This window comes from Natator depressus, chromosome 24 (genome assembly GCF_965152275.1).
Source record: "Natator depressus isolate rNatDep1 chromosome 24, rNatDep2.hap1, whole genome shotgun sequence".
Lineage (NCBI taxonomy): Eukaryota > Metazoa > Chordata > Testudines > Cheloniidae > Natator > Natator depressus.
The window spans coordinates 5,516,263-5,789,440 of NC_134257.1; the positions used below are offsets into that span (position 1 = coordinate 5,516,263).

Genomic DNA, 273,178 nt, shown 5'->3' on the forward strand with positions numbered 1-273,178 from the left:
AAGGGGGAAGGGGTGAGGCGAGGCTGCAGGGGGGATGGGGACAAACCAAGGCTTACCCCCACCCTCTGAGACGGCAGGGGCCTCAACAGATGCAGACAGAGCGGGGCCTGATTCTCCTGTCACTTAAACCAGTTTAAATCCGGTAACAGTAATGGACTCCCTCCTGATTTACACTGGTGAAACTGAAGGCCAAATCTGGCCCGGGGAAGCCAGGACCTAGGACTTGACATAGGTGCAAGTCAGTCAAGCTGAAAACTCTAGGGGATCAGGCACTGGACTGGGAGCCAGGAAACCTTGGTTCTGTTTTAATTGGCCCCACTTTCACACTGAGGGTATGCTTTTTAATTCGTGTGTAAAGGGTTAAGAAGTGATTAATCGATATTTAATAAAGGGTTGGAGTCTAACAGGTTGCTTATGAATAGAGCCCCACCAAATTCACGGCCATGAAAAACGTGTCACGGACCATGACATCTGATCTCCCCCTGTGAAATCTGGTCTTTCGTGTACTTTTACCCAATACTATACAGATTTCATGGGGGGGTGGGGAGGGGGCGGGACGACCAGTGTTTCTCAGACTGGGGGTCCTGACCCAAAAGGGGGTCGCAGGGGAGTCGCAAGGTTATTGTAGGGTGATCATGTTATTGCCAACCTTACTTCTGCGCTGCCTTCAGAGTTGGGTAGGGTGACCAGGTGTCCAGTTTTTGACCAGAACACCTGGTCGAAAAGGGACCCTGGTGGCTCTGGTCAGCACTGCCGATCAGGCCGTTAAAAGTCCGGTCGGTGGTGCTGCCCGGCTAAGGCAGGCTAGTTCCTACCTGTTCTGACACCGCGCTGCACCCTGGAAGTGGCCAACAGATCTGGCTCCTAGGCGGGAGGGGCCACGAGGCTCCGCAGGCTGCCCCTGCCCCGAGCACCGGCTCCACACTGGAACCGGCCAATGGGAGATGCGGGGGCGGTGCCTGTGGGTGAGAGCAGCGTGCAGAGCTGCCCGCGTACCTCTGCCTAGGAGCCGGACCTATTGCTGGCCACATCTGGGGCCTGCCTTAGCGCCCCCCACTGCGCCGCTGACTGGGAGCCACAACCCAGAGACCCAACCCCCTACCCCAGCCTGGAGCCCCCCCAAACCCAGATCCCCTTCTTCACCCCAAACCCCTCATCCCTGGCCCCACCCCAGAGCCTGCACCCCCAGCACTTAGCACAACAAGGTCTTGATTTCAGTGGAGGTCCCAAGTGCAACTGTAATACATAATATAATTAATCCTTAGGAAATCCACCCCGTATTGTAAGTCACGTAACCCTTCTAAAGACAGTAGGTTCAGGGTAGATCAGTGCTTGGATGTGGGACCTAAGGGAGCAGAATTCAAACATATGTTGAGATTATGTTAATAGTTTGAATCAATAGGAGCAGCGTGTTCTGAGTAAAGTCCAGATCTCCACCATTGGGCAGCGCTGTGATGCGATGGAGTGAGGGAAGATGAGTGTCTCTTCCTTAATTCAGAATTCTCTTTCTTTTCTGGGGTATTTAATTACAATTTCTGTAATTAGTTCCTAAACATAATCTGACTGTGGGTTGTTTTTTGTGGGGAAGGTGGCTAGTATAATCAGGAGCCATGTTAGCTCTGTTCCCTCGTTTCATTTCACTAAATTGCTCAACATGAAAACGAATCTTGGAGTGTTTGCTTGGAGAAGTGGCTATGAAGATGTTTTAACTGCTTCTTTCTGCCTCCAGGGTCCTTGTGAGTTATCCCAAATAAACACAAATATGGAGGGCAGCTTCCTGGTTTCCTTACCCCATGTAGTTTAATCACCCAAACCATTGTCCAATCCAGGGGTTTGTACATACTGCAAACTAAATATTGATCTAAGATTTTGATGCTGGGGTCAGCACTTATGCTGACGTCACTCACATCTGCCTATACACACACGGAGTTTATATTACACCACACTCATATGTGCATACAGACAGATCCACACACTCCAGCACTAACACACGTAGACATCATAGTCACATATTATGCTTTCAACCCACACGGACACACACAACATACACCGTGCTCGTATACACACAGACACACCCACACATGCCCCTCCCTACTTATTACATACACAACATATACACGTGCTCCACATTTATATACACACCATACTTACATATATACACACACACACCACACAGCATACGCGGCATATATGCACACTGCAAATGCACCAAATAAATAAGTACACACGCAATGCATGTGTGAGCACACGCACACACACACACACACACACCTCAAAGATACATGTGCAAAGTTCAAACAATGCAATTACATACACATGAACAGGAAAACACAACACACCAACCTGAATGCATAACATAACACATCTATACATCACACGTCCATGCTTTCACAACACAAGTATGCAAAAGCATGTTAATAATAGTAATAATAAGGCACATATGCAAATCACACAAACATGCATGCGCAACACATGTATGGACCACACAAACATGCACACACAATGCATGAGCACACCACACACAACACAACACAACACACGCACACAACCTCTGGGAACAGCCTTTTCTGCCGGCTGATTCAGTAGGTCCAGTGAAGCAAAGCTGCCTCTGCCCCTTTAATTCCAGCCACACCTTTGCTGGTTAAACAGGTTTGAGGTCCAGTCAAAGGGAAGAAGCCTCAGAAACATTCACAACCCGGGACAGCCATCCGCAAAACTGCTCCACTTTCCAAGTAAGCAGCCCAGCAGGGAAACAGATCTCTGCTTTACTTTATTCATTTTCTCTTGCAGTCTGGTCTAGTGGAGGGGTTGTTCGGAAGATGGGTGCAGGAGGGAGTTTTGTAGGTTGCCTGAGTTTGTGAGTGTGTGCATGTGTGTGAGAGACAGAGAGAGAGAGGGACAGACTGACAGACAGACTCTGGAGACCTGGCTCTGCCACTGGGATGTAGTGTGACCTTGGGCAACTCATGTCACCACTCTGTGCCTCGGTTTCCCCATCTGCAAAGTGGGGACAGTGCTACTGCCCTCTTTTGTAAAGTGTTTCAAGACGTCTGGATGAAATGTGCTATGTAAGAGCTAGGGATTATTATTGGGTGTGCAGGATACATGTCAATACTTTATTTGTAACTTCTTTGATCCCAATCCCTCTCCCCTCCACCACTAACACTTTGGCAACCACTTAATGAGGGCCTCACAAGTGGCTCTTAATCCCCCACCCTATATTAAGCCCCACATGGGCACACTCCTACATCTCTTTAAAATCAACAGGGCCAGATGGTTTTAGTGGAGAGAAACTGACAGACACCAGCTGGGAATCTGCCCCCCTCCTCCTCCCCGGGGATCCCTCATGGGTGCAGTGAGTCTGCTGGTGGGGAGTGCAGTGTGGGGATGAATAAATTAACTATCCTAGTTGACAGATCTCAGTCAATCCAGGAGGGATTGCCAATATTCCCCATATGTGCTGCCATTTTTTTAAGAGTGATTAACATTGCAGGGGCCTTGGGCATTCATACATCTCAGTACTTCCTAGTCTCCACCTGTGGAACATCATAGTCTCGTCTCCTGAGGGCTGTCATACTTCAATCTCATTTCGGTTGTTGGGTGGTGGTGGTGGCCTGTGAGATACAGGTCAGACTAGAAGATCTGGTGGTCCCTTCTGGTCTTCCCTTTATGACTCAGTGGTATTGTAATTGTTGGCCTGCCATATGTCGTGTATGCCTGCAGTTGATAGGTGCCTCCCAGTTCTTGTCGATCAGTGTTCACGCTGCTTCCTCTGGAGAGTTTTGCAAGGTGTGCGCATCTCAACAACGCACTACGCAATTTTGCTCACCACCTGTGTAATAAATATCCCTCCAGGTAAACTGGCAGGTGCCTGCAAGGATTGACCAGCTTGATTTTCAAAGGCGAACAGCCCCGGCAAATGGGATGGGCAAGAACTCACCCCTCCTGAAAATCAAGCCCTGCTCTTTTCATTGCCATCCGAGGTCCTGATCCCCAAAATTTGCATCTCTATTCCCAACATTCAGGGGTCTTTTGGTTCAGCCAACGAGGGGCCAGCCCCAGCACTGTAATCCAGATCCCAATTTCAGAGATGATTTGGATCCAACATTTAGGTTCAGTCGAGCGGAGGTGAGGCACAAAGTTCTGATCCAAAATCCGTGAAGTGTTTGGATTGGGTGTTTTTGAAAATTCATCCCATTATCTCTTTAGGAGTAGCCATGAAGGGTTTGTGCACACATGGAGTTATTCTGGACTAGCTATTGGGCCTTACATTCACACCCAACCTTAATCTGAATTCACTTTCAAGTGTAGACAAGCTGTCGGTTCTGTTCTAGATCGAGGCATGCCCAGAGTTTATAGGAGTGTTTGGATGTGGGATTTTGCTTAGGGTATATCTATTATTTAACCCTTTCCTAGAGCTCCATAGAAACCGATCCTGTGGTTTTTTTCAGCAGCTGTTTCATCCCCTGGATTTAATCATTTTAATAACAAATAGAATAGTGTTTAACTGAGCTCAGTGACACCGGTATACTTCCAGAGCAATTCCACCAACTTCAGCTGGAAGCAGCTTGACCTAGTGGGAGTCAGGACTCTTGGGCTCTCTTTTAACTTTGGAGGAAGTGTGATTTGGTGGTTACAGCATGGACAGGAGGGTGACTGGGATCCAGGACTCTTGTGTTCTATTCCCAGCTCTGCCACCAATTTGCTGTGTGACCTTGGATTAATTGCCCCACTGCTTTTGGTGTCCCCAGTTTATAAAGGAGGGATGACAATGTCTTGGAAGTGTTGATTAATGGTTGGGCTTGTGAGGGGCGTTGGCCACTTGGGAAGGGTGATCTACAGGCAGCTCCTTATTGGTATCTCGTTGTGTATGTTCTTTGTCCCTCCATAGGTGGAGAACAGCAATGACAGAGGACAGCAATTAGACTCTGCACCCTTAAATAGGCGATACAGTCTATTGCCCGTACCACCACAAAGCCAGCCTCCCTCCGGGTCTGTCCCCAGCTGGAACATCCCCGAAGGCCCAAGATGGCAGCTGCTGACCCTGGGGTTCACACAGAGAACGTGGCGCTGGTGGAGCTGAGAAAGGAGGCTCTGGAGCCCCCAGAGCAGAAGGTGGCCTGCGGCAGTGTCCAAGACAAGAAGCCAGGAGACCCTGATGCTCCTCTGCCATGGAACCAGTCCCGGCACTCTTCCGTGAGTGAGGTGGCCACGGAGCCCACCACCCCATCCCGCAAGGCATCTGAGACAGAGAAGAGGCCAAGCCCTGAGGGGAGCCGCACAGGCCCCGAGCCGGGGCCTCCTGGAGACGAGGAGGTTTTCCTCGGCTCCTCCCCTCTGCAGGAGGAGGAGGAAGAAGGGAACAGGATGCCTGAGGTGGCCATGCATGTTTTCGTCCCCATCGATCCCCACTGTATCGAGAAGGCCCCCGGGTGCCAAGGCTCGGCAGGGGGCAGCGACTGGAAGAAGAAGCAGCAGCAGCTGGAAGAGGAGGAGGCCATCGTTTGCTGTGAGAAGGAAAACGGCAACCCCGAGAAACTGGCCTTCCTGACCCACGGCCCCCTGAGCTGCCCCACGCGCTACGAAGAGCCAGCTGGCTATGACGGTGGCCAGACCAAGCAGCTTTTCAAGAGGCTGCAGTGCCTCCAATGCCAGGACTGCAGCTCTGCCAACCTCAAGGCCGTGGCCTCCATGATTGGGGCCATGATCATCTTCCCCTGCTTCGTGTACGGGGCCTACGTCTTCCTGCCCTTCGACGCCCCCCTGATGCCAACCATGAGCGCCCGGCTGGTCTACACCCTTCGCTGCGGAGTGTTCGGCACCTTCCCCATCATCCTAGGTGGGTGGAGCTGGGCGATTTGTTCCTCTCTGCCCTGGGGGGTTGTTCTGGCTCTGAGAGGCAGAGTGGCTGGCTATGGGGATGGGGACTGACTCTTCAGAAGAGCTGACCGCTCGCTATTCCCACTGGAGTCAGTAGGGAGCTGCAGGACGCTCAGCACCCCTGGAGAATTGGCTCATGGCCTACTCAGATCAGGAGTGACGGACAGCCATTCCCATCCAATGGCTGCTTGGTGGCTGTCATGAAACAAGGTGGGTGGGTCTCAGCCCAGTGTCTAGTGACCACATCCCCCAAACCACCAATGTGACCATCACTAACCAGCCCCCTGACTGGGAAGCTCAGCTGAGAGGCCAAGAACTGACTGGGCCATGCACTCTTTCTGTGCAAGTCATCAGGCTGAACGTGAGAGAGAGGAAGGATGATGGGGATGGATCACTTGATGGATCACTTGATGATTACCTGTTCTGTTCATTCCCTCTGAAGCACCTGGCATTGGCCACTGTCGGCAGACAGGATACTGGGCTAGATGGACCTTTGGTCTGACCCAGTATGGCCGTTCTTATGTTCTTATGATCCAGTGGTTAGGTTGCTATCTGGCAACGCAGGTTCAATTCCCTGCCCTGTGTGACCTGGGCAAGTCACTGACTCTTGCTGTGCCTCAGATTCCCATCTACACAATGGGGTAACAACACTGCCCTGCCTCACGGTGGAGGGTTGTGAAAATAAATACATCAAAGATGGCAAGGCACCCTTTGCTGGCCCGACACTAAGGCCAGGTCTACACTTAAAATTTAGGTCTAGCTACATCACCTACGTATGATTCTTTCACACCCCTGAGCAATGTAGTTACGCCGACCTAACCACCAGAGTAGATGCCACTCGGTTGACAGAAGAATTCTTCTGTCAACCGAGCTCCTGCCTCTCAGAGAGGTGGATTAACTACCATGATGGAGAAACCATCGATGTCCACCTCTTCCATCGATGTCTACATTATGGAGCTACAGCGGCATGGCCGTGTCACTATCATGCCTAGAGCGGACACATAGCCTCGCACTCTCCAACAGTCACTGTGCCCCCAGTCCTGGTCTCCACCCATCGCTCCTTGCGTCCCCCACTCAGTTCTCTCTCTCCAATCCCACCAGGTCTGATCGTGTACGGGGTCTCCCGCCTCTGCTTCTCCTCGGTGCAGCCCTTCGGGGAGCTGCGCCGGGAGGTGGAGATCCACCGGCGCTACGTCTCCCAGTCCGTCTACCTCTTCATCCTCTACTTCTTCAACATTGCCGTGCTGGCCACCTACCTCCCTCAGGAAGCCATGAAGCTCATCCCGTTGCTCACGGGGCTGTTTGCCATCTCACGGTAAGCTCACTCCCCTCCCGCATGGCATAAGACCCCTCCCCAGGCTACGTTTAAATGGACCACGAGCTGAGAGCAATGAGTCTAAGCCCAGAGCAGAGCTAGGATCACGATGGGGAGGTGGGTTCTTTGGTCCTTCCGTTAATTTAGTGCTGGGGGAACATATCAGCATGGCTGGAGTTCGCTCCTTCATCCAGGAGACAGGAGAGCTTGGGTCCCGTCAACATTTAGCCAGGACTCAGAGGTTAATACTGCTTCTCCCCCACTCATTTGGAAAGCACCAGGGGTCTTTGAAGACCACTGGAGGTCCGGCATACCGGATTTTAAATCTCATCCAAAGATGGCGCTTCCAGTAGCACAGCGCCCCCTAGTGCTGGGGGATTGGGGTCCATGCTGATTCAGAGGGGAGCGCGCCCCCTGCTGGGTCAACCCCCTGCTCCCTGCAGGATAACACCACACTGGGGAATAGGGGTCAGAATTGAGCCCCCTAGCTTCATGCTGGGGTGCTGGAGTCACCCTAACTCAGAGGGAAGAGTGTCACCGATTCCGTCACCCACCCGACTCCTTATCACCACACTGCAGCAGTGGGATCAGTACCAGGGCTTAATTTATGCCAGGGCTTGTTAGGGCTGAGCCCCGGCACCTCTGGGCTGGGCAGTTCAGAGTCCTGGCACCTCTGGGCTGGGCAGTTCAGAGCCTCAGCACCTCTGGGCTGGGCAGTTCAGAGCCTCGGCACCTCTGGGCTGGGCAGTTCAGAGCTCCAACACCTCTGGGCCGGGCAGTTCAGAGCCCCGGCACCTCTGGGCCGGGCAGTTCAGAGCCCTGGCATCTCTTTCGTTACAAATTAAGCACTGATCCCAAGGAGAGTTTCCCTCACTGAGGCACTAGTTTCCCCTGCTGCCACGCTGGCGTCCGTACTGACGCGAAGGGAAGAGCGTCTCCTAGTGAATGGGCCACAATACTCCCTGGCTTTCCCCTAGGGGTCTTCCATCCTGCCAGCTTTGACTGTGGGCAGCTCCAGGATGGCTGCCCATGAGCGGCGCAAAGCCAAGACTCAGAGCGTTAAACCAGCAACCTGTTCCCAAATCCTACGGTGTCCACCAGCCCTGCCCTTGGGCGGAGTGCTCCTCGGGCAACCGGGTCCTGTCTCCCGACACCCCCCAACACCCGTGCCTCTTCTCTTCTCTTCCCCAGGCTGCTGTACTGGCTGGCCTATGCCATGGGCCGCTCTTTCCGCGGCTTCGGCTTCGGCCTGACCTTCCTGCCCCTGCTGACCATGCTCCTGTGGAACCTCTATAGCATGTTCATCCTGGAGCCCGAGAACATGTTCGCCACTGCCGCCAACAGCAAGCAGGATGCCCCGTCGGAGAAGCAGAGCCGGGCCGCGGCGCCCAAGATGAGATACTGGGGGTAAAGGACGGGACAAGGGGCTCTGGTGATTGGCAGCAGGGAGATGGGTTTGATGGCGATGAACAGAGCCCGGATGGGGGGCTCGGCCGGGGCGCCCACATTTCAGTGCGTGAGTGCCCTGATGCCCAAGGGGTTGGTTTGCAGAAGCACTGAGCAACCCCCAAGTCCAGCTCCAGCTGGTGCAGGCTCTGAATCCCAAGCCTTAAGTGCTGAAATGAGTGGCCAGATACAGACCTGGCATGGGCCCCCCGCCCATGCATGAAAACCATGGGCCCAACAGCGCCTCCTACTGGAATCAATCAAGTAATTGCATTCCACCAGCTAATCAGCCGGCTTCACAGGGTTAATTCTGTCCTCCCTTTAACTTGATCCAGACCTCAACTAGCTATTTATATTCAAATCATCCTTTCTTCCGACCACTATACGGCAGGTGTTGGATAATTAGATCATGGAGTAACAGTCACCACTATGGAGCCTGGGAATAAGAAAGATACTTGCTAATAAAAGTGGACTTAACGTTTTCACTGATAAGCCTCATTAGCTGCACTGATAAAGGCGGGGAGATCAGGCGCTTAGCTCTGTCTGAGCCCGGCTAACAGACTAGGGGTATGTCTGTACGCTGCAGTGCACCTGGTGAAGACGTTCTATGCCGATGGGAGAGAGCTCTCGGTCGGCGTAAAAACTCCCCCCTCCGTGAGAGGCAGAATCTAGGTTGGCAGGAAAAGCTCGGGAGGTGGGGGGGGGGTCGTTCAGGGTAACCGTTGCTCAGGGGGACGGATTTTTCACACCCTGAGCGACGTCGTTATACCAACATAGGTTTGTCGTGTAGATCTGGCCTCACTCAGGGCAGGGCTACACCGGAAACTTCAACGTGCTGGCGCGGGAATGCATTGAAGTGCGAGTGTGGTCACGCACGAGCGCTGGGCGAGAGTGCTCCTGGTAACCCACCTCCTCGAGGGGATTAGCTCCCAGCGCTCGGAGCCTGTCCACATTCGCGCTTTAAAGCGCTCAGACTTGCTGTGCTCAGGGGGGAGTGATTTTTCACCCTCCCTGAGCCAGCAAGTTAGAGGGCTATAAAATGTAAGTGTAGACAAGCCTTCAGAGGGTCACCGCGAAATACAAAGTGGAACAGATTATTTAGCATAACATATTTCAAGGGACCATTTAAGGTGAAGTGGCCTGTTAACACCCCTCCAGTCCTAGGGAGGAAAGGAATGGGGGGAAAGAGTTATTAGTGGGTTTCAGCTTGTTCAAATAAGCCATAAATCCAGCGTCTCTATTCCACCCATGGTTTTTATTGTCTAGCAAAGTTAATGGGCCACATCCCCATGAACGGTCCCTTGAAATATGCGTTAACTACTTCTGTTCCACCTTGCATTTAGCTGTGACACTGGGTTTCCCAGACCTGAACAACTCTGTGCAGCTGGGAAGCTGGTGTCTCTCACCAACAGAAGTTGGTCCAATACAAGATATTGCCCCACCCACCTTGTCTCTCTAGACTGGAATAAGCAGCCAGCACTGTGGCACTGTGATTTCACCCACTTTCCGGGGGGGACGGGACTTGCTTTGACTCATCCTTGCAAACAGGAAGGTGTACAGCACCAGGGGCTCTTAGGCCAGACTGATGTACGGTCTTCTGGATTGTGTATTGATTTTGGCAAGGTGCGGCCATCTCTGAGGCTAACAGCTGCGGCTGGGGCTATTTTCCTTTCGGTTGTGAAACGCTACAGGGCAAACAGTGGATGGAGGGCATAGGGGACATGCAGAATCAGTAAACAGCTTCCCCGGGCAAGTGGAAGAACAAGTTTCATCAGAGGGTGGATCAGGATTGATTGGTATCGGGTCACTTTATTTTACTTAACCGCGGGCTGGAGTGGGCTTTACTTAATAATGGCTTTTGCAACCATTATGCTGGGCCTATTCCCTCCTGCTAGTCTTCTCAGAACTCCCCTCGTGGTTTCTGAAAATGTGAATCAACCCATGGTTGGTTTGTTTGAATATACAGTCTTTCTTTTAACCTATACAGCGCTAGGGCCAAATTAGCCATTGGGGATGTGATGAAGTCGGCATCACTTGAAGTCTTTAAATCAGGACTGGATAGCTGAGACAGAGATACTCTAGCTCAACCAGAAGCTATGGGCTTGCTGCAGGAATCACTTGAAGACGTTTTCAGGCCTGTGTTATACAGGAGGTCAGGGAGGCAGTGTGGTCTAGTGGCCTGCACTAGGACTCAGGAGATCTGGGTCCTATTCCTGCCTCTGCCACGGGCCTGTTGGGTGATCTTGGGCCAGTTGCTTCCCTGCTCCGTGCCTCATTTTCCCCATCTGTAAAATGGGGATCATGATCCTGACCTCTTTTGTAAAGTATTTTGAGATTGAGTGATGTACAGGGCCATAGAAAAGCTCAGGATTATTATTAATATAGTTCTGGCCTTAAACGTCTTTGACTGAAATTCTGGCACCCCCCAGGCAGCCAGGCCTCCATTAGCCATCACCTTCCTCCCGAAAAAATCATTTGCAGAGAGCAGCACAGAGGTGGGGCGTAAGGAAAAGGAGGCATGGACTACATAGTTTTGCAGCACGTGGCCCCCGGCCAAGCAAAGCATCTCTGTACAGTCCCTTGTGCTGGCTGTCCTTGCTTCTGTCAGGAGTGATGTACCCTGGGGGCTGTGACAGGGACTGCTGCCAGCTTGGCAACAGGGCATTTGGGGGGTTCAATTCTACTTTTTACCTTCCAGCTTTACCCTTCACATCATGCAAAGTTTATTGTTTCTAAATAGATTGTTTTAATCTGATGGCTGTTGTGTTGTTTCGGGGGGAGAGTTACGGGTTTTTTGTTTGGTTTGCGGTTTTTTGCCTTGGTAACTGCTTTTGCTAAATACAGTGCAAGGTGTAAAGCAGCTCCATGTCCGAGTACTCAGTGTTCGGTACTGATTTTATCATCTTTGTGTGCAATATGCATGAATAAAACCTTTCCCATGGGTTTCCCATCCCTCCTTGTTTTCCCCTTTAGGCTAGTTATGGCTTAGCAAAGTACGTTACCTAAGACTTTCAAGAATGCCTACTGATTTTGGCTGTCCACCTTGAAACACCATAAAGGGGTTATGTTCACAGTGCATACACCGAGAAGTTACATAGAAACGTAAAGTACTCTTGCTGAAAGGTTGCAATGTAACACTACTTTATAGCTTAGAATTCAGAACAATAACACACAAAAACAGAGAGAGACAAAGCAGGCTGCTCCTTAAGGCAGCGAGGAACAGCTCACCCCACCTTACTTTAAGCTGGTTCTTTACCAGCTCCTCTGCTCAAACACTTCTCTCAAGACCCCTCTAGCCTGCAAGCAAACCCAGGAAAACCCTTTCACTTAAAGTGATAGTTTGTAATTTCAGCACTGGTTTTTGATACACCACAAAAGGGGCCTAATTTTCTGAGGGTAGATGCTCAGCACCAGTCTTAAAAAACAAACAGAATGCTTTGGTGGTTTTTGGTAAGAGATGAGGTTGGGTCAAAATTCTTATCTGAATGGATGTTGGAGGCATGGATTGGGGAAGTAGGTGGATGGGTCTTGGAAGAGTGAATTGGAGAAGCTGGATGGAAATCAGAGAAGCAGAGGAGTGGTTGTATTCGGGGCCAGAGAGGAGGGGTGAAGTGAATCCGAAGAGTTTTGAAAGCCAGGAAATCTCATTCTAAACTGGAGCAAGAGATGGACAGGAAGCCAAGGCAGATCAATGGAGGATGGTGATGAAACGGCCCAACTTCCTGCAGTGACGGAGCATGCCAGTCGCAGCACGACGAAGCAGGGATGGAAGGCTCTTAAAGACGGATTGCAATAAGTGAGATGAGAAGTGATTATGTCACGAATGAGACTTTCGGCAGAGGCTGGGTTGAGGCAGGTCTGGATTCTGGTAACATTCCAAAGGCCAGAGGCAGCAGAGGGAGCGTGGGAAGAGGCCAGAAGCGTAGGCTTGGAGGTGAATTCCCAGTACGTCTGGAGCTGAAGGAGATAAGGAAGGTGACAATGGAATCAGAGATCTAGGACAAAGTGGAGTTGCATCTGTGGAGAATGCAATAGCCAGACCATGTCTGGTGAGGGAGACGAGTGTTATTCTTTGGGGGCAGGGACCGGCCTTTGGTTCAGTTTGTACAGAGCACCATGGGCTCTTGCTCCATGATGGGTCCTGAGGTGCTACTGCAATACAAATAATAACACCTGGAGAAGTTTGGGTGGAGAATCCTCCTACGAGGTGACCCTGCATTTTCCAAATCTGAAAGGCAGCCCAGATATGGAAAACACCTGTTCGGACCCAGCTAGTCCATCCCCCAACCTAGTGTAATACATCCATCAGTCTTGAGCGTCCCACGCAATGCTCCCCCAGTGCCCTTTGGAGACCATTCCACACCCTAAGAGGCCTCACCATGGAGATGTTTTTCCTCGTCAGAGGAGTAGGAGTCAGACAATGAGGGTTCACTTCCCGGTTCTGCCGACTGCTATAGCCTTCCTGTGTGACCTTGGTAAGTCACTTCCCCACTGTAGGCCTCAGTTTCCCAAGCCTTTGTCTTGTCTATTTAGGCTGTGGGTTTTTTGAGGTAGGGGCTCCCTTTCACTAGGTGCACGTGCAGTTCCCAGCACAATGCAGCCACGATTTCCGTTGTGAACCTTCAGCACTACTATAACATACAAAATAATGACAACCAGTTCCTTTTCTTAACTCCCTTTTCCCCCTGTTTACACCCTCTTGGATCCCCCTAACCCACCTCCATCCTCCATGTTTACCCTCTTCACACCCTTGCCAGTAGTTCTCCCATCTCCTGCGGTTACAAGCTTAGACAAGGAATAATTCTGAGCTAGCCCAAACAACTGCAAAATTCCGGCTGAACTGGCCAGGGCCTGTTTTTGACACAATGACTCTTGATCTGTGATGCAGCTCAGCTTTTGTTCCCGTAACTGGTTAGATCTGGGTGAGCCAAGCAACGCGGAAGAAACTCTATGTCTGTGTGTGTGCGCATGCACAAGGGCCCTGGGCTGGAGCTTGTGTCTCTTTGCTGGTGGGGCAAGTAATTATGGGGAAATTCCTATTTTTACACCTTTGGTTGGGTGTGTCAAGAGGATTGTATGGATCACTCAGGGTTCCTCATCCCTTTTTTCCTGGAACTCCTGCCATTCCTGTCTACCTTAAGTACTTCGGTGGCCCACATCCCTGGAATATCTGAGCACCTCGCCATCTTCAGTGTAGTTATCCTCACAACATAGGGCAGTGCTACTGCCCTCATGTTATAGATGGGGAAACTGAGGCATGGAGCCATTATGTGACTCACCCAAGGTCATAGAGCAGGAAGTCAGTGGCAGACCCGAGCTCTCCCAACTCCCAGACCCGCATCTTAACCACCAGCCCATCCTTCCTCATCACAGCCTCTACCCCTGAGGGCTATTTCCCAACATGTCTCTTATTTACTCATCAGGCCCTAGCACCAGCATGGGCAAGAGCTAGACAATAAGGAAGATGCTGGGGGAGCAAGAGGGGAACTGTCCCTCCTTTGGCTTGTGTTAAAGGTACCATCAGCTTAATACTGTGCGGGAGGTTTGCGGTGGTTATCTATTTATGCCGCACTGCAGACGGTGGTGGTGCTCTGCTCAATGAGAAAGCAGGGGGTCAGATTCTGATCTCAGGGCTTGTGTACACTTGAAACACGACCATGGCGCTGCTGCAGCACGTACCTACCCTACGCCAACAGGAAGGGTTCCTGCATCAACCCAGCGTGGTCGACATGGGGACATGTGCCAGCTTCACTGTGGGCTTGGCTACACTTGTGAGTTACAGCGCGTTAAAGGAGCCCTGGGCGCACTAGCTCACCCCCGTCCACACTGGCAAGGCACGTAGAGCGCTCTGACTCCGCGGCTGGTCCGCTCCTGGCACTCCACCTTGGCGCGTGGAGTAACACTTGCTGCACCCCCGGTGAAGCGCTGCGGCACCAGTGTGGACGCCCTGGACTGTTAGTGCGCTCTGATCGGCCTCCAGAAGTGTCCCACAATGCCTGTTCTAGCCACACTGGTCATCACTTTGAACTCTACTGCCCTGCCCTCAGGTGACCAACCATCAGACCTGCCTTTCAGATTCTCCGGGAATTTTGAAAATCCCCTTCCTGTTTGCTCAGCCAGGCGTGGAGTGCTCTCAGCAAATCTTTCCAGGTGACCATGCCGCCACGCGCCAGGCGAGTCCCAGGATGGAGCAATGGCGAGGTGCTGGACCTCATCAGTGTTTGCGGGGAGGAAGCTGCCCAGTCCCAGCTGCGCTCCAGCCACAGGAATTACGATACCTTCGGGCAGATATCAAGGGACATGCTGGAAAGGGGCCATGACCGGGACGCACTGCAGTGTAGGGTTAAAGTGAAGGAGCTGCAGAATGCCTACCGCAAAGCCTGTGAGGCAAACAGCTGCTCCCGTGTTGCCCCCGTGACCTGCCGTTTCTACAAAGAGCTGGATGCGATACTTGGGGGCGACCCTACCTCCGCTCTGAGTACCACCCTCGACACTTCAGAGCCCAGTGCAACAAGGCAGGAGGAGGAGGAGGAGCAAAGCAGGAGCGAGGGTGCTGAGGCGGAAGAAGACACCCCAGAATCCCTAGATTCATGCAGCCCGGAGCTGTTCTCAAGCCAGGAGGAAGGTAGCCAGTCGTGGTGGCCTGTGCTTGGGGAAGGACAAACACCAGAGGAGGTTCCCGGTAAGCGGCTTTTATTTTGGGAAGGAAGTTACTCGGTGCGGGCTCTTGGGGCGAGGAGGGTTAGGGCCACATGCCTGCCTAGATGCGGAATAGGGCATTGAGGTGCTCTCTCACATCGCGGCAATCGGCCTGTGGTCTCCTCAAAGGTCTCATCGAGAACTTGGGCAGTGCGCTTGCGCAGGTTTCTCGGGAGAGCCGCTGTGTTCCTTGTCCCAGTCAGGCTAACATGTCCGCGCCACTGTGCCGGGAGGGGCGGGGGGACCATTGCTGCACACAGGCAAGCTGCATATGGGCCAGGGCAGAAGCCGCATTGCAGTAGAAGATCCTCCCTTCCTTCCCTGGTCACCCTCAGCAGCGAGATCTCTTCCAGGATGAACTCCTGTGGAAAATGGGGGGACAGAGTTCAGTGTAGGGGCCCCCTGCTGCTGTTGGCTCTCCCCAAGGCGCAGAGGACAGTACAGCCATGAAAGAATCAGTCCCCCTTGACCCTGTGCTTATTCACCATTTTGGGGCTCCCGTGGGTTATCTGCGCTCACCTTGGGACGGGCAAATTATGCTATTGTGTAGACTGTGCTTGCTCTTAAGTATGGGGGAATCATTGCTCTGTCTGGTGTGAACAATGCCGCCACTGTGAAGTGTTGCATTTTGCCTTTACGGATGCAACCTTGAGCTCTCAGCCGTCCGTGTTATCACCAGCCGAAAGACTCCAAAGAATCAGAAAGAGGCCACGCAGAAGCAAGGAAGACATGTTGCATGAAGTAATGCAGCATGCAAGTAATGAAAATCGAAAAGTGCAGAAGTGGCGGGACCGTGAAAGGAGGATCCGCCAGCAGAATGAGGAGCGCCGGCACAAAAGCGCGGTGCTCCGGCAGCAAAGCACGGATCGGCTGACAAGCATCATGGCGCGCCAAGCGGACTTGATCCAGGCGCTCGTAGCCATGCAGCCGGAACACTACCGTGCCCGACCCCCCCTGCAGCCCTTGTCCCAAAACTCTTTCCCTTGTGCCCCCATGTCACCTCCAACCCACTTTCCCCAACTTCCGGGTTCTTACCACCACCAGCTGCCTCCAACACCTGGAGCTTCACCACCCAGCCCTGAAAACTACGACCCCGACCCGCTGCACTCAACCCCCATCACCGTGCAGTAGAGTCATCCTGAAGTGCAGCACTCATTGCACAGCACTCCAGACAGGAAGGCTGAGTATGATAACAGGACAGACGCAAACCTGTGATTGTACCATTCCCCACCCCACCCCACCCCCTTGCCCTTTGTGTTTCCCAAGCAGTTGTGTTTCTTTTCAATGAATGAATTTTCTTTTCAATAAATGGATTTTTTGGCTTTGAAAACATTCTTTATTGCATACAGTAAAAGATACCTTAGCCCAGGAAACAGGCACTGCAAGTCAGCGTAGGAAACACAGATTCCTACTAACATTGGAACCACTGCACTTCACTCCCGTGCAGGGCACCAGACATTACTGGTGGCTTTCAGCTGCAAATTGCTCCCTCAAGGCATCCCTAATCCTCACAGCCCTGTGCTGGGCCCCTCTAATAGCCCTGCTCTCTGGCTGTTCAAATTCAGCCTCCAGGTGTTGAACCTCTGAGTTCCATGCCTGAGTGAATCATTCACCCTTCCCTTCACAAATGTTATGGAGGGTACAGCATGCAGATATAACCGCGGGGATGCTGTCATCGGCCAGGTCCAGCTTCCCATAGAGAGAGCACCAGCGGCCCTTTAAACGGCCAAAAGCACACTCCACAGTCATTCTGCACCGGCTCAGCCTGTTGTTGAACCCCTCCTTGCTGCTATCAAGGCTCTCTGTGTAGGGTTTCATGCGCCACGGCATTAAAGGGGAAGCGGGGTCTCCAAGGATCACAATGGGCATTTCAACTTCCCCTACGGTGATCTTCTGGCCCAGGAAAAAAGTCCCGGCTTGCAGCTTCCTGAACAGGTCAGTGTTCCGAAAGATGCGCGCGTCATGCACCTTTCCGGGCCAGCCTGCGTTAATGTCAATGAAATGCCCGCGGTGATCCACAGGCACCTGGAGAACCATAGAGAAATACCCCTTCCGATTAACGTACTTGGAGGCTAGGTGGGCTGGTGCCAGAATTGGAATATGCGTGCTATCTATCGCCCCTCTGCAGTTAGGGAAACCATTTGTGCAAAGCTGTCCACGATGTCATGCACGTTACCCAGAGTCACGGTTCTTCTGAGCAGAATGCAATTAATGGTCCTGCAAACTTGCATCAACACGATTCCAGCAGTTGACTTCCCCACTCCAAACTGGTTAGCGACCAATCGGTAGCTGTCTGGAGTTGCCAGCTTCCAGACTGCAATAGCCACCCGCTTCTCCACCGTCAGGGCAGCTCTCAATCTCGTGTCCTTGCGCCGCAGGGTGGGGGCGAGCTCCTCACACAGTCCCACGAAAGTGGCTTTTCTCATCTGAAAGTCCTGCAGCCGCTGCTCGTCATCCCAGACTTGCCTGACGATGTGATCCCACCACTCAGTGCTTGTTTCCCAAGCCCAAAAGCGGCGTTCCACGGTGGTGAGCATGTCCGTGAATGCCCCAAGCAAACTCGTGTCGCATGCGTTACTTGAGTCGATATCGTCGTCGGAGCCCTCACTGTCACTTGGGATCATAAGGGATAACTCGACGGCCGAACGTGACGTGCCGGCGAGACTCGTCAGCAGACTCCCCAGCAGTTCGGGCTCCGTTCCCGCAGACCGAAAGGGAAGACAGGGCGCGCAGTGCAAAAACCGTTGAAAGATGGCGCCAAATGTGGACGGAAGCACAGGGATCGCTGGGATGCGAACTGATGCATCATGGGGCGTTGGGATAGGACCCAGAATGCCCCCTGGCCCCTTCCCACAAGCCACAGCGCCAGAATGGGAAGAGGGGCTCTGTGGGATAGCTGCCCACAATGCACTGCTCCCAGTGCCGCTGCAAGTGCTGCAAAAGTGGCCACACCCGTGCGCTTGTTCCTGTCAGTGTGGACGGAAATGCAGCGCTTTCCCGACTGCGCTCTCCGAAGGCGGGTTTAACTCAAAGCGCTCTACATCTGCAAGTGTAGCCAGGCCCTCTGTTAAACTGACCTAATTTTCTAGTATAATCCGTTGTAAAGCCAGTCACTGCACTGACTTCAACGGAGTCACTCACCAGTGTAACAGATCCAATTCTGGTCCTACGGTCGTTGATTAAAGTGGAGCGACTCCAGTTTTACACCATCATAACTGAGATCAGTGTGGCCCCGGCTTCACTGATTAAGTGGAATGACTCTAGATTTACCCTCAGTGTAACAGAGATCAGAGTCTGGCCCTGACTATTAAGTGGCGTGCCTTCAGATTTACACCAGCATCACAGATCCACTGATTAAGTGGAGTAAATCCAGATTGACACCAGCCTAGCTGTTGCATCCGATGAAGTGAGCTGTAGCTCAGGAAAGCTTATGCTCAAATAAATTGGTTAGTCTCTGAGGTGCCACAAGTCCTCCTTTTCTTTCAGCCTAGCTGAGATCAGCTTGGCCCTGACTTTACTGATTAAGACTTTATTGATTAAGAGGGTCCCCTGGGGCTGGCAGGGATGGGACGAGGCCATGAGGGTCCCCTGGAGGAGGGTCCCTGGGGCTGGCAGGCAGGGGAGGAAGGTTCCCTGGGGCTAACAGGGTGGATCGCACGGGACAAAGGTCCCCTCTTGGGCTGGTTGGGGGGCTGTCCCAGGGGCTGGCAGGGGTGGGACCAAGGTTGCTTGGCCTGTGGGGGTCACTGGGACGAGGGACTCCAGGATGACCCCCCGCCTGAGATCAGAGTCTGGCGTGTGGGTGTGAACGCACCTTTGCCCCCCGCCGCCTTCCAAACCGATCCGCACCTCAACCCCCTAGCCCGGCTCCACCCGCGCCCGGGGCTGTGGCCCGCCGGCGGGGAGCGGCCCGGCCGTTCACAATCCCCTCCCCGGCGTCCCCGGGAGCTGCCGCCGCCGGAGCCGCGGGCGGGCCATGGCCGCCGAGCGAGGGCCCGGCCGCAGGAAGCCGTGTCCGCTCCGCAGCGCCCTCCTGAAGGCGGCCCGGAGCCCCGGCCCCCGCGGTAAGGAGCCGCAGCGGGGAGAGGGGCGGGCTCCGGCGGGCGGCGCCCCCGGGACGGCTCCCGGAGGCCGGGTGCTGAGCCAGAGGCCGCCTGCGGGGGCTCGTCTCCTCCCAGGGGTCCCGGTCCCGCCCCCGCCAGCCCCAGGGGACCCCGATCCCAGCCCTGCCAGCCCCAGGGGACCCTGCTCCCGTCTCCTGCCTGCCCCACCGACCCTGCTCCCACCCCCAGGGGACCCCGATCCCAGCCCTGCCAGCCCCAGGGGACCCTGCTCCCGTCTCCTGCCTGCCCCACCGACCCTGCTCCCACCCCCAGGGGACCCCGATCCCAGCCCTGCCAGCCCCAGGGGACCCTGCTCCCGACTCCTGCCTGCCCCACGGACCCTGCTCCCACCCCCAGGGGACCCCGATCCCAGCCCTGCCAGGCCCAGAGGACCCCGATCCCGTCTCCTGCCTGCTCCACCGACCGTGCTCCCACCCCCAGGGGACCCTGCTCCCAGCCCTGCCAGCCCCAGGGGACCCTGCTCCCGTCTCCTACTTGCCCCACCGACCCTGCTCCCACCCCCAGGTGACCCTGCTCCCGACTCCTGCCTGCTCCCACCCCCAGGGGACCCTGCTCCCACCCCCAGGGGACCCTGCTCCCAGCCCTGCCAGCCCCAGGGGACCCCACTCCCGTCTCCTGCCTGCCACAGGGCCCCCGATCCCACCTTTGCCAGCCCAAGGGGACCCTGGTTCCACCCCTCCCATGCCAGCCCCAGCCACCCCGGTCCCTCCCCCACCAGCACCAGTGACCCTGATTTCAGCGCTGCCAGCCCGCCCAAGGGACGCCGTCCCACCCCCACCAGCCCCAGAGATCCACCCTGCTAGCCTCAGGGAACCTTCCTCCCCTGCCTGCCAGCCCAAGGGGATGCATCCTGCCAGCCCCAGGGACCCTGCTCCCGTCTCCTTGCTGCCCCACAGCCCCGGTCCCTCCCCCGCCAGCCCCAGCGACCCCACTCCCACCTACGCCAGCCCCAGGGGACCCTGCTCCTGTCTCCTGCCTGCCCTACCGACCCCAGTCCCACCCCTGCCAGCCCAAGGGACCCCCCCCCGCCTGCCCCAGAAGACCCTGCTCCCATCTCCTACCTCCCACCCGAGGCACCCTGCCCCCACCCCTGCCTGTCCCAGGGGACCCCCCTGCTAGCCCCCAAGGACCCAGCAACCCTGCTCCCACCTCTGCCAGCCCCAGTGACACCGGTCCCATGCACATCAGCACTGAGGGCTCTCTTGTCAGCCCCAATGACCCAGGACCCGCCCCCTCCCCCTGCAAGCCCCAGTGACTCTCCTGCCAGCCCCAGAGGACCCTGCTCCAGCGACCCTGGACCCCCTGCCAGCCCCAGGGGCCCTAGTCCTCCCCCCACACGTCCCAGTGAGCCCCACAGGCCAAGCAACCTTGGTCCCACCCCTGCCAGCCCCAGGGACAGCCCCCCAACTAGCCCAAGAGGGGACCTTTGTCCCGTGCGTGCCATCTATAGGAGATCCACCCTGCTAGCCCCAGGGAACCTTACTCCCCTGCCTGCCAGCCCCAGGAACCCTCCTCCAGGGGACCCTCATGGCCTCGTCCCATCCCTGCCAGCCCCAGGGGACCCTCTTCCTAAGACTTCTCCCATCCATACCAAATACACTCAAAAGAGTCAGACCTCTGGCTTCAGCAGTAGAAGGTTCTTCCCTATGATGAAACGGACACTTCCTGTCCTGTGGGGAAGGAGGTTCCCAGGTTGGGGCCTGGTTGTGTGTGTTGTGGGGGAGGGGATGGATTTGTGGACTATGGTGCCTGTGATCCAAATTGAAAGGTGTTGGGGAGGCTATTTCATTTGTCCCCACTTGTGTTAATTGTTTTGCCTGCTCGGTCAGTTCCGCTTGTAAATTACACATCCCAAATGCCCCTCAGTCACACCCCTTCTGGGACCACCTTGCACCCCCTGAATTTGGCCGAGAGGTGTACAGGGGAGGTGAGCACCCGCTTAACTGGCTGTGTTTTAGCCTCTGTGTTGAGGTGGAGCAGGAGAGAGGGAGGTCTCTGTGGGTGGAGGGAGGAGATGTGGGGTGTGTGTGTGTGTGGAAGGCCTTCTCTCACAACTGGAGTAGTGAGTGACTAACAGCACTAATTGTTTCACGGATAATGGGGAAACTGTATTCAGCTGCAACTCCCACTGCATTGGTCTGGCTGGAGCTTGGGTCAATATTGACCTACGCCTCTGTCTCTTTGCCTGCTATTATTCCCATGGCACCAAGGATCCAATCCAACGCCCATGAAAATCACTGGAAAGGCTCCCCCTGGGACCCAGGTGGGCTTTGGATCCAGCCCTGAGTGTGGCACTGAAGATCCTTGTGCTCCAGGGTGGAGTCGAAGAGGCCCAGCCCCTGACAGGATTGGGCCCGTAATAAAATAGATCTGGTATATGCCCTATGGGCGTGATTTTCAGAAGGCGCTCAGCACCTCCCCCACATGAGCTGGGAGCGCCCAGGGTCCCCGGGAATCAGGGCCTAGGTCACAAACAAACACAAACCAGCTCCTATTCTTGCCCTTCATGCGGAGATCTCAAACGTTAGTGAACAAGGCCTCACCTCCCAGGGCTAGGTCAGTATCATTCTCCCCATTGTACAGAGGGGGAAACCAAGGCACGGGGGAAGCAGCTTACCCAAGGCCATACAGCAAGTCAGTGGCAGAGCTGCGAGCAGAACCCAGGCGTCCTACCTCTCGGTCCCCACTGCTCTGCTGAGGAGGGACTTGCCCACACATGGAGTTACTCAGGAATAGCTGTTTACACTTTAAATTCATACTCTACCTCAGGGGTAGGCAACCTCCGGCCCGCGTGCCAAAGGTGGCACATGAGCTGAATGTCAGTGGCACTCGCACTGCCCAGGTCCTGGCCACCGGTCCGGGGGGCTCTGCATTGTAATTTCATTTTAAATGAAGCTTCTTAAACATTTTAAAAACCTTATTTACTTTACATACGACAATAGTTTAGTTCTATATTATAGACCTATAGAAAGAGACCTTCTAAAAATGTTGAAATGTATTACTGGCACGCGAAAGCTTAAATTAGAGTGACTAGATGAAGACTCGGCACACCACTTCTGAAAGGGTGCTGACCCCAGCCCTACCTGAATCTGAATTAACTAAACCCTAAATCCCTTTACAGAGAGAAGAATAGAGCCCAGGAATCCTGACCTCCAGGCCCCACTGCTCTGATTAGTATATCCCGCTCCCTCCCAGGGGCAGGAATAGAATCCAAGAGTCCCACCTCCCAGGCCCATGCTCTAACCCCTAGACCCCACTATCTCTAAGGACAGGAACAGAACTCGGCTCACAAGCTTTTTGAGGCAGGAACGGTCTTTTTGTTATGTGTCTGTGCAGCACCTAGCACCGTGGGGCAGTGGCCTTTAGATATTACTGCAATGCAAATAACCACACAGGCATCCTAACTTCTACTGCCCCCCTTTCTCTAACCACTCGTCCACCCTGCTTCTCAGAGGTAGGGATACCCACACGTCCTGTCTCCCTTTGCCCCCCTGCCAGGCATGGAACCCGGGAGTCCTGACTTGAACCTCCTTCTCTCTCTCCGGAGAAGCTGCTAACCCCTCCCGTTCCTCTCTAGTTGGGGGTCTTTAATAGGTTAGTGTCCCTTTGACCTTAGGCTTGGGCCTGAGAAAAATAAACCTGTTAGCCTGGCTGAAACTGGCCAGGTGGGTATTTCCCAATTAGTAGCTCCCCCATTGATTTCTTAAGGACCCTTGGTATTCTCTGTCTCCCTCCTTGTTCTGTTTCCTGCTTGCTTCCCCGCTAGCAGCCGCCTTTGATTTCATGCCACACAGTCACACAGAATAATAGTAAGCAGGTAAACTGAGGTTCACATGATGCTTATCAAAAAGATAATGCGGCTGTCGCCCTCATTTTCCAATGCTTGTCTCTTGCTCTCCCGCTCCTTAGATAGCAGGCTGGACCCATCCCAGAAGCTAGTGGGGCGCTGGGCCTCCATTAACTTGGTCTCCGGTGTCCCCTCCCAGCTGCCCCCGCAAGAAAGCATGGAGTCCTCCCAGGAGGACATTGCAGAAGCCAGGCCGACAGCCGCCAAGCTGGAGCAGATCCTACCCCCGGAGGTGCCTTCAGCTGAGACCTTTAGCTGCAACCCAGCGCCCTGCCCTCACCCATCCCTGGAGCACCAGGCAGGCCAGCTGGGGATGCTGTCCGGGGAGTATCTGCAGATGTGTTTAAGCAGCATGGGAGAGTCGCCTTTGCACAGCAACTTGGCGTCTGCCTTGCTACCTGCAGTACCTTCCTCAGATGTTCCTTTGCTACCAGCCAGCGCGCCCCCATCTCCTAGGGCCTCCTGCATGGGTAAGTCATATCACGCCAGTTTGGACACCCTAGGCTCCGCTTCCCCATACAATCAGCCCCACCTTGCAGTTCAAGTAGCCTAGTCCCCTGGTTAGCCCTTAAGGCTACTGTCTGAGGCTGCAGGTTGCCTGAAATGCTAGCTGTAGGAGAGGTGAGAACTGCTCCCATAATTGGCCGTTAACTCTGAAACCTACTGACCAAAACCCATACATTGTCCTTGTTAGCTGTTTCACTGCTGATCGTTTCAGCAGTAAGAACTAGCTAGTCTGGCATAGTGGGAGGAGTCTAATTACAGCACAGCCACTCCCTCGCCCCCTCCCCCCCACACCTCTTGACGACGTTAGAGATGTTTAGAGGGAAGTAATGTGGCTGGAACTTGAGAGATGTGGGTTCTGTTCCCCGCTTTTCCACTGGCAGGTTAGGTGACCTTTAGGGCCCTCTTTGTGCTGGTTTCCTCATTACACAGATGGGGCTAATGATCCTGACTCTCTTTTGTAAGAGGCTTTGAACTCTCGGGATGGAAAGCACTAGATAAAAGTGAGGGGCGGTTACTAAACAGACCTGGTTGCCATTTTTTCAGAAACCAATGCAGCAGTGGATCCCGAGACTGGAGAGTGGGCGCTGGCCTAACCCTGTCCATCTCGCCCCTTTCCAGAGGGCTGATCTCTTCCCCGGGGCCGGCCACGCCTCAGACCCGCTTTTCTCTTCCCTGCCGCCACGTCCTTCCGAGCTGGAGTAGTGACCCGCCGTTCAGCGTCCCAGCGATACTCCCTACGCAATGGGGGACATTAACCACTTTCCCCTTAACATGCTCCAGGGGGCAGCATTTAGAATGGTGGAGAATAAACCCAAGCTAGAGGGTCCCACAGCAGAACCCCTGAAACCTTCCAGATTCACACCTAAGCCCTTTGTGCCTTCCAAGCGCTCGACTTCCCGCCCATCCTCCATTCTAGCAAAATCAATGGCAGCTTTGCAACCTCTTCTAGACAGGAGCAGGGCACCAGTGAAATGCAGCCACCTCTGGGCTGGAACACAGCAGCACCGCAGAGCCTGTTATGGTCTGTGTGCATTTCACAGGGACAATTTAGGGAAGGAGGTTGATTTGACCAGAAGCAGGGGGGGATTCAGGTTAAGATTTTTTTTTTTTTAATTGCGTTTTAGGTTGTCTGAGTCCCCTTAGAGGCCCCCCACTGTCAGAAAAGATCAAGCAGGCACCCTCTGAAAATCAGGCCCCTTTAAAGAGGTCTCAGACTGGGTGTTCAATAGGAAAGCAGGATCCCCTTTACGATCTCTGCTTCTCTCTCTCCACCCTGCCCGTCTTCCCCTCTGTCATTCCATCCCTGCAGCAGCTCCTGCTGGTCATGGCCTTCCCTCTCCTGTGTTCCCCTTCCTCATGGCAAATTCTGTAGCCTCCCTGCAGATCAAGTACCATGCAATCTCTAGCTAGGTCCTTAAGACTGCCTGGCTGTTCAGTCTACATCCATCAACGGTGATCTTCTCGTACCCCCGAAGCTTTGGGCACCCAGCAGCGGCCTCGTCCAAGCGTTTCCATCAGCGCTGTTAGTGAACAAACACTAGTGCCAGGCTGCAGGTCCTGTGGGAATGGGAAAACCGCACAGCTGCCCTGTTCCCCATCACACCTGCTCAAATGAGCACCTCCCCCCGCCCTGAAGTCCCTTATCGCTTTTGCAAATCTTGGTCTTTGCCATCTACCTGGGGGTAGGTGTCTCTGGGCTTCCACCCTATGGTTGAGAGGCGCTAGAGAAAAACCTGCAGGGTACAAAAGGCACCAGCTGCAGCCTTAAAGCATTGAAACAAAATTCTACTGCTTACAATCATACCAACATTTGTTTTTCCAAAGGCTGGTTTTAGCCAACTCTGTTCTTTTAAAAAGAAGAGCTCTCCACTTTTTTATATAAACACTCTGGCAGAGCTCCAACCTTGGCCCTGTGGGTCCCGTGCTTCCAGGCGGGTTATGCTAGCCTCAGTGGCTCACTGCGACCCTCCACGTAGCCCTTCTCTCTCTAGGGCCAGGGTTACAGTCTACTGAGCCCTTTTCATCATAAGCCAGCAAGGAGGTTGGTGAGAGAACTCCCACAGTCTCTGTTGTCCCTAAGGGCTTATTCCAGAACAGTTTTGCCTCCTGTCCTGACAGGGGCCTGTCTTCCCCTCCCACGAGATGTTTCTGTAGTGACAGGTTGGGGGGCACCTGGGCCCACCTTCTACTCCAGGTTCCAGCCCAGGGACCCTAATGGTAGCAGCTGTTGGCAGACGACCTTTCACTGCCAGAGTTGCTACATTTCCCTGGGCCACTTCCCCACAGCTCTCCTGCTTCTTCACCCTTACTGATGGCTTGCGGGTGTCTTCATTAACCAGCCTTTCGGCTGCACTTCCTCTCCCTTGGCTCTCCTCAACCTGACTGGAGTGAGCCCTTTTATAGTATCAGAAGGGCCATAATTAGAGTCAGGTGTTCACATTATCTTAATGACCTCACCTGACTCTTTGCAGGTTAATTGGAGTCAGGTGTTCTCCTGAGCCTGGAGCAGCCCCTGCTCTGGTCAGTCAGGGAACAGAAAACTGCTAATCCAGTGGCCAGTATATCTGCCTTCTACTACTCTGCTGTACCCAACTGGCCTAGGTCTATCACCACACTTTAAAGAGACATCAATATTTGTCCTATAAACACTGATCTCACAGCCTGCCTGGTAAAAGTTAGGGGCTAAAACCTCGCCTAGGCTTCCATGCATTCCTTTGCAAGCGTGTTACACAAGCTGCAGGCTGCCAGGTAGGCAAGCCAGTGTTGTGTACGAAGAGCTGTCCCCCCCTCTTAGAGAGGCATTTCATGTGCAGGAAAGAATTGGCACCTACCACGGCCTCAAAGGATTTTTTTTTTTTTGGGCCACTAGACCCTGCCTCAAATTTATTTTTCTTGTTCACGCGTCACTTGCAATACACCAGCTGCAACATTCTTGTCAAGGGTGAATGGTTCTCCCAAAGGAGGGGGTAATGATGGATGTGGGTCAATCCAACGCCGCGTGTCAGCAACAGATGAGTTCCCCTTGACTGCAGAGGGCTTTGGATGGGGGCCTAAGAGAAAGCAAGTAGGGGAGGGATTGCTTTTGCATTATGTCAGTGGGGAAAATAAATAAATAAAGGATCTTTTACTTTCGTAAGTTGTGTAACTTGGTTCAGTCACTTTGAACTTGTATAAAAGGAGCAGAGCAGATTTAAAAAAATAATCAGGCTTTCTATCCTGCAGGAAAGTCCAGTATGTCTGTATCTGTTTCCAGGCTGAATTGGGGGAAAAACAGTCTCAAAACTTTTCATGAACATAAGAATGGGGATAGTGGGTCAGACCAATGGTCCATCTATCTCAGTATCCAGTCTAAAGAGTTCTAAAAAAATTCCCATTTGCAAGTGTCTAATTGTTGCAGGTTGATATTAAGCTCTCTGCCTTCCTGAGAGGCTGCAATGATTGATGAGAGTTATAGTTCTGGGACTCATGCTTGCCTGTGGGCTCAGTTCACTGGTTAGACTACATTTCCCATGAACCACTGCAGTCTCATGCTGCTCAGTGTACCATGGGAGACAGTCCAGTCAGGGGCTCCTCAGGGAGAACAAGGGCAGGAGGCACCACGGTAGCTTAGGCAGACACAGATAGTGCTTAAATTTTCCTGCTGAAAGTTGTGTTGGTGAAACCCCATTTCCCAACAGGAAAAGGTTTCTTCCCACCGTTCTTCCAAGCAGCCTGGGAAAAAAAAAAAAAAATCATCCAAACTGCAACAGGCTCCTGGTCTGGTCTCATCTGCAGGAACAGCCCGAGGAAGATGAAACCACCAGCAGTGTGGAATTCCTGACTCCTTCAGGTTTGCAACCCTGCAGCAAGAGGTTGGGGTTGCTTTAGCCCAGAATCGTAGATACAGAAACATCACAAAGGTGGCAAGTTCAGCTCTAAAGCCCATGAACGCTCAGCACAAGTGTGGGGGATTTGATCTGCAACCAACACTGGAGCCGAGCACCACACAATCCTGTCTTTTTAAGAATCATCCGGCTGGAGTCCTGAAGCAGAAAGTCCCACAGGTTAGACACTCCATGTCTACAGTGCCGTGCAAGCGCACCCAGGCTCCTGCAGTGAAACCCTGGCTGCTGGGAAGTCAGCGTGAGTGGTACCAGAAGACAGGATTTCATCACTAGAGCACATCTGCACCACGCTGTCACAGCAATGCTTGAGGCCTACTGGGTGACCATGAGCAAGTCACTTCCCCTCTCTGTGCCTCAGTCCTCCCCCCAATCAGTAAAGTGGAGATAATGGACACTGAACTCCTTTGGTGAAACGAGCTAGATAGCATTAGAGGTTATTACTGTTATTTATATACACAGCAGACTGTTGTCCCATTAAATAATTAGCTTGGGGAGGACGGGACAAGTTCATCCCAGACAGGGACAGTGCCGTCCATGCTAAAGCTCTCTCTGCTCCCCTTTACACTTCTAGGCTTGTGTGCAATACATCACAGACAGCCCCCAACCCCCCCCAAAGACAGCTGGAGGCATGGAGCCAGAACTGATCCCTTGTCATAAAGGCAAGAACTGTTTGTATTAGAAATGGACTGGACCAGAAACTCTCAACCAACCACCCTGGAGCCATAGAGTTTGGATTCAAACACTGGGCCCACCCTCTAGGGCCTTACCCAAGCCACCATGACTGCTAACTCACCTGTTTCTCCGAGGTTGGGTCATCTCACGTGACACGGCAGGCAGGATAGCACTAAATAACACTTAACAGAGCGGTTGGCAAACCCATGCCTCGTTTGAGATCTGGACGTAACCTGTACCAGCTGAGACACCAGTTCTCACAGGCCCAGAGCCAGCAGCTAGGCCAGGCTCAGTTGGATTCTCTACTCTCCAGCATCTTGCTGTCACTTGCTAGAGGGGAGCGGACTCAGACATTGCTCTGTTAGCAACAGGATGAACGTAGATCAAACCCAGGCAGAGAGAGATGCTGCTACTCTGCTACCTTGCACCTTAAGCTATTTGGCAACCATTAAAAATTGATCACAAACAGATTGGTGTGACCGAGGAATTATTTCTTCCACTGGGGAAATGCAGCCAGTTCTGTAGCACAGAAACAGTGAAGACTAAGCCAGAAAGGGGAGCAACATCCGGTGCCAACTGAGACTGCGGGGAGAAAGGTAAATTCCAAATCTCTGGAATTCGGCTGGGACACTAACTTTAAATGGCTGCCCTCGTACCCAAAAGGCCATCTTTGATCTATAAAATGACCTGGGGCAATTCATTTCACTGAGCAGCTATCCCTCCAGCAACACAATCCCACCTAACCCCCAGCGGGGGCACTGCATCAGACCACCACACCAAATCAGCCACGACCAGTTCCTCTATCGGTCTGCCATGTAGGCACCAGCCAAGCCGGGTTCGCCTGGGAGATCTTACGGGATTGGCTTTTTACTGTGACCCACACAAGAGCCAGAAGCCCTCAGTTGTAAAACTAGCTGAATTAAAATAGGCCACCAGAGAGCTGAGGCCCCGTTCAGCACTAGAGAAAAGAAACCAGGATTTCATTTCCCTTTCAATAGGGAAATCAGTGAAGACTTACTCCCTTTTAATAATTTTTACTATCTTCACCATTATCCCAGGTGGACGTTCCTGCAATGAAGCTGGAATGCCCTTTGACCACTGGGTCTTGCTGCCCCCAATGGTTTGTCCTGGTCGAGCAGGACACATGACAATTTATTTCAATCCGTGGGGCAGGGATTTGTCTACTTCGGTGTTCATACAGCAGCTAGCCCGGGGTCCCAGGCACCACTCGAATATACGTGTATCAGCAGCCTGGCCCTACAGATGTACAAAGCCACCGAAAGGCACAGAGGTCTTAAAAATATTCTTTAATTGGTCCAAAAGGCAGATCAAAGATAGAAACATCTGAAGAAAACCTGCCACCACCTCACAAAACACAGAGTGAATTAAATAGAGCACAGTGAGGCGCTGGGTGAGATTTCAAGTAACATTCAGAGCTGGCTCCTCTGAGCAAACTCAGCAGAGTGAGAGTAAGGGTGTAACAGCAGTGGGATCTGGAACTTGCAAGCTGGGGGAGTGCTGGACACTCAGAATTAGACCTTTCAGGCCAAGATTTTTAAAAGGGTGCCCAAAAAAAAGATCACCAGTCCCAACTTGAGGTACCTCAGAAGAGGCCCCGTTTTGCAGGCAGGGCCAAGCACCAACCCGCTGACAAAAGAAATAAAGATCTGGCCCCTTTTGAGGGGGCTCACGTTGGACACCTAACACTGACGCACCCCAAAGTCATTAGCTCGTTCTGAAAAGCCTCCGCCCTATTGGCGAAAGGCAACCTTTTCGCCGTCCCAGATACGGTTCGAATTCACGGGCAGCAGATTGCCTCACTGGTGAGCATACGGCCGAGTGTTAGAGCTGTGAGACACCAGCTTCTCCCTCCAGGGAATCGGGGACTTTACGAACACTCCAGTGGGTGGCATGGGGGGTGTAAGTAGGTTGCTGATCAGCTCACAAGCTGGTGATTTATACAGCAAAGGCGTGTTGCCTTCTGTGACCCAGCCCCTGATGTCTCCTTGTGGGAGAAGACGACTAGTGGTTTCTCCTTTTTAAGGAGACAGAAGATCATTTCTCCCAGTGGTGAACACAACTGGCCCCGCCCCCCCGAGCCACAATCCCTCGCTGGCTGGTTTAAAACAAGAGCACTGATTAAAAACCAGAAGCTGGGTAGCACCTTGCAAAGCGCCCTATGGGAAGGTTCTGCATTTGTGAATGCAGGGTCAGGTGCGCTGATGGGTGGAGTGAAGGGAGAAGCTAGACACTGGACTAGAAACTGCTAATGCTTCTGACCCCCCAGCCCCCAAGAGACATTTCTCTGGCAGGCCCTGCTGGATCCCAGCCCTGCCCTGGAATGTATTCTAGAGCCCCTCTGGAGAACCTCAGTGCCAGATACTGCTTCTAAAAGTCTTTTAGAAGCAGCAAGGGAGAAATGGATCAGTCCATCCTCAAGGCATCAGACAGCCGAACAGTTATGAATACAGGGCAGGTCTCCTTCCCACCCCACCATGCCAAGCTCCGAAGAGCCAGGATCCAGGGTGCAGAGGTCGCACTGCAGATCATTGCACTATTCCCCTCTGAGCCTGGAATGACGAGGGGTCAGGACCACGGAGAGAGCGAGAGAGAAGAGGATGCATAACCATGGCAGTTAATAAATAAGTTCCCAGGAGCAGCCACTTCAGGAGCCTTGGGAGAGCCCAAGGGTCCAGCAAGAGAACCGGGGCCGGCGCTAGCTGTTTCCAAGTCCTGCCCACGTTGGTCAGTTGATGGGCTCGTACTGGGAATGGCGCTTCCTCCGTGCGAACAGCACCACAAGGGCCCCTGCCAGCAGCAGCACCATGGGGGTGCCCAGGGCCACAGCCATGATGGCCATCACGAGGGGAGAGAAGGCGTCTTTCGGGGGCGTGCCGAAGCCGAGCAAGGCAGACCTGGTGGAGGCAGGGAGCAAAGGAAGAGGCTAGCCAGCGATGAAGAGGCCTGTTTGGGCCAATCAGCCAAATCCCATAGCCTCCTTCCTCCCGGGAACGGGGACGGAGGATGGCCTTGGGGCTAAGGCACTGGACTTGGGAGACTGCAGGCCAGTCACTTCCCCTCTGTGCAGAGATAGTGGGGTGGACTTTGAAGTAGCCCGTGGCGGAGGACACAGGAAGCTACTTGGAGGGCAGGCAGAGATGGGGCTCAGGGACTGACCTTTCCAAGCCACAGGCCTGTTAAGAGGGGGAGTGGGGCAGCAGCAGCCAATCACAGGGAGCAACGAGAGTCAAACAGAGGCCTTCAGCCAGGAGCTCTCCAGGGCAGGGGCTGCACCCATCCATGCACATGGGCAGCACCTAGCACTCTGCAGGGTAGTGGGTAGAAGACAGCACTGCTGGGGGGGCAGGGAGACACCACTCAGGCAGGCAGGGGGAGCAGAAGGAAGGTACCACTCACCAGCTCAGGTAGCCCTTCTCGGCATAGACCTCCCCGTCCTCGCCGCTGAAGGAGATATTGATGGCGGCAATGCTGTGGCTGCGGCCCAGACCCTCCCCGAAGTAGGCGTGCGCGATGCTGGGCCCCGGCAGCGTCCGGTTGGCCGTCTGCAGGGGGTAGTAGCGACAGCGGATGGCGTTCTCCCTGCTGGCATCCCTGGAGCCGTACGCCGTCGTCTTCCACTGGAAGAAGCTCGGGCCGACGCTGTCATTGCGGGGCTCGGACACCAGCTGGGCCATCTGCCCCCACCCAGACAGAGGAGAGAGAGCAACACGTTAAGAAGGCAGACGAAACAAGGGCATGATGGCCAACTGTTCTCACGCTGGAGCAGGGGAGCTGGGATCAAGGACTCCTGGGGTCTGTCCCCAGCACTGGGAGGGAGCATGATCTAGTGATTAGAGCAAGGGGTGCTGAGAGCCAGGATTCCTTCCAGTGCCAAGGACAGAACCCAAGAGAGCACATTCTGCTGGTCAAAGCGGAGGGCCAGGACTCCTGGGTTCCTTTCCCAGCTCTGGCATTGACTCAGGCAAGTGACTTCACTTTCTCGTGCCTGGATTTCCCTCCACAAGCTGAAACTTCCCTTAAGAGGCTGAATAGCACAGACAGGTTGTAGAAGCCATAAACAAAACACCGTGGGAACAAATATTAGGCGAAGGGCCCTTTGCTAACCTTAACCTTTACCTTTGAAGCGTAAGAATTATAGCAGCCGGGAAAGTCTCCAAAGACAAAATTCCAAACCAAACAAGCAACGTTTCTCAGGAAGTTTTGTTTTCCAGCCAAGCTGGACTTAAACCTGCATGTCCTCCCCTGCCAACATCACAACCTCTTCAGGTCACTAGCAACATGTAGCACCAAGGGCCTGCACCTCTGCCACTTGAGCTAAAGGAGGAACTCCACTCGCTGTCACTGGTAGTAGACTTTTATCCTCAATATATGTGTCAGCTATTAGAATGAGACACCTCCAACATGGGTCACATTCACGCCTACTCCAGCCTCTTCCCTCCCCATTCTATTCTATATCAGCTCCTACATGGTGCCCATTACCATGGTATCTGAGCTCCTAATCAGCCTCTGTCTAGGCAGCTAGATGGCTTTCAGCACCATAGCACCCCCTAGCCCTCACCTCAAAGATGGTGGGCGTGTACTCATCATCAATGGACCGCACCGACTGCAGCCTCTTGTGCCCCCCTTTCTCCTCCACCGTGACCACTTCCAGCAGGAAGCGAGACTTGTTGCCGCGCGGAGCCATGTTGTCCATGATGAACTCCACCTTGGAGCTGTTGGCGGTGTGCAGGAGGCGAGGGAGGGGGCCGTCCCGGCCACCCTCCTCGTAGGCAGTCACCTGGAGGCGGAGGCATATGAGAGGAATAGCACAGTCTAGCGGGCCAAGGCTCAGAACTCATGGGGTCTGCTCCCAGCGCTGTCACTGACCTGCTGGGTGAGCTTGGGCAAGTCACGTCCCCTTTTTACGCCTCAGTTTCCCCTCACACCCTCCTCTGTCCATTCAGGTTGTCAGCTCTTTCAGACAGGGGCTGCATTGTGTCTGTTCAGCACGCAGCACTAGGGGGTCCAATTTCAGTGCTACCATAACACAAGTGTTACAGCAAGGATATGGGGGACTTGTCACGACGCCCCTTATAGCTCCATATGCCCTACAGCAACCAGGAGCCTACAGTGATGAAACTGTGCCAGATTACCCAGCCCAGTGGCGTTACCATTGGAATAACAATGCACCTAAGGCCCTGGAGGATTCCCCATCTCTTCCAGCCTTTAAGTCAAGCCTGGATGTCTTTCTTAGGGAGACATGCTAGCTCCCCCAGAAGTTATGGGCTGGATGCAGCAATTGGTGGGCAAGGTTCTCTGGCCTGTGTTATACAGGAGGTTTGACCAGAGGATCAGAATGACCCCACCTCTCCTTAATCTATGAACCCTGCGAACCTCCTCCAAATAGTCCTGGGGGCTGGGAGAAGGTCAGAGAAACCTTGGGGTCTTGCTGGGCCACTGGGGAACCAGTGAGGAGTGGTCCATCCTCTGGGAAACGCTCTCACGCTACACCACAGGAGTCTGGGAGCCAGGACTCCGGGGTTCTATTCCCAGAAGGATATAATGCGGGGGGGGGGGAGGCGGCGTCGGCGTGTGGCTTCTGGTAGTCAGGAAGCAGGTCCCAACGCAGCCCCACCTAACCATGGCCCTGCTGTGAGCTCAGGGAGGAGGCCCTTTCCCCTACTTGATCAGGAAGAGGTGAGGGGAAGGGTATATATGTCTGGGTGTGTAGGGGGAAGAATGCTGTTTGGGGAATGCAAACAGGGCTGGGAAGGGGACCAGAGCACCAGCACAGGACAGGGAGTGGGTGGACAGCAACAGAGGAGAGGCAGCGGAGAGCCCAGCGGGGGGCAGGAGAGGTGCATAGAGGGGTGCCTGGAGGGTAAGAGAGCAGGAGAGCGTGTGGCATATATCCAGTGGCACAGGGGGTAGAGTCAAGAAGGCCCAAGGGGCCCTATCCAGAGCTCTTGGGAAGCCTCACTTCACTTTCAATGGGCATTGGGTCACATCCTTGGTCGGCTAGGGGCAATAGACCCCTCCCCTGGGAAGGACGCGAGGCGGGGGAGGGCTGCCTCACCTGGAAGGAGATGGTGCCATTGTGGGAGGTCCCCCCAGGGTCCACGGTGTTCATCCCCTGGAACTTGGCCATGAGGGCTGTCTGGTTCACAATCTGCCAGGAGAAGCCAGCCAGGTCATAGGAGGGGTAGAAGGGCTCCTCCTGCCCCTTGGAGAGTCCCGACGCATTGGTCCCGTTGTACTCGAACACCTGGAAGCAGGAGGAAGACGGGCCTTGATTTGCACGGGAAGAGACTTTAAACACCCACCCCCACCACGCATGTGCGTACTTGACCCCAGCCCCTCGGCAACGCAGGGCACCAGGCACGTTCCACCTATTTCACCTGACTACTGAGGGAGGCACCCTCCATTGAAAATCCCTCCCGCTCCTTTCATCCCACCGGCATGCTCACTGGGGCTTGTTCCCCCCACTCCCTGGAAGGGAGCTGCCTCCTGCCAGACATTTCAAGGCACCGCACACAGACCAAGAGGCAGCAGAGATTCCCAATTTGCAACCTCAGCAGGGTTCCCACCCCAAAGGAAGTGGTGGGTGCACCCCCGCCCCCCCCGGGAAGCGGATGGGGGACAGCGCACTGGAGAAGGCTGCGTAGGGACAGCTCTCCCCTCCCCACCCCCCAATCAGGCAGCAAATGGGCACGAACGGAGGGCAGCCGGATGTCCTACATGGCAGAGTTGGACGCCACCTTCCAGGACCAGTTGTGCCGGGAGCTAAGTAGGTGGCTCCTTCCTGGGGCAGCCCCTGCGACTCTGACCCAGCCTCCCCCCCCCACCGCCACCCCGACCTTCGTGAAGACGACAGCGGTGGAGTAGACGACGCTGCTGGGCGGCTCAATCCAGATGGCCCCGGCGGGGGAGGCAGAGAGGAGCTTGGTCCAGTTGACGTGCAGGGCGCTGCTCTCGCTCCGGGTGTAGACCAGCAGCACGGTGGGTGCCCCGATGCCGCTCCACACGTAGTGCAGGGTGTCGTTCTGGCCCACAGCCCGCACGTGCAGGAGGCTGGCGGAGGAGCTGTTCGAGCCAGAGATGTACTGCAGGGTCACCTGGGCGGTGGGAGGCAGAGAGCGGGCAGGGCGTTATTAACTCACACAGACCGTTCCTGAGCTCATTAGACTCCACTCAGCACGTGCCCTGCTGGGCAGCGGCAGGACAAGTTTAGACACCCTTGGACTCCTTAGGGCCACCGGGGATCTGGAGCGCTGCATTATATGGGCCCATTAAGCTGCCATACAATGTCTTAGTGACCTGTCTGGGACCCATTACCACAGCATCTAGGCATGAGAAAACCTTTGCTCCCTAACCACTAGGCCATCCTTCCCCAGCAGAGAGGGCTTCACTCCTGCTCCTCCTACAGGAGTGAGGTACAATTCCACCGTAACACACACAACCGCATTTTGAATACAGTGGACCCCACAGGTACTAAACCCAGTTCAAGAAGGTTTCTCCTAATTCCATCAGGTTTGCCCCAGATATCGTCAGTCTGGCACACAAGGCTCCAGATGTTAAGAGGTGGAAGAGACCCATCGAATCACCCAAGCCATCTACACAGAGCTCCCATCATTGAGCAGCCTCTGGTTTTGTTGTGTGCTTCACTTCAGCCAAAGCGTCTGACCAAAAGGAGCAGAATGTCAACCACCAAGGGAAGGGAAGGACATCGATTTTCAGTTTCTTTCTGATGCAGGGGAAATGGGAGAAGAATCGAGAGGTTTGCTGCTGGCCTTGCTTCAATGCTCGGATTACACGGGACAGACAAACAAACACTCCCCAGGCATATCATGAAGCCTTGTCAAAACCCACAAAGAAGTTGTATCCCAGGATAGCTGAAGCCATACAAGTGTGGAAGCAGCATAAATGGGATTAAGTATAGCTATTCCTCTAGGAGAAGGGAAAATAAGTCATACCAGTACAAGGCACCTTTACACCAGTACACAACTGTACACCATAACTGCAGCCACAGTGGGAGGGTTGTACTGGTATAACTATATTGCTTTAAAAAAAGAAAATCAAAGAAGTTAAAATAAATCGCACCTCTAACGAACAGTTATTTTGGGACAAACCCAGTGTTTCCTAGACCCACAGAAATGTAGGGCGGGAAGGGATCTCAAGGGGTGATCTAGTTCCTCCCCACCCCCCAAGGCAGGATTAAGTAAAGCAGATTGAAGAGGTTTCCCTTCTTCCAAGCTTGATCAAACGAAAAAGTAAAGTCCCAAGGAGCCAGAGCGCTTTGCAGAAGCAGATGCCCCACAGTTGCAAGGCCGGAGCCTGCAGGCTTAGAAAGGAACCAGCTCAGCAGTTCCACTTCCTGCTTCGAAAGGGCAGGTCAGGGAAAGCCAGAAACTCTCTAAGCAAGTGTCATTCCCCCATGAGTCCAGAGTAAGAGGCCTGCTGGGGAGAGCAGACGGCTGTTGACAACTAGGAGGGTGCTGAGAAGAGAGGGCGGATAGCTGGCCATCACCAGGGTGCGTGTTATTCCTTAACTACACACAGGAACGAATGTGCCCCAAGAACAGGCGACCTCCCCTGCAGCCACAGACCAGGTACTTGCAGGACAACGTCCCCCCAGCACTCACTGCCATCCTGATCTGCTGGGACCCCCCTAGAGGGCCGACAGGGGTCTGCCCGAGCCAGGCATTCCCTGCCCTCTCTCTGCAGAGCCTCCCCACTGAGGGCACACCCTCAGTTACTACTGGGCAGGCCCCCATGTGGTGCCATTAGCAAGGTTCTGAGCCCCCCAGCCCCCCACACTGGGCCAGACCCCAGTTCACAGAAAGGGCCCCCCCAAGGCTACTGAACCCCTCAGAGCCCGAGAGGGGTATTGAGACAAGAGCCAAGCTTCAGCATGTGGGAGATTCTGCCCCCCCCCCCATTTCTTCAAGCTGCTTATTTGGGGCTTCCAAGCTACAGGCCTCTGGTTTATTTCACTCCTGGGCTAGTCTCTGGCCCAGCTGTAGGGAAGGATCATTAGGAGCCGGGGGGCCAGGGTAAGAAGCCAGCTTCCTGGAGAGCCAGCGCTCGCCCTCCACCCCGGCTTCCTCCCCAGGGCCGGGCAGCTTGTTCCCCTTCTAGGACTCGGCAGAGGCCACAGCGAACCCCAAAGGCAGCCAGAGGGAAGGCCGGGTGGTCGCAGACTTGCACAGAGAGAAACACCGGGGGAAGAGCGCGGGGGGTGGGGGGGACGCAGGTAGAGCTAATGGCATGAATCCAATCAGCCACCCACAAAAACAAAACCACCGCCCAGGCCAGCTCCAGCCCAGCCCCAGCCCAGCCCAGCCCGCAGAGCCCCCCCAGGCTGATCGCTCCCCTCTTTGCAGGGATGTCCCCGGGGCCCCACACCAGACGCGGCTACAGCCACTAAATCCGCTTCGGCGGCCAAGGGGCCGCGCCCCCGGGTCCCCTCCGCTCACCTGCCTCCGATCGCCCCCCGCGGCCGCCAGCAGGCAAGAGAGACCCCCCAGCAGCCACAGGCCGGGGAGCAGGCGGCGGCCTCCCGCCGGCATGTTGGTTACTGTGTTGCAACTCTCGCCTCACGTGCGCCCGCCCGGCTCGTCCCTCCTTCCAGGGGCAGGGCTGTCTTCTCTTAAAGGAGCCGCCGCCTGAAAAGAGGGGAGGGGGGAGAAGAGGAAGAAGAGGAGGAGGAGGGGGAGGGGGGGTGTAGCCCAAATGAGGCTGTTCTCACCGCTCACTCGCATAAAGTTAACGGTCTGGTGTTTAGTCGACATCTGCCATCCCCAAGCGCGTTGATCCAGCTCGCTAGGGCCCTGAGCCTGGGCTCGGTCCACAGCCAGCCTGCCTCCCACAAGGCCCAAGACCTAGGCCTACGTGAGGATGTCGACGCTACATCGTAAGTCCGGGTCTGGGGACCCGAGCTCGTGGACTGGGTGTTTCCAAGACCACACTTGAGCATCCGCACTGCACTGTAAACCTGGGCTGGACCTGGCTCTCCTGACCGTGGTACTGCATCCAGACTGCACTACACAGACCTCCTGACTCAGGTCTGCCGCTTGAGCTGCATCCAGGCTGCAGAATGACCGGGCTCAGATCCGAGCCGCAGCAGGACTCGGGCTCTAACCCCCCCACCCAGCAGGGTCCCAGGCCCCATGAGTCCTTGCTGATTGGAGTCAGACTGATTTGTTTGCAGAAGGAAGGGCGGGGGGGCTTTGGCTCAAATCTGAGGCAGAGCCCGGGCATAGTGTGCAATGTAGACAGACGCTGTATATCTGCAAGGATCCTTCCCCCCACCTCTGAAATGCAGCCACCTCTGGGATGGAACACCACAGCTGTACCATGTACAGGTGGCAAAAGACAAGCACACTGACCTTGCTGCCATGCCTCCCTTCTGTTAAGATTTCCACGGCAGAAACGCCGTAGCTGCAACACAAATCGAGGGTGAGCTGTGAAGCATTTAATACAACCTGTATTGGGAGAACGGGGGGGACTTATTCTCTCTCATAACTTCCCACATCTCCCCTTTCAATGGTCTCCCATTACCATGACCGATTATTATGTATTATTGGCATTGCAGCAGTGCTTAGGAGCCTACCCCATGGTGCAAAGTTCTGTACAAACACAAAAAAATGGTCCCCGCCCAAAGAGCTTCCAATCTAAGTATAAGGCAAGAGACCCCAGGTAAATACAGCCAGGCAGGGGAGCACAAGGAAACAATGAGACAAGGTCACAGTGTTGGACAGTGGTCTCAGCCCACCAGCCACCTATTCATTGTCAAGGCATAACAGCAAAGGAGTCTCTGTAGATCAGCTTCCCTACGGGCATGTGAGGACTATTCCATTCAGCTTCATGCATGGACAACACCATTTTATCTACACACAGAAGCGGCCCTGATTTTACTGAAACTAATGCAAGCTAAACTGCTCTTAGTGAGCTGTAAACTGACTTAAGCGTGTCCACATGGGCGTTTGTATTGGTTTAGCTACATCGTTTTTGAAATTATAGTTAAATGGGTGCAACTTATGTCTGCTCTATTCTACAGAGGTTCTTATACCGCACTCATCATCCCCACAGTATCTGAGCGCCGTCCCTTCGTGCACTAAGCAACACGTGTAGGTAAGGCCTACGTTCTGGTTGCAGGAACTTTGGCCCAGATCCTGAGGTACTTGAGACGATCTGGATGACCTTGAAAACTAGAGTAATGGGAATGGGGTGAAATTTAATAGTGCAAAGACATGCCCTAGGAACTAACAACAAGAACTTTTGCTATAAGCTGGGGACTTAACAGCTGGAGGCAACAGAGGAGGAGAAAGACGTGAGTGTACAGGCTGATCACAGAATGACTGTAAGCCACCAATGTGATGCGGCTGAGAAAAGGGCTACTACAGTCCCAGGATGCATCAGGTGAGGTATTTCCAGTAGAGACAGGGAAGCGTTAATACCATTAAACAAGGCCCTGAGGAGAGCTCATCTGGAATAGTGTGCACAGTTCTGGTCTCCCATGTTTAAGAAAGATGAATTCAAACTGGAGCAGGTTCAGAGACGGGCAACGAGGATGATCCAAGGGATGGAAAACCTGCCTTATGAGAGGAGACTCAAAAAGCATGGCTTGTTTAGGCTGACCAAAAGGCGGCTGAGGGGAGATCTGATTACTGTCTATAAATACATCAGAGGAATAAATACCAAGGAGGGAGGGGAGTTATTTAAGTTAAGACCAATGTGGACACAAGAACAAACGGCTATAAACCAGCCATCAAGAAGTTTAGGCTTGACCTTAGATGAAGGTTTCTAACCATCAGAGGAGTGAAGTTCTGGAGCAGCCTCCCAAGGAGAGCAGGGGCAGAAAACCCAACTGGCTTCAAGACTGAGCTTGATAAGTTTATGGCGGGGATGGTAGGAGGAGGCTGCTTACAATGGTATATAGCCGATCTGCGGCTGCCAGCAGCAACTATCTCCAACGGCCGGAGAGGGGACGCTAGCTGGGGAGGCCTCTGAGTTGCAACAGAGAAATGTTTTCCAAGTGTCTGGCTGGTGGGTCTTGACCACATGCTCAGGGTCTAACTGATCACCAGATTTTCAGGGGAGGGGAGGGAGGGGGGGGGAAGGAATTTTTCCCTGGGTCAGACTGGCAGAGCCCCTGGGGTTTCTCTGCAGCATGGGGCCCAGGTCACTTGTACATTTAAACTAGTGTAAATGGTGAATGCTGTGTAACTTGAAGTCTTTAAATCATGATTTGAAGATGTCAGTAACTGAGCCAGAGCTTAGGGGTCTTTTACAGGAGTGGCTGGGTGATGTTCTGTAGCCTGCAACGTACAGCAGGTCAGATTAGATGAACACGATGGTCCCTTCTGGCTTTAAAGTCTATGAGTCAATGGGAAAAAAAAAAAAAAAAAAAAAAAAAACAGACAGTTTTAGCCCTGAGCAGCCTCCTCTCCCCCTGCTGCCTTTAACTTGGAGCTTGTGTGCCCCGTCCAAAGGCAGGAGAGAGAGAGAGAGAGAGAACATACTAACACTTCTGACAATGCAATCCCTCTTCTCTTGACATGCTTCAGGCACACTCACACATGCTGCTTGAGACTTTGGCTGTAAGTGAAGGAGAAAAGGAGGGTTTTAAGGTGAAATTTAAAGAAGGGAAGGGTGTCAGTCTTGGAAAGGAGAAGGGGAGGATTAGATGGATGGGAAAGCACAAGAGCACCCCGCAACTGTGCAAAGGGTGTGTGAAGGTGGATTTGAGATCCAGGGGAGGTAGAAAGAAGTCAGAGGTCTGGGTGGAGCAAGCCCACAGAGAGATGGGAATTAGATTTGGAAGTGGGTATGAGGCACGCAATGGATAAATAGCTTGGGGACTGAGGCTCACCTTCTTGCAGCTGGGAAATCCACCTGGGATATTCTGGACCCTCCTGTGGTTTAGAGATGTATGGTGTCAAACCCCTAAAGATGGGACCCAGCAATCGGCCATCAGGCCCAGTCTGCTTTAAATCCATTTGTATTGGCACAGAATGATCCAGCAACAGGTTGACACATTAAACGTGGTAGCTAAGGAAGCACAGACCCCATCAGGTTGCCTGAAATGGAATAAACCACCCAGCAAGCATTAAATACATACCCACCCTAGCAGGAAATACACCTCCTACTGATTTGAAAATAGTTTCCTGAGACCATGTAAATTGTGGGTAATGAGGAGAGGGCACAGATCACAGCCATGGCATGGGCACATAGTACAGGGAGCGCATCAGTGGGTGGTTCAAGGGGAGCAGTGAAGCCTAGCACATGCCGTTCCGAAGCCAGTGTGAGATACATGGATCGATGTGGTTGCTAGCATGGAATTCTTAGTCCCTGCCTGTGGATTGCTGCTCCTTTATGATACACGTATACCTCCCACTGGAGGATTTCAGAGCACATTAGAGGGAATATATAAAGCCTCAGAACCTCTACTACCATGGAAATATTACCCCAAGGAGAAACTGAGACACAGAAAAGTGAAGGGACTTACCCAAGGTCACAAGTCTCTGGCAGAGTTGGGACTAGAACCCAGCCGCCCTGATTTCAGGAGCCCTTTGCTCTAAAATGCTAGCCACACCCCCGGCCTCCATAGTGGTGGATTTGCATCAGTGTCACACAAGCAGAAACAGGAGCTTGTTCAAGTAAAAGCACCAACCTAAGGTGGCTATTTGAAGTTTCAGGTATTACACATCCACTTTGTTAACTATTTACACCACAGGTGGCAGGTAATTAAACCCCTTGGACTAATCCATTTTAGTGCAAGTAGGAGAAGGGAGCTCCCAAATCTTGAACAGCCCCACCTCCAGCATTCAGACAAGGCAGAGTTAAATCTACCAGCTAGCCCCAGCACTATTTTAGTAGCCAAGCTTTGGTGCTCACATGCAGGGTAAACGGGCAGAATGATCTCTCCGTTCAAAGATGTGCAGCTCAGGGCACTGCTCAAACCCAAAGTCTCAGGGAACGAAGTGACAGGTGAGTGGAAGCCGATGGGGCAGAATTCTTCCTTACCTGCTTTTGGATCTGCACCGTGAAGTTACTTAAACCACAGGAGTCAAAGGAGGACGAATCTAAATACGTTCTAGGTATCACAGTGTTCAGTTAAACGATCGTTAACACTGCCCTGTAGTGACACCCTGAAGGAACAGTATTAACTGTACAGTAGTTACTGCAGAAGGTCACTGCAGGGCAGAGTTAAGGTTATTTGAGTGTCTTTACCATAAAACGTTCAAATTTCAGTTTAACCTTAATCCTCAATTTCCTAGGTTTACAATGTTTGGCTTGGGCTAATGATGATATGCCTGTGAGGTCCTTTACCCTGATACTTATCCTCAGCCCTAACTCCATTTTAACATACTGTTTTTTGTGGGGGTGGGGGGAGAAGAAAATATATGTGGGTTGAGATTTCCAGGTTCCATGGGGAGTTAGAAACCCAATTCCCATTTAATTTAGAGACACTGGACATCCAAATCCTAACCTTATGATTTTAAATTTTATTTAGTGCCAGTGAAAGATGCCAGCCTACTTACTTGGTGGGCACTAGCCACTAATCTAACAGAAGGCCTACCCCTCAGATGAGGGAGGGGGCCCAGGACTTAATCAAACATGGGGGAACTGACAGTCTGGGAGATAGAACCAACTGAGAATGGGAAAAAGCAACTCAAGATTTCTGCCCTCCTGCAATGAACCTCAGCCCTGGTGAGCACTGAATTCAGTTTGCCTGACCAGCTCTGAATTGCCAACACAAGTGCCATGGTCATTGGTGGTTTTGAAATAGACATGATGTCCTCAGTGCTGCTTGTAAAGACCATATATACTAGTGCCTCTTTCAGACCCCTTTTGTGGTGGTGGTGGTGGACACAATAGGTGTTAAAGCCCCCAAACCTCAGGGACCCTCCAAAGCCCCCCCAAGTTTTGCTTTTCCTCCACTCCCCATAGGGGATTTATCCCTTTATTAGGACAGCACTGGCATAGTTTCAGTCATGGTTGCTAGTAATGGACATGATAGACATTCCTACGAAACAGCACAGTGGGATATTCCAGTGGACCAGCACATTAGGAAGGATTTCATGCTAAGGGTTGAGACACAGGATTTCTGAAAGAGGCCTGCCTGGGACCAGTTGTCCCCACTCTGGAAATGGCTAACCGAACACCCCACCGTACAGCTCCAGGCTAGTGAGTCGTGTTAGAGATAGACACAAGGGACTGAACAGAGTGACACGTTTTATTGTCGAAGCAAACAGCAAAAGTTACAGTATATACTTAAATTAAGCGTCAGTGTCTCCAAACAGGAGAGGGACACACATGTGACAGTAGCCCGTTCCCCAGTCATGTACCTTCCCTCCCACCCACTGACTTCAGGCAAACTAACACTCAATACTCAGACTGTGTCCAGGCCCAGGCCCAGACCGAGGAGATGCAGCAGTAATTTTGTTCGGCTGTTTCCATAGTGTAGTTCAAGGCGCATGGTTCCTCAATCTCCTCTTACTCCTGGGCTGCATCTGGAGCTCCCGGCGATCTGTTTTGATCATCCCCCTTCTTCTTATGCCCCGAAACAATGTCATCGATTCGGAGAAGGAGGACAGCAGTCTGGGGAGAAAAATCCCAGGGCCGGGTCAGGGAGAGGACGTGCTGCAGCTTGGGCACCTTGCTGAGGTAGCCAGCTTTCACTTAGGGCTTGCACGCATTGTATTCCCACCAATTTAACTAATTTGATTGTTAAACCAATTTGAAGTGGTGTAAAAAAAAAACCTGTGCTCAATCCGGGGCGGGACACCCCACTGAATGCTGCAATGCCCGCTTTTAAATCTGATCAGCAGCCTTTGCTTTCAGCTCTTGGTAGCTTGAACATTTGTATCACAGAAGAACAACAGCCAACCCAAGAGTCCCAAAGTACTTCACACCTTACGGCAATGCGGCCACCTCTGCAGTGGAACATGGTAGCTGCTTTAAACAGCACACGGCAATATGACATGGTGGGAAGTACTGAAAATACTGAATCCTGCTGTAACTAGGTGGAAGGCATTTAGAGACACTGGAACTTGGCTGGGAGACGAAGTTGATAGGGAAAATATTTAAAATTTTCTGGTGATGTGCAGGAAGGGAGAGCACAACTGGCTTAATTTACCACACACCACCACTCTACTTAATGTTCAAATCTTAATCTGTGGGGGAAGAGAGGAAAGGGTCGTTTGATCAAACCAATCAGCTCACCACAACCACGGTGCAGTATACACGGTCCTATCAACTAGATCCCAGAGGTCTGTTCTTTGACCTGGATTTCTCTGAGACTGTGGCAACACCCAGCCATAGATTGCACGGGCCACAGTATCTACCGACCTTGTAGGGATGGAGACACCGTAGCAATTTCTTCCCTTCCCGCACACGATTTCCTGGTCTAGACACTCAAGCACAAAGGGTCAGCAACACACAATCGCTCATCAGTTGCTTGCTTACCTCCACAGCTGTCTTGTAGGTCTGTAATTTGACAGCTAAAGGCTCCCAGATCCCCAGGTCCTTCATGTCCACTAAGGCTCCAGTCTCACCATTTACTCCCCAAGTCTGACTGCCTTCCTGAGTGTGTTTTGCCTGTAATAAATTGGTAATAAGATCTCAAACCAACCCATATTTCTGAAAGAAATCTGAAACATTGATTCATTCAGTCAGTCTTTTATGCAAATAGCAAGGAATCATTAAGATTAACTATAAACGTGTAAGTTTTAAAGGGACAGCCGTTTCATTTATACGGAGACCGGCACCGAAACGGCATTAAACACTAACTAGATTTAGAGTAATCAACCGATGACAAATTAACTCACCAGCTATGTTAGTAAGATCTGACAGTAAGTATAAATAAAACTAAAAATTTAATTTGAAATCTTCTATGCCATTTGCTTAATTTTGGCATATTCACTCAGTTTAGACAGTGAACAGACAGTCAGTTTCACTTTCAGGTTCTCATGCACTAGCCAAAGCTGCAATATCTGGGTACAAACATTGCACGGAAATTGATTTAACGAACACTACTTGGAGATTGTGTCTGCGTGTATTAGGATTTGTAAAAACCTGTTACAAAGCTCTAGGTCCCCAATGATCTGACATGTTATCACTACCAAACAATCTGTCATGCTGTTTCTACTCACACAACTAGCTAGGATTTCCAAGATGAAAATATATTTTATAGCTGAAAGAGAGAGGCTGATAGTAACTCGCTCTTTGGAGAAATTTGTCCTGTCAGCTAGAGTCCCATGGACTTACTCTTAGTGAGGTCAGCACGCGGATGGTACTGGCTCCACAGTTCTGAATCAGTGTCCTTGGAATGACTTCCAGAGCCTGGGCGACCGCACGGTAGGGCCACTGCTCCACTCCTGTCAGGACTTTAGACTTTTCTGTCAAAGCATGAGAAACAGCCATCTCTGCAGCGCCCCCTCCTGGCACCAGCTGAGGATCTACTAGGACATTACGACACACCTGCATGGCATCCTGGAGGTTGCGTTCCACCTCCTACAAAAAAAAGAAAAAGGCAAAGAAGCGATAGATTTACAGGTTTGCATATTTAAAGCAGAACAGGCTCCAAAAGCAGCAGCAGCCTGACAGAGGCTACAGAACACAGTCAGGGCCATAGAATAAGGTCAGTATTAAAATCTGCACCAATGTGACATGGCTACCTGTTTACAGAACACTCAATACTGCTTCAAGTTCTCACCTGAGGCAGCAAGGCTTGCAGGTTTAAGCATGGGATTAGGCACCAGCAGGTCTGTGTTCTACTCCCAAATCTGGGAGCCACCAAGTTAGTTCAGTCGGTCTTAGATAAGTCAGGTGACCATTACGTGCCTCATTTTACTTCTCACTTTGCCAGATTTGGGGTCAGGAAGGAATTTGCACCCAGATCAGATTGGCATGAATGCACCTTTGGGGGGGGGGGGGGGGTTCCTTCCCCTGCAGCATGGGGGTGGTTGGGATCACCTGGGCCTACTTCACCTATGCAATTCACTGCCATTGCAGCGCCCTTGGGCATTGGTGGCAACTTGTTCTCTCCTTATGCCACACCATCATTTTGGCCCTTGAGCACTGAAAAGCTTTTGGGCTCAATACAGGATGAAATTCAATGGCCTATGATACACAGGAAGCGAGACTAGATGATCTAAATCGGGGTGGCCAACCTGAGCTGGAGAAAGACCTAGAATTTACCAGTGTACATTGCCGAAGAGTCACAGTAATACATCAGCAACCCACTGCCCCCCCCCCCCCCATCAGCTCCCGCCCTCCAGCCCCCGAGCACCGCAATAAGCTGTTTCACATGCGCAGGAGGGCTCTGTGGGGGAAGGGGCAGGCTACTTGGGTGGAGTGGGGGCAGGGCCTGGGGCAGAGCAGGAGGTTGAGCAGTGAGCACCCCCCAGCACGCTGGAAAGTTAGCATCTGTAGCTCCAGCCCCGGAGTCAGCGCCTATGCAAGAAGCCACATATTAACCTCTGAAGAGCCGCATGCAGCTCCGGAGCCACAGGTTGGCCACCCCCGATCTAATGGTCCCTTCTGTCCTTAAACTCTGTGAAACTATTTTAGCATAAAGGATATATTTGAAAGGTGTTTTAACATCCTTGATGTAAGGTGCTACACAGATGAAGCTGTCATAGGTGAAGTGCTATTAAAATCCACACAGATGTCCACTGGTCAATTGTTTACTCTGGGGAATATAGATTTTGCCTTCCCTAGGCAGTGTTTAAGGCTGGAATTCCTTGGAAACCATCAACTCTCCTGTTTTTCCACACCATTTCACAATTTAGAGATACCTGCTAGCAGTAAATCTTGTCACACAAGATGGCTCTGCATGGCAATGGAATGCTGCTGGCGGCAATTAGAAAGATGATGGAATTAGTAAACTTCTTTGATAGTGCTTATGCTCCCTCCTGTTGCCAGCAGTACAATTTGCACAGGGAACTCTGCCTCCTGGCATCAAGGGAAGGTATATCATGCCGTAACTTACTGCTAGGATTTCCTTGCTGGCTCCGCGCAGCATGACAGTGCAGGCCTTGGGGTCTTTGCAATCTGTGATGAAGGTGAAATACTCATCTCCTATTTTCTTAACTTCAAAAAGCCTGGCTCCGGTCCCCACATCCTCGTCACGCAGCTCGTCTGTGCGACTCACAATGCGAGCTCCACAGGCCCTACCACAAAGGAACAAAACAGAAATCCGTCGCTGTGGTTTGGATTGCAGTAGAGTGGAGAGGCCCGATATGATCAGGGCCCCACTCTGCTGGGTGTGGTACAAACGTGTAGCACACAGTCCATGCCCTAAATGTCCAGACTAGTTTGTAAGCTGAAGTGCAACACGCAAATAAGGGAGAGTTGCGTGGAGGGACTGAGGTAACAGCAAGAGTCCCGTTGAAATCAACTGTGCTATGCCCGTGTGTCAATACTACTCAACGCGCGTGAGGGCTGCGTAACGTGGCTCTCAACAATTAAGGTCTGTTCACCTGGCGAGTCTGTTGTTGTCTGTTTTCCTCACCCTGCGGATAGCTGTAATGTTGGCTCTCATCAGGTAGTGCTGGGCCAAGTCTGAAACCAAGTTTGCAGATAAGTTATTTTACATAGAAGAGTCATCGCAAAGTCTGAGTTTCTACAGCTGATGATACGTAGGTTTGGTTTAAAATTTATCACCACTCTGGAACCTACACCAAGGATTATGGAAATAAAAGAACCTGGTGCTCAACACTTCTCCTAAACCATCAGCAAAGAAAAAACGTTCCAGTGCTGCTTGGATAAAATGATATTAGACATTCCAGACCCAGCTCCTTTGTGTTCTGCTAGGTTCTTGTTCTCAACAGTGTTAAATACATGACCAAACTATGGGTCAAACCCTGAGAAAAGCTAAGCATCCACAGAAGTCACTGGAATCATAGGGATCAGTCATCAGCTTAAAATAAATCATACAGACTATGCATCCTACTGGATAAGTATAGCAACATCTGACGGACCGTAACCAGTGGGATCGCAAGCTTCCCAATAAGTATGTGTACAGGGGGAGAGTGGTAGTGACCCTAAGCAAGCTACACGTCCAGAAAAATTAACAAATTGAAGATTTAACTTTTACCCCACCCACCCTGGCAGTCTACAAAGTGAGAGGATCTTTAGCACTGCATAAATCTAAGAGCCTGCTTTAATATTTGCTCTCTGAAAGGCAATATTCAGAACTCGTTACCACTCTCTCACTTGTTAACACTAAAGGATCATGTTGAAACACAACTACGGTTATATTTGTCCACCACTACACTCAATCATATACATTACCAGAGATTCCTTTCTCTGTGATGATGAGATCCGGTTTGACCCTTATTAAGTCCTCACAGATTTGCTGAATGTATTCTTCCTCCATTTGCAGGATGCGTGCAAAGTCTTCCTCACGGGTAATTTCAATATCAGTCTGCATAGAAAGAGGTTTAAGAGGCTTAGTCTCTTTCTACAAGGTTTTAACATAAATGCATGTCCCTTAAAACAATCATACTCCATTTTTCTTGTTCATTCAACTGGTGCTAACACAGACTGAACAGAGAAGAGGTGAAAGGAATCAGTAGTACACAATGAAAGCCGTTGATCCGATGAGTAAGCCCTGGTGTAATGTCCTTCCATTAGTGTAGCACCAGAGTATTTCACTGTTAATTAGAATGGGGAAGTGTTTCTACGTATATTTTACTCATACTTGGCTCTATGTAAGTCTCGAGCTGCAACAAACCCTCAAGAAGCAGAAGAAAAACATTCAAAACCCCTTGCCAATAATAAAAAAAAAAGGAGGACTTGTGGCACCTTAGAGACTAACAAATTTATTTGAGCATGAGCTTTCGTGAGCTCATATAATGTCTTCTGCAGTTTCCACAGTATGCATCCGATGAAGTGAGCTGTAGTTCACGAAAGCTCATGCTCAAATATATTGGTTAGTCTCTAAGGTGCCACAAGTACTCCTTTTCTTTTTGCGAATACAGACTAACACAGCTGTTACTCTGAAACTTGCCAATAATGGCATTGTTGCCTCTTTTCACTAGCATCATACAAAGAACTGCAGACATCTTTACACAAGACCTGCCTTACCTGGCTCTCTCCTTTCTTGTACTCCAGCGAACAGTCCAGAAGCAAAATGCGTGGATTCTTGATATAGCGACGCATCCTTGGGTGAGTTACATCTTTGTTTACCATGATTCCACGCAAGACACAAGAGTCTTCGATTATGCCACCTGGAATCTGACAGACACATGCAGGGCATAGGTGAGAGTTTTCGAAGCAAATGAGAAGACAAGTAACTCTCCAGATGACTGGAAAACTAATACAAATTTGGCAGATTTTAATCTCTAGCACAAATTTATTTTTAAAGTTACAACAAACAAACCAGTTTATACTTAAGGAGGAATTAGTTGCCTCAAACAAATTGTAAGGCCCTTTAGAAGGCCGGGGAGAGATTCCCAAAGGTATTTAGACACTTAGTAGGTTCCTACAAATTTACAAAAGCGCTTACACAGGTTGGACACCTGACTCCCATTGATTCTTTATGGGAGTTAGGCACTGAACCTACTCAGGTGCTTTCATAAATCCCCTCCCAAGGAGCCCAAATATTTTTGTAAAGCTGGCTCCAGTTGTCCTTAAGTTTTAACCCTATTTCTTCACCATTCCTTTTGCACACTATGTTTTGACACACTTTGATTACCCCTTTTACAATCCCACAGCATTCTCGGAACCAACGTGTGGCTTCTAGTTTTGATTGCTGTCCTTTTCCACTGTACAGTACAACAGGTTAAGTTTTTACACTTGGATGCCTAATTTTAGACAGCCGCTTTTGAAAACTGAATTCCAAAATAAGACTTCTCCTTTTCCAATAGTACCTTTCAAACACATTAGCATCACTGGTCTCCTCTGAAGTAGTTATCCCTATCATACGGATCAGGGAATGGAGGCACAAAGTGGTCATGTGACCTGCGTCAGGCCACACAACTCAGTGGCACAGCCAGGAGTAGAACATAGGAGCCCCAATGCTCTAACCACTAGATGATAAGTTCTCCTCTCTACATGGCTGAATACTGGTTCCAATGCCTTTATTTTAAGAATTAGTTTATAAGAGCACAAGCCTGTAAGCGTATGAGAAGAAAGGAAAGCTCTCAGAAGTCTATCCCATGAAAATGTGTGTCTGTACTTTTGAAATCAAATGAATGGGCTTAAAACTTTACTTAGTTTCAGTACTGAAAACAGAATGTGCAGTCTGTCCTAACTACTTATGACTTGTTCAGGTCATGGAAGACCGTACTAGGGTAACTATTGCAAACTGGCCTAAACTATTAGTACTGAGAAAACGTACTACACAGGGACTACTTACATTCCATTGTTTCTGATACTTTCTTGGAAGTCTGAAAAAATCAGATATTCCCCTCTCCCATCAATATTACTTTTTTTCATTTGGCGAACCTGGTTTCTAAAATCTTGAAATTAATTCCTTCCCCAACTCCATTCCCTTCATTGTGCCACAGCATCAAAGATGATTGCACAAAGTATAAAATATTCCCAAGGACTGAGTTCCTGTTGACTTAGCAGCAGTAGAATACAAAACCTTTCCTACAAGGTCCTACATTAATATTATTTAGTATTTACATTACTGTAGTGCTGAGTAGCCCCAGTAATGGAATGTACTGTACACACACAGAGCATACATTTTAGCTTCAGAAAGTTGCTCTGCCATTAGTGAGAGAGATACAGAAAGCTCACGAAAGCTTATGCTCAAATAAATTGGTTGGTCTCTAAGGTGCCATAAGTACTCCTTTTCTTTTTACAGAAACAATTGAGAGTCCAAAGCATACTTACCTTTTCTACTTTTGCGTAATTCTTGATGTCAATTTCCTTTCTGCCATTTTCCTCAAACTCCACAGTCTTGACAGCATCAAGAGCAATGCCGCAGGCCAAGTCAGACCAGTGGCTTATTGCCTTGGTGTTTATAGCACTCTTTATTATATTCAGCATCATCTCTCTGTTGTTCACGTCAACCGGAGTGCTAGAGCAAGGAACAACAAACAGCACACGGGATATTATTCACAGTACAGAAGGAAAAAAGATTAAATAACCCAGACCAGCTCTCTGAAATTGCAAGACTATTCCCTATTGGGAGTGATCTTCCTCACACTGAAAGATGGTTAAAGATCAGACTTGCTTAGCAATAAGCAAATTACTGTGGGTCTGCTCAGAGACAACAGCCTGGAGGTACCTCCATTCAAATATCTATTCAATGTACAATGATAATTAACAGACTGCAACACAGAAATACTCTTTTAGAACATCCTCTCTCCCAAATAGAGCCATGAGAACTAGGTTTACTTTATCATTGTTGACACTGCTAACTTGTGTGGCTATACAAACTGGTTTCTAGACCTCCCTCTGAGTTACACTTTGCTGGGCTGAATCACCAGAGTTTCATCTTTCCCCACAATTGCACAGAGAAATAATGCCAACTCCAAACAGCACTGCTCACCTGATTTTGTTCAAAGTGCTGATCATATCATCCAGAGCTTTACGATAAGCACCAATGATCACAGTTGGATGCATCTGCTGTTCTAGGAAGTGCTCGGCAACAGCCAACATCTCTCCAGCTAAACAAAAAACAAAGACAAGTTAGTGGGAACTGTTGGCACATCAAATAAGGGATACCTAAAGCACCTGCTACCTATTCTAGGAGCCTTGTAATCGCCAACACATCTCTTCTATATTTAATCATGATCATTTGCTTAAACTAGAATATAAACTCTTGAGGACGGGGAATTGTCTTCAGCTAAAGACGACCAGTGGCAATGAGTCTCGGAGCCCAGGTCAACTGACTCAGGCTTGTGGGGCTTGCGCTGTGGGATGAAAAAATCGCAGTGTAGACATCTAGGCTGAGGCTGGAGCCCGGCCTCTGAAACCTGGTGGGAGCGGCGGCTCTCAGAGCACGTACACTGCTATTTTTAGCCCTGCAGCAGGAGCCCAACTCAGTTGACCTGGGCTCAGACTCACCGTCATGGTTTTGTTGTCGTTTTTTCCTGTGTCAACATACCTTTACTTGTATGTAAATGGCCTAGCTCATCTTGGTGATAAAAAAACATCATATTTATGCTTTCCTTAGCATAAAACTGTTAAGGGATGCTCTGAGCATTCACCCTGCATCCCCATGAGTAAATGTGGGGTGTGGGTTCCTTGGTAAGAGACTCTCAGAAACCCAGTGCGCAAACGAGGAAAGAACATTTTAAGAGGCTGCATTGCTTGGAGACATATTGGGGCGGAGGGAGAGAGAAGGAGGTGCCCCTTAGATAGTAACTCCCCAGTGCCAAATCACAGAAAACTGGTGCACAAAAGCAAAATGCTTAGCCCTTAGCCATCCTTCAATCCACAGGGCAAGTTGTCCAATGTTTCAACTTTGCTTGCCAAAGACAGAAGCCAGGCCTAGAAAAAGTGGCTCATCATTAATCTGAGTCAGCATTTGTCAATATCTCAGAAATAGAAGAGCATCAATGTGAATGTTAAAATGAATATCGCTTTGCCATAGATGTATTAACCAAAACTCAACAAACTTTAGCTGCAACCCCTCCTTCATTTAAACCATGTCCTCACCGAGGATAATTACGGATGTGGTCCCATCTCCAACCTCTTCATCCTGTGTACGGCTGATCTCAATCATGGATTTTGCAGCCGGGTGCTGGACCTGAATCTGCAGGGAAGAAAACAAAATGGGAACACTTGGTCTGGAATGCAAGGTACTTGTTCACATTTAGTGAGAGTGGAAAATTTGAAGTCAGTTGTGAACATGGAAAGAGGTCTCACCCCATCTTGGCAAAGAAATTTTCTTCCCAGTACTGAGGCAGAAGATAAAATGTTATTTATGTCACATCTCCAGTAGATTTTTAGGCACTAGGAATATGGTCTTGATACTTTAAAAAAATATTTGTGTGGAAAGACAGCAATGGTCGGTGTCTCTCTCTCTTTCTGAAGGCCTCAGTTGGTGAAAGCCAGTAGCCAGTGATGCACGCAACATACAATTATAACAATAAATTAATGTGGAAGTTACACCAGCCTTGCAAAACCATTATGAAAATGTATTACCCCAAGTGCAAAATAACCTTGTGTTAAGCAAGGATAATGAAAATCAACTAATGATATTTTACTCATCCCAAGCAAATAAACCAATAGAACTGTGTAAAGTTGACTTACCTCTATTCTAATTGAAAAGGAAAATGTGTATTGTAGGGTGTCATTCGTAAAAATGTCAGTTTTCAGTATTTAATAGGAATTATACAAATTGTAAATGTTCCAGGCCAGGGACCTTGCCTCTAACATGTCAGTAAAACACCTACCACTGTCTGCACTAAATAAATTAGTGTCATAATGACACAAAGACAAAATTCAGACAATGAGACAAATTCTGCTCTTGGGGGCATATGTGCACTTAAGAGAATTTAACTGCAAAATTAGCAATTGTAATTCCTCTGTCACATAAGACTCTTCCTCATGCCAGGGAAAGGAAGTGAATGAAATATGAACCTTTCTTATCCTCAATTTCTGTCAAATTCACTGGGCATAACTGATCTCAGAGTCCAACTCTTCTTGTACAGAGCGCCATTTGCAATAATCCTCCGTGTCCTGTATTACTTCAAGCTTCTAATTCCATGGGCTCTGTGAGGGAAGGTCTTTGTACAGCTACAGCAGATTTCACTTAGCAACCTCTCAGTGGACGGCTAAAAGTTGCCACTAACCAGCAGTCGCTAATAAGAATGAGCACTGGGACATGCCTTCATTGACAGTAGCACCACAAACGTGCCTATGGCCAGTGTTCAGCACTTCCCTATGCCTCCTTCCGGGGCTGCAGCCCTGAAAACCTGCTTTCTAGGGCTGCAGCCAGGGAAGGAAGCACTGGGGCTGCAGAGTACCTGATGTCAGAGCAGGATGCAGCCTGGAGACAGCAGGGAGAGGTACCATGCAGCCCCACACGGCCCCAGTGCTCTCACTCCCCATGGAAAGCTCAGACTTCTGGGCAGCAGGCCCCCTCTCTACTGCTGACCTGCCCACAGCGTACCTGGGGCCCAGGTTTTGCACATCCAAGCACTTCTGTCCCTGGCTACAGTCCTGCAAATCTGCCAGCAGCTAGGCTTTCCACATGGAGTGGAAAAAGCAGCTTTGCCTCTCCTAGAATTGACACCTCCTCCTCAATTATTGGAAGTGAACTACATCCACCCTGATTGAATTGGCCCTGTCAGCACTGGTTCTCCACTTGTGAGGTAACGCCCCTCTCTTCATATGTCAATATATAATGCCTGCATCTGTAATTTTCACTCCATGCATCTGAAGAAGTGTTTTTTTACCTGTGAAAGCTTATGCCCAAATAAATCTGTTAGTCTTTAAGGTGCCACCAGACTCCTTGTTGTTTTTGTGGATACAGACTAACACAGCTTTCCCCCGACACTTGATGCATGGAGTGGGGGTGCCACGGGCCATCATGGCAAAAAAAGGTGCTAATAAATGGCAAGCCTGTTGCAAATATCCAGACCAATTAACACTGTAGTCAATTGGACAGCACTGGTTCTAGGTAAAACGTTTCTATTATAGGAAACGTATGAACAGGGTTGCTATTAAGCAGAATCTACTGCATAAGGATTTTACAGAGTTGTGGGCTTGATTTGGGGTTTGCTTTTTGCCACCAACATATTTTTGAATAAATATTTCTCATTCGTTAGCTCTACTGAAACTTACCCCCTTGGCCAACCACAGTAAAACAGAAATGATGTAATGGGATCTGAATTTCAAATAAACACTTATTGTGTTTTTAATTTAAGACAACTAAATATTTATCAGTTGCAAGGTAACATAAGCTCCCGAGGGAAATCTGTACAAGTTACATGTATATGAATTTTATCATATGCATATACCCTGAAACACATTTATGTACCATGAATAAGGCTATAAGTGGTTCTATAGGCTTACTGGATTTTCCACTGCATGCATCTGATGAAGTGGGTTTTAGCCCCTGAAAGCTTATGCCCAAATAAATTTGTTCGTCTCTAAGGTGCCACAAGTACTCCTTGTTCTTTTTGCTCATACAGACTAACACGGCTACCACTCTGAAACCTTAGTAGCAACAGGAACTCAACAAGTTCATTGTCCATCCTCTGTCTGGGGCGGGAGGATACTGTTTTTAAATACTATATAAGGGCTATATGTGGTTATTTGGACAACTCTAGAACATGTACATTGGCAACATAATGTGGAAATCACTGAGTATCTGCTTAAGAAAAAGGTATCAAAATGGAATACTCACTTCTCTAAGAATAGCATTACCATCATTGGTCATCACAATTCCACCCATTGGATCCAGAAGCATCTACATTAGAGAAGAGAAACAGTATTTAGATTGCATTAGAAATGCTGTGTATCTTAAAGATCAAAGACTACAACAAAAGTTCTTACCTTCATCATAGCTCTTGGTCCCAAACATGTTCGGATAATGTCAGCAATGGTCTAAAATGAAAGACGAAAAATGAGATGATGCAGGAGTTTTCAGAACTAATGTACGTTCTCTCCCCCACCACCCCCTTTTTTTTCTTCTTTTTTAAAGCAAAGCTCATGAGAAGGGGAAGAGAAAATATCAAGTGATAAGCTACTAAGCTGAATGTCCTAGTTTTTATACCAAAAAGTGACCTGTGTTAATATTTAGAGTGTGGGTGAGAGAAAAATTCAATCCTAGTCTGTACTGCCTCACTTCATTAACCTCTTACTACCAGACCTCTTTGCCACTAAGCATGAACTTTGTGTTTTAAAGCTCAGTGACAATATATTCTGACAGCATCAAGAGTTCAACATGAACAGGAAAGATCTGAAACTCCTATTTCTAATATAACTATAATAGTACTAGTTAGGCAACATTTGATGTATACGTAGAAGGGAAAGCATATACAGAGATGGCACACACTTTAGTTTAAAGCCAGATATTGCGCTGGACAAAACTGTTGTCCTGCATGATCTAATACTATGATATTAATTGCTGAAAAATATAAGCAATCCTGAGGGTAGGAAGGCACTGCCCATAGATATCTAATACATAAACTGTCCCTTGTGAAAAGTAAACACCTTCCCCTGAAATATCCAGAATTCGCCAGTGTCAGAGGTAAGATAATGAACTAGGTGGATCCTTGGCCATGAAGGTTGCTTCTTTGTGCATCGTCCCATGAAATGTTTCAATACATACATGCAATTAGTCACTACTGAGGTAGTTACATAACAATATACTAGAGTTTGATGGTACAGAGCGCCTTTTATATACCCGTATAAAACTCTTTACAAAGAAATAGATAGGACTTAAATAGCCACACATTACCTAGACATCACACATGAGGTTACGAATTCCTAAGCACACTGTGCATGTTGCAATAAGAATTAGGTGTGTGGTTTCTACTTTTGAACTGTATGTAAATAACACTGAAGAACTGAACTGATTCAGACTTTGTCTAATGTTTCCATTTTTGCCCTGCACTCTAAAATACGAGGCTACTCATTCTGACTTTAAACTGTCTCCCTTTAATCCCCTGGGTCCAGCAGTCAGGGTTTCATAACACCACATTTAGTGCTTCAAAATTCTAAATGCACTTGAATAATCCCTCCAAACTACACAGAAAATGCAGACCTTGTAATTAACATAAGTGACCCAATGATTTTGCAGTTCCTTGGATGCAGCAAGAGTAAGATTTAATTAGGCATGACAATGCAGCTTAAAGGTTAAAACAACAGCTGCCTCTATTCAGACATCAGACACAATATTTTAACAATCATCTTCTCAGACAAACTACTTGCTAAACAACGTGTCAAGGTTCAGACTTATGCAGCGTTCTGGATTGAAGTTTAACTTTTCTTTTACTTTTTTTTTTTTTTTACTGTCATCACTAGAATAAAAAGTTGTTCTATTCAATTGCACCTGTTATTTTAGCACAGCAAGGGAGTGATCGGCATTTCTTCATTTGAGATGTGTAAAGAAATATCAACAAGTGCACTACAGGGAAATCAAAGGACCTGCTAAAAATGTTCCAAGTTCATTAGGCTGCACTTGCCCCCTTTTGATTTCTAGTTCACTAACATACTTGGTAGCATAAAACAGTACCTTAGCAGCACTGATGTTTCCAATCTGAACCTTCCTTCCAGATTCACGTTTTGTATTTTGACCTACGGCATGCAGAAAACAAAAAACAGCATCAGCATGAATATAACTGATCTTATGAGCACTTAATGGGAAACCCAATGTTGAGGAGGCAATATGGATAACATATCAATGATGTAATCTTACTCATGTGCACATGAATTATGGCCAACTTTAAATGGAAACATGCATTTAAATAAGAGAGTACCCAAGAGGTACAGTCACTAGAATAAAATTATGCCAACTTCCCCTCCTAATTTAAAAGATATCAAATAGCAAAATTAAAGATTTCTAAGTTCTTCTCCATTACCTAAGTCTCATGAATAGAAAGTATGTTTCCAAATAAGGCAATATATAAGATGTCTTGACTTGTCACCAAAAGAGGGCCAATAGTACTCAACGTTCAAGTGAGTCAATATTTCTGAGAATCTACTATAAAATTACTACATAGTAACTTTATGGTGTTTTGAAAAATTATTGTTTTAAGAAGTTTTTCTTCAGCACTATAATAGGTACAACATTATAAATGTTAAGTCTCCATACTGCACCTCAATGACCCATAACCTGCCATACATAAAATAGTGTGTATTAACTATACCCATAACTGAGACTAACACCCACATTAGGTGATCTCCTGTCACAAGGGTCTGCCCCAAAGAAACCCCACCCATATTAAATGCAATGTCATTTCTTTATTATAAACCCACTTTGGATAAGCAAGGTATCGTTTTGTGGGGAGGGGAAGAAACAAAAGTGGAGTGAAATAACGGGAAGGGAGGAGTGAAAACTCCTGCCCCCAATACTGGGAGGGACTCCAAAAACAGAAACAAACTCAATACAAGAGGGCTACAAAAGAGGATCCCCAAAGGGGATGAGAAGGGGGAACCCAAATAGGAAGAAATGCCAATGTAGAGGACTACAAAGAGTGTGACCCCAAGGTGGGAGAGGAATATACATGGCACCTAATATAGGAGAGACCAAAATTGGAGAGCACCACCAAACTGATGGGACACATGAGAAGCGAGGCTGTAAAACAAGAAGAAATGGGTGGGGAATACATAGGGGTAATACAAGGTTGGGGGAGAAATTTGGGAGGTTACCCAAGAAACAGGAGGAACAATGGAGACCCAAAGGGGAAGGAATCCCAATAGAGGGGGTGACCCCAATGAGAGCGGAACTTGGTAGGGAGGGGGCCCAATGTGTGTGTGGGGAGCTGTACGGATCGGGGCCGGGGGGGGGGGAAGAGCTGTACGAAATCGGGGGGGGGAGAGCTGTACGGAGGAGATGCCTCAGGAGAGAAGATGTAAGGTGGGGATGGACACACGGGGGGGGGGAGGAAATGGGGGGACCCATGGAAAGCGGAAGGGGGGTTATGGGAGACCCATGGGGGTGGGGGGCCTGCGGGACCGATAGCAGGGACACGATGATAGGAAGGACCCATGCAGGGGGGGCCCGGGGATCCCAGGGAGAAGGTGCAGGGGGGGGTTACGGGAGACCCCGGTGGGGGGAGGGGCGGGAGGTTGCGGGAGGCCCCGGGGTGGGGGAGGGGCGGGAGGTTGCGGGAGGCCCCGGGGTGGGGGAGACACTGTCGGGGGCCCCAGCCGGCGGGGCGGGGCGCGGCCCCTCACACTCACTGAGCACGAGCACGGGGCGCTGGCCCATCATCCTGGCGGCGGCTCGGAGCAGAGGACCCGGCGCGGAACCTTCTGGAGACAAGAGAGACACGCTCCGAACAGCGCCGCTGCACCGCACCGCGCCGCGCGACACCCTAGCCGGCGCGCCGCCGCGCCCGCCAATCGCCGCCCGAGCCGGACGCCCGGCACCCAATCGGGAAGCAGGGCGCCACGTATCGGACCCGCCCCCCACTTCACCCCAAGCTCGGTTGAGAGGAGACTGCTCAGCGCGTGGGGGCCTCGACTTGGAACTGCCACTATTGGGAGGGGGACAGGGAATACTGCGCATGCGCCTCCAGAAGTCGGGAGACCGCGCCTGCGCGATTATTCGGACGAGGTGATTTCACATGCACAGTGCCCGGGGGGGAGGGGGCGAGGTGATGCGCATGCGTACAAGCTCCGAGCAGCGGTTGGCTGGACAGAGAGGGGGAGCGTGTCCTACGGCCCTCCGGACTGCGTCCGTCGCGCTCGGGTTTCGGCCGCGCCGGCTGTAGAGGCGAGTGGGCAGGAGAGCAGAGCCCGTTAGGCAGCTGACTCTTGCCGCGGTGGAGGGCCCCAGGAGTCGTCGTTGTCCCTTCTACCGAGGCATGCTGGGAATTGTAGTCCTACCCGCGGGGCTCCCTCACACTGGGGCATCATGGGAATTGTAGTCTTGCTCCTGGACCACACTCTGTCGTCTTGCTCCCGAAGCATGATGGGAGCTGTAGGCCTTACGCAGGGGAGGGGTCTTCCTCTCACTGGTGTTTCATGGGAGTTGTAGTTTGTTAATGAGCCATGTTGGGCCATATGACTCAGCATCAGTGCTAGAGATGTCCTACCATGCACAACGTGGGGCCGAGATGCGCATTATCTTTGGGGGCCAGTGCTGCGTTGGGTGCCACTCACTGACCACCCCACCCCCGTGCAGCCAGGACTTCTAGTGCAAAACCAGCCATTGCCCCGTAAGAACAAGTTCTTCACTGGTAAATGTGTTATCTTTCATGTTAACATTACTGTGAACCAGCCAACGCACATGTTGCCATAGTCCACTGTGGATGGAAAGAGAAAGTGCCGGAGGCCCTATATTGCTACAATCTAATGAAGATTCTCCTTCAGCATCAGAGCAAAGGGCCTGTGCATTTGGAGCAGGGGGTTTGAGCTCTAGCCACCTTAAGTATTTATATGGTGTAAATCACCCATATAGCTGCTTCTGTAAAGTTCCAAGTGCTCACAGCTTTGTTATGATATAAAATCTCTTTGTACGTTCTAATTTTTCTTTCATTTTAACCACCACAGTTTAAAAAGAAAGAATATATGTCCCTGGCTAGCACACACGTCCGAGAAGAAAGTTGCATTCTAGTCTGTGTCTTTCCAACCTCCTTCCTTTAAAATATTCCCCTAGATAACCTAGCGCTTTCCTTTCCATAGGCACAAGCTCTGCTCCTCCTCAGATGGAGCCAGAAACAGATGCTCAGGAAGAAAAACAACACTGGAAAAGTATGTTCAATGCATTTCTACTTCAGACACAAGCCAACCTTTAAAGGTCAAATTGGAACTTTTGCAGTGAAATTGACATAAATGCTCCCCATGCCAAAACATAAGCTCTCTGGGGCAGGGTCCATCTTTTTGTTCTGTATTTGTACAGCTTCAGGCTCCATGGAGTCCTGGTCCATGAGTGAGGCTCCTGGGTTCTATTGCAATACAAATAATAAATAATTAATATGCGTACTGATTGTACTAGAACTCCATACAATATAATTCCTGCTATGAGTATATGTAATCTGCATGGCATTAGGGTTATACATAGGTGTTGCTGGCTGGGTTGAGGACACTGCTTTGAAGACGTTAGGTGTCACATACTATTATATGTATACACACCATCACTTAAATGCAGCTAGCTCTGGGGTGGATGATGACAGACACATAGCACAACAGCAGAAGAGAAGGGGATAGTGTAGCAAATCTTTGCTTGTACAGACAGTACTGTGAGGGTCTGATTCTGAAGGGTGCTGAGCTCGGAAGGGAGAGGAGGGTGCTCAGTACCTTATTGGAACAGATCCTTAACTTTCATGAAAAGCAGATAGGAGAGTGTTGCCAAGTGACTAGAGCACTGGTCAAGGTCTGAGATGAGCTGGGTTCTGTTCCCAGCTCTGCCAGGCCTGCTGGGTGACCTTAGGCCAGTCACTTCCTCTCCCTGTACCTCAGTTTCTGTATCTGCAAAATGGGGATAATATTACCCTCCTTTGTAAGCGCTTTGAGATCTACTGATTAAAAGCTCAATATTAGAGCTAGGGATTATTATTCTTATTTACCCTAAAGTGCCATTGGACCCCTCTGGCAGTATAAAGGGACCCTAAATTATGAATTAGTTATACTCACAGTAGCATCCCTTTGCACAGGCAGAGTAGTGTAAAGCAGTTTAGTGTCAATAAGAATCAGGCACTCAGTTTTGAAGGGCTCATTGCAAAGAAAAGATATCAGAGCAGCAGAAGAACTCTTCCTTCAGAGTCTTGTTACCCCCATCAGTATAGAAACTCACAGTAACAACAGTTGTTTCTTTTGCAGACACAGCGAGACGATCCACTCAAAGCCCACGTGCGTATTTCCCCAATCTTTATACCTACTTTTACGGTAATGATTGTTATGTAAAGATTAGGCTCTTTTAACAATAGGACATCAAATAATCACAGTCAACCAAATTTGTTAACCCATGAGTGTTAGTCAAAGATCAATCTGCACAAATACAGAAAGATGAGAATTAAATACTTTACCACTTCATCACGCTGGGGATACAACCAGCAGCATGGATTGTTCTGGAAATATAATTCACTGCTGAGGTGTATATATACCTTTTGGCTTTTACCGTGGTCCCCAAAATTAGTTTGTGTCATTCTTACCCTAATATTTCCATTCCAATGCAATCTGAACTTGCTGTCTGAGGTTGTTGGAAATTTGTACCTGGTTTCTAGCAACAGTTATATCAGGTAGTTATTATTTTCACAAACCTCAGCAAAATACTACTTTCTCTGTGTGCACCAAGAACAAAAGCTTCCAGTTTTTAATATATTTCAGTATAGAGGTTGCTGGGAAAAATGGTTAACTTTAGCATAGGTATGGATTCGCTTAAAAATACATAATATATTGGCAAAAAGAAAAGGAGTACTTGTGGCACCTTAGAGACTAACAAATTTATTTGAGCATAAGCTTTCGTGAGCTACAGCTCACTTCATCGGATGCTGTAGCTCACAAAAGCTTATGCTCAAATAAATTTGTTAGTACTTGTGGCACCTTAGAGACTCCTTTTCTTTTTGCGAATACAGACTAACATGGCTACTACCCTGAAACCTGTCATAATATATTGGCTATATCATTTTGGTAACACGTCAGGTAGAGCACTCTGAGAATGGATGATTTCTGTTAGGGATCCTGGTTTGCCATTTAAACAGAAAACAACAACAACAACAAAAGGTGTATATATATAAAACTGTATTTTATCCATGGTATGTCCTAGACATTACGTGAGAGGCAGTATGATGTTGTGGCTACACGGTCATGAACTGCACGGTCAGAACTCCTGGGTTCCGATCCAGGCTCTGCTACCGACATGATTTGCCCGAGGCCACACAGCAAGTCATCCTCTATGCCTCAATTTCCCCTTCTGTAAAATTAACAGGATTCCTCCCTCCATGGAGTTGGGGTAGGGATTAATTGGTTAGTGTCTACAAAGCAGCATTAACAACTAAAACCTGATTTTTCATCACCCTGCATCTTTTGTCATCATTTTCACCAGTGCAAAGCAGCTGTATAATGCTACCGGATCAGAATGGTGGTGTTTTGCACTAGTGTAAGTGACAAGGAATAGATCCATAATATGCTACATAGTAAGTCTGTGAGCCTAGTGGATGAGTGGATGGACTGGGATTCAGGGAGCTGGGTTCGACTCCTGACTCTGTTCCCAACCTGCTGAGTGACCTTGGGCTTTGCCACTCTGTGCCTCAGTTTCCACATCTGTGAAATAGGGATAATGATACTTACCTCCTTTGTAAATAATAATAATAATCCCTAGCTCTTGTATAGCATTTTTCTTCAGGAGGACTCCAAGCACTTGCTTGGAGTCCTCCTGAAGAAAAATGCTATACAAGAGCTAGGGATTATTATTCAATAGTGAAAAACATCCTTGTAATGCAAAGCCTTTTTTTGACAGGAGAGGATAACTTTGAAAGCCCTTCCTCTTCTTTTAAGAAGCTTTGTCCTGCCAAACCCTCCCCCAGCTTTCTTGAGCTTCCATCTTCCCAACGGAGGCCCAGCCCAGGTCTGCCCTGTGGCCAGGCTGCAAGGATATGGAAAGGACAGAAAAAATTCAGTAAGTATTGGAACCACTCCAGCTTTGGGAAGGGAGTGTTCTTTAGCGGTAAGGAGTAGGGGGCTAGGAGTCAGGACTTCTGGAGTCTATCCCGGTTCTGGGCAGGAGCATGGGTTAGTGGTTAGAACAAGCCACTAGGAGCCCAGGACTCCTAGGATCTATTCCCAGGTCTGTGTGACCGTGGGCGAATCATTTCCCTGTTTGGTGCCTCAGTTTCCCCATTTGTAAAGTGGGGATAATACCCTGTGCACTGGGCTGTGGCAAAGCCCAGCAAGGTTCTGGGATGCAGGTCTCTGTAAACAGGCAACATTTCAATAGAATTAAGAATCACTTAGCATTTAAGGAAGGGGAAAACAAACCAGCGCTCTGCCCCTTTTTTCTCCAGCCCCTGATCATCAGCCACAGGAATGCTACGGCCTACTGGAGTGTATGCACAACAACATCCAGATCCAAACCCAGATCGCTCTGGCACAGTTGAGCATCCTGGAAGGCTTGCAGGAATCCATGAGCTTGCTTCTGGCTAGCAACGAGGAGAAGGGGAAGGAGCAGAGAGACCAGAAGGGCCTGGAAAGCTCAGCTTCCTCCCCCACCTAACATATTCATAGGTTTGGTGGCTAGCTTTGCTTCCCGTAGTCTCATCCCTGCGGCTTCATCTCCTTTGCGTTCACTCTGGCACTGGCTATCAAGTGTATGGCGACAGGATTGGGGTTTGTGTTACCATGACAACTGATACGGCTATGCTAGCGGTGCTGCTTGGAAGTAAAACTATTGTAAATACTTTCAGAGTGAGGTTTTCCTTCGAAGGCTGCACAGGGAAGGGACAGCAATCCGCTTATGGAGAGATGCGTCGGGTCTGATCTGAGGTTACTCTGCCCATGCCCCTGGGGTTCAGGTGACTTGAAGCCCCTTTATGCGCCCCATGTTCTGGGGGCTTGCCAGACTCTCTGCTGTAAATTAGAACAGCCTCAGGGGCTACTCTCGTTTTTGCTCTGCCTCCCATGGCCCTTGCAGTATGTTCCAGCCATGCCTCCTCCACTGGAGATGGGGAGCAGGGTGGATACAGAACCCTTATGCAAGCTCCATACCACCTGGGGTGGCTCCTGTGCAGGGAGGATTCCCAGCGAGCTGATTCTCCTCATTTTAAGGTCTCTCTGAGCTGCCAGATCACAGGAGGAGAGGGAGGAAAGGTATGAACTTTGCCTGGCTTCCCATCTAACGCCTTCATAGCGGCTTTTTTACTTCTTTGCAACAAGACTAACACTAGTGACTTTTATCCAAGGGTCTCAAAGCTCTAGCAAATACTAATTACTGCATCCTCCCAGGTATTGCTGGTGAACATGCAAGTAGTACCATAAAGATGTGTGGAGTCTGGGAAGTCCTCCTGATAGCAGGAGATGAACAGACATTCAGAAGGTGTGTGGCGTCTTCAGCCACACCGCAGCCACGCGGAGGGCTGTCCCTCAGACCCCAGTTATGGTCACTTGCTGCATACCTCCCCACCCCACCTCTGAAGTGGTTGAGCTTGCACCAGTGGTAGCGTGGCAGCTCAAAGTCAAGCAGTCTCCCATCAGTCCTCATCATGACGAGGAAGGAGTTTCTTACAGATGGGGCAGCCCGTTCCCATTCTGCTCACCACACTATGAAAGCATTTGCTGTAGAGATGATCGGTAGTCCAGACTGGTCTTCTGCTGATGTGTTGGTGATGAGGCGCTTCCCATATGGTTTTGAAAAGTGGCAGTTGTGGCATCTCCTGGCTTTTGTCAAGGAGGTTCTTTGCTGCAATATAGCACCTAGGTGGCAGGGTATAAGAGAGGAGTGATAGCCACTTTGGAGGTGTTGGCCTGGTATTTTCATTATTTGATTCAGTTGTACACAAACTTTGTGTGAGAAGGGTTTAACCGCACAGCACAGTCTTCGCCAAGCTGCACGATATTTGCGCAGCAGCTCCCCAAGCTGAGCCTGCAAGCTGATTTAGGAGGCCATTGTTCTTGTTTCAGAGGAGCAGCCGTGTTAGTCTGTATCCGCAAAAAGAACAGGAGGACTTGTGGCACCTTAGAGACTAACAAATTTATTTGAGCATAAAAATATGGAACGCTTCACGAATTTGCATGTTGTGCATCCTGGGAGCAGGCTGAATCTGCATAATCCAGATAGAGGTTACAGTGGTACTAGAAATGTATCCTCACAATACAATGGGTTGAAGTGGCTTGTCCCAAGATCACACAGTGAGTTACTGGCAGAGATGGGACTAGAACCCAAGAATCCTGATTCCCAGCTAAGCACAGCTTCCTACACTGAGGGCCAAATCCTGAGAGGTGCCAGGTACCTGTAATTTTCAATAACTCCCATGCTTCAAAGCGTGAGTCAACCTGTAACTCATGAAGATCAGAAGGAAACAATCCCTGGGGCCATCCCTTCATTGCAGGGTTTCTTGTATCTTCCAGCTGGGGCTGGCTACTGCTGGAAAAAAGACACAGGACTAGATGGACTCTCAGGGCGTGTCTACACTGGCACTTTACAGTGCTGCAACTTTCTCGCTCAGGGGTGTGTGAAAAAACAGCCCCCTGAGCGCAGCAAGTGCGTGTACAGACAGTGCACCAGCGCTGGGAGATGTGCCCCTCATGGAGGTGGCTGCGATGACACAAGCCACGTTAGCATCGCCAGCGTAGACTTTTTGATCCAGACTGTGAATTCCTATGTTCCTAATCATTAGGGCAGACAGTCAGCAGGGATGAGGTTTTGGCCTAAACAGTTTCATTTATTTATTTTCCAACAAAAAGTTGAACCTTTCCCCCAGGAAGCACACTCTGTGGGAAAAAATTAATTGAATTGAAAACCCAATTTTACATCAAAAACCAGTGTTGGGGGAAATTTTCAGCCATCCCTGATCCTGAAAACACTTATGCATGTGCCAGGCGACTCATGGAAGTAAAGTTAAGCATGCAAGAAAGAAAGATGGATGAGAATGAAAGAAAGAACAATGGATGATGGATGAATGAGAGAAAGATGGATGGACGAGAGAGAAAGAAAGAGATGAAAAAAGATGGATGGATGGATAAGAAAGACTGAAAAAAGATGGATGGATGAAAAAGGGATCGATGAGAGAGAGAGAGCTGGCTGGCTGGATAAGAAAGAGAGAGAGAGAGAGCTGGCTGGCTGGATAAGAAAGAAAGACAGATCGATAAAAAAGGACAGATAAGAAAGAAGGAGAGATGGGTGGCTGGATGAGAGAGAGAGAGGTGGGTGGATGGATAAGAAAGAGAGAAAAAGAGATGGACAGATAAGAAAGAGATGGGTAGATGGATAAGAAAGAAAGAAAGAAAGAGATGGGTGGATGGATGAGACAGAGATGGATGGATGGATAAGAGAGAGATGGGTGGCTGGATAAGAAAGAAAGACGGATCGATAAAAAAGGACGGATAAGAAGGAGAGATGGGTGGCTGGATAAGAAAGGAGAGAGAGAGATGGGTGGATAGAGAAAGAAAGAGAGAGATGGGTGGATAGAGAAAGAAAGAAAGAGATGGGTGGATGGATAAGAGAGAGAAAGACGGATCGATAAAAAAGGACAGATAAGGAGAGATGGGTGGCTGGATAAGAAAGGAGAGAGAGAGACGGGTGGCTGGATAAGAAAGAAAGACGGATCGATAAAAAAGGACGGATAAGAAGGAAGGAGAGAGAGGAGGGAGGCCCCGAGCCGGAGACAGGACAACGCAGCGGCGGGCACGACGGGGCGTGCCCCAGAGACCCCCACGGAGCCGGCCCTGGCAGGAGCGGACGGCGGAGAGGCCGCCGGGGGCAGGGACCGCGCGCCAAGCCGGCGCCGCTCCTTCTGCGCAGGCGCCGCCGCCGCCGCGCCGGAAGCGGACTCCAGTTCCCAGCCTGCCCCGGGGCGGGGGCGGGTTTCCGGGCACTCCGTGCTGACTCGCGCTTCCGCTGCCGCAGGGCGAGCCGGGCCGGAGCGGTGAGAGCGGGGCCGGGGCCCCGGCGGGCGGGGGGCGAGGCGGGGTTCGAGGTCGGGCTGCGGGGGGGCCGGGGGTGAGACGCTGGAGCGGCTCGGGGGTGGGGGGCGCGGCGCCCCGGGGAGTTGCACGGTAGATCCGGGGAGAACGATTGGGGGAGCCGGGGGGGCTTGAGGAGGGAGGAAGGTTTGTGGGGGAGCCGTGGGGTGGGGGGGATTTGGGGGGAAGGAGGTTTGGAGGGGAGCCCAGGGGGCGGCGGTTTGGGGGGGAGCCGTGGGGTTGGGGGGATCTGGAGGGCGGTGGGGGGGGATCTGGGGGGAAGGTGGGGGTTGGGGGGGAGCCCAGGGGGCGGCGGTTGGGGCGAGCCGTGGGATGGGGGGGATCTGGGGGGAAGGTGGGGGTTGGGGTGTCTGGGGGGGAAGGAGGTTTGGAGGGGAGACCAGGGGGCAGTGGTTGGGGGGATCTGCGGGGGAGCCGTGGGGTTGGGGGAGAGCCTAGGGGGCGGCGGTGGCAGGGGAGCCATGGGGTGGAGGGATCTGGGGGGAAGTTGGGGGGTCTGAGGGGGAAGGAAGGTTTGGAGGGGAGCCTAGGGGGCGGCGGTTGGGGGGAGCCATGTGGGTGGGGGGGGGAAGGTGGGGTTTGGGGGGCCTGAGGAGGAGGAAGTTTTGGAGGGCTCAGGGGTGGGGGTGGGGGGGTCGGGAGGTCTGTAGGAGGACATAGGGGAGGTCTCTGACACGTCAGCGCTCCATGGAGGAAAGGCAGCTAGGGAGGTCCTGCTCCAGGCAGCCTGTAATCAGGCTGTGGGGTTCCTGTCTTGCTGCCTGTTCTGACTCCAGAAGTGGAGACACGTGGCTGAGAGTAGCAGCCAGGCCCTGATGCTGCCTGGTAGAAGGAGCTGTGTGCGCCACAGCGGCTGGGGACGGGCAGAACTATACTGGGCATAAGGAAGCAATGGTCTGTGGCTGCAGGAGGAGGTGGTGGGAAAAGACATGATTGTGCTCTCTACAGGGGCTGAGCCGGAGATGGGAGTGAAAGAGCTGCACAGTTAGCAGCCCCTTTTTCATACCTTCATTTAAGGTAGATCACGGGTTCTCCAGCCTTTTCGTGCTGGCGCCCAATACATTGTAGATCTTTTCCCAGACCCAACTGCCTCACTACTTGGTTATCAAAATATAATTTCGCAAGCCACTGGGAGGGGCTCTGTGATCTAAGACCACTGTTTAGGAATTACTGTATTAGCCAATTGCTCAAGACTTTGTTGTGGCTAGGGAAGACGATGGTGCTGTAGTCTAGAAATTTCAGAACCTTCAGGATGAGAGGTTTCCTGAGAGAGATATGGACAGGCATTTATATTGGCTAGAATTTCAGGCTTGATCGGCAAGGTCTGGTTATCAGCTATCAAAAGAGAGGTTGGGTACAGAAAACCAAAGGGGGGATAGCAGCTTAGTGGCGTGAGTGGGGTGTCAGATCATCAGGACAGAGCTCTTATCACTTTTTTGGTCTGGGAAGAGGAGGTTTGTGCCAGGGCTGAAGAAAAGGAGCATGCACTTTGGAAGTGTCTGCAGCCAAACAGTGTTTGGATGGGAGTAGACTGATGTTTGAATATTTGTGTGTGAGAGTAAAGATATTAAATATGTGAACTCTTTAAATGGGCCCTCAAGTTAACTTTGTCTTAAATAACATGTTCTTTGTTCTACTTCTAACCGTTAATATTAATTTGATGAGTTTAAAAAACAAACCTTAGAATCATAGAATATCAGGGTTGGAAGGGACCTCAGGAGGTCATCTAGTCCAACCCCCTGCTCAAAGCAGGACCAATCCCCAATTAAATCATCCCAGCCAGAGCTTTGTCAAGCCTGACCTTAAAAACTTCTAAGGAAGGAGATTCTACCACCTCCCTAGGTAACGCATTCCAGTGTTTCACCACCCTCCTAGTGAAATAGTGTTTCTAATATCCAACCTAGACCTCCCCCACTGCAACTTGAGACCATTACTCCTTGTCCTGTCATCTTCTACCACTGAGAATAGTCTAGAACCATCCTCTTTGGAACCACCTCTCAGATAGTTGAAAGCAGCTATCAAATCCCCCCTCATTCTTCTCTTCTGCAGACTAAACAATCCCAGTTCCCTCAGCCTCTCCTCATAAGTCATGTGTTCCAGAACCCTAATCATTTTTGTTGCCCTTCGCTGGACTCTCTCCAATTTTTCCACATCCTTCTTATAGTGTGGGGCCCAAAACTGGACACAGTACTCCAGATGAGGCCTCACCAATGTCGAATAGAGGGGAACGATCACGTCCCTCGATCTGCGGCTATGCCCCTACTTATACATCCCAAAATGCCATTGGCCTTTTTGGCAACAAGGGCACACTGTTGACTCATATCCAGCTTCTCGTCCACGGTCACCCCTAGGTCCTTTTCCGCAGAACTGCTGCCTAACCATTCGGTCCCTAGTCTGTAGCGGTGCATTGGATTCTTTCGTCCTAAGTGCAGGACCCTGCACTTATCCTTGTTGAACCTCATCAGATTTCTTTTGGCCCAATCCTCCAATTTGTCTAGGTCCCTCTGTATCCTATCTCTGCCCTCCAACGTATCTACCACTCCTCCTAGTTTAGTATCATCCGCAAATTTGCTGAGAGTGCAATCCACACCATCCTCCAGATCATTTATGAAGATATTGAACAAAACCGGCACCAGGACTGACCCTTGGGGCACTCCACTTGATACCAGCTGCCATCTAGACATGGAGCCATTGATCACTACCCGTTGAGCCCGACAATCTAGCCAGCTTTCTGCCCACCTTATAGTGCATTCATCTAGCCCATACTTCTTTAACTTGCTGACAAGAATACTGTGGGAGACCGTGTCAAAAGCTTTGCTAAAGTCAAGAAACAATACATCCACTGCTTTCCCTTCATCCACAGAACCAGTAATCTCATCCTAGAAGGCAATTAGATTAGTCAGGCATGACCTTCCCTTGATGAATCCATGCAGACTGTTCCTGATCACTTTCCTCTCGTGTAAGTGCTTCAGGATTGATTCCTTGAAGACATGCTCCATGATTTTTCCAGGGACTGAGGTGAGGCTGACTGGCCTGTAGTTCCCAGGATCCTCCTTCTTCCCTTTTTTAAAGATGGGCACTACATTAGCCTTTTTCCAGTCATCCGGGACCTCCCCCGATCGCCATGAGTTTTCAAAGATAATGGCCAATGGCTCTGCAATCACAGCCGCCAACTCCTTTAGCACTCTCGGATGCAACTCGTCCGGCCCCATGGACTTGTGCACGTCCAACTTTTCTAAACAGTCCCTAACCACTTCTTTCTCCACAGAGGGCTGGCCACGTACTCCCCATACTGTGTTGCCCAGCGCAGCAGTCTGGGAGCTGACCTTGTTCGTGAAGACAGAGGCAAAAAAAGCATTGAGTACATTAGCTTTTTCCACATCCTCTGTCACTAGGTTGCCTCCCTCATTCAGTAGGGGGCCCACACTTTCCTTGGCTTTCTTCTTGTTGCCAACATACCTGAAGAAACCCTTCTTGTTACTCTTAACATCTCTTGCTAGCTGCAGCTCCAGGTGCGATTTGGCCCTCCTGATTTCATTCCTACATGCCCGAGCAATATTTTTATACTCTTCCCTGGTCATTTCCCTTTAAGTCATTTGTTTTTCTCTCATCTAAATATAGGCTAATCATTTTCAAGGTCATTTCTAGTCAGTTGCAATTCTCAGGTGCTAGCACAATGCTGCATTGTTTGTTTCAGACACTGCAGGGGAATGTTGTTGCAGTGTGTGTTAAATTGTTTCTACTGGATTTCAAAGGAGAAATAGCAGAAAGGTTTCGTTTGGTCTTAGATATGTGTCAGCTGTGTGCCCTTGTTGCCAAGAAGGCCAACGGCATATTGGGCTCTATTAGTAGGAGCACTGCCAACAGATTGAGGGACGTGATTATTCCCCTCTATTTGGCACTGGTGAGGCCACACCTGGAGTATTGGGTCCAGTTCTGGTCCCCCCCACTACAGAAGGGATGTGGACAAATTGGAGAGAGTCCAGCGGAGGACAAACAAAAATGATTAGGGGGTTGGGGCACATGACTTACTAGGAGAGGCTGAGGGAACTGGCATTATTTAGTCTGCAGAAGAGAAGAGTGAGGGGAGATTTGATAACAGCCTTCAACTACCTGAAGGGGGGTTCCAAAGAGGCTGGAGCTCGGCTGTTCTCAGTGGTGGCAGATGACAGAACAATGGTCTCAAGTTGCAGTGGGGGAGGTCTAGGTTGGATATTAGAAACACTATTTCACTAGGAGGGTGGTGAAACACTGGAATGGGTTCCCTAGGGAGATGGTGGAATCTCCACTCTCAGAGGTTTTTAAGGCCTGGCTTGACAAAGCCTTGGCTGGGATGATTTAGTTGGGGTTGGTCCTGCTTTGAGCAGGGGATTGGACTAGATGACCTCCTGAGGTCTCTTCCGACCCTAATATTCTATGATTCAATGTTTGTAGTAGCTTCTTGTCTTTACAAAATGAGTGTCCTCATGCTTTCAGTGCCTTTAATTATGTTAAATAACAGTAAATATACTAGGGTTGTTGCAGCCATGTTGGTCCCAGGATATCAGAGAGACAAGGTGGGTAAGATGATAATTTTTATTGGACCAACTTTTGGTGGTGAAAGAGGCAAGCTTTCGAGCTACTTCAGAAGTTCTCTGTGTAGCTCGAAAGCTTGTCTCTTTCACCGACAGGCATTGGTCCAATAAAACGTACTACTGCGCTCACCCTGTCTCTTTAATAAATTTACCACACATTCACAGAGCAGCCAGGGAACAGAAACCCGGTATCAGGTCATTGCTTTGCAGTGGTCTCATGCTGGTAGAGAAGTGTCCGCAATCTTACAGGTGCAACTGCACGGGCGCTATACTGAACGGGACTGATCCCTCCCTCCTCCATGGTACGATGCTTTCATGTACAATGTCTTAACCCACACAGCTGCCTGTGCTTTAGAACACATTGCACTCACGTATCTATTCTACCCTCTGCTGCTGCCCGCTCCAGAAGGCTGCCAACACCAATTTTCCCTCTTTAGAAACTCAGGCATTACCAGTGAATGGTTTCCCCTTCCAGATGAAGCTGTTCGCTCTTGCTGTGTTTGCCCTGCTGTCTGTTGCTCACAGCGAGGAGGGAGCCAGGCTACTCGCCTCTAAATCTCTGTTAAACCGATATGCGGTGGAGGGCAAGGACCTGACTCTGCAGTACAACATCTACAATGTTGGCTCCAGGTAAGGCTTGTCTGTGTTGTTGGTACCTATCAGATGCCTGTCCCTGAAGGACAGGGAGTGTTAGAGGTGTGTCTCTGCAATGTGTGTTTCACTAGCTCAGGGAGGGGAGAGACATCTAGAGTAAAAGCCTTTCTCAAGCTCCTCCCTTACTCCTCCCAAAGGGCACTCTGGGGGCAGGAGCAAATAGAGGGGAAGAATCTCTGTATTCATAGATTATAAAGCCAGAAGGGTCCACTGTGATCACCTAAGGTTTTCTGTTACTGCTGTTAAAATGAAAAGGAGTACTTGTGGCACCTTAGAGACTAACCAATTTATTTGAGCATAAGCTTTCGATGCATCCGATGAAGTGAGTTGTAGCTCACGAAAGCTTATGCTCAAATAAATTGGTTAGTCTCTAAGGTGCCACAAGTACTCCTTTTCTTTTTGCGAATACAGACTAACACGGCTATTACTCTGAAACCTGCTGTTAAAATGACTCTGTTCTCACTGGAGTCCATAGGACGATTGACTTGAGTAGGAGTAAGGTAGCACTGTATGAGCCCCCTATCAGGCCCACTCAAGAAGGGGCATTATACAAGGCTTCGAGGGTAATGAGACTGAAGTGTGCAGGGTTTTTGGGGGGGGGGGTGGTGTGGGGGACGAATGTGATTCTGGAGGCTCTGAACAGGTCTAAGTGGATTCCTGTGTATGGGAGCAAGTCAGTGTTCATTGTGATACCATTTTAGATTCCTTGCCTTCTCTCTCCCCTTCGCTGTCAAAAATAAGCTCTTACCAAGTTCTGGCACTCCACTCTTTAATCCCCCTGTTCACCCTTTCCTCTCTGTTCCAGCCCTGATCCCTGGCTTCATCACGTCTGTCTTTGTCTGCATCATCCACCGGTGTCCAAAATGCTTCAGCTGAAAATCACCTTCCTTTCCTGTCACCCATATCCCCAGTGCAGTGCTCCCCTCCTCGCGTACATAGATCTCCATTGGCTTCCTGGGCTCTTTCCCCAGCCAATTACTTGTCCTCGGCTTCGTGGCTCCTCTCAGCTCTTCCCACCTATGCTTTTTCCTATGCCCCAGGTCCAGCTGGGCAGTCATTTCTCCTTGACACTGTCTTCCTTCTCCTACTCTCATCTTTGAGGCTTTTTACTCCAGATCAGCAGCTAGCACTGAACTTTCCTCTGTTTGTGAAACCGCCTGTAGCATCATAGGGTGAGAAGGGACCGCAAGAGTCATCTAGTCTAACCCACAGTGGGACTCCAGCTGATGCATACCCCTGGCTCTGTTCCTGACTCCTCTCTCTGTTGTATTTAGCGCGGCTTTGGATGTGGAGTTGTCGGATGATTCTTTCCCCCCAGAAGATTTTGGCATTGTCTCTGGAATGCTTAACGTCAAGTGGGACAGGATTGCTCCGTATCTTTTTTGCAGTTCGAAACAATCTCCCCTCCCGCCATGTCCTGGGTCTGTTGTTGGGCTCCCCCTTGTCCCCTCTGATGCCCAAGGATATCAAGACACTTCCAACTCCATACATCATCCCTGAAATGCCAGCACACCTGACTTCTGGCTAAGGCTCCGAAGGCAAATCCCAATAAAGTGCCCTGGGATCTCTAGTGTCCTTGTAAACAAGAACTGGTTCTCAGGTCACATAGCTACCCCTCACATTAAATTGCATGGAACTCCATTCATCTGTCAGGGAAGGAGGAATAGATGAGTTGCCCCTGTATAAGGGTCTGAATCTGTAGTTACAGGTGGTTTAAGATTTCAGACCTGCTGGTTAGACTCCCCCTGTCTCCTGGAACAAAATGCAATTTGTTTCCTTAACCATCTGCTACTCAGAGCCAGCAACGTATCTCACACTGTGGTCCTGAGGCCCCTCAAAGCTGGCTACTTCAACTTCACCTCAGCTACCATCAACTACCTGGCACAGGAGGGAGGGCAGGTTGTGGTGAGTGGTTCCGAGGAAGTGAGCTGTAGCTTACGAAAGCTCATGCTCAAATAAATTTGTTAGTCTCTAAGGTGCCACAAGTATTCCTTACCTTTCTTGTGAACCTGATCACGTACAGGATCCTAACGGCAGATCTCACAGCGGAGACGCACAGTGTGTGCTCCTAGACACAACCACAGAGGGATGATAGATAGTCCCTTTCTCTTCTTATATAGTGCTTGCCATGGAGCGCCTGCAATGCCAGGAACAGTGGGCAAATGCTATTTCTTTTCCCCCCATTTCAGGTTGGCTTCACCAGTGCCCCTGGGCAGGGAGGAATCTTGGCTCAGAGAGAGTTTGACAGGAGGTTTTCCCCTCACTTTGTAAGTACCATTAAACCAGTAATCCATTTTCTCACTGTGACTGTACAGTTCAAATCAACATTGACCTTTTTGTGTGTGCTGGCTCATGGCATGAAAGCGGAAGCCCAGGCACTAAATTAAAAGCCACCTGGGAAATTGCCAAGCTGGCTCCTAAGCTGTTTGGAGCAACTTCTGCAAAATCTTGCAAGAAGAGTGACAATTAATTCATCATGGTCTGTTAGACTCGCTTCTAGAAATGAGCCTGTGTTGTTCGGGTTCGGATCAAAATGCTTGGGCAGGGGGCGCTCAGGTGTGAGAATCTGGGGGTTCAGCTCTGCATGACCCATCTCGATTCTACTTCTAATTGGTTTTCCCCTTCTGCTAGCTTGATTGGGCAGCTTTTGGAGTGATGACCCTTCCCTCCATCGGAATCCCTCTGTTGCTGTGGTACTCGAGCAAGAGAAAATACGATACTCCCAAGACCAAGAAGAACTGAGGAAAGCCAAATGCAGCCAGCACCCAGAGCTCAGGAACCCCACTTAGAATTACAGTGTACTCAGAGTAGCAGCAATCAACCCTCCAAATCAAGTGACTGGGCCAACAGTTCAGTGCTGGCAGGGGAGGGATTTGTATTATTCTTGTGGCCAGTCACTTTCTTGGGGTTTTTTTTTTTAACCCGTTCTCAGCAGATCTGGAGCAAAGACCTCACCGGTTCTGTTGTAATTAAATTGCAGACGCAGCTGCAGTACAAGAATGCTAATAACACCCAAGGAGTGCGGATGTGAGAGCCTTTCTGCAGCATTTGTGGCATCACCGCTGCTTGCCAAATGCCAGTTACATCTGGCCAGATCTCCTCATGCCACAATCCTCGATCTTGGGTCAGCCCATCACCCTTTCTCCCCAGTATTTTATGCTTCCTGCAACTGTCACTGAGAGGATTGATCAAGTGATGGTAAAGGAGACCTCCTTTGTATGCAGATTTATTAGTGCCAGTCCCTCTCAGCCAAGCAGTGGCCTATAAACCCCCATAGAAAGATGCCTGCCCTATAGGGAATGTTGGCTACGTTGTTGTATTTTGGTGAGCAGTTGACCGCCGTGTTTCTTTTTTTCTGATTACTCTGTTGAGAAACGTGTGACTGTACACACTGAGGGTTTTATAATAAAATGAACACCACAAAGTGAGCCTGTCTCTTCTACCAGTAAGTCCCATAGTTGGACTAGTGGGTTTCAGGAGCCATATGTATAACTGCAGTAAATCCAGTGGTTGTAGAGGCTCTGTCTGCACACACCATCAGCCAGCAGGGGCAGTGAGGAAGATCCAGCTCAAAGAGTATACCAGGCCCTTGCCTTCACTAGGATTAATTTTATGTGTTTAACATGTGTTAAAATCCTGCTGCGGGTTACTCCATCCCCCACTCCAGGGTCCCCCTTGACCAGTTGCCATGTGTTAGAACTACAACGTGCCTCATCTACACTATGAGTTTAACGTCTGTTTAAAAATCCACTTTTTTTAGACTAGACATGGCCAAAAAGCTTAAAATCTAAGACACAGGATGGGAGAGAAACAGCCCTATCAAGGGTAAGTGACTTGCCCAAAGTTGCATAGCTGGTCACTGGCATAGCCAGGAATAGAACCCAGATCCTCATAGCCCAGTGCTGTGTGCTCAGCACCATGCTGGCTGACGTGAAGCGTTGAAACACCTGGCTGCCCAAAGCACTGCAGAATGTGTGGCGCATAACACTGTATTAGCCCTCGGGGCGTGGATTCGCTGGGATGAGTAGAGTAAAACACCTTCACAGCCTTCAGGAGCTGAGAGAAAATTCAAGTGGATGTGCAGTTCCTGCTCAGCTCTCTGTACCTTTGTGTATCGGCCGCTGTCTTCTGATGAGTTTTGAGCCGCCCTGTCTAGGGTGCTGTCCTCTTCCCCAGAACATTACTTGTTTAATACGTAGCCTAGCTTCCAGCAAGGGCAGGAGGTACCTGTGCTCCCTAACTGCTTGGCTTTCTTCTTATAATGATAGAAGATTCAGAGTAGAAGCCCCAGGAGTGGGACTTATTTTTTCAAATGAAAAATATTTTCATAAGCTAAAACCAGGACCAGGAGGATCCCCTGGTGGCTATGCTGCCCTCTTGTGCTGCAGGTCCATATTGCAGTTCATCTGTGCCCTCCTGCAATGAGGGGACTTCTTACAAGCCAGTTCTCTGAATTACTCTTCTAGAGAGGTCTGCCTTGATTTGGGGGTGGAGCGGGGGCTCTGCCGTCTCTCATCAGCCCTGACTGGCCTTGGGCAGTGAGATTAGATTAATGTAAGCCAGGCAAACCACAATGAAGGTCCCCGTTGGAGGAGGTGGGTGCATGTGACCTTGGGTTAGGGGGAATAGAAGTGGGTGTTTCTGGCAACCTCAGAAGAGAGTGCAGGGATTGGCCAGGTCTGAGGCCCGTTCCCAAGGGCAGCGTGTAGCAGGGAGTTTGCCGTGTTGCTACTGCACACCCTGCTGTGTGCAAAGAAGCCTTTGGCCTGCAGGGCTGTCAAACCAGCTCCAAATTCACACGCACGCAATTCAATTTAATCCGTGCCAATTTCCTACCTTGCACTGGAACCTATACTCTTTCCAGCCCCTTCCAAATGAGAGTTGCAGAGAGCTTCATGGCCATTCATGAATTAAACCTTTCAGTCCCTCACTGGAATTAACCATCCCCATTTCACATATGGGGAAACCGAGGCCACTCAGAGCAAAGTAGTCTTGTTATCCAAGAATTCCGTGTCGGTGGCCCAAACTCCCAGGCTCCGCGGAAAGCAAACACTGCAGCTTTGTCGCAAGAACAATGTTTCTCCGTCAGGATTTCTCACCCCCTCATCCCAACTGCTCGCTGCCGCCACCGGTTTCACCCTTTGTTTTGACTGAGGAGTGTTGCAATTGGCAGGATCAAGGAAACCATTGATGCTAATGCTGAACAAAGGAGCTCCGCTCCACGAAGGGTGTGCAAGAGGGGGCCTTAGAAGTTGAACTAACAGGTCTAACTGGTGCATCCCACTTCCCAGCATAGAATTGCTCCTTCCATGTTACTGCTTTGTGCTGCCTAGTGTTAAGTGTCCCAAACAAAGGAGCTTTCCTTGTGAGCCTCCGCATTGGGAAGAAAGACTGTTGATCATCCCTTGCAGCTGCCTCTCCTGGTCCCTGGTGATCTCTGGTACGATGGATTGCAGGCAAACAGGTGAGAACCAAAAGATACACCTTGCACACATGTTGCTTTGTTTTCTGCCTTTCAAGTTCTGCTGGGGGTTGCATAGAACAGTGGTTCTCAACCTTTCCAGGCCACCATACCCCTTTCAGGAGACTGACTTTTCTTGCGTCCCCCCAAGTTTCACCTCACTTAAAAATGACTTGCTTACAAAATCAGACATAAAAACACAAATGTGTCACAGCTCGCTATTACAGAAACCTGCTTGCTGTTTCATTTTTCCCATATAATTATAAAATAAATCAACTGGAATATAAATATTGTACTTACATTTCTGTGTATAGTATGTAGAGCCGTCTAAACAAGTCATTGTCTGACATTTTAGTTTGTACTGACTTCGCTAGTGCTTTTTATGTAGCCTGTTGTAAAACTAGGCAAATATCTAGATGAGTTGATGTACCCCTCGGAAGACCTCTGTGTACACGGGCCCCTGATTGGGAACCCCTGGTTTAGGAGGACCTGAGGGTGAGGAGACTAGGAGGCTGGTCCTGTCTGATCTGTGTAGCCTTTGGTCTGTGGGGCTGTCAAGCCAGGACCTTACAATGGTAGCATTATTTATTGGTATTGTGGTAGCACCTAGGAGCCCTTGTCACCGACCAGGACCCCATTGTGTGCAAGGTGCTGTACGAACATGGAACAAAAAGATGATCCCTGGCCCCAAACTGTGTCTAACATTTAGAAAGACACAAGGTGAGTGAGGTCATATAGTTTATTGGACCAACCGCTGTTGGTGAACGGAAGGGACTGGCGTGATTACAACAACATTTCATACATCTAAGATTTATGAATTTCACAGCTCTCTCTACCTGGGGTAATAGTACAGTGTGCTTCCCAGGGCAGGAGCTTAGTGCTTTATGCCCTCTTCCCTTCCCCCCTCCCCATGAGATGGTTGTTGTCCTCCTTGTACAGATGGGAAAACTGAATCTGAGTGCCCTGCATTTAGACTGTTACCCTGTGGACATTCTGGTGCATTTGCTCACGATGAGATGATTCTAGGAACAGATGCAGCCTAAATAAGGAGTTGTCTGTGGGACTAGCTGTAGGCCCTGCCTGGTCACTGGGGAGAAGGGGGTTCACTCGTCACCCCATCTCTGAGGTGGAAGGAAGGAAGGAGGGAGGACTGGAGAGAAAATCGGGTACATGGGCTCTGTGGAGACTGCCCCCCGTGATGGCCAATTGCAGTCATGGCAGCAGGACCCAGAGACTTCAGGGATGAAGGTGCCTTTGTCCACTAGGGGTCAGGCTTTCCCAGGTGCTGGATTTCTGCAGTTTCAAATGATGCGTCCCTTGAAGTATTAGCTCAGGTGCTAAAGCAGGGTCGCACACTTTCAGAAGTGGTGTGCCGAGTCTTCATTTAGTCACTCTAATTTAAGGTTTGGCCTGGCAGTATTACATGTTTAACGTTTTTAGAAGGGCTCTTTCTATAAGTCTACAATATCTAACTAGACTATTGTCGTATGTAAAGTAAATAAGGATTTTTAAATGTTTAAGAAGCTTCATTTAAAATTAAATTACAACGCAGAGCCCCCCGGACCGGTGGCCAGGACCCGGGCGGTGTGAGTGCCACTGAAAATCAGATCGCGTGCCATAGGTTGCCTACCCCATGCTAAAGCTTAAGGGAGACACATCAAGACCATTGTAGAGCTGTCCCGTGCCTGCCGCTCCATTACGCCTGCTCCAGGCTGGATTGAAAATGGATCCTGAGACTGGAAGCCTCCACGGGCTCCGAGGTCGCCTCTCCACAGCTCTCCACGTGGTGGGTGTGAATTCGATTGCGCCGTGGCTCCTCTAAAGCAGCGGGTGGGCCCGTCATCCTTGTGCTGGGACTGATTCTTACTACATCCTGTGGCAGCTGCTGGTACTGGCTCATCTTTGGAAACCTGCACAAAGGCCCCGGTGTCACCTGTTTGCTGAACTAGCCAGAATATGGAAGAAAGGGCACAATCACAGACAGAGCCAAGGTACAAGCTCTGGGAGCTGCTGGCGGCTCTCGCTAGGGAAACCTCTCATGCTACATAAGGGCTAACTGGATCAGTGCTAGAACTGTCTGAAGAGCAGCCAGATGCTGGGGGTGTGTGTGTGTGTGGTTAGTAGGGGGTGCTCGTCCCTCTCAAGTAATGTCCCTGTGCACCACCAGGGCTGCGATGCGGGACCAGAGATCCTTTAAAATCAACAAGGCCTTAATTGTTTGTGCATAGAGCCCTCCAGAGGGCTATTTTTAAATCTTGTTCCTGCTATTATGGCAGTGGTTTCTATGGGACCCCTGGGATCCCAGTACCACTGCAGGGCTCTACTTGTGAGCTTTAAAAACCTTCCTGCTAGCTTGGAAATTAATCTGGTATGTTAGCAGTTGGGGTAGGTTCCTCATCCCCCTCCCCACCGAGAGACCTGGTCCATCTGACATCCCACCCTTATCCTGAAGCACCTAATGCATTGAGCAGATGGCCAAGTGCATCCTCCACCTCGATGCATCTGGTCTGGTTGGGGGTCCACCAGAGGCATCCTCCACCCAGCCAGGCCTCTTCTGTTGGGCAGCCTGCTCCATCCAGACGTGGCTGGTACGTTGTCTTGCTCCCAGTGCACCTGGCATGCTTGGTGGCAGTCAAAGGGTTAGCACGCTGGCCCCCCGCAAGCCAAAGAAGACACAGTCCCTAAGCTGGGAGCTGATTCGGAGGCAGGCAGTGGCTGGACCCACTATTTGGAGAAGGCAGCATCGTGTGGGCAGGGTGATGTCATATAAGCCTGAGTCACTGCTGCAAAAGGTGTTAGCTCCATTGTCCAGCCCTGCCCAAAACCCTTATCACTGCTCCCAGGTGGGGCCCTGGCTGGCTTGTCACCTCACATGGCAGTCAGCGATAATTCACCTGGAGTCTCCAGCACCTTCCGCTGGGGGATCTCGGAGTGCGTTGCACATGCTAATGAATGAAGCTCCTCGCCCAGCCAGGGAGGTAGCTCGGTATCACCGCCTCTCCGAGCCTCAGTTTCCCCAGCTGTAAAATGTGGACAGGTCATCCCCAGCGTCCTCCAGGGAGTAAGGGGCAGAGCTGGGAACACATGCCCGCTCCTGCTCTTACCATTAGATCCCACTCTACTGTAGCCAGGAATTCAATCCAGGAGTCCTGGGCTAGTCCTCTCCTGCTTTAACCTTGAGGTCACGCTCTCCCTGTCCCTGTGTACAAGGACATGTGGGTGCTTAGTGCTCTCTAACTCCCCAGAGGAAGCCGTACTGGTTTGCAGATCTTGGCTCTGGGGAAGCCAATTTCCCTTCTGCAGTGGGGAGCTGAGGTCCCCCAGACAAGCACCACCTACGGGGAGCACTGTCAGCCAGGGGGGATGCTGATCTCAGTTGCCATCTGCAGGCTGCTACATCCCCTGAGCACCCTGCTGGGCTCTGTATGCTCCCTTTCTGCAGCACCTCCTGTTCCCCCCAAGTCTCCCGCCCCACCTGGCTTAGCAAGGCCTGACTGAATCCCCGCTCTAGGCTGTCAGGGTAGGGGTATGCAGCAAGGAGACACCCGTGGCTGGCCCTTGCCAGCCAACTCGGGCTCGCGGGGCTGCGTCACTGCTGTATAGACCACTGCTCCGGGACCCTGTCTCGGCGGGGCCTGAAGAAGATTCCCTAGCACCTCCCAGAGTGATCCTGGACATCCCAGGGAGACATGTGACGGCGGCCCCCTTCTCACAGGTGGGGAAACTGAGGCACACAGCCAGGAAATTCTGAGGCAGGAGGAGACCTCAGGACTTCCCCATTCCCAGCCTCCTGCTCGCACTTCCAGGGAAGCTTTCTTTTTGACCCAGGCTTCACCCTGGGTATTTGGCAGCCTTGTAAAGGCACCCCCTTGCTGCTGAATCAAAGTCCCCCCCCGCCCGCGGTGGCCGCCTCTGCCTTCGGCGGAGCCCAGCGCTCAGCCCAGCCCCGTTGAGCGAAGGGGAAGGCGAGAGGCTGGCGCTGCAGGAGGAGAAGCGAGCCTGGTGATGGCCCCGAGGGCGAAGGGTTAACAGGGGGGGAGGATCCGAGGCTCTGGGCGGGTCCCGGCTGTTGGATTCGGGGTGAGCGAGGAGGCGGGGGAGGAACCCGCAGCAAGGGGCGAAGAAGCGAGGCTGGAAGCAGGAGCTGCAGGAGGGGAAGGGGGTCGCCCACCGCGCCGTGCCCCGGGGGTCCTGCCCGGGCATAGCGGAGCCGCAGCCCGCCCGGGGGAGCAGCCCGCCCCCTCTCCCCAGCCCGGCAGGTACGTTCCGATCGCCGCCTTTCACCCATCACCGGCAACAGGTGCCAGCCCGGCTGGGCCGACCCCGCCGGGGGCTGGGCCAGGGGCGAGCTCCGGAGAATGGGTCTCGCAGCGCTCGGCCCCTGCCGGGGCTCGGCCTGCCCGGTCTGTTGCCGATCCCGCGGCTTCCTGGGTAACCTTTGCCCCGTGCTTTGGTGTTAAAAAGTGCAAGGGAGAGGCGTGTGGAGGAGAAGTGGCTGGAACAGGGGAGGCTGGAAGCGGGGCTCCTGGGTCCTCTTTCTGTCTCTAGGAAGGGAGTGTGGTGTGCGGGGGGGCTGGGAGCTAGGGCTCCAGACCCCGACCAACGGGGCGCGTTCGCTAATGGCCAGAGCTGCCTGCCACTGAATTGCCTGCTGGCCTTGGGCAAATTGCTCAGCAGCCCCGTGCCTCAGTTTCCCTGTCTGGAAAAGGGAACTGGTCATCAGTAAAAAACAGCTTGAGCTCGCCCCCCAGATTAGGAGTGCCATGGGACTATCTTCCTTGCCGCGAAAGAGGGCTCTGTCTGGGAAAGAGCTGAGGAAGTGAAATGCCCCAAACTCCCTGAGCGGAGTGGTTTGAATTTTGCCCTCGGTAGGGTTGCTTGGTACGTCCTTGCGCCGTCTCAAGCCAGTTCTTCTCCGAGCTCTGGCTAAGGTCTAGCACAGCAGCCATTCAACAGCCAGACGCATCCCGGGGGATGGCCTTTCTGCCCTTTTCTATACACCATCCTTCCCCTGGGATCGTTCAGGCAGCGTAGCTAAAGGTAGCAGACACCAGAACAGCTATGCCCGCACGGTAAGGGTAATGAGCTTTACCCCAGTACCTGCGTCCACACTAGTGGATGGATATAACAGCAGTGGGAAATCCCACCCCTACCAACAGAGCTATCCAGGACAAAATCTGTGTGTAGACCAGACCCTTCAGTCTGTCCCAGCTCTCAATTCTACCACCTTAAGCCCCGGCCTGCCCTCCAGTTTTAGCTGTGTGGGTTGGGAGTGTGATTTGATGATGATGATGATCAATGATTGTATTTTACCAATGCTGCTGTGCTGCTAATAGACCCAGCGTAGACCCCGTTACAGCAGCATCCGGGTATCAATGCAGGTAGAGTTGATGCTGTGGGGGGGGAACTATGCAGTGTAAGATATTCGGGGACAAGCTCGCTCGTCCCCATGTAACTGGGTCCACATCAGAGAGTTTTGCCGGTACCGGTGTAACTATACTGACAAAACCCTCTGGCACAGAGAAGGCCTCAGCAGACGTCAGGTTTTTCTCCCGTGGACGCAGCAGCAGCAAATCCCATCCGGAGGGAAGGAGCACGTGGCTGTGTTTGGTTATATTGGAAGTTTGGGTCAGCTCGGAAAAGTGACACTGGAAACAGGGCAGATCTGCTCCTTGTGCGGATCGGACGGGCTGACTTTAGTGACAAATGACAATATAGTTCCATGCAGAGCCAGCCTGGCTCTGGGTGCGGGAACTAAAGGGTATTCTACTTCATGCATGATCAATCGAGTTGCTTACCCTGTTCCCCTGGAGTTGCACCTGGCTGGCCCTCATTGAAGGCTTGGGTGTTGCTGAGGGCAGACTTTGGATGCTGAGGTGCAAGGTGGAAAGAATCCAGGCTCTGACTTTCTGATCCCCGGCTGGGTGTTTGGGGTGGGGGGAGAAAAGGCGAAGGGAGATCCCTTTGCTACAGAATCCTGGGAAGGTGATCAACATGGAGCCCACAACTTCATTTTTAAGAACTACCTCTCAGGGGAAAACCTGGCTCTGAACTTGCCCTAAGGGACGCTGCCCCATCCCTTTTGCAAGTGATTCTCCTCTGGAACCCATTTGCTTCTAATGGGTGCAAAGTGCTGGCTGAAAGGCCCCATACAAGTGCAAATCTGCTGCTGCTGGACCAAATTCATCCCTGCGTCACCTGGCTTCCCTGGAGTTCTGGCCAGGATGCACTTTGGCCGAGGATGTTTGAAGCACATCTCCCCCTGCCCCAGTAATGCAGAGTATTGATCTTGGCTCCTTTCCTGAGGATGGCTTGCAGTCACAGTGTGAATCTGGTCTGAAGCGTGTTGTTCGGTCCTGGGGGAGGGGGCTCAGCCAATTAGCATTCTATCACAGAGCGCACGGCCCTCACCCCTTGCGTGGGTGGGGGCGAGATGACTGGCCTGCATGAGATGAGTGGGGCAGATCTCGGCACCCATTGTAAAAACAGCCCCGACAACCAGCTCAAGGTGCCGACCAAGAGACCAGAGAGCCCAGAGCTAGACCTGGCTCAATGTTTCAGTCAAAACAGTTTTCCAGCAGAAAAATGCCATTTTGACGGTGCTGAATTACTTTGCGGAACTGGATCCAGTTCAATGAACTGGCATTTAGGAAACACGTTTGGAATTTCTTTTGGGATAATGCCGCAATATGTTTCAGATGAAAAGTTTCCCTTTTTTTTTTTTCCCCTCCAAAACTTCTTTGCCTTTTGAAATTCACTTTATGCTGTATAATTATTTAAAACGGTCACATCAAAACATTTCATTTCAATTGACCTAGAAGGGGATTCCCCCCCCCCCCCCCCGAAATTGAGTTTCAGAAAAGCTTCAGAATGTTTGGCTTTGGGGCCTGAGTCAGGTTGGAAAAAAATTTTAAGCTTGAAATATTTCACTGGATGGGCCGGACCAGCTCTACCTCCAATGGGCCGTGGAGCCTGAATTCCCCTTTCATCCCCCAGGGGGTCCGTCTACCATGGCAGCGAGGCACGTTAGCCCATAGGGTGAGCAGCTTGCCCTGTCATTGCCTGGGCCGGGCCTATTCTGTGGATATAGGACTCAGTAGCCACCTGTCTTGGCTATGCATCCGATGAAGTGAGCTGTAGCTCACGAAAGCTCATGCTCAAATAAACTGGTTAGTCTCTAAGGTGCCACAAGTACTCCTTTTCTTTTTTCTTTTTACGAATACAGACTAACACGGCTGTTACTCTGAAACCTGTCTTGGATGGTTTAGACAAAACAAATCCTGCATCTTGGCTGGAGGCTAGATTAGATGTCTCTTGCAGTCCCTTCTAACCCTATGATTCTGTGACCTTGTCCATTGCCTATTGGGGATCTTCACTAGGGGTGGATTGGACCTGAATGGACGTCCCACGTCTGCTGTTTATCAGTTCCAACCCAGCCCTCAATAAGCTCGGGGCCTGATCCAACATGTGCTGAAATCCAATGGAAAAACTCCGGCTGACTTCAGACTCGGGCTTTGGATCAGGGCCTTAAATAGGATTTTGATCCCCTCTCCCCCAGGAATTTTATTCTTTTCTTGCTCTCCTAAGCAGTGCCTGGGTTTGTACTTTGGGGACTTTCCCCCAATCCAGCACTGAAAGGAACATAATTGCCAGACTGGATCAGACCCAAGGGGACCCTCACAGTAGTGGATGTGAGATAATCTGCCCCCCCAACATCAGGTCTTATCCTGATCCCAGACAGAGCCCGGCTTGACCCCGAAGCGATTTAATATCCCTTCCACAATCTGTTTGTATTTGCTATCCTAACTCAGGTAGTCTTGCTAGCTGTATAAGTGTCCAAGCCCCTTTTGAATCTTGCTGACTTTTTTGGCCTCGGAGATATCCTGTGTCAATGAGTTCTACCGCCAAACTGCATACCGCACAGGGGAAAGTATTTCCATGTATTGGTTATGAACTTGCCACTGGGGAGGGATAGCTCAGAGGGGGGAGGGATAGCTCAGTGGTTTGAGCATTGGCCTGCTAAACCCAAGGTTGTGAGTTCAATCCTTGAGGGGGCCTTTTAGGGATCTGGGGCAAAAATTGGGGATTGGTCCTGCTTTGAGCAGGGGGTTGGACTAGATGACCTCCTGAGGTCCCTTCCAACCCTGATAGTCTATGATTCTATAATTCCATCTATTTGTTCCTATGTCAGGAGACAGGGAGGAGCTGGATCCCGTGGGGGGAGGGGATTCCAGTGGCACCTCCCATGTGAGGCCGGCCAATTTAGCAAGGCCTTACCTGTCATCTACCCCTATTATGTTGTAAGGATAACAAAGCTGCTCATCAGTTGAGCCGGGAGCTACAGCTCCAGTAACATGATCCATGAGTTGCTTTGTCACTCTTAGGCAGGTGGCTGTTGGAATTCTTTGCAAAACATAAACACAGGTTTTAAGAGGGCTGGGTGTTGATTTTAGCCCCATTTGTAAGTTACAACTGAGTCCACCACAATTGATTCCTTTCCGGGGGCCCCCGGGACTCAAATCCTTGCTGTGATTTGAGCTGTTCCGGGATGAATCTAGCAGGCAGCCCGATGCCTGGCAGAAAGAATGACCTGTAATAACCGGGGCTGATCCTAGAAGGAATGTGCAGGGATGTCTCCTGCTTTAGCACGAAGGCATGTCTTCCTGAGCCCAGCATATAAACTCAGCCTGGAGCAACAAAGTTTTACAATGGCTGGCATTTAAAATGGAAGAGATGCTTTCAATATATTCATGCACACTGTGGTGTGTTTGGATAGGAGTATGTTTGAGTCTGGGGGTGTGTCCAGGCATATAAGTGACCTACACTATCAAACAGTGTGTTAAGAGCCTTTGCTCTGCTCCACAGGAGAGGGTAAGAGTATACTACAGCTACCAGCTGAGGGAGCTGCTCTCGCAGCTCAGAAGGTATAGTCTTGTGCTTGTAGGTCTGGATTTCAAACTGCACCACTGAGCCCAACGGGGCTGGTGTGTCTTTGTGTGTTTGAATCTTTTGTGTACACAGGTGTGTTTATGTAGGGTCAGTGTTTGCACCTGTCGAAGGTATTTTGGTGGATGGAGAGAATGTTGCCTAAGCTAGAAAAGGTGCCAGGCAGCAAGCTGAGAGTGTTGGACAGCTGGCTTTGAATGACGGGCAGGCTGGTGCAGTGGTTAGGGCTTGGAAGACATGGGGGCAAGTCCCAGCTTTGCTGTAGCCTCCCTGGGTGACCTTGGGCCAGTGACCTGGGCCTCCGTTCCGCATCTGTACAGTGGCGCTAATAGCAGCTGCCCTGTGTCGTGTGCTAAAGATCACGAGGTTCTGGGGCTGAGCACTGTGGTTGTCGAATGTGTCTAGCCTGGATGTGGGATGGGTCCTGTTTTCTCTCTCTGGGATCTGGCCAGAGCTGGCCTGTTTTCATGCTGTTCCCTGCACACTGGCACGCCTTCCACCTGCGCACGTTTCGCTCCTCAGCAGCCAGGCTCTTCACGCCCCAATGCAGGGAGGGGAAGAAGCTGGCAGGGGGGCAGATTGTCTCGCAGAACAATTATTATTCCCTGGGTAAAATAATAATACCCAGCTCCTAGCTGGTGCTTTCCATCAGTAGATCTCAGCACTTTCCTAAGTGGGTCAGTAGGGTTAACCCCATTTTACAGATGGGGAAACTGAGGCAGAGAGAGGGGCAGTGACTTGCCCAAGATCACGCAGTAGGTCAGGGGCAGAGCTGGGAATAGAACCCAGGTCTGCTGAGTCCTGGTCCAGTGCTCTAGCCACTTGGACATGCTACCTCTTAAATTCACAGGTCGACTCATTGGACAGGCAGTGGATTCTGTATGGGGATTGCTGGCTTTGTGAGGAGTAACTTGGGGTGCAGGAATAGATCCACCTTAGTGGTATATTTTCTGGGGTAGGAGCATTCCCAGGAATGGCTTTGTTAGTGAGGACCCCATACAAGCTACCATGGGGTGCCCACCAAAATAAAGCCCCTGTGCTGGAACAGGGGAATTGGATGCATATCTCACTAAGGTTCTAATCTGGCCTCTATCACCGTAATGCCTGAGCACCTCACCTCTATTTATCGTCACCACCCCCCTCTGTGAGGCAGGACTACTAGCCCCATTATACAGATGGGCAAACAGAGGCCCAGAGTGGCTAAGTTTTTGACTTACCTAGGGTCACACAGGGAGTCTCTTGCAGAGCAAGGAATTGAACCCAGGATTTCCAAGTCCCAGGCTAGCCCTTCCCCTCCATCACCTACCCTGCAATGGAGCCCCCTAAAATCACTATGTCTGACTCAGTCAATCCCACTGCTGCTGGGGTGGGGACCCAGCAGGGTATGTGTTTTAGGGGGCCACGGAGCTTTAAAGTGCCGTAGACTCATGTAACCCCCGCGTGAGTGTGTGTGTGAGGCCCCCCGTTTGTGCCAATCCACAGTGGTTGTGAGTCTGTGGATTTCCCTACGCTCCCCTTCAGTGGTCACACTGTTGCCAATTTAGTTGTTTTCCGACTCCCCCTATAAACTCAACACCCCTTCTAATTTCAATTCCTGGGGAAAACACTAAGCAGCCACTTCTCGACTGTGTAGGGCTGACACCGAGGTCTATTCAGCAGTGCGTTTAGCAATTACCAGATTCCCTTCTAGCCAGATCCGAGGCTTCCACTATAGCCCCATGGGCTTGGCTGGGTCCCTCGACTATTCATGACTCAAGGCTCCAAGATCAGCAAACAGACTCTTCCACAAACAACCCACACCTTAATGCCGTGTTTCCTGGGCAGGCCACCCTTGCACCCTGCAGATCCAGTGCCCAGAAATGCACAGCAGAGATGATGCAAACAGAGAATAAAGGGGGAGGGATTTTTTTTTTTTGTGGGGAGGGGTGCCAGGAGGAATGGAAGAGGAAGAAGGGATGTCTACAAGGCAGAGAGGGAGCGGTTAGCATCATGATCAGAGCCAGCAGGAAGAGATTTAAGTTCCAGCTGGTGCCACCTGCTGTTGTCTGCACACCTTGGATTCCATTTGTTGTGCCATTGTTTTGATGTGGCTTCTGGGTATGTGACGCACGGCCGTGAATAGGACAGAATACCACACAGGCTGGTGCACCAAGCAATCGCCCACGCTCCAGCTTTGGGTGAGATCCTGGGCAGCACGCTCAGGCTTCTTTAAGCCCCACCTGCATGGGCAGAAGGGAGTGCTGTTTAATGTCTCCTCCTGATCTATTATCATCTGTTTTGCGGTAGCAGCCGGGAGCCCCAATCATAGCCCAGCACCCCAGGGTGCTAGGTGCTGTACAAACACAGAACAAAACCACAATTCTTGCCCCAACAAGCTTATGGTCCAACCTAACAGGGCATGGCATTTATATAGGGCATAGGTTCTCAGCCTGGGGTTGGCAGAGAGGAGTCGGAGTCCTGACTGGCTGCTCATATTACTGAACGGAAGGCTAGATCCTGGCAGGGTAAGGGAGAGTTATGAGAAAGGTTGAGAGCTGCTAGTCTGGTGCTGTGTGGACATTGATGCCTCTTTTCAGCTCCCTGAGAGGTGGGTCTGGGTTGTTCCCTCCATTTTACAGAAGGGTAAACTGAGGCACAGAGGGGGGAAGTGACTTGCCTGAGGTCACACCCTGAGTCAGTGGCAGAATCCACAGTGGGGCTGCCTAGCCTGGTGCCCTAAGCACTGGCCAGCACCCAAATCCCATGGACATCAGCGAGCATTGCCTTTCAAACAGTGGACACTCCTGGGCCTGGGTCTGATTGAACCCGGTTTGCTTCCCACTTGCCGGAAAGGGCATTGCTGCTGCAGTGTGACACGGGAACAGACCTGCAAGTATTTGTGGGCCTCAGTTTCCCCATCTGTGAAACAGGGAGAGCAGCACTTCCCTACTGTGCAGCCTGTGGAGAGGGTACGCACAGGCTCGTGGGGTGCTCAGATACGAAGGTGATGGGCCCCATGGCTAGATGCATTATTAATCGGTCCCTGCATAGGCTACCGGATGAGGGATCTTGTTCTCTGCAACCGCACATGGCGTTAAGAGTAATGTATTCCTGTGACTCCAGCAAGGGGTTCTGGTGACCTGTGTTCGCCAATAGCCTGACAGAGGCGTGTTGCTGCGGGCACGTTATTTAACAGGAAAGCATTCAATGTAGATCTACCTGCATCCCTTGCCCTCCTCCACATCAGTCCTGCATGGTCTGGGGACATTCCCGAGCAGGATTTATGAAGAGCGGAAGTAAAGGCAACCTGATCCCTTCAAGGCAATCCATGCCACCAGCAAGCCCAGTGCATTATGGGCTGTGCACAGGGGTAACTCAAATCGGGCTTAGCCAGTTGCCCACCAGTGTGAAGTGCTTTGCTCCAGTTCAATTTACTTTGCTTTAAGAACGGATTTCAGCTGAACCAGGGCAACTTCTGCGTGGAGACAAAAATCTCCCTATCGAGCCTCCAGGCCTGACTTTCCACTTCCTCTGCCTTGTGCAGCCGCTCCGGTCCATGCTGGGTGTAAAATGCAGCTGGATCCGGGCGTTTCCCACCCACTTTGTGCAGGGGTAAACGGTGGTGCTAACCCTTGCAATTGTATCCCAACTCTTGTGATATTTAGTATTTTTTTTCCTTCAAGCCCCAACTCCTGGAGTCACGTGATTTAGGGAGAGTCGCAGGGATTTGTTTAAAGTAAGTTTCTAGCTCTTGTGATTGTTGAGGGAAGCTGGACAACATGATCCCAGCATGACCTGAAAGGCTCAGAGACCAGGAGGCAAAGGAAAAGAAGCAAAATTGTTTTGTTTTATTTTTTTAAATCTCATGATTTATCAGCTGATCCCAGGATTGCATGGGGTTGATGCTGTTATGTAAATGACTCCAAACGATGCAGGGCAGTGGTGAAATCAGGACCTAGGGGTACGTCCTGGCTGATTTCATGGGGAATTTTGCCATTGACTTTAACGGGTTCAGAATTTCAGCACTAGCTCATTGATTTAAAGAGTTCCCAGCACCTGCATCTCTTCAGACACGGTGCTTCCCATGTTCACATTCTTGACATTCCAAACGGTGCCCAGGAAGTAGGCTTGGAGGGGTTAGGTTTGTACTGGTAAATGTCAATAGAGGTTGATTTCTCGGAACACACACAAAGAGAGGACAAACTATTTCCATCAATAACAATTGAAATGGACAGCGAGGCAAAGCAGGAGAAATGCTGCTTGAGAGAGTTTAACTTAACGATAATACTTAGTCCTGCCACGAGGGCAGGGGACTGGACTAGATGACTTTGCGAAGTCCCTTCCAGTCCTATGATATTTACTATGTGTATTTTCAAATGTGATGTTGCCAATTTTTGACTTACTGGTTATAAAGCTTTCGCTTTTTATGTCTCGGCATCTGCTGTCCTCCAGTAATTGTCTGACACCTGCTCCCATAATTTCCAGCATCTGTGAACATTTAAATAGATCAAAATAGGGGAAAAAAATGCTTAAAACCCATAATTTTGCACAACTCTGAAAATTTAAATTGATAAAAATACACGTTGATATTATCCGTTGACATAACCGTTGAATTCTGCCAAGTCAACTAATACAATTTTTATTTGTTTTTTTTCATTCCTGGTCATGTTCTCATTATAAAACCAAGGTCTCCAGAGAACAGTAAGAACGTCCAGGAACCTCCCACATGTTACAAGGCTGTAACTCCATCAAGAGTGACTGGAGAGCTCGTAAACTGTCGATGCTGGAATGGCTCCCTCCCATTCAGTTTGGGAGGCTTCACTGAACACCAGCGAGGGATGTGATCAGACAGTTAAAGCCCCTGATGTGGAATCAGGGTTCCTGTGTTTTGTGCCTGGCTCTGGAAGGGGCGTATGGCTCCTAGGGCATGGGTTCTCAGACTTTCCTGTTGGTGATCCCTTTCACACAGCAAGCCTCTGAGTGTGACCCCCCCTCCTTTATACATTAAAAACATTTTTTTAAAATATATTTAACAACGTTATAACTGTTGGAGGCTAAGCAGGGTTTGGGGGTGGATGCTGACAGCTCGCAACCTCCCATGTAATAACCTGACGACCCCCTGAGGAGCCCTGACCCCCAGTCTGAGAACCCCTGCTCTAGGGGCTAGAGTAGGAGACTGGGAGCCCGAACTCCTGGGTTCTAATCTTGGCTTCGGAAGGGAAGTGTTTCCTACTGGATAGAGCGAGTTTTGGAAAGGTCCAGTTGAAACGGTTTGTTTTGATGTTTCTGAAATATTTCGATTTTGTTTTTCAGGCTGGAATCACAAAATTGGGGGAGGGGGTGTTGCCTCCCTTCTTGTAGCTTTAGGTCAGTGGTTAGGGCTCTCCCTTGGGAAGTGAGCGCTGGGTGACGGAGGGTGCTGGTGCATAGAGGATATGAGTTTGTTACAGCCCCCGCTTGGGTGGTTTGGTTGTCTACCTCCTGCTCTAGCAGCCCCTGCTTTCAGCTCCAGAGGGCCCCAGTTCAACCCGTGGTGGGTATCATGCACTCGCAAATGCTTCACCTCTGAGGTTGTCCAGGTCATGGCATTTGCCTCCAGGTTCTATTCCCTGCTCCTGCCCACGGGAGCCTGGCCCTGTCATGGAAGAGGACTGCCAGGAGTGGAACATGAGAATCCCCTGACTGGATTAGATCTGCAGGGTCCCATCCAGCCCCACATCTCATCTGTGACGGTGGCCAGCACCAGCTGCTTCAGAGGAAGGTGCCGGATCCCTGTAGTAGCAGATGAGAACGTGGGTCAGGCCCAGAAGCGTGAGGTTTAAGAGCCGTTGTGTGTTCCAACTCTGGTCCCTAGCCCTGTCCCAGCCCTCTCCTCGCTCCTCCCAAATCCCTCTTCTCCACCCCTCCCCCACCCCTGGCCTTTCTTTCTTTTTCTTTTCTTTTTTTTTTTTTTTTGCCCGTTCCTCCCCCTCTCAGCAGCTTGGGTCTCAAGCCTGTTTACATTCCCCAGCAGCGCACAGCCTGGTGCGTGCATGACGCTCTCCCTTCTCCGAGTGTGAGGGTGAGTCCTGTTCCGGATTAAAGCTAGAAAGATGGGTTGGGCTGATGGGCTGTTTTCATTCACTGTCTAATTCTTCTACTAAAGGTACAGGCAGGAGGCACACAAGGCCAGGCAGGGCTGCGTCATCGTCAATTACTTGTTTGATCCGTTTGAGAAGGAGGCTGCATGTGGGCTAGGGGTTAGGGTCCTGGGTGGGGAGTCAGGATTTGTGGGTTGTATTCCTGGCTCCAGGAAGAGTGTGGGACCTGCTGGTGAGAGCAGGGGACTTGACGTCAGGACTCCTGGATTCCCAGCTCTGCCACTTATTTCCTTCAGTGACCTTCGGCAAGTCACTTCATCTCCCTTTGCCTGAGTCTCCCCATACGTAAAAAAAAAAACGCCCCCAAACCCCACACTCTACCAAAACAATACTCAATTCTCCCCCTGGGGAGTGGGTGAGAGAGAGAACAAACCACAGAGGCCAGATGTTACGTTGCTTAATTCACACCTGCTTAATGCACACTTGCTACTGTGAGGAAGAAGGTACTTGGATTGCAATCTCTCTGGGGCAGGGGCTGTCATTTTGTTCTGTGTTTGTACAGCACCTGGCACCATGGAGTCCTGGGGCACGACCGGGGCTCCTAGATGCTCCGATAATTGAGATAATAATTCATAAGAGAAGATATGAGACCATCTAGCCATCTGTTCTAGCAGAACAGAGATGTTGCTCCCCCAAGGGAGTTTTGAGTGGGGGCCAATCCAGTGCTCTCAGCTCCTCAGATGGAAGGGGCAGGATGATTTCTATTCTCTCTCTCTCTCTCCCCATCTGAGCCACCCACCTTGCCTGGGTCGTCAGCAGGGGACTGACTTCCACTGCTTGAGCTAAAAGAGTCGCTCCTCTCCCTGGCAGCAGTGGTAAGCCTTTGTCCTCTAGCAGATCCGCTACTGGCTGGAGTGGGGACACAGCACGCAGGTAGCCTGTGGATCATGATAGCACTGCAGGAGGAATTGTGGCCCCCGAAGGAGAATCCTACCGGGGGGGGGGGCATGGTTTGCTTTGCTTTTCAATCACTTCCCTGATTCTGGAGCTGTGGCTCTGAGATGGGCGCTGGCCTCTTGGAGTGGTTGTCTGGGGAAAGGCTGGCCCTGGGCTGGGCTGTCCTCACCCCCCGCCCCTCCCCGCACACCCCAGGGGGAATCCTCCTGTGTTGTGTACACTCCCCCAGGTTTCCATGGGAGCGCTTCTCACCCTAGACCTTATCAAGTGACTGCCTTCTAGATCAGCTTCTTCGCTAGATATTTGTACCCACCCCGTTAGCTCCTTGCTGGCTCGGTCCGGCCTTGTGAGCGGTTAAATAGGTGCTGGGTCCACCCAAACTGCCTCTTCCCAGGGCTCCTAGAGCATCCTTCTCCAAGCCAGATCCTTCCTCTCCCTCCACACATGAGTCCCCATTAATCTCCCACTCCCAGCTGCCAGCCCAATGCTCTTGATTCTTCCCTACCCCCCAGATGTGCCCAACGTTACATACTGAATTGGTATCAGAGCTGGGAATAGAAACCAGACTCGTTCCCTGTCCCTGCTCTAACCACGAGACAACTCCCCCTTCCCAGAGCTGTGGATAGAACCCAGGCTCCTCCCAGTCCCATCCTCTATCACACTAGTGAAAAGAGAGCTAAATGTACCCGGAGTCCTGACTCCCAGCCCCCGTGTTCTAATCCCTAGAGAGGCCACGCTCCCCTTCCAGAGTTGGGGTGGAACCCAGGAGTCCTGGCTCCCAGCTTTAACCACTAGACACCACTCCCCTCCCAGAGCTGGGAAATGGATCCCAGGCTCCCTGTCTCCTCTTCTAACCACTAGCTCATGCTCCTCTCCCATTTTGTGCTCCATCACTATATATGGAAAATTGGTAACTGGCCCTAGGACAGTTCAGCAAAGATCTGACAGCAGATAATGGGCTGAAGGGGAGGAAAATTTTTGTCGGCTGGCTGTGCGTGGGCACTCGAAAACAGGAAAGCGGCTGAGCTCATCCCGTTCGCCCTGGGGCGGTAGCTAGGAAGTGTGTATGTCTGGTGGGGGGGAAGAGGACGCTGCAGGCTGGCCACAAGTGCTGGGGCCTTCAGTGCAGACCGAGACCGGAGCAGATCTCTGCAGGAGCAGGTGAAGAGGGTGAGACTGTGGCAGCAAGAACAGAGGGGTGGGGCTGATCACACATGGAGGAAAACGCACAGTTTGGTTGGCGACTGAGCAGGGCTAATAGGCATGGCGCTGAAGATGGCTGTAGCGTGGGCAGCATGATCTAGTGGAGAGGGCGCTGGGCTGAGCCTTGGGACTTCTGGGTGCTATTCCTGGCTCTGCCGCTGACCTGCTGCGTGACCTTGGGCAAGTCACTTCCCCTCTCCGTGCCTCAGTTTCCCTCCTGCCCTTTGTCTGTTTTAGACTGTGAGCTGTTCTGGGCAGGGCACATCTCTCACTGTATGTCTGGTATGGCATGTAGAACGCTGAGGCCTCTAGGTGCTACTGTAATAATATATTGTAGCCAGGGGTCTGTCCATACTAGGGCTCCCAAGATTGCAATGTAATTAACCTCCCACCTTCCCTGGGCCATCAGCAGGGTGTGAACCAAGGATCTGCCGCACAACTGTCTGCTACTTGAGCTAAAGGAGTAACTCCGTTAGTTGGCAGCAGCAGTAGGCTGTTATCTTCTATGTGCAGATAGGGCCATGACTAGGGCTCTATCAAATTCATGGCCACGAAAAGCGCATCGCTGACGGTGAAATCCAGTCTCCCGCTGTGAAATCTGGTCTTTTGTGTGCTTTTACCCTAGACTATACAGATTTCATGCAGGAGACCAGCGTTTCTCAAATTGGGGGTGCTGACCCAAAAGGGAGTTGCAGGGGGCAGGTCACAAGGTTATTTTAGCGGGGGTTGCAGTATTGCCACCCTTCCTTCTGTGCTGACTTCAGAGCTGGGGCGGCCAGAAAGCGGGAAGTATTCCCCACCCCATAAGGCTGCCTTTCTTATCACTTGTTAGGTGTCTTGAGATCCTAATCTGGAAGACAGAGTAAAGAGAAAGGCAAAGTATTTATTATAAATAATAGAGACACTCAGAGAGGATGGGTGGCCTTGTGGCTAAAGGCAGTAGCTTGGGATTCAGGAGATCTAGGTTCAGTTCTTAGCTGTGCCACAGACTCCCTGTGTGACCAGGGGCAAGTCGTTTAGGGTACGTCTAGACCTCACTCAGTGGCTATGATTGCAGCTTGAGCTGACATACCCCAGCTAGCTCTGGTCCTGGAACAGTGAAGCTGCAGCAGCCAGGAACTGCAGTCTAGAGACATACTGTATCTTTAATCTCCCTTGGCCTCCATTTCCCATCTGTAAAATGGGATTATTTATTTATCTTAATGTAATGTTCCTTCCTTTGTCTCATCTAAATAAGCTCTTCAGGGCAGGGACTGTCTCCTACAGTGTCAGTGCAGCGCCTAGCACTGTCGAGCCCCAATCTCCGCTGCGGTCTCCATGCTATACGATCGCAGGAATAATAACAACAGGGCAGAGAGCAGACGTGGCCTTTCAGATCTCGTGGGGCTGGTCGGAAACTTCTCTCTCACAAATGGAACTGGAAGCTCGTGAGAGGGGATAAACGTGGCCTTTCTTTTTTAATAGCATCACTTTTGTGAGTGCACCTGAAAAGTGTGGGCTATCAAACCAGCAGCCAGTTAAGCCCAGGAGCTCCAGCCCCAGCAGATGGAGTATGTCTCTTGGACTCCTCAAAGTACCATGTGAGCTTTTCAGATAACACCAGGGGCTGGGTGTCTTTTTTTCTCTTTTTTTTTTCTTCATTCTGACTCAAGGCCATTGCACTGAAAGCAGGTCACTGTCTGTGGAGGGCTTTTTGTTTTTAGCACCATGACCCCACATTGACCTGTGAGTCAACAGTCTCTGGGTAAGAGCACTTAAGTGGAAATCAAAGGAAAGGAATGTTTGAGCAGCTCTTTATGATGGTCCCTCTGCAACTTACAAATTTCAGGCAGTGGCCAGGAATCATTAAAGCCACTTCTTGGGCTAAGTCTTCCCAGGTGTGTAGATCATCGAGACCTGCAGAAATGACAGCAGTCGTAGTCTAATCCAATTTCTGTACTTGGCTAATAAGGCATCCAATTATTATTATTATTTTATTATTGTATAAGGTATTACCATAGCATCTAGGAGCCTTCACCAGGGACCAGGACCCCATGGTGCCAGGCGCTGTACAAACACAGAACAAAAATATAGTCCCTGCCCTATGTAAGCATTTTAAGGGCCAGATCTCAGCTAGTATAAGTCAGCACAGCTCCACTAACTTCAAAAGGGCTCTGCTGATTTCCAGCAGCTGAAGACTGGGAAAGTAAACTGGACTAAAACTGGGAGGCCGGATAGCCCTCTGCCTTGGGTAGCTTAGACACAACAAATCCTGCATCTTGGCAGGGGATTAGACTAGATGACCCTTGTGGACCCTTCTAACCCTATGATTCTATGACTTTTGGGGCCCATTCTTCAAGTTCTGTGGTTGCTCTTTGCATTTCTCTCCTGGAAGTCAATTAAGCGAATCTCTCTTCTGTTTATGGTCAGTTTCACTTTCAGTGCTGTCTGTGCAGGAGTGTTTGGGTTGCAGACAATGGTGGGGGAACGATCAAACGGCTTCTGGAGTGGATACAATCTAATCGGTTTGAGGTTTTGTGAAATGCTTTTGGGTTGTTGGAATTTGGAACCAAGCTTAAGTGGATGGTGCTCCTGGACTGGTGGATTTCCTCTAGAAACGATGTGAATTTCATTACCGCAAAGACCTTTTGTTGGCTATATCCAGTTTACCCTCTCACTTTGCACGATTGTAAAATGAGGAAACTGAGGCCCCGAGAAGTGATGACTCACCTGAGGTCACGCAGCGAGTCTGTGGCAGAGCAGTGAATTGAACTTGGGTGTCTCAAGTCTCAGGCTAGCGCCCTAACCACTGCACCCTCCTTCCTCTGGGAGGTATTAACCCCTATTTTACAGCAGGGGAAACTGAGGCACGATGACTTGATCCAGGCCACACAGTGAGTAGGTGTCAAAAACCAGGATGAAAATGCAGGCGTGGCCAGCTCTAACCACTGAACCACACTGCCCTTCAATGTAACTTCAGCCTTAATGATTGATTGCTAAATAGCAGCTCTAGGTTGCTTTCCAAATGCTGAATTCCCCTCTTTGCCGTTAGGTATCAACTACGCTCCCTGCCCAGTGTGATTCCCCTCCTACGTTTTCTGTCGGTGTCAGAAATGCCAGGCGAGCTGTAACAGGTGCTGCGATTGCTCATCAGATCTGGATCTCAGTCCAGCAGTGAGCTGCCTTGGATGCTGTAGCATGTTTACACGGGAAATGCACCAGGGGAGGGACAGAAACCAGCAGGACGAGGCGGATAGTTTGGTGGTTAAAGCACAGGCCTAGGCGTTGGGCACATGAGTTCTATTCTTGCTTCTGCCACAGACTTCCTGTGTGATTTTTGGTTCAGGTCCTTCAGCTGGGGTTTGCAAAGGAGCCTAAGGGATTTAGGAGCCTCAGTTACATTGGGTTTAGGTGCCTTCGCTTCCTTGGGAACCCCCCTGCCACAGTGTGCTGAATGAGACTGGAGAAAGAGGGTCGCGTTTCAGGAGGGGCCTCGTTTGGTGTGACACGGAGGGCTCAGCAGTGCAAGCGGGGCGAGCCAGGCTGCTCAGGACAAACACAAGCCCGCGCCGTGTGCAATGCTGACCTCTCTGCCGTCTCCATAAAGGTCTTCCTACAGCTCCACTGTATCGTTTTTTCTTTAAACATGGGCTAGAAGTGTGCCGCCTTCCACCCGCGTGGACCCGCCCTGCCTTGGGCTTTGATGGGAACCGGGCATTGAGGGTGGGCTGAGATTCCTGGGAGAAGGAATTTCCTGGCAGGCTGCTGGACCCTCTCTGTCCCGGGGTTGCATAAGACACCTGCTCCCACTTGTCAGAGGGGCAATGCTGCTGTCGGCACAGGACAGTGGTGTGGGAAGAAGGACCAATAAATGCTGATGGTGCTTATGCTGCACGATGGGAAGGCTCCCAGACTGTGCCCCCTGTCGTCAGGTCCCCCCAAAGAAAATGGTTCAGCGGGTAGGATAGCAAAGGTCCGAGTTGTTGCTGTTGGTATTGCAGGAGCACCTAGGAGCTCTAGTCCTGGACCAGGACCCCACGGGGCTGGATGCTGCAGAAACACAGAACAGAAAGATGGTCCCTGCCCCAAGGAGCTTGCAGCCTAGGTATGAGACACGAGACAACAGATGGATGGAAAGAGACAGAGGCTGGACTCCAGGAATGGACAGGAGGAGGGATAGCTCAGTGGTTTGAGCATTGGCCTGCTAAACCCAGGGTTGTGAGCTCAATCCTTGAGGGGGCCATTTAGGGATCTGGGGCAAAAACTGGGGATTGGTCCTGCTTTGAGCAGGGGGTTAGACTAGATGACCTCCTGAGGTCCCTTCCAACCCTGATATATTCTATGATTCTATGAATGTACCCTCTTGTCTCGGGAACTTATTAGAGACCCCTGAGTGGCATGGTCTTTGCAAGGAGGGGAAGGCCCGCGCACGCGCACACACAAAACTTGTCCATTTAACCTGCGACCCAGGCACCATGCGTGGTGTGTGTGTCTAGGGGCAGAGAGGGGGTGGGTCCGGCTCCTCTTTTCCTTCAGAATTCTTTGCCGTTTAATGAGTAACTCAGGTGGCGAGATGAGAGGGGGGCCCTTAGCTTGGGGAGATTTGTTTCTGCTTTCCTCTTAGCGCGCCGGAATATCCAGGGCCAATAACTCCACCCGCTCTTGGGCCCGTCTTGTGCCATCCTCCCAGCTCCTTGGCAAAAGGCACCCCCGTTTCCAGTGTCTGCCCCAAGCCACGCTAGGGCTGGAAGGGGTGCGTGCTCCCCATCTAGGGGTGTGCGCTCTCATTTGCGCTCCCCTGCGCTGTAGCGAATGGGCCTGAAAGAGGGATCTTTAGGAGGAGCTATCGATAGGTGACCTACCCGCCTCTTACAGCCCTGGCTGCTGCTCAAGTTGGCTGTAGGGGCAGCTGCCTGTTTAGCCATGCTGCTGCCAGTATCCGCCTGGAGCGCCCCCATCTGCCTAAGAGGGAGTGAGCTGTCCAGAGGAAGCCAGAGTAATTCAGCCCCCTGAGCTGGTCCGTGCCTTGAAGGGCCTGATGCAAAGTTGAAGCCAATGGAAAGACTCCCAGTGACTTCAGGGGGCTTCGGCTCAGGCCGTCCATTCAAACTCCCCGGCTGGAGGAGGCATTGCAATGAGCAGCTAAGGGGGGTGAGTTGCCACCGCATTCATGCCTGGAAAGGGACCTGCTCAGCTCTGTGTGTCCTAAGCCCTATACTGCTGACCCACCAGTTCTCCTTTAGCTCAGGCAGCAGCAGGCCCGGCGCTGTCAGCTCAAGAGGAGCTGAGTTCTGTCCCTGCCATGTCCGTGAAGTGCCGAGTGGCGAAGTCTCGGGCAGGAAATACCCAGTGCGGCTACAGACTCATTAAAGCATCCGTTGTCTCTTGGGAAGGAGAGAGATGGGATGGAGAGATTGCACGAGGCAGAGGCAGGGAGGAGTGTGTGTCAACTGGATAGTATCTCAGAGGAATTCCCAGCTCTGCTGTGAGCCCTTTGGAGAGGAGGGCTGGGCTAGTGGTTCAAATTCTGCTTTGCTGCAGCTCCCCATGTGACCGTGAGTAGCTCACTTAGCCTCATGGAGCCTCAGTTTCCCCAGCTGTGCAATGGGGATAACAACAATGCCATGCGTCCCAGGAGGGTTGTGAGGATAAACATGTAACAGATGGTGAGGTGCTCGGCTATTGCAGTGATGGGGGGTGAGTACGAAGGACAGGAGCTTGGCTAATTGCTTTGTCATTTGGGGATGGGCGGAGTCCTGCTTTCCCTGAGCGCCTGGCAAGGAGTTGCTGGGAATCAAGGTCTCTTCACCCCACAGTGCCCAGCTGCTGTGTTTTGGGAGACCCAGTCAAGAGCCACTGGGGGCACGGATGCTGGAGCCCCAGATTCTTGGCCGATTCGTCTCCTGCCGGCATCCCCCCTGAGCTGTAGGTCAGCCCCTTGGGGGAGGCTCTGGTGCGGTTTACGACATGCTTGCTGAATGGGTCTGTTGAAGGGAGCATGAGGAAATGGCCAACAAGGGCAGTTTCTCTTTACGGCTGTAATAAGCTTTAATGTCCACTTGAAAGGTGGCTGCTTCCACGGAAGAGCTCATAAAAAGGGGGGGGGGGATGGTTTGGTCAGGGGGCACAGGATCAGCTGTAGCAACCAGCTTACAGGAGCCTCCGTTTTCCATCAGCACCCCCAAGTACGGCAGGATAAGGCTTGACAGCTGGGTTGTAACTGGCTCCAATCCTGCGTAGAGCCGCAGCGCCGTACTGGCTGACTCTCACCCGTGAGTTAGCCCACGTGGCTCTTATCAGGTCAAACAGGCAGATGGAACTAGGGGTGGGAGAGAGGGGAAGCAACACACACCAGCAAAGAGGGGAGTTCCCGGATCCAGGGTGTCTGGCATTGCTGGCGGGGAGGGAATGGAGCAGGCTGGGAACTTCCCCCCGACACTTTGTCCTCAGCTACACGGGCAGTAGCCGGACACACAAGAGGCTGCCGGCTGTGGATGTACCCCCACCCTGATCTGACGGGACCAGCGAGCCTGGTTCTGTCCCAGCATGTTCCGGTTTTTCCCGTGCTCTGGCCTGGAAATATGGAGCCTTAAAACGGGCAACTGAGCTGTCCTTCTTTCATGCTCAGTAGCTCCCCATGCTCCTCCTCCTCCTCCCCCTACACCCAAGTCAAGCGGGCACAGCAGTGTCCATCAGCCGTGCCACCAAAACCACTGAGCCCCGGACGGCGGCTCTGGCATCAGTACCACCTGGGCTGGCAGGGGTGGGACTAGGCCAGCTCTGGCACAAGTCTAGCGGAGAGGGGATGACGGGCCCCCGCTGGGTGAGGAGTGCCCCAGGGTCCTGGCCATTGATAATCTGGTCACCATAATCCCCAGGATCTGCCCTGAGTAGGGGCAGGAGGGCAGCTTGGTCTCTGGGGGCCTGTCCAGTCCCCTGGCAGCGAGGGGGCTGGTCGGAGCCGGTGATGGCTTTGGGGTTGCGGATGTTGGCAGAGCTGAGAACCCACCAACTTGTTTCCTGTAGGAGCTGGAGACTGCTGGGTAATGACAAGCGTAGGGGCAGGGAGCAGGCACCGGTCTCAGGGTGAAGCTGGAGTCAGGGTTGAGGGGTCAAGGGGTGAGCCGGAGTCATAGCCAGGGGGTCAGGAACCAGACGGGAGTGGGGAGGCTGGGGCTGGAGCAGGAACTGTGTGGAGGGGGGGTCTCTGGGACCGGCTGAGCTCGCTGGGTTGCCTAGTGGTCAGGCTGGAGCTGACAGGCCCCATCGGGCGGCCATCCGATGGGAGTGACCCCAAGTCACCCTTAGGAACCCCCTACTCCTCCCTACCCACCCCCAGCCTGCTCGCTGTGACAGTGCTGCTTGACTCAGCCTGGGCCTGACCTCTCTGTCCTGTCTGTCCCCCCTCCAGCGTCCATCTGTCCCCGTGACTTGAGGATGAACTGCCCCGAGCAATCCCCGGGAGCCTGCGACGGCGCCCCCTGCAGGGCCCAGGGCCAGAAACGCCGCTGCATGTCGGCCGTGGAGCAGGGCTCCTGCCCCGACGGCGACCCGGCGGCGGATTGGGAGGTGGAGGAGGAGGAAGACGAAGACCGTTTCCTGGGCGTGCTGCTGCGGAGGTCGTGCGCGTTGAGGGCCTCCTTCCGTGAACGGGACTCCTACCGGCGCCACAGCTGGGAGCCGGGCAAGAAGCTGCAGAGCGCCCCAGACTACGACCAAATGAGGTACCCAGCCTGGCTCATGGCACCCTCTCTCCCTTCCACGGCCTGGAAGCCTAGATCCCCCACCCCATTCCTGCCATCTTGGCACCAGACTCAGAACCTAAAAAATGTGCTTGCCGCTTGACATTAATGGTGATGGGGGGTGGGGCATTAACCCCTGGAACTGGCTGCTGCAGGGTGGTGGCTGGGGTGTGTCTAGCTGCTGGGGTGTATTACTGGTGGAGATGGGGTGTTAACACCGATTGCAGAATGTTATGTGGGCAAGGGTGTGGCTTGTGGACCTTGTTTCTGAAGGGTATTTTTGGGGCAGGCAGTGTGATGTTAACCCATGGAACTGGCTGCTGCAGGTTGCTGGGCCTATCTGCTGAGCAATACTACTTAGGGGACTGTTAACCTGTGGAATTGCTTGCCACAGGACTGCACAAAGCTTGGCAAGACCATTGAAAGGCTTAAACCACGTGGCTCACACTCAGTGATGCGGCCTGGAATAAAAATCTCAGAGGGCTCCCCCATCCCTCTGCTGCAGGGCAAACCACAGCCCCTCTCCATGCCTCATTTTCCCCAGCTGTGAAATGATGCTGGCCTCCTTTTTAAAGTGCTTTGAGATCTACTGATGGAAAACTCTGTATCAGAGCTAGGTATTCGTATTCTGTGTCTGTGAAGCACCTTGCACAGTGGGGCCCTGGTCCGTGGCTAGGACGCCAATCCAAATAATAATAATAGACCATGGCTCTGTCCTGCTGTGGCTGCCCCCCCCCACTTCCTGTCCTAGCCTCTGTCCACTAACCATCAGCCCCTTTCTACTTGGTGCATGCAGCTCTATTGCGTTGGCTTCCCTGTGGACTGGCTCCCATGGACTGGTCTCAGATGGGGTTGGGGATGTGGGCTCTGATCCGGGGGTGGGGGGAGGGGCTGCAGCTCTGTTTTTTCTGATCTTGTCTGCCTTTGTTCAGCGGCTTTGATTTCTTTTTATCGCCCCTCGGCAGCTCGGCCCAGCGAATGGGCCCTGGGATTGATGGCAACGGCCAACAAAGCGTCACTTTGGCAGCTGGCCCGGCTTGAGCCCACACGCTGGGCTCTGCCCTACGGGGCTGATAAACCGACCTGCTGCTTTATCTTGGGAGCTTGTTGGCTTTTGCCAGCTAAGCAGAGCCAGGCTGGGCCAGGGCTTGGATGGGAGACTGAAGTGCTCCAGGGATTCGGGGTTTAGAATTTGAACAGGCCGGGATCCAGTTCAGGCCTTTCCCTCGAAAAAGGGCAAATGTCGTCCTAGGATGTCCAGGCGAGGCGTGTCTAGTAGAGAGAGGGAAGTATTAACACCAAGCTGCTGGTAAGACATCGTCGGGCATCCTGTGTACAATTCTGGTCAGCTGAGTTCAAGAGAGATGAATTCAGATGGTGACAAGTGCCGAGAAGGGATCACGAGGGGTCCGGGGAGCCGACCCTACAGGAGGAAAGTCTCTGGCTTGTTCAGCGTGGCACAACCAGGGCTGAGATGGAGGGGATCTGGCGACTCTCTGTGAAGACATTGGGGTGAACCCCATGGAGGGGGGATGAGCTAAAGGACAAATGTTGGCGTGAGAACAAGGGGGGACGAAGCGGCTGTGAGTAAATTTCACCTGGGAATTATAAGGTTTTCCCACCATCCGAGGACGGAGGGTCTGGGACAGCCTCCCAGTAGCTAGGGGCAACAACCTAACTAGCTTTAGGAGGTGCTTCATCGGTTTCTGAAGGGGATGGTTGGAGGGGCTGCCTGTGACAGCCCGGGCTGGACCCAGTGGTCCCCTCAGGTCCTGTGTTCCGGTCCTGTCTCCAAGTAGGCAGATGGCTCCCCCTGCTGGTAGCTTGAGGTAATTGCGTGCTCAGTGAGCCACCTGCCCGTGGCAAAGACAGAGGCCTTCTTCGCTTAGAACCGGGTCCCTTGTTCCACAGTATTTCAGTTCCCCAATAAAGCCATGCATGGCAAGATCCAAGCCCCGGTGTCTGTAGCAGAGCCGTGCCCCCTGCTTGCGTGATGGGGGAGCCGGCCCCTCTGATCTCACCCTGCCACGATGCCCACCCCCCGGCCCCTTGGTGAGTCCGATTTAAGTGAAGACCGTTTTGCTCCGAGGGGAGCGTTGGGTTTTTCTCATTCTGAGAGTGGCCGGCTCAGGCTGATGATTGGCTTTTTTGTCTGCTGTAAAGAGGCAGCTTTGAAAAATAACCAACCCCAAACCACCACCCCACTTCTGCAAACAGCGTGGAGCCCGGAGCAGGAAGTCAGGCTCTGAGATCCAGAGACCGATTCTAGAAACGCACCGGCCTTTGGGGAGTAGGGGGAAGGGGAGATTGCAACGGGGGCGAGGGAGGGGTTCATCCAGGCGCCATGTTCAGCAGGCTGTGGTGAGTAGGTTGTGCTCTGTGGGAATGATTTCTATGTCAATTTCACTACTGGTCTCTGAGCTAGGGGTGGGGGGGGGGGGGCAGGGGGGCTGTGGTTAAGGCAAGCAACCTGGGTGTTGGAGACCTGGGCTCTGTCCTGGCCTCTGCTCCCTTGGGTTGCTATAAGGATCCAATGCTGTTTGCAAAACTTGAATTAGGATTCAGCTTTCCCATGCTGAAAGATGGGAGAGAGGGTGGGTTGTTGGACCCTTTTATGGGCAAGGGGTATTCCTGCCTTGCCCCCCAGAGGCCAGGAAAGAGCAGCACTATCCAAGATGCAGCTGGTTGTGACCTCCCTGAAAAAGAGTGGGTTTTTATTTTGAAGCCAGCAACAAGAGTCAAACCTCCCACTATGCTGGTGTGAAACATCTACTACTAAATCCCCCAGGGGGACGGATTAACCCTCGCCGCCCCTGCAGGGGCAGCATGGTGTCATCATTCCCCTTGTGCAAAAGGGGGAAAACTGAGGCACAGAGCAGGAATGTGACCTGCACCGCTGATTAGTGCTCCGAGCTCAGGACCTGTCCCCAGGTCTTGGAGGGGAGTTGCTGTCAGAACCGGGATGGGAGCGTGGGAGTTCTGGTTCCCGGTGCTGAGCGCAGAGCCGGGGGGCATGCGAGGTGCCCTCTGATGTGGTGGAGGGGGTGAAGCAGTTCCTGTGTGTGTTAGTTTGGATTTGGGGGTGGGGAGGCGGCTAGCAGGTTTCTGGGCTCCAGCCTCAGAGTTCTCAGCCTGGCTCTCCCTCGTCCGTTTCAGCGTGAGTTTGAAGGGCCTGGCTCCTGAGGAACTCGACTCCGCTGCGGGGCAGTTGGACCGCTTCTCCCAACACCGCAGGGACCCCCGCCGGGCCCCCATCATCCGCAGCAATGACGAGCTGGAGTCCCTGCTCACGCAGGATGAGGAGGAGGACCTGGAGCGGGCTCAGGTAGGGGATGCATCTCCTCTTCCTCCCTTGAGCACCAGGGGACTTGCCTGAAGGGGGTGGAGGGCCAGATCCTGGAAGGGGCTGAGCATCTCCTGCCAGCTGCTGAGTGTCCTCAGCTCCCACTGGCTTCAGCGAGAGTGCTCTGCACCTCACAGGATCAGTGCCCTTCTCCCCCACCCCGCCCCTCACCCACTTGCACCTGCATGTTTGCAGCAATCATGCAACCAGCTCTCATGCTTCAGGGCCTTGTCCCGCACCTGACACGGATCAGGACGGAATTATCCCTCCGCTTGCGCATCACTATGCACCTGGCCGCAGTTGAATCCCCAGGGGCAGCTGCCTTGCTCTGAAGTACCCGAAATGGGCCATGAGAGGCAGGGATACTGACTCAGATGGGCCAACGGTCTGATACAAGGTGTGGGGAGACCGGGCAGGAATCCAATCTACTGTGGAGGGAGGGTGGATGCCTGCTGAGATGGACCGAGTCTGGTCTGGTAGGGAGGTGAATGGAAAATGAGATGGCCCAGCAGTGCAGTCTGGAAGGGTAGGGGGAAGTTCAGAGCAGACTCCTCAATGGGTTAAACCAGCCAGGCAACCCCTCCCATCCCTGCCCAGAGCTCTCTGCTCCAGTCCCCATCTGTTTTCACCCTGGCTGTGTGGCTCCCTTTGTCAACACACGGTGGAAGGAGGAAGGCAGCACAGTTCCTGTTCGGGGGCGTTATCCTCGAGAAGCGATTTTTCTCTTTTGGGGAAGGGAAACGGCCGGCAGCGTCGGCGAAGGCCCGTGGAGTAAAAGTGAAGTACGGAGCCTCGTGCGAGACACGTTGCGATGGCCTGGCCGCTCGTCCGTCCGGTCCTAGATCGTAGAGCCAGATGGGACGTTGTGATTGTCTTGTCTGACTCGGGGTGGGGGAACCACACCTGGGTGCTGGTGCTGGGGGGGGGGGGGGGGGGCTCATCCCCGGCTTGAAGTGGATTTCATTATATACAGGGATAACAGTTTGGTTCAGTGGCTCTCAGCACCCCCACTGTACAAATTGTTCCAGCCCCCCTGGAACCATGGCTGGGGGGGTCCTAGTGCCCCCACAATGGAAATATTCATGGTGGAGGCCCGCCGTGGGGCATCTCTACGTCGCCACCCACCAATGTGTTCCGCTTTGCTAGAGTGACTTGGATTTGTCCCCGCCCCTTTCCCTGCTCCATGTGCTGGGGGGCAGGGGGAGGGAAGAGGAGGTGAGTGGGACACCGAGGAGGGACTGGAATGGTCCCTGCGGTGCGTGGGATCATGCTGAGTGGCAGGTAGGACGCCCCAGCTTAGCCTGGTCCCTCCTTCCAGGCTCTCCCAGGCCGGGGGGACAGGACAGGGTAGAGGGGAGGGGGCTTCGGTGCACAGGGTCCCAGCCACTGAGACTGCTGGGGGAGCACAGGGCACCTCCCATCTCAGTAGCTCTCCTCATTATCCCTCCATTTGCCCCCCACCCTCCATTCACAGGGAGCATCCCCCCGACCCTGGTCTCACCTGCTGCATAACACAGGCCCCAGGACTTCCCTGGGTTAATTCCTCTTTGAACTAGAGCAGATTTCAGAGAAAAACATCCAGTCTTGATTGAAAAGTCTCCAGTGATGGAGAATCCACTACAACCTCGGGGGAGTTGTTCCGATGGTTAATTTCCTTCCCCGTGAAAAATCTGCCCCTTGTTTCCGGCCTGGATTTGTCTGGCTTCAGCTTGCAGCCACTGGCTCATGCTCGCCCTTCCTCTACTAGACCGAAGAGCCTGTTAATTCCCGGGGTAGAGACTTACAGCCTGGGGTCCAGTCATCTCTTCACCTTCCCTTTGTGAAGCTAAACAGATGGCACTGCTTGTGCGCGCCCCTCTCGGACGCGTCCTCCGATCCTTTCACGCTCTGCCTCTTCCCTCAACCTTCACCAGCCTCCTGCTGGACTTGTGGGCACCAGAAGGGGGCCCAGGATTCCAGGTGTGGTCACGCTGCGGCCAGATGCAGGTCCCCTGGTGCTTTAACAAACATCAGGGGTGTTTAACCCCTGGCTAAATTCCAGCCTGGGCCAATTCTACCGACAACTGTTCGCTGCATTTTGGTAGGGGCCTCGATCAGACCCCTGCTGCAGTAGGTGCTTCACCTACACTAGTGAGAGACCGTCCCTGCTCCAAAGAGCTGACAGCCTAAACAGAAAACTGGTGGGAGGGGAAACTGAGGCACAGAGCAGGGCAGTGACTTGCCCTGGGTTGGCCAGCGGCAGACCTGGGAATGGTACTCAGGGGTCCTCAGGCCCAGTGCCAGGTAAAGGTTCCCAGGCTGGAGTACTGCTGATCTCTGGGATGCTTGCTGGTCTCCTGGCACTGGATTCCCTTTCCTCCTCCTCCAGTGGACAGGAACAGGGGAGGGGGGAAGACAAGCGAAGAGCTAAAGGTGGGGGGAGAGGGGTGACTAATTTCTGCCCCGAATGAGACCACCTCAGTGCAAAAATCCACACCGTGCATTTCGGGTGTGAGCTGCCATGGGGATGGTGTGTGGTGGGGAATGGTGTGGGCTGGGCAACCGAGAACGTGACAGGGGCCCCTGACAGTGGAGGTGTACAGGCTGCTTCTTGAATCCTCTCGCTCTCTCGTGGCTGCTGTGGGGTTCCACCCCAGAGGTGGCTGCACTTTAGTGATGGCCGAAGCGATCTGCATAGCTGCCCACGCAAGAGCGTCTGGAGAGGCGAAATTCTTCACCCCCTCACCGCAGCAACCCAACCAGCTCTCCTTGGAGCAGTGGGTGGGGGTCCCGGCCAGGGCTTTGTGGACCCATGTTCCGCTGGCGAGGGGGCGTGGCGGGACCCTGCCCCCCTCCGGGCGGGTGCTGCGGGAAGCCATGGGCATGCCGCTGTGTTTTTGAGCTGTTGCCCCCAGCCACCCCCCCTCACCTGGCGCAGCGGGGGCAGCTGGATCCCTGCGCTGCCTGGCACCGATCCCTGCGCTTGTCCCCAGGAAGATGCCAGGAGGCTGCAGGCATATCGGACCGGGCAGAACCCCGCCTCCAGCACCCTCTCCAAGTGCCTTTCCCTGAGTGGCATCGACCGCTTCCTGGATGCGGATGGTGAGTAGGGAAGGCCCCTCTGCCCCTCCATCTGGCTCCTCCAACCCCAGCCTGAGAGGCCACCCCAAGTGCTGGTGGGCGGGGGGGGGGACCCCAAGTGCTGCACGGCTGCCCCCCCCTTGCCGCTGTGCAGCACCACCCACAACCTCCTCCCGCTATGCTCCAAGTTCCCCACCAGGCTGTACCGGCTACTGGCCACCAAGGAGAGAGCTGAGACCAGAGGAAATCCCCGGACCTGCTCCAGGGCGCTTGACCTGTTGGATTTTCTTCCTGGCTTAGCCTCCCTTCTTGGTAGGGAGGGTTGGGAAATGTGGGGGGGGTCTCTCCCTCTGCAGTCCTCGGACAACCCTTCCCCATCCCAGCCCATAGGTGCTGACTTTTTGGTTTTGATGGTGGGTGCCTCTCACTGGGCCCCTCCCCCTCAGCTCTGCCCCCTTCCCTGAGAACCCCTCCCCTGAGTGCCTCCTGCCCCTCCCTACCTTAAGGACACTGGGGGGCAGAGAGGGGTCAGTGGCGGGGCAGCCCTGCTCCACAGCTGACGGGTGGGGCAGCCGCTGAAGAGCTGGTTGGCGGCCAGCCCCAGGGGTGCTGAGCACCCCCAGAGTTGGTGCCTATGCCTGCCCCCCCGCGCCATGGTCTCATCGGACAGGGAGGAGAGGAACTGGGCCATGTTGTCACCAGCAACTGAGTGCAGCTACAAGACTGGGAAGGCCCCGCCCGGTGATAGCCATTGCCGGGCAGAGGGCAGACTCCTGCCCCTTGGGAGGAAGCCGGATCAAAGCGACCTGGGTCAGCTTCCCACCTGATCCCCTTGCTAAGGTGGGAGACTCTGCTGGGGGCAGAGAGCCAGCCCAAAGCCAGGCCCAAGCAGGCTCTAAGGGGCACATCAGCCTTTCGCTGGTGCCCTCTCCCCTGTGAGGGGAGCGACTTTTCTCTAGGGAGAGCGTTTCCCTCGGAGAGGGTCCCGTCCCGCGGTGCTGATGCTCGGTGTTCTCTCCAGCACGCTGACTGTTTCCTGTGTCTGTGAGGAAACCGCCAGGCCCTCGGCTTTGTGACCGCTGCCTTATGGGCCGCCCCTTCCTGAGCCCACCGTGCGTCTCCGGCCCAGCCTTGGGTTTCAGTGGGGAGATTTCCGCGACTTTGCAGCGCGATGACGTCCCCTGGCTTTCGCCCTCGGGGGCCAGCCCGGCTCTGAATCTCTGTACTGAGCCATCTGCTGAGCTGTTGCTTCCCTCCTAAATCAATGAATCCCCCAAAAACTTTAGCACCGAGGTGAGGTTGCCCGGTGTGGCCTGCAGCCCTGCCAGCATGGGGAGAGAGGTGAAACTTAAACCTCTCATTCGTGCCCTCAGGGTGCACAACAGAAGTTATCAGAGCCGGGCGATTTTGTAAACTGCTAGTTCTAGGGGGCTGTATCTCAAGACCCCCTTACTCAAAGGGCCCCAGAGCTGGACCATTAGCCATACCCCTCCCCCTAAGGTGACACAGCACGTTGCAAGACAATCAGAGCACTTGGAGTAGTTGACCGTTAGACAGAAAGCAAGACTCAACGTTAACTGGAGCCGGCGCTCTGCTATTACGCTCCTGTGTTCTCCGGTCCTGACCCCGAGCCTTGCGGTATCTCTAGGAAGCTGCAGGGTGCTGGATCGGTGTCATAGTCATTTGTTTAGTGTAGCTGTAGCCCACAGGACGTGGATCGTGCTGGGAACCTCTTCATTGGCCTCTGGGCTACGGCTTCCTACCATCTTTTTTTTTCGCCTTTGCAGAAATCCCCCTCTTCGCTTCTGGGACGGACCTCGCCAATGGGTAAGGCTCAGAGGCGTTTGCTCGTCGTCAAGCTGTTTCTGGGTGCGTTACGGTGGAGGGGCTCTACTTGGAGAAGGAGGATGGTCCTTTGTGGGTAAGACGGAGGCGTTTGCCTCAGGCGGTCTGGGTTCTGGCTCTGGTATAGGCTCCTTGTGTGACCTTGGGCAAGGCTGCTCCGTGGCTCAGTTTCCCCACCGGTAAAGTGGGATTAATGATCCTGACCTCCTCTTTTAAAGCACTTTGAGACCTATTCATGAGAGGAGCTTCATCACTGCTGGGCTTGCTGTTATCCCTTTGTTTCTCTTTTCTATGTTTCTGAGTTTTTCAGGGCAGGGGCTGTCTCTCACTAAGTCTGTGTACCGTGCCTAGCATGATCTCAGCAGCCGCCTCTCGATGCTACCATAATACAATAATAATAAGCCGTTCCCCAAGCCCCGAACGGTTAAGAGGCTAAGGACCCCTGTTAGTCCAGTACCGTATGGAGCAGGTTTAATTGACGCCAGGCTTCAAATGGGCTGAGAACCTGGATTCCCAGCCCCTCCCTTGCTGTTGCTGAATTGGTGGCTTCAGAATCATGAGTCAGGCCCTTCTCCCCCCCCCCCCCCTGCAAATCACGAGATTTAAAAAATAAAACCAGTAAACTTGAGGTTCTTTTTATTTACCTTCTGGTTTTGGAGCCAATGGGATTCACATTTTCAAGCTTCTGTTTGCAATTGTGAGAGCTAGAAACTTGCTTAAAAAAAAAAAAGCAGCAACAGCTGAGATTCTCTCCTAATCCCATGACTCCAGGAGTGGGCGCTTTAAGAAAAGACACCAAATATCATGAGTAGGGCCCTACCAAATTCATGGAACATTTTGGTGAATTTCACAGCCAGAGGGTTTTAAAATTGGTCAATTTCACGATTTCGGATGTTTACCTCCTGAAATTTCAGGGCATTGTAACTTTGGGGGTCCCGACTGAAATGGGGATCACGGCGGGGTGGGGTCACAAAGCGGGGGGGAGGTGTCGCAGGATTGCCACCCTCACTTCTGCGCTGAGCCCAGCTCTGAAGGCAGCAGCCCCGGAGCTTCCTGCAGGAGGAGGTTCCCGGAGGTAGAGGTGACGCCAATCTCCCCTGCCCTGCTGGAAGTGCCCCAGCTGGGGGCCCCGAGCTGCTAGTCCCGACCAGTGTCCAAGGACCCCAGCCAGTTTGGAGACCCCTGGAAAAATGGGCACCCTGAGCCCCAGCAGGAGCCGGGGGGGGCTGAATGCCCAAGCACAGACGCCCTCAGGCTGCTGCAGCGCAGAAGTGAGAGTGGGGATGCACCACCCTCCCTTCTGTGTTGCCTCTGGAGGTGGGTCTGATCTCCCCACCGAGAGCCTGCTGTGCAGGGGAAGGACAAGTCCTGTCCCTTCCCAGCCTGGCCAGGACTAGCAGTGCTCCCGGCAGGGGCGGTCCCAGCAGCAAGGGGGAGACTGGATTTCACGGAGAAGGGCTTATTTCGTGGTCTGTGACACATTTTTCACCGCCGTGAAATTGGTAGGGCCCTAATTCGTGCGATTCCTGATACAAATCGCACTGCAACGGTGGGAAAAGTTTCCCTTGTGTGGATAGAGTCATAGAAGCAGATGACAAGCTGCTGAGAGCTATTTAATGCCTGAAGATTTGCTTGAATAAAGGATCTAGTGGGACATTTACCAGCGTGCCGATCCACAGAGGTGTTTAGGCTCCTGATTTCAGTGGAAGTTAGGAACCTAAATACCTTTGTGGATCTGGGCCCAGCGGACTCCAGTTCCTAACTCCGATGAGAGGGAGTTCTGGATGACAGAGGGTTTAATGCATCTGGGCGTCCCTTTAAGCCGTCAATTTCATTTGGTTTGCTCAAGCATCCTCTTGAGCCCACTCGTTTCCGAAGTCCTTTCCCGGGCACGTCCAGCTGCTGCGTCGCGGCCCCTGGATGTCACGATCCCAGTCGGCTCATGGAATGTGACTGATGCAAACCCTGAGTAACTCGTCTGAGTCAGGCAGCCAGAATCTCCCGGCTGCAGGGCCCCAGCTCTCACTGCTGTATTAGCCCAGCCAGCATGCTGGGGTTTGCTACGGCTCTTGGGGCCCTGGCCAAAGCCACCTCAAGAGGAATGGGAAGGAGTAGGTTCAGTTCCCTGCTCTGCCGCAGACTCCCCGGTGTGAGTTGGCTAAGCCTATGTCTACACTGCAATTAGACACCCGCCGTCTACACTGCAATTAGACACCCGCCGTCTACACTGCAATTAGACACCCGCCACTGGCCCCTGCCAGCTGACTCAGCCGGAGCTCAGTTCAGGCTGCAGCCCAAGCTCTGGGGCCTTCCCACCTCGCAGGGTCCTAGAGCCCAGCCACCAGACTGAGGCACAACTTCAAAGCACAGCTGGTTTTAGAGGACTAGAGGTTTTAGCGTGAGCCCCACCATCTGCGGATCCGGGCTGGGAGGCCCACTCCAATACACTGCGCAGTCTCACCTGCGACTGATCAGCCACCTCCCGCTGGGCTTGATCAACTGACTCTAAAAGCCAGCGAGCATCTCCGGCAGGAAGCGGGTGGGTTTTTGTGCCGAGGGCCGGAGGAAGAGCTGCATCCGTACAGTGTGGGAGTTGTTACCTGATGGGTTGGGTGTCTGAAGCATCAAACTGTGCCCTTCAGAAAGGGGCTGAGTAGAGTCTGGGCATGTGGGGTCAGCCCTTCTTGGGCTGGGGGAGACAGGCCAGGAGCCTGCAACCGGGTTCAGTTCCTTGCTGCACCCACAGGGACAAATCCTTGGATTTGTCCAAGGTGGGTGACCTTGGACAAATCACTTAGGCCAGATCCTCAAAGGTATTTAATAGGGCTGTCAAGCGATTGCGCAATTAATCGTGATTAATTTTTTAAGTTAAAAAAAGTAATTGCACGATTAATCGCATTGTTAAACAATAATAGAATACCATTTATGTGTGTGTAAAGTATTTTCAAATATATTGATTTCAGTTACAACACAGAATACAAAGTGTACAGTGTTTATTTTCTATTTATTTTTGAATACAAATATTTGCACTGTAAAAAAACAAAATAAATGGTATTTTCCAATTCTTCTAATACAAGTACTGTAGTGCAATCTCTTTATCATGAAAGTTGAACTTACAAATGTCGAATTATGTACAAAAAAAACTGCATGGAAAAATAAAACAATGTAAAACTTTAGTGCCTACAAGTCCACTCAGTCCTACTTCTTGTTTAGCCAATCGTCCAGACAAACAAGTTTGGTTACATTTGCAGGAGATAATGGTGCCCACTTCTTGTTTACAATGTCACTTGAAAATAAGAACAGGCATTCGCATGGCACTGTTGTAACCAGTGTCTCAAGGTATTTATGTGCCAGAAGTGCTAAAGATTCATATGTCCCTTCGTGGTTCATCCACCATTGCAGGGGACATGTGTCCATGCTGATGACGGGTTCTGCTCGATAACAGTCCAAAGCAGAGCGGACCGATGCATGTTCATTTTCATCATCTGAGTCAGATGCTACCAGCAGAAGGTTGATTTTCTTTTTTGGTAGTTCGGGTTCTGTAGTTTCCACATCGGATTGTTGCTCTTTTAAGACTTCTGAAAGCATGCGCCATGCCTCGTCCCTCTCAGATTTTGGTCAGCACTTGAAATTCTTAAACCTTGGGTCGCGTACTGTAGCTATCTTTAGAAATCTCACATTGGTACCTTCTTTGCATTTTGTCAAATCTGCAGTGACATGTTTGTAAATCAAACACCTGCTGGGTCATCATCCGAGACTGCTAGAACATGAAATCTATGGCAGAATGCGGGTAAAACAGAGCAGGGGACATACACTTCTCCCCAAGGAGTTCAGTCACAAATGTAATTAACGCACTATTTTTTTAACGAACATCATCATCACGGAAGCCTGAAGGGGCGTACAAATATTTAGCATATCTAGCAAGTAAATACCTTACAACGCTGGCTACAAAAGTGCCATGCGAATGCCTGTTCTCACTTTCTGGTGACATTGTAAATAAGAAGCAGGCAGCAGGGTCTCCTGCAAAGGTAAACAAACTTGTTTGTCTTAGCGAATGGCTGAGCAAGAAGTAGGACCGAGTGGACTTGTAGGCTCTAAAGTTTTGCATTGTTTTGTTTTTGAGTGCAGTTATGTAACAAAAAAAATCTACATATGTAAGTTGCACTTTCACAATAGAGATTGCACTACAGTACTTGTCTGAGGTGAATTGAAAAATACTATTCTTTTGTTTATCCTTTGTACTGTGCAAATATTTGTAATAAAAATAATATAAAGTGAGCACTTTGTATTCTGTGTTGCAATAGAAATCAATATATTTGACACTGTAGAAAAACATCCAAAAATATTTAATAAACAAGAGAATGCCAATTGAAATTTAACAGTGCGATTAACTTTTTTGAGTTAATCACGTGAGTTAACTGCGATTAATTGACAGCCCTAGTATTTAGGTGTCTAACTTCAACAGAAATTAGGGGGGTCTAAATCAGGAGTGGAACTCCCTAAAAGTGGGTGGGGGGCCCACTGGCACCTGAGACCCTGCCCCTGTGCTGCCCCTTCCCCTCAGGCCCCACCCCTGTGCCTCCCCTTTCCTCTGAGACTCTGCCCCCAAGGTGCTCCTCTCCGTGCCCCCCCATCGCTCACCCTTATGGCCAGTAAAAAGTGATGGGGCCATGGCCCCCTGGACCCCCCTGTTCCGGTGCCCCTGGCCTAAATACCTGTGTGGTTTTGAGCCTTCATCTCTGCATGTCTCAGTTCCGCCTCTGGATGCTGGAGATAACAGTGCTTCCTGCCTCGCAGAGGTGCTGTGAGATTAAACGTTTCACAGAGTGATGGGGGCTCAGTAAGGGGGCCAGAGAGAAATATGCCCTTTAGAAGGAGACTAGCTCCAACCTAGAGGTATAGAAAAGGCTTGAATGCCCCTTCTGGCAGGAGAAGGACCTGCGGGCAGGGGCAGAGGCAGTCCTGCTGAGAAAATCTGTAGCGATGCTCCAAGCTGGGTAGAAAGCTTCTGTTTTATCCACCTCCGGTTGTGGTCACAAACCCAGCATGGGCTGTGCTGAGAGGGCAGGATTGGGGCGTACTTCATTCACTGGCTGGCCCAGGCGGGCAGTCAGCTGTGGCCACCTGCCTGCTATTAACAGGCTTCATTCATATTTATGCCTTGGGCAAAGCCTCCCCCAGGTGGGGTGTCCTGGCATCTGCAGAGACTGCTGGTCTCTGCTTCCAGTGGAAGGGGGGTATTTGTCGCAGATAGTAAGGGAAGGGTTTGAGATTCCTGGGAGGCTGGTACCAGACTTGTAAAGATTTGAAGATGCAGATAGGCACCCTGCTGAAAATCACACTAGGCACCAAAATGCCTTAACAGATCTGGTCTCAGGCCTGGCCGATCTGTCATAGTTCACTGCCTTCGCATATTACAGCATTGCCATCTCTGGCTGCTTTATAGCAAGTCTTATGTTATTCAGTGTGGTTTTTCCTTAAAGCTCTAGCTCCTGGGGTCATGTGATGGGAGACCCTCTGCTTTCTTTCTTTTCTTCTTTTTTTTTTTTTTAATTAAAGTAAGTTTCTAGCTCTCTTGTAAAGTTTGGAGATGTGATTCCCTAAAAGCTCAAAAGGCAGAAAGCAAACTAAAAGAGCACCCGACATTAGTTACTTTTCAAAGTTTCAGGATTTTTAAAGTAAAATGGGTGGGTGGGCTTTTTTGCGGGGAGGGGACTGGTTCATTATTTTGGAATGCTTGGGATGGCAATACTGCTGTTAGGCTCTTCGAGTAGATGACTCTAGCTGGATGACTGGTAGAGTTGTTTCAGAAATGCATTTTGTTTTTTTAAGTTGATGAAAGTGGGGAGTGGGGGTTGTTTTCCCCTCCCTGTTTGGGTTTTCATTTAAAACAAAAATCAAGAGTCTTTTTTTCTTTTTCTAGTTGGCGGCGGGGTGCGGGGGGGACGGGGGTGGTATTCAGGTTTGTGGGGTTTGGCTTTTTTTTTTTTTTTTTTTTAAACAAAAAAAATCTGGATGAAATTTGGTTTCCTCAGGGAAGTTTCTAGTAGTTTTTTGGGGGGAGAAAATGTAGACAAAAAAGTTTCAACCAGCTGTGCTCATTGAGATAGCGTTGTTCACCCCATCCCTGTGACATTATGCAGTATTGCCTACTGGTGAGAGCCCAGGCCACGGAGATTAGATCCTGCACACTGTTGGAGGAGATCCTTTCTGTCTTTAATCTGCAACTCTGTTGTCTATTTGCCACTTGGTGGGTGACTTTGGGTAAGTTGCTTCCCCATTCTGTGCCTCAGTTTCCCCATCCGTAACGGACAGATGATGATTATGTTCCTAGCCAGTGTATTCATGTGTGCTGGACTTGCCCCCCACCCCCGCTTTTTGAGCACACGGAGGCTGCGTTAATTTTCATCCACCACAAACTCCTCCCTCAATGAGATTTCTGTGGCCAGGGTCTATGCTGCTAGAAGCCAGCATAGACCATGAAGTGTATCTAGTCCAGCGGTAGCAGAACTGGGAACAGAATCCACCACCTGCTCTTCCTACGCTAGACCCGGCTCCCCTCCCAGAGCTAGAAAAGAGAACCCATGTCCTGCTGCTCTGACCATCAGACTCCACTCTCGGGGCTGGGAATGCAGAGCTTGGGCTTGTGATTCCCTTGCTCCGACTGCTAGACCCCACCAATTCCCTGAATGTCTCCCGAGCTGCCTGTCACACACTGTCCTCCATTGTTTGCGTCTGTGTCAGGCGGGGCGGCCAGCGCCGAGGGATCTGTCGCTGGAGCTGGTGGGAGGGGATGAATGGAGCCACGGGCTACCAGCGATTGCTCGCGGAGAGCAGCTTCCCAATTTGGAGCTGACTTGAAAAGAAAAATATCGGTTCATTCTGGCCAGTCCTTGTGAAAAAGCATGGGTGAAACCCTGCTGGCCTGGGGCAGAACTCCCAGGGATCCAGTGAAAGCTGTGAGTTAAATCAGTACATGGCCCTGTGCTACTAAAAGCACCTCAGGTTATTAGGACTAGCAGGGTTTAGGACAGGAAGTGAAGACGTAGCCCATATCCAATTGAAACTGCAGCGGGAGGTGGCTGGAATGTAGCTACCCAAACTGGACTTTACCCTCCCCTATTTCTGCTGTTTGTTTACCTCTGCTGGACTTCAGTGGGACTAGTCAGTTTCATTTGTATTTAAGGTCGATTTCACATCTAGGCTGTAGCTAAGGCATTGGACTGGGACTCAGGAGACCTGAGTTCAAGTCTGGTCTCCTTCTGTGACCTTAGGTAAGTCCCTTAGGCCCAGATCCTCAAAGGTATTTGGGTGCCCCAAATCCCATTGATTTCAATAGGAGTTAGGAACCTCAATACCTCTGACTGAGGATCTGTGCCTCAGTTTCCCAATCTGTTATATGGGGGAAAATAATTCTTCTCTTGTTGAGTTAGTGTGAAAACTTGTGTGCTCTCTTGGACCTTTTCTACGCACACAATCTTGTGCCACTTCACCCACACCAGTATGGTTCAAGCCATGCAATCCCGTTAGTGTGTAGGGGCATGTTGAGTCTTGAGAAGAGAAGACAGGCGGGGAGAGGAGGGGAGCTGAAAACTGTCTTCCAATATGTTAGGGGGTGTTACAAAGAGGACAGTGATCAATCATTCTCTGTGTCCATGGAAGGCAGGACAAGAAGTTATGGGCTTAATCTGCAGCAAGGGAGATTGAGGTTAGATATTAGGAAAATCTTTCTAACTCTCAGGGGAGTTAGGCTCTGGAACAGGCTTGCAAGGGAGGTTGTGGAATCCCCGTCACTGGAGGTTTTAAGGACAGGGATGTCAGAGATGGTCTGGGTTTACTTGGTCCTGCCCAGCTGGACTTGATGACCTGTTGATGTCCCTTCCAGCCCTGCAGTGCTGTAATTCTTTGTAGGGCTCCTAGCACAATAGGCCCCCGCTCTTGGTTGCGATCTCCAGGTGACTGTAATCTCTTTGAGGCAGAGACTGTCTTTCTGTTCTGTGTCTGTACAGCGCCTAGCACCGTGGGGCCCTGGTCCGTGACTGGGACTTCTAGGTGCTCACGATACAAATATTAGATGCTACTGTAATACAAACAGTTAATAATACGCTTGGCGAAGGATAATCTTGAGACATCAACGATGGGTTGTTTTTAATGGGATCGCTTATTAGGTTTTAAAAAACTAGGTTTTAAAAACTTTTTACAACCCAACCTAATGCTGACTTTGTCCCCATTCACCATTTGAGATCATTCTGCCATCAGCGCATTGCCCCGGAAACGAGTGCTGGGGTTCGTATGACTTCCGTGCAGGGTGGGATACAGGTGCCGGGGCTGGGAAGGGAACAGAAAGACTTTCGATAGTTGCAAACTGGTGAGGTGGGTGGGGACAAGTGAAAGGTGACTCTTTTCATGTGTTGAGTCTGATTTAGCTGGAAGCTTCCTCCTCCTGTTGGGAAAGTCCCTCTACAGCCAGATCTATGCTTAAAGCTTTCGCCAGCCTAGCAGTGAGGGGTGTGATTGTTTAATGACACAACTGTGCCGCAAAAGCCCTCGTGTGGATGCAGCTCTGCTGCCTAAAAAGTGCTTCTGCCACCGTCGTCGATTTTTCACTCCCCAAATCAGGACCAGCGGTACCGGCAACGCACTCTTTTGCTGGTATAAATGCATCCAGGCCAGGAGGGTTTTGCTAGTGTAGCTATGCTGGGAAAGCTTTTCAATGCAGACGAGGCCAAAATTAGTGGGGCCATGCTGGGCGGGAGCTGGGTGGTGCCCTGGGAAGGCCCCCTGGAAATCTTTACTCCTTCCAAGAGTGCTGGCTCCCTGCCCAGGAAAGGGTCAGGGAAAAACCTTGAATTGGGGTCTGTGGACCATGTGGGAATGAAATTCCGCCTCCTTAATCCCCTGACTCCTGGAGCTGGGGACTTTAAGGAAAACCCCACACGATGCTGCCAGAGTTGGCAACGCTGAATTGGCCTTGACAGCCAAGCCCATGCTGCATGCACTGGCCTCATTGTATTCCCTTCCCTCCCTGTTGATTGCAGCCAGGGGTGGGGGTGACCAGCTCACCCCGTCCAACCAGCTTTCAGCTGCCGTTTATCCCTGCGGTTGCAATGAGAACGTGACCCCCTTTCCAGCCAGCAGGCGCGCTGCATGCCTCCGAGCCGTGTGGGACAAAAGCTCTTTGCGGCCATGCAGACGTGTTAATTGACCTCTCCTTAATGGGTCTGCCTTGCTCAGAATTCCCCACCGTTAATTAGTGCAAAGGCTCATTCCCCACCCTGCTTCGCAGACAAAGGTGCCCTTGTGCGTGGCGCCGGCCCCCTGGGAGCCTGGCCCATGTTTGCTCAGGGCCCTGGCACTGTTGTTCTCAGTGGGCGATGTGAGAGGTGCCAGATCATGGCCCTGGATTGGGGCAGTGGCAGGGCAAGCCCCACCCCTGCCAATCGTGCTGTCCCCTAGTATCTGTAAGACAGCGATGCCCAGAGCAGGAATGCAGCTCCCCCTGCTAAGAGCACAGGGGGGCTCCCTCTCGCCCCAGGTTTGGGGTAAGCAGCTCCCCATCCCATAAGCAGCACCTCCAGCCTCACCCCACAGCTCTGCCCCCCCACCCCCCGAACACCCCGTCTCCTTGGCTGGTGCAATAAGAACTCCTGTGTTGCAATCTGCTTTAACCCTGGGGAAAGCACAAGACCCCAGCACGAGCAGGGCCCTGTTGTGCCTGGTGCTGCCCACACCTGGAGATGCTGCCTGCCCTGAGCCCGTGTCCTCTAGGGCCAAGGGGAGATGGCTCCCTGTGGCCTGTCCGGCTAGGGGCTAGGCTGAGACCTTCCTGCTCATTTCACATCTGTCCCCAGGTGGCTGCCAGCATGGCGTAAAGCAGCTGTAGGTGCGAGGCAGCTGGAATCTCACACTCCCATCTCACCTCCTAGGCCCTTGGGCTGGCTTTGACTGTGATCCTCTGCCTGGCTCCCGCACCTCCCCACCATGCCAGGCTGCAGATGTCCAAATCCTCGCCCCACCCCCCCCCCAGCCCCGCCTTGCCGAGAGGATTACCATGATCTCAATCCATCCATCCCCTGTCACAGCCCATTCCCATCTTCATTAGGGGGAACCAGCCAGCTGGGGGCTTTGTTATTTCAGGGTTGGGATTATTGAGCGGTGCCTCTCCCCTGGCTTTGATAAGGCCGATCTCTCGCTGGCTGCCTGCAGGGCGCCGGGTATACAGAGGGTAACTGGAAGCTGCATGGGCTGGACTATGTGCCGGGCACTGAGCCGTCAGTGCTAACCTGGCCTAGATCTGCGTCTGTTTCACACCGTGGATGGGACCCTTTTCTCTCTGCCTTCCCTTCCCCTTGGTCAGCCCAAACAAGAGCCTGTTTCGGGGGATGGGGGAAAGGGGGTTTTCTTATCGCTCTGCATCTCTGGCTTTGGAATCAGGTCTCTGCCTGGGACCTACCCCTGTCCTCGCTCTGTGTGTGTAACATACTTGTAGTCTCTGCAGGGGTGACTTCTGGAGCACACCTCACCCTGGCAAGGCACGGGTAGCGAAAGACCCAGAATGAGGGAGCCCCGTAATGCTAATGTAGGAAACTTACCCTGCTGGAACGGCGTCTATTCCTTTACCATGGATGGCTCTTTCTGTGACCCTGGTGCTAAGGGTCTGCATTCCTGATGGCGGTGACAGCAAGGGGAACGCTGGCTTTTGACTGAGCCTTGGGACTGAAATTTCTGTGCGGAGACAGGCAAGCGACTTGCCCAAGGCCACCCAGGAGGCTAGTGGCAGGGCTGGGATTAGAACCCACGTAGCCTGGGTAGTCCCTTAACCACAAGTCCATCCTTCCTCTCGGGGTACAGCCGGCAGATTCCCACCCTGATTCCTGCCTGGGGCCCAGTGACTTGTGGCAGGTCTCTTCGAAGGGCGCCCAATCTTAATGTCAGGACAGTGGGATCGGCCGGAGGTGGGAGGATGGGAGGAATTTACCTGTAGTGCTCCCCCCAACCACCCCCTTCTCGTTGATTGGTGTGGACTTGTTCATGTCCCATCTCTCTGGATCAAGCGGGTTATAAGCTGCTGCCCATCACCGTGGCTTCTGAGCGCCTGAGCTCAGGGGTGTGTGAAATCCCGCCCCCCCCTTTCCTTCCTGTGCAAAGGGGATGAGGCTACAAACCCAGTGGCCCAGCCCAACATCTAAGGCTGCCTAAGCAAACAGAGGGCTCTGTGTGCGCTTCCCCCAGCTGGGGGCGCTGGCCCCTCCCTATTTCCTGCCCTTTTAACAACAACAAGAAAACAGGGGGATTGTTTGTCTTTAGCGCCTGTGGGTTTTTTTGTTTTTTGTTTTTATCCTCCTTCCCCTGCAGCTTTAATGCTGGGAGCTGCGGACAGCTGGACGCTGCCGGGGAGGCCAGAGACCAGGAGAGCCAGCGCCAGGAAGGGAGCCCTCTAGGACGAACCCTGAGCTTCTTCATGAAGATGACGGGCAAGTCGAAGGTAGGAGGGACCATTGGGTTTGTGACCCGGCCGGGGACTGGCTGTTAGGGGGGAACCCGGGCCTCCTGGTTGGAGCTTGTGATCAGGAACTCCTGGGTTCTCTTCCCAGCTTTGGATGGGGAGTGTTGTTTCGTGGTTGGATCATGTGAGTGGATGTCAGGACTCCTGGGTTCTCTTCCCAGCTGTGGGAAGGAAGTGTTGTCTAGGGGAGAGAGCATGTGAGAGGGTGACAGGACTCCTGGGTTCTCTTCCCAGCTTTGGATGGGGATTGGGGTCTGCTGGTTAGAGCATGTGAGAGAGTGACAGGACTCCTGGGTTCTCTTCCCAGCTTTGGATGGGGATTGGGGTCTGCTGGTTAGAGCATGTGAGAGAGTGACAGGACTCCTGGGTTCTCTTCCCAGCTGTGGGAAGGACGTGTTGTCTAAGGGTTAGAGCGGGGTGGGGGATGCCCACACCTGCTGGTGCTGGGACCCCATCAGCTAAGGAAAACGGTGGGACTTGTGGGAGACCTCCCCTACCAGGGTGCCTGGCAGCTCAGGTAAGTGGCATTCTCTGTGAGATGTTGGCTCATCACCCCGGTGCTTTTGATCCAGACTGGATCAGAATCAGTAACCTCGCGGTGATGGATTCCCTGCGATCCATCCACTGCCCGGCAGGCAGCTCCATTGGGATGTCACTCCCCCCCCGCCGTACCCTGGAATTCCCCTTCGTTGGGTCGTGTGCTCAGCCTCTTCGTTCCTCAAAACCGGGTGTATCTGCAAAGCAGCTGCCTTGTGATCGAGGAAGTGAAAACCTTTTCCTGCCTCATGAAGGAACGGGTAGGCGGTGCAGCAGGAAGAGTTGGTTTCTCTAGCGAGCACGTGCAGAGCTCTGCCTTGCCCACCACGGCTTCCTTTAGTCAGGTCCAGGTCCTGGGGCATGTGTTTCAGAGAGTTTCCTGCCACTGCTTTCCAGTAGATGGGCCCAGGCAACAGATTCTCCCAGGAGCGCTGAGCACCAGCAGCCATTAGTGGGTACACTGAGCTCAGGACTCTTGGGTTCTATCCCAGACTCCTTGGCCTAGTGGTGGTCCTGCTGTGTCATGCCTCAGTGTCCTGTTCCAGGGGGATAATGTTATTTACCCACCTTTGTAAAATGCTTTTGAGAGCCACACGTGACTAGCCCTATGTGAGTGCTCAGAGCCATTATTTAGGATTGCCTGGCAGCCCCCAGGAAACAGCTAGTTGGCTCCTTCTGACTTGAGCTAACGGGGAATCACCAATACAGGGCTCATGACACATAGCTGGGCAGTGCCGATTCCCTCCACTGGAGGGCAGTGGTGCCACATGCACGCTCGCCCATTCAGCACACTGCAGATTTTCACGCTGGCTTGTCTCGCCCTTCCTCTCCAGGGCCAGGCAAACAACAGGAAATGTTGCTTTTCTCTTGATAGCATCTGCAGGGTGCAGCCTCGCTCCTCCTGATGAGCATGGATTAGGCAGCTGGGTTAAACCCCTCTGAGGCTCTTTTGCAGAGCTTTGGCTCTGTAGCCCGCGGGCCCAGCCCTTGCACAACAGGGTGCCATGGGTGCAGAACAGGTGCAGCTGTGCACGCTTGCCTGGGTGCATTATGGGTTTCCCCCCAGCTTCCTCCAAAGCATCCCTCTAGAGATTAGGGGGTGGGGTGGGGTGGGGACCTCTCTGTCCTGATCCCATGCGTAGCACAGATATGGGGCTGAATTCACCAGTGCAGAGCCCAGTAGAAGGGGCTCGAACCTCCCACAGTCCTGGGGCTGGTTGGAGCCTGCCCCAGCCCTCACTGCTCTCGGGGTCCCTCGGGCACCTCAGTCCTGCCCCCAGGCTACCTTCAGCGAGGGGTGCGCAGCGCTGGAGCGGCTGGTTCTGTCGTACCCTGGGCTGCCGCACCCAGCACACGGACTCCATCCCTGCTGCTGGCTGGGGGCCTGGAGGATTGAATCCCACCCCCAGATGCCGAGGGGAAGCAGGGCTGTGGACCCTCCGCTCCGGGCGCGGCAGAAACCATTAATCCCGACCAGCCTCCCCAATGTAATCCTTCCTCCTTCCTCTCCGTTCAGGGGCGAGACGGATTAGCAACCAGCTGTTCACAGCGTTACCAGCTGGCCCAGGAGTACAGACTTGCTCATCCCCCCCCTTCCGCTGGCAACTTTCAGCTCTTGGCCCCCAAGTGTGGAGGAGGGAGAGGGAATGCCTTCACTTTCCTTCAGAGGCTGGCTTGGTCTTGTTTTTCGCTCCATTCAACAGCTGTTTCCAAGTCTGTTTCCCCACTGGCCTGCCCTTGGCCTGAGATGATCCAGGCCATCGCTTGATGCTTGAGTCATGGGGCGCCAGGAGGTTGTAGTAATTTAAACCCTCTCCTGTGTATTTCACTGTTGCTTATTAATCATGGGAGGGAGGGAGGAAGGTGGGAAATGGAATGAAAACCTCTCTGTGCCCCGGGAGCCCTGTCTGAGAGTGGGGCCCCCTTGTGCTTACGGATACACGAGGAGAGAAAGTCCCTGCCCCAGACAAAGGGTGGGAGGGCAAAGGGAGATGCCAGAGGTTACCCAGCAGGCCACTGGGAGCATCTTTGATTGGAGGATCTCAAAGTGTCTTATAGACACGACTGAGCTCAGCCTCGCAGCACTGCATGCCTGCTTTCCAGAGACCGAGCCGTGGGCTAGAGGGGATTTGCTTGAGGTCACTCTGCAAGCTGGTGGCAGAGACTGCCTGGAGAACCCAGGAGTTCTAGCATCCGCACCTGTGCTAACCATCGGATAATACCTCCTGCCTAGCTGTTCCTTGTGTGTGCAGTTATCTGGAGGTCGGAGGGCGCAGAGGAAGCATTAGAGATGATCAAGACCGAGATTTGAGGCTGGTTAGAAAACCCCAGGGAAGCTGATGTCAGCTGGTTTGGATCCAAAGTGCTTCCTGGAGCCCAAGAAGCGGCTAGAGAACAAGGTTTGAACTGCCCTGCGGTTGCTAGTTTGTTTTGCTTAGAAGGGATCAGACTCGGGACATGGGTCAAGGGCCCCCGGAAAGTTGCTTTCGTAAATTTCCTTTTGAGTAAGTTACCCGACTGAGTCTCTCATTTCAGGGAAGGAAAAGGTGTTCATTCCTTAGCCTCTCCCCCTTCTCTCTGCATTGAGCAGGGTTGCTTTCAGGAAGTCTGGGATTGTGGTTCCAGGGCTGTAGTCAGGAACCAGTCGTTTCTGTCTGACTTTAAAGCGATCTCCAGCCGGATGGGGAAAAATAATCTGTTTAGACGTTCTTTGCCAAACCAGCCGGACACACAGGGCTTCATGTAACAATTGCATCAGGCGTTTTGTCTGCCTAGCAAAACAGGGATGTGCTTAAACTGGGAGCCCGAACTCTTCCCTTCCCCACTAGCTCTTCACCTCCAAATACTAAACCACCGGCCTTTAGAACCTACCTCATCAACACAGGAATCTTCATGAGAAAGCTCAATAATGCTTCGTACTTGGAGGCTTTCATCCAGGGATCTCAAAGCACTTTCCAAAGCAAGATAGAGTGAATCCCTGCTCTAGAGATGGGGAAACCGAGGCACAGGGAGGGTAAGTGACTTGCCCGAGGTTACCCAGCAGGCCAGGGTCAGAGCCTGGACTAAAACCTGGCTCTCCTAATTGCTGGCTCAGTGTTCCAGCACTAGACTATGCAGCCTCGTGTTTTAAAAGGGACTGGGTAATTTTACGGCCTGTAACTTTGTGCCTCTGTTAGGGGCTGAACCTCAACCTAGATCCTGATGTTGGGGAGATATGGAAATTCCAGTCCAAACTGGCTGATGTCTGGAGAATTCGACTCTGACTCACCATAAAGAAAGATTCGAGCTGTGAATTCGGACCTGAACCCATATCGGGATCTGGTGTCTCCATTTCTGACATTAGCTCCCTTCGCTTGATCCCCTGCCTGTGATCTGTGTTCCAGGAAATCCTGACCCGATGCAATAGCTAAAGAGGAGGAGACAATAATAGCTGCTCTCAGGTGGCTGGGAAAAGCAGGGAATATCTTCAAACTTCCCAGCAGGAATAAATCCCTGGCCATGAATTGCAGCACAGTGGGGAGATGCTGCTAGGTTCCTAGTTGTCCAGCAAGTGGGATTGTTTGCAAGTGACACACAAATGTGCAGAGTAATTTACCCTAATGGCCTGAGCACAGGACTGGGGCCCAAGAACTCCTGAGGTCAGACCCTGGCTTTGACACTGATTCCCTCATATCATTTGATCTCCAAGCCTGAGCTTTCCCATCTGTAAAATGGGAAAGCGGGGTGACCAAACTGCCCAGCTCCCAAGCGGCGGTGGGATTGCAAAGCCCCATACAACTGCCCAGTACCCTACTATGCAACATGGAAAGAGACTAGGGGCCAGAGTGAAATCGACGCAGCCCTGCTGGCCTGTTGGCAGCCTGTTTTCACTCGCTCAGGATCTGATCCTCGTGCCCCTATCCTTGCAGTTGCCGTCTAATAACGCTCCGGACACGCTCCTGAGAAGGTGCCGAGCCGCGGAGGAGATTGCCTGGTATATGGGGAGCTCTCAGCTGTTGCGAGGCCAAAGTGGAAGGTGGGCGGAGGGGTGCTGGAAGCCTTCTTGCTCTCGCTGTGTCTAGCAATCGCATTCTCACCCCGTCGCCTCCGGGGTCCCACCTTCATGTTACCTCCTGGGCTCTGGGGTGCTGCCAACTTCCCAAGTGGTGAATAAATATGGCCCGGCTGTTACATGCCCAGATCGCCGATCCTGTGGGGTATTTTTGTCTCTCCAACAATAAGTTTCGACGGGGCCGCCCACCCGCCCGCCTGCGGGTTTGAATCGCCTTCAAAGTGGCACGGAGCGGACGTCTCTCTGCTCCCTGACTCAGCCGCTAATTGAGCCCAGCTGCTTGGTGTTTCTGGGACGGGAGAAGGGCCCTGGCTGAGCGATCAGGTCGGGCCTCTCCCGGGCTGCCCCTGGCGCGGCAGGACACGTGTTGTAATGCAGTCGGCCATTCTAGAACAAGGGATTTTGCTATAGCTGTGTGTCACCTGGCTTTCTCATTTCTTAGCTGCCCAGGTTAATCCACCGGGAGCTAGCTTCCCCGATAAGCGCTGAAAAGAGCCGTTTCTACCATGCTACACTGCATGGATTTCCCCAAGTCCTCCTCCAGCAGGCAGCCTGTGAAATAGGCTCTGAGTTCTTGGGGCGGGGGGGGGGGGGGAGGAGGAGGCGATTCTCTGGGAGGGGCTCTCTCCATGAACTGAGCCAGGAGTGTGCTGCTGAGGGGTGTGTGTGTGTTGCTGTTACAGCCAGTGTTGTGTGGAGGAGAGGTGGAACAGAACCTATATCTGGTTCTTCACAGTCCTTTGGCACTTTTTTGCATGAGTGTTAACACTGAAGTCCTGGCCACTGTCCCTTGTGGGCGCTCACATTTCGCTTCCTTCAATTCCCCAGGCAGTTTCAGTTGAGCATGAGACTCTTCTTTACCTCCTGCCCGAAATGGTTCTGCCGAGTTGCTGTGCGGCTGTTGAGCAGCAGCCGTGCTCCGCGCTAGAAAGGGCTGAGTTAGCGAGCCGGGTGCAGCACTGCTGTGAGCGACTAAACAGCTGCTCCGTTCCGCCACAGAGGTGGTTGCATTTCTGTGATGAGTGAGCAATCCCTGGGCAGCCGTGCTGTGAGCTACGATACAGCTGATGTGTTCCAGCCCATGGGTGGCTGCACTTCCATGCTGGGTGGGTGAGTTGCTGTGAGCTACTAAAGAGCTACATTGTTCCACCCTAGAGGCGGCCGCATTTGCATGCTAGCTGAGTGATCCCTGCCCACTGTGGCTGTGAGCTCCTAAACAGTCGTCATGTTCCACCCGAGAGGCAGCTGCTCTCTAGCAGTGGGCTAAGCAAATGCAGCAGGCAGTTTGTGTGTCAGTTTGCAAAAGGTTTGGAAGCGCTCCTCCGCCCAAACACTGCTCCAGCGTCCCCTTTTCTTCAACCTCCGCTATTTTTAGACGTGACTCATGTTCTAAAATCAGAATACTGTGTGTGTTTTAAAAATAAACCCACTGAGCTGCTCATGAGCATTACATAGAATTCAGTGCTGGACTGGTTTGAATATTTCACTGGCTAATGAAAACAAAGAGAAACACTCCATCCCAGCGGTTAGGACGCTGTTTTGACGGCTGGGGCCGGGCCTAGGCAGAACTTCCTGGGAAGTGATTTATCACGTGCTATGGCCACTCCCACAGCAGTTCAAAGATTCTCTTTTAGGACCCGATCTGATGCCCACTGAGTTCTTCCATTGACAGTAGGGTGCTTTAGATCCGGCTGTTAAGAAGCAGGTGAAACCTGCCCTCTCATTTATTTAAAGAGACAGGATCCCAGCCCTGAGGGATGCAGGGAATCTGCAGGTTAGCCTGTTTTAGGGCCTGATCCTGCAAGGTGCTGATGCCTGGCTTGGATGGGAGGCTGTGGGAAGGGGTCTCCTCAAAGGCTGGTTCAGCTGTGTAAGTTAATTTTACAGGCACTGCTCTGTGATGCAGAGGGAGAGGGTTGCCAGTTTTGGTTGGACACATTCCTGGAGGTTTCATCACATGACCTCTTTAATTACATTGTCATCTTTAATTCCTGGAGACTCCAGGCCAATCCTGGAGGGTTGGCAACCCCAAACCTTAACCTGTCACAGTCTAAATAGGGTAAGCCGGCGCAGGACAAAGACTGACCAGGAGGGGGCAGGGACAGGGGTTGAACCCCAGATCCAGCCGCCTCCACGTACTGGAGGCAGGAGCGAATCCCAGCTTGGCTCCAGATCAGAATTTCTTAACTGACCACCTGTCCCGCTAATGGGCCAAACCAAGTCCCTGGATCGGAACAGAGCGAAAGTGGGTCCAAACTTTGCGTCTGGGATCCATAGCAAGAGTAAAATGAAATCAATAGGACCAAACGCTGTGACCACTGTGGAATTTGTATATGTAAATTGTGTGATTTTTATATCTATCTATACACATGTATAGTGTGCGTGTGATTATAGAGAGTGTGTATGTATGTATATATTTTCTAACCCATTTTTACCTGATGGGCAGAAGGCTGAAAGCAAGAACTGTATGCAACAGATGCTAATTGTGCTCCTTAATGCACCACTGGAAGGGGCTCAGATACTAGGGTGATGGACATGGGACAGGATAGGATTTTTGTCAGCAACAATGAACACTGCTCAGCATTTCTGACATGCGTAACTTACGAGGGATGGAACCCAGCGATGGGGTTGAAACTTCCCCAGGGTCTGGAAGGTACATCGGGGGTGTGTGTGTGTGTGTGTGTGTGATGGAACATTTTGAGTTCAGCCCCACCTCTGTAATGTAAAAAACTGAGCATAACACATCATCAGGTGGGGGTGTAGCTGAGAGCAAACGTAGGTCTGTGATGAGAGGTGATAGGGTAGGAAAGTCCCCGCTGAAGAGCGACCGTGGTGATATAATGGGAGTGGAATGTTTTGAACAGCTGAGTGGGATCCCTACCTGTACACAGAAATTCTTAGTGATTGAGACGTTCCAGCAGACTGAAGGAAGCTCATTAAGCCGCCAGTCAGGCTGTGTCATGGTTGGAAGGAGGAAGCATCAGACACAAGTTGGGTTAGTTTATGCAGACGGCGGTGGGTGTTACAGGATCCGGGTTATTTGCATAGGTGCCAGAACTAGGGGGGCTGCCGCACCCCCTGGCTTGAAGTGGTTTCCTTCATATACAGGGTTCACAGTTGGTTCGATGGCTTTCAGGACCCCCACTATAAAAATTGTTCCAGCACTCCTGGTTATGTGGTATCTATTGTTGGAAAGTATGTAGCAAATCTCCATTGTGGGGGAAAATCTGCATAATTGCAACTATCGAGCGGAGACATGGAGGAGGATCTGAAAGAGAGGGGGTGTTTCTGGGGGAGGTCTGGCAAGGAAGCACTATAATAATACCTTGCCTTCCTCTAGCAGGATCTCCAAGCAAATACAAATGCAGCCACGCACCACCCCGGGGGCGGGAGGTGTTGTTGTTGTCCTCATTATACAGATGGAAAAACTTAGGCACAGTGAGTGGACACCTCTCAGACACAACGTCGCATGGTGAGAGGTGCCAGTGAAATACATAAAATGAACAGGGAGTTAGTGTTAGAGCCAGGAGTCCAGATTTCCAGGCCCCTCCCGCAGCTCTAACCACTAGACAGTACTCCCCTGCCCACAGGAGGGCTGCAGGGAATCTGCATTTGGCCCTGTTTTAAGGCATGATCTTGCAAGATGCTGATCACTGGCTTCAATGGGAATTTGAGTCCTCCCAGGAGGCAGCTTGTGGGGAAGAGACTCCTCAAAGATTGATGAAGTCAGAGCTGGGGATAAAACACAGCAGTCCTGGCTCCCCAGCATCTGCATTAACCACTAGACCATGCTCCCTCCATGGAGCTGGGGATAGAACTGCAGAGTCCTGATGCCCAGCTTCCTGCTGTAACCACTGGACTCCCAGATTCTGTTCCTGGCTCTGCCACTAACTTACTGTGCAACCTTAAGCATGTCACTTCACTTCTTTCTGTGCCTTGGCTTCCCCATTTATATAATGGGCATATTGAAGCCATAGGGAATGGGGGAGCAAGCCATGGTGATGGCTGAAACTTTAATTCTTAAGATGTTGTTTTCTCTGTACTGCACTTCCAAATGTCTAGAGAGCTGCTGTCTGTCATGTATTAGGTGTCTGAAGGTGCAGCTCCTGTTGTGACAGGCAGAGTTGTGTAGCATGTTACAGAGGAGCTAAACACACTGTGGTCTTCCCCGGGGAGACTTGACTTTGGTTCTTTATTGTTCCGATTTTCCATAGTCTGAAACAAACCGTTCAAACTGTAAGTATAGTTTTTCTGTTTGCATATAGAAGCCATGAGAGCTGGGCTGCTTGGGGTGATTGCTTAGGTGCTGTGCTTGGATAGGTGAGCAAACATCACCCCAGCTTTCCTCACTGTAACAGGGGAGTAATGATTGATCTCTTCCTGTGTGAAATGTTCCCACGCTGCAGGGGACTTGGCTGATCACATACAGCTGCTGGTTTCCGCTCCTTGTTCAGAGGAGCGGAGCAGAGGGGAGCGGGGAGATGAAGTGGAGAACAAAGGAAGCAGGGTGACTAAACTGAAAAGGGCAAAACCTCGCTGCCCTTGAACTGAATCTAAGCAATGACTGTAGCAGTCCCAGTGGTGCAGCATGAGTGGGAGAGACACAGGGCTGACGGGTGGGGAATGCCCATGAGACAAGATGTGAGCCACTACCGGGAAATAGATTGAGAGTCCCTGGTCCAGAGCTTGACCTGCTCGACGCACCTGGGGTGATGGATGAGGAAACGGAGGGACAGAAATGTGAAGGGACTCACAGAAGGTCCCGCAGTGAGCCACTAGCAGAGCTAGGAATCGAACCTGTGGCTCTCGCTTGCCAGGGCTTGATTACACACCAGGTACAAAACTGAATTGGAATTACAGCTTTAGTTCATCACCAGGCCAAATCCCACAGGAACATGGGCCTCCTTGCAGAGCAAGCGCCGGCTGGATCGGTCTCTGGCTAGTCCTCTAGGTGGGCTGGCTGGCTATGCGGCTGCTGCTGTCATTGGCATCTTATTGGGCCACTCTGAAGCTTTTGGTACCCACGTGCCAGCCAGCTAGCAGCCGTCCTTGGTAAAAGCGCTTCAGAGTTTGTTGGTCTTCTCCTAATCATACGCCCGCGCCGAGAGAGCTGCTGAAACCAAACCAGGGCTGAGGGTGGCCATTAGGGGGTTTGCCTTCGAATATCCTCTTGGCTGATTTTTGGCCTGGAGAATCGCACACCTCAATCCGCGGCTCTCCATCCTCCCTCAGCGCTCACGTTCCGTGGCCGTGCACTAGCGTTGGTGTTAAACTGTTGCAACTTTGTGGCCGGAGCGTGCCCTCTTCCTTGGGGCTAACCACTCACCCGCACTGCCTCACGGACAATTCCTAGTATTTAAACAATCCCCTCAGTTGCTACGGGAACCAGGTTGGTAACGTTCCCTACGTTGCACCTTTTGTTGCAACCCAACACGAGCCCAACACCCCCACACACCAGCCCCCACAAATTCTGGCAGAAACAGCTCCTGAATTCCACGCACCACCTGCTTTACCCTTCCTCCCCGGCTCCTGGTATTATATTCCCTCTGCGCCCACGACGTCGGAACTGGGCAGAGAATCGGCCTGTGACTTTTTATGCTGTATCTGGGTTACAGTTGTTGGGGTCAGGCCCCCTGACAGCAATTCCGGGCCCCAGAACAGGGCAAAAGAGTCAACGGGCCCCCAGGCACGCGGCCCGCCTGATGTTGGGCGGTGCCAAGCCTGGGCTGGCTGGTGCCCAGTGAGCTGCCGGCTGCTGGCCGCGCTCTTCCGGCACCGCCGGGGCTTCCACATGCCCGCCTGGGAGCGTTGCCAACTGTCTAAGTGCGCAGACCCAAAGATCCTTGCCCCGCCTACTGCCCCCCCCTTCTCTGAGGCCTCGCCCCCTGTTCACTCCATCCCCCCCCTCCCTCCATTGCTTGCTCTCCTCCACCCTCACTCACTTTCATCAGGCTGGGGCAGGGGGTTGGGGTGCAGGAGGGGGTGCGGGGTATAGGCCGCAGTTCCTGGCCAATGGGAGCTGCGGAGTTGGTGCGGGGGCAGCGTGTGGAGACTTCCTCCCCAGGGGCCACAGGGACGTGCCGGCCACCTCTGGGAGTGGTGCGGAGTGAGGGCGGGCAGGAAGCCTGCCTTAGCCCCAAGGCACTGCCACGGGTGGCTGGGGGCCCCCTGGGCAATTGCCTCCTTTGCGCCCCGCCCCCCCGTTGGTAGGCCTGGTGTGGGTTTTCTTTAACCTGAGGTTTTCTGAAGTATTTTTAGAGAGGGAGCGTGAGCAGTGGACACGCAAGCAGAGAATGGAGCTGAAGAAGGGAGGCTACAGCTAGGCAAATGGAAGAGGCTGGAATAAAACAGCTCATCCACCAGTTGGATGCTTTGTGCTGGAGAGGAAGGATGGGTCAGTGGTTACACCGACCGTGTGTGACATGCGGGACCTGGATGCAATTCCCGGCTCCAACGTGGCCCTTATCTTGGGCAAGTTGCAGAGAGTGACCTTTCCCAAAGTGCTTAAATGACTTGGGGGGGCTGAGTTTTGTTAGACTGGAAGCTGTCGGGGCCAGAGAGTCCCTCACTGACTGTACAGCTCCTAGCACAATGGGGCCTGCAGCTAGGTTGGGGTCTCTCTCGCTGCTCTCTTACTCAGTGCCCGTTCGGTGGATAAACAAACCACTGCAAACCATTCACCAGCGCTGGACTCGCTCTTGAGAGAGCCTGGCCTTTCATAGCCGTTGGGGATGAAAGGCTGGTACAAGAAGGAGGCAGAAAAATTGTTCTTCTTAACCTCGGGGATAAGACAAGAAGCAATGGGCTTAAATTGCAGCAAGGGATGTTTAAGTTGGACATTAGGAAAAATGTCCTAACTGTCAGGGTGGTGAAGCACTGGAATAAATCACCTAGGGAGGTTGTGGAATCTCCATCGTTGGAGATTTTTAAGAGCAGGTCAGACAAACCCCTGTCTGGGATGGTCTAGATAATACTTAGCCCTGCCATGAGGGCAGGGGACCGGACTAGATGACCTCTCGAGGTCCCTTCCGGTCCCACAATTCTATGAGCTATTCAAAGAAGGACTAATAAGAAGGACACCGGCCGCCCAGTCCTGTTGCATGGCTCAGAGGAATGAAGACGCCTGATCCAGAGGCCCATGTATGGCCATCCTCGGAGGAGGTGGGTGAGTCAGTGGAATGTCTCATGTGGGCCCAGCAGCCCCTCGCTGGGTTTGAATCCAGCTAAAAAGAGAGGCCAAAGATGGATTTCCTAGTGAGTTGGCAGCTCGCCGCATGGCCGAGGGCCGGCTCCCTGGGGTGAGAGCAGCAAACACGGGCATGGGTAGCAGCCGAGGGACCAGCCAAGAGCAGAGCCCCATTGTGCTAGGCGTGGTACAAATACAGGGTAGGAGATGGTTCCTGTCCTGGAGAGCGCACGGTGTGACAGACAAGACAGACCCAGGCTGGGGACAGAACACAGGAGGAGAGTGATCAATGTCATGTCAGTGTCATGACTTTCGGGGGGTGGGGGAGACTAGCTAAATGAAAAGGGGGAGGGACAGAGCAGGTCAGGAACATGGAGACCTTGGCAGCTGCATCCACCCGTTCCTGCTGTGAAACAGCCCCCCGTGCGTTACTTTGGGGGCCCAGGGGCCGAGACTAGACAGCGGTGGAGCACCTATGGAAAATGCCCCGCTGGGCCTGGAGCGAGCCTCTCTCGCCAGGCGTCAGCAGCTGAGCTATCCTCCCATGGGGGGAAGCTGGTCCTGACTCGAGGAAAGAGCACCCCCTTTCTCAGCCGTCACCCCTTCCTTTCACAGCCATGGCAGCTTCCCCTCCAAGCAGCAGCCGGACTGGAGGCTGCTTAGCTTGGGGGTTCTGGTACCATCACACCCTGGGGAGCCACAGCATTAACGATCTATTGGGGTGGGGGGGTTCCTAGCTTCCTCAGGCCTTGGGGGTTGTTGCTGGTGCTCAACAGACACCTCCCTGCCCCCCAGGATCTAATCAAATCCCAGCCCCTCAACATCTTACACACGGAGCTGATTCTTTTTATGAGGGAGAGCTAGGATGTGGCAGAGTATTGGTACCAAGCAAGGCCAACGGGCTCTCGTCTGTGCCACGGAGGGGGGCTCGGGGTGCCAGCCATGACCAGAAAGTACGTGTGAAGAGGATGAGCCCTCGGCTCTGCTGGCTTGGGGCCTGGACTCTGCCATTTAAGCCTGGTCTTCCCCTCCCTTCCCCAGGGAGCTGCTGTTCATAACCCTCTCCGCCAGGGCTCTAGCCTCTGAAAAGGAAACTAACCTAGACGGACCCCCCACAGCCACTTCCCTTTCTCCCCATAAGGGGCCACTTCCTGGCATGTGACCTCCCATCAGCTCTGCTGCAGGGGCTTTCCACTGACAGCAGATCTTACCAGACACCAGTCTCATCCACGGCCTCTGGAACAACAAGCCGCCCATCCATGTGTTAGTCTGACGCGCCGGGGTTTTCTCTGCAGGGTGCGGGCGCCGGCTTTGCTGCTGCTGATTCTCCCTTGAACTATTATTAGAGATATGACAGCAGCACCTGGAGGTCCCGCCCGAGATCATGGCCCCATCGTGCTCGGCGCTGGACGTACACATAGCGAGAGATCCTGTTCCAAAGAATTTAAATAGATTAGATGGAGTGCGAGGGGAAACTGAGGCATAGAGGGACAGCAGCTTGCTCAAGGGCAGTGGCAAAACCAGGACCAGACCTGCTGTCTCCTGCGTCAAAGTTTGGTGCTCTGACCACTAGCCCACACTGCCTTCCCTCATTAGCTGAGCCAGCTGGGGCTACCTTCAGATGTGGCAATGATAACAGGTTGCTAGGTGCTCCTAGGGGAGGGATAGCTCAGTGGTTTGAGCATTGGCCTGCTAAACCCAGGGTTGTGAGTTCAATCCTTCAGGGGCCCATTTAGGGATCTGGGCAGGGATTGATCCTGCTTTGAGCAGGGGGTTGGACTAGGTGACCTCCTGAGGTCCCTTCCAACCCTCATATTCTGTGATTCTAAGGAAACCATTCCCCCCCCCCCCAGCTCTAACCAGGAGACCATACTCCCTAAGATAATCAAACACCGTGGTAGGACCCTCTAACTTCCCAGCCATGCCATGGCAATTGGACTAGGAAATATGCTTTAATTATGGAAATTAATTGTAATCTCTTTGTGAGGCAGGGACAGTCTTTTTGTTCTGTGTTTGTCCAGGGGGCCTGGGCCATGACATGGGCTCCTACTTGCGAGCACATGACACCTAATAATAATCATGAGAATGCTGTAGTCCTTTCAGTTTGAATGGCTTAATCGAGATTAGGGAACGACTCAAGCAAGAAAGAACGAATGTCAAGTCCCTCTGATTGAGAGCACAGCGTGTGCAACTCCCTAACAGGCTGCCTCCCGATGCAGCCGCCGGCCCTGCAGAGACAGCCTTCAATATTGAAAGGCTCAGAACCAAGAGGTAGCAATTACCCACGCCGCAGAGAAGGCTAAATGGGTCTTTTTGCATCTCAGGGTTCTCCCCTTATGAAAGGCAGCCAGGCAAGGTGGAGTCCTGAGAGGCTGCTTGGGAAACATAAGGAGGGATTGTTTTTAGAAAGCCCAGGGTTTGGTTTAACCCTCTTGTCTCCCCTGTGCGCTGGCTCAGGAGCAAAGGCAGCATCGCCCGGGGAAAAGGGAATGCAGATCCCACAGAGCAAATCTCTGTCCTACACGCACTCCTGCAGGGAACAGCAGCAGTTCTGCTGCCCTGGTCCGGGGGCAGTTCTTGGCTCATTAGTGCAAAGTGGGCTGGTGAGAGTGGGAGGTGGGATTGAAACCCCCCAGGCTCATTGCAGCTCGGGAGCGTCTTCACTACGGAGTTCGCCTGGGTGCGAGCAGCCACGCTGCAGAGCCCTGTCCGAGTCCCTGCGTCCTCACCGCTGCTGTGTGTCGCTGGGACTTCTGGGGGCCCATCCCCTGGTTCTTTGGGCTGCAGTGAGTGGAGCTGCTGTGTGAGCCGTTCCCCGGGAAATGGGGGAGGACTCACCTGTCCTGGGTGCAGAGGGAAGCTGTGGGAAGGCATTGGAGGAGTAGCGGCACCCGTGGGGTTTAGCCTGGGTCCACATTACAGAGCGAAAGTCTCAAACCCTCGCCCCACCTAGCCCAGGATTGGACGCAGCACTAAACTCAGGTCAGAGGGTTTGGCTGGACGGGGATTAGGGCCAACAGCTGAGCTAACTCTGCAGTGGAGACACATTCATAGAGGATACTAGATTTTCTAGAGCGGTTGCCCAAATTCTTGCACTTTGCAGCAAAGTGGGTCTAACCCAGTATCTTGACACCATCTACTCCAGAGGAAGGTGTAAACGTGGGATGATCCTCTGCCCTACGGCTGGCTGCAAAGCGGGTAGCGGCGTTCCTGGCAGGGATGGTGTTTTCCCGTTTCAGCTCCGATGGTAGAGTGCCCACGCTTGGCACACCAGCTGCGTGTCGCAATCCCGGTGCCAGAGAGGGGTTGGCTTTGTTTCTTGGCTAGTGGATATCATTAAAATGCCCTTGGCAGCGAGCCAGCACTCCCTCTCCACCCCCCAAAGGGCTCATTCGGTGGCAGCTGCTGCTAACAAAGCAGTGGGCTGTCTAAAGATGAAGTGGTTAATTAATTGAGAGAGATGGTAGCTCCCAGCCCCATGAGCACTTGGGGCTTGGCCTTAGAGATGTACTCTCTGTGTGGGTACCTGGTAAAGATTCAGGATGCTCCCATCCCAGGTAAAGCTAAGGTGGCTGCTTGCTTATTTCTTTCATATGCTTTAATAAGTAGCTTATTTTAGAGCCCTTTCTTTACACACCTCTCCATGGGCCTTGTTCCTTTCTATTTGCCTCATCTCTCTCTGCTCCCACACGTAATCTCCTTCAGGTCAGCGCAAGAGCCTTCTCCTCTGCAGCCCTTTCCACCTCTTATTTCTTTCCCAGCTGTCAGGAGACTGGGCTGTATTGCTGGCTGTGCGATCGGCCTGCTCGGTGACCTTGGACAGCTCACTTTCTTTGCCTCAGTTTCCCTATCTGTAAAATGGGGATAATGATACTGACCTCTGTTGTAAAGCACTTTGAGATCTACTGATTTATTGTTTATTTTTTTAGAAATATACCAGGCCACAAAAAGGACATAGGCCACATCTATGCACAGTTCATCTCAATTTTTAAATTATATCTTAATATTTAAATATTCTTATATTAGTTAGCACTATGTAACTGGGATTTAAATTGAGGTATCTTAATTTAGTGAACCAAGATACACCAAATTAAGCCAAATGCAATCAGATTTAAGTGTCCACATAAGGGGATTTGCACCTGTTTAAATCAGTTTAGCTAAGTCAATGCAACTGTGGCATATAGCCAAGGTCTAAGGGTTCTGATCTTGCAGGTATTTGTGTGTCAATAATTTAATGGGACCCACTACCTGGTGGGAAGTTATTCATGTGTCTGCAGGATGGGGGTCTAACTCAGCCGGCTGGGTGACCCAAACACTGCCTAAAGGAAGGACTGGACTCTTTCCATTTCTGGGCAGTGCCAGCCTGTGTTAAATCTCAGCGTACAGGGAACGGATGTTCTGTTGCTGGGTTCTCATTAAGCAATGGCGTCAGCCGCTGGGATGGATGGGGGCGGAGGAGTGGGGAGCAGCGGTGGTTCCCATGGTGAAAAGAAGAGGAAACTCGATCTCCTGAGTCCTGCTGGCTTGGATGCAGGGCGCCTAGCGTGCAGGTGTCCTTGTTCCTCTGGGGCTGCTTTTCTGGTTCAGCAGGTTCTGAGCTGGAAGATGCTGTTTCTGGTGACGGTGACTGAATGTCTCATTCAAACCTAGTTATTCCTTCCCAGGTCTCCATGGTTGCCCAACTCCAGCAGCTTGTATTTCAGACCTCCGCTCCTTTATCCCAAGGTCCCCCAAGTATTGTTTGCGGTGAGGTATCTTATCCCCATTCCAGAGCGAGGCAAACTGAGGCAGGGAGAGGTGTGGTGGCACACCTAAGATCCCAGAGTGAGGGGGTGACTGAGCTGGGAGTGGGACCCAGGAGTCCTGAGTCCCAGCCTCTCTCCTCCTAATCTAACTACTTGACATGCTGCATGCAGACTAGGGACCGAATGGCTAGGCAGCAGTTCTGCGGAAAAGGACCTAGGGGTTACAGTGGACGAGAAGCTGGATATGAGTCAACAGTGTGCCCTTGTTGCCAAGAAGGCCAATGGCATTTTGGGATGTATAAGTAGGGGCATAGCGAGCAGATCGAGGGACGTGATCGTTCCCCTCTATTCGACACTGGTGAGGCCTCATCTGGAGTACTGTGTCCAGTTTTGGGCCCCACACTACAAGAAGGATGTGGATAAATTGGAGAGAGTCCAGCGAAGGGCAACAAAAATGATTAGGGGTCTAGAGCACATGACTTATGAGGAGAGGCTGAGGGAGCTGGGATTGTTTAGTCTGCAGAAGAGAAGAATGAGGGGGGATTTGATAGCTGCTTTCAACTACCTGAGAGGTGGTTCCAAAGAGGATGGCTCTAGACTGTTCTCAATGGTAGCAGATGACAGAACGAGGAGTAATGGTCTCAAGTTGCAATGGGGGAGGTTTAGATTGGATATTAGGAAAAACTTTTTCACTAAGAGGGTGGTGAAACACTGGAATGCGTTACCTAGGGAGGTGGTAGAATCTCCTTCCTTAGAGGTTTTTAAGGTCAGGCTTGACAAAGCCCTGGCTGGGATGATTTAACTGGGAATTGGTCCTGCTTCGAGCAGGGGGTTGGACTAGATGACCTTCTGGGGTCCCTTCCAACCCTGATATTCTATGTCTAGTGACTTGGTTATAGAAGAGATGGGGGAAGCCCAGCCCAAAGGAGGAGCAGCTGGAGAGAGGGGAATTCAGTTGGCCAAAGTCAGCAGTAAACTCTGATTCCCAGTCCTCTGCTCTAACCACTAGGCTATGCTGACGTCTGTTAAATTACACAGGCTAGTGCTTTCACTGGACCCCCTTGCACAGCCCCAGAAGCTGGGTTGACTACGCTCTGGCAAGGGAGGGTAGGGTGGGGCGGGGCTCACTGAGAATGGGCTGGGTGAGTGGAAGCAAAGCGAGGAAAGAAAAATGTGTTTGTGAGTGTGTGTGTCACACCTTACGGTGGGGTCTTGTTGTTCCCTTAAATCAAGAGGGGAGAGTAAATCTGTCCTACTGCACAGGACAGGAGGATAAATAGCCCTTTTGCTTTTAAAAGTTTCCTTCCAAATCCCTTTCTTTCTTAATAGGCCAGTGTGGCGTAGTGGATAGTGCACAGGCTGGGACTAAGAAGACCTGGGTCCTATTCCTAGCTCTGCCACTGGCCTGCTGGGTGACCTTTGGCAAGTAATGTCGCCTCAGTTTCTCCATCTGTAAAGTGGGGCTAATGATACTGCCTTCCTCTGTAAACCTATTGGAGATCTATGGCTGGGGAGGTGTTATCTGTCTGAATTACTGTAGCAGCTAGAGTTCCCCCGAGACGAGGTCGCCATTAAGTTGGGTGCTGCCCAGACATGAGTAGAGAGACAGATCCTTCCCCAAGAGTTTCCACCCTGCATAGGGACAAGACAAAGGGTAGGGAAAAGGAGTTTTTATTAATTCCCTGTTTTATAGATGTAGAAACTGAGGCACAGAGTGGGGCAATGACTTGCCCAAGGTCTCTCACACAGTCAGTGGCAGATCCAGGAATAGAATCCAGCTTTCCTAGGTGCCAGCCCAGTGTTCTCCCCACTGCGCTAGGGTGGGAGGGGAAGTAGACTTTGAGAGGGACTTGTCCAAGGTGAGATGGCCAGGAATGGGAGCCGGGGTCTCCCACTGGGCCATGCAGCCCCTTTAAACTTCAGGCTTTACTCCAGCTGCTCCTGTGTGCTTTGGGAAATAATCCTTCTCTGTTAACTCGCTAGGGGAAACTCCTATTTGCGTGGCCTCACCGGGGCGGGGCAGAGGGGAAGGTAAATCTTTTATTAGCTCTCTTGCTGGGAAAGTCGTCAGCATCCCGCCCCCCGCTCTGAACAGAGGCCTGAGTGAGAACATTGCTGCTCTTGTCTAAACACTAATGTTTTTCTTCTGCGTCCAGCCCATTGCATTTTCCAGCCTGTCTTGTGGGACAGAATGAATTTATTTTGTGTTGGAGTTTTGTTTGTATAAAGAGTCCTGCCCTAGGGGGCTTTATCTGTATATACACTCCACTCAGTAGCACTATATAGTTTCTGGCTTGGTACAGAGCATCTTTATTTAGTGGTGGGATGTTTTAGCAGTTACTCATTAAGCCGTGTACTGCTGGCTTTTCCCTTTATGTGCACATGGCCTTGCCTTGGGTTCACTCTTAGACACTGGGTAGTGTTGAATGTTACCGTGCCTTTTTTAAATTGTATTTTAAAAGCACTTCATTGGCTTACGGTCTAACCTGTCCAATTTCTCTGCCCCGATCTCTCCCCCGCTTCCACATGCATGGTGATTGCTATATTGGGTAGCGGGGAGAAAGAAAAAGCTCCCATGCAAAATTCAATTTTGTAGATTTAGAGGCAAGCCAGGGTTTTTCTTGATGCTGACTGCAGGCGATGAATGTCACTTGTTAGAGCAGGAGTTACTGCGTGTTAGCATTGGGGAGTGGGGGTTGGTTTTAGTGGATCTGATGCTGCCCTGGGATTCAGGAGACCTGGCTTCAATTCTCTGCCTGCTGAACTCACGGGGCTGAGTGAAATCTGCTGGCTGGTGTTAGATTTTTTTATTTTTTTTAAAGTCAGAAGGGACCATTGTGATCACCCTGTCTCTCACCTTCCGCATAGCCCATGCCCCAGAGATTTGCCCAGCAATTCCTGCAGGATCTCCGACTAGCTGATCCCTTCTGGCCTTTAGACCTATGAAGCAAGCTGCAATTCATGGCCCCAATCCTGTGAAACAAGCATGTGCGCCAAGTTGCTGGGACTGCTTGAATGCTTGGAGCTGCAGAGGATAAGGTGCTCGCGCCACCGGTGGCCTGGTTTTGGGAAGGGGGCTGGAAAAGAAGCTGGCGCTAGGTGAGGTGGAAGAGGGGGAGCAGAGACAGCGGTATGAAGACGGGCGGTTCCACATTCTTTTCATTTGTCTTCTGGCTTAAGATGTGGGGGAGTTTGTTTTGTCTTTTCCCCAAGAAGCCGTGAGGACTAGAAACTTACTATTTTTTTTTAAATCAGAGTTGAGATTCTCATAGAATCACGTGACTCCAGCAGCTGGGGCTTTAAGAAGAAAGATTAATTCTATCACATGGCTTGTGATTAAACTCATGAGCGCGGGCAACGGGGGATTCTAATGGGCTTTTTGGATCAGGCTCTGAATTTCTTAACATGTACCTGTTTTTCTTTCTTTGCATGTAACATAGGGCTTGACTTCAAATGTACAAATCCGCTGGGACTGTGTTTCTCAGAGGCTGCCCCTCTCACTGTTGGTTGGTCACATGGGCAGAGCTATGTCCTGTTACACTGGTGTCAATTATTCTGGATTTACAGTGGTGCAAATCAGCACCATCTGGCCCTGGGTATGCAATTAACTACTGAGTGCATAGGCAAGTACTTAGCCTGGATTTCTGTTGGGGTCTGATCCTTAGGTGGTGGTTACCTCTGCTCATGTCTTCCCTAAGATTTGCTGTAATGAGTTAAGGCACCTGCCTTTGATTAGTTAATGCTCATTTGGATGAAGGCCAGAGTCTAATCCCTCTGAAATCCTCAACTGACCCTTCTCTGCACCTTTGATCTTTTCCCCAAAACTCTTTCATCTTGGTCTGTTAATCTGGATTCTCCCCACTCCTCCTGCAAACAAAGCAACCCCACTCCCTTGTATTTCAGATTATATTGCAGGTTTAAAAGTAAAACTGCTGTTGAAGTAGGTTTAAAGAAAACACCAGCAACCTAATTTCTAAATGAGAAGAGCTCTGTGAAGCTAGAAAGCTCGTCCCTTCTGCCTACAGAAGCTGGTCCAATAAAAGACATTACCTCACCTACCTTGTCTCTCTTTAATTTCTAAATATCCATCTTCAGCAACATTGTACTAATAACTCTTGGTATTTATCTGCCTTTCAAAAGGAGCATTTTTCTCATGTTTAGAGCCTGAGATTTGCCATCAGGACCCCTGAGTTCTATTTCTGGCTCTGCGGCCGGCACGCTGTGTGAAAGATGTCAAATTATTTCACCGCTCCATGCCTCAGTTTCCCCACATGTGAAATGGAGTGTGTTAAAACTTTCTCACCTTTCAGAGTAACAGCCGTGTTAGTCTGTATTCGCAAAAAGAACAGGAGGACTTGTGGCACCTTAGAGACTAACCAATTTATTTGAGCATAAGCTTTTGTGAGCTACAGCTCACTTCATCGGATGCAATGCTCACATCATCCGATGAAGTGAGCTGTAGCTCACGAAAGCTCATGCTCAAATAAATTGGTTAGTCTCTAAGGTGCCACAAGTCCTCCTTTTCTTTTCTCACCTTTGTAATCATTGGATAAAAGGTGCCACATAGTATTGTGTGGATATCAAAGCACCTCATAAATTTTAGGTTTCAGAGTAGCAGCCGTGTTAGTCTGTATCCGCAAAAAGAAAAGGAGGACTTGTTGCACCTTGGAGACTAACAAATTTATTTGAGCATAAGCTTTCATGAGCTACAGCTCACTTCATCGGATGCATTCAGTGGAAAATACAGTGGGGAGATTTATATACATAGAGAGCATGAAACAATGGGTGTTACCATACACACTGTAACGAGAGTGATCACTTAAGGTGAGCTATTACCAGCAGGAGAGTGGGGGGAGGAGGGGGGAGACACACTTTTGTAGTGATAATCAAGGTGGGCCATTTCCAGTAGTTGACAAGAACGTCTGAGGAACAGTGAGGGGGGGAGGGAATAAACATGGGGAAATAGTTTTACTTTGTGTAATGACCCATCCACTCCCAGCCTCTATTCAAGCCTAAGTTAATTGTATCCAGTTTGCAAATTAATTCCAATTCAGCAGTCTCTAGTTGGAGTCTGTTTTTGAAGTTTTTTTCTTGAAGAATTGCAACTTTTAGGTCTGTAATCGAGTGATCAAAGAGATTGAAGTGTTCTCCGACTGGTTTTTGAATGTTATAATTCTTGACATCTGATTTGTGTCCATTTATTCTTTTACGTAGAGACTGTCCAGTTTGACTAATGTACATGGCAGAGGGGCATTGCTGGCACATCATGGCATATATCACACTGGTAGATGTGCAGGTGAACGAGCCTCTGATAGTGTGGCTGATGTGATTAAGCCCTATGATGGTGTCCCCTGAATAGATATGTGGACACAGTTGGCAACGGGCTTTGTTGCAAGGATAGGTTCCTGGGTTAGTGGTTCTGTTGTGTGGTGTGTGGTTGCTGGTGAGTATTTGCTTCAGGTTGGGGGGCTGTCTGTAGGCAAGGACTGGCCTGTCTCCCAAGATCTGTGAGAGTGACGGGTCGTCCTTCAGGATAGGTTGTAGATCCTTGATGATGCGCTGGAGGGGTTTTAGTTGGGGGCTGAAGGTGATGGCTAGTGGCGTTCTGTTATTTTCTTTGTTAGGTCTGTCCTGTAGTAGGTGACTTCTGGGTACTCTTCTGGCTCTGTCAATCTGTTTCTTCACTTCCGCAGGTGGGTATTGTAGTTGTAAGAATGCTTGATAGAGATCTTGTAGGTGTTTGTCTCTGTCTGAGGGGTTGGAGCAAATGCGGTTGTATCGTAGAGCCTGGCTGTAGACAATGGATCGTGTGGTGTGATCTGGGTGAAAGCTGGAGGCATGTAGGTAGGAATAGCGGTCAGTCGGTTTCCGGTATAGGGTGGTGTTTATGTGACCATCGCTTATTAGCACCGTAGTGTCCAGGAAGTGGATCTCTTGTGTGGACTGGTCCAGGCTGAGGTTGATGGTGGGATGGAAATTGTTGAAATCATGGTGGAATTCCTCAAGGGCTTCTTTTCCATGGGTCCAGATGATGAAGATGTCATCAATATATCGCAAGTAGAGTAGGGGCGTTAGGGGACAAGAGCTGAGGAAGCGTTGTTCTAAGTCAGCCATAAAAATGTTGGCATACTGTGGGGCCATGCGGGTACCCATAGCAGTGTCGCTGATTTGAAGGTGTATATATTGTCCCCAAATGTGAAATAGTTATGGGTGAGGACAAAGTTCAGCCACCAGGTTTGCCGTGACGTTATCGGGGATAGTGTTCTTGACGGCTTGTAGTCCATCTTTGTGTGGAATGTTGGTGTAGAGGGCTTCTACATCCATAGTGGCTAGGATGGTGTTTTCAGGAAGATCACCGATGGATTGTAGTTTCCTCAGGAAGTCAGTGGTGTCTCGAAGATAGCTGGGCATGCTGGTAGCATTGGGCCTGAGGAGGGAGTCTACATAGCCAGACAATCCTGCTGTCAGGGTGCCAATGCCTGAGATGATGGGGCGTCCAGGATTTTCAGGTTTATGGATCTTGGGTAGCAGATAGAATACCCCAGATTGGGATTCCAGGGGTGTGTCTGTGCGGATTTGTTCTTCTGCTTTTTCAGGGAGTTTCTTGAGCAAATGGTGTAGTTTCTTTTGGATGGGTCATTACACAAAGTAAAACTATTTCCCCATGTTTATTCCCCCAACCCCACCCCCCATTTCCTCAGATGTTCTTGTCAACTGCTGGAAATGACCCACCTTGATTATCACTACAAAAGGTTTTTTCCCCCACTCTCCTGCTGGTAATAGCTCACCTTAATTGATCACTCTCATTACAGTGTGTATGGAAACACCCATTGTTTCATGCTCTCTATGTATATAAATCTCCGCACTGTATTTTCCACTGAATGCATCCGATGAAGTGAGCTGTAGCTCACGAAAGCTTATGCTCAAATAAATTTGTTAGTCTCTAAGGTGCCACAAGTCCTCCTTTTCTTTTTTCATAAATTTTAGTTAATCTTCATGACAGTCCTTGTTAGGTAGGTAACGTGTTATTCCACTCTTAAAGAATGGGGAAACTGAGGCAGAATGAAGTGATTATCTAATGTCATGTGATAAATTGGTTGCAGTGTCCGAAATAGAATTTCGAAGCCCCAATGCCCAGTCATTTACCCTGCCATCCCAGAACTGGGAAGAGAATCCAGGAGTCCTGGTTCCCCATCCATCCTCAGCTGTAATTGCTAGACTGCACTCTCTTTGATAGAACTTATGTTTCTGTGTGCTGATTTCTAACCTTTAAAAAGAAAACCTCCCCCCCCACGTGCAAAGCGCTCTGAGATCTGTAGGGAAACAAGTGAGATTTTCTAGAGCAGTTGCCCAAATTCTTGCCCTTTGCGGCAAACTGGGCAAAGAGTTGTTGTCTTTCGCTGTTCCTTAAAGAGAAGTTAACAGCCCTCCCATAGTTATTAATGTGAAGTATCAGCCTCGTCTTAATATTCACTTTGCTACAAACCAGCTCTGCAGATTTTACACATGAATGATGCAAAACTGGAACAAATCCAGTGCCTTTGTCCTCCCCACCCCAAAAGCTCAGCTCTCGTTCTCTGTCCATGGCAGAGAACCGCTTTGCTGATTCCTAAACCGCTCCCTTATTCTTCCCCTCCTTTAGCTTGCAAGCAATGAGTAACCGCTCTTAGAAAAACTTCTGCCTCTGGCTTTTGTCATGCTTTATAATGATCTTTTAGCTTCCTGCTTATGCAGAATCTACTGAGCAGGCAATTAATCAGAAGCCGTATTAACTAGTGCTAGCCAGCCTTGAATGTAACCAGCCTTCGGCTGAACTGCTGCAGATTTCCCCTGTGGGCTGCCAAACTGGAGGTAGTGTTTCCTCAGGGTTAGAGCAAGGGGGGATCTGGGAGTTGGGACTCCTGGGTTCTATTCTTAGCTGTGCCATTGACTCGGTTTGCAATCTAGGGCGAGGATGGTATCCTCCGTTGAGCCCTGTCTTCCCTAGAAATGAGGTTGTTTTAGAACATGACTGTGAAGAGCTGGGTTAGCTTAACATGACTCTACCTACACTAACAGGAGAGACAAGCAATGTCTCACCTCGACAGTTGATTGCGGGTCATCCTGTTTTGATCAGGGTACCCACAATCAGCTGACGTGATGCTAAACACGATGTTCTCAGTCTATGCGGACGGCAGAGTCACGTTGCCTAGCACGACTCCCCTGGGGCCACGCTCTCGGAGTTCATTTTATCGCGGAGGTAACCCTGATGACCTTGGTTGCCCTGTTGTAAACCTGACAATGCTTGCTAGCTTGTATTGTGAGGCTCTCCCGAACGGCACGCGATGCGCTTTGATATCAGTCATGCATAGTTTAGCTTCCTTGGGTCGCTGACAAACTCCCCATCCTTCTGTCCCGCGTTGCTGACCCCCAGCATTCAAAAAATCCCGAGTTGGGCACCTCAAAATCATGCGATTTTTTTTTTAATTGTGATCTTAAATACAAGAGATTTTTTTTTGTCTTTAGGGTCACATTTTCAAGCTTTTCTCGAGACATTTATTTATGTTTTAAATGAAAGCCCAGTTTCTCTCTTGACTCCAGGACCTGGGGCTTTAAGAAAATACACCTAATATCACGAAACTCGTGGTGAAATGATGCAAAGCTGGCAACACGTAAACATGGCTCCTCTTCAGCTCCCAGCATAACCAGGACTCTCTCCCTAGTCCTGAGAAAAGTTTGTTTTAGCATTGCTAGCCCTGCAACACAAGACATTTCTATGGGTCCTCCATAAACTGTTTTTTTTTTCCCCCCAAATTTCTCCCCCTCAAAATGGTGGATTGAGAAATAATCTTGTTTTCTTTTTTTCCTTTTCATGAAGACCCTCTGGGTAAACTGGTTAAAAATCGTTCTTGAAATGTGGAACATATTGTTAGTTTTTATATAATCAGTAGTATCTTTAGAGGTGCATTTGTCTTATTAACTCTGTTTTCTCCTAGCGCTCCAGGAAGAAATCACAGCCAGTGTGGTACAGGCTGTCCAGCACTGTCTGGAGCTACATTATGCATATTGTGACAAAGTTCCCCCTCTACCTTGGTGGGTCTTGCGCTTATTGGCAGATTTGCTCGCCTTGGAGCTTCACGGCAGCCCTCAGTTTGGCCATTTTTGTGAACCCACAGTCCAGGTCAACTCCTCCTGTGTCTGATCAGGAGTTGGGTGGTTTGGGGGGAACCCGGGCCTGCCCTCTACTCCGGGTTCCAGCCCAGGGCCCTGTGGAATGCAGCTGTCGAGCGTGCCTCCTGGAACAGCTGTGTGACAGCTACAACTCCCTGGGCTACTTCCCCTTGGCCTCCTCCCAACACCTTCTTTATCCTCACCATAGGACCTTCCTCCTGGTGTCTCATAATGCTTGTACTCCTCAGTCCTCCAACAGTCCGCGTTCTCACTCTCAGCTCCTAGCACCTCTTGCTCCCAGCTCCTCACACGCACACCACAAACTGAAGTCAGCTCCTTTTTAAACCCAGGTGCCCTGATTAGCCTGCCTTAATTGATTCTAGCAGCTTCTTGATTGGCTGCAGGTGTTCTAATCAGCCTGTCTGTCTTAATTGTCTCCAGAAAGTTCCTGATTGGTCTGGAACCTTCCTTGTTACCTTACCCAGGGAAAAGGGACCTACTTAACCTGGGGCTAATATATCTGCCTTCTATTTGTCTCCTGTAGCCATCTGGCCCGACCCTGTCACAATATCCATTTAATTTTCAAGTGCCGTCTTGCTGAACAAGTGAAGTGCATTCTAGGTGATTCAGCTGGAGCCTGGTGTGGTAGTTTTTTTTGTCTTCCTGTGAAATATCACACACTGGCCACTGTCAGAGACACCGGACTTGATAAACCAGAGGTCTGACCCATTACGTCAGTTCCTCGGAGCTGGACATGGATGTGGGGAAGTGAAACAAACTCCTGCAGTGGGCTTTTTTTTGTCCATACCAATTTGGGATATAAATAGAGCCCTACCAAAGTCATGGGTCCATTTTGGTCAATTTCAGTTATTGGATTTTAAAAATCATCAATGTCATGATTTGAGATATTTAAATCTGAAATTTCAGGGTGTTAGAACCGTAGCGGTCCTGACCCAAAAGGGTGGGTGGGTTACAAGGTTATTGTAGCGGCCTCGTGGCATTGCCAACCTCACTTCTGCGTTGCTGCTGATGGCGGTGCTGTCGTCAGAGCTGGGTGGCCGGAGAGCGGCGACTGCTGGCCGGGAGCCCAGCTCTGAAGGCAGAGCCGCCACCAGCCGCACTGCAGCTGTAAGGATGGCCCAGTATGGTATTGTCACCCTTATTTCTGGGCTGTTACTTTCAGAGCTGAGCCCTCAGCCGGCAACCGCCACTCTCCGGCCGTCCAGCTCTGAAGGCAATAGGGTGACCAGACAGCAAGTGTGAAAAATCGGGACGGGGGTGCGGGGTAATAGGCACCTATATAAGGAAAAGCCCCAAATATCGTGACTGTCCCTATAAAATCGGGACATCTGGTCACCCTAGAAGGCATCAGTGCAGAAGTAAGGGCAGCATGGTATGGCATTGCTACTCTTCCTTCTGTGCTGGGTGCCTCACCAGCAGCTGCCGCTCTCCCACCACCCAACTCTGTCGGCAGCACAGAAGTAAGGTTGGCAATATCATGTCCCCCCCCTACAATAACCTGGCGACACCTCCGTGAACCCCTTTTGGGTCGGGACCCCCAGTTTGAGAAACACTGGTTTCCCCTGTGAAATCTGTATAGTATAGGGTAAAAGTACACAAAAGACCAGATTTCACAGGGGAGTCTAGATTTCACGGTCCGTGGTGCATTTTTTCATGACCGTGAATTTGGTAGGGCCCTAGATATAAACATACAAAGCACCTGCTTTTGCCCTTGTTGGGATGTCTCTTGGAACACCACATCTAATAAGCTGTCTAGGCCGGGAGCCTGTCTAACATGCCACGCTCCAACCCTGCATCAGGATAAAGCAGGATCTTAGCAGCCTATCCCAATTCCGGCACTTTGCTCCCAGGAATATCATGGCACAGCTGGAAAATCCTCTTCCAAGGCCCTTGCCCCAGTATTCTGTTGGCAAACTGATTTGGGGCTGGGTGGGGGGGTCCTGCAAATAACAAAGATGGCGGTGACCGGGCTGCTGGAGGAGAAAATGACTTGGGGAATGTTTGACGCTGAACACCGGGTGGGACTCGCCACCTCCCCCACCTCTGTCCACGCTGCTCTCTCTCTCCGCTCTTGATCAATATGATCTGTTCTTTTCTTCCAAAACAGAGGTCTGCGTGTCTGGCAGGCTGTAGCAGAGTGCGTGTGCCTCCTCTCTGTTCATGATCCAAGTATAATTATAGCATACTCTGGAAGGCCGGCTTAGCATCTCTGCAATTCTGGTGGTGGTTACACTATTGCTTATTTTGCAAGAGGAATGCCAAATCCCTCTGGAGCTGGAAAGTTCAGCTCTTGTTCCGAAGCAGGGCTGGCCAAATTCTTTGGAAGGAACAGTGCTCATGCATAGATCTAGCTACTTCTTAAGATGATATCGTTTGGGGACCGGATTCCTCCTGTTGCGTTGGGGTAACTGTTCCCATGGCTTGGCCAAGCTGGCAGGCTGAGTCATTTGATAAAGGAGGTAGTTTTTAGGGCTGCTAGTCTGTGCGGTTAAATAAACTCCAAAAGTCACCCCTCTTAAATCTTCCTCGCTGCTGTTGCTTACAATCGGCTTTTATCTTGCCTTTGTAGGATCACAAGATGTAAACGCTTTGCAGCAGGACCACCCGGGGCCTTGCAGAATATTTACTCTTTGTTGTGATGTTGAGAGGCAGACGGGGAGGATTTTGGTCACCTAAGGGGTGTTGATACGTGTCTCTAACACATCTTTCCAGGGAAGGGAGTGTACAATAGTGGTTTACTCTGTTTTAAAATAAATACGGCACAGATCAGTGCAAAAAGGGCTTAGGAAAAAGCATGATGGACAAATGGTGGAAAACAGGGCATAATTCATCATTTTATATTTTTCTAAGAATCTGATTCCCATAGCCAGGGACTGTTCATTTGTAGAGGTGTCAGTTAAGGGAAAATAACGAGTTTTGACTGTTTCCTTGTAAAAACAAATTCCAGACATCTCACAGGTAAAAGAAACCGTGGTGTGTTAGCTCTGCGGAGACCATGCATTCCGTGAGAGGTTGTTACTGCTTGAATGCTGGGTTCCAAGGTTGCGAACCTCAAGCAATCAAAAATCATGTTGGCCTGCTCAGAAATAATGAGCCTGGCTTAAAAATCAACAAGAAAATGAAGAAACATTGGGGTCCTGTTTATTTTCCTTCTGGTTTTCAAGCTTTTCTTTACAGCCGTGAAGGCGAGAAATTAGGATACTATGGACTTCCTTTGTAAAGCGCTTTGAGGTCTACTGATGAAAAGTGCTGTACAATCCCTAGCTAGGTACATAAGAATGGCCAAAGGTCCATTTCGCCCAGTCTCCTGTCTTACAACAGTGGCCAATGCCAGGTGCCCCAGAGGGAATGAACAGAACAAGTAATCATCAAGTGGTCCATCCCCTGTCACCCATTTCCAGCTTCTGGCAAACAGAGGCTAGGGACACCATCCCTGTCCACCCTGGCTAATAGCCGTTGATGGACCTATCCTCCATGAATGCATCTAGTTCTTTTTTGAACCCTGTTATAGTCTTGGCCTTCACAACATCCTCTGGCAAGGAGTTCCACAGGTTGACTGTGCATTGTGTGAAAAAATACTTCCTTTTGTTTCTTTTAAATCAGGTAAACAAAGGTACTTGTTTTTAAATGACAGTGGAAATTCTCACATACGGTAGAACCTCAGAGTTACGAACACCTCAGGAATGGAGGTTGTTTGTAACTCGGAACAAAACGTTATGGTGGTTCTTTCAAAAGTTTATAACTGAACATTGACTTAATACAGCTTTGAAACTTCACTATGCAGAAGAAACACGCTGCTTTCCCTTTATTTTTTAGTAGTTTACATTTAACAGTACTGGATTTGCTGCTTTTTCTTTCTTTCTTTTTGTTTTTTTTTTGTTTCTGCTGCTGTCTGATTGCGTATTTCTGGTTCCAAAGGATGTGTGTGGTTGACTGGTCAGCTTGTAACTCTGGTGTTAATAACGCCGAGGCTCTATTGTAATGACATGACTCCAGAAGATGGGGTACACTTTTTTTAAACAAAAAAACTCCTAATATCCCATGAGACTCACCAAAAAATCATGACAGTTGGCAGCACAGGGGTTCTAGAATTCCTGGGGTCCTTACCTCGCTCTCTGGCTGACCAGCACAAGTTGCTGTGCCTCAGTTTACCATGTCTGTAAAAATGAGGATGGCAACACAGGGAAGTTTAAAAAGTATAGCTTATAAAACGTGTTCTGGTGCTTTAGATGAAAAGTGTTTTTGATAGGCAAAGAGTTAATGCGTCTACCCAGCCCAGGCAGTGAATCTCAAACAATATAATGTATGCAGGGGAAATTACCTCTCCAGGAACACAGCTCTGACCTTCCACTTCTATAATCTAGGAGGAATTCTCGAGGAGTCAATTGTACATTGGCATTGTCTAACTTTAAGATTGTTTCTCAGAAGCAATTACGTGGCTTCCTGTTTCTTTTCCAAAAAGAAAAGGAGGACTTGTGGCACCTTAGAGACTAACAAATTTATTTGAGCATAAGCTTTCGTGAGCTACAGCCCTTATGCTCAAATAAATTTGTTAGTCTCTAAGGTGCCACAAGTCCTCCTTTTCTTTTTGCGAACACAGACTAACACGGCTGCTACTCTGAAACCTGTTTCTTTTCCAGAATCCATGAGACCTTAGATTTCCTTTTGTAAGAGATTCTGGGCCTTGATTCTAATTAATGTACTATTCATACTTACACCTCAGAGCACTTCACAAAGGGGGTCAGTAGTATTATCCCCCTTTTTGCAGATGAGGAAACTGAGGCACAGAGCGAGGACACGACTTGCCCGACATCAGCCAGCAGGGCTCTCTTTGTGCCGCTTGGGCTTTATGAAGGGGCCCTAGGCTGCTGCAGTTTAAAGGAGGCTCCTTTATGGGAATCAGAATCGGGGCCTCTGGTTTGTCGAGAGAAGGGGGCCAGCCTGGGCAGAGATACTCCGAGAAGTCTTTCTCTGTCTGTGGAAACACCAGGTGAGGACATCCCAGCAGCTAATGAGGTTGTTCATCAGCCCACTGGGGATCCAGGTGAGCCCTGCCCTGTAGCCTGCAGCAGCAGGCTGTATTGATAGTCAGAAAGGAGTGGCAGCTCTGTGCCTTGCAATGCTGATAGCGATTAAGAACAGGTGACCAGAGACAGGTGCTTTTTGTCTCACTCTCTTTTTGGCTGCTTTCTTCTTGAATTAATTTATTTCTAGGGGATAGTGCACTGAACTGGGACATGGGTGGCCTAGAGTCTATTCCTGGCTCTGACGCTGACCTGCTGTTTGACCTTGGGTGAGTCACTTCCCTGCTCTGTGCCTCAGTTTCCCCAGAGAACAGACTGTCTGGTGTGTGTACAGAGGGATATGTTACATCCATAGGTTTCAGAGTAACAGCCGTGTTAGTCTGTATTCGCAAAAAGAAAAGGAGTACTTGTGGCACCTTAGAGACTAACCAATTTATTTGAGCATAAGCTTTCGTGAGCTACAACTCACTTCATCGGATGCATCGAAAGCTTATGCTCAAATAAATTGGTTAGTCTCTAAGGTGCCACAAGTACTCCTTTTCTTGTTACATACATAGTGAGTTAATAGCTGAAGTGCCAGTAGGTGGCAATCAGGAACATCCTCGGTTTTCTAGGACCCACAAAGCTTCCTGCTCTGCATTGTAAATAGCTTCTGGTGGGCGGCTCTTGACACCTAGGACAATGAGCCTTAATCTCTGTTGTTGCTAAACTAATAAAAATCACCCACTTAATGAGGTACCTGGTCCCTTCTGATCAAGCTGCTAGAATGCAAGATGCTGATGCTTAGTACTGGCACAGTGCCCAGCCTCGCCTACCTCCTGTGAGTTAGGTCTTGTTTGGTGGATTGAAAGCTCTTTGGGTGCAGGGACCATGTTTTAGTTCTGTGTTTGTACAGCACCTTGCACCATGGGGCCCTTCCTGCTCCATGATGGGGGGCTCCTAGGTGTTACCGTGATGTGAATATTTTATACCCCCATTTCACAGCTGGGGAAGCAGCTTACTCTAAATTCACACAGCGCTGCAAAGACGACCCAGGAGTCCTGACATGCTACGGGATTGCACTGGTGCACTGACCCGCATGGCTGCAACTGGGACATATCCTCCCCTGTAGATAAAGCCTGAATGTGTATGCTCCTTTCCTTATCAGCCTCTGAACACCAGCCACTACCGCAGCTTCCTAGGCTATTGTCCTGAGTGACTGTTGTCCCAGAAGGGAGCCAGGAAGCCCCTGCTGAGCAGTGAATCTCCATCCCTGCCCCCTGCAGTGTGTACTGCAAGCTTCCCTTTGAATTCCATCAGCTGCTGATCTGCCCTTTGCTCCCAGTTTGCGAACCCTTCCTCTCCCTCCCTGCCCCACCTTACCCGGTTAGAACCATCCATGCTTTGTTGGGGTAGTCCAGGAGAGATCTTAGGCAGGTTTTTCCGCCTGCATTTGAGAAACCTGTGGTCTGTTTGAGGTGTTTGCCCTGGTCAGGTTCCTGGTGTGTGTACATTGTCTGCTAGACAAAGTATTTCCCCCCCCTTCCCTTTGGGTGGTGGCAGCCAGCTGTTGTGCTCCACCCCAGAAGAAGCTGCATTTCAGGCCAAAACCGAGGTGAACCATTAGCTCCTTATCCGTCTCCAAGAGCTTTGCAAACTCTGCTATCTGAATGCTGAGATTGCGATTGCTTGTGCAGGTGTGCCCCATCTGAGCAGCTCTTTTAGGCCTAGCCCTCTCTGCCCAACTCTTCCACTGTTTGAGGATACGTTGGCTGGTAAAATGTAACTTGGTAAATAAGTGACTGCCAGGGGTGGGGGAGCAGCCAGCCGATCAGATGCCGGTTAGGCTCCGTTCTGTTTGCAACGCTCCAGCTGCTGGGTCTGGACCTGAACTTCCCGAAAGCAGGTGGGTGGTTCTGAGCCAGGGGCTGCAGCTTGGATTGGGTGCAGAGATTGGAAGCTGCTGTTTCAATCCAGGTCTGGGTCTAAACCAAAGAGCTGGGGTGTGTGGTGGATCTGGGGAAGGGGTTGGGGTGTGTGTGGGGGGGTGTTTGGGTTGTGTGTGTTGTTTTAAGCCCCCTTTTCAAGGCTTAAACCCCAGGAATGGTATGATTGGCAGTGCTTTGTGGCAGGCCCCAGCACCTCTAGGCTTGGCAGTTCATAGCCCCCCCACTCCTAGGCTTGACAGTTCAGGGCTCCAGCACCTCTGGGGACTTGCTGTATCAGTGATGAAGCTAAAACAAAATCGCTTGAGCCCCGGCACCTCTCTCATGACAAATGAAGCCCTGAAGGAGGGAAGACCCCGCTATAAACAAAAACAGTAAGAAGTAAACAAGCGCGGACAGGGGGTGCCAGTTTGGGTTGGATGTCTTCCTGGCGGTTTCATCACATGACATAAACTTTTAAAGATTAATCTTGAATTCCTAGAGAGTCCAGAGAGGGTTGGCAACCCTCCACTCGCCCCTGGTGGCCCCAGATCCCGAGGGAGCTGCCCCGTAAAGCCCAGCTCTGATTCTGTTTGCCCAGGGCAGAGTTCAGGGACTGGGCTCCTCCCTCGCCCTCACAAAGATCAACTCAAGCGAGACAGTTTCGGTAGCCCCCACATGGCCCCTGAGAGGGGATTCCCGCCCCACCGCCAGTCCCCAGCAGCCCCCCCCCCGCCCCACTCACCCCTCCCCCCGTGGGAGGCTCGGCCTCCCCGGGGCTGCTCGGAGATGGGTGGGCGCTGGCCCCAGCCGGGCTCCGGAGAGAGGAGGAGACTGATTTGAATATCCGAGCTGCGCTTCCAGCTCCGCTGCTCTTTGACTTCCTGCGCCGGAGCCGGGCTGAGGCGTTCGCTGGGGTCCCTGCTGCCAGCGCCGGCCGTGTGAACGCTCCGCTCCGCTCCGCTCCGGGCTGGGGTGCGGCGGGCAAATCCCTCGCGGACCCGGCTTTCCCGAGCCTGGGGCGCCGGACTATGTCTCGGATCCAATCGCTGGCCAGGACCAGGACTGACCGTACAAAGGACATCGCGTGGAAGGTCGGTGCCCCCACCCCTTTGCGGGAAAAGCAGCTCGGCAATATTTGGGGCTCGGGGTGGTGGGGGGTTCTGGGGGCAGCTGTTTGGGGCGCAGGGTCTGGGTGGGAGGGAGGGGGGCAGCTGTTTCCCTTCTAAGTCTTCCTTCGCCCGCTCTGAAAGTTGAATCCTTTATTTGAAGCCTTCCCCCCCAAAGCCCGGGTGGGGGGGGGGAGGAGAAATGGTCTCTCTCTCCCCCACCCCCCCTGGTTTCAGATCAGTCTCCAGAATCGCCCAAGGACCCACTTCACGCACGCACGCAGATGGCATTTTGTCCCCTGCCTTCAGCTCTGGAGGGGTAGGGGTAGGGGTAGGGGTGGGGGTGGGGGGGGGCTGTGATGGAGAGAAACCTCCCCCCCACCCCGCCCCTGGGCTGGCCAGCCGCTCGCTGGGGTCTCTCGGCCCTTAGGGGAGCGGGGGAATCCCAAGCCTTGGGCAGGGGGGAGAACTTTACTGGCGTGTGGAGAGAGACTCTGGCTGTCTCCGCTCTTTGTGGCTCGGCCGCTGTCTGGTTTGAGCTCTCCCTTCCCTGGGGCGGGGGGGGGGAATAATCTGTATCTGAAGGGCCCCCGTGGCTGGTTCCTATTAAGCAGACATCTGCAAAACCGCTTAGGCTGGGGAGAAGGTGCCTGCAAAGGGCTGAGCTGGGGAACCCCAAAGACTGAGCTGTTTTAAAAAAAGAAAACTTACAAAGTGTTTCTGTGTGAGTGTGTGTGTGTGTGTGGGGGGAGGGGGGCGGTGCCAGATCCATCAGCCGGGGTCTGGATTCGGGGGGTTCCCACTGGATCTGTGAACTTGGAGCCCGGGTGCTGGTTCCGAGTTGGGGGGCAGGGAGGGATTTCGTGTATTTGAACCCCCCCCTTCGCCCCCCAGTCAACAGGAAGAACTGGTAGAACATTGTAAAGAGAAACCCAGAGATTGCACCCCCCCAGCCCCCCGCACCAGCCGCATTGCACAGGGTAGCGCCCCGGGAAGCCGTGTAACTATATGATGCCGTTGAGAAGGGGATTTTTATACCCCCCTTTTCTACCCACCCACCGCCGCTTCCTTGTTGCTTCACACCCCCCCTCACCCCGCGCCTGTATTTATACCCCAGGGGTGACACCGGAGCTGCTGCCGCGTGGGGCAATTTATCAGCTCGGCCAGGCACAATGAAGTGGTTTCCGTAGCCATGTGATGCTCCCAGCATGGTGGTTAAAATAGCGCTGAGCTTAAAATGATGCTATTGTCCAGCCTTCCAAGGCCCCCTTTGCCAGCAGGCCTAGGGGGTTGCACAGGATGAAATCCGAGCAATCTGGGAGTCCTCGCTCCAGCGGTGAAATAGGGGATCATTGCAAACACTGGGGCATGGAGAAAGGAAACGAGCCAGCACGTGATTTCATAATAAGCTTTGTCCTTCTAGTTTGTCTCCAAACTAGAGATGGGTTCAGGTCTTGATCCAGATTCCAGGCTTCCTCATGCTTTTGGGCCTGATCCCCCTTTATACCAGGGTCCCTTACACCGATCTGGCAGATAAGAGGCCTCAGCGTGGTGTAATTTACCAGTTCCTTCTGCCGGAAGTGTAAAGGGACCTTGGTGTAAAGGAAGATCAGACCTCTGATTTATTATTACAGTAGCACCCACAGGCTCTAGATCGGGCCCCCATTGTGCTTGGTGCTGTCCTTGCCAAATAGACAAAGGGTGGTTGACAGGAAGGATGATTCCCCCTCCTTTTGCAGGTGGGGGAAACTGAGGCACAGAGCTGCAGCGCCTCTCCCAAGGTGGCACAGAGTCAGTAAGCCCCTCTCACGATGATGCTTGGAACCAGGGTTTTGGTTGCGGGTACATCTCTGCTCTTGAAGCTTAGGATAGTGGCAGATGGGCTGGGGAGGTTGTGGGGTGGGGGGCTACCTGAGAACTGCCACTGGGAGGGGGTCTCCCTGCTAATCCCCAGCTGCTACAGTGCTAAGGAGACTGAGAAGAGAACTGTAGCTCGGTTGGGGGGGGCACGTCTCTTCCCTTGCCCGCTCATGTGGCAAGAGCTGGCCTGATGAAATGAGACCTTGGTATCTCGAAACCCAGAGCAGCCGTGTTTTTGTTGGCTGCTGGCTGATGGGAAGCTTTGAGGCCCCAGCTGGTGCCATGAGAATAGGCAGGGGGGAAACGCTGCACCCGGCAGACTGGCAGGATGCTCGTGTCTCTCGGAGGGGCAGATTGGTGCTTGCGCTTGGCACAGGTGGCTGACTGCTCTGCCAGCCGCGTTGAGTCCCGTGATTGGCAGGCCCTGGTGGGCGATAGATGGGTGCTGTGCTGGCGCTGATTGGCGTTGTGGTTAAGACATCAGTATCTGGACTCCTGGGTTCTATTCCTGGCTCTGGGAGGGGGATGTATCTTAGTTGTGAGAACGGGGGCCTGGGCACCAGGAACACCTGGGTTCTCTTCCTGGTTCCAGCACGGTTAGAACAGAGGCGTGGGAGTCAGGACGACTGGGTCCTGTTCTCAGTTCAGCCACTGCCTCACTGTGTCCTCTTAGGTGTCCAGCCTCCTTCATGCCTCAGTTTCTCTATCTGTGTGTCACTGGGGTTCAGGCTTAACTACAAACTGGTGTTGCTCTGTGTCCCCCTCTGGTGGCTGGCCTGCATGGGGGCTAAGAACCTACAACCGCTACCCTCAAATGGCATTTCTAGGAGAGCATTCACCGGGTGCCTTTTAACGCTGAAGTTCCCAGGGACAATCCTGCCTTGCGGTCAGAGTTCTTAGCGGTGCAGGGGAGGATTTTTTGTTGCTGGCCGGCTCCTGACGGGACGTTCATATGTAGCAGCCCTTGGTGCACGTTGGGAAGAAAACGCTGAGGTGGAGCTTTCTCAGGGTCTGGTGGGGCGGGCTGGTTATGAGTGGCTGCGTCTTGGGATGTGGGGGGGAGGGGGGGGAAGTGGTGGTTTGCATGTCAGAGGATTTCATCAGCGGCCCTGCTTGCCACACCCCATTGGGGTCTGAATGCATCTCCTCTCCCATGAGGCCTGGTGGAGGGCAGAGCTGCAGTGGGAATGACGGATCCCAGGCACTTGGAGAGCTGCCACCTTCCCCTCCTGGCTCCCGCTCCCTGCTTGCAGGCTGCTGCCAGCAGCTGTCACGGTCTTTAAAATAGTCGCCCGCACTCAAAGCCACGGGGAGCTGGCTTGCAAGAGGTGTTGGTGGCCCGGGCCTGGGATCTCCCCATGCATCTCTGCCAACTCCCCTCAATCCGCCCTGCCAAGCGCACCCACCCTCTCTCTTCTGCTAGCGAGAGTCCTCGGTTTTTGGCTGAGCAGGGTCTTCCAAGAACAGGTAGAGAGGAGGATGAGGAACGCCACACTGGGCATCTCCTGGGAGGTCTGGCTTCCGAGCAGACACGCTGGGCACCAGAGGCTCCTGAGGTTGCTCCCAGAAGTGCCTGAAAATGACCTTGGACGAATGAATTTGCCAGGATTTGGAAGAGCAGGGGTCTGGTCCTGGATCCAGGGTGGTGGAAGGTTTGAACATGGGGCCATGACACTTTTGGGAATGGGCCATGGGGGAACCACTCCCGGGGGGGGGGGGGGGGAGGGAGGAGAAGAGAACCGCTGCTAACTGCATCTTCTGCACACATTCCACAGATAGAGAAACTGAAGCACAAACCAACACTTTGTGGATCTGGACCCTGTGGGAAAGTCCCACCGTGGGAGAAACTGGGCACAGTAGAAAGTGAGAGCTGGAAACAGCTTTGACTCAGAAATGGATGGAATGCAGGAGGTGAACCAGTGTTAGCAACTCCCACGATTTTATCCCAAGTCACTTGGTATTTGGTGTGTTTCCTTAAATCCCCAGCTCCTGGAATCATGTGACATATACCTGAATCTCTGTTTTCATTTAAAATCCCCCCCCACATGAGTTTCTGTCTCTCATGGTTGCAGAGAAAAGCTTGAAAATTTGACACTCTTCTCACCCCCCCCCCCCAATTCTCAGACTCTAGAGGGCAAATAAAAGCATCCCTGCCTTATTACTGTTTTCAAAATCTCCTGGTTTTCAAATTCAATCTCATGACTTTGGGGCAAGGGGAGGGCCCTGACTCGTGAATGTGGGGGGCGGGCGATGCTGGCTCAGCCTTGTTTATTCCATACCGGGCCTTTTGCGTCAACCGGCACCGTCGCGCATCTGGCATAAAGGGGCTGTTGTGAGCTGGGGTCTTCCTGGAAAGGTGAAGTCACGAGGGCTGAATGGGGAACCTGTGATTCGGAGGCTAGCGCCCCTGCTTTCATCTCCTGCCTGAAAGGAGCTAGTTGTACTGCTGGTCAAACTCTGCCTTGGCTCGATCTCCCGCCCCTTAAACTCTGCCGGCGTCTCCCTGCGTGTTTGGGTTTGAGGGCATCTTTTGTTGCAAAGTTAAGGGGAGGAAGGAACTGGGCATTTGAAAGATTGCTTTGTTCTGCGGGGAGTGGAACTGGAGAGCGGCTGTGCTGTTGTGTTACAGGCATGTCTGGGGAAGGTGATAAGGAGCAAAATATCCTCTCGAGAGGGGGTGAAATAATCTAAATTGGGGGTGGGGGGAAGCTTGTTATTCATTGGTATTATTTCAGTGGCCAACTGAGACCAGAGCCCTGGTGTGCTACGCACTGGAAGCATGCACCCTATTACTGACCCAAAACATTTCAAGCCCCCCAAAGTTGTGAGACTTCATTTAAAAATCATAAGGTTCTCTCTCTCTTTTAAAGGAGGGATGTCTTTTTGTTGATTGGACTTCAGGTTTGAGAGATTATGTTTTCAAGTTTTCTTTGCAGTCTAGAAACTTTTCCCTTTTTTAAACAAATGCTGAGATTCTTGCATCATCTCTTGACTCCAGGAGCTGGGGCTTTAAGAAAAAAAAGTTACTGTCAATTGCAAGACTCCCAATAAGTCTTGGGAGTCGGCAGCACTGCCTCTGTTTAATCAGCTTCAGCTGTAACTTACAAATTGCAGTTTGGTCCCATCGCTAGAAATAGGATCTTAAAAACCCACCTGCCTGCAGGAATCACTGGGGTGGGTCCTCTGGCTTGTGCTATACACTGGTCAGGCTAGACGTTGTCACGTGATTTTTAGGGGGGCTTTATCTCAGAGCCCCTTGTTTGAGACACCCAAAATTTGGCCCACTAACCCTCCACCGGATCCCCATGAGGCACAGCAATTTGCAAGACAATCTGAGGTGGTGTGTGGATTTTAGGGCAGTGAGCAACTCTCAATCTTCCCAGCAGAGCTGCTGCTCCACTATACTGGTCCTACCGGTTAAAATCCATGAATAAACAACCCTGAAATGGCGAGGAATATTGAGATCTGTCAGCAGCGTCTCGCATCCCGGCTGTTCTCATTATGCTCCGGTTGGCTTACCGGCCAGTCGAGTTGTGCAGAGAGACCACCTGTCCCTACCTCTGGAACAATGGCCCCCTTGGAAATGGCTGTGGCTGGTTCTTGTTGCACGGATAAAGGCTGAAGGATCTGACACCTCTTTGGGGGAAGATGGGCGCTCTCGAGCAGCAGACGCCTCCTCCTTTGGGATTTGCTAAAGTAGGGAGCCAGCCATGGAGGTTCATTTGTTTCTAGCTTTTTCTGACCCTCTTTGTCTCTTCCTGTTAACTCCTTAGAAGCTGGAGGTTAACGTTTTGTGGCGGTGGATCCCCCCTGCTCCATGCTGGGGTGCTATCAGAGGGCGTTGCCTGAAGCTGCAAGGGGGCGGGGAGAGGGGGGCTTGGCTGTGACAACTGATGGGTTAAAAAGTGAAACGTGGCTAAGATTTTTCCAAAGGGGACTAGTGACTTTTGGGGTGGGGGGACTAGCTTGAGACACCTCAGTCCTGGTCTATACACAGGCTGCACTGCTTGACGTGTGCTGGTTTATATCAGCACGAGGGCTTGTACTAGGATACCTGTGTTCGTTTAAAAAAAAAAAAAACAATCCCACCCCTAACCACTATAGCTAGGAGTGCAACTTTCATTGGCAGATCAGGCCTGATTTCAGAAGGTGTTTGACAGGCGCCCTTCCGAAAATCGGGACTAGAGGGGGTCAAAGTTTCCATCCAACTTTTTTTCAACAGATTTTTTTTTTTTTTTTAGAAAATTTTTATTTGTCAAAACCGAAACGTTACCTGGGGGCCTCCACCCCACCCTGTGAAAACCTGAAGCTATTGAAAGGACAATCAGATCTGTGGCCCTGATGAACTGTTTGAGCATTGGCCTGCTAAACCCAGGGTTGTGAGTTCAATCCTTGAGGGGGCCATTTAGGGATCTGGGGTAAACATTGGGGACTGGTCCTGCTTTGAGCAGGGGGTTGGACTAGATGACCTCCTGAGGTCCCTTCCAACCCTGATATTCTATGATTCAACTGGAGGCTCCTCTTGTGCCCCTGACTCCCTGCATGATATTGGATGAGCCTCAGTCTTGACCGTGAGGGCTGCTTGCTCTGGGGACAACCAGCCAAATAATTTGCTGCTCTTTATGGCTTATATTACAGCAGCCCCAAGAGGGCCCCAGCTGAGATCTGGGCCCATTGCGTTAGGTGCTGTACGTGCACCTGGTGAGAGACCGCCCCTGCCCCAAAGCACAATCTACAAGACTACGGGTGGGAGGAGAACCAGGGGCTCAATGACTTGCCCAGAGTTACCCAGTGGCAGAGCTGGGAGTAGAACCCAGTCCAGAGCCCTAGACCACGCGGTCTCCCCTAGCTGGGCTGAATAGAAAGGGCCTCATTCAGCCCACAGCTGGATGCAGGAAGGAGGCAAGACACATGTGCCCCCTGCGTGCGTGAGCTGTGCTTTGTTCGTATGGCTGCGCCCTGGAACGGCTTCCCAGGGGCAGGATGACACAAGCGGGAGCTGTGGAAATGTACCAGCACGTTCGGAGTTGCCCGCATCCTGACACCTGATGGGCAAGAGGAAACCCGCCCGGTCCCCCGCCAGGGTGTTGCGAGACTGAGGAGGTGAAGTGGGTTGAATGTCTTGCTGTCTCCTACCTGTCTCACACCTCCCCCTGCGCTTCGCTGAACAGGATTAGTCCGGTAGCTCTATTCAAGGTAACAGCAGCCTCTTGGTGTCTGAGATCAGGCCTTGGAGATGGGAACCTAGCAACTAGGTTGACTCCTAGTCACCTGATCTTGCCACTGTACCGCACTTCCTCAAGAGTGGGAACCAGAACCCCAGGTGTCCAGGCTCCCAGTCGCCTAGCCACTCCACGGGCGCTGCTCACCCCTTGCATTTGCCTCTCTGCCTCCCCAGTATGCGTCTCCTCTGCTCCAGCCGCCTCTGGCTATTGTATTATACACTGAATCAGATCAGTTGGAACCTGTGGAATTTGTTTCTCCAAGTTGGGCTCTGGGCACTACTGTAATCCAGTGATGCTGATCTGTCCAGTTGGGCTTGTCTGCCAGCCAAACCTGCAACTACTCACCTGCTGCCCCCGAGCGATGATCCTGCCCACGCTCGGCTGCACTTCACCGAGCCAAGTTCAGCACTCGCAACTCTGCTTTCAGCTTGAGGAGAGGGAAACTGAGGCACCACGGGCTGGATTTTTTTCAGACGTGGCTGCTAACGTGGGGTTGGCTGGGTTGCTGGGCACTCACAGCAGCTGGCTTCCAGAGGGGCTGAACACCCATGGCGCCCATCGAGGTCAGAGCTAGGGATAGAAAAGAGGCAGCGAGTGACTTCCATTCTCAGCGTGGTGGCTCTGTCCTGCCGAGGTGGCTGCTTCTCACTTGAAACGTCTGCCCAGTCCCATGTGTGCCTGGAACGGCCAAGAGGTCACAGCACGGCCTGAGCTATTGTTCAGAGAGACAAACGGCTGCAGAGACTGTCGGTCCTTGTCCTCCCTCTCCACCTCCCTTAGTGTTTGTTCCAGTCCGGCGTTCTTGCCCCTCACCGTTCGGTCTCTGATCTGTACCCGACCCCTGTGCCCACAGCTTTCAGACCCTCTAATACCAATGATCTCTGCTCCCATTGCCTCTTTCATCCAAGGCACTGAAACAGATGAATTAACCATCACAGTGCTGGGGTGTGTGTGTGATTTCCCCCATTGTACAAATGGGTAAACTGAGGCACGGAGGTGAAAGCTTGCACTGGAGGTTTGCGTGGAGTCTTGATCTCTGCCTCCCCCCACACCCATTACAAAATCATACTCTCCTCTCAGAACTGGGGATAGATCCCAGTAGTCCAACTTCCCCACAACCCTGTTGTTTTTAAGGTTCGGGGTGAGGGGCAAGCTTTCTGGGCATTTTAGTTAGTGGTAGAGTTGTCAGGCAGTGTTGTCTAGTAGTTGAAGTAGAGCTAGGAAGGGGAGCGAGGTGTAGTGGCTAGAGCAGAAGCCAGGGAGTCAATATCCCTGGGCCGCATTCCAAGCTCTCCTGACCTTGTAGACACTTATGCTTGTGAGTCTTGCTACCATGAACAACCCTGTAAAACAGATCCCTGGTTTAACCACCTGACCTCAAACCCGCCAAAGCGCCCCGCTTACAAGTTTCATTACAAACCCGAATGCTCAGGCCGCGTGGGCTGAATCATTTCTCTCTTCTGAGGGAGCTGGGTATAAACTTCACGGTGTTAACCCCAAACCAGAGCCAAAAAACCCCCTCTGATTGGGTGAGTGTTCCTTTATTTAGCTGAGTTACGAAGGCTGCGATCAGCTCGGCGCCGGAATTTGGGAGCAGTGAGAAAGTGAGTGGAAAATCTCTGATCACCAGTGCACCGAAGTCTCCTGCCTCGCCTGGCTGGCTCCTTTCCCAGTAGCACTGGCGGAACCCAGAAGCGTGAAATAGCTACAAAGTTCGGCTAGTCGCGGGGAAGAGAGCTGACAGAGAGGGCCCGGCAGCCAGCTGCCTGTGGATTGCATGTGGCAGAGAAGGATCTGTCCATCCCAGGGCTGGAGGCTGGCTGCTGGCTTTGATTCCATAGTTGTCTGTCGGCAGCGGTTTAACCGTGCATGCGGGGCCTGGAGGAGAGCACATGGCATGAGGAAGAAGACGGTTTCGGAGGGTGCGGGGTGGACTAGGTCCTGTTGCTTTCTCCCCCAGCCCTCTCAAGAGCAACAGGGGTGAGGGAAGGGTCGCTGAGGAGGGGGATTCGAATGAGCAGCTTTGGGGCACGGAGCCAGGAGTTCCAGCAGCAGGGAAGCCTCCCTCGGTGTCCAGCCCCTCCTGGCAAACCTGGCCAGGGGTTCGGCTTTGCACGCATTTGGCTCTGCATAACCTGATCTTCTCCCCACTCGGAGGAAGAAGTGTCTAGCTGAAGCCTGGGAGTCAGGATGCCTGGGTTCTCTTCCCTGCGGTGCTCCAGATGTAAGCAAGGGACCTCCCCCGCTTCTGACTCTGCTTTCCTGTCTGTAAAAACAGAGATGCCACTGGACTCGCGGGGGGAGTTGGTCTTACAGGGTGAGCTGTTTGGAGCAAGGACTATCCTCTTGATATGTCATGCTGAGGCTCCCAACCTGGCGGTTCCTACTGTAATATAAATATTTAAAATCCCTCGAGAGGAGTAAAATCTTTATTATTTGCCTTTTAGAGATTTCACCCACTCCTGGTGCTTATTCCTCCTTTCATGTTATAGCCACCCCCACTTTGCCATGCTGATGTTGCAGCCAGCCTGTGCCATCAAGAGGTGGGAATAAGCAGCTTTCTGGACTGATAGACGAACTATCTCCACGGGCTGCAGTGCAGCTGCTTCTGGGGAAGAGCAGAGCAGCGATTAAAATCCATACAGCAATGCTCTACAGGGATTGCTCTACCTGCTGCTGAAATACAATCCCTTCTGGGGTGGAACGGGCAGCTGCTTAACACCTGCACAGCAACCTAACCAGAAGGGAAGAATTGCCCACATAACCCTGTTTTGGGGGGACCCTGAATGACCACTTACGGTCAGACCCTTGAAGTTGGTGTCTCAAGCAAGTCTTGAGGAGGCAATGTGGCCTAGTGGATGGAACACAAGACGGGGACTCAGAAGATCAGGGTTCTGTTCTCTGCCCTGCCACTAACCTGCTGGGTGAACTTGGGCAAGTCACTTTCCCGCTCTGTGCCTCAGTTTCCCCCTCTGTAACATGGTGATAATGACGCCGATCTCCTTTGTAGATGTGCTGAGGAGACGTCTAAGAGGGAGGGATTATTATTTTGGAGAACTGGGTCTCTCTCACATAAGCAAGAGGAGGATCCTGTTTTTTCTGTCTGGAACAAAAACCACTGGCTGCTGGGAAGGTGCTGCAGGCCTCTTACTCACTGCTAAGCGGTGACTGTACATCCCGGGTGACTGGAGAACTGATTCTGCGATCAGACTGGTGCCTCCGTGAGGGGGCTTGGTCCGAGCTGATTGTTACCGTTGATTCAATGATAGACGCTTCCAAAACTGGCTGAGACCTGGCAAACTCATTCCCGCTGAGCAGCCAAAGGGGGTTCTATCCCTGGCACTCGGAGGATAGAGTGAGGATATTCCACAAAAATACTTTTTGTAGGGAAAAGATTCCCCCCTCCCCCCCCATACAACTGGTTTTTGATTTTTAAATTAAACTTTGTGTGTGTGTGTGTGGGGGGGAAGGACCACATTTTCATAATAAAAGGAACCTTCCCTCACCTTTTTCCAGTTTAAAAAAAAAGCGTGTCTTAAATCTCTTTCTCCTTCCCTGTCCCCCCCCCCCCAATGTCAAAGAAATTGATGGTTTTGTGGAACATTGAGATGGTCTTCCATGCCCTGTTTTGTTTAAATTCTTTTTCAATGAGAAAAAAGGGGAAACCCTGCTGGTTTGGACCAGCTCTAAATCCCTTTTTTTTTTTTTTTTTTTTTTTTTTTTGGTCAACCAAGATAACAACTTTGGTTAGGGGCCTGATTTTTGGGGTGGGGGGGTTGTTTGTTTACCATCCCCTACTGGGGATGCCGGTATAAAGGTGCCATAAACTTGTGCAGGTCAGTCCCTCATCTGGATTCGTACGGGCAACCCCATCTCTTAATCTGAAGTATTGACGGGTCCCATCACCGCTGTATCGGGCACCTCACAATCTTTAATGTGTTGTATCCTCCTCACACACACCTGTAATGTAGGGAAGTGTTGTTAGCATCTGCCAGATGGGTCAATATCATCTGCCTCATCTCCCAGGTAGATGCATTGGTGTTTGTGAAGTGCTTTGAGATCCTTTGACGGAAGGGGCTAGAGAACTTCAGAACAAGATAACGTCCCCCGGCATGCCCTGTGGCTGAGGATTTCTGGGGCTACTGCAGAGATCTTTGTTTTCCAAGGATGGTGTCTTTCAGGGAAGCAGGTTTTTCATCCTTTGAAATCCTGAGAGCTCTGAAGCTGGGCAGAGATTCTGGTCTCTTGCACGCCGTGGAATTTCTCTTATCGGTAGCTTTTAATGATGGATCGAGTTTGCCGAGCAAGGCGTGCAAATCCCCGCTTTCCAGATGCGGCGTGGAAGAGTTTGTTTTATGTACGGGGCTCGTACCTGGCTTCTCAATATGGATTCCCAGCCCTGTCTCTGCTCCCAAGGGTGAGGGTTGCCTTTCTAGTCCTCCTGCCCGCCTGGATTTTCCACCAGGGGGAAGGGAGCTGGATTCTGATCTCTGTTACGCCACTGTGAATTTGCGGTAAATCCATTGGGCCTCATTTTCCTGCTGCCCTCTGGCAGCATGAAGGGGCCTTAAAGCTGATGGAAACAGCCCCTTGAGAATCCTTCCTGCGCAGCGTAGAGCTGGGTTAAGGACTTTGCCCCAGCAGATGATGGGGGTGTGGCCGGAGTGCGCTGTGCTGTAGGTATTCTCTGCTTCCCAGGGTCCATGAGGCACCAGAGCGTAAACTAGGGCAGCCCTGGGGTTGCTGTAATTTTATGCTGGGGCAGAGTCCTGCATGACTGTGGAATATGGAATATATTGTCTTAATGCCCCTGCTGCCCCAGCACAGGAACAGAGTGACCGAGGCCAGCAATGTAGGGGGGGTAACTCCAGATTAGCTGAGCCTGGCTCCGTGAGGATAAATTACCCCCAATTTGTGTCTGGGGGCAGTTTCACTTGTGGGGATGGTAATGCAAGAATTAGAAGCCCTGGCCCCCAAAGTGGGTCCCTTTCCCTTTAAGCCCAGCTTGCATGTGTGCGGTGGGGGTCCCTTTAAATAAAAAAAAAAAAAAGAGAAACAACAGTGCCAGGAACAAATAAATCCCAGGACAATGGCTTGATGATGTGCCCAGGGCCCCTGCCACCCGCCCTGTTCCTAGCCTGGCAGGTTCTCCGGCTGGCAGGGAGCCCCTGTTGCCAGTCACCAGGGGAGGACACTTTGTGGTTCGGGGCTCTCTGGACCAGGCCTCTGCTGTTTCTGCTCCCCGTTCAGTGACGGCTGCAGGGCAGAGAGGCCGCTCTGCGGAGAGTGGGTGAGTTCCTTTTTGCCTGGGCCGTGCCTCCCTAGCCAATGGGCCTCTGGTGCAAAGTAGGCTGTTGATTTACAGGCTGGGTGAGCAGCTTCTTTCTGGTGGGTGCTTGCTCCTGTCCTGTCCCCTGGGGGGGTCTCTCCAGCTGGACGCCCCTGGCTGCGTGAGGATGACGTGCCTGCTTGGGGGAGGCTGTGGGGTATAGCGGGCAACAGCCTGGCACCCGATCAGCTGCTGTATGGGCGTGACCGGGAGGAAGAGAAAAGGGCTCTGAATCCTATTAGAGTCAGAAGGGACCAGATCCTCTACTCTGACCTCCTGTATCTCGCAGGCCACCGCCCGCACACCAAGCCCGACCTATTGGCTTAGCTCCGCAGCGCTGATCCCTTGGCGCAGCGCGGGGTGACTCGTGGTGGATGCTGGGCCCTGTGGTGCCCAGCAGCGATGCCCCACTTGGCCATTGCTGCTTCATGCTTGGAGCCGAGGAATCGTACAAAGCAAACAGCAGGGGGGTTCACCCAGCACCCCGTTGTCCTCCCATTGCCCCCGTCAGACCAAGGCTGGGAGTGCTGCGTGAAAACAGCCGACTCTCCCCTTAAAGCGCTCTCCCGTGTAGAGCCAGCCAAGCGATCCCTGCCTGGTACCGTCCCCCACTCTAAGAACTGTCTCCACGGCCCCTTCCCCCACCTCTCAGCTAAATCCCCTGCGGTGTTCTCTCTTCCCCCCCCCCCTTCCTGATGCATCTTGGGGGTGTATGACTTTAACCAGATGTTGCATCGCTATGCAGGACCGCATGCCCTGCGTGTGGAGGGGGAGGTCTTCCTCCTCCCTGCAGAGCTGTTTTAACCTCCCACCCAGCCCAGTAGCATTCCTGTCCTCTTAGCATAGCTGTCTGCCTTGGCCCCGGTGTTTGTATCCAATGGCAATCTCTGAAGGGGGCACAGTGCGTGTTGGGGGGTGTATATGCAAGAGACGGAGTTGAATATGGATGGATGGTGGGTGGGGAACCAAGTGGATTGAGTCAGCCCTGCTGCAGGGACAAGATCTAGTCCATTTTCCCCTCTTCACCTCAGCCAAAAACTCGTGCTGGGCTACCTGCCCCTTCTCTCCTCCCGGCACCCAGGTTGTCAGCTCTGCTGGACCAGAGCAAGGTCGGGTAAATAGGTGTGATTCCTCTGTGTCATCTCAGCTGCTCTTCGCACCATCGGTGAGTCTGGCGGTCAGTCAGTTGCTGTGTCTGAATGGTAGTTGGAAGGCGGGAGAAGTACAGGGTTTATGACCCCCATTCTGTCTGATAATCTAAGCTGTGCTCTTCATTTCCCATCCCCCCGAGGGACTAACCTGGCTAGGAGAAGGAAACACCATCTGTTTATCGGAGGAGAGCTGTCAGGAAAATGCCTAATTTCCAGCAACCGTGACCCCTCCGTTGCTGGGCTTATCAAATCAGTGTCTTGGGGAACACAAAGCAGAACTGAATCCAGCAACAGGGGAGGGGACCGAGTGGCTCTATCTGTGGCTTGTATTACAGAAGAGCAGCTGTATACACATTTCTGTGTTTGTGTGTGTGCGGGGGTGTGTGTGTGTGTTTCTGTATACAGTGAAAATGGCGCTCGTGGGCTCCCAGGGTTGGATGCCTCTTCCTCCTCTCCACCCCCACTTCTGGCTTTATAATCTCCTTTAAATGGGGAAGACTTTTAACGATTAAACCCTGTGGGTCAGACTTCACCACTCTGCATACCCCTGCATACGCTCTTCCTTTGCTCTAGGATGTTGGGTATCCGGTGAGCCCACTGGTCTGTCTTACTCCAGTACCCGATGCCTTGGAGGAAGGCAGCACATCCTTACCGTGATCTTAATTTTGCATGGGAGTTGGGTCAGAAATTCCTTCCTGACCCCTGCAGGAGAAGGCCCGTGCCCTGAAGGGTGAGAGCTTGATGCCCCCATATTGTCAGCGGCAGAAATGAGTAGAAAATTCATCTGCTGATTCCTTTGGGGCACCTCCCCTCCCGGATTCTCGGGAAGCCTGAGCAACAGAGGGGGTGAGATTTTAAATGGTTAGAGCCAAGTCACCCACCAACCTTCTGTTCCTGCCTGTGGGATTGAAAGCAACAAGGCTCCTGCTCTCTGATCTTGTCAATTTCACTCCGAAATTGTCAATTTTAAGCTCTTCTCTCTGCCGATTGCTATCTTGCCAGATCAGAGGGTGCTAAGAGACTGTGCAGCTTGCATTAACCCGCTGGCCAAGCTGGTTGAGTTGGCTGCCTATTTGCCGAGGGGGGTGAGCCACATCCTTAGCTGGTGTAAATCAGTGTAGCTCCAGTTTACTCCAGCGGAGGATCTGGCCTGCTATTTTTAAGACTCTTGCATTCCTGCACCATGGTGGATTTGATAGAGGTTTGGAGACAGGATGCGGGGCTGCAGGGAATTATTAGGGGATGGAAACACTTTCCAAACAATGATCCTACTGGAAGTTTAGAATTGTGGTGGGCTGGTCCCCACTTTGAAGCTATTCTGGCTCTGTATTTGGGCTCTGCTGGGTGAGGTCTGTTTGGTGCAAAATATCCTTTGCTGAGCCCTGTTACTTTGGACAACGCCACCGCTTGGATCAGAGGTGAATGCTGATGCTTGAAGAGTTTAGGAGAAGGAGAGGTCAGTGATTGCTTGGGATTCTGTCCTCCTGCAGGTTCTGCTCAGAGTCTGATCCGTCGCCCAGCTTGCTGATAAGCGTCTCTTCCAGTGCTTTGAGATCCTTGAGTGAAAGGTGCTCTGTAAAGGCAAAATCTCCCTCCTCTTCTACAGAGAGCTGCTGGTATGTGGGGCGTGTTATGGACACACAAGAGCAGTTCCCTGCCTATTTGGGAATCTAAATTAGACCGGCATTAGTGACAAAAGACCAGCATTATAGTAGGCAGCATAGTTTAGAGATTAGGGCCCTGGGTTCGGAGTTAGGAGACCGGGGTTCTATTCTCCGCTCTGCCACTGACCTGATGGGCAGCCCTGGACAAGTCACTTCCCCTTTCTGTGCCTCAGTTTCTCCTCCTGCCCTTTCTGTCTTGTCTCTTTAAACTCTCAACCCTTTGGATTGTTGCTTGCCGTGAATCTGTACAGCACCTAGTACCATGGGTCCCGGCTCTCACTGGAGGCTCTAGGTGCTTCTGTAAAATAAATAATTTGCAGCTTTGGGGGTGGGGGGACGACACAGTCTGTTTTCTCTCACCAAGACACGTGAAGTGAAGCTAACTCAAAGTCAGAAATAGCCAGGATTAGGATTACTCAGAACTTTGCAACAGGAAGTGACCAGCTGACTTCCTCTTTCTGAAAGGAGGGTGCCATGACAACCTGCTGCCTGTTGCCAGTCCAGCGACGGGGGCTAGATCCTTACCCCATGGCAAATCTTTGTAGGGTTTGTGTTCTTCAAACCTCCAGGCCACACACGCGAAGGCCGGGGTGGGTGTTGCGGCAAGGGTGGAGATGCCTGGTTCAGTTCAAATAAAATGGCACCCGGATTCAGGAAAAATCACTAAATTCATCACCTGTATCGAAACTGAACTCCGGGGAGTAGGAGTGAAAACTTTAAGCCAGTGCTTGAATGCACAGCAGCAGCGGACCTGGGAGTCAGGACTCCTGGGTTCTGTTCCTAGCTCTGGGGAGGGACTGTGGTCTAGTGGCTAGAGCAGGGGGCTGGGAGTCAGGATTCCTGGATTCTATGCCCAGCTTGGCCACTGGCCATCTCAGGGGCCGTGAGTCGTTTTGCCTGCAGGCTGTAGCGTCCCGTGCGTGCGTGGTAGAGAAGGCCCAGGTCTCTGGTATAATTAGTACAGGCGAGTCTCCTCTTACACTGCGGTGACGTTCCGCAGTCAACGTGTAAAGCGAAAATCGCGTACAGTCAAAATTACATTGAGCGTCATGGCGGGCGGAATCGCCCACACTACAGGTACAGGATTTAAATTGTTGTTTTTTTCTTCTTTTTTTGTTTTTGCTGACCGCACAAAGCTGCATTTGCACATGTTAAATGCGTGTAAGATGAGACTCGCCGTGTGAAGGAGGATTGATGGGTTTGTTTTTTTTTTAGTGGGACTGCGGGACGCAGACAGACCCTCTGGCTCTCTCTGGCTCCCCATCTGTGCTGCCCAGTGTTGTCACATGCCGTCTTTGAGAGTCCTGGCCTGAACACTGCAGTAATGGAAGGCTTTGCTGACTAGCTTTGCGGCATAAGTGTCGGGTTTGAAATGCCGCCTGTCTGAATCTCTGTGGGGTCAGCTCAGCCCTTGGTTGGGCAGATAAAATGTGACCCATACAACGGACTGTCTGTGGTCTCTTGGCTGAGTCTGAAAGCTCCGGATGCTTTTTCACAGCCCACACTGAGATGTCCATTTACCCTGAGTAATGATTGGCTTCTGTCTTCCACCCCAGAGGTGGCTGCATTTCAGGAGCACCCTGCCTGGGGACCCTGTGGGATATGAAAGGCACCAGATAAATCTTTAAAGCATCACTAGGAGACTCATTGCACAGTGTTTGGTTGTTTTTGTGTGGGGGGGTCCTTTCTTTGTTGAGCATCCAAATCCAATTCCTCCTGCCCCATTTTACACAGGGTAACTCGGCCCCTCCGTTCTACAGGAATAACGGGTGTATATCTTCCCTTGGGCTGTTCCATCACACCCGGTTCTGTGCTGCTCTATGGCGTGAGGCATCCATGGCGGGGTGGGGGTGGGGGTGTATTTCTTAAGCAGACACACGGTTGTCATGGTTATCGGAAACAGGGAAGTACAGGGGATTTGAAATAACTGGGTGTCTTCTCCCATTCTACTCCATGCACTTTCTCCCTCCTAGGATCGCCGTGCCGTGGATTCACGTGGATCTGGCTGGCTTTCTAGCCCCCCCCGTCCCACCCCCTCTTTCACCCCATCCTGGTGTGACTGTCCTGCTGGATGTGACATCAGCTGGGGTCTGGTGACCCAATAAAACCCCTTCCCCGCATCTATTTGCAGCATCGACCGATCTTCCTGGAGCACGGGCTGGGTTTAATACCTGGATCCCCTCGGTTGGCACCATGAGCTGGAACGCAAAGCGACTGGCTGAGGGAGGGACTGTCGGGAAGGCGCACGCTGTAGGGAGGGCCTCCCGGGTGAGAGGCTTCTCGGGGGGTCGTCCCGTTCTCGGGCGGGCGGGGGTCCCCCTCTGCGGAGCTGGGGCTTTAACTCTCTCTCTCTCTGTCGGCCAACAGAACAAAGAGAAAGAGAAGATGAAAGAGGGCAAGGAGAAGGACGCCCGCTACACCAACGGGCACCTCTTCACCACCATCACCGTCTCGGGCATGACCATGTGCTTTGCCTGCAACAAGAGCATCACGGCCAAGGAGGCGCTCATCTGCCCCAGTGAGTAGCCGCGCGTCAGCGAGCGACTTGTTCTCCAGCCCTGACCCCCCTGCTCCCCCCTTATCCATCTGCACCTGCCACGCGCGTCCGCCTCCTCATTGACCCACCAGCTCCTCTCACCTACCCATGTTCCCATCCACGTCTTCCAGGTGCTGCTCTGTCTCTGCCCGCTGTCACCCCGAGTCTCTGCTTCATTCATCCCTGTCTCCTCCTTCCTACCTCCAGCTCCCCAGGCCTCTCCTGCCTCCCCATATCAAGCCTCATTATCTCCTCTATCTCCGCTGTCTGCCCCCTTCCCCCCACATCACCCTCCCGTCCAGCTTCTCTATCTCAGCCCCCACAACTCGATTGCAACCTCCTGCCCATCCCACTGCATCACGAGCCGCCCCGGAGCAGGGAAAACACGATCCACTCCTGAGGGAGAGTAAAACCCTCCTTCCCGCAGCAGGAGGTGGCTGGCTTGACACGCCCCTGGCTACTACCCATGAAAGGCTGTAACTGGGTTGATGGAGAGCAAGAGAATCGGTGTTAGAATGAAAGAGGGCATTTCTGTGTGTACACACCTATATCTGGATGCAGGAGTGTGCCGTCCATGGGGGGGCCGTAAAGTCCCACGTAGCCTGTAGACAAGTGTGCAGCTTGCACAAGAGATCAGTGGTGGTCAGTGGGATTCACGGTGCAGGACGGGAGAGAGATTTTAGGGCACCGAGGAGACAGACTGTGATGGATACTGCTCGGTTGAACTGCATTACCTTCTTATATGCACCTTAGTTGTACACATGGTCCTGATCTAGCTCTAGGAGGGTTTGGTGCGTTAACTACTCCAGTTCATGGCATTGCCCCATCAATTGAGTATGTCCTGTGCTCTCTGTGTTATGGGGACCTAGCGCTGTTCTTTACGCCAGAATCGCTCCTGATATGTGAATAGCTGGGGGAAGCTCCCTGGTTCTGCTCTGTTAGTCGATTTTTCGTTTTGATCGGCCGCGCGGGGGAGGTGCGAGATGCAGCATGTGAAAATCTTTGCTCTAGGGTGAGATTTTCTCCAGGAGAAAGCCTGGGCGATGTCAGTTACGTCTACACGACAGCTGTGGCCGGCCCAGCTGTGTCTGTCAGGGGGGGTGAGGAGGTGATGCCCGAGGGACAGAGCTGTGCCGGCATAAGCACCCCGTGTAGACTCAGTGATCCTGGCTGTGCTTTTACCAGTGTAACTGTTCGCTCACGGGAGGTGGTTTCACTAGACCTCCTACAAAGCTAAAGGTGTTGCACGGTTGTGTCCACCTGAAGACTACGTTCCCAGTAGAGTACTCCAGGACAGCTGTACCAGTAACACGCTGCTAGTGTAGACATGGCTCCGTGGAGTCACTGGCATGAAACTGATACGCACCCACGGGGGGTCTGGCCCATTGACTCCAGTGGATCTGCTTTGATAGACACCAGCTGGGGACCTGACTCTAAGTTCAGTCGAAGGATCGTGCAACTGCTTGTTCTCCAAATCCTCAAGGACAGCCTAGTGCCTGCATGTGTGGTCAGGCCAGAGGGCTGTGGATGAGCCGGAGGGGGTCCTATGGCTGGGGGTGGGTTTTGCCTGCTCTGGATTCCGGCTGGGTTTCGTTGCTTTTCAAAGGATCAGTCCCTGAGCTAAATTCGTGTATGGGATGGCTTATAAATAAAGCTTGTGGCTCTGTGCGTACAGGCCCTGCCCGGACTCCAGCCAACAGGCAAATCCCAGCTGTGGCCGGGAGTGAGAATGAAATTCTATCTCCTCGCTGTGTCTTGTTAACACGATGCCTTTCGATATCAGCGGGCGGGTTGCTCGTGGCTTATGGCGAGGGGGAGCAGAGGTTTCATTCAGAAGCTGAAGTTTCTTCCTCATTGAGTTTAAAAGTGCTTCTTTCTCTCAGGAAAGCAGAATTCCTCAGCACGCCCAATCCAGCTTCCAGCCAGGGCGGGATTGTTCCCTCCAGCACATGCTCTTTGCCAAGGAAGTGTGGTCCAGTGGTTAGGATACTAGCCTGGGACTTGGGAGACCTGCATGCAATTCCCTGCTCTGCCACAGACTCTCTGTGCGACCTTGGGCAAGTCATTTAGCTGCTCTGTGCCTCAGTTTTGCCATCTGTACAATGGGGATAATAGCTCTGCCTTGCCCCATAAGGAGAGGATAAATACATTAAAGATGGGGAGATGCTCGGATACTCTGGTGGTGGGAGCCAGATAAATATGTGTTTGGCCAGGCTAGTTGTAAAGACCCTGAGCGATGGAGCTATCATGCCCCCCTTGGGGGAACTTTCCACAGCTGGGTGATCTCCCTGTTAGGCTGATTATTAGGAAACCTGCCCGCGTTCTTCCCTTAACTTCACCTCTCACGCCTAGTTCCTACCTAGGAATGCGTCCTCGGTGTTTCCACCATCCGGATCTCTGTATCCGCTGGGTACAATTTTCAAAAGCAACGACATGACTTCAAAGCCAAAGTCCCATTTTCGAAAGCTGCTCAGGGATTGCCTGTATGGGGGGTGGGGCGCGTTATTTCAGCCTGGGGTCCCGTTGCCAATACCTGCATCAGAGGACTGTGCAATGCATGGTGGGAAATCCCCACCTGCTGCCTGGCTGATGCTGTGAAATGGGGGTGATTGCCCACTAAGGTTGCTGCAGGTGTTCTTGAAGGATTTAGGTGAATGAGAAATAAGAGAGACATAGTTCACTGGAGATGCAGGGTTGTTCCCAGTGGTGCTGTCTCCCATTGACTCACTAATCAGGCTGTTTAAATATCGAATTCTCTCTTTTTCAGTCTCTGGGCTTGGTGGCTAGACTCTGCTTTCCCCTTTGCCCTTCTCTCCAGCCCTTTGAACAGAGATGCTAAACCCTAGACGGCTGGGGGGTGCCTTTCTTTGGGTGGGGAAGTTGGTCAGGAGCATCCCATCCCTCGTGTGCAGCCTGGGAGAACCGGGTTTGGCACGGTGGATGTGCTCGTGACTTGGAGTCCCGCCGCCGACCCTATGGTCTGATCTGCTCCGTTCAGGGCGTGGGGCTACACCCAGGCAGGTCTGAGGGTAGGGTTCTGCCCTTGCGTTTATTTTTGTGGTATAGGGTACAGGCTAATGTGTCTGCAGGAGTTCAGATCTTGTGTGTGCGCATCTTGGCTATAGAGTAAGAGGGTGCGCTCTGTATGCAGATGGGTTGTCCAAGGGTTTTGTGGTTTGGCTCTCTGCTGTCTCTTTCTGATGGGAGGCTCGTGGCATGCCACGGGGGCAACTAGCTATTGCATCAGCCCTGCGTGTTTCCTTCCTGCTGCTGCAGGATTGAAGCTGAGTGAGTTTGAGGTTAGGGCTTGCTCGGCCTGCTTGGTAAGAAAAGCGGATTACCATGGTCCAGGGAAACCCATATGTGACACACCCGGGATGTCTTTGCAGCCTGCTGGGATCCCGTGGGCCATCCTATATAAGTTAACCTATTTTAGAGTTTAATACTGCTGCCCATCACTGTGGTATATGGGCAGCTGTTGCATGCAGAGCTACTGCTTGCTTGTGTTTGGATCTTGCTCCATTTATTTTTTTTTTTTAAGGAGATGTTAAAACTTAGGCTGATGATTAAAGGTTCCTCTACACAAGAGAAGAGATGCTAGTCCCAGATTCTAGCTCGGCTCATTCCGTTCATCTGACTCCAGCGTTCCCTCCTCTGCCCTGCAGTGTCAATCGGATGCTTTCTTCCTGTCCGAACGCACCCCAGGATGTTGCTGTGTGGCTGCTAAACCACTACCGCATTGCGCCCCAGAGGTGGACGCACTTCGGTGGTGAGCAATGCCGTCACTGTGGTGCGTTGGGATGGAAGATGGTGAAGGGGCGTAATACAAGCTCCGGATCATTATTGTAGGTGTGCCTGGAAAGAAGTCTATTCGTGGTTCAGAACCCCTTTGTGGCAGGGACTGTCTCTTTGTTCTGTTTGTACAGCACTGAGCGCCGTGGGGGTCCTGGTCCATGACTGGTGCGACCACAGTACAGAGAACGGGCTACCAGGTGCTCTGGAAGAGGAAGCCATTGGCGACCTGGGCTTGTCTCTGAGAATCCATGTGCATGGTATATAAGGAGATCCCATGCCCAGCCCCCAGCGCTGTCCGTCCCTATAATCTGCCGCCCCCGGGTGCTGCTGTCTCGAGAGTTACCTGGCTTTGCACAGGGTACCTGAGGCTCACCGGCCCTGCAGTCTCACGGGGCTTAGTGCGGAGGAGGCGAGAGCGCTGCCGGTATTCCCTCCTGGCTGCCAGCTGAACGGTACAGATGTACGGAAAGTTGTTCATTTCCTGTCTGGTTCTCCGGCGTGCGGGCGGGGGAGGAGATGGAACGGCTTCCCTGGGGATAACGCACTGAGTCACCCTGTGGGAGGAATCCCTCCCTGCTCTGCTTTCAGGTGTGACTCCCACTCGGCTTCTCTTCCCCCCCCCAGCCCCGAAGCGAAATCAGGGCTGGCCACAGATTGACGCCCTCTGTCTGGCTGTCCCCCCCCCCCCCCCCCCGGAGCAGTGGCTTCCCCATCGCTGTCCTGCTGATGCAGATTAGCCCTGACCCGAAAGGGTTAAAGGGGGCCATGTGGGGCATTGGCGCTTTCTGCTGCCCAGGGAGCCGGTTACCGTATGTGCTTGCCTTGCCCTACGGGAAACGAGCTTGGTGGGTCTGAGCCGAGGGTTTGCATTTCAGGGGGAGCTGGGTGCCGAAAGCCCCGAGGTTCCTTTGGAAAATCCTATCCCTTGATGGCCATGATAGTGCCTAGAGGACCCAGCCGAGATCAAGCCCTTGCTCTGCTAGACGCTGAGAGACCGTCCCCCTGCCCCGAAGCGGAAGGTGTAAATAGATGAGGCAGACAAAGCGGGGGGAGGCGCAAAGAGGGAAAAGTGACTCTCCCAAGGTCCCGGAGCAGGTCAGCGGCAGAGCTGAGAACCCCGACTCCCAACCCAGCACCTTCCCCACTAGCCCGCGCTGCCGTTACCACCAAGGGCCGGATTCCGGGTCTTGTTTTAAATCCTCACCCACACCAGGTTAATTTATAACCGTCCCAGTACAGATCCAGCTCCTCTGTGCCAAGAAAGAGCAGACAGGCTGCAGCCATGTGGCTGGGCAGGAATGTTGGCAGATACCGGCTCCCCCTCCTCCGGGTTGGTCAGAGACCTTGTGGCGGTTAATAAACAAACTTTCTCTCTCGTTCCCATCCATTGCTGGAGTCCATCCAATGTCCGGTCATTGGGCATCTTGTATATTATGTGTCTGTACCTCCGCCAGTCTAGTCTGCCCCGGCCGTGACGGGTGGAGCCGGGACCGCCTGTCTGCTCCCCGCATCCCCAAGGCTGCAATGAGGGGTACAGACAAAGAGCGAGAGGGCTGTACGGCCAGGTGGCAGCCATCCCAATGCAGACTGCTGTCTGCAGCAGCTTCTAGCAGCAAGTTCCCTGGTGCCTCAGTTTAAATTCACGCTGGGGTTTAAACTGGTGCAACTGTCTCCCGGACACCAGGCCTAATGGGAGCAACACCCAACCGGGCCGGGTGGGAAGGGAAGAGGCGACTTGGGAGCTGAATCTAGACTGGGATTGGCCACGGGGCTGAGGTCCGATTGGCTCTGCGCCGAGATCCTACGGCACGGCACGGTCTGTATGCACCGCCAATGCCCTGAGATGGCAGCCTTGTTATAAAATAGGAGCTGAACTAGCCCCCTGGGAGAAGGGCTGGTGACTTCAGTTTTGGCCGGGTGGGGGCCACTCCCCGAATCCCCTCCAGAGTCCCACGGTCGCAGCTGTTCCCACCCTAGACGGCATGCTGGTTCTCAACAGCTGCCGTGGCCGCGGGCTCAATCGGGGCCTTGTGTCTGCAACATCTGTCTGCAAAGCAGCTGCCAGCTCTGGGGTAAACAGCTTTTGTCGCCCTTCAGAGAGGATCTCACCCGTGGGAAGAGAAACAGATTTCTCGTTCCCCGCACTGCCCCAGGATCCTGGCCCCATGGCACAGGGAGGGGAAGGTCTGCTCTCTGTCAACCCCTTAGCACCTGCCTGTGTCCATCGCATTGCAGAGCTGTTGCCTGACAATCAGAAAAGTGGCTTGGCTGGAAACACGATCGTGGAGCGGCCTGTGTTTACAAGAGTCACAGGTCGCGTGACGAGCCACCGGCTCTGCCAAACTGGCTGGGTGTCCCAGCACAGCAATAGAAGTGTGCTTGGCATTCCCTTGATTCTGCTACTGCTGGTAGGAGAGACTGCAACTTGCTCTCCCCTAGCTGGGTCGGCCCGTGTATATGGACCGGGAAGAGACAGCTGTGGATGCTACGGACACATGGCTATAAGCAAGCAGGGCCATAAACCCTCATGCTTCAGGGCACAGAGCAACCTCTGATAGGATCAGGAAGAAATGTTCCCCAGGGGCAGGTTATCGCGGAGGATCAGGATTCTTGCCTCTTCCTCCGAAGTGGCAGGCTGGTCACTGTTGGGCCCAGGAGACTGCGCTGCGTGGCCCGCGAGTCTGATGACGATTGTTTGTATTTCGAGTAGAGCTTAGAGGCCCCAACTGAGAGCAGGGCCTCCTGGTGCTAGGTGCTGTACGTGCACAGTGAGCGACAGACCCTACCCCAAAGAGCTGAGAGTCGAAATAGACAAGACAGACAGAGGATTCTTCTTCCCGTTTCACAGATGGGAGAACTGAGGCCCAGAGATCTCCTGAGTCCCAACCCACCGCCTTAACCAATAGCCCACCCTTCCTCTTACTGAGCTGCTGTGTGGTTCCCATGGAAGACGGTGGCATTTCAGTGGGTGCGGTTCAATGGGCAGATCCTGCCAACCTGGCTTGTGCGTTTCTAGGCACTGAGAGAGGAGACTGTCCCCCGCGTAGGCAGCGAAACCCGCGTCACCGCTCAAGGCCGTTCCCGATCAATATTGCCTGTTCCACGTGGGCTGAAGTGCTGGCAGCAGCTCCGGCTACAGCAGATGGGATGAGAAGGGCTGGCGTGTGGTGTTTTCTGCCATCCTTCCTCCTCTCCTGGTGCGTGATGAGGGACCGTCTTTGCATTTAATTTTATGGCTTTTGGGTGCCTGGACTGGGGTGGTGTCTACAGGCCCATTCTGCTTGGAGCTGAAAGCACATCACAGCCCCTACCTCCTCTTTGATGCTTTTCATCAGTAGATCTCAATGCATTTTAGGATCGTGATCCCCATCTTACAGTTGGGGAAACTGAGGCACAGGGAAGGGAAGTGACTTCCCCAAGGAAGCGCTGGGCACCAGTTCTCCGAAAATCTAGCCAACTTGGGACATCTCAAGGTGGGCACCCAAAATCTCAAACCCCCTTTGACAGGTTTCAGAGTAGCAGCCGTGTTAGTCTGTATTTGCAAAAAGAAAAGGAGGACTTGTGGCACCTTAGAGACTAACAAATTTATTTGAGCATAAGCTTTCGTGAGCTACAGCTCACTTCATCGGATGACGAAAGCTCATGCTCAAATAAATTTGTTAGTCTCTAAGGTGCCACAAGTCCTCCTTTTCTTTTTGCGAAACCCCCTTTGGAAAATCTGGGATGCAGGTTTCCTCCCCCTTATCTCTGGTCAGACTCCCTCTCCCAGTGGCCGGCTAAATGTTATTTCCCAGCTGGGCTGCAGTCGGGTCACCGTTTCCCCTGCTTTGATCTCATTGTATTTATGGAAGTGAACAGCCCCGGGGGGCCAGCCTGGGCATTGTCTCGCGAAACTGCTTGATTGTGTTCTCCAGACTCTGCCTTTTCCCGCATACGCAGAAAATTCCTGATTCCGTAATTGGGCTTCAGATCCTCAGCTGGTGTGAAGCCATGATAAGTCCCTCGACTTCTTTCATGTAGCTATGCCAGCGTAGCATCTGGCCCACGGCATCTAGGGTAACGTTCCTATCCCTGACCTCCAGGCTGCTGGTGGTTCATCTTCTCCCCCAGTTGTGGTTTCATTAGATCTTGCTACATAGGATCAGGCTTGGCTGGTACTGGGACAGGAGACCTGTGTCGAGTGAGCAATGCTGCAGGAAGTGATGCCCACGTATCAGGTCGTGGTGCCATCCATGCCCAGCTGTGTGGAAGAGAAGTGTCAACCTCTGGGATGAGGTGTAGCTTCATAGATTCCAAGGCCAGAAGGGTCCATTGTGATCATCTAGGCCAGGGGTTCTTCAGCCCCAGGCGGGGGGCCTGTAATCGTAACCCTGCCACTCAGGACTGAAGCCCTCAGGCTTCAGCTTCATCCCCGGGCAGTGGGGATCAGGCTTCAGCCCATACCCCAGAAAGTCTAAGGCTAGCCCTGGTAACCCCATTAAAACGGGGTCACGACCCACAGTTTGAGAACCGCTGATCTAGCCTGATCTCCTGGATGACACAGGCCAGAGAACTTCCCCAAAACAATTCCTAGAGCAGATCCTTCAGGAAAACATGCAACCTTGCTTTAAAAATGGTCCGTGATGGAGAATCCACCAAGACCCTTGGTAAATTGTTCCAGTGCTCAGTTACCCTCCCCTTTGTAGACTGATCACATCACCCCTTCACCGTCTTTCTTAAGCATAAATAGAGTTTATTGCTGTAAGGCCTGTTTTCTAACCCTTTAATCATTCTTGTGGCTCTGCTCTGAACCTTGTCCAATTTACCACCATCCTCCTTGAAAGGTTGACACCGGCCTGGCCGTCGAAGCACGGTTCTGGGCTGCTCAGTGGTTGTGTTGCCTGGTGCTTTTTGCAACGGAAGGGATGTCGGATCTAGTGTCCTGGTCAGATTCCAGTTTTAAAATCCCTGCAAGAGTGATTCAAGGGGCTGAGGGAGGAAGGCCCCCAGATCTTATGGGAAACCAATGGAAACTGAGCCAATCCCAGCCTCTATACAGCCCACAGGACTCTGCTTCCCATTCTGCACAGCGGTGTGTTTTTCTGCATTTCCTGGTGGGGGTTTGCCTACATGAGACAGTTGCACCAGTTTAACCCGAGATGTGATTTTAAACCAGTGAACAAGTGCAAACCTCTGGGTAGATGCTCTGACGTCCATTTAAACTGGATTTATTTAAGTCGATCAGGAACTAGTGTAAACTAAATGTGTGTCCACACGTCCAATTTGGGTGAAACTGGTATAGATTCCGCCTTCAGCGTTGGCTGCCTGAAGTAACTGTTTGCAAGCCTGTTGCAATGACCCCTAGCTCTTTTCAGCCACAGATCCGAGACTGCTTTACAAAGGGGGTTAGGATCATGGGGAAACTGAGGCACAGAGCAGGTAACTGACTTGCCCACAGTCACTCCCAGGGCCAGTGGCAGAATGGGGAATAGAATCTGGGTGTCCCGGTCTAGTGCTCTAACCACTAGGCTACTCACATCCGTGTGAGTAACAGCTGTGTGACAGGTTCAACCATGTGAGGGTTCAACCATGGCTAATATGTGACTCCTCTGATGTTGCTGAAATTGATCCCTTTTTCCCGGGAGGGGGAATGGACCCTGGACCATGCCCAGGGTGCTCGAGTCCTTCATACGTTGTGACTGATTATCTGCGGGCGTGTCTCCTCACACTCCTGCAGTAAAGCAGTGCTGGGGCAGGGTCCTGCCCAGAAGAGATTGTCCAGAAAGCTGAGAGCTCTGGGCCCTAGGGGGGTAACTAATCCGATGTTCGGGGAGCAGGGCTGTTTGCAGGAAGAACACGGCTACCGATTACCCAGGCTGTTCGGTTACAAAGAGGGGACCTGTGAGACGAGCCATTCTCCCTCTGCAGGCAGGGGTCCTCCCTCGATTCTGGCTCTCGCGAGGTGACTCTGTGGTATTAGTTCAATTCTGCAGTGTCATGCCCCACCCAGACCCAAATCAGCATCTCGCGAAGGGGTTTCATTTTAGTTTTGCAAATGGTTTCAACATCCTCATTCCTCAGGAAACCACTGAGATCCATTCCTCAGCTCGACGCAGCGAGGAGAGTGCCCCCGCCCGTGCGCGTGTGTGTGTGTGTGGGGGGGGGAGCTGCCTCTGAACACAAGTTCCTTTTTCACACCACCATTTGGCGGAGGTGTTGGTGAACTAGTTGGATCTCTCTCTGTGTGAGCTGGGGGCCAAGGCTCCTTGGAACGTTTGCCCTCCGTGAGGGAGGTGGGGAGAGCAAAGAGAAGCGTAGAGAGGGTCGGACTGCGGGAAGCTTCCATTAACTCTCTAACCGTCGTGTGACCCAGTGTAACTGACGCAGTGACGTCTGCCTGGGTCTGCAGACAGCCTGAAACAGCAGCTCGGAGGGCTGTGAACGGCCCTGTTCATCTTGGTAGCATATTTGCTCTGCAGCCTAGCAAGGGGGTTCGGTTAGCTCCAGCTGGGACATCAGAGAGGCCCCAACCCTTCTTAGGGGTCAGAGAGAGCTAGGGTCTGGGACAGAAGGGTCCTCCAGGGGAAACCCTGGGAAAGACCAAGCGAGGGAGATAGGTGAGGCTGAATTATCATTTAAAAGCCAGACTTGCAGGGGGATGGGAGAGAGTCTGGACTTTATCCTGCATCCATTCAGAGCGGGGCAGGAACTCTGCCAGTCTACATGGTGCCGCTCTTGTCAACTACTGTATTTCACTGCTGGGCTGTCACCTCCCTATGGTGTCATGAGTGGGTGGAGCTTAGGTTGTGGGCGGGGTTTGCGAGAGTACCACTTTTACTTCCCTTTCTAGGCCAGCTCCCCATGGTGGTGAATACCGGCAGTTGGCTGACTTGCATTGTAGTAGTGCGTCGGCTGTGGATCAAGACGCTAGGGTGCTAGGGGCTGTACAGACAGAGAAAAGCTGGTCCTTGTTCACGCCTGGCTTGACTTTCCAGCCCACATGCTGCCCCCACTCCCTCTTCTGTCTGTAGAACACGCGGCTTCCCTTTCTGTAGTAACTGAGGTTTAGATCTGCTGCCTCATCTCTGCAAGTTCCCCTCCGGAAGAGCAGTTGTTCCTGGGCTCTGCTTATCATCTTTGCCATATGATGTTTTCCCCAGAGCAGTTGCACCCTGCTGGTAGCTAATTCAGGATGCTTCACCATTGCTTTTCTCCAAGCACCCCTCTGGTTGGCAAGCCCTGTTTGTTCTGGCTTTTTTACAGGGCCGTTCAAGCGCAATTTAATGTTAGAGGCTGGAAAGTGACTTTGCAGGGAAAGGCCATTGCGGGCTCCTGTCTTGTGGATTTCCAGAGCAAAGCAGGTTCCCTGCAGGTGCCATTGTATTAAAATGCTTTGTGCTGGGATATGAAAACCCTGCTAGCTTCCTTCTGCCTCTTGCGTAATCCTTAGTAATAAAGATCCTCTAATAGATTGCACAAACACACACCCCTAATGGGAACTGAGAAATTGTCTTCTGCTCGAGTCTGCAGACCTGACTGTGTTGGAAATGTGGAGTGAGACTAAGCCATGTGTGCCCTGTTGTTTGTATTACAGTAGCACACGGAGGCCCTAATTAACATCAGGAACCTCTTCCGCTAGGCACTGCACGTACACTTAGCAAGTCACAGTCACATCCCTGCACAATGAATCCCTGCTGCCTCTCACAACATAGGGCTCTTAGCCCAGCTTTCCTGTCCTCTAGCCCGTTACATTCTTCTTCTCAAATCGTAGGTAGCATTTTTCACTCCCCCATGCTAAACTGCGGCATGTCGACCCTGTGTGCTGTGAAACAGCTGCTGTGCTCCTCCCCAGAGGTGACTGCAATCATGGGGGGGGCGGTGACAGGATGCCCAGGGGCTGCTTAAAGGTGTCGTCTAAGGGCTAGAGATTCTAATGGATGCTGCACTCCCCACAGAGGAATTTTTGGAGCTGCTTGTTGCAACTTCACTGCAAGGCAGAACGATCACTGGGCATGTCTACAGTGCAGCTGGAAACCCACATCTGGCCCATGCCAGCTGGCTCAGCGAAGGGGCTGTTTAATTGCGGTGTAGACGCTAGGGTTGGAGCTGGGGCTCTAGGACCCTGCGAGGTGGGAGGGTCCCAGACCTTGGGCTGATGTCTTCACTCCAGTTAAACAGCCGCTAAACCTGAGCCCAAGTTAGCGAGCACGGGCCAGCCAGGGATGTCTAATTGCAGTGTAGACGTGCCCTTTGCTACAGAGGGGCAGCACACCCTGGAGCAGGTCTCCCCCCCCACCCCCCGGCCACGCCCAGATGTCCTTGGTACAGAGCTCTAATTACAGCATTGCAACAGCTGATCTGAGCTCATTTCCTGAAACAGCTGCCAAATCTGTCTAAGGAGCAGCTCTGGCTCCTCCAGTCGCTCATTTGCTGAAGTAACGTCTCTCCTAGGCAGCTGCTTCGTCTCCAGCCTTTACCTGCCCTTCTTGGCTACTTTGTACGGGTTTGAGCTAGAATCAAGAGGGCCGGGCAGCGTCGAGTTGTTGCTAAAGCCAGCCTGTAGAAAGGCCACTGACTGGCAAAGCCATGTGCCCGGTCCCACCCCTGTGCCAAAGGGAGTTGACAGAGCTTTTTCTATTGTGCATGCAGCCCTGGATGGCATGCTGGAAAGTTGGGGCTAGTCGAACTGCCAGGCCTCTACTGCTTCAGATAAGCAGGAGCTCCCTTAACTGGCTGTAGAAGTAGATCCTTTATCCTCTCTGTGGACCAGCCACCAGGGGGCAACATGAACGAATGAACTTAGTATGTTGCAGGCGGAGAGAAACATGGAAAAACTGTTGCCTTATGCGCGTGGTTCAGTGTTAAACGGGGGGTAACTGGTGGAAGGGAAAATTGGCTATGATAAAAGCCTGGGGCTTGATCCTGCGAGGCCCAGACCGCTGAGCCCTTCGGAGGTGGTACCTGTCAACTCAGAAGCTGCAGGCCGGGGAGAAAGGCTGGTCCTGTGGGTTAAAGCACAGGCTCCTCTGGGCAAATCCATTAAACGCTCCAGGCCACAGTTCCTCAGTTCTGCCGGTGCTGCCTTGGCCTATTCCCAACGGTAAACTCTTCAGGGCAGGGATTGTGCACACAGCGGGGCCCCGAGCCCATCAGCCAGTTAATCACAACAGGGCCCTGGCAGCTTCTCGGTGATAAACCTGTTTTTAGGCTCAGACTCCCCGCCGGCCTGCAATGATCCTATTGCTCACGTTTAATAGGACAGAACCTCGGCCGCTCTTCAAAGAGGAGCGCGGCTGAGTGGTGTTCAGAGCCATGGGCTGTGAGGAATAGATCTGGACTGTGGCTAGCTAGTGGGAACACCTAAACGCTGAGTTTCTCACTTGTTTTGTCCTCTTTCCCCCCCGCCGCTTTTGAGTTGCACAAGAGCTGGCTCACCAATCTCCAAAACAATATTTTTCCTCTTAAAAATGCAGAGCATGACTTCATTTCCTCCTCTTGGTCACCAGACTGCAGCGTCTGACCTGGCTGGCACAGGAGCCTGGGTGCTCGTCTGCTGGCCTGCGTGTGTTGCTTGCACTTGGGGTTAGTTTATCCAGCGCCTGGCCGGCGTAGCTAGCTGGAGGAGTGGGGCCATGGGGCTGTTACCCCATGCTGGGGCTTGGGGCATAAGGCCACTTGATGCCCTCTTTGCACTGCCTGTATGTTGGGGCCGTGCAGTGCCCTGCCCAGCCCTGGTGTAAATTAGAGCAGCCCGAGGGCTGTTGTCACTCAGGCTCTGCCCCCAGGTGAGCAGGGACAGCTACAGCACAGTGCACTCCTCCCACACCCCCGACGCTGTGGGCAGGGCAGGGGCAGAGCCCTGACACCAGTTACATTCTGGCTGGGAAGACCCCTGGGTAAAGGGGTGGAGATTCTCAGGCAGCCAGTTCTGCCCCCTTTATGATGCCCTCTTGCGTGTCTGCCCCTTTCTAGGGGCCTGATGGAGGCAGCAGCCAGTTTGTGCTCGGTGGAGATGGCGCATTCCAGAGGAGAGACACGCACGCCACGCACTCTCTCTGGATTCTTGTGATCGGTATTTCCCACGTCCTAAAACAGGAAGTGATGCAGACTGTGGAGGCCTGATGGAAAACCCACAGGGAGCCAACCCAAAGCTAGTGCAGGGGGGAAATGTATCAAAGGTCCTTATCTGACCCCCATCACGAGCACCTCACAGTCCTCCTGTGATGCAGCAGCGGCTGGGGAAACTGAGGCAGGGGATTAAACCCATGACTCCCAAGGTGGGTGTCCTCAGCACCGGGCCACCCTTCCCTTCTATCCTAACAGAAACCCTGCTGTGGATACCGCTTATGCTGGGCTGGTCAGTGCTCTTGGGGGCCTAATAGATTTTTGCTGTTAGGAAGCTTCTCCAATCTTCTGCTTTGTTGTTTGGGCTCCTGGGTATCTCCCCTTGGGCGTGCCCTGGATTGTCCCCTTTGTGGGTGCCCCCCACTGCTGAGGCTTAGCCGGGGAGCTGCACCGGCACCCTCAGGCTCCGGGGCGCTAAATAAGGTGCTTTTGTTCCCCTGCGTCCGCAACACCCTGTGACAACAGCTTTATCCCTGCCCGAGCACGTGCTCAATCGCTGCCCGGTCTCCCCGACGACAGGTTTATGGTGCAGCAGGGACAGTCGCTCCCTGGGACATTAGCGACTGGATGCGTTTGGCCCTTAAATGGGGCTGGACAAAGCTCTGTAAAGTGTGATTCAGATCCCAACTGGGGGACAGGTTCTGGAGTCAAACGCTCCTAGGCCCTTGGCTCCGGTAGGAGATTGGACCCTGCAGCCTTTACGGATGCTCCCATTGGAATCGAGAAGGGGGGGTTTCTTGCCTAAGTGGAAGTTGGGATTTTTCAAAAGGACCTAAGGGAGTTGGGCACCCAGCCCCCATTGAGTTTTGAATGCCCCTTTTGGAAAAATCTGTGTCTAAATCTGCAGGGTTGGATTAGGATCTGTATTACAGCAGTGGGGCTAGGGGCTGTACAATGCCAAGGACTCTCAGCGCTACAGGGCATGGGCTTTTTGTTGTGTCTGTACAGCGCCTAGCACCCCGGGGTCCTGGTCCACAACTGGAACCCCTAGGTGCTACCACAATATGGATGCAAACAATGGCTCCTTGCCTTTGTTTTGATACACAACTTGTGGATAATTGGGGCCTGTTTCCACTGACTGGCACGGCTCCTCTCTCTGAATCTGACTTTTCAACCAACTTTGAATGGGGTTCCTTAACTTGGCTCACGTGCCCATTGGCCAGGTCTACATTAGGAAAGCAGGGTTAACTAGAGCGGATTAAAACCCTGGTGTAGGCAAGATGTGATGGTAATGTGTGTCAGCTAATGGGGGGTTAGCCCTTGGCTCCCCCCCCCATCTGCCCCAAAAGTTGACCCTGACCAGGTAATGTGTTTAAAATCTGTGTGCGTGCAATACACAAAAGGCAAAATATATCCTAAAATCAAGCCTCCTTCTATATGTGTGTGTGTGTGTGTGTGTGTGTGTGTATAACCAGTGGGTGTCCCTCTGAGAACAAGCAGGTTGCTGTTTCTGCATATAGGGTGTGCTCTCTGTAAACAGTGCCGCGCGATGGCGAACGCGGTGCATACGCAGCAGCCCACGCCGGGCCTGAGTTGGATGCCCTGAAGGCCCCTTGGACACAGCTCTGGCAGTGGCCAGGGACCTTTCCAGAGGGCAGAAATTTCAAGGTGCGCCCGCTTTAATGCCCTGCATGCCGGATCCGATGAGACTCAGACCCCCTGAGCACGGCATGGTCTCCGGCTCTAAGCAACTGAGGGGCAGATGGAAGCCATTTGATTTCTTCGAACCAGTACAACCAGTTTACATGCAATTATATCAGTACAAAGGTGCCTTATCCCAGTACGGCTTATTCCTCTTCCCCTATGGGAATAGCTGTATCCCTATCAACACCTGTATGCCCCTTGAACTCATCCACACTAATTGATTGTACTGCTTTAACCACCGGTGTAGTTAAACCAGGACTGTGGGTAGGGGAAGGAGGGGGGACAAGGCTTCACTCTCCCCCAGTAACAAAAGATCTCCGCTCTGCTCTGTCATTAAGAAGATATTTAACATCCTGCTTCTAATTATTTCCCCCACCACCACCACTTTGTTGTCCTGACTCATCAGCTCTGGGAGAATTTGGGTGTCTGGTGGTGGTTGTTTTTTTAAATCGTCTTTTCCCTGATCTGTATTTATAAGGGGGTGTGTGTGAGTTTTAGGAGTTTTTTTGTTTGCAATCTCTGGTCCCCTCACATCAAAGGCTAGGTTGTATTTGCCATCTGCCTGTTTTGAAATGTTACCTGACTCTTCAAGGCTGCAGCTGCCCGGGACGCAATCTTCCTCCCACCTGACAACCAAATCGTAACAATCCAGTAATGAGAAGGGGAGGATGGTTTTGTGATTTTTAAAACATGGGACGTGAAGTCTGGAGATCTGGGGTCTATTCCTGAACTGGCCTCTGACTCACTGTGTGACCGTAGACCAGTGACTTGGTGTTTGTGTCTTATCTGCTCCTGCCCCAGCGTCAAGGCATAATTCCCTGTGGGTAAAGTGTTTGAGCAGCTCAGATGAGTGGTGGCAAAGCAGGGTTGGCATCTGACCAATGGTAGTTATTTCTGGAGGGCGGAAAGGCCCAGCAACGCACACTATAGCAGCTTGGCCACGGATCTGTGGCTTGAACTTCACAATAGCCTCAGCTGGCCCGTGATCTCACCCAGTCACATGCAGGACCCTCTGTTAGTTCTCCATTTGCAGAGTGCTGGCTTACGGGTTTGGGTGGGCCCCCAATCCCCCTGGCTGCTATCAAGCATGGCTTTGGGTCTCGGACTAGCATGACTAGGAGCTATGTCAATTTCACGGTCTTCCTGCCAGATTGTTATAAAGTTTAGAGTAGGTCCCGTTCAGGGCTTTTGTCACCTATTACTCCTCACCAGGGATCCCAGAGCTCTTTAGGCCACCTGCAGGGGGAACATTTTTCCCACTGAAATGCAGCCACCTCTGGTGTGGAATGTGGCAAGTGTTAACAGCACACAACAACATGACAGATTAGCACAGGACATTTAAAAAAAAAAAATATGTTGGAAGCTATAAGGGGAATTTATGGAGGCAGAAAGTAATTAGCAGAGTTGGAACTTTAGCCTGGGCTAAAGTAGTTTGATGGGTCTGCTTCAAACTGAATCACCGCAAAAAGCTAGAATGTTTATTTTTTTGAAATCCAGAGCAGTCAGATTTCCCCTCCCGCCACTTTTTTTCGGTGACATGGTGCTAGGTTCCAGAGGTCTGTTTCTCTCATCTGCTCCTGAGGACAGCTGAACGTTTGAGGCATGGATTGCATCATTGGCTGGATAATTTACCATCCATTTAGCGAAAAATCACAGGCAGGGCAAAGTGGAGAGAATTTAACTTGTTCTAGGAATTCTGTTCAGCAGCTAATCCCTGGAGAACTGGCTGGGAATTCTCCCAATCCAACTGAATTTGGAAACCCAGGGGAAACGTTTGTATTTGAAGTCTCTTTCCTGCTGTTGCCAGTTCTCATGGTACTGGGTGTTTTGGCTTAAAGCCCCAGCTGCTGGAGTCATGTGAATCTTGACTTTGATTTCAAATATAAATAATTTCTAGCGCTTGTGGTTGCAGAGAAAAGTTTGAAAATGTGAATCCGAAAGGTTCGGAAACCAGAAGACCAATTGAAAGAAGCCAACATTTGATTGGTTGGTTGTTTTTTCTTTTACAAAAATCTCATTTTGGGGGGGTCCTGACTCATGATCTTTGAATGCTTGGGGTTGGTGATGCCGCAACATCCCATCCTCCTAAATTCTCCCTGCCGTTTCAGTTGAACACGTTCTTGGTCCGGAAGAGCCCTGCTGGGGTGTTGCATGGTGTGACTCTGCCCTGCGGCATCTCACCCTAGAGATGGCAGCTTGTCACTGGCAAAGTATCGAAGGACACCCACCTTTTTTTCTCTTGCACCTTTTTGGATCCCAATCGCTCAGTGTACAGACACTCACTGGCTAGTGCAAGGGGGTAACTGCTTATAGAAATTCTCCCTCTGTTGTTCAATAAGGACTTAGAGGTGGTTTTGATATTTGCCCTCAACCATACAAGGGCCTTGAAAGTGCTTGATAAACACTGGGGTCAGTTTCACCCCAGTGCATCAGTTGTATTACCTAAGACACCCTGCAAGTAAATCATGGAGCATGAGAGCTTATGCCAACCTCCTGCTCTGGGGTAAATCTTATCCCCTAACTAATCCAAGCTCAACCTTCTTGTCCCCATTTCACAGAGGGCACAGGGAGGGAGAAGTGACTTGCCCAGCAATGGCACTGGGCAGAGAACCCAGGAGTCCTGGCTCCCGGTCCACCACACCCCCTGAGAGGTCCTTACTTGCCTCTTATTTTACAATACACACCGGAGGCCAGATTCATACCCGTTGAAGGCAGCGAACTTTGCAGGGGATAAGAGCGGTCTGTGGCCTGGGTTAAGGGGGCTCGGTTTGCTCGTTGGTGGGTGAGTCTCTCCCCAGGGCCCTGCTAGCCCCTCCCCACTACACAGACACTTGTCCCTGCACAGACCTTGCAGGCAATCTGAGCCGGGGCACTGGCCACGAAGGCTTGTAAAGCACCCGGCGCTTCCATCGTCTGCGTCTTCGGCAAGTGGCATGGCAAGGGGGATCCATCTGGCGCGAGCGCTGAATCCCTGCCCGTCGCTCACCATCTGGTGCCCAGACCCTGCAGGGGTGGGGAGGCCGCCCGAGGCTTGTTGCTTGGCAGCGGGGGACGGGGGCCTCTCCAAACCAGGTGTCACTCGCCTAGCCCCAAGCCCTGGCATGGCGAGCTGCAGATTGCAGCCAATGCCACCCCGGTGCCAAGCATTCCAAGGGGAGTGCCCCCCTCCACCCGGGGGAGGGGGGGAGTGCAGATGGTGGTGACACCCCTCACCCTCCCTTGTTCGGGGGGAGGGTCAGTTGCACATGAGGATCCATAAGCAGCTGGCAGAGGCTTTCCAGGAGGCGTACCGAGTCTCCTGCCCCAGCTGGCAACGTGCCCCTCTTGGGAACAGTGCTCTCCAGCCGCAGCAGGGATGACAGGGTTTGCAGCTCCTGGAGGGTATAATTCAGGCCTGACTGGGTTGCTAAAGCCTAAATGGGAGCCTACGTAGAGCATGCCCAGATACCGCAGGGATGGGCACCTTTATGGTGGAGAGTCTCCGGTGTGTCCAGAGATGAGAAGCTCCTTCTGTCTGGGGCCAGAGGAAATTGTTGCTCAGCGTGAAGGCTCGGGGTCTGCAATACACCAGGCCTTGCCAGCTCTACTCGTCCACTCACAGGGTGGGGAGCTTCCAGCCGGAGCCTGAACCCTCGTCTTCCCCACCGTGGCGTCCGTCTTGAGACACCCCTGCCCACCAGGCGCTCAGTGCCTGGGTAGCGCCAGGCAGGAGGTGGGAACAGGCTGTGGCAGCAGCCAAATGGCCAGGGTGTGGAGATGTCGCTGGGCAGATCAGATCCGCAGCAGGGGAGGGTGGATGATACGGGGTCATGGTGGGAAACCGCCGGGTGTCGACGCTCGGCAGGGCAAAGCAGCACAGGCCTGGCTCGGCCTTTCCGAGGGGAGGTTACAGAATAACGTGGCACCCTTCTGATGAGCTCTGACGCTGAGGTCCTGAGTGAGGGTGGGTCGTTAAAGATCCCTCTGCACTCCCTGCCCCAGGGCGAAAGCATGGCCTTGTGGTTATGGTACTGGGTGGGGATTCAGGAGGTCGAGGTTCAATTCCCAGCATTGGCCCTGACCTTGGGCAAGTCTCCTCCCTGCTCGGTGCCTCAGTTTCCCCTCCCATCTTCTGTTTAGACCCTGAGCTCTTCAGGGCAGGAACTGTCTGTGTACATACAGCACCTAGCACAATGGAGTCCTGGGATCAGGTCCCATTATATAACTAAGAAGAGCTTTAACCCCTCAGATGCTGGCTAAATTCCACTTCTATTTCCTACGTTCTGTCTCCCCGCAGTTTCAGCTGAACGTGATTTTTCTTCAGCCCTAGCCCTGAAGCGGCATTGCCCTGTGTTTCTCTGTGTGGTTACAGCTGCTGCATCTCACCCCAGAGGTGGCTGCATTTCAGTGGTGGACAAAGTATATAACCATAACAAACTTTGCACCGGCACCTTTCACTTGTGGCTATCCATGTGCTTTAGAGCCCTGGATATATTGTTATCCCTATTTTACTAGTTGGGGGCCCAGGAGGGTTAAGCAACTTGCCTAGCACACCACAGTGAACTAGGGCAAAGCTGGGAATAGAAAAAAAAATTCCTGGCTCCCTGCCCCTGATCTGACCACTAGGCAAAGCTCCCTCCCAGAGCCAGCAAGAGAACCCAGGAGTCCTGACTCCCAGAATTGTGTTCTACGCCTTCTAGACAGCACTCCAGGCTAGGAGTAGGACCTAGGAATCCTGCTCTAACCACTAGGCCATAATGCCAGCTCAACCCTTATCTCAGGGGGTTTTCATGAGGTCCTTAAAGCGGGCTAGGAATGGGGCAGTGCTATTACTTTGGTGTCCGTTCTAAACTCGCCTCTCCTTCTCTTCCAGCCTGCAATGTCACCATTCACAACCGCTGCAAGGACACCCTGCCCAACTGCACCAAGGTCAAGCAGAAGGTGAGCAGCCCGAGGGGCTGGGACCTGGGGGGAGGGGGGTCCCCCATCACCTCTCTTGAGCACTGCGTGAGTAAATGAAATGAATAGGCAGCAGGTTTAAAACAAACAAAAGGAAGTATTTCTTCACACAACGCACAGTCAACTGTGGAACTCCTTGCCAGAGGATGTTCTGAAGGCCAAGACCATAACAGGGTTCAAAAAAGAACTAGATAAGTTCATGGAGGACAGGTCCACCTATGGCTATTAGCCAGGATGGGCGGGAATGGTGTCCCTAGCCTCTGTTTGCTAGAAGCTGAGAATGAGCGACACAGGATGGATTACCTGTTCTGTTCATTCCCTCTGGGGCACCTGGCACTGGCCACTGTCAGAAGACAGGACACTGGGCTAGATGCACCTTTGGTCTGACCCAGTAGGGCCGTTCTTATGTTCTTAGGGAGCTGTTCACCACCAGATCGCCAGCTCCAGTCTGCCTTGGTGGTTCCCTTTCGTGCAAGGAGCTGGCTGATTGTCCAAATCAGCTGGGAAGCCACGGACTGAAAGGGCTGAGCTGTGCTCTCCCCTCTGGAGGGCAGGACGGCAGCTCGTAGGCAGGGGGCGCTCTGTGGGGGAAGCGTGCCCCACATGCTCACCCCACTGCGCCCACTGTGAAATCAATGGGACGGAGGCACCTAAATACCTTTAAACATTGCCCCCGGGGGACTCTATAGCGTTGTGAATGCAACATTAAGTTAGCTGGGGGGCGGGGAAGAGTGCGTGTTTGCACGCACATGCCCGTTCTGTCACCAAAACCTTAGGGGGATGAGCCAGGTTATCGCACCTTCTCCCTCTGCCCCCAGCAACAGAAAGCCGCCCTGCTGAAGAACAACTCGGCGCTGCAGAGCGTGTCCCTGCGGAACAAGAGTAAGTGAGCCAGAAATCCTGAGCCGGGAAGGAAGAGCCCCTCGATGGGGCCGAGTGCCGGGGTGGCTGGTGAGGGCCGGGAGTGATTTGCTTCTATTAAAGGAATTGGATTAGTGGGCAGTGAGCGAGGTCTATTGGTTAGAGCAAGGGGGGCTGGGACGGTGTGGGGGCCAGGGGTTAGAGCAGGTAGATGGGAGTCGGGACTCCTGGGTTCTATTCCTGGCCCTGGGAAGGAATGTGAAGTTTTGTGGGTCAGAACAAGGGGCTCTGAGACAGGACCTGGAGGTTCTGTTCTCAGCTCTGGGAGAGGAAGGGGGGACAAGTGGTTAGAGCAGGGGACTGGGAGTCAGGACTCCTGGGTTCTACTCCCAGCGATGGTGCTGAAGAGGGCTGAGTCAATGGCTCATGATAGCCCGGGGGGTGGGGGGGGCTGCAGTGCCAAAGCTGGCCGTGTTTCTCTGTCCCCCGCCCTTACGTGAGCGCTCCATGTGGAGTTCCTGTCCCTTTAACTCTCCATCTCGAAGCAGCAGGATGGGGCGGGGCAGCCTAGGCTTCCAATCCTCAGGTTCGAAATCCCTGGACTTCCCACACCCCCTTGTTTGGATCCCAGTTGGGCCATCCCAGACCTCTGTCTGCCCCAGGGAAATAAATTGTTCCATGCACATTACTCCATGTGCGTCTGCCAGGAGGGATCCAAAGGTGGCCACGAAAGGTCCTGTGGCCTAGTGGCAGAGCTTGCTTTAGTCCCCTTGACTCCAGACATCCCACCGCAGCGTGCTGCGTTCCAGTTGGCCGCTGCCCACCCCAGAGGTGGCCGCATTCCAGCAGCGCTGTGTGTAGTTCGCAAAGTGCTCTGGGCCATCCGGAGAGGAAGCTGCCACGGCTGCTATTGCTCAGAATCTGAGCAGCGGGAGGCGATAACCACGCCATTATCTCGTGACCAGGGCGGTGTTGAAGCCCCATGTTGAGCATCAGCCCTTCAGGACACGGCAAACTGACCCAGCGTGGCTTTCCTGCCCCGTTTGCTGAGCTGAGGTGCCCGTGTCACGCACACAGCGTTCGGCTGCATAAGGATGGGGGGTAATATTGAAAAGAGCCGAATGCTTTTATATAAATCAATGGGCTCCCCCCCCCCCCCCCCCCGCAGCACCGATTGCCCCATCACAAAGGGAGCACACCAGAGTTAGAGGGGCTGCGGGAGAAGTGACAAGAACCTGGCAGGAGGCTGGGATCATTTCCCCCGGGTGGAGAGGGCAGGATCTAAAAGAGGTCAAAAAGCGAATGGGTTAGAGAAGGTGCATCAGGAGCTTGCGTTCAGCCTGCCTCGTTCCAGGCACAAGGGGCGTTCGGGGAAATGAAAAGGGGTTCGGTTTTCCAACTGGGCGCGGTCCTGGGTGGCACCCCTGGCCTGAGCTCTGCAGGAGGTCGCGTCGGATGACACTCTGGTCGCTTGTGGCCCTGAGATCTAGGAGAGGGAAATTCTGACACAGCAGCATCAGGGGCTGTTTCTGCCTCTGGGCCCGTCTCCCAGAGAAGGGCAGTTCACACAGGGATGAGCCGCGGCAGAAGATGCCGGACTGAATTGCCCCCTACCCAAGCCTCAGGGCTGGTCTAGCGGGGTTTGACGCCTCCTGGCCTTGGTGCTCTTTGGCGCCTCCCCTTGGGCCGGCTGCAAGAGCGCCAGCTGGGGGTCCCAGCCCAGAGCTCAGCTTTCCTGGGGAAAGGGAGGGGTCTCCACTGAATGCCCTGGGGGGAGGGGGAGAGCTGAAATGGGGAAGGATGCTGCATGCATGTGTCTGCCCATCAGCCACGGGGCTTCTACCTCCCTGATTGACACCCCTTGAGCCCTGCAGGGTGTCTGCCCCCTGTGGGGCTGGTCCCATGGCACCCCCTCTCCAAGGGCTGCATGGAGCTGCTAACAAATCCCAGGTGCTCTCCGGTGATGGGGCTACACTGCCCCCTCCTGGCTCGACATGGGTCCTGCACTCTGAGGCAGTAGAGATGGCTTTCTCCCCAGGAGAGAGGTTTTCCATCCCGCCTAGGATGTAGATCCCCTCTTGAATGATCTGCTGCGATTACATCCAGCCTCCCCTGCAGGCAGCTCTGGAGAACGCCACCAGGTTGTTTCTCCGGGGGGGGCTGTGAAGTTCCCGGGGTCTGCAGCGCTCGGAGCTGGCTCTCGACTCCATCAGACCTTAACCGTCCCGAGGAGGGATCATAGAATATCGGGGTTGGAAAGGACCTCAGGAGGTCATCTAGTCCAACCCCCTGCTCAAAGCAGGACCAATCCCTAATTTTTGCCCCAGATCCCAAATGGCCCCCTCAAGGATTGAACTCACAACCCTGGGTTTAGCAGGGCAATGCTCAAACCACTGAGCTATCCCTCCCCACTCTGTGCCGCTGGAGCTGCCCGCCAGGCAGTTAAACCCGCCCACGCCAGCTGGGGTGCTGGCCCCTCAGCACCACACGCAGAGGGTGAAATCCTGGCCCGGATGGAATTGGTAGCACCATTCCTACTGACTTCACTGGGGCCAGACTTTCCCACACGCCCCGAGGACTCTACTCCCCTGTGGGCCCCGGGCAAACACCCTTTCCCTGTGGACTCCGAACTTAATCCTTTGTGGGTTTACGGAGTCTTTTACCAGTGAAAGAGCCTTACCCAGTAATATCCTACATAACCTCTATTTCTTAACAATCCCCAAAACCAGACCGCACGTGCTACACACCCAGTGCTCACCACTCCGAATAAGACAGATGAACTTTTCTTGATGGCCAGTCAGGATCAGGTCATCTACTAGGGAACTCCAGTTTCTGCACGGTGTCCTTGGCAGAGTGTTGAGGTCTGGCAGCTCTGATCTTGGGGCTGTGTCCTGGAGTTGGGACCCAAAGACCTTCCTTTTGGACCCCAATTCATATAGTGAAATTCGAGTCCTTCTTTACCAATCGTTATACTAAAATTTTACTAACCAATCCTAACATAGTGTAACAAAATTCTTGAACCAATCCTACCCCACCACCTTAATTAATTTACACCTGGCAAAATTAATTATGTAACAGTCAGAAACAATCAAAGAACCAGACAGAGCCCATACAGATAAACAATAGGGAAGTGACAGGTTTCAGAGGAGCAGCCGTATTAGTCTGTATTCACAAAAAGAAAAGGAGGACTTGTGGCACCTTAGAGACTAACAAATTTATTTGAGCATAAGCTTTCGTGAGCTAATGCATCCGATGCAGCGAGCTGTAGCTCACAAAAGCTTATGCTCAAATAAATTGGTTAGTCTCTAAGGTGCCACAAGTACTCCTTTTCTTTTTGCGAATAGGGAAATGGGGACCATAACGACAAAACAGTAAAGAAATGAGGATTTCACAACCACAGCTATTGATAAGTGATTCCTTGACAGACAGGATGCTGTCAAACTAAGTTTTCTTTAGCCATCTTAAGATATGTTTCTTTATCTGATGATAGTGGGGGCCATTAGGATGGGGGATCTTACATTGTTTTAATGTAATTTAGATGGAATGTGAGCTAATGGCTGCTGCTCGGCTGCTCTTTTAATCTGGCTGCAGACGAAGGCCTTAGGCTTTAGGCTGAGCTGCCTGCCCGTGCCAGGAACAGGGGGTGAAGACGAGAGAAGGTGGCTTGGTGTTTAGAGACTAACCTGGGACTTGTTAGCCTGCGGTTCAATTCCCTGCTCTGCTGGAGACTCTGTGCTTAGGGTAGTTGCTGAGGGCCAGATTTCTGAGTGTACTTAGGTGCCTAACTCCCATGGGAGTTACCTTTAAAAATCAAGGGCCTAACTCTCTGCACCTCAGTCCCCCAGCGGTGCAGTGGGGATCCTGGCACAGGACAGATGCTCAGGCCCTGTGGTGATGGGGGCCAGATAAGCACCGTGGACAGATGGGGCAAAGCAGAGGCCTTGAGCTTGTGCCAAGCTGGAACCCCAAACATTCTCTCTTTCTGGTTTTCCCCTCTCTCCCCCAGCCACCTGCTCCAACCACTAGTCCCCACTCCCTTTCCCCGAACAGGGGAGAGCGCGCCTGCTGGGCATGGCTACTGAAACAGCTTCGGGGAACCATGGGCTGCACTGGACAGGGTTGGATCCCTAGCATGGATGCTGCCCCCAAGTATTTACTGCAGTGGATGCATTGGCCGGGTCCTGCACAGTGGGGACCCACGTGCTGTGATCTGGTTCTTGACGCCTTGGCGTGGCCCATGCTGTTCATCGGCAAATGGTCAGGCCGTGCCGGGGTGGGCTCACCAATGGGACCCACCCTTCCCCGGTGCCCCAGCTCACGGCGCCCGTTTGCACCCTCTCTTTGCAGCGACCACAAGGGAGCGTCCCAACTCGGCCATCTACCCCTCCGAGAGCTTCCGCCAGACCCTGCTGGGCTCCCGCCGGGGGCGGCCCACCCTGTCCCTCTCCAAAAGCGTCTCCACCACCAACATCGCAGGGTAAGTGCTGGGGCAAGAGGGGGAGCGGGGTCGGGTGGTTGGAGCACGGGACCAGGAATCAAGGCTCCTGGGTTCTTTTCTCAGCTGTGAGCCAGGAGCGGGGTCTAGTGATCAGAGCAAGGGCACGGGGAGGTAGGACTCCTGGGTTTCATTCCCAGCTTTGCCACTGGCTCCCCCATCTGACTGTCTCCTCCCAGCGCCTGGGTTCCCAGCTGTGGGAAATTGACTGTCTGTGGGTGACGGCTGGCGCAGCGCGTGGCCAGGAGCTGCCGTGTTTTTGTTTCCCATCTGGGGGGCTTTCTCTGACCCGGGATTCTCCCCCCATCTCCCTCCAGGAACTTCAACGACGAGTCGCCCCTGGGGCTCCGGCGCATCCTGTCCCAGTCTACCGACTCCCTGAACATACGCAACCGGACGCTGTCGGTGGAGTCGCTGATCGACGAAGGTGCGAGCGCTCTGCCAGGCTCCCTCGGTCTCTAGCGGGGGCTCATCTGGGTGACGTTATCGGGTGGGGTGGTGACCAGAGCCTCGCCGTCGGTGGGAGACCTGAGGTGGCGGGCCTTGGCACTGCAGGGGCAGTGGGTTCTGGGCTATGCAATGGGGCTGGGGGGAAGGTCATTGGCTATGGGGCAAAGGGGGCAATTGCCCTCTGGACTTCTCATAGGCCCGTATGCTCCACTTCCTCTCCACCCCCCGCCTTCTCAGAGTATAATAGAACATAGCATGTGATTCTGTCTGCGGGACCCCAGTTCTGAAACGACACCCCGATGTGCTGGCCAGAGCAGGGCAGAGCCCGGTGCTGGGTGGGAGCACTGCCCTGCCCCCTGCTCTCCTGTTCTGTGCACACATGCCCCCCCCCCGGGTGGGGTGGGGGAACTTCACCCCTCGGGCCAGGCTCCCCCTGACTGGCCATTCTCCCCTGCCCCAGGGGCCACGGTCATCTACAACCAGCTGATGAGCAACTTCGAGACGGATGAGAAGGACTTTGCGGCCGACTCCTGGAGCCTGGCGGTCGACAACAACTACCTGCAACAGCACAAGAAGGAGGTGATGAAGCGCCAGGACGTCATCTACGGTGAGCCCTGGCCCCCTGCACGCTGCTGGGCCTGGCCGGGACGCGGCTCCGCACCCCACCCTGCCCGTTCCCGTCCCCGGAGCGCGGGCTCCTCCCCATTCCCAGGCTGGGCAGCCCCGGTGGGTCAGGGCGTGGGCCGGGGACCCTTTATTACTCCACCCCTGCTCGGGGAGGGGCTGAGCAGATGGCTGTGCGCAGGCCAGGACTCCTGGGTTCTATCCACCTCCCCCCCCCCCCCGGTGCTTTGAAGGTGAGTGGCCCTCAGGGGATAAAGCCCCCATCCCTGCCCCCAGGAGCTCACAATGCAGAGGCCTGATTCCCGCTTGCTCGCAACGTGGGCGTGAGGCCAAGCCAAGCCGGGACGATGGTGATTTTATCCCCACCTTGGGCTCGGCTACAGGGCCGGGCGAGGATGGATCCAGCCCCATGGGTCGTTACAGAGCAGCTGATTCACTGGGGCGTCCCAGCACCAGAACCAGGGAGCTGCAGGGCTGAGTGCCCCAGTGTCCAGGGCTGGAGCTAAGGAGGCAGGCTGCCCAGCTGGGGGCTGGATTGGAGTCTGGTCCTCTGTGGGCATGTAACATACCACGGAGGGAGAGGAATTATTTAAGCTCAGTACCAGTGTGAACACAAGAACAAATGGATATAATCTGGCCATCAGGAAGTTTAGACTTGAAATTAGATGAAGGTTTCTAACCATCAGAGGAGTGAAGTTCTGGAACAGCAGTGGGGGCAAAAGACCTATTTGGCTTTAAGACTAAGCTTGATAAGTTTATGGAAGGGATGATATGATGGGATAGCCTAATTTTGGCAATTAATTGATCTTCAACTATTAGCGGTAGATATGCCCAATGGCCTGTGATGGGACACTAGTAGGGTGGGATCTGAGTTACTAAAGAGAATTCTTTCCTGGGTGTCTGGCTGGTGAGTCTTGCCCACATGTGCAGGGTTTAGCCGATCGCCATATTTGGGGTTGGGAAGGAATTTTCCTCCAGGGCAGATTGGCAGAAGCCCTAGGGGTGTTTCGCCTTCCTCTGCAGCGTGGGGCACGGGTCACTTGCTGGAGGATTCTCTGCACCTCGAAGTTTTTTAAACCACGAGTTGAGGACTTCAGTAGTTCAGACATAGGTCAGGGGTTTGTTACAGGAGTGGGTGGGTGAGATTCGGTGGCCTGCGCTGTGCAGGAAGTCAGACTAGACGATCATGATGGTCCCTTCTGACCTTAAAGTCTATGATTCTATGAACACGGCCTTGGGGCACCTGCCCCTGCCCCTGGGGGGCTGCCTTGGGGTTCCTGGCTCTGCCTCTCATCTCCCCATCTCGCGCCTCTCCCCAGAGCTGATCCAGACCGAGATGCATCACGTCCGCACCCTGAAGATCATGATCAACATGTTCCGCAAGGGGATGCTGGAGGACCTGCAGATGGACCCGGCCCTGGTGCAGAGCATGTTCCCCTGCGTGGACGAGCTGAGCGAGATCCACGACCGCTTCCTCGTGCAGCTGCTGGAACGGCGCAAGGAGTCGCTGGCCACCAACAGCAGCAAGAACTTCGTCATCCACCGCCTGGGGGACATCTTGATCCAGCAGGTGGGAGGGGGTGGGGCTCGCTCTGCCTGGACACTCCCCCTTCCCCCCTGCCAGCTGGGAGCTGTAGGCTGGGCAAAGGCCGGATGGGAGACCCAGGGACACTGGAGCGAGGGGGGCCCTCAGCAGGGGGCGCTCTCCCCTCTGAGTCAGTGCTGACCGCAATGCCACAGCATGGCACTAGGGGGCGCTGTGCTACAGCGAGCAGGGTGGGGAGCTCAGCAGGGGGCGCTCTGCCCTCTGAGTCAGTGGGGTGGCCGCTGTGCTGTAGCCACTAGGGGGCGCCGTGCTGCAGGGAATGTGTGGGCTTCAGCCGGGGGGGCACTGTCTGTACCGGTCAGCGCTGACTGCGCTTCCCCAGGGTGGTGCCGGGGGGCGCTGCGTTGCAGGGAGCAGGATGCTGTGCTGGGTATGGGAGGATGGTCTCCCTTCGCACTCAGCGCTGACCCCGATGGCCCAGTGTGGTGCTAGGGGGCGCTGTGCCGCCAGGCCCAGGGCAGGGACCCAGCAGGGGGCGCTGGGCTGCGATAACGCGCTCACGGCACAAGTCAGGGTGTTAACTCCATTAATTAACATTCTGCCTCCCTAGCGGCCCCCCCCCCCCGGCAGTTCTCTTTGCCAGAGCTGCGGGGGGAAGATCAGTGCACAGTCCCAGCTGTTGGCGTCATTGCACTGTGCAAGCAGCGGCCGGATCTCCTGCCCCCCAGAGGTGGCTGCAGTTCCGCGGTGGGGGAGGGGGAAGCGGGCCCTGTGTGTGCTGGTTCTCACGGCTCTTTGCAGCAGCGCTTGGTGGCGGTGCCTGACAGTCTGTCTCCTCCCCGCAGTTCTCCGGCCCCAGCGCCGAGCAGATGAAGAAGGCCTATACGGAGTTTTGCAGCCGGCACAACAAGGCTGTGAAGCTCTACAAGGAGCTGTTTGCCCGGGACAAAAGGTTCCAGCAGTTCATACGGGTCAGTCCCTTCCCAGCCTCCATCCGGAGCTGCAGCGGGGCATAGGTTGGGGTCTGGTGAAGCTGTCCCGTGCAATTGGGGGGCACTTGAGGCTCAACGGGGTCCAGCTCTCCTATTGACCCTGGTGCCACAGGGGAGCGCAGGAATTCGGTCTTGTTCCTGTGGGTTGGTCCCACCTTGGCGAGCCAGGCTCCTGGGGCACGGCAGAGGTGAGGCTGGCGTGACTCTGTCCTGGGGAGAGCCACTGACTGGAGCGGGCGCTGGGAGGGGTCAGGAGATCTGGCTGCTGTTCTCAGCTCTGCTGCCGACCATGGCCAAGTCCCTTCCCCTCTCTAAGCCTCAGTTTCCCCATCTGTATAGAGGGGTCACAGAGCATATCCTGCCTGTAGGGCAGCGTGCCACTGACTGAGCGGTGACTTGAGGCTGGGAAGCCCATGGGCCGGGCGCTGACCTGACGTCTGATCCTTGTCCCCATCTCCCCTCCCAACAGAGGCTGACCCGCTCCTCGGTGCTGCGCCGGCACGGGGTGCAGGAGTGCATCCTGCTGGTCACCCAGAGGATCACCAAGTACCCTGTCCTCATCGACCGCATCCTGCAGAACTCCAAAGGTGAAGGGGCTCCTGAGAGGAGGGGCTGGGGGGGGATTCAGGGGCAAGGGCAGAGCTGGGGGCATGGGGAACCCAGAGTGGGCATAGTACGGGGCTGCAGGTCGGGATCGAGGGACATGGGCAGAGCTGGGGGCGTGGGGAACACAGGGCGGGCATAGTAGGGGGCTGCAGGTCGGGATCGAGGGACATGGGCAGAGCTGGGGGCGTGGGGAGCCCAGGGCGGGCATAGTAGGGGGCTGCAGGTCAGGATCGAGGGACGTGGGCAGAGCTAGGGGCGTGGGGAACCCAGGGCGGGCATAGTAGGGGGCTGCAGGTCGGGATCGAGGGACATGGGCAGAGCTGGGGGCGTGGGGAACACAGGGCGGGCAAAGTAGGGGGCTGCAGGTCGGGATCGAGGGACATGGGCAGAGCTGGGGGCGTGGGGAACCCAGGGCGGGCATAGTAGGGGGCTGCAGGTCGGGATCGAGGGACATGGGCAGAGCTAGGGGCGTGGGGAGTGCCGTGCCCTGCCCGGCTCAGCTATTGGGGAAGGAGCCGCCCTGACTCCTGGCGCTGTCCCCTCCCTTCCCCAGGGAACGAGGCGGATCAGCAGGACCTGGGCACGGCCCTGACGCTGGTCAAGGACCTGATCTCGGCCATCGACCAGGAGGTGCACGAGTCCGAGAAGAACGCACGGCTGCAGGAGATCTACGGGCGCGTGGACGGGCGGTCCAAGGCCCAGCTGGCCTGGGAGGGCCACAGCGGCTCCTTCTGCAAAGAGGAGCTGTGGCGGCGCAAGCTGGTGCACGACGGATGCCTGCTCTGGAAGACGGCGGCCGGGCGCTTCAAAGGTGCGGGCGAGGGGGGAGTCCCGGGGGGAACCCGGCACAGGCTCCGTCCCCCACCCCCGGGCACATCCACATGGGCTTGAATTTCCCCACTCCCCCGAAGCCCAGCCTGAAGCCATGACGGGCACCAGCCTCCGCCTCTTCCCAGGTGTGGCCGCTCCCCGGGGTGTCCCTGCCCAGCTCCCTCAGCCCCAGCTCCTGGTTCCTTCTGCTGCCGGCAGAGGCTCCATCCCTCCTCCCGCGGCGGCCTGGCTGATGCTGAGTGAACCTGCCGGGCTGCAGCAGCTGGTTGCAGGTTCCCATCGCCCGCAGGCCCCTCGCCTTGATGCCCTTGTGTCCTTCCTCTTGCTCACAGATGTCCTGGTGCTGCTGATGACCGATGTCCTCATCTTGCTCCAGGAGAAGGACCAGAAATTCACCTTCCCCACCCTGGTGAGCTGCTGCTGGTCCGAGCGCGCCTGTCTCTCCGGGCTTCTCCTCCTCTGCCACAGGGCCGCTCCGAAACAGCCAGGCCTCCTGGCAAAAGGGGTGGCTTAGCTGGGGCTCAGGGCACACAGCTAGGTGTCAGGACTCCTGGGTCCCATCTTGCAGCAGGAGAGCCCCTTGCCTGAGCTCCCTGCCTCCCAGCTGTAAACAAATCCGATGTGATCCTGACCTGCTCCCTCCCAGGGGCCGTTGGGAGGGTGAATTCCTTGGCACTGGGAGCATCTCCAGTGGCAGGCGCTGTGTGAGTGAAGCATTGTTACCTGCCTGGCTCATAGCCCTCCTGTGCCCGGTGGTCTCTGCGTCTGCTCCCTTGCTCTCTGTGTCACTCTTTTGCGGCTATCGCTGTTGTTTATATGGCAGTGGAGAGGGGCCCATTGCACTGAGCACTGCACAGACCCAGCGAGAGTCAGTCCCTGCCTCAGATCTACATGGAAAAGGCAAAGGCTGGGAGGGGAAACCGAGGCACAATGACTGTTCCCAGTGGGTCAGCAGCAGAGCTGGGACCAGTCACTATCTGGAGTCCCATCCGGAGCCTGAACCAATAACCGTGTTGCTCCGGTGGATCTGCTGTGTCCGGCTTAGTTACCCACAGCTCTGTCTGCCCTGCAGTCCAGGTAGACAGACCTGCCCGAGCTTTATCCGCCCTAGCCTGGTGAAGATCAGCTGTGCCGCTGTTACCGCGTGGGCTGGCCCGGGACCCTGGGCACCTGCTCACATTGCCCCGGCTCCTGGGTCGTCTTAGCCGCGCTGGCACGGGCGAGCCTGCCCATGCGTGTTGCCCCTCGGACGGATCTGGTGTTATGGTAGTGTCTGGGAGCCCCAATCCTGGACTGGGCCCCCTGTTGGGCCAGGCACTCTGTGGACACCACAGAGTGCCCCAGAGAGTTTCCCATCGAAGTGTGACAAGAGACAGCCGGTGGAGACGGACGGGGAACACTAGGAGATAATGACTCTGTCAGTCCTCGCAGCTTCTCTCTTCCTGAACCCCTGGCTTCCCCCCATTCCCCTTCATCCCCCCTAATGGGCTGCCACACCCCCTCCCGCAGGACAAGCCGGCGGTGATCTCCCTGCAGAACCTGATCGTCCGGGACATTGCCAACCAGGAGAAGGGCATGTTCTTGATCAGCGCCACCCCGCCGGAGATGTACGAGGTCCACGCCGCCTCCCGTGACGACCGCAACACCTGGATGAAGATCATCCAGCAAACCGTCCGCCTGTGAGTGCCCCCGCCCTGCGGGAGAGGGAGAGGGAGGGACTCCGTCTGCCTCCGGTCCGGCACGGGCAGGATAAAAGCTTTACTATAGCTGCCGGCAAAGGGAGCCGCTTCTCCAGCTCAAGCGTCAGAGGCTGGGGCTTTTAGCACTAAAAGCTCCAGGTTCTGGTTCCGCTGTTGGCCCAAGTGAGGACGCCCCGGGTGGGGCTTGTGTTCCGGGGGAGTCTCCCTGCGCTGGGGAAGGGGGCGAGCAGCGAGCGCTCCCTGTCTCCAGTGCGGGTGGGGCAGGGAGGTGTCAAAGGTATGGGGGGGGGGTGCCTGCAACCCTGGGACCTCTGGGGGGTTGGGAGGGAGGAGTGGATAAGCTATCAGACTGGTACTAGGTGGCATGGGGGTGACCAACGTGAGCAGCCAGTGGAGGGGTGAAGATGGCATCAGCGGGAAGGGGGTGCCCGTGGGGAAAGGTGGCAGGCGGGGGGCAGCCATCCCCATGCGCTGGGTGCTATGGAGGGGGCACCGCTGGGGTGGATCTGTGGAGAGTCTGGCTGGGCAGACTAAGCCGGCTCTGATTCCCCGCTCTCAGGGAGAGTGCTGCGAGCTGGACCGGGCACGAAGGGAGCCGCGGTCCCTGGCGGCCCAGGGGGGAGAGTGATTGTGACCCCCCCCTCCCCCCCAGGGGCGCGGGTGGAGCTCAAGCCCTTAGCGTCTGGGTGGTGCTTTGGGATTTGCAGTCAGAGGGTGTCGAGGGAGGGGGGCTGGGGATTTCTAGCCTGTGGCTCCAGCCCCTGACACGGCTGATCTGCTCTAGGTGCCCCAGTCGCCAGGATTTCCCCCTGATCGAGACTGAAAGCGAGGCCTCCCTGCGCAAGCTGAAAGGTAGGGGGTCGCCCTGCCCCCACAGTGACTGCCCCCTCCTCACCGCCCGGTGTGTCCCCGGCAGTCACTGGCCCTTGTGTCCCACCCCACGCCATGCCACCCCAGCAGTCACTGCCAGTGTGCCCTGGCCCAGAAATAACCCACCCTCCCCCCCACCTCAGCAGTAACCCCACCCCCACCCCGGCCCAGGCTGCCCTGCCAGCCCCCGTCATTCATCCCCCTCCCTTCTCATCTCCCCAGACCAGATGGCGCAGCGGGACCGGGAGATCACTGAGCTGCTGGAGGAGAAGGTGGGGCTGTTCGCGGAAATGCTCAGCCTGCAGAGCGGATGCGAGGACCCCCCAGCCTGCCCGACCCCCCGCAGCCTCTTCCGGGCCGAGTCATTGGACGGGCCCCGCGGAGAGAAGCTGCTCCATGAAGCCATCCGCGAAGGTACCCGATGCCACGGGACTAAACACCCCCCCCACTCTCAGTGCCCTCCCTCCTGCAGGGCCAGCCTGCCAGATCTCCTGCCATAGCAGATCAGACCCCGGGCCCATCTAGCCTGGTATCTGGTCTCACACATTGACAGCACCAGCTGCTTCAGAGCAAGGGGCAAAGACTCCCTCTAGTGGACAGTTGTGGGATAATCTGCCTGCAATGGGTCTCCTCCAAACCTCTAATTAGGATGAGTTTTAAGGCCCAAAGCAGGAAGATTTCCCCTTCCCAGTGTTCATCTCTTGTCAGGGGTAGAACAGCCGGTGCTAACAGGGAGTGATCGGCCAAAACTTGCAGTCTGCATAGACCAGACAGACACAGGGTGGGAGGTCGCCCTGCTGTATCACACAGGGTGGGAAAAAGGCATTTGTACTAATTCCCCATTTTACGGATGGGGAAACGGAGGCACAGAGCAGGGCAGTGACATGCCCAAGGTCACGCAGGGAGTCAGTGACAGAGCTGGGAATTGAACCCGTGTGTCCTGAGTCCCGGTTTAGTGCCCATCCTCTCCCCATCCCCATTGCTAGCAGACCCCAGGGCTGCAGGAGGATTCACGGTACCGAAGGATAGGGAATATCTGTGTCTTGCCAGCCCTAGTTCACCATGCATTTCTCCCCCAGTGGAGTGTTTGAAGGATCTCTTCGTGGGAGCCGTGAGGGACCGAGACCAGAACCACCCTGCTGATCCCGACGGCGGCTCCGGCTCCGACACCCCGAGTACGAGCTGAGGCCTCCCTTCCGATTTCTCCCCGCCCTGTCGGGGGCACTGGGTGGCACAGTCTCGCCGCAGGGCCGGATGCTGCCCATGTAGACCCTGGAGCTGATCAGTGTTTTGTACTTGTGCCAGCTCCTTTTCTACTGTGTGTATCTTGCAAGATAGGAGAGGCCTCTAGAGCGAAGGACGGGAATGATTCACGGGCTGGAAAAACCTGCCTTGCAGTGAGATGCCTCAGGAGCTGCCCCTGCTCTTTGGGGGAAGTGAAATAGATGGAGGGCGACGGGGTTCCTATTCCAGGACCACCTCCAGGGCGGTGGAGATTTGTGATGGAGGAAGGGTGTCTAACCCAGCGGCCGAATGAGAGCCGATGGGTGGGAGCTGAAGGGAGACCTAGCTAGGAATGAAGTGCAGATTCTTAAGTGTGGGTCGTTAACCATTGGAACACCATGCCTAGGGATGTGGGCGATTCTCCACCCCTGGGGCCGTGGCTACACTAGAAAGGCTTGTCAGTATAGCTATGCTGGAGAGCTCCACTGGCCAATTCTCCTAGTGGGGGTCCCGCAAAAGGCATACACCATTTTCCCCAAACTGTCGGCAAACGGGCTTTTTGTACTGGTGTAACTGTGTCTACACATGGGTCTGTTGCTGGCTGCGCTCTGGGTTGGGGATCGCACCTGGGACCAACCGCTCGGCCAGCGAAACCTGCAGTAGACCAGGCCTCAATCTTTACATCAAAACCGGGGGTCTCTTCCTGAAAGTGCCTCTCCAGCCCGGCCAGATGCAGCCATCCCTGGGTGAGGTTCTCGGGTATGCAGGAGGTCAGATTGGCTGATCACAATGGTCTCTTGACCCCTATGGGGGTGCTACCTAGCACAATCCACTAAAATTAGATGTAGCAAGGGCCGGGCCCCTCAGCACCTCCTGCGTCGGTGACAAGCAGGCGGATTTCGGCCCAGGAAGGGGCTAGCGCGGCCGGTCTCATCCGCTCACTCTTCCCTCCGCAGACAGCGAGACCAGCAGCCTCAACGGCTCCCTGGAGTTCTGCAGAGCTGACTCCGAACAGCGGGTAAGCCCCTTTCTGCCCCGGCAGGGCGCCAGTCCCAGTGGGTCCACCACGGCGGGGGGTGACAGCTAGCGCGAGGGGAAGCCGGGTTCCATTCCTGGTGCTGCATGAGCCACGTAGCCCTGGTGTGCCTCGGTTTCCCCATCTGTAAAACAGGGATGGCACGCTCCCTCCTGGGAAGCACGGGGCGGGGAGGCTGTTATACTCAACTTAGGCCTGTCTGTAGAGCCCCTGGCCGGCACATTACTGTCACTGTCTCCATCCGCACTGAGGACTGAACCGTCAACCTCCAGGCCTAACGGTAGGAGCTACTATGGCTTGAGTCCCCCCCGGCTTGGGCTGTAACAGATGCGTCTCCCCTGTAGATCAGCACAGAGGGGGGCCTGTAACACACACATTTACTTAGGGGTACTGGCTGGCTGTGGGGGGCTTCACATGGCTAATCTCTGCCTTCTCTCTCTGTAGGACGGGAATGGTAACCAGCTGCAGCAGAAGGTACCCCATGAGGTAGGGGGGCTGGCGGCCTCTGGGCGGGGGTGGGTTTTATACAGCTGGAGGGAAGGGGTTAATAGGAATGGGGAGTCCTGGCTCTGCCCCCTGCACCCTGTAACTCGGTGTGTGTTTTCCAAACAGCTGTGCTGAGTGTGGGGATTTGTGGGGAGGCAGCGTGTCCTAGTGGCTACAGCCCTGGGCTGGGAGCCCTGGGTTCTATTCCCAACTCTGCCACTGGCCTGCTGGGCCAGTCATTTGCCCTCCCTGTGCTTCAGTTTCCCCATCTGTAAAATGGGGATAATGATACTGAGCTCCTTTCTGAAGCCCTTTGAGATCTACGGCTAGAAAGAGCTGTTGATTTATTATTTATGTGGATTTATTGCTCTCTTCCTTCCCAGGAAGTGATTCACCGGCTCGTGGCACTCTACGCCCTCCTCCATGGCCTGCAGGTCTGTACCATCAAACCTCCCTCCCATCCCATATGCCCGCTGGCTGGGGGAACTTCGAGCTGTGCTCCCCACCAGCTGTAGAGCAAGGTTTTGGTTCCCCTTGGTGGGTGCAGTGGGATCCGTCCTGGTGGGGAGCTGAGCATGTCCTATGGGTGGGGGTGGGGATCCCCTGTTGGTGCCTAGGTTTGTCATTAGGGCGGAGGGAGTCATAGAGCATAGAGGGTCATAGAGCATAGAGCTGCTGTAGCATGGAGGGAAGAGGGTAGGGGGACCCCTGGGGCAGGGCATGAGGTGGGAGGGGGAGTCCTGGGGAGAGGTCTCTGAGAACCAGGTGCCGGGGATGGCAGTAGGAGGGGGGAGAATCGCTGCGGGGGGAGGGGTGGTGCGTGGAGCTCAGTGCAAACAGGGAGGCGTTCCAGGGCCGAGGGGTGCAGAGCTGGGCACAGGGGATGGGGTAGGAGACGTCCCCAGCGGGGAGGAGGCCCAGAGCCCCGGTGAAGGGGGCCGAAGGGAGAGGCACAGGGCCTGGGGACCGGGGCACAGTTGTCCCTGGGGGGGCAGAGTACAGAGCTGCCACAGGTACAGAATGAGCGCGAGAGACCAGCGTTCATAGCAGGAGGTGGCCAGGGAGTTGCCGGAGCCGGGATCCCAGCCTAGGGGTCGCCCCTGCCCTCCCTGGGGCCTGTAGGTCCGGCTGAGCATGGGGCCGCGACAGCCCCAGTGACCCCCTCTCCCCTCCCCAGGCTGCCGTGGTGCAGCAGGACACCGCCCTGGAGCTGCACCTCTACGACGGGGGCGGCCGGCAGGAGAAGCCGCCTCGCGCCAACTCCCGCAAGGGGGCGCCGGGGGAGGCGGCCAGGGCCCCGGAGAAGCAGGCCACGGAGCTGGCACTGCTGCAGAGGCAGCATACCCTGCTCCAGGAGGAGCTGAGCCGCTGCCAACAGCTGTGCCAGGAGAAGGCGCAGGAGGCCGGGGCGCTGGAGGCGCGGCTGCGGGAGAGCGAGCGGGAGCGGGCCCAGCTGGAGCGCGAGGCGGAGGAGGCCCGCACGCAGGTGGCCGCGCTGCGGCCAGAAGGGGGCGCTGCCGAGGCGGTGTGGGTCCGGAAGCGGGCGGAGCCTCGGAGGCGGAGCCTGCCCGTGGGGGACGCCCTGTATCTCAGCTTCACCCCGCCCCAGGTAGGGTTACCCACAATGCCCGGCGGCGGCGGGTGCGGGGAAGCGTTGCGAGCCCCCTGCTCGAGGCCTGGCAGCTGGGCTGGGGGGGTCGGGGGCGCGGCAGGGAGCCCCTCAGTCACCGGTTCGACTCCCCGCTGGGTCGGGAGTAACCCAGCGTCGGGGCATCTGTGGGTCTCCGCTCCGGGGGCAGCAAAAGGGTGGCGCAAGCTGGTCCCTGGCAGGGCGGGGCTGGGGCAAGGGGGGGGCGGGAGGTCGCCCTGCTGTATCAACCAATGGGGCCTGCTGTCCGCAGGGCTCTCGACCCCAGCCAAGCAATTCACGCGCCGCCCTTCCCAGAACAGCAGTGCTGCCCCCATGCTGAAAGGGGGAGGCGGCTGGGAGCCTTCTCTGGGGTTTCCCTCTGCTGAAGGCTCAGCACCTGCCCCCAGCACAGGGCACCTCTGGTTCCTGGCGCCCATGGTCAGTCTGTGCAGTGTCCCAGACAGCGAGGGCGGGAGGAGGATGTAAAAAGCCCTGGGTGCAGTTTGATTTGGGGCTGGAAAAAAAAATCTCACACCCTTTTAAAAAAAAATTATATATATCCCACAACCCCATTGAACCTGCTTCTTAGCCCCCCGTCCAGGGCAGGGTCGCCTCCTGCACCCCCCCCTCCAGATCCTTGGCAGGATCCCTCCCCTCGGGAGCCCGGGGCGCAAGGATCCTCCCGTCTTTTGGCACAAAACCCGTGGAGTGCTTGGCCCTCCTGTTCCTAGAGCGGCCCTGCTGTCCTGCCCCGGTTCAACCTGGCTTCGTTTGGAGGGGGTGGGGCTGGAAGCCACGCCCACTCCGTGGGGCGCTCTGTCCCCCTCTAGTGGTGGCTGGGCCACACACCCATGTCAAGGAGGCTGCCCTGCCTTGGCTCTCCCAGTTCAGCCTCTAAGTCCTGTGTTCGATCCCCGCTGCCGATGACGCCCCCAGGGCCGCGGCGTTGCTTTCACATGACTCCTCTTTTCCCTCTCTGCAGCAGAGCCGAGGGAGCAACCACGGGAGCCTGTTGCCGAGTGACCATCCCTTAGGCGACGGCCCCGCCCAGCTGCAGGAGGGCGACGAGGACTTAGAGGCGCTGTCTGAGGATGAGGGCACGGCCAGCCATCCGTCTCCGCCTCCCAGCCCTCGAGGTCAGTGTGGCGATGTCACTCTGTAGAGGCCACCCCCAGCCGTGGCAACAGCCAGCTATTAATGCACCAGCACGCGTCGCTCAAGTGCAGGAGTTTGCGCTCTCGGTGCGGGAGGCGCTGGGATTGATCCTGCCCCGGGCGTGTGGACGTAGGGGACCATTTCGTCCCTGTGCAACTTAGCAGGAGCTTTGGGGCTTCAGGACAGCGAGGTTGCCTAGGGTCCGACGTGGAAATGGGCGAATGAGATGGGGGGACGGGACCTGTCCTGCACTAAGCAGTCTCTGGTGTCCCTAAGCATTACAGTGGAACACCCAATTCCCCGACCCTTCTCCAGAATGGCGCATCTGGGAGTCAGGACGCCTGGTTTCTGTTCCCAGCCTTGGGAAGGGGGAGGATTTAGTGGCTTAAGCAGGAGGGGCTGGAAGTCAGGAGTCCTGGGATCTGGGTGACCTTGACCAAGTCCTCCCCCCCACTTGTGCCTCAGTTTCCTTGTCTGGACAATGGGGCTGAATGATGCCATGCCCCTAGTGCAGACTTGGTGCTCTGGGGAGGGGGTGTTAGTCTGTGAATTAATGACGTCTTGGTGCATGAACTCATCAATTGGGGTGTTTGGTTCCTTGCAGATTTTTCGAGGATGCAGGACATTCCGGAGGAGGTGGAGAGCAGCCAGGAGATCAAGGACGGGGAGGGCGGTTCCTTGGACAGCTAGAGAGGGGCACCGACCCCCCTACCCCTCTGCCCACCCATTGCCAAGGGGTTGACGCTGCTGCCACAGACTTCCCTGGCCAAAAGAGGGAAGAGAGCCTGGGAAAAACTGTACCAAATACAAACCAAATCGTGGAGGGGGAGCAGGACCATGGCCCGGTTCCCGAGCTGCCCCAGGACATTGGGCTTATGGGATGTTTTTTAACTCTTTGATCCACAGCTCCTTTTTTATTCCTTCCCCTGGGGAGGGGGTGGCCAGTTTGCCGCGGCTTCCCGAGCCGATTAATTTATTTATTTAGTTTGTCGGGGCGGGAGGGACTGGAAGGGTTTGGATTATTTGCCGTCCCTGGCTGGGAGCTGATCAGATCTTGGGAGGAAGCCACAGGTGTCTGATATCCAGGACAAACGTTCATTTCCCCTGGCTGGTTCGGTCAGATGCCAGCTGGATGAGTCCTCCCGTCTGGGTCCATTCTCTGTGACATTGCACGAAGCTCACACTAGATGCGCCTGTGCGAATACACGCACAAGCCAACACTATAGGGGCCTCCTGGCAGGTTGAGGTGAAGGGTTTAACCCTTCTGCTGTGGTGTCCAGCAGCAATGTCTGGAAGATCCAGCAGTCAAGAAGGATGTCCCAGGCTCTGAATTGGTTAATTATGCAAGATGTTGCTCACCCCAGTTGACTCGGAGTTGCCATTGAGCCAGGATAAGTGCGAGCCACTCTGGGGAAGAGCCACACTGTGTGTAACATGAGGGAGGGAGCAAGGAACTGACCTCCTGCTGTAGCCTTGTCTGTTTTCAATGCTCTCGAACAGCTGCCGGGCGGCATCCCTTAAAGATACAGCGAATGGCCTTAAATAGCATCTCTGGGTATTTATAAGCAGTGGTTCTACTGGCCCTTTAAAAGAAACAATTAAACCTAAAAGAGGCTCATAAATGTGATGTTTAAAGGGGCCGGGGGGGAGCGGGGGAAGGAGTTGGAAATGAGGGAGATCTCATCAGGGTTCAGCCCTTTCACAGATTTTTTTGGAGTGAGGGAGCACTGTTCCCTGTCCTGGTACTTCCCTGCCCGCCCCTTGAAAAACAGATGAACGTGAGCATTCCCCAAATCCCAAGGCCTCCCAGACGTTGCTCCCTGCCTGCCGACGTGTGAGTATCCAGCAACTCCAGCAAAGGGATCTGGGGTGTGTCAGAGGGCAGCAGAGAAGCAGGTGGCAGGTTTGTACCAAAGCTGGAGTTCTTTGTAATTAAATAGAATTAAAAAAAGAAAAAAAAAGATAGGGGGAATAAAACCAGTTTGGGGCTCTGATATTTCCCAGAGGGATGATTGACTTTGGGGTGTTGCCATTTTCCAGGGGTCCTCACTGGAGCCCTCCCTTAAAGGAGTCTGATGTACGGGTAGCACAGACCATCAGCCCGCTGATAAAATGCGGCCTCCTTATTACATTTCATTTTGCGGGGGAAAGGGGGGGGACTCCAGAATAGATCTGCAGACCCATTAGGAACCACCGCAACATCTTGGCCTTTGTGTTTAAAATATTCAGCAGATCTACTCCAGCCGGCTGGATCTTAGGAGGAAAACCGGGATTGGCGCATGCTGAAATAGTCCCAGAAGGTTTGGGTTTTTAAAAAGTCTGACCACAGAAAATCTTCTTTTTTTTAAAACACCTGCTGGCCAATAAAGCCTATTAATAGAAACCTTTAGCCAGAGATGTTGCCGCAAGGGAGGAATTTTTTTTAATTAACGCCAAAAAACCACGGAGTTTTAATTGGTTTATTGTTTCCTGTTGATTTAACTGTATTAAAAAAAAATAATTAAAAAAATCAACCCCCCCCATGTGTGTATGTGCTGGATTCACTCGAGTCAAAACAATCTCCTCAAGAGAAATCTCTCCTGAATTTTTAACTGGTGTCTTGGTTGCTTACACGATTCAGGAGGCTGGTAGTGTTGCCAGCTACGATCCTGCAAAGAGGAGCCTCCAACGAGCTCATCGGCAAATGGAAAGTGGACGGGTGCTTTTCAGCCATTGCTGTATTTGGCAGCCCAGCGTTCTGCGTGAGGCGGTGCCGGTGGGAGTGCTGTAGGGCACGGGAGGAGGAGGGGTCACGCTGGGTCCGTGCTGACCCCAGTTAGGGTGACCAGATGCTAAATACAAAATATCGGGACCGCCGCCGGCGAAGAAAGAAGTACCTGCCCCCGAAGCCTGTCTGCGACTGAAGGACCCGCCGCTGAAGTGCCGCTGAAGACCTGGACATGCCGGGTGAGTGTAACAATTGAAAAAGCGCTCCCCCGGCCTGTCACCGCTGCCTAAGGGGGGAAAAAATTGCGCCCGAAACAAAATATCGGGACAAATGGCGTCCCGACTGTACTTCGGTTGGGACGCAGGACAAACTGCTGTACTGCGGGGAGTGAGTCCGTGCTGACCCCCGGGTGGCACTAGGGGGCGCTGTACTGCGGGGAGTGAGTCCGTGCTGACCCCCGGGTGGCACTAGGGGGCGCTGTACTGCGGGGAGTGAGTCCGTGCTGACCCCCGGGTGGCACTAGGGGGCGCTGTACTGCGGGGAGTGAGTCCGTGCTGACCCCTGGGTGGCAGTAGGGGGCGCTGTACTGCGGGGCGTGAGTCCGTGCTGACCCCCGTGTGGCACTAGGGGGCGCTGTACTGCGGGGAGTGAGTCCGTGCTGACCCCTGGATGGCAGTAGGGGGCGCTGTACTGCGGGGAACAGTATCTGAGATCCGGGCCCCGAGTGACTGTATTGTTGTAGAGTGGACGTGTTATCTAGAATCCAGTTTATAAGGCTGGGACAGTAATGGGGGGAGGGGGAGGGGGAGATTTGGGGGTGAAAAGTCCAAACTGCAGGAGGTTTGTATTGAATATAAGATGTTTCCAGTTTCATTTGGGGAGGGGTTGCAGCCCTCTGGTTTTCCATGGACTTTTTTTGTTTTTTAAGCCAGAAGCGCCCACAGCGACCCCTCGTCTGGCCCGTGCTACTCGGACACTCAAAGCCTGTCCCATAACCTCGCTGGGAGGGGCTAACGAGCCACCCCGGGACTTCCTTCTGGAGGTCACACTGGGCATTCTGCACAGGTTCCACTTTGCAGCTCTGACATCATCTCCCAGCAGGGAACTGGACTGATCAGTTGGTCGGGGGGCAGGGTCCAGCGAGGCTGCTGGACCCACAGCAACCCTGTGGTTCTCTCTGGTGTCTAGTGTCACAGCTTGGGGCAGGGCTCAGCTGTCCCGGGAGGAGCCGGCTGCTGTCTGCCCCGTGGAATCCAGGAAGAGTCAGCTCACCCACTGATGCAGTGATTTGCTTTGGTGCCCTGGGCTACCCGTGCATGGCTCTTGCTCTCCCCCCGAGTGGCTAGCCCATGGATGGGTCAGCTACAGGCTGTGATCCTGCTCCAAGCTCCAGGGGGTCAGTCCTTGCAGGCCACCCAGCCATGGGTCACCCTTCTGCTTTCCTGGGGTTAAAATCTGGTTGAGGCCAGATCCTCTTCACTTCCCACCGGCAGCTGAAGTCTCTGTTTACGGGTCTGATCCTTGTTCCAAGAGCAAACTCTTCATGAGTTTGTGACGACAGAGGCCGGGGGGGGGGAGATTTTTGTAATGTTAAACTTCCCACCTGCCAGAGAGACTCCGCCGCCCGTTGGCGCAGGAGCTGGGCTCTTTGAAGCACAGTTCCTGGCGCTCCGGCTGCTAGTGCCGGTAACAGACCACCCAGGGCTAGCGTGGAGGGGGGAAAGGGGACAAGAGCGCTAATATGTCGGGGAGTCAAAAGGCTTAGGGAGGGAGCTTGGGAAAAGAACCAGATGTTGCTGAAGTATAAACAGCGAGCAGCGCGGCCTCTTTCCATGTCTTTTGCCTCCCTTGCAGTTTGTTTGGATGAAAGCATCACTCGCTGAGACAAGGGCCCTACTGCGTGAGGGGCTGGAGCAACCACGGGTCTGAGGGACAGTCCTTGCCCCGCAGAGCTTGCCATAGACATGAAGACAGACAACGGCTGGGAGAGTGGCCAGTTATTCTCCCCGCTTTACAGACTGGGAGGCCAAGAGAAATTAAGGCCAGATTTCTCTGGCCTTAAATCTCCAGCAAACCCGACTAGAAAGAGAGAGGGGAAGGAGCCAAGCCCGGGGAAGGGTCAATACACCAACAGCCTGCATCAGTGGGGAAACATAAAGAAGGTCGGGTCTCTACGGCCAGACCCCTCTCTGTGGGGGGCTGGTAACACAGGAGACGACCGATTGGGTCTGGTTGGGAGACTCTTGTCTAAAGCCCCTTTCCACGGTTCTGGCAGTGCAAAGTGGGCACAAATTCCCTTTAAACTCCCTCTAAGGTCCCCTGGCATGGCCTGAGCGGTGGAAAGGGGCCTCAGCATAACTGAGAATCAGGCCCTATTGGTTTTAAATGCATAGAATTGTATATTGACGCGATGTCCCTAACAAAGGGCCTGCATCGCGTGACTACGTCCTGGCGTTAATGCCATCAAACGGGGCTGCCCCCTCCAGCGTGCTCTGTTCAATGCCAGATCCCAGGGGCTGACCTGCCTTCCTCTAGGACATCCCCCCCGCCTCACACACACACACATCTTCTGGGGGCGGCTTCTGTCTTCTTCCTTCAGCCTCGGGGTGTTGGACTCTCACCTGCGTCGTTTTCTGGCCTGGCTTTACATGCCCAAGCCAGCGGGGCCGGCGCTGCCTTGTTGTGGGTGTAACTCTGAGCATGTCTCAAACCTACGCATTCCTCCCAGAGTCTGTCCGGTCTCACGTGACTGCTGATGTCATAATACCCCATTGTCCCCCCGGACAGGCTCCCCGGAGTGTGGCCGGGTGGCAGGTTTCCATGCTGGGTTACAAGGGCCTACAGGTGCCCAGCGCTGGGTGGAATGAAGGATGAGCTGCCCCTCATGCCAGAAATACGCGTGGGGCTGCACTTATGAAAGGCTGCGCCCCATCAGACCCATCCGGGTACAGTGCGACAATGCGGAGAAAGGGGGAGGCAGCAAGCCCCATAGAAGTGTGTCCCTTATAAACCCCATAGGAACCCCTAAGCGATCCAGGGGGGAGGCTTAGCTGCTGGTGTGACCCACAGCTCAGGGTGTGTTGCTGGTCCCTGAGCCAGAGCCGGTTAGGGAGCTTTAGCTCAGGTTGTGGAGATTTGTGCTCTACAGGTCACCGGTTCAATCCCTGGTGTTGGGCAAGAGGGTGGGTGGAATTCCCACAATCCAGTGAAGTTGCAGTTAACCACGGGGAATGGCCGCTGCTCCAGATTCAGTGTCTAGCAGCAAGGATCGAAAGTTAGTCCCCTCCAGGGGCTGCACCATAGCCGCTGCATGAGATGAATTTTTGCAGGTCTCGGTCCACTTAATGCAAAAGCATTCGCATCCCAAATGAGCCACCCTGTCCGTTGGCCCGGCCTGGCCCCTGCATGGGAGTGTCTGGGTGGGGGTGATGGTCCCAGAGCATCCTGCTGGGGAGGTGAGCGCTGCAGGGTAGGATTGAGGCATGCTGGCAGGGGGCAGCGCATGGTGTGGAGGGGGCTGCCCCGGTCTGCCATCTCTAGGGTTGCCACCCCAACCCCTCTCCCAGGCAGGAGCCCCAGTGAGTTCTTAAAAAGTTGGGTGCCCTGCAAGCGTCTAACCCTAGATTCTCTCCTGTTCTCTTACGACCACAAGCTGCCCCCTCCGGTGCCGCTGGTGCCGGTGGCCCAGAGGCCCCTTGGCCAGCAGGACTGGTACCACGGCTCGCTCCCCAGACAGGAGGCTCAGGCCTTGCTGACCAGCGAGGGGGATTTCTTGGTCCGTGCAAGCCAGGGACGGCCAGGAGCCCATGTCCTGTCCGCACTGGCTGGAGGACAGTGCAGGCATTTCATCATCCAGTGCCGGAAGGTGAGGAGCTCCGTGGGGAGGGGACGTGACGGTGAGCCCCGCAGGCTGTGCATGCCAGCCTGCCGAAGGGCTAATTGCCTCGAGGCAGTGGCTACAGCCAGCGTCCGGTCCCCAGGAGTGCTGCCTGGCCACCGAGGACACATGGACATTGGCGGAAGGTGCTGTCACATGGTAGTCTGGTGGGAGGGCCGTTCTCATGCTTGCTCGTGTAGTTGAATTGATCTCTCTGAATCAAGACACTTAGTTCTCTGGCCGTCCCTCCAGCAGTCACTGGCTGGACTTGCAGCGCCAAAGAGGAACAGGCTTTGGCTTCTATTTCCGGCTGAGACTGTGGGCAAGTCACTAGACCTCTTTGTGCCTCAGTTTCCCCATCTGTAAAATGGCGATGCTGATTTGCTGGCCCCATCGTGCAGCCAGCGCTCTGCAAAGGGGGCCTTAGTATAAAGGAGAATCAGGCTCCAAATCTTTACAGCGTAGACCGAAGGACGCTATGCAAATGTAGGGTTTTGTAACCAATCAGTGGCTACCTGGGGCTTTGCAGCTGTTGCCGCTCAGAAGTGCACAGCAGCAGTGGGGCTGGAACTCAGAGCCACCTGGTCCAGAAGCACGGCCCCCTGCTATGGGAGAATCCCCACTGGCTGGGAGCAGTATAGGGCCTGTAACGCACACAGTAGAGTTCTGATTCATTCCAGCAGAGGGCAGTGCACACGCTCTCGCTCACTCAAGGCAGCTGATTCCCTGCTCCCTCCCATGGTTTTTAAAATTTGAGGACCCCCCCCCAGAGGGGGACTCATCCAACCTGGCCGCTACACTCCCCTTGTCTATCAGCTGCAATGGCAGCTTCTGTGCCAATCAGCTGACTTCCCCCCTCCCCTGCTCACTCTGTACTGATCTGGGCTCTTCTGCAGGGCAGGTACCAGTTTGAGCCTGGAGGGGTGGGGGCGCCCACCATCCCCTCGCTCATCCACCACCACCTGCAATCACGCCAGGTGCTCACCACGAAGTGCCCGTTCGTCCTGCGGAACCCGGTCGCCAAGGTAAGCCAGCTGCCCTGCTGCATGCCCGGGACCCCCAGACAGGTGAGGGTGTGGGGTATGGCAGAGATCCAGTGGGGGCTTGCAATGGGAGAAGGGGGCCTGGGACAGGGGCAGTAACAAAGGGTTAACCTCTGCTCCACTCCCCCCCTTGGCGGGCATGGGGCCCCCATGGGTAAGGTTATAAGAGTGGGTGCGAAAATCAGCTTGGATGGAAAATTTTGGGCCGGCCCCAGAATCAGGCCCATTTCTCTGTGTTTGCTCCAACCCTCGTCAGTCCCCATGGTCCCATGGGGCCTGATCCCATCCCCACAGTCAATGAGGGGACTTTGCCCCTGAGCAGGATCAGCCCCACCACGCAAGCTATCAGTGCTGTGGTCTCCAGTCCTTGTTGTCCGGTGCCTTGTTCTTTTGTAGGCCCAATGGGACCTGAGTCATGAAGACGTGGTGCTGGGGGAGCTTCTGGGCAGCGTAAGTGCCTCCGTTCTTGGCTGTTAACAATGTACTGCTCCACGCAGGAAGCCTGATGTGAATTATGGACAGGGCAGCAATCTGACAGTCAGGACACCAGGGCGCTGTTCCAGCCTGCCTGGCTTTGGGCGAGTCACTGCCCCCTCTGAGCCTCTAGTATATAAATGAGCATCAGGCCCACCATCTCCCTGGGGAGAGCACAGTGTGTGCATCCCACCCCATGCTGCAGCAAAAATGAAATTCAGTGAAGACGGGGGCAAAGTTCTAGACTTAGGAAGGAAAAATCAAAGGCACAACTGCAAAAAAGGAAATAGCTGGCTCGGCGGTCGTCCTGCTGAAAAGGAGCTGGGCGGTCTAGCGGAAAAATACGAGTCAGCAATGGGAGACGGTTGGGGAAAAGGCTAACATCATTCTGGGGTGCATCAACAGGAGTGTTGTATGTCAGACACGGAAGGGAATTATCCTGTTCTACTTGGTATTGGTGAGGCCTCAGCTGGAGTCCTGTGTCCAGTTCTGGGCCTCGCACGTCAGGAAAGATGTGGACAAATTGGAGAAATTCTGGAGGAGAGCAGCAAAACTGATAAAAAAAAAAATGTCGAAAACTTGATCTAGGGGGAAAGGGTAATAAAACTGGGTATGTCTAGTCTTGAGAAGAAGAAAAAAAAAGACTGAATGGGCAGCTGATACCGTCTTCAAATATCTTCCGGGTGTTATGAAGAGGACGGGGATCAATTGTTCTCCTTGGCCACTGAAGGTAGGACAAGAAGCAGTGGGCTCAATCTGCAGCAAGGGAGATTCAGGCTACAATGTTAGGAAAAACTTTCCAACTCTCAGGGGAATGGGCATCCTGGAGAGGTGGCGGACTCCCCATTGCTGGAGGTTTTTAACAACAGGTTGGACAAACCATCTTCAGGGAGGATATAGGTTTACTTGATCCTGCCTCAGCGTGGGGGGCTGGCCCTAAGGACCCCTCGGGGTCCTTGAAGCCCGACATTTCTATGATTCTAACTCTGCAAATGGCTTCTCTCATCATGCACAGAGGGGTTTTTTTGGAAGCTTAAAGGAGTAGTACCCCAAAAGTAAAAGCATCAGGGTTTGGAGATACAGATACTGGGAGGCAGGGATGGGATTCAGCTTCCAGAACCAGGGACTCAGATTTGCATTGAATCTTACACACACACACCAATTTGGGGTGAGTTTTCTCTTTGTGCATCTATAATGTTATAGGCAGATTTGGTAGCAATGCTTATAATTAAAGTTATCTGGCACTTTCCACTCTAAGATGCTAGTTTCAGTTGCATATAAACTTTAACAGCCTTGAGCCATTTGTGCTGAAATTTCCCATGCTGGGCTGATTTCTTTGGAAAGTTGCAGCTAAAATGGTTCCATTTCCGAGAACGTGATTAGGGATTGTTTTGCTCATATTAAAAGAATTCTCCAACCGTTTTCTTGCAAAGCTCTAACACAGCCATGCTTTGAAGCAGGGACTGTAATTTGCAAGCAAGTCACCCTGGGGTCACTGAAGTGCCTTTTCCCTGGAAATTCCACTCAAATTTGACCAAATTATAAGCCTCTGAAAATCTCAGTTTCCACGTGCTCAGTAGTATGTAAGATATGACAAACTGGAGAAACGGCCTGAAATAAATAGGATGAAATCCAGTGAGGAGAAATGCAAAGTACTCCACTTAGGAAGGAATAATCAATTGCACAAATACAAAATGGAAAATGACTGCCTAGGAAGGAGTACTGCAGAAAAGGGTCTGGGGGTTATAGTGGATCACAAACTAAATGTGAGTCAATGCTGTAACTATTGCAGGAGAAGTGAACATCATTCTGGGATGTATTAGCAGGACTCGGAGTATTGTAAGCAAGGCCCGAGAAGTAATTCTTCTGCTATACTAGGGGTGGGCAAACTACAGCCTACAGGCTGCATCCGGCCCAAGAGCGGTTTTAATCTGGCCCTTGAGCTTCCGCTGGGGAGCAGGGTCTGGGGCTTGCCCCGCCCCAGTGCTCCAGCTGGGGAGCAGGGTCGGGGGCCGTTCTGCACGGCTCCCAGAAGCAGCAGCATGTCCCCCCTCCAGCTTCTATGCGTAGGGGCAGCCAGGGGGCTCCGCTCTGCATGCTACTCCCACCCCAAGCGCCGCCCCCGTGGCAACCGCAGCCAATGGGAGCTGCAGGGGCTATGCGGATGTGGCAGCACGCAGGCGAGCCGCCTGGCCATGCCTCCGTGTAGGAGCCGCGGCGGGGAGGGATGCCGCTGCTTCTGGGAGCTCAGCCCTGATCCCCCTCCCACCCTCTGAACCCCTCGGTCCCAGCTCAGAGCACCCTCCTGCACACCAAACCCCTCAACCCCAGCCCCAACCCCAGAGTTCGCACCCCCAGCTGGAGCCCACACCCCTGCCCCCGCACTCCAACCTCCCTGCCCCAGCCCTGAGCCCCCTCCCGCACCCTGAACTCCTCATTTCTGGCCCACCCCAGAGCCCGCACCCCTAGCCAGAACCCTCACCCCCCGCACCCCAATCCCAATTTCTTGAGCATTCATGGCCCGCCATACAATTTCCATACCCAGATGTGGCCCTCAGGCCAAAAAGTTTCCCTACCCCTGCGCTATACTCACCACTGATAAGGCCTCAAGTGGAGTACTGTGTTGGGTTCCACACACCACATTTCGGGAAAGACGTGGAAAAAATGGAAGTAAATCCAGAGAAGAGCAACAAAAAGGATTTAAAGGATTAAAAAACATGGTCTATGAGGGAAAATTGAAAAAATTGGGGTTGTTTTGTCTGGAGAAGATTGAGGGTGGACATGACAACAGTCTTCAAGGACATAGAAGGTTGTTATAAAGAGGAGGGTGATAAATTGTTCTCCTTAACCACTGAGGACAGGACAAGAAATAACGGGCTTAAATTGGAGCAAGAGATATTTTTCAGAGTAGTTAAGCACTAGAACAAATTAGCCGGGAGGTTGTGGAATCTCCGTCCTTGGAGGTTTTTAAGAGCAGGTTAGACAAACACCGGTCAGGGTTGGTCTAGATAATACTTAGCCCTGCCTCAGTGCAGGGGACTGGACCAGATGACCTCTCGAGGTACCTTCCAGCCCGACATTTCTGTGCTCTAGAGGGAACTATAAATGTATCTTCTCATTGCCTCCGCCGTGTCTAGTAACATATGGACAAAATCCCTTGAAAAGTGACACCTCTCTGCGGTGCTTGTATCTGCCTGAGGCATTCACTTCCTAGTCCCTTTTGTTAGCTACGTCCTCAGCTCTGAGACAATGATGCTAACCACAGGGCAACGTGAATATTTCATGCAGCAGCTGCCGTCCCATCTTTGTCCCGCGTAATGAAATCTGGATCTGATGGTTTCGTGCTGCTGCGTCCCGTAAAAGGCTCTCAGAGCAGTGATGAGGGGCGGTGGGTCTAGGGGGCTGGAGAGTGGACAGGAGTGTAATGCGCCTTGCTAAGGGAAAGGGAGGGAAGGACAATGATGGGAAGAATCTGTGGTTCCTGTCTGAGTCAGCAGCAGTGGACATCTGGATCATACATCATAATCCCTAGTTCTTACCTAGCACTTTTCATCATTAGAATGCCCCGCACTTGGCAAAGGAGGTGGATACCATTATTCCCATTTTGCAGATGGGGAAACTGAGACCTAGAGAGGGGAAGTGACTTGCCCAAGGTCACCCTTGTGGCACAGCTTGGAATAGCACCCGGATCCCCCTGACTCCCTGTCCAGTGCTCCAGGGGACACAGCCGCTGAGCTGTAAGGTTTGTTGTGAGGTGCTGTGATTGGCATCTCAGGTGCAGCCTTGACGTCGTTGGGAGCTCAGTGGCCTCTGCAAAATGAGCTGGCGGGTCTCAGGATGATGTTTGCAGGATGGGTCCGCAGCATAAAAAACCCACCTGTGCTGTGGGCCCCACTTCACTTGCAGCCTCAAAAGCGAAAGCAAGGAGAAGTGCCCAGATACCACGGTGATGGGCTCTGTCTAGGAACCTGCATAGAACAGAAGGACTGAAGGGGCCAAACTCTCCTTTAATCCCTAGAGGGGAATCCTTCCCAGCAAGGGCACATTGGCAGGGGTTCATCTTGCCAGGCAGATAGAAAGCACTCCAGGCTTCAAAGCTTGCGGGCTTAAACCCTGACATAGTTTGAGGGGAAGGAGTTGGGTGCACAGCCCCTTTAAATTTCGAAGCACTCCGGCGGTGGGTGGAGACAGCTGCCCTTTTGTTCTGGCAGTGGCTGCAGCATGTTGCCAAGTGTGGGGTGCACACACTGTGCTCTCTCTATGGAGAGGCTGGGGCTGATTTCCCTTTTGCATGTAATCCAGAGCAGGCCTTGCGCTGCTGCCCGATCACTTCCCCCCGACCGCTGTTTCTCCATCCCCAGGGGAATTTCGGGGAGGTGTATAGCGGCCGCCTGTCGTATGACAACACCCCCGTGGCTGTGAAAACCTGCAGAGAACACCTGGCCCCGGAGACGAAGCACAAATTCCTCATGGAAGCCAGGTCAGCCAGCAATGGGGTCTGACGGACCAATGGGCGACGGTCCCGCCCTGTCGGCTCGGGGCTCATCCCTCTGCTCCTTCCTGTTTCTAAGGATCCTGAGGTGCTACAGCCACCCGAATGTCGTCAGGATTATTGGCGTGTGTGCCCGGAAGCAGCCTGTCTTCATCGTCATGGAGCTGGTGTCCGGTGAGCAGGAGAACTCTCTGCAGAACAGCATGCTCTGCGTGTCTGCCTGTGACCTCAGTGCCCCTTGCGTCCTGGGTGCAATGTCAGGCCTGCTGCAACACGGTTGGGAATGTCACCACCTGGGGGTCGCGGCCTGAAGTCCATGCATGCCCTATTTCCTGTGCAAAACCTAGTGAAAGCGGCAGCTGAGTTTGACTGCAGATTGAAATCCCGCCATAGCTGGTGAGTTGGCGTGAGGGGCTTGGATCATCTGGGTCTTTTGTTCTTTCGTTCTCTCTCTCTCCGCACCTAGGTGGGGATTTCTTATCGTTCCTCCGCTCCGAGGGGAGCCGCCTCTGGATTCCAGACCTCATCCACTTTGCAGTTCAGGCAGCAGCGGGGATGGCCTATCTGGAGAGCAACGGTTGCATCCACAGGTATGGATGAGACCCCCACCTTGGAGACCTGCCGGGAGGCTAAGGTGACACCCCAGGCACCCAGAGGGTTAACGATTGCCCCGAAGAGTGAACAAAGTCCAGCACTAAGGTTCTGTGTCTAGCTCCCCTGCTGGCCAGTCCTGCCTGTTGCATCCAGGCAGCGCCATCCAGCCAGCGCCAGGCTGTGTCTAGCCCTCCGTCCTCTCCCCACAGGGACCTGGCAGCCAGGAACTGCCTGGTGGGGGAAGGTAACGTGCTGAAGATCAGCGACTTCGGCATGTCGCGGCAGGAGGCCAACGGCGTCTACGCCTCCCGGGGAGGAATGAAGCACATTCCCATCAAGTGGACGGCGCCGGAGGCTCTGAGATACGGTCAGGGGCGCGGGAACAGCTCGCTCCTCGTTGAGATTTTACAGCGGTTGGGGCAGGAGGAAGGGTCCAGGGTCCAGGAAGGTCTGGGACAGGGGAGGCTGGTCAAGGCCAACAACACACCCCCTATTAGGGTTTGAGGGGACAGTAGCAATTTTTCTCCTGGGTTTGTCTGGTATCAGCTGGACACCGGAGGATGCTCTGGTGCAGAGCACACTGATCCACCCTCCCCAGTGTGACCTCACTGGTGAAGGCAGGATGCCCTCAGGCCGGGGTGAGCCCATGCATTTCGGGAAGTACCGGTACTTTTCTCGTTCAGGACGACACCACTGGAGTGTCCTGTATTCTGGGGACGCGGTGGTGGCTTACCCTAGCCTCACGGGTAACCCTGCTGATCATGTGACAAAGGGCTACGGGATCGGGCCCCCTTCACTAACGTCCCCCGTGTGGGTTGATGGCAGGCCGGTACTCGACGGAGAGCGACGTCTGGAGCTATGGGGTCCTGCTGTGGGAGATCTTCAGCCTGGGGGCCGCCCCCTACCCCGGCATGTCGAACCAGCAGGTGGTGAGCCAGGTGGAGCGAGGCAAGTAGCGCGAGCTGGTGTTTATCACAGCCCAGGTCCTGGGCAAGGGGCGCAAGGTGGTGGGTGGCCACGTGTTTCAGGCTCAGGAGGCCAGGTTCAGTTCCTGGCTCTGCTGCAATACCTCTGTCCCGTACATAGGGCTAGCTCCTGCCCTAGTCCCCAGCCCCCTGCAGAGCTACCGGCCCCCGTGCTGTGTGTCTCCAGCCTCTCTTGCCTTGGCAGGTTTCCGCATGCGAGCTCCTAAGCGCTGCCCGGTGGAAGTTTACGACGTGATGCTGAGGTGCTGGGAAGCCAGTCCCAGACTGCGCCCCAAGTTCAGCGCCATCCAGCAGGAGATGACGCAGCTCGGCTGGAACTCGGAGTGACCACGGGCCTCCACTTCCCCTTTGTAATATGTATCCACCCTCCCCCTGAAATAATCTATATAAACCCTCTCAATACCTTTGCTCCAGGCCTTCCCCCTGGCCCTTCACCCTCTATACTTGGAACTTGGCTTCTAGAAGGGCTGGTGGTTTGAGCCCACTTTAAATATTTCCGTTACATCCCGCCGTTAACCAATCAGAGCTCCTCTGCCAAATGATTGGCTGTGGCACAGGTCAAAATGATTCCCCCGTGAGCCGATTGGACAGGCTAGGCACCCACTCTGCTTCCCGATTGGCTCATCAGTGAGGAACGTTGGTGATTTTTCTTGCCCTGAACTTCACACGTTGTCTCCACTTCCGAAGGAGAGTTTAAACCCACAAGGGCTGAGCCATGGGGCATGCGGCACAGGGGTGGAGACGTTCCGAATGCAGGTAACAATGCGACAGCAGTTGGGCCAGTGCAGGCCTGGGCGCTGCTTCGTTGTCTTCCGTGAAGTCCTGGTCACTGATGCTTTGGTCTGGGTTTGGCCTGTGAATTTAACGGTTCTGTGAAAATCGGACTCCAGCATAGGTTCACCTTCATGAACGAGGCCCTGCCCCTACTCCCGAGGCCCTGCCCTTGCTCTGCCCCCTCCCCGCCTCTTCCTGCCCTGGCTCTAACCCCTCCCCTGAGATCCCCGCCCTGCTGCTCGCTGCTTTCCACCCTTCCCCACGTGCCTTCCCCAGCCTCCAAACAGCTGGGACCCGTGGGGGCTGAGCACCCGCTATTTTTCCCCCGTGGGTGCTTGAGGCCCGGAGCCCCCATGGAGATGATGCCTATAGATCCAGGGGCTGTCTAGCCAAGTGTCCGGTCTGTGGCCTTGGCCAGCCCCACCCGCTTGAGAGAAAAGTGCAAGAACCCTGCCATAGCAATAACCTTCCCCTGCAGAAATCTCCCCTTTTCCCACAGTTGTTAGAGGCTGGTTTATGCACTGACACAGAAAGGTTTATAGCCCTTCCGATCTCTTGATGTTTAGTATGAGCTATAATACCTCTGCTTCCAGTCCTGCATTTCTGTGATTTATACGGCTAATGAGACCATACAATCTCCAGAGGTCAGCGAGTCCATCCCCACACTCCGCGGCTAGATTAAATATACCTAGACCATCTGGCTTCCTCTTTGGAATCCTGCAAACCACATGACCTCAATGATCCGTTGTGGCAATGAGTTCCTCAGGCTTAACCGTGCGATACATGAAAAAAACACACAGCTTCGTATCAGTTTTTGAATCTTATCGGGAACACCTGATCCAAATCCTTCCCCTCACCCCCAACAATGCTGGGAATGTTTGGCTCTGAACAGGCTAATCTCTAGTCAAGATCCACATTCTTGTCTGGCAAAGATAAGAGGCTGGGTGATGCTAGAATCATAGAAATGTGGTGCTAGAAGAAACCTCGAGAGATCATCTTGTCCTGCCCCATGCGCTGAGGCAGGACCAAGTAAACCTAGCTCTAGATCATCCCTGACAGGTGTTCGTCCCACCTCCAAGGATGGGGTTTCAACCACCTCCCTAGATAACCTATTCAGGTCTTGCTGGTCCTCATCAGAGGTTGTTTGTAGGGGGAAAACACTGGGAATAAACGAAGTGTGTAATGCAGTGACCAGAGTCAGCGAGGGAGTAATGTGGAGGATGAGTGTTTAAAGCTCCAGATATGTGATAGTTAAATAGAAAGAGGAAATTAAAAATCCTTGTGCAGCCGAGCAAAAGCAGAACAATTAGAAAAACACGCACAGTCCAAATGACACTCATTACAGGCCATGATGTGCAGCCAGGTGTGTTTGGCCAGGCAGGAGCGAGATAAGGCCCTGGCTGTTGTTTTTGTGGCCCATTTAGCAAGCGTGTTGATTTACACCTGATTTATAGTGCTTTGTAAATGCTAACGGCTCAGGGCACAGGCTTGCCAGAGTTTCTCTCTCAAGCGGTAGCACTGAAGGGAAAGCCGATCTCTCCACGCCCTGTTGCGGGATTCCACCCCCCCCCCACCCGAGTCATGCCCTCCAGAGACAGAGCCCCGAGGATGCGAGCAGCATCTCTCCATATCCAGGCCTGTCTCCTAACCCCCAGGCGTGCTGGCTGTGTGTTGCCCTCAGAAGGCCTAAGCCTGGAAGTGGCGCAGACCGATAATTCCCTGGTGTGTCGTCCTCCATCTAACCTGTTATGATAAAGGGGTCAGAGCAGCCGGATCTGCTCAGGGCCGGTGGTTCTGGAGCCCTCGCCCTGTGTCTGGCTGATGTCTGGGCTGGATGGGGGTGCCCTGCCTCCTGGATATTTTTTTTTCATTCAGTTTAATGAGCTCTGATCGCTGCAGAGAGGCAGAATCCCAGGCTCGAAGGCAGGCGCTGGGCTGCATGGCCTAGCGGACCGAGCACTGGACTGGGACAGAGGACACACGCCTGTGGCAACCACTGCCTCTCCCCGGGCCTCTGTCCCTCCCCGCCCTTTGTCTCGAGCCCCATGTGACAGATGCTGGTCAGTTGATGCCCGGCTGGAACGTGCCCAGATCCCATAGTGATGGGCATGGTGAAAGGCTGATAAAGTTGGCGGGAGCTGGCTGGTTGCTGCACTGCCGTGGCTAGAAGGTGCAGTTTGAGATGGTCACCATGTGCGTGGGCATCTCTAGCAGCAGAGGGGCCAGGTAGCGTGAGGCCTGGGTGTGACCTCCCCTGGTTTGTCACTTTTCCTCCCTACCCCGCCTGGAAAAAGCAAAGCCGGTGGGAATCCTGCAGCTCTCCCGGCACCGTTTGCTCATCGGCAGGCCCTGCTGGGCCCTGCAAATAGCCTGAAGCGAGACCCTCCTGCAGGCCAATGTCCTCTGGCTCCGTGGAGAAGTTGGACTGGACTCCACTGCTGCGGGTCCCTGCACTCGCCCCCACCCTCTCCTTCTGGGCCGTCTAGCTTCTCAACAGCTCACAAGTCACTTCTCTGCTTCCCCTCCACCCCAACCAGCCGTGGCTTGAACAGAGAGTGGCTCCTCCAGCCCTGGCAATCGGGGAGAGCCTATGGCACTAGAAGGGCCCTACGTTCCCCATGCACCCACATTAAACCCCAGCACTCCTGTCCTGCATCCTCTGCTCCTGGCTGCGCATCTCGCTGGGCTTCCAGTGTGGGGCAGAGAGAAATACATCTCCCAGCCCCTAGGGCCTCCACCCTCTGGCTGTTCTGCAGCGTCTCTAGTTCGCCCACCCCTTCGCTCCCCCAGCTGTTCTGCAGCGTTGCCCACCCAAGATTTTGCACATTATCCATCTTACCCACCTAAGCTCGGGGCTGTAGCAATCCCCTGCAAGGAGAACCTCAGGAGACTCTGACCCTCAGAGAGTGGGCAGCAACCTGGCCCCTCCTGCATCACCACAGACACTCAGGCAGCCCCTGGGATGATGCACCCGCCTCCCGTTTCCCCGTCCAGCGACTTTAATTAATACACAGCCGAGGCGCTGGCTGTAGGCGGCTCTGCCATGAAACCCTGGCACGCTCTCCAGGGCGAGAGGCCACCAGCACTCCTGCCAGTGCAACAATAATCAACCCCACAGACAGGCTCCTCTTATCTCACGGCTGTGTTGATCTAAGGCCCTTGTCAATGAGGAACAGCTGATTACGGGAGTTAAGGCTGCAGACGGTGCTAGATTGCACTGCCTATCAATGGCCCTTTGATAAACACCCTGCTGGACTGAGCCTCCTGGGCACAGGTTCGAATCCAGTTTCGCCAGCGGCCCGCTTACACCAGCGCTGAGTTCTAAGCGTGGATGTGAGCAAGCCAGCTGGGCTCCAAGCCCCTGCTTGTTAGAGGGGAGCTATTGCCCAAGGCTCTTTCCATCCTCTCGATTGATTCTGGTTAAGGGTCGGCCGTGAGGTGGCTTTACGATGAGCCAGGTCCTCCGAAGCCTTGCCGGCTCCTCCAGGGAAAGCGAGGCTGTGGCAAAGGAAAAGCATGGCCATCTGGAAAGGGTTAATGGGTCCCACAGCTGCTCGGGCTGGAGTACGAAAGGAAGGGGCAGCTGTGTGGAAGCGGGCTGGGGGGGAGATGTGACTCTTCCCTTTCTGGCTGGTTAAAGTCCCAGGGAATTACGCTCTAGCACTTCACCGTTGGTTTGCAGTGTTGCCGGCTCGCGTGACATGTGGTGCGAAGCTTGAAGCTCCAGCTCCTGGAGTCCCGTGACTAGGGAAGAATTTCATCTTAAACACAGCACTTGAGACCCCAACGCCTGGCACTTTAATTTCATCTGGCAGCATGCCAGCAGCTCAGCATCTCTACAGAACACCAGGATGGCTGGCGGCCCCACGGGGAGGCCAGTGACCGCACGGGGCGTGGCGTGCGAGCGCCCCACCTCCAGAGCAGGGTTGAGCCCTGCTGGCTGAGCAGTAGCATGGAGGTGGGGAGGAGGAGCTATTGCTGCTGTCGGCCATGTACGGAGCTGGGAGGGGTCTGAGCATTGGCCTGGGAGCCAGGAATCCAGGGTCCCACAAGAAGTTGTTGGCTGAGCTGGGAAGTGAACCCACATCTCCAGGTCAAGGCCAAGATCATCCTTCCTCCTTGAAGGGCTGCCTCCAGTTCCCCTGATGTGAAGAGAATGGTCTAGTGGTTAGAGCAGGGCGGGGCTGAGAGTCAGGCCTCGTGGGCTCAATGCCTCTCTGCCACAGCGTCCCTGCCCTGCTCCGTGCCTCAGTTTCCCCACCTGTAAAATGGGTATAATGACCTCCCTCCTAAGGGTGGTGTGAGGCTAAACTCACTAATGCCAGCCAGAGAGCCTGAGATGCTGTGGAAGGGCAGAGGATTGTGGGTTGCAGGCAAGTCTAGGGACTTACCAGTACGGGGCTGGGGCCCCCAAAAGGGGCGGGGCTGGGGGAGGTCAGAGCCAGCCCCGGCCCACCCTGTACCGGCAAGTGCCTCCTTCCCCCTCCCCGGGGTAACAGCGGCAGCTGGGGCCTCTGGCAGCGGTTTAAAGGGTCCTGGGTGGTAGCGGCGGCCTGGGCCCTTTAAATCGTCCCCGGAGCCCCGCCGCCGCTTCCCCAGGGCTCTGGCAGCAATTTAAAGGGCCGGGGGCTCCAGCCGCTGCTGGGAGCCTCAGGCCCTGAAAATTGCTCCTGGGGAAGCCGATCCATCCCGGGGCGCACCGGCTTACTTTCACCTCTGGTAGCAGGGCTGTACTCGTATGAATAGGACAGGAAGTTTCCCAGCCCTTTACAAACATTGATAAAAATGTGTTCCTTGCTCTAACAAGCTGGTCCCTTTAAAAAAGGCAAGACAAGATACAAAGGAGCAGAGGCCAGATCCTCGGCTGGTGTAGCTCCATCTGAGTCAATGGGGCTATGCCAGTTCATAGTAGCTGTGGGGCTGGCCTATATTTTAATGTAATGCTTGGAGATGTCTGCTGTCACTAAGGCCTATTTCAACAGCGCTCGGTAAAATTCATAGAATCTCAGAGTTGGAAGCGACCTCGGGAGGTCATCTAGTCCAATCCCCTGCTCAGAGCAGGATCGATCCCCAACTAAATCATCCCAGCCAGGGCTTTGTCAAGCTGGGCCTTATTCTTCCACTCCGATGGCTGCAGTTTTTGGCAGCTCAGATTTCCTCCCTGTTTGCTGTGTGGAAATTACACGCACACGTTAATCAGCCTACCAGCCCACCAGCCTACCCTCAAGTGTCCCTCCATTTTTCCTCTCTGCTTCGCGCTGGAGCTTTCCCCCCAAGCAAATGCAGTTTGGCAGACTCTTCCAGAAGACCCGGTCAATTTCTTTTTTTCAATTGTGCAGACCCACAAGCCATTTCGTGGCAGGCTTCCTTTACTGATCCCCGGCACGAGAGAGAGAGGACCTGCAACAGATGGCGATTTCCTGCAATATCCTGGGCAAACCTTAATGAATTATGGTTTTTAGGAGCCCGATTTATTCACAATGCAAATGTTTGTGGGAGTGTATGGACCTGCTTTAGGATGAAGACAGGACTAATGCAACCTCAGGGAGCTATTAGGAAGATGAAGGACTTTTGGGGACACTGCATGTGAGGGGAATTTGTTAGGAAACACTTGGGGGGAGAGGGAAAGGCAAATGACCCACCCCCAAATCCCGCCTTCTGAAGAGACCCGTTGGCTGGCTGATCTGGCTAAGGGTTGTTCTTAATTTGAGCAAAAAGGTGTTATGAACATGAGACCCACACCCCAGGACACCCCTTTGTGGGGTTGGAAGCGCTGCTCACCTGCCAGAGCCCACGTTGGAGTTGGAGGTGATCTCTGGGGAGCTTATCAGCACATGTGTAGGTTCTTTTATGATTGTAAATATGTTTTCTCTGTATTGCTTTTACCTTAAGAATAAAACCTGCTTGCTCGGAAAGAGCGGCGTGGTAGCTTAGAAGTGGGCGGTACGTTGGGAACTGTCTCTGCGGAGAGAAGCAATGCAGGCCTGTTGAGGTAGTCAGATAGCACCGGGAAGGCAAGGAATTCCTCAGCCTGGCAATAGCCAGGCCAGAAGGGAGAGAGATGCAGGTCCCTACCCAAAGGAGGTGATGGCTGGGGAATCTGGAGCCTAGCATGGGAGGCCCTGAGGGATCATAGAGGAGGAATACAGGTGGCAGTTGCCTTGAGCTGTGACAGAAAGGCCCAGTGGTTTGGGGACTAGCATGGGACTTGGGAGCACTGGGTTCAATGCCCTGCTCTGCCACAGACTCCGTGTGTGACCCTGGACAAGTCACATCATCGCTCTGTGCCTCAGTTTCCCCATTTGTAAAACAGAGGTAACAATCCGTCTGTTGTCTGTCTTGTATCCTGAGTCTGTAAGCTTCTACGGCCGGGGGGTCTGTCTCTCAGAATGTGTCTGCACAGCGCAGTGGGTCCCTGATCTTTGTGGGCATAGGTGCTGACTCCGTGGGTGCTCCAGGCCTGGAGCACCCACGGAGAAAAGTTAGTGGGTGCTTAGCACCCACCGGCAGCCAGCTCCCCTCCCTTCCCCACACTCCTACCCGCTGGCAGCTCCCGCCGATCAACTCCAGCACAGAACAGCGTGCAGGAGGTGGCAGGAGGGAAGGAGAGGAGTGGGCAGGAAGAGGCGGGGCAGGAGTGGAGTGGGGCTGGGAAGAAGCGGGGTGGGCGCTTAGGGGAAGGGGTGGAGTGGGGGCAGGCCCTGGGGCTGAGTGGGGGTTGAACATCCCCGGGGAAAATTACAAGCCGGCTCCTATGTTGGTGGGGGTCTCGCAGGCTACTGGAACGATGGTTTTGGACAGGGAAAGCTGGGTGCTGAGCCGTCAGTGAGAGCTGAGGACTGTGGATGTGTCCCAGGGCCAGGCCCTCACCTTGACCTTTTGTTTAAAAACCCCAGTTCCTTAGAGGTTGGGTGCGACCCGTCAGCACTGGACAGCTCATGCTTGGACTCAGGGCACGTCCAGCACCACAGACAGCTCCCAGTAACACCTCCGCTGCAGGGGGTCTCAATGTGGGGGGCTCGCGAGGTTATTACATGGGGGGTCGCGAGCTGTCAGCCTCCACCCCAAACCCCGCTTTGCCTCCAGCATTTATAATGGTAAATATATTAAAAGGTGGGGTTAATTTATATGGGGGGGGGGTCACACTCGGAGGTTTGCTATGTGAAAGGGGTCACCCGTACGGAAGTTTGAGAACCACTTGCCTACAGCTTGGCCCAGCAGGATTTTGAGGGACTGGTGGGGGAGTTGTGTGTGTGTGTGTGTGGGGGGGGGGTGTTACTCACTTAAAAGACATTATTTGTATTCCCGTTTTGCCGAGAAGCCCCAACCAAGATTGGGGCCCCATTGTGCTGTATAGACACAGAGTGAGTGACAGTTCCTGCCCCAAAGAGCTGGCAGTCCAAATAGACACAGGTTTGGAGGAGAAACTGAGGCACACAGAGAGGATGGGACTTGCCCAAGGTCACTCAAGCAGGTCAGGCACAGGGAGAGGAATGAAGCCTGGGTCTCCCGAGTCTCAGTCTAGTGCCCTGCCTACTTCACCACACCGTCAAGTTACTTTGCAAAATGATGCTCAATCCAGCACCTTCCATCTTAATGTGTTTGGTGTATAAAGGAATCACTTCGCCCAGCAGTGCAATGCAGCCACCTCTGGGGTGGGGTGCTGTGCAGTGGTTCAGGACAGGAAGTGAAGAATCTATGGCTGCTGTCTGTCTCTCTGGCCCTCCCACTGGCACTAACGTAATTCCCTTTTTTAACGACGATGAGAGAGAAACAGGAATGATCATACCCCGCAGTTACCCTTTTCCCCCAATCTGCCGCAAAGGCATGATCCCTGTTCTGTGATTGGTTACTCTAGTGCATGGCAATAGAGCGGTATCTCTTTAAATACCATGTGTTCCTTCTAGGGGCGCTCAGTGTGTTCTGTGTTTTAGATCCTCCACAGCAGCTAGATGCAGGTAGCAAGGCCAGCATGGTCCTATACAGTTAGTAAACGTGTATTTGGAACTCAGCTCTTCCCTTTTGGGTCCTTCGTATCATTAGTGTTGTGTGAAGAGCAAAAGACTCTCTGATCCTCCCCAGCCCGGAGCTGGGCACTGTCAGTCTCCATCCCCCAGGACTGAAAATGCTGCCTGCCCCACGCCCGGCAACCACGTCCATGTATCATCTGCACTCGCATCTCTTTGATGCATCCTCCATTCGCGCGTCTGTTCTCCAGGGCAGGGGGGGAAGGAGATCTGATGCCTGCGGGCTGAAGCCATGGTTCTAGCTTTTAAGCTGGAAGCAGAATATCCTTTTGGAGATGCATCATTTTTTTAAAAAAAGCATTGTCGTTTTCAGCCCAGCTTTCTTTCTGCGGGGCAAACCTTGCACCCACTGTCCTCATTCACAGCTGCAGCCAGAGGGGCTGGCTGTTTGCAGTATAAGGCGGAAATCCCATTAGCTGGCGCACACGGACAGGTCACTTTCTCTGGATATGGGGGAAGGAGTCCGTCTTTACAATATTACAACCACAAATTATTTTTATTCAAGGATTATTTCTGTTATGGTAGCGCCTCCAGGGTCCCACCTGAGAGCAGGGCCCCGTTGTGTTAGGTGCTGTACAAAAACATGATAAGAGACAGTGCCCCAGGAGCTAACAACTGAGGCTGGCAAGTGGCAGCAGGTGGCTGGAACTAACAAGTGAGGAGGGGTGAAGGAGGACGAGGCGACTCTTCCTGGAGATTAGCTGTGTCCATGACGTAGCTCAGCTCCTCTCGAGCTACTGGGGGTAACCCATGCAAGGTGGGGGCGCTGTCCCCCAGTCATGGCTGAGCCATGTCTCGGTGGGCATGGTCCAGCCAGCACCTGAGGGGGACAAAGCACCATGCGCACTGGGCGTGGGGTCACACGGGTGAGTCTTAGGGGTTTGGTGGAGGTGAAAGGAGGAGCTTTGAGAGGGTTTATTTCGCCACATTGATCCCTTCCTCCCCTGAAATGCAACCAACTGGACCTCTCCCCAATCACCTCCCTCCAAAAGAATCAATCTGAAAAAAAGTCAATTAATAGCATTAAAAACAAACCACAACTCCTGCCCCAGAAGCAGATTTATTTATTCCCCGAAAGGAGAAAAGCCAGAGGCTCCATGAGCCCCCTCCTTCACTCCCAGGTTTGACACAGGAGGTCCTCAGATATAATGGCAATGGGTGGCCATAGTCAATAGAGAGAGAATATGATGGTGGTCCCTGAAAAAATAAATATTTTCCAACTCGGGTGCCTGCAGGCAGGCCCCTAAATCCATAGGTAGGTACCTAGACAAGCAGCCTGAGAAAGTTGGTGCCCCGCAGAGGAGAAAGCAGCAAGGTGCTTGAGTTAATGGACAGTAGCCTGCACCCATGAAAGGGTTAATCAGCTCTCAGCATTGCCAGGTAAGTGTCCAGGTGCCTGGAGCCAGTGAGCGTGGAAATAACACCCTTTGGTTCATCGACTGAGCGGGTGCTGCTCAGCAGAAAAGGGAGAGAGTTCCCCTAAACCCCTTGAAAAAGAGACACGGCTTTGCATGCACAGTTTGAATTGGGTCCCTTAAAAACACAGCTGCTGTCTTTCTAATCCCATCCCCCCCATCACTCTGTGCAGTCATGGACAGCTGTGCAAAGTGGGTGTATGGGGCTCCTCTGGGTTTGTACAGCACCTAGCGCATTGGGGATCCACTCCTGAGCTCTCCCTGGGCAGTGCCATGCTAAAACTAGTGACTAATAATACAGCCGTGACCTGGAAGCGTTCCACACCCACTTGGCCCTGGTGTGCAGCGTTGCACGCGGTGCAGGGCAGGAGAGAATTGGGCGCTAATGCTCACAGGTCAGGCTGCCTGGTGTTGCGGGAATGAAGTCAAATCAACATGGCTTTTCCCAGGCTGATGTCCTCCCCTGTCCTTTCTTTTGGAACTGAAATCGCTCTCGCCAATACAGGAAAACTTTCTAAACCATTCTTTGCTTTGGACCCGTTTTTCACGCCACGTTTTTTATTGCTTAGTGCAAGAAACGCCAGATCTTTGCTGCACCTGCTGCTAATTTCCCCCCCCTCACCCCCCCAGCACCTGAAGCCATAATCTTCCCCTGGTGACAATACGATATGGCGACGGCAACCAGCCAGGCTGCTGCAAAGAGAAGATTAGGGTGACAGCTGTATCTTTTTGGCTTGCAGGCGATTCCGCAACCGTTATGTGTTTGGGGAGGAAGGTGGCTTTATGAGAGTTTTGTGGGCCAAGTTTCCCATGTGCCCAGAAAGGACAGACAAGTTCTCCGCTGTGCAAGAATTAATAGACTGGCTCAGGCCCTATGAGCCATGGCATGTGCCCCAGACGAGTGAGTTCAGCGCCGGTGTGGACACAGGGCACTACAGGGTCTCTCGGGCTAAGCTAACTCCAGAGCTATTAACTCAGCTCTGCAGGGACGCTGCCGCCTTTGATTTTGGAGAGGGGATGTGTTAGAGATGAATCAGACTGGATTGTCCATGCAAAACCCCCTGAACACCAGAGAGGGGGCTTTGAACCTGCCTCTGTCAGATCCCCAATATGACGGAGACCTGCACACCTAGAACTCCCGGTGTCGGCCCACAGACAGAGTGATAAACTCAAGGACAGCCAAGTATCCTGAGTCTCTTCCTGGGTTTCTTCTGATACCCCAGGCTCTGCGTTCTCTCAGAAGGTTTGCAGACCTCAGCGCTTTTACGAGCCGACCTGTGCTCCTTCTAGACCAGATTTCCCATCGCCCCTAGTACCAGCTGCTCTAGAGGAAGGGGCAGTGCAGGGATAACCTGCTTCCTGGGGATGTATCTCCCGAACAGCTAGCAGGTCTCAGAACCACCAGGTAAGAGAGGACATGGTTAGGACTATAACTTGGGACATTAGAAACCTGGGTTCAAATCCCTGCTCCGCTACACATTTCCTCTGTGATCTTGGCCCAGATCCTTCAAGGTCTTTAGACCTCTAACTCTCATTGAAGTCCATTAGTCTCTTGGGGTCTCCATTCCCCTGCCTCGCAGGGCTGTTGTGAGGACACCTGTGTTCCAGATTGTAAAGTTCTTGGGTATTGTGATCATGGGGGCCAGACAAGGACCTAGGAAAGCTTCTGAGGTTGATTCATGCTCTGTAGCGTGTCTAGCCCTTTCCAATCTCGGCTGGCTCTTCTGGAACAGAAACAGGTGAGTTTCTTTGCGTGGTTTGTGCAGCCTTGATTAAGGAGCCAGATGAGATTAATTGCTAAACAGCCCAGGTTTTCCCCCAGTCTCTGTCCCCAGCAGGACTAATGATAAAACCATGAAACATAAAATAGACCCATGAGCAGAGTTGCTTTCCTGTGTGCTACATTTAGATCAGGAAGAAAACACAACAGCTGATAACCATCTCGGGGATTATCCCCTCTGGAAGGAACACTGACTACCCCCTAGATTGTCGGTCAAGCTAAGGCCATTTTACAAACACCCTGACAGTGTAAAGGAGCTTTGAAATGGCAGGATGGTACCCATGTTAAAGCCTCTTTATGCTACCAGAATGAGGCCTTTAGCATAAACAGGACTCAGCCCCTCTATCGCTAGTGTTGCCAGCTAAATCATAGTGAATAATTTATTTGCTTCCCTTCCTTTTTGCAACTGGTCTGCAAACCGGCTGAAAAATTATCAAATGTTTGCTGATCAAATGGTATCTGGCTAGCTCTTTGGGTCTCACACCATAATGCACACCACACCAGTTAGTTTCATGTGTCACATGAGGTTGTTTCTGAATTGGAGACGGTGGACATTTTTTCAATCATCGACAAGTGGAAATAAATGTCGACAAAATGTTTGTGACCTTGCCTTGCCTTTTCCATCCCTTTTGGGTGTGAAACATTTCAAAATGTCAGTAAAATTGGGAAAGTTTTTATGACAATTTTCATATCTTTTCTCAAAACCAATGCATTGTAATTCTGAAATGCTGCCACAGTGAATCGTGGGAGTTGTAGTTTGGGTGCTTCATGCTCCCATTCTCCCTTGTGGGCTGGACTCACTGGTCATACTCCATCTCCCATGATGCACTACAGTCTCCCCTCTTGATGCATCATGGCAGTCACGTGGCCATGGTGCATTGTGGGAGAAGTTGTCTGACCAGGGAGCCTAGCCAATAGAGGAGAAAGGGAGCATGTGGCCATAAAACTACAATTCCTATGAAGCACATGGAGGCATTTCCAAAACAAAATGTTTTACTTTGGGGGCATTTGGTTTTTGGATGAAACATCAAACTGTCTGCACAGAGCAGGTGTTTTTTTGTGAAACATTCCATTTAGCTGAAAACCCGATTTTCCCCTCAAACATCAGTTTTGATGGAAAATCTGCAATCAGCCTTCTGGGCTCAGGATTTTTGAACGATACCATAGGCGGGTTACGTAGGAGAAAAGATTTTCAATGATCAGCCAAGATCTTGTGATTGGCTTAACCCCCTTCCCCCAACCTGCTGAGTTTTGAACACTTGGGGTTGGCCACACTTCCCCGGTAAAGAAATGTCTTCCTGTAAATACTGTTTTTAACTTGACCATTGCTCCCCATTATGTGCACGTCAAGCCAGATTTTAAAGATGATTTCCCAGCACCCACAAATGGGGTAATGGAGTATTGTGGGCCCCCCACCACAGAAAGGATGTGGACAAATTGGAGAGAGTCCAGCAGAGGGCAACAAAAATCATTAAGGGGCTGGGGCACATGGCTTATGAGGAGAGGTTGAGGGAACTGGGCTTATTTAGTCTGCAGAAGAGAAGAGCGAGGGGGGATTTGATAGCAGCCTTCAACTACCTGCAGGGGGGTCCCAAAGAGGATGGAGCTCGGCTGTTCTCAGTGGTGGCAGATGACAGAACAAGGAGCAATGGTCTCAAGTTGCAGTGGGGGAGGTCTAGCTTGGATATTAGGAAAACTATTTCACTAGGAGGGTGGTGAAGCACTGGAATGGGTTCCCTAGGGAGGTGGTGGAATCTCCATCCTTAGAGGTTTTTAAGGCCCAGCTTGACAAAGCCCTGGCTGGGATGATTTAGTTGGGGATTGGTCCTGCTTTGAGCGGGGGGTTGGACTAGATGACGCCCAAGGTCTCCTCCAACCCTAATCTTCTATGATTCTACGATTTCCCCTAGTGCTCATCTCCTCTTGATGCCCCTAAATCAGGGCCAGATTTTTCATGAGTGCTCAGCATCCCATTAGGATATTTAAGGCCAGAATTTAATGTTCTGAGCTCCGTTGACCATGGAGCCACTTATCTTGGTACCTCAATGGGCTCTTTGGAAAAAGCCTGCTCTGACTCCATGTGCTGAACCCTGCAAAAGGTTCCGTCCCCTTAGTCATGACATGGGTGCAATTAAACTCCTCCGTCTAGGCCATCGCTTTGCTCCTTTCCCAGCAAAACAGTGGCCCTGGTTTCAGAGTTGACTCCAATCAAAATTTCATTTCTGTAAACAGGAAATGGGCCTGCTTGTCCCCCGACGGGCTGGGATTTTGTGTTTGCTCAAGGGCTGGGAGCTGATTACCTTTTTGATTTGTCCCTTCTCGATGGTCCTTTATGACGATCCCCCCCCCACACACACCACACCACACGTACTGCCTACGTTAATTGCAGCATTGCAAAGCAATTCATAAATCAGATGGCTGGGAGTGAATTATAGCTATAGGAACAAGTGAATCATATTTTCTCCCAAAGAGCTTCTCTGCACACAAGCTTTAATTACACTGGTACAGTTAAAGCAGTTTTATTGGTATTGCTTATCTGTATCCATACTGGAGGAGTAAAACTTCTCTTTTCCTGAAGGCGTGGTCCCTGTGACCAAAAGCGAAAGGGCTCTACCATTATAATAATAATAATTCCTACAGCTTTTCATCAGCAGATCTCAGAGCACTTTCCAAAGGAGGTTGGGATCATCCCATTTTACTGATGGGGAAACTGAGGTACAGAGCAGGGCCTTGACTTGCCCTGGGTCACCCAGCAGGCCAGTGGTAGAGAAGGGACTGGAACTCATGTCTCCTAAGTCCCAGTGCTCTATCTGCTAGGCCACACAGCACCTTTATTACATCCACACTCGGAGTTCGACTGATTTAATCCCATTCAGTTGGACGATCAGGCCAAAGTCGTTAAACAGGCACAAACCCTGCGTGACGATCAGGTTTGTTCTCTCCCCACCCGCAACGTTCCTGCCTTACTTCAATAGGAGCGGATGGAGCTTAGCACCAACCACAATCAAGCCCTTAGGATGGATTTAACCCTTTTAACCCTTCGTGTGCTGGATAATGCTGTGGAACATTCCCTCGCGAAGGAATCCAGCTGCTCCAGAGGTTCGGGGCGGGGCGGGGGGGGGGGAAGAGAAGGGACAGCCTCAGCCTGGCTAACACTTGTGCTTCCTCACAGCTGGAAGCATTACCAGGGCTTATGTTTTCAGTCGCGGTATAGTTCCTCATTAACCTCTTCCCTGGAGCCAAATCAGGTGCTGGCAGCAGCGTCAGCCCCGCCTTGATTTAGACTTTGACACAGGCTGGAGTCGATAATACCTCATGCGAGCCCCATAAATCTGGGAGCCAAAGAGTTGGCTTTTCTTTTTCCCCCCGGCCGATCTTGCTGAATCTAGCCGTGAAACAGAGCCATCTTCCGTCTGTCCAGGCTTGGAGGTTGGGGGGCGCCCGGCAGAACAGAGATGGGCGATAAGAACAAGGACATTTGGGGTTTAAGGTGAGTGGGCAAGGACCCCCATGCACTGAGCGTGTAGGAATCCCGGAAATGTATGCAGAAGTGAGTTTGTACGGAGGGGCCGCACACACACTCACCCCTCTGCCCAGGGAACATTATGCCACTGTTTACTAAGCCAGACTGACCCCTGGAGTAACCAACCCCATTGGCCTCGGGGTTACAGTGCAGTTGACGATTGCTTTGGCCCCAAGTGCTTTGTGGGTGGGTGGGTCGGGGACACTGGCCTGCTGGGAGATCGTAGTTCAATTCCTCACCCACCTGCACTGCTTAGGCTGGGGGAATTGCCCCGACGGGGGAGGTGATTTGTGCTGCTCAGGGTAGATGGCCCTGCCGCCCTAGGGCTGCCAGCAGGACTCTGAAGAGGAAACCCACCTGGCCCTCTTCGGCGGGGGTACCACCCCGGGACCGTGGGAAGCGTTGCTCCATAAAAAGTTCTTGCATCTGGGCTTGGCCATTTCTCCGCAGACCCAGCAGGAGATGCCAAAGCCCGCTGCACCCTCCTTAGAGGGGTCAAGAGGTGCACACATATAGGTCTTCAAGTCCCAAGCTGCCTTGTGGGTGGAAGCAGGGAAGGTCCTGGGATCTGCGGGCACATGCTGAAGTCCTCCTTAAGATCTGGAGTCCTCTGTGGGTTTCAATCCCTGGATGGTGGCAAGACCACTACAGGACAGGATCTCCGGTGATGTCTGCCCTATCAGCAGCTGACAGAGGCAAATGAAGCCAAAGGAAATGTAAAGCCAGGAGCCACGAAATTCGAATGCAGATGCCATCCGGCTCATCAGACCGGTCGTCAGCAGGGAAGGGGCTGAGCTCCTCCAAGGTTCACTTGGCTCTGGGGCTCTTGTGGGATGCCCTGTGGAAATAAGGGCCACGAAGTCCGTCTTTGCTTCTCCCAAGTCTCAGGAGTGTTAGGGCTAGAGGAAGGAGCCCTGGCTGGAGTTCCATCTCCAGAGTCAGGTCCCGTCATTCCTCACAGGAATACAGTGGAATCGCTGCTCTCGCCGGCCTGCACCGCAAAAGACCTCCAGTTAGGTTGGGTGCAAAAGATCACAACCTGTAGCACGACCGGTACTAACGGCAGCCCCATGCCCTGCTAGCCCAGGCTCCTCTGATGTTAGCTCAAAAGCCACCCATGTGTTTTAGAGGCCGTGATTCACCAGCGGTCATTTCAGCATCTCCTCGTTGAAGCCCGCCCCAGGGCCGTCCCTACCTTGCCCTGCGGGCTGGCCTCCTCGGCTCTCAGCTCAGGCATGACGGTGATGGTGGTAGACAGCAGGGCGTATTCCTTCTCTGCCACCTGTAGGCTGCTGGGGGTGCCCCTCCGGTGCAAGGGCAGTGCCACCTGGGCGGTGCCCTCCTCCCTTTCCTTGCTGGTGGAGGAAGGCAGGTAGGAGGAAGCCTGGGCCAAGAGGCTCAAGAAAGCCTCCTTCAGAGCCCTGCGAAACTCCCTCCGCATCAGGCAGTAGACGACAGGGTTAAGGCAGCTGTTGCTGTGGGCCAGGCAGGTGGTGAGGGGGAAGATGTAGGTGTGGAGGAAGTAGAAGGTCTTGTCCCAGGGGACAGCCCTGAACTTCACCAGGGCCCCCCAGAAGGTCACCATGTGGTTGGGGAACCAGCAGACGAAGAAGGAGGTGACCACTAGCCAGACGGACGTGGCGATCTGGCTCTGCCTCCTGGGGTTGTTGGTGTTGACGCGGTGCTGTTGGAGGAAGCTCAGGAGCCGCAGGTAGGAGGCCAAGATGATGACCAAGGGCACCACAAAGGCCACCAACACCTTCTGGAGGTGATACACTCCCAGCCACCGGTTGGTGGGGAACTTGAGCAGGCACAACTCCACCCCGACCACATCTGTCACCGTGGCAAAGATGGCGGTGGGTACAGTGGCTCCCAAGGCTGCGGCCCAAAGAGCCACGGTGATCCACTTGGCCAGGTTGGTGGTCAGCTTGAGGCCGGGCCTGATGGCGGAGGCCACGGAACAGTAGCGGGTGACGCTCATGGTGGTGAGCAGGAAGACGTTAGCGTAGACGCTCATGACGGTCAAGGTGAGGACCAGCTTGCACATGACATTGCCGAAGGGCCAAGTGAAATCCAGGGCCGTCTCCACTGCCCAGAAGGGCAGGGTCAGGGCAAAGTGGAAGTCGGCCAGCGCCAGGCCGAAGACAAAGACGTCTATGGGAGAGGCCGGCCTGCCCTTCTGGGCCCGGACCAAGTACATGACCATGGAATTGCCCAGCAGCCCCACGGTGCACACCACCAAGTAGACGCTGGAGATGAGGATCCGCAGGCCGAAGATCCCGTCAGCCGGGATGGAGGCCGCATCATCCCCGCTCAGCCCCCAAGCGTCCAGCAGGGATTTGTTCCCGAAGTCAGGCCGTGCTGAGCTGTTCAACTGCCCCATCCCCCCTTCCTGCATGTTCAACACACTCTCCTCCCAGCTTGGGGGTAGGGGTTGTGGCACTGGGGACGTACAGCACCTGGCGCGCGGAGGAGGAGAGCGGCCCCTCTACTCACCACGTGGCCAGTGCAGCCATCCTTGCCTGAAGCCAGCCCATTCCCCGTCAGTGCTCTTCCACGCAGCTCCGCTCACCCTGAATGCACGCACCACTGGGTCCGCGGCACGGAAACCGGGACAGCCCCATGCAATAAACCAGCGGTGGCTCGCACAGCTGGGAGGGGGAATCCTTCAGGCACGAGTCGGCCCTTGAGCTCCTGCATCGCCCTTGGGCCTCCCACGTCGGTGGCAATCGATGCAGGCTGGCCGATCTCCTCTCTCCTGCGCTCCTGAGTCCAGCCGCGCAGGGGGTGTGGACTGAACTGTGCAAGGCAGAAGAGCTGTCTTGGGTGTGTGTGACACTCTAGCAACTGAAGGCTGGCCCTCCCGAGGGGCAGGGCAAGACTCCTCCTTCATTCCTGGGGCAGGTGGAACAAAGGTACCTCCTCCCCACCCCCCTCGCTGCTGGACTCTCTGTTCAGCTGTTTACCTGCAGCCAATGCTAAGGTGAGACTTCCAAAGCACCCGCTGGTGCATGCAGCAAGCCCAGCTGGACCACAGGCCCCGGGGTGAATCAGGAATGAATTGGGTGGGTTCTGATTCTCCTTTGGCCCTCTCATGGCTAGCACCCTCTTTGCGCTGGTCTAAGTCACTGCACCAGGTGACTAATCTAGTTACCCTGGAGGAAGGGAGATCAGAATCAGGCCCAGAGAGTGTGTGTGTGTGTGTGTGTGTGTGTGTGTGTGTGGTGGGGGGGGGGGGGGAGTGTATTTTAAAGGGCCAGTGTCAGGACAGCTTTTGGGTCCAACATTCAGGTGTTTTGTAGCAACAAAATTCGAATGTCAATACCAATGTTGCCCTGAATTTAAATTCCAGTGGATACAAATCAACTTCCCTGAGCTGTGGGGGTTTGCAACGTAACCATTGCGTTGTAACGCTCCTTCCCTGCAGCCAGGGAATGGGTACAGAGAAGGGTCTTGACTTGCCCAAGGTCACCCAGCAAAACCGGTGGCTAGTCAGTCGGAGTGCCCTGCTCCATCCACTAGACACTGCTGCCTCACTGGGAAGTTGTGGCCAACTCCTGGCTCTGACCCTGAGAGGCCTCGGGGAGGGGAGGGGCCCCTTTCTCTGCCTCAGTTTCCCCATCTGGCAAATGCTTTATGATCTCGGGTTAAAAAAGTGCTAGAAGTGGAGAGGAGAAACTGACTGTATGGAAACTGATCAGTCTGGTGTGTCTGCCCCCCGGAGACACACCATGCTTGTCAACGGCAAACACTTGCTGATTTCTGCCGAGTTAGGACCCCCGGGCCTGACCTGTGATTTCTAATCAGGCTCTGTCCCTTTAACTGCGAATCCCATGCACCGCTACAGACTAGGGACCGAATGGCTAGGCAGCCGTTCTGCGGAAAAGGACCTAGGGGTGACAGTGGACGAGAAGCTGGATATGAGTCAACAGTGTGCCCTTGTTGCCAAGAAGGCCAATGGCATTTTGGGATGTATAAGTAGGGGCATTGCCAGCAGATCGAGGGATGTGATTGTTCCCCTCTATTCGACATTGGGGAGGCCTCATCTGGAGTACTGTGTCCAGTTTTGGGCCCCACACTACAAGAAGGATGTGGAAAAATTGGAAAACGTCCAGCGGAGGGCAACAAAAATTATTAGGGGACTGGAACACATGACTTATGAGGAGAGGCTGAGGGAACTGGGATTGTTTAGTCTGCAGAAGAGAAGAATGAGGGGGGATTTGATAGCTGCTTTCAACTACCTGAAAAGGGGGTCCAAAGAGGATGGATCTAGACTATTCTCAGTGGTAGCAGATGACAGAACAAGGAGTAATGGTCTCAAGTTGCAGTGGGGGAGGTTTAGGTTGGATATTAGGAAAAACTTTTTCATTAAGAGGGTGGTAAAGCACTGGAATGGGTTACCTTGGGAGGTGGTGGAATCTCCTTCCTTTGTGGTTTTTAAGGTCAGGCTTGACAGACCACTGGCTGGGATGATTTAGTTGGGGATTGGTCCTGCTTTGAGCAGGGGGTTGGACTAGATGACCTCCTGAGGTCCCTTCCAACCCTGATCTTCTACAATTCTAACTGTGCTTGTGTTTCTCCAGGGTCCAGGTGATTGTGCTCCAGGCAGCTGATCAAAGCCGTGGGCCTGGGAATGCCCCAGCTGGATTTCTTTTCCTGGGAAATCCTGGATTTAAGGGTGCTGAGGGGCAAATGCCCCTCGCAGCCCGTATCTTCTGCCAGCGTGCTGTGCCTAGAGCCCGGCACCCAGCAGGACCAGACTACGAGTGCCGGATGGGGAAAGAACCGGACCCTCCCTCGCTCTGCAGCACCCACAGCGTAGCAGGGGAAGTGGCCAGCAAGGACAATAGTTACCGGCTTCAGGGCAGTTTCTTTTGCGCTTGCCAGTGATGTAACGGGCTGTGATTGCCTGGTTTGTTTGAATTGGCAGCAAGAGGCAGCGATAAAGTACCTGGCGATCCCGGGTGACGAAGGCGGCCTGCAATTGGTTCAAGCACACGAAGTCCCAGGTTTATGAGGCCAAGCACCTCAGACCCGATCCCAAGCGTCTCCGCTCCCTGAAAGCCCCGGACGCCACCGAGAGCACCTAGGCCCAGAGCTTTGCAGGGGCGTAGTAGCCATGTTGGTTGCAGGATACGAGAGACACAAGGTGGGTGCACCGTACATGAGTCTTGGCCCCTCTTTCTTTACAAATGAAGGTCTGGTTAGCAGGCTGTAGGGAGTGTTATAAATGGTTGTAATGAGCCACAGAGCCAGTGTCTCAGATCAGTCCCTGGTTCTGAGCCTCCCTCAGAATTGAAGTTCCCAGGCTCGTCGGTTGAAGGTGCAGTGCAGGTTTCCTTTGTGGTGGGGACGCCCGCGCTGAGATCCACCAACCAGCATGGCGCAGTGGCTAGGGGCTAGAATGGGAGTTAGGGCTCTGGCCTCCCGGTGACTTGGATGAGTCGCGTCTCTAGACTCCCCGTGTAAAGAGCGAATGACAATGCTTGTGCTCCTTTCCCCCGTGCTAGCTGGCTGGACTGTGCCAATGAGAGCTTGATGCTGTTACTACGCCCTGTTATCTTATTACAGTCTGGTTCCCCGGATCCTATCCTGCAGAGGGAGGGGTGCATCTCACCTCAGCTGCCCTGGGGTCATGCTGCCCTCTGGGACTGGTTGGGATTCATCTGGAAAATGGCCCTCACTGCCTGCATGTCCATCTCTCCCAATCCCGTGGTGCACGGGAAGGACGGTGCACTGGTGAGGGGGCCCGGAGCCCTGGATTCTTGGCACAGCTCTGCCACAGACTCGCTGTGAGAGCTTGGGGATGTCACTTAGCTGCTGCGGCTCGATGACGTATCTCTCAAAAACAGGAGCAACGGTACCTATTTCACAGGGAGGTTAAAAGCTGGGGAGGTGCCCAGATACTATGGGGATGGGCACCAGATAAATATGGAACTTGGGTTCCCAATCTGCCTGTCTACCTCTTGCGTGGGGGTGCTGCCCTCTGCTGGTGGATTATTCCATGAGTGAGGCTCCTGGCCAGGCCCTGAAATTGACCCTGTTTCCCGAACATTTTCAGTTTAGATGAATTGGCATGTTCACAAAAAACTCCCAACCAGCGCTAGGCAGGGTATATGTGTGTGTCAAGGGGGAATGGGTATATGCCTGTGTGTATGAGTGTATCTCCGGGTACAGGTTGTATGGAGCCCATATGTGTTTTGGGTGTTTTAACAAAACCATGTCTGATCTGTACAGAGCCCACCAGGCCTCCTCTGTGATGTCCAAGCAGGTCAAATAGAGGCAGGGGAGTTGATTGGCTTGGAAGTTTGACCTGTGTCCGCTCATGTGTTGTTCCCCTGCCCATCGTCCGTGGATCGTGCCCTGCTGGGCTCTGCTTAACGAAGAATGCGAACTCTGGCTCGTGGTCCTGGTGCCTCCGTCGGACCCTGACACTAACCGGCATCTCTAATGGAGCTGGTGGCATGGCAGAAAACGTCTCTCCATTAAACCCAGCAACAAACGCTCTCGGAGATCAGATCTTGGGCAAGCCCAGGCTGAGTCTGAGCCATCAGCAGGTGTGCAGGAGGCGGCGAGGGGCGGGGAACGAGGCTGGCCCTCGAGGCAGAAAGATTAGCTTCAAACGCTCCCCAGATGCAACACGCCTCTTCCCTTTGACAGCAATTACCTGCTCAGCAGCTGGTGCTGAGTCCCTCTGGGGCGCTGGTCCATGGCCGTCCTCACCTGGCCCTCCTCAACGCCGGGGACCCCGGCCCGCTCTCTTGGGCCCCTGTCCTGATAAGCGAGTGGTGCAGCTTGGGGATGGTGTGAGCCCGGCGCTCGCCCTGGTGCTGGTTGGTTTTTTGCTGGCGTGGAGGCACCCCGGAGCGGGACCGTGGGCACCATGAAGAAGATGTTCTCCTGTTCCACCTCGCAGGTCGCGGTGAGTGAGCCTCGCCGAGATCTTCCCCTTGTGCTGAGCTGGCCGGCGAGGTGGGGGATCTGAGCCCAGTGGAGGGGGTAAGGCCCTAAGAAAGGAACATTACCGTGTGCTACAGAAGAGCCCTGTCCCGCAGTAGTCTATGGAAGGAGTGCCCCCATACGAATAGCCCTTTACCTATGTTGCCCTCCTTGGCAATATCCCCGTACGATGCATATGCTATTTTACAGGTTCTCCAAGTGACCATTGCACCCCCCAGGTGTTAAGGGTTCTGCCCCCTGTGCTGTCCCCATGTTGCTAAGCAAGCAGGGGTGCTCAGCTTGCTGGGAAGAGGGGGCTCTCAGGGTGGCCAAAGACCGACAGCCCCTGCGCTAGTCTCTGACCGTAGCCCCGTGCCACCGTATGGGGTGGAAAGAGCGCTGTGCTCTGGCCTATAGGACTCGCCCGCACCAGCAGTACCTTACGGAGCTAGCCCTTGGGGACAGCATTTCACAGCCCTGCCCTTCTGCTCCTGGACTGCGGGGTGAGGGTCCTACAGGCTGGAGCTGACTCTGCGGCCCGTGTTTGGGAGTGGGGGTGATGGGAGAGGCAGGACAGTCCAATGGTCAGAGTGCTAGCTCAGGACTTCGGAGGTCCCACTTCAATTCGCAGCTCTGTTCCAGACCCCTGGTGTGACCTTGGCCAGCATCTGAGGGTTCAGAGCAGGCAGCTGGGCTGGTGCCCCCAAAATCAAGGGCTCAGAGCTGCTAGTGAGGCCCTTGGAGCCTGTCACCCTTTGCTAGGGGGCCACTGGGAGGCGGATCAAACCAGAAATCTCTCTGCACGGAGTCTCTCTCCTTTTGTTCGCTGTCGCCCCCAAGCCTCGGCCCCTCCTGCCCATGGGGTGAATGCCATGCAGTTCCCAGCCTGTCTTCGCTCTGCATTGCACGCAGCGATCTGGATTTGGCAACGGGAGCCCAGGGAGGCAGCATCCGGGCCTGACAAACCGGAATGGCGGAGTGGGTTAATTACTCAGTCAGCCAGGGGCTGTTGCATGTCCAGGGTGTTCCCGGGCTTGGTACAGAAGCCAGGGGCCAGCCCCCAGGGGAGTGGGGACGTGCAGCTGTAAAGATCCTGTTGAGGACTTAGTGGTCTCTGCCTCCCACCCTCGGGAGAAGTTACCCTAGAACCTTTGCCTTGTGGCTCCTGTACCCAGCAGTGCAATGAGGGACTGCAGGGTCCACGGGGGATCTCCAGTCACTTGCCTGTTAATAAGTATTGGGTGCTGCACATCTGTATCAGGGACAGAAGTGTTGGCCCTATGGTCCCATCTCTTTAATATGCTCCATAGTAGCAAATAACCAATTAATAATCATTTCCTTTTATATCATCCTGAAGGATCCCAAACTTCTTTGCAGATAGGTATAGTGTAATGACACCCCCCCACACTATGCACATGCCTGCCCTCTGCTGGTTGGAATTGGAACTGTGTGTCATGGGCCCTATACTGCCAAAAACTTAAGGGATATTATCCTTCACCTAAAGTGGTAGGGGGATGCTCCTGGGAGCGGGAGGATCTGAGTTCTAGCCCTGCTGTTGCTGTGAAGATCCATGTGGCCAAGGATTTTTTACAGTTAATTAGTGTAGGCCCAATTTACCAAATGCCACGTTAATAGAAGGTTGGTGATAATAATTTGCATGTCTATGGTATTGTTCATTGGAGAACCTCAAAGTTCTCTACAACCACTCATTAGTTGTAGGGGGTAGGGAAGCATTATTGTCTTCATTTTCCAGAGAGGGAAACTGAGGAACACAGAAGTGAAGTGATGAGTAAGTGGATGTGGTAGGCATGGAACCCAGGAGTCCTGATGTCCAATGTTATGCACTAAAAACGTCACAACCAGACAGTCCTGCTCTGACCATTAGGCCACGCATCTTTCAAGAGCTGGGAATGGAACCCAGGAGTCCTATTCCCACTCTAACCATTAGATCACACTCCCTCCAAGGTATGGAACCACTGGACTGCACTCATGTGCCCAGCAAATCAAACAAACAATTGCTTGGCTTCTCTTGACTGTCGAGAGACAAGGTGGAAAAAGGAATATCTTTTACCTTGTCTCGCTAATATCCTGGGACCCACAGGGCTACAATTACATTGCATGCAAGAAACAAACAGAGCAGGCAACTAGATCCCATTCCCCGCTCGTACACTCTGACCAGGCATCCCACCACGTGGTTATTTTCCCACTGCAGCCCTCGTCTAGGACACAGGGTAATTAGGATATGAGCAATCATGGGGTGTGTAGTCCTTGTGTAATAACACACACACACACATGCTCAGGGTGTATAGGTGGGTGTGGAATGTTAATCACCAGCTACCCAACACTCAGGTTCTGCGGGTTCATTAATACTCCATGCTTGTGCAATGATTAGGGCGCTAAAGACCCAGGGGTCATGCCCGGCTCTGCCACAGATGCCCTATGTGACTTGGGCAAGTCATTCAGTCTCTTTGTGCCTCAGTTTCCCCTCTGTACAATGGGGACGATACCCACCCTGTATGAGGCAGGGAGGCTATGAGGATAAATGCATTAAATACTGCGAGGTGCTCAGATACTACGGTGGTGTGGGCCATATGAGTACCTCAGATAGATTTCTGATAGTTTAAAAAAATCCAGCCTTGGAGCCAAATCGAAGCCCTGGTGTAAACAGATGCAACTCCAATGGATTGGCTCCCATCTGCTCTCCTATGGCTTAATTTATCCCTGTGTTTTCACCCCCCAGGCCAAAGTTGTCTGTGAGGGAGTTAAGTAGATGGAAACTGAGTCACAAAGTGAGGAAATGACTTGCCCGAGACCACAGATGATGATTTTAAAAAAAATCTAGCTCTTCTCTAGCAGCTTTTCATCTATAAATCTCAAAGCCCTTTACAAAGGAAGGCGAGTATTGCTGTCACATTTCACCCAGTGGGGAAACTGAGGCACAGAGCATCTGGTTCTTGCTGCTGAGCTCAGCCCATGAGACCACACTTGTTTCTCCATCTTATGTCTTGAATTATATACAATTCTGGACCGATTTAATACAACTCACTGCATTTGGTCTTTTTTTGATCTGATCCTTCTCTCTTTTCTTTTAATACTCGTTCGGGCAATTCCTCTATTAATTAATACACCAGACCTTCTTGTGTCATGTCTCTTTAGCAGCTGGTTAAACACCCACTTAACCACTCAGCACTCCCTAAACCTGTGTGTAATGCTGACCTGATTCTACAGTTGCCATTGCCCTTCCCTGTCATTAGGATGTCCGGCAGCTTTCCTGATTAAGCATGTCTCGAATAAGAAACATGACATTTAGCCATAGGGGCCAGCTATTATCACTAGGGCCCTTCCAAATTCATGGTCCATTTTGGTCAATTTCACAGTGATAGGAATTTAAAAATCATAAATGTCACGATTTCGGATATTTAAATCTGAAATGTCGGGGTGTTGTCATTGTAGGGGTCCTGACCCGAAAGGGTGTTGAGTGTGTGTGTGTGTGTGTGTGTGGGCAGGGGGCGGAGATTACAATGTTATTGTAGGGGTGTCACGGTTTTGCCACCCTTCCTTCTGCACTGCGGCTGGTGGCGGCTCTGCCTTCAGAGCTGGGCTCCCGGCCAGCAGTCGCCGCTCTCCGGCGGCCCAGCTCTGATGACAGCACCGCCACCAGCCGCAGCGCAGAAGGAAGGATGACATGGGACGGTTTTGCCACCCTTACTTCTGCACTGCTGCCGGCGGGGTGCTGCCTTCAGAGCTGGGCGCCTGGCCAGCAGCTGCCGCTCTCCGACCACCCAATTCTGAAAGCAGCCCAGAAGTAAGGGTGGCAATACCATGACCCCCCCTGCAATAACCTTGCAACTCCCCCATGATCCCCTTTTGGATCAGGACCCCCAGTTTGAGAAACACTCGTTTTGCCCCCCATGAAATCTGTATAGTGTAAGATAAAAGTACACAAAAGACCCGATTTCACGGGGGAGACCAGATTTCACTGTCCGTGACGCATTTTTCATGGCCGTGAATTTGGTAGGTTCCTAATTATCACTAATAAACCCCTAGGGAATGGCAGTCATGATGACAAGCATGCAGCTATAAATAGACAACTGGAGATCCTTAGCTGAAAGGTGGTGTGTAAAGGCACCATGTTTTCTTTGTGCGTCACGCGCTCAGGAATTATAGCTAGTGACTTGAAAGCTAATGAACCTGTCACTCTCCTCTGCATTATTAGCTCCCTTTGGGAGAGCAGGAAACTGAGGCACAAAGGAAGAGATGGGTTGTCCCAGGTTAGAGGGCTTGGCTTTTGTAGAAACTGGCCTGGGCACTCCTCACATATCTATGGTTTGCTCTAGATTAATCCCTAAGGAAAGCCACAGATGGTTGGGCGAGTGTCCGGACGAGCCTTCACAAGCTTGGTGATGCCCTCGAGTTACTTTGCAATCAACTCACTGGAGGTAAAAACTCCCGTGTAGACATACTCAGTGAGTAGGTGGTAACAGTGGGTTTAGAACTCGGGCCACCTTGCTCCCAATCCTCTGTTTAGGCCGTACTGCCTTTGCTCAGCCTTTCTGCACACAGAGGTGGTGTGGGCTGCCCAGGCATGTAGAGTGAATCCCTGGCAGCCATGGGATTAGAACTCAGGACTCCTGGCTCCAAGACCTGTGCTTAGCCCGCGGGAGCCCTGGCTCTGTTTGGCCATGCTGCCCCCTCTAGCTGCAGTGCGTCCTCCAGCCCTGCCCGCTCTCACTTTCTCCGTGACGCTCTCTTCGAATCAGGTCGAGAACTGGAACAAACATGACCAGAAGCTTTTCGAAGCCGTCGAGAAGGGGGATGTGGGCAGAGTTTCCGTCCTGGCTTCCAGAAAGACAGCGAGACCCACCAAGCTCAACGCCCTGGGCCAATCTGCGTACGTAAGTTTTCCTGTCCTCTTCCCTCCTGCTAACCCAGCTGGTTTTCTGTTTCTAACCCTACCGCAAAGGCCGGTGCTCAGGCATAGCTGCTGGGCGGTTAATTCCCACCAACCAGGACAAAGCCCAGCTCCCTTCCAGTCACCTCTTCCTACCAATTGAATGTCACTTTAAGATCGGGACATAGGATTTGCTTCATACACCAGATCATAAAACTGGCCCTTCGGGCCAAACATCCCTCCCACCCCCATCTTCCTATTCCAGCACAGCCCATTGGCCAATCCAGTCCAGCATCCCCACCTCCTGGCATAGCACATCTGCCCGTTGACAAGTAGGGTGGTCTTGTGGTCCAGGCATTGGGTTGGGACTCAGGAGACATAGCTCTGCCATTGACCTTGGGCAAGTCACGGCTGCTCTCTGTGCCTCAGTTTCCCCACCTGTAAAATGGGAAAAACAATCCTTTCTCTCACCCCTTTGTCTGTCTGGTCTATTTAGAGTCTAAGCTCTTCAGGGCAGGGACTCTTGCTCTGTGTCTGTACAGCACCTAGCACATTGGGGCCCTGATCTCAGCTGGGGCCTCAGGTTGCTTCTGGATTTTAAAAAGAGGAAGAATAACTAGAGCATGAGGTCTGGTTTCCCTCCCTCCTACTGTTCCAGAGCAAAGCTTTGATCTCATCTAGCCAGCTGTCTCCAGTCCAGACCATTGGTCCAGCTATTCCTGCATCCTGCCCCTAACAGAGATGCGTTGAAGGCTGGGGGGTGGGGAACGAAATCCCCATAACGCATCTGGCTAATTGTGCAATGCAGCACATGGTAGCAGACCGTTCCTTCCTGAGCCGCTGATGCCCTGAAGTACAGGACTTGACTGTTCCTATCTTACAGCATGTGCCCACAGATGTTACCGTCCCATTAACCTGAGCAATGCGCTGCAGAACCAGATGGCCCTGCCAGTTGTGCAGCTGGTGCTGGTTGAGAGCGCATCAAATGATGAGCAGCATTATTATGAGTAACCCCTTCACCTACCAAAGGCTGCATAGACATGACTTAGTTAGTACATGGTGACATATGTACTAACTAGATCTAGGAATGGTTTCAGAGTAGCAGCCGTGTTAGTCTGTATTCGCAAAAAGAAAAGGAGGACTTGTGGCACCTTAGAGACTAACCAATTTATTTGAGCATAAGCTTTTGTGAGCTACAGCTCACTTCATCGGATGCATTCAGTGGAAAATACATTGGGGAGATTTATATACACAGAGAACATGAAACAATGGGTGTTACCATACACACTGTAAGGAGAGTGATCACTTAAGATGAGCTATTACCAGCAGGGGGGCGGGGGGGGGGAAGAAAACCTTTTGTAGTGATAATCAGGGTGGGCCATTTCCAGCAGTTGACAAGAATGTCTGAGGAAAAGTGTGTGTGTGGGGGGGAATAAACATGGGGAAATAGTTTTACTTTGTGTAATGACCCATCCACTCCCAGTCTCTATTCAAGCCTAAGTTAATTGTATCCATTTTGCAAATTAATTCCAATTCAGCAGTCTCTCGTTGGAGTCTGTTTTTGAAGTCTTTTTGTTGTAATATTGTGACTTTTAGGTCTGTAATCGAGTGACCAGAGAGATTGAAGGGTTCTCAGACTGGTTTATGAATGTTATAATTCTTGACATCTGATTTGTGTCCATTTATTCTTTTACGTAGAGAGTGTCCAGTTTGACTAATGTACATGGCAGAGGGGCATTCCTGGCACATGATGGCATATATCACATTGGTGGATGTGCAGGTGAACGAGCCTCTGAGAGTGTGGCTGATGTTATTAGGCCCTGTGATGGTGTCCCCTGAATAGATATGTGGGCACAGTTGGCAACGGGCTTTGTTGCAAGGACAGGTTCCTGGGTTAGTGGTTCTGTGATGTGGTATGTGGTTGCTGGTGAGTATTTGCTTCAGGTTGGGGGGCTGTCTGTAAGCAAGGACTGGCCTGTCTCCCAAGATCTGTGAGAGTGACGGGTCGTCCTTCAGGATAGGTTGTAGATCCTTGATGATGCGCTGGAGAGGTTTTAGTTGGGGGCTGAAGGTGATGGCTAGCGGCGTTCTGTTATTTTCTTTGTTGGGCCTGTCCTGTAGTAGGTGACTTCTGGGTACTCTTCTGGCTCTGTCAATCTGTTTCTTCACTTCAGCAGGTGGGTATTGTAGTTGTAAGAACGCTTGATAGAGATCTTGCAGGTGTTTGTCTCTGTCTGAGGGGTTGCAGCAAATGCGGTTGTATCGTAGAGCTTGGCTGTAGACAATGGATCGTGTGGTGTGATCTGGGTGAAAGCTGGAGGCATGTAGGTAGGCATAGCGGTCAGTAGGTTTCTGGTATAGGGTGGTGTTTATGTGACCATCACTTATGAGCACCGTAGTGTCCAGGAAGTGGATCTCTTGTGTGGACTGGACCAGGCTGAGATTGATGGTGGGATGGAAATTGTTGAAATCATGGTGGAATTCCTCAAGGGCTTCTTTTCCATGGTCCAGATGACGAAGATGTCATCAATATAGCGCAAGTAGAGTAGGGGCGTTAGATCTAGGAGTAGAACCAAGGAGTCCTGGCACCCCATTCCCTGCTCCGACCACTTGCTTACGCTCCCCTTCCAGAGCTAAGAATAGTACCCAGAGACCTGGCTCTTCATCCCTGGTCTAATCAAAGTAGTTCATGCTCCCCTGCCAGGAATAGAACCCAGGCATCCTGTTCCCGGCTCTAACCAACTAGATCCCACCCCCTTCCTGGAGCTAGGAATAGAATCCAGGAGTCCTGGCTGCCTTATCTCTGCTCTAGCCATTAGACACATCAGGGATTCTCCCATGGTCCTCTCCAGGAAGCAAGCTGGAGTTTTTCTTAGACAATGACTTTAGGGTGGAAAGTTCGCTGCCCCCCCAAGAATACAGGTCACTTGGTGAGTTTCACGCCGGGCCTGCAATGAGTCTTGGCTCTTCGCCTCTTTGCAGGTTCCATCTGGCAGCTTCCAAAGGGCTCACCGAGTGCCTGACCATCCTGCTGTCTCATGGGACCGAAGTCAATGAGAAGAATGATGACGGTACGTGTAGGGATTTCCCTGGCTTGGCAGAGGAGCAGAGAGTGCAGGACTGGCCTGGACCGATGCTCCATCTAGGCTAATAGCCATCCTGCCCTCTGGCAGGCCAACTCAGATCACTGGCCCCTCCAGTCCAGCATCACGTCTCCTGCCCGGCCCATACAGATAAATGGTCCAGGTAGTCTGGAACACATCAATGGGCCATCTAGCCCTGGGGTCCTGGTTCGGGACTAAGTGCTACTGCAAAACAGATAATAACAAGAGGGTATTAACTCTTGCCATGCTGGAACAGACCAGCGGTTGGTCTTATCACATTTCCTGCATCCTGTCAGACCAGATTAGCTAAATTGTCTCCCTCTATTAGTATGAAAATTAGTAGCCCTTGTCCTTGCTCTGGTTTGTGTCACCACAGTCGCTGCTCCTGTCCTTGGCCATATTCTTTCGGAATGACTTTTCCGTTGCTGAGACGCCCGCTCACCCAGCTGGAGTGCAGGTGCCTTCTCAGGGCCTGATCGAAAGCCCGGGGGAGTCGTCTTTCCATGGCCTCCAATGGCCTTTGGGTCCAGCACCTGCCACAGGAGTCACCGAGTTTAAGGCCAGAAGGACCATTAGATCATCTTGTCTGTCCTCCTGCGTATCACAGGCCACCAGCACCACCCAGCACTGCACACCCAACACAGCATCTGAAATGAGACCCACAGGAGACCAGACTGTTCTGTGCCACAGGCAGAGAACAGGAGGGCCCGGGGTCCCTGCAGTGGCAGGGAACTGATGAAGTGAGGTACACTCAGATAATTCTGGCACCCACACACTGCAAAGGAGGCAACCTCCATGCCCCATGGTCCCTGCCGATCTGAGCCGGGGGGATAATTCCTTCCCCACCCCACCTATGATAATCAGTGAGACCCTGAGCAGGTGAGCCAGACCCAGCCAGCCACACACCTGGTGCCACCGCAGACCCTGGCACTGCCCCTGGGCATGTCCTGAACCTGCCCCCCACAATCAGGATCCCTGGACTCATCTCAGGGCTCAACATGCACCCGGCATGTTGAGCCCTGAGATGAATCTAGGGGCGGATTGGCTTCCCCCCTCCACAGGAGAGATTACGCTATTTTCACCCCTGCTCCACGCACCCACAGCGAGTCACAGACCCCCCAGCTCCGGGTGGGGCTCAGCTCTCTGTTCCCGAGATGTGATGCTCTCCCTTTGCTCTTCTCCCCAGGCAGCACAGCGTTGCACCTCGCCACCATCGCCTGCCAGCCTCAGTGCGTGAAGGTTCTTCTGCAGGTAAAGATGACAAATGCCCCTCCCTGCCCCCCTGCTCCGGGCTGGGCACTGGGGTGTTCCGGCGGGGGTCTCAAGCCATCAGTTGGACAGCCACAGGGTCCGTCTGATTTCCATACAGACTCGCTTCACGTTCACTGACAGGGTCTGTAGGAGGCAGCAGCGGGGTCTGCTGGTTGGATCAGGGGCCAGGACCTCTTGGGTTCTCCTCTGAGAAAAGATGGGCTATCTGGTCTATGGGTCTAGTGGTTAGAGCAGGGGGGGACTGGGAATCAGGATGCCTGGGTTCTAGTGGGGGTGGAAAATGGAGGGTCCCCTTCAGAGCCCGGCATGCATAGGTGCAATTTCTACTCTCTATTACCCCACTATCGATCCGGAGTAACCCCAGATGTAGAGGGAGCTGGTCTGCATTTCCCCCAGCAAAACCAGAGATCAGAAACTGGGCCCCAGACTCCTCCTGGCTCTGTGGGTGGCATCCCATGAGGCTACCATGCCCTAGCCCAGCCCAGCAGTGGCCGTGCCCCGTCTCCTGGCATTTGAGCTGCTCTGGGGCTCATCATTTCCCTCCTGCATGGTAAGGTGTGGCTGGGGAGTTTCAGTCTAGAGGTGACAGGGTAGCAATGGGCAAGACAGAAATGAAACAGGCGTTGTCTCGTAGCTCAGGGCAGTGAGCAAATTCCTGCTTGACGACTTACTGTGTTGGCTGTTTGGCCTGTAAGCAGCCAGCAAAACCCCTCGAGATGAACTGATACCTTGGGATCCTCTGAGAGAAGGCGCCGGGGAGACGCGCACAGTTGTTCCTGAATTAAGCCGTTGGCTGCCTGGATAATTAGCCCCACTTTACCACTGGGGAAGCGGAGGCTCGGACAGGTGGGGGTTGGCTCGCCCGAAGTTCTGCAGTGAGTCAGTGCTGGAGATGGGGAAACTAGATCTCCTGTCTTCCCAGATCTGTGCTGGGCAGCACTGTGGGGCCTCCATTGTGCTCGGGGCTGTACAAAAACAGTCAAAGACTGTCCCGACCCCAAAGAATTGAGAGTCTAAACAAAGCCAGAGGAATGGTCATTAATCCCATTTTACAGATGGGGAAACTGAGGCATACATATATATATATATATATATATATATATATATATATATATAAAGTGACTTGCCTCAAGGTCACACAGGGAGTCCGTGGCGGCCTTGGGGCTAGAACCTAGGTGTCTGGAGTCCCATGCCAGTGCCTTAGCCACTTAATTGAGGGGCATCATCTGTCCTGGATACCTGGAAGCCCTGCTTGGCTCACCCCAAAGTGAGGGTTCCTGCTGTCCCATGTCAGCTGGGCCAGGTCTCGCTCTGGAGCAGGAGGTGGGTCCGCGGCTCTGTGCTCTAGCCACCCCCTGGGCCATTGGTGAAGGGGAGGTGGCCATTCTCTCGTGCTGCCCTCACGGCCACATTTGTTCCTTGTAGCACGGCGCCAATGAGGACTGCGTGGATGGTGAGAACCGCACCCCCCTACACTGGGCCGGTGAGTGAGTCCCTGGAGGCGCAGGCTGAGTCGGGCGAGGGGAAAGGCTGAGTGCGTCAGGGCAAATCTTCTAATGGGGCTGAGGGGTGAGGGGCTTGGAGCTGGGCTGATCAGCAAGGGGAGGCTGAGTCTGGGCTCCTGAAGACAGCCGGAGGGGGCTGAGACCTGGCTGGGGCCCTGTCTCCCAGCAGGGAGATCTGACGAGTTCCCTCCCATCACGATCGTCTTCTTGTTGCCGTGCTAGAGAGACAGACACGAGGCAGGTCTCCCATGGGCGTCCCTAGAGTCTTCTCTCTCTAGACCTCACCATTCCCACATGTGTCTGTCTGTCTATTGCTGTGCAAACCTGCCTGTCTGTCCTATCTACCTGCTTGTCTTTCTATCCCCTGATGTACCTCTGTCCACCTCTCGCTCCATCCCCAGACACGTGTCTGTCTGTCCAGCCCCCTTCAATCTGTCTGTCTGTCCATCTGTAGGGATGGGATGCTGACAATGCGCAGTGCCGTGCATGTCCACTGGGCATCGCCATTGATCACGTGACAGCCAGCCAGGGGTCATATGGACCTTGCAAGGGCTGATTTGAGTGTGGGCAAAATAGACCAGTCCCTACAAGCCGCCCGAGTCCCCGGGTTATTGCCCTGCAGGGATAGCGGGTGGGGAACCAGACTGCAGGAGCTGGATCAGGGCAGTGGATTGTGTTCCAGCCATTCCCCCCAACACTCACCTTCAAGGAGAGGACCCCAGCGATCAGAGATGGAACAAACCTAGAGTGCCTGGTCCCATCTGGTCTCTAGTCTACCTTTTTGGCCAATGCTGCCTGGCTTGCCCAGTCTAGCTGTAAATATCCCCTGGGAGAGGGCTTCCCATGGGAGATGTCCTAACAGATCTCTCCCCGCCACCCCCTCCTGCGGGTTTAAACCCACGTGGGGAAATGACCCTGCTTGGGTCTCACCTTGTTTGAAGAACCGCCCTGTGCAGAGAGCAAGGTCCCAGCTTCAGGCGGTCTCGAGTGACGAAGGTCAGACTGAAGACTCCTTCCCTCCCTGGCCCTTGAGAGAGGGCGTACCTGGGGCGCTGGGCAGCCGGGGCTGATAGGCGTATGGTTCCTCCCTCCATGTGGCAGCAGCTGGGTGTGTCCCTCGAGCACTGACCGCTCCTTTTCCTCCTGCCCTGCAGCCTCCTCAGGGTGTGCGTCCAGCGTCTTGCTCCTGTGTGACCAGGAGGCCTTCCTGGATGTCACCGATAACGTGAGTGTAAAACCCGCTTCGGGACAGGGCTTGGTGGAACGACACTCACGAGGGGTGAAACTCGCTCCCCATGCGGAGGGCACAGGCTAGGGGCTACGTAACCTTTGTAAGGGTTCGGGGAGCCGGCTCCCGGCCGCTGAGTGCTGGGAAGCCATGCCGGCTTTGGGTGGGGCTACACGCAGCCTGCCACGCTAACCGCCTCTGCCGTTCCTTCCAGAACGGACGCACGCCCCTGATGATAGCGGCCATGGGGAACCACCCGGCCATCTGCTGCCAGCTGCTCCAGAGAGGGGCCAGCGGCGACCTCACCGACAAGGACCAGAAGTGAGTCTTGCCTGGGCTCTGAGAATAAAAACAGCACTAGCACCAGGGGCATTGTGGGGGGTTTCCCCTGGGAAATGGGGGTGGGGGGGAGCAGCAGTTGCCCAGGGGCATTATGGACATTCTCACCAGGGAATGGGGGGGCAGTTGCCCAGGGGCATTATGGACATTCTCACCAGGGAATGGGTGGGGGAGCAGCAGTTGCCCAGGGGCATTGTGGGCATTCTTGTCTCATTATGGGACCTCATCTCACCCATTGTCCCCAGGTTTCATGAGGTGGCCCCCAAGGCCTTTCAGGATTTCCCAGAAGCAGAGGCTGCTGTGGGTCCATGGGACAGCTGGCTCAGGGGAACTAGCCTGTTGTTACAGAAGTCCCCTAAAATTTCTCAGCCTGGCTTGGGGGCCGGGACCAGCCGAGATGGGTGTCATGGCTGGGAGTCAGGCGCTTGCAGCCAGCCTGCCCTTCCTGTATTACTACCTGGGGAGGGGTTGGGGCCAGACAACAAGGGGCAGCCCCAGGTTGGAGGGCCTTGTACAGGAAAGGTTAAGAACTGCTGCCCTAAATGGGAGCTGCTCCAGTGGGCCAGAGCAGAGAGGCCCATCTGAGGGGGAGCCACCCACAGATTATCCAGGTGGCCTGGCTGCAAGGGGTGCCCCTGGGGCTCCCCAGAACTGACCCTGACACCCCCTCACGTCCCCCCCCATCCAGGACTGCTCTGATCCTGGCCTGTGAGAGCTCCAGTGTGGAGTCGGCCAAGCTGCTGGTAAGCAGTGGGGTGGACCTCAGCGTGGTGGACAGGACGGGCCACGACGCCCTCCACTATGCCCTGCAGTCCCAGAGCCGCCCACTGAGGAGGCTGCTGCACAGCGCCCTGAAGAAGAGGAATAGAAGAGGTGAGGGGAAGGGGCTGCCAGTTTGGGGGTCAGGAAGGGATTGCGGGCCGGGGGGGAGGGGGGTTCACCTTCCTCTGCAGCATGTGGCATGGGTCCCTTGCTGGTTTGAACTAGAGTAACTGGCAGATCCTCTATCACTTGAAGGCTTTACATCAAGATCAGACAAGGCCAGTAACACAGCCAGAGGTCAGGGGCCTGTTGCAGGCGCAGGTGGGTGAGGTTCTGTGGCCTGTGATGGGCAGGAGGATCTACAGGATCACGACGGTCCTTCCAGCTGAACGTCTAGGAGTGGCTGAGCGATCCAAAATGCAAGGCTGGCACAACAATCAAAGATTAGTGCAAGAAGCATGCTGAGTGCAGGACACATTTCCCACCCCGGAGGATGTTTCTAAAGTGCTTGGGGGACACTCTGCTGAGAGCCATTGGTAACATGGCCACTATTAGTTATTAGGTCACATTTCCCTTCATTCCAAGTTGCAGAAATGCCTCAGAAAGCAGCAAAAACTGTTCCCCCCCCCCCCCAACTTTTCCCTTTGTGCCTCTAATTGGCTTGTTTGGTTGGACTACACCCAGCCTCACTTGGGCAGGATATTGATTTTTTGTTGGGTTTTTTTTTTTTTAATGTGTGTTTGTTTAGTTCATTTGCAAGGAGGTCTCCAGCCTCCGGCAGCTTCTCCAGATGGTTTTGATTTCTAAAAGCAATAATCGGGCTTGGCGGGAGTTGGCGAAATGTAATATCCAGGGGACCCTTGTCTTCTTCGTTCTGCTTGCTAGGCTTTGGTTTCCATGGCGACTGCCTGGTGGATGAGGGACCAGGGCCAGAGCCAAAAAATAAACGGCTGGAAGATTTCCAAAAGAATCTCAGCAAGTTTTGTTGAGGATAATAAGAAAGCTTTGCATTTAGGGAGAAAATTCAGCCTTGTGGTGAACTCACAGGACTGGGAATCAGGAGATCTGGCTCTGCTACTGGGTGATGCTGGGCAAGTCACATCCCCTCTCGGTGCCTCGGTTTACCCAATGGTGATGTCCATTGTTTTAAAGCAGTGGTCTGGAAGTTGGAACCCCCAGGTTCTAGTTCTACCTCTGGGGAGGAGTATTGCCTGGTAGTTAGGGCAGAGGACTGGCAGTCAGGACTCCTGGGTTTTGTAGCTAGCTCTAGGACGGGAGTGTGCTCCCACGGTTGGAGTTGGGAGTCAGGACTCCTGGGTTCTATTTTTGGCTCGGCTACAAATCCGCTGTGAGACCTTGGCCGAGTCACAGCTGTTGTCACTGGTCAGATGGGGATGACACGTTACCCACCTCACTTGCTGAATTCCTGCTTGTGAGGAGCTGGGAGATCCAGAAGGCAGGGGCTGCCCAGGGGCAAGGCAACTCTCCACTCTGCGCTACAGAGAGTTTGAAAATTTCATTCAGTGTTTTTATTTTCCCTCTGGCAGAGTATGGATCCAGCTGTCAAACAAGCACCAATGCACAGGTGAGGAGACCCCTTTCGGGGCCAGCCAGAGAAAGACTGGAGGTGTGTTGAAGCTTCTTGGGTGTGTTACTCAGTGATAAACTCTGCAACCCCTGGTTTCACACGGAGGGTCGGGCAGGGCGGGGGAGTTGGATTGGATCAGGGCGGCTCAGAAGCCTCAGCCCTGATGATGCTGCTGTTATGAGGCCTGAAACCGAGGGCTTGATTCCCCAGCGCCGTCCCCTGGCGGCGTCTGTGACCCCAATGCAAAATGGGTGCACAAAACTGCTCTTCTCATCTGCTGGCATTTTCTGCACTGGTGTAAACGATGGTGCAAGGGGCAGAAGTGGGCCTTTTCCCCACCAATTTGGTTCACATAGAATGCCAGCAAAAGCAGTGATTTGCAGTCCCTACCAGTCGAGGAGCAGATTAGAACTGGCGACCTAAGGTCTATTGGGAAGGGAAAAGGCTCCACCTCCTAGTACCCGTCCCCTTGGAGAGTGTCTGGCTGACTTTTGTCCTTGTTATGTATAGGACAGTAGCACCTGAAGGTCCTCAATGTGCTAGGTGCTGCACGTACCTAGAGGGCAGGGGGTTCCAAATTTTTGCTGGCATGACTCCATTTTAATGAAGTCTTTCCTGCTGGGACCCTGGGCAATCTGGGGGGATGCCATTTTGAAGCGCAAAATGGCGTCTTCCGTGCCACGCGACCTCGCACCCACCGTGCGTGTGAGGTCACGGTGTGCCTCTCCGATAAGCTCATCTGTTCTGTTGGGTTCTGTGGTGGTTCCAGGTGACTGCCGAGCCACCGGAGCGCAGCGGCAGCAGCATAAACTTGCAGAGCGAGGGAGGCAGAGATGCCGAGGAGGACGAAGAGGACCTTGATGCCGAGGAGTGGAGGTGTCGGTACGAAGACGAGCAGACGAAGGTCCTGCAGCTGGAAGAGCAGCTGGTGAGGAAGGCGAAGGAGTGTGATGCCCTGGTGGAAGGGTGCAAGGTGATGAAGGAGAGGATCTGGGACCAGGTGCAGGAGATAAGCCAGCTGTTGCCGGAGAGGGCAGATGAGGGCAGGCGGGTGCTGAGCCGCCGGTACAGCCGGGACACCACAGAAGAGGACTATTACCTGAACCTTTTGGCTGAGCAAGTGCAAGAGCTGAAGAAGAGACAGCAAGAGGCAGGAGGCCAGAACGTAGCAGTGAAGGAAGACTGGATACAGTGGCCGGGGGAGGAGGAAGAGGAGGAGAAGAGACGCCATCAGGAGGAGTTGATGCGGCTCCAGGCCGAAGTGGCCACGGCCCTGGAGGAGAAGGAGAGCGCGACGAAGAGGGTGGTGGAGCTCGAAGGCCATCTGGAGAACATGAGAGCGGTGATCGCCGTCTACGAGGCCAAGAAGCGGGCCCAGGATGAGGCGCTGGAGCAGCTGCAGGCTCGTGTCGCTGAGCTCGATGGCGACAACCAACGGCTGCGCGGGCTGCTGGGAAAGCAGCAGGGAGAAAGGCAGAAGGCGGGAAGGCAGGAGGTGGATCCGAGAGGGCCCAGAGTCGCTCTCTGCACTGAGCTAGGCCAGTTCCTGTCATGGATGAGGGAGGCGGCTGCCAGAGCACAGGAGGAGAAGGCTGCGGTCCTTGCCGAAAATGAGGATCTGAAGAGGGAGGCAGAGGAGACCCTCAGAGGCAAACTTCACCTCGAGGCGGTGCCATCAGAAGCCATCAGGAAAAGCATGGCCTCTTGGGAGAAGATGGTGGTGGGCTTAGAACGTGCTCTGGCCAAGATGGATGAAGCCAACTTCAGCCTCCTGGAGAAAGCCAGGCCTCTTCAGGAAGCCATCTCGGCCCCTCAGAGCAACCAGGAGTCAGGGGTCTTAGTAAACGGCATGGTGGCTTCCCAGTTCCAGGAGCTGAGAAATGGCCTGGAGCAGCGTGAGGAAGAGAACAATGTCTTCAGAGATGAGGCAGAGTCCCCACTGAGGCAACCTCAATTCCTGGAGGAGCTGGAGAAGGGCAGGATGGAAAAGAACCAGATCCAAGATGGCCCCCATGGGCAACCCAGACCTAGGCTGAGGAACGATTCTGTGGAAACGAAGGGCCAGGCCAGGAGGAGAAGCTCTGACCTAGAGAAAGAGCTGTCGGACCTCAGACAGAACAATGGCAGCCTCATGAACGAGCTGGCCCAGCTGGGCCAGGAGAGGGAGAAGCTGCAGGATGAGCTCCAGCGCCTCTGGCAGCACCAGAAGGAGGGGTCCCCCAGAGGAGAGGCGCAGGGCCTGGTGGAGGAGCTGAGGCAGAGAGTGGCTGCCTTGTCCCAGGAGCTCTCAGCTGAGAAGGAAGAGACCAAGAAGCTGAGGCTAAGGCTAGAGACCCAGAAAAGGGAGATGGTGGTGCTGAGGGACAGCTTCCTCAAGCAGATGATGGGAGAGGCCAACAGCATGAGAAACCAGAGCCTAAGCACCTGCATCTTGGAGGAGCTGCACTGGAAACTGGACAACCTGGTGAAGAAGCACAATGAGGCCCTGCAGCTGGTGTCGGAGATAGAAGAGGAGAGCCAGGTGCTCGGGGGCGAGCAGGCTCCCGCCATGCAGCGCGAGGCTATCGACGCCTCCGTGGGGGGTGAGAAAAGCCCTCAAAGCAACAGTGTCCAGGCCCTTGGTCAGGAAGCGTCCGAGACCTTGGAGATCGTGGGAGGAGAGCTGGTGCTTGAGCCCTGGCGATGGGTGAATGAGCTGGAGAGAGATCTGTGGGAGCTGAAGGAGGAGCTCGAGGCAGCTCAGGCCACCCTGGGAGGTGAAAGCCATGATGTGACCAAGCTGAAGCAGATGCTCGACCGACTGCCCGTGAAGGTGGCAGAGCTGTGCTCGGAGGAGGAGGAGACCCTGCGGATGCACGAGAAGGCCTGGAGCTCCCTGGCACTCCGGACTCAGGCTCTGGAAGAGGAGCTGCGAGCCCTTCAGAAGAAGCACGAGGAGGTGAGGGGGAAGTGCGCCCAGCGAGAGGAGGCCCTGGCTGCAGAGAAGCATAAGAACAAGGACCTGCTGGCCAAGATGGCGGAGCAGGAGAAGGAAACAGGAGAGCTGAGGGGGAAGTCGGAGCAGCTGGAGAGAACCATCCAGAAGCTGAACAAGAAGGTGGAGGAGCTCTCCAGGACCTGCCAGGACAAAGAAGGGAAGGTAAGGCCACAGAGACGTCTGGAGCTGGCCAGAGGCCTATTAATGTAGGGCCGGACACAGCACCCACTGAATCAACAGAAAGACTCCCATTGACTTTGATGGTGGCTGAGATCTTCAGCTGGTATAAATCAGGGTAGTTTCATTGTCTTCAATGGAGCTATGCTGACTTACACCAGCCAGCGATTTGGCCTATAGATGTAAGAGGAAAGGACTGAGGGTGGTGGTGTCTCCACATACTCCAAAGCTGCCTTCTCAGCAGGATCACCTGCTTCCCTGGCACGACATCCCACAGCAAGTCCCTGGACTTGCATGTCCAGCTTCCATGGGGCTTACAGCTGTTGCTCCCAGGGCAGAAATCAGCCTTGCGATGCTGTTGGTTGAGATTTTCAAAGGGGGGTTTGGACACCCAACGTGCCTGAATCTCCTAGTCGGCTTTGAGGGTCTCACGCCATGGTCCTTTCAATGTTCTCCAGCTCTGGACGCAATGCTCAGGGTCCGATTGTTAACTCACACTGGAACATTGTCCTGTGACCGGGGGGTTTCACCCTTATTGAAAATACCAAGGGCCTGATTTTCAGGTGCCCTGCAGTGTAAAAGATAGTACAACTGAGAATCAGGCTCTGCTGTGTTCTGCAGTATTGGCCCAAGGCACTAGAAGTGGAGAAGGGGGGGGTCACAAGCTGGTATGTAGAGATGCCCAGAACACGCTCAAGTTTTCATTGATCCTACCAGCCCCAGGAACAATCTGGCACCATAGCTAATAACTATTTATCTGAATAGAGCCCTCTTATTACAAGCCTTAGCAATTTGGATCATCCCTATAAATTTACGGGATTTTCAGCAGAAACTGGCCTGAGACTCACCAACCCCATTTCACACAGGAGCTTCTGACTCGCCACCCTATGGGAACAGCTGTCAGTCATTCCCGAACCAGGCTGGATTCCGAGCCCATGATTAGTGTCCATCCCAGCACTAAGAAAAGGAGTACTTGTGGCACCTTAGAGACTAACCAGTTTATTTGAGCATGAGCTTTCGTGAGCTACAGCTCACTTCATTGGATGCATAGATGAAGTGAGCTGTAGCTCACGAAAGCTCATGCTCAAATAAACTGGTTAGTCTCTAAGGTGCCACAAGTACTCCTTTTCTTTTTTCTTTTTACGAATACAGACTAACACGGCTGTTACTCTGAAACATCCCAGCACTAGTTCCCTGAATCACCCATTAAAAAGCAACGAGGGCCAGGAGCACAGTGTCAGGAGCTACAGGTGGAAAGGGTTGGGGGTCAGAAACTGGCATCTCCCATGAAATGGAAAATTCTGTAAAACATTCAATTTGGAAGCATCGGGTTGTTTTGTTTCCATAATGTCAGAACGTTTCATTTCAGTCGGATAAAGATATTTCATTTTGGCTATCAGTTTGATCCACGTTGGTTTGACTTTCATCTTAGATGAAAATATGATTGGATCAGATCTAATACGTATCATACCTAAATATAGGATATTCATTTTCATAGTTTCATCTAAGAGAGAAGTCTACATGAAATGAATTGACACACACGTCGAAATGAAATGTCTTTACAGAAGCTACACGTTTGTTCTGTTGTGCTAACGTCAAAAGTCGAAATGATTCGGATTGACTTTTTTCCCCCTAGAAAACCGTCTTCGAAATGGACGCGTTCCTGCAAACGTTTCAGTTTTGACAATGCTGCATTTTCCAACAGCAAACTGTTTCGCTGAAATATTTTTGACCAGATCTAGTTGGGCAGTGGTTAGTTGCAACATCCTCGGGGCCAAGTCCCCAGTGGGTGTAAATTGGCCTAGCAGCTTTGATGTAGAGGGAAGAAAACTGATTTACGCCCGCGGACGAGATGGCTGTATGGAACCCAATGTGCCACAGGACGTTATTCTCTGTCGTTGAACTGTAGATTAAAAAGTTGCTGAAGGAGACGGAGAAGCTTTCGGCAGAGATCCTGGCCCTCCGCAGTGAGAGTGCTCGTCTCCGGCTGCAGTTAGAGGTGAGTCGCGTGCCACCCTGCCGCTATAGGAATGCTCTGAGCACATGGTGTCTGCTTGCCAGGCCAGGTGGTTGTGGAAGTTTTTACAGTGGGAGGTGCCGGTTCACCTGGGCTGTGCAACCTACTAATACCCGGCACAATAGTCATTCAGATTGTAAGGCTCGTCCATCCGGATTGCATTCAGGGTGCTATTTATAGGTCTGAGAGGCAGCGTGATTAGTGGATAGCTGCTCTGAACTGGGACTCAGGTGACCTGGCTCCGCCACTGACCTCCTATGCGATCTGGAGCAAGTCCCTCTCTCTGCCTCAGTTTCCCCTCTCACCCTTTGTCTATTTCATTTGTAAGCAGTTGGAGGTAGGGACTTTTTCTTACCCTGTGCACATGCAGCTTCTGGCATAATGGGTCCCTGATCTCTTCTGGGGTGCTACCGTAATAGAAATACAGACACCTGCTGGCAGATTGAAAGTCACCAGCACAGTATATTTTTGTTTTCCCAGGTTAAGGAAAAAAATCACCAGGAGATTGTTACTATCTACAGAACCCATCTGCTCAATGCAGCCCAGGTACAAACCTCAGACAGTCTGGGTTGGTGCTAAGGCTTGTGTGGCTTCAGGTAGATTTCAATAAATTTCTGCTCCTACTGGTTCCCATAACCATTAGGTGATTCTCCACAGGAGCTTAAAAGGTTCTCACTGAACTCTGCGATAACTGGCTTGAGTGCTTTAGACTCATAGCACGGAGGAGGTACTGTGGGCTGGAACAGCGGGGACTGGGAGTCAGGATGCCTGAGTTTTAATCTCAGCTCTCGGAGGGGAGTGGTGGCTGGTGGTTAGAGGAGGGGGAACTGGTAGTCAACCCCAGCTCTGGAAGTGAGGGGAGTGGTTGGAGGGGAGTGGTTAGTGGTTAGCGCACTGGATTGGGAGTCCTGAGTCCTATTTCTGGCTCCAGCCATCCGGAGCAACCCAACCCGCATGGCGGATCACAGTGCACGGGGCTGATCGGGAGGTGCCTCGCACAGTCAAGGGGCTAGATTTCCCCAAGCTTATGCCAGGGTGCAGGGTCTCCAGCACTGCACAGCCACGAGTGGGGAAGTTGTAGCCCTGCAAGCCACAGCTGTCTCTCTGCTGGGGGACCAGGGCTGCCTGAAAGCGGGCAGCACTGGGCGTGGATGGGGCAGAGCCAGGGGCCATGCAGATCTGACAGATCCTGGCAGCAGAGGGTCTGCCTGACAGGCCCTTATGGATGGATGCTGGAGCAGAAAGGAAAACTGCTTTCCCCCGGCAGAGCTTGTGAGGCAGTGGCTGAAGCACGCACTGGCCCTCCACAAGGGGGTGCTGTGGTGCAGAATGGCAAGCCCAGTGCTGGGGGTGGGGGGGGAAGGGCTGCTGGCACGTGTCTCAAGCCAGACTGTGGACCCCTGTGTGTTTGGGGCTGGTTACACAACAAGAGAACAACACACTGATAGGAGACGGGGTTTCTTCCGGCTCAGGGGTTCATGGATGAAGAAGTTCACTCGATGCTGCTCCGAATCCTGAGGGCGAAAGAGGAATGAGCTTTGCCCTCCGCTTCCCGGGAACTAGGATCTTTCTTCTTTGCAAGTGAGTGTGTCTGTCCGTCTGTCTGTCTGTCTCTCTTCTTTTTCCCCTTTGCTTCAGAGAAGGCACAGTTCTGCTTGGTCTCATCGAAGGTCCCCGTAAGGTCCCCATCACCGTAGCATCTGAGCTTCGGTTTTGAGTGCTGCTTTCATACAAACCATCCAGCTGAAAGACTTTAAGTAACAGCTGGGATGCTTAGTGATCACTCAACAGGTCGGGTGCTGGCAAGAGATCTTCTGGCTGGGAAGCTCAGCCCTTAAAGGCACAGACCTCAGTACAACAGCAGCACCCACCTCCGTACCTACCCCAGCCTTGGAGCTGGCAACATTCGTGCAGCTCCAGGCCCTCTCCCCGTCACTGCTTCGGGGAGAGGGTGGTGATTGAAGATTATGGCAAGATACAAATCATTTGCAAATTAGCTCATTCAATCATCTGTGTTACAGGGTCACACATGGAGCTGTGCAAAACTTGGCAGCTCGGTGTCTGTGAATCCCTGATGGGGCGGTACCTTAAGACCACCCCTCTCCCCAGCATGACCCTGCCCTGGGGATGAATCGGGGCCCTGGTATTACTGATGGAGTGTTCGTGGGGGTCAATCCCAGCCTGTGTGTCAATGAACCTGGGTTGTGCCATAGATGTAGTGCTGCAAAAGGGCCACTAGATGGCGGGGTGGGGCTGTGCAGCTCAGCAGGGCATCATGCTCGGTGGGACATGGTCTTTGAAGCCCCCCAGTATTTCTCAGGGTCAGGGCCGTATGGCCCCTTTCTCAGCTGGAGACCCTGCTTCCAATCGCAGGTGAGGCTGGCTAAGCAGGAGCAGACGGAGCCAGAATGCCATAGATGACCAGGCCTGTAGAAAGGAACGGGGTGGAGTGAAGCACAAACTAGCTGCTAGCACTGAACTGACCCCTTTGTAGGTGAGATGTAGATAGATGTCTGCTACTTCTGCCCCCTTCTGGATGGGCTCAGAACTGCTCACCTGTGTGTCATATAGCCTCTGCTGCTAATCGCTTGTGGAGATTCTCCTTTAGTTCAAGAGACAGGGGCTTTTGGAGCAGGAAGTTTCCAGGGATCTGAGATGGACAGGGGCGGACACACGCCACGGGAGCTCTTCTAGAGCAGGTGCAGTCAGACAGAAAAGGGCCTGCAAGCTGCCTGAAGTATGAAGTGAACCTGATGCCTCCATTTGGTACAAACCATCCCATAAGACAAGGCTGGATCAAAGCTTCGTGATCTGTTTCTCTCTACTTACCTGGGCTCATTGCCGAGGTATCTCAGGCCTGGCCTCATCCCATGCCAGTGCTGAGCCCGGCACAGGGAGTGAGGGGGGAAGCACTGTGCTTCCCTTATCCTGGAGCGACTTGAGGCATCCCTGAGATCTGCCTTAACTTGTGCTCAGCTGCAATAGCATTGCACCAACTGCGGGGAGTGGCCAAGCCATGCCCCCTCCTAGCCCACTGCACTGCACCCGGGCTCCTACAGGGCCAGTGAACTCAGCCCTCTATGATGGGAGTTATTAGCCCAGAGGCTTTATGGCCCCTTTGCATCAGTGTAGCCAGCACAGAGGGGCCATAGCATACAGATGGCTCCTGCCCCCAGTGGGTCCCACAGCTGGATGTAGCTACCCGACTTGGGTCTGAGGGAAGAGACTGGGGAGGAGGTTTTCCTCCCATTACATGTGTGGCCCCTGGCTCGTTGCA

General features: G+C 53.0%; 8 protein-coding genes across 13 annotated transcripts in view; 5 read left to right on the plus strand and 3 right to left on the minus strand.

Annotated features, from left to right (window-relative positions):
* The first annotated feature begins 5,028 nt into the window (after positions 1-5,028).
* On the plus strand, positions 5,029-8,878 carry TMEM79 (transmembrane protein 79). Its single transcript, XM_074938876.1, has 3 exons — positions 5,029-5,839; positions 6,982-7,195; positions 8,387-8,878. Exons 1-3 carry the CDS (start codon positions 5,029-5,031, stop codon positions 8,604-8,606), a joined length of 1,245 nt encoding a protein of 414 aa, XP_074794977.1. The 3' UTR covers positions 8,607-8,878.
* Positions 8,879-29,682: 20,804 nt separating this feature from the next.
* GLMP (glycosylated lysosomal membrane protein) lies at positions 29,683-37,987 on the minus strand. Its single transcript, XM_074938713.1, has 6 exons — positions 37,851-37,987; positions 35,232-35,489; positions 34,451-34,639; positions 32,954-33,172; positions 31,792-32,069; positions 29,683-31,289 (listed from the first exon to the last, which is right to left on the minus strand). The coding sequence occupies exons 1-6, from the start codon at positions 37,941-37,943 to the stop codon at positions 31,121-31,123; spliced, it is 1,206 nt and encodes a 401-aa protein (XP_074794814.1). The 5' UTR covers positions 37,944-37,987; the 3' UTR covers positions 29,683-31,120.
* Positions 37,988-43,597: 5,610 nt separating this feature from the next.
* On the minus strand, positions 43,598-59,344 carry CCT3 (chaperonin containing TCP1 subunit 3). Its single transcript, XM_074938411.1, has 14 exons — positions 59,203-59,344; positions 57,533-57,594; positions 55,849-55,899; positions 55,700-55,762; positions 53,002-53,098; positions 51,890-52,007; positions 51,229-51,415; positions 49,474-49,623; positions 48,679-48,811; positions 47,865-47,946; positions 47,375-47,555; positions 45,649-45,894; positions 44,848-44,979; positions 43,598-43,980 (listed from the first exon to the last, which is right to left on the minus strand). Exons 1-14 carry the CDS (start codon positions 59,231-59,233, stop codon positions 43,876-43,878), a joined length of 1,638 nt encoding a protein of 545 aa, XP_074794512.1. The 5' UTR covers positions 59,234-59,344; the 3' UTR covers positions 43,598-43,875.
* An 8,107-nt stretch (positions 59,345-67,451) lies between these two features.
* On the plus strand, positions 67,452-76,252 carry SSR2 (signal sequence receptor subunit 2). 2 transcript variants are annotated; one of them, XM_074939120.1, is made up of 6 exons: positions 67,452-67,544; positions 72,652-72,806; positions 74,105-74,203; positions 74,627-74,735; positions 75,020-75,097; positions 75,462-76,252. In XM_074939120.1, exons 2-6 carry the CDS (start codon positions 72,652-72,654, stop codon positions 75,570-75,572), a joined length of 552 nt encoding a protein of 183 aa, XP_074795221.1. In that variant the 5' UTR covers positions 67,452-67,544; the 3' UTR covers positions 75,573-76,252. The 2 variants fall into 2 exon arrangements, with proteins under 2 accessions (XP_074795221.1, XP_074795222.1); XM_074939121.1 differs by having other exon boundaries at positions 67,496-67,544; positions 72,614-72,806.
* A 6,173-nt stretch (positions 76,253-82,425) lies between these two features.
* Positions 82,426-215,922, plus strand: ARHGEF2 (Rho/Rac guanine nucleotide exchange factor 2). 5 transcript variants are annotated; one of them, XM_074938292.1, is made up of 27 exons: positions 82,426-82,550; positions 102,847-103,159; positions 106,334-106,502; positions 109,493-109,601; positions 111,368-111,407; positions 122,781-122,910; positions 174,255-174,405; positions 194,819-194,886; positions 195,723-195,786; positions 200,113-200,242; positions 200,578-200,687; positions 201,171-201,317; positions 202,654-202,904; positions 203,726-203,851; positions 204,342-204,459; positions 205,032-205,289; positions 205,642-205,718; positions 206,819-206,988; positions 207,794-207,861; positions 208,102-208,293; positions 208,959-209,054; positions 210,060-210,121; positions 210,584-210,625; positions 211,009-211,059; positions 211,803-212,234; positions 213,238-213,391; positions 214,015-215,922. In XM_074938292.1, exons 2-27 carry the CDS (start codon positions 102,873-102,875, stop codon positions 214,098-214,100), a joined length of 3,588 nt encoding a protein of 1,195 aa, XP_074794393.1. In that variant the 5' UTR covers positions 82,426-82,550; positions 102,847-102,872; the 3' UTR covers positions 214,101-215,922. The 5 variants fall into 5 exon arrangements, with proteins under 5 accessions (XP_074794393.1, XP_074794396.1, XP_074794395.1 ...); XM_074938295.1 differs by lacking the exons at positions 82,426-82,550; positions 102,847-103,159; positions 106,334-106,502; ... (1 more) ...; positions 111,368-111,407; positions 122,781-122,910 and adding exons at positions 156,354-156,643; positions 171,714-171,839; XM_074938294.1 differs by lacking the exons at positions 82,426-82,550; positions 102,847-103,159; positions 106,334-106,502; ... (1 more) ...; positions 111,368-111,407; positions 122,781-122,910 and adding an exon at positions 156,355-156,643.
* Positions 215,923-216,349: 427 nt separating this feature from the next.
* LOC141977484 (tyrosine-protein kinase Fer-like) lies at positions 216,350-227,944 on the plus strand. Its single transcript, XM_074939004.1, has 10 exons — positions 216,350-216,356; positions 219,741-219,982; positions 220,891-221,019; positions 221,434-221,487; positions 225,873-225,991; positions 226,083-226,177; positions 226,470-226,593; positions 226,807-226,964; positions 227,423-227,545; positions 227,768-227,944. Exons 1-10 carry the CDS (start codon positions 216,350-216,352, stop codon positions 227,908-227,910), a joined length of 1,194 nt encoding a protein of 397 aa, XP_074795105.1. The 3' UTR covers positions 227,911-227,944.
* Positions 227,945-244,255: 16,311 nt separating this feature from the next.
* On the minus strand, positions 244,256-245,500 carry RXFP4 (relaxin family peptide/INSL5 receptor 4). The gene has a single exon (XM_074938784.1). The coding sequence runs from the start codon at positions 245,498-245,500 to the stop codon at positions 244,256-244,258; it is 1,245 nt and encodes a 414-aa protein (XP_074794885.1).
* Positions 245,501-249,985: 4,485 nt separating this feature from the next.
* ANKRD35 (ankyrin repeat domain 35) overlaps positions 249,986-273,178 on the plus strand; it is a 25,906-nt gene continuing 2,713 nt past the window's right edge. Inside the window, exons 1-13 of the mRNA XM_074938950.1 lie at positions 249,986-250,024; positions 254,802-254,932; positions 257,915-258,003; positions 259,223-259,287; positions 260,734-260,791; positions 261,968-262,038; positions 262,256-262,362; positions 263,069-263,253; positions 264,690-264,727; positions 265,500-267,869; positions 269,794-269,883; positions 270,382-270,447; positions 271,374-271,482. Of these exons, the coding sequence (XP_074795051.1) occupies positions 249,986-250,024; positions 254,802-254,932; positions 257,915-258,003; positions 259,223-259,287; positions 260,734-260,791; positions 261,968-262,038; positions 262,256-262,362; positions 263,069-263,253; positions 264,690-264,727; positions 265,500-267,869; positions 269,794-269,883; positions 270,382-270,447; positions 271,374-271,436 (3,372 nt within the window). The 3' untranslated portion in view covers positions 271,437-271,482. The remainder of the gene's footprint in view (positions 250,025-254,801; positions 254,933-257,914; positions 258,004-259,222; positions 259,288-260,733; positions 260,792-261,967; positions 262,039-262,255; positions 262,363-263,068; positions 263,254-264,689; positions 264,728-265,499; positions 267,870-269,793; positions 269,884-270,381; positions 270,448-271,373; positions 271,483-273,178) is intronic.

Coding starts and splice junctions, on each gene's coding strand:
- TMEM79 (XM_074938876.1), top strand. CDS start 5,029: ATGGCAGCTGCTGACCCTGGGGTTCACACAGAGAACGTGGCGCTGGTG. Junction 5,840..6,981: donor CACCTTCCCCATCATCCTAG/GTGGGTGGAGCT, acceptor CAATCCCACCAG/GTCTGATCGTGTACGGGGTC. Junction 7,196..8,386: donor GGGCTGTTTGCCATCTCACG/GTAAGCTCACTC, acceptor TCTCTTCCCCAG/GCTGCTGTACTGGCTGGCCT.
- GLMP (XM_074938713.1), bottom strand. CDS start 37,943: ATGCCGGCGGGAGGCCGCCGCCTGCTCCCCGGCCTGTGGCTGCTGGGG. Junction 33,173..34,450: donor ATGGCACCATCTCCTTCCAG/GTGAGGCAGCCC, acceptor CTCCGCCTCCAG/GTGACTGCCTACGAGGAGGG. Junction 32,070..32,953: donor ACACGCCCACCATCTTTGAG/GTGAGGGCTAGG, acceptor GGGTGGGGGCAG/ATGGCCCAGCTGGTGTCCGA.
- CCT3 (XM_074938411.1), bottom strand. CDS start 59,233: ATGATGGGCCAGCGCCCCGTGCTCGTGCTCA. Junction 57,595..59,202: donor GCGCCCCGTGCTCGTGCTCA/GTGAGTGTGAGG, acceptor TGCATGCCGTAG/GTCAAAATACAAAACGTGAA. Junction 53,099..55,699: donor GTAATGCTATTCTTAGAGAA/GTGAGTATTCCA, acceptor TCTTCCCTGCAG/ATTCAGGTCCAGCACCCGGC.
- SSR2 (XM_074939120.1), top strand. CDS start 72,652: ATGAAGCTGTTCGCTCTTGCTGTGTTTGCCCTGCTGTCTGTTGCTCAC. Junction 74,204..74,626: donor AAGTGGGACAGGATTGCTCC/GTATCTTTTTTG, acceptor TCTGCTACTCAG/AGCCAGCAACGTATCTCACA. Junction 74,736..75,019: donor AGGAGGGAGGGCAGGTTGTG/GTGAGTGGTTCC, acceptor CCCCCATTTCAG/GTTGGCTTCACCAGTGCCCC.
- ARHGEF2 (XM_074938292.1), top strand. CDS start 102,873: ATGAACTGCCCCGAGCAATCCCCGGGAGCCTGCGACGGCGCCCCCTGC. Junction 202,905..203,725: donor GGGACATCTTGATCCAGCAG/GTGGGAGGGGGT, acceptor TCCTCCCCGCAG/TTCTCCGGCCCCAGCGCCGA. Junction 204,460..205,031: donor CATCCTGCAGAACTCCAAAG/GTGAAGGGGCTC, acceptor TCCCTTCCCCAG/GGAACGAGGCGGATCAGCAG.
- LOC141977484 (XM_074939004.1), top strand. Junction 221,488..225,872: donor TGGGGGAGCTTCTGGGCAGC/GTAAGTGCCTCC, acceptor CTCCATCCCCAG/GGGAATTTCGGGGAGGTGTA. Junction 226,178..226,469: donor CGTCATGGAGCTGGTGTCCG/GTGAGCAGGAGA, acceptor CTCCGCACCTAG/GTGGGGATTTCTTATCGTTC.
- RXFP4 (XM_074938784.1), bottom strand. CDS start 245,500: ATGCAGGAAGGGGGGATGGGGCAGTTGAACAGCTCAGCACGGCCTGAC.